General features: G+C 40.9%; 1 protein-coding gene across 1 annotated transcript; it reads right to left on the bottom strand.

Annotated features, from left to right (window-relative positions):
• Positions 1 to 62,721: 62,721 nt before the first annotated feature.
• Positions 62,722 to 267,402, bottom strand: LOC123733092 (regulator of G-protein signaling 7-like; the record flags this gene model as incomplete). Its single annotated transcript, XM_045712427.1, has 24 exons — positions 267,325 to 267,402; positions 222,953 to 223,049; positions 165,936 to 165,986; positions 93,896 to 94,002; positions 93,791 to 93,797; positions 93,590 to 93,652; positions 93,376 to 93,452; positions 93,096 to 93,165; positions 92,917 to 92,993; positions 92,681 to 92,695; positions 91,014 to 91,083; positions 90,721 to 90,762; positions 90,544 to 90,608; positions 90,291 to 90,330; positions 90,138 to 90,152; positions 85,749 to 85,813; positions 85,155 to 85,231; positions 83,450 to 83,531; positions 78,072 to 78,146; positions 66,375 to 66,461; positions 63,893 to 63,954; positions 63,003 to 63,169; positions 62,835 to 62,850; positions 62,722 to 62,737 (listed from the first exon to the last, which is right to left on the bottom strand). Coding segments are annotated over exons 1-24 (1,521 nt in total), but the record flags the coding sequence as incomplete, so codon positions are not given.
• Between the last annotated feature and the right edge of the window lie 20,956 nt (positions 267,403 to 288,358).

Raw genomic sequence — 288,358 nt, 5'->3', positions numbered from 1 at the left:
TGGTTAAATATATAGTCCATCTGAACCTGATCAATGGTTAAATATATAGTCCATCTGAACCATCCAATGGTTAAATATATAGTCCATCTGAACCATCCAATGGTTAAATATATAGTCCATCTGAACCATCCAATGGTTAAATATATAGTCCATCTGAACCTGATCAATGGTTAAATATATAGTCCATCTGAACCTGATCCAATGGTTAAATATATAGTCCATCTGAACCATCCAATGGTTAAATATATAGTCCATCTGAACCTGATCCAATGGTTAAATATATAGTCCATCTGAACCTGATCAATGGTTAAATATATAGTCCATCTGAACCATCCAATGGTTAAATATATAGTCCATCTGAACCATCCAATGGTTAAATATATAGTCCATCTGAACCATCCAATGGTTAAATATATAGTCCATCTGAACCTGATCAATGGTTAAATATATAGTCCATCTGAACCATCCAATGGTTAAATATATAGTCCATCTGAACCTGATCAAATGGTTAAATATATAGTCCATCTGAACCATCCAATGGTTAAATATATAGTCCATCTGAACCTGATCCAATGGTTAAATATATAGTCCATCTGAACCGATCCAATGGTTAAATATATAGTCCATCTGAACCTGATCAATGGTTAAATATATAGTCCATCTGAACCATCCAATGGTTAAATATATAGTCCATCTGAACCGATCCAATGGTTAAATATATAGTCCATCTGAACCATCCAATGGTTAAATATATAGTCCATCTGAACCGATCAATGGTTAAATATATAGTCCATCTGAACCTGATCAATGGTTAAATATATAGTCCATCTGAACCATTCAATGGTTAAATATATAGTCCATCTGAACCTGATCAAATGGTTAAATATATTGTCCATCTGAACCATCCAATGGTTAAATATATAGTCCATCTGAAACCGATCAATGGTTAAATATATAGTCCATCTGAACCATCCAATGGTTAAATATATAGTCCATCTGAACCTGATCCAATGGTTAAATATATAGTCCATCTGAACCTGATCCAATGGTTAAATATATAGTCCATCTGAACCGATCAATGGTTAAATATATAGTCCATCTGAACCATCCAATGGTTAAATATATAGTCCATCTGAACCTGATCCAATGGTTAAATATATAGTCCATCTGAACCTGATCAATGGTTAAATATATAGTCCATCTGAACCTGATCCAATGGTTAAATATATAGTCCATCTGAACCATCCAATGGTTAAATATATAGTCCATCTGAACCATCCAATGGTTAAATATATAGTCCATCTGAACCTAATCAATGGTTAAATATATAGTCCATCTGAACCTGATCAATGGTTAAATATATAGTCCATCTGAACCATCCAATGGTTAAATATATAGTCCATCTGAACCTGATAAATGTTTAAATATATAGTCCATCTGAACCATCCAATGGTTAAATATATAGTCCATCTGAACCTGATCCAATGGTTAAATATATAGTCCATCTGAACCATCCAATGGTTAAATATATAGTCCATCTGAACCTGATCAATGGTTAAATATATAGTCCATCTGAACCAATCAATGGTTAAATATATAGTCCATCTGAACCATCCAATGGTTAAATATATAGTCCATCTGAACCATCCAATGGTTAAATATATAGTCCATCTGAACCTGATCAATGGTTAAATATATAGTCCATCTGAACCTGATCAATGGTTAAATATATAGTCCATCTGAACCTGATCAATGGTTAAATATATAGTCCATCTGAACCATCCAATGGTTAAATATATAGTCCATCTGAACCATCCAATGGTTAAATATATAGTCCATCTGAACCATCCAATGGTTAAATATATAGTCCATCTGAACCATCCAATGGTTAAATATATAGTCCATCTGAACCATCCAATGGTTAAATATATAGTCCATCTGAACCTGATCAATGGTTAAATATATAGTCCATCTGAACCATCCAATGGTTAAATATATAGTCCATCTGAACCTGATCAATGGTTAAATATATAGTCCATCTGAACCTGATCAATGGTTAAATATATAGTCCATCTGAACCATCCAATGGTTAAATATATAGTCCATCTGAACCATTCAATGGTTAAATATATAGTCCATCTGAACCTGATCAAATGTTAAATATATTGTCCATCTGAACCATCCAATGGTTAAATATATAGTCCATCTGAACCATCCAATGGTTAAATATATAGTCCATCTGAACCATCCAATGGTTAAATATATAGTCCATCTGAACCATCCAATGGTTAAATATATAGTCCATCTGAACCTGATCAATGGTTAAATATTTAGTCCTTCTGAACCTGATCAATGGTTAAATATATAGTCCATCTGAACCATTCAATGTTTAAATATATAGTCCATCTGAACCTGATCAAATGTTAAATATATTGTCCATCTGAACCATCCAATGGTTAAATATATAGTCCATCTGAACCTGATCAATGGTTAAATATATAGTCCATCTGAACCATCCAATGGTTAAATATATAGTCCATCTGAACCATCCAATGCTTAAATATATAGTCCATCTGAAATTGATCAATGGTTAAATATATAGTCCATCTGAACCTGATCAATGGTTAAATATATAGTCCATCTGAACCATCCAATGGTTAAATATATAGTCCATCTGAACCTGATCAATGGTTAAATATGTAGTCCTTCTGAACCTGATCAATGGTTAAATATATAGTCCATCTGAACCATTCAATGGTTAAATATATAGTCCATCTGAACCTGATCAAATGTTAAATATATAGTCCATCTGAACCATTCAATGGTTAAATATATAGTCCATCTGAACCTGATCAAATGTTAAATATATTGTCCATCTGAACCATCCAATGGTTAAATATATAGTCCATCTGAACCTGATCAAATGGTTAAATATATTGTCCATCTGAACCATCCAATGGTTAAATATATAGTCCATCTGAACCATCCAATGGTTAAATATATAGTCCATCTGAACCATCCAATGGTTAAATATATAGTCCATCTGAACCATCCAATGGTTAAATATTTAGTCCATCTGAACCATCCAATGGTTAAATATATAGTCCATCTGAACCTGATCAATGGTTAAATATATAGTCCATCTGAACCTGATCAATGGTTAAATATATAGTCCATCTGAACCTGATCAATGGTTAAATATATAGTCCATCTGAACCATCCAATGGTTAAATATATAGTCCATCTGAACCATCCAATGGTTAAATATATAGTCCATCTGAACCTAATCAATGGTTAAATATATAGTCCATCTGAACCTGATCAATGGTTAAATATATAGTCCATCTGAACCTGATCAATGGTTAAATATATAGTCCATCTGAACCATCCAATGGTTAAATATATAGTCCATCTGAACCATCCAATGGTTAAATATATAGTCCATCTGAACCATCCAATGGTTAAATATATAGTCCATCTGAACCATGATCAATGGTTAAATATATAGTCCATCTGAACCTGATCAATGGTTAAATATATTGTCCATCTGAACCATCCAATGGTTAAATATATAGTCCATCTGAACCTGATCAATGGTTAAATATATAGTCCATCTGAACCATCCAATGGTTAAATATATAGTCCATCTGAACCATCCAATGGTTAAATATATAGTCCATCTGAACCATCCAATGGTTAAATATTTAGTCCATCTGAACCTGATCAATGGTTAAATATATAGTCCATCTGAACCGATCAATGGTTAAATATATAGTCCATCTGAACCATCCAATGGTTAAATATATAGTCCATCTGAACCTGATCAATGGTTAAATATATAGTCCATCTGAACCTGATCAATGGTTAAATATATAGTCCATCTGAACCATCCAATGGTTAAATATATAGTCCATCTGAACCATCCAATGGTTAAATATATAGTCCATCTGAACCATCCAATGGTTAAATATTTAGTCCATCTGAACCTGATCAATGGTTAAATATATAGTCCATCTGAACCATCCAATGGTTAAATATATAGTCCATCTGAACCTGATCAATGGTTAAATATATAGTCCATCTGAACCATCCAATGGTTAAATATATAGTCCATCTGAACCTGATCAATGGTTAAATATATAGTCCATCTGAACCTGATCAATGGTTAAATATATAGTCCATCTGAACCTGATCAATGGTTAAATATATAGTCCATCTGAACCATCCAATGGTTAAATATATAGTCCATCTGAACCATCTAATGGTTAAATATATAGTCCATCTGAACCATCCAATGGTTAAATATATAGTCCATCTGAACCTGATCAATGGTTAAATATATAGTCCTTCTGAACCATCCAATGGTTAAATATATAGTCCATCTGAACCATCCAATGGTTAAATATATAGTCCATCTGAACCGATCAAATGTTAAATATATTGTCCATCTGAACCATCCAATGGTTAAATATATAGTCCATCTGATACTGATCAATGGTTAAATATATAGTCCATCTGAACCATCCAATGGTTAAATATATAGTCCATCTGAACCATCCAATGGTTAAATATATAGTCCATCTGAACCATCCAATGGTTAAATATATAGTCCATCTGAACCTGATCAATGGTTAAATATATAGTCCATCTGAACCATCTAATGGTTAAATATATAGTCCATCTGAACCATCCAATGGTTAAATATATAGTCCATCTGAACCTGATCAATGGTTAAATATATAGTCCATCTGAACCTGATCAATGGTTAAATATATAGTCCATCTGAACCTGATCAATGGTTAAATATATAGTCCATCTGAACCTGATCAAATGTTAAATATATTGTCCATCTGAACCATCCAATGGTTAAATATATAGTCCATCTGAACCTGATCAATGGTTAAATATATAGTCCATCTGAACCATCCAATGGTTAAATATATAGTCCATCTGAACCATCCAATGGTTAAATATATAGTCCATCTGAACCTGATCAATGGTTAAATATATAGTCCATCTGAACCTGATCCAATGGTTAAATATATAGTCCATCTGAACCATCCAATGGTTAAATATATAGTCCATCTGAACCTGATCCAATGGTTAAATATATAGTCCATCTGAACCATCCAATGGTTAAATATATAGTCCATCTGAACCTGATCAATGGTTAAATATATAGTCCATCTGAACCATCCAATGGTTAAATATATAGTCCATCTGAACCTGATCAATTGTTAAATATATAGTCCATCTGAACCTGATCAATGGTTAAATATATAGTCCATCTGAACCATCCAATGGTTAAATATATAGTCCATCTGAACCATCCAATGGTGAAATATATATAGTCCATCTGAACCATCCAATGGTTAAATATATAGTCCATCTGAACCTATCCAATGGTTAAATATATAGTCCATCTGAACCGATCCAATGGTTAAATATATAGTCCATCTGAACCATCCAATGGTTAAATATATAGTCCATCTGAACCTGATCAATGGTTAAATATATAGTCCATCTGAACCTGATCAATGGTTAAATATATAGTCCATCTGAACCATCCAATGGTTAAATATATAGTCCATTTGAACCTGATCCAATGGTTAAATATATAGTCCATCTGAACCTGATCCAATGGTTAAATATATAGTCCATCTGAACCTGATCAATTGGTTAAATATATAGTCCATCTGAACCATCTAATGGTTAAATATATAGTCCATCTGAACCATCCAATGGTTAAATATATAGTCCATCTGAACCTGATCAATGGTTAAATATGTAGTCCTTCTGAACCTGATCAATGTTTAAATATATAGTCCATCTGAACCATTCAATGGTTAAATATATAGTCCATCTGAACCTGATCAAATGTTAAATATATTGTCCATCTGAACCATCCAATGGTTAAATATATAGTCCATCTGAACCTGATCAATGGTTAAATATATAGTCCATCTGAACCTGATCAATGGTTAAATATATAGTCCATCTGAACCTGATCCATTGGTTAAATATATAGTCCATCTGAACCATCTAATGGTTAAATATATAGTCCATCTGAACCATCTAATGGTTAAATATATAGTCCATCTGAACCATCCAATGGTTAAATATATAGTCCATCTGAACCTGATCAATGGTTAAATATGTAGTCCTTCTGAACCTGATCAATGGTTAAATATATAGTCCATCTGAACCATTCAATGGTTAAATATATAGTCCATCTGAACCTGATCAAATGTTAAATATATTGTCCATCTGAACCATCCAATGGTTAAATATATAGTCCATCTGATACTGATCAATGGTTAAATATATAGTCCATCTGAACCATCCAATGGTTAAATATATAGTCCATCTGAACCATCCAATGGTTAAATATATATAGTCCATCTGAACCATCCAATGGTTAAATATTTAGTCCATCTGAACCTGATCAATGGTTAAATATATAGTCCATCTGAACCATCTAATGGTTAAATATATAGTCCATCTGAACCATCCAATGGTTAAATATATAGTCCATCTGAACCTGATCAATGGTTAAATATGTAGTCCTTCTGAACCTGATCAATGGTTAAATATATAGTCCATCTGAACCATTCAATGGTTAAATATATAGTCCATCTGAACCTGATCAAATGTTTAATATATTGTCCATCTGAACCATCCAATGGTTAAATATATAGTCCATCTGAAACTGATCAATGGTTAAATATATAGTCCATCTGAACCATCCAATGGTTAAATATATAGTCCATCTGAACCATCCAATGGTTAAATATATAGTCCATCTGAACCTGATCAATGGTTAAATATATAGTCCATCTGAACCTGATCAATGGTTAAATATATAGTCCATCTGAACCATCCAATGGTTAAATATATAGTCCATCTGAACCTGATCCAATGGTTAAATATATAGTCCATCTGAACCATCCAATGGTTAAATATATAGTCCATCTGAACCTGATCAATGGTTAAATATATAGTCAATCTGAACCATCCAATGGTTAAATATATAGTCCATCTGTACCTGATCAATTGTTAAATATATAGTCCATCTGAACCTGATCAATGGTTAAATATATAGTCCATCTGAACCATCCAATGGTTAAATATATAGTCCATCTGAACCATCCAATGGTGAAATATATATAGTCCATCTGAACCATCCAATGGTTAAATATATAGTCCATCTGAACCTGATTAATGGTTAAATATATAGTCCATCTGAACCTGATCAATGGTTAAATATATAGTCCATCTTAACCATCCAATGGTTAAATATATAGTCCATCTGAACCTGATCAATGGTTAAATATATAGTCCATCTGAACCTGATCAATGGTTAAATATATAGTCCATCTGAACCATCCAATGGTTAAATATATAGTCCATCTGAACCATCCAATGGTTAAATATATAGTCCATCTGAACCTGATCAATGGTTAAATATATAGTCCATCTGAACCTGATGATTGGTTAAATATATAGTCCATCTGAACCATCTAATGGTTAAATATATAGTCCATCTGAACCATCTAATGGTTAAATATATAGTCCATCTGAACCATCCAATGGTTAAATATATAGTCCATCTGAACCTGATCAATGGTTAAATATATAGTCCTTCTGAACCTGATCAATGGTTAAATATATAGTCCATCTGAACCATCCAATGGTTAAATATATAGTCCATCTGAACCTGATCAAATGTTAAATATATTGTCCATCTGAACCATCCAATGGTTAAATATATAGTCCATCTGAACCTGATCAATGGTTAAATATATAGTCCATCTGAACCATCCAATGGTTAAATATATAGTCCATCTGAACCATCCAATGGTTAAATATATAGTCCATCTGAACCATCCAATGGTTAAATATATAGTCCATCTGAACCTGATCAATGGTTAAATATGTAGTCCATCTGAACCAGATCAATGGTTAAATATATAGTCCATCTGAACCATATCAATGGTTAAATATATAGTCCATCTGAACCGATCAAATGTTAAATATATTGTCCATCTGAACCATCCAATGGTTAAATATATAGTCCATCTGAAACTGATCAATGGTTAAATATATAGTCCATCTGAACCATCCAATGGTTAAATATATAGTCCATCTGAACCATCCAATGGTTAAATATATAGTCCATCTGAACCATCCAATGGTTAAATATTTAGTCCATCTGAACCTGATCAATGGTTAAATATATAGTCCATCTGAACCATCCAATGGTTAAATATATAGTCCATCTGAACCATCCAATGGTTAAATATATAGTCCATCTGAACCATCCAATGGTTAAATATATAGTCCATCTGAACCTGATCAATGGTTAAATATATAGTCCATCTGAACCATCCAATGGTTAAATATATAGTCCATCTGAACCTGATCAATGGTTAAATATATAGTCCATCTGAACCATCCAATGGTTAAATATATAGTCCATCTGAACCTGATCAATGGTTAAATATATAGTCCATCTGAACCTGATCAATGGTTAAATATATAGTCCATCTGAACCTGATCAATGGTTAAATATATAGTCCATCTGAACCTGATCAATGGTTAAATATATAGTCCATCTGAACCATCCAATGGTTAAATATATAGTCCATCTGAACCTGATCAATGGTTAAATATGTAGTCCATCTGAACCTGATCAATGGTTAAATATATAGTCCATCTGAACCATTCAATGATTAAATATATAGTCCATCTGAACCTGATCAAATGTTAAATATATTGTCCATCTGAACCATCCAATCGTTAAATATATAGTCCATCTGAACCATCGAATGGTTAAATATATAGTCCATCTGAACCATGCAATGGTTAAATATATAGTCCATCTGAACCATCCAATGGTTAAATATATAGTCCATCTGAACCATCCAATGGTTAAATATATATAGTCCATCTGAACCATCCAATGGTTAAATATTTAGTCCATCTGAACCTGATCAATGGTTAAATATATAGTCCATCTGAACCATCTAATGGTTAAATATATAGTCCATCTGAACCATCCAATGGTTAAATATATAGTCCATCTGAACCTGATCAATGGTTAAATATGTAGTCCTTCTGAACCTGATCAATGGTTAAATATATAGTCCATCTGAACCATTCAATGGTTAAATATATAGTCCATCTGAACCTGATCAAATGTTAAATATATTGTCCATCTGAACCATCCAATGGTTAAATATATAGTCCATCTGAACCTGATCAATGGTTAAATATATAGTCCATCTGAACCATCCAATGGTTAAATATATAGTCCATCTGAACCATCCAATGGTTAAATATATAGTCCATCTGAACCTGATCAATGGTTAAATATATAGTCCATCTGAACCTGATCAATGGTTAAATATATAGTCCATCTGAACCGATCCAATGGTTAAATATATAGTCCATCTGAACCTGATCAATGGTTAAATATGTAGTCCTTCTGAACCTGATCAATGGTTAAATATATAGTCCATCTGAACCATTCAATGGTTAAATATATAGTCCATCTGAACCTGATCAAATGTTAAATATATAGTCCATCTGAACCATTCAATGGTTAAATATATAGTCCATCTGAACCTGATCAAATGTTAAATATATTGTCCATCTGAACCATCCAATGGTTAAATATATAGTCCATCTGAACCTGATCAAATGTTAAATATATAGTCCATCTGAACCATCCAATGGTTAAATATATAGTCCATCTGAACCATCCAATGGTTAAATATATAGTCCATCTGAACCATTCAATGGTTAAATATATAGTCCATCTGAACCATCCAATGGTTAAATATTTATTCCATCTGAACCTGATCAATGGTTAAATATATAGTCCATCTGAACCTGATCAATGGTTAAATATATAGTCCATCTGAACCTGATCAATTGTTAAATATATAGTCCATCTGAACCATCCAATGGTTAAATATATAGTCCATCTGAACCTGATCAATGGTTAAATATATAGTCCATCTGAACCTGATCAATGGTTAAATATATAGTCCATCTGAACCTGATCAATGGTTAAATATATAGTCCATCTGAACCATCCAATGGTTAAATATATAGTCCATCTGAACCATCCAATGGTTAAATATATAGTCGATCTGAACCTAATCAATGGTTAAATATATAGTCCATCTGAACCTGATCAATGGTTAAATATATAGTCCATCTGAACCATTCAATGGTTAAATATATAGTCCATCTGAACCTGATCAAATGTTTAAATATATTGTCCATCTGAACCATCCAATGGTTAAATATATAGTCCATCTGAAACTGATCAATGGTTAAATATATAGTCCATCTGAACCATCCAATGGTTAAATATATAGTCCATCTGAACCATCCAATGGTTAAATATATAGTCCATCTGAACCTGATCAATGGTTAAATATATAGTCCATCTGAACCTGATCAATGGTTAAATATATAGTCCATCTGAACCATCCAATGGTTAAATATATAGTCCATCTGAACCATACAATGCTTAAATATATAGTCCATCTGAAATTGATCAATGGTTAAATATATAGTCCATCTGAACCTGATCAATGGTTAAATATATAGTCCATCTGAACCATCCAATGGTTAAATATATAGTCCATCTGAACCTGATCAATGGTTAAATATGTAGTCCTTCTGAACCTGATCAATGGTTAAATATATAGTCCATCTGAACCATTCAATGGTTAAATATATAGTCCATCTGAACCTGATCAAATGTTAAATATATAGTCCATCTGAACCATTCAATGGTTAAATATATAGTCCATCTGAACCTGATCAAATGTTAAATATATTGTCCATCTGAACCATCCAATGGTTAAATATATAGTCAATCTGAACCTGATCAAATGTTAAATATATTGTCCATCTGAACCATCCAATGGTTAAATATATAGTCCATCTGAACCATCCAATGGTTAAATATATAGTCCATCTGAACCATTCAATGGTTAAATATATAGTCCATCTGAACCATCCAATGGTTAAATATTTATTCCATCTGAACCTGATCAATGGTTAAATATATAGTCCATCTGAACCTGATCAATGGTTAAATATATAGTCCATCTGAACCTGATCAATTGTTAAATATATAGTCCATCTGAACCATCCAATGGTTAAATATATAGTCCATCTGAACCTGATCAATGGTTAAATATATAGTCCATCTGAACCTGATCAATGGTTAAATATATAGTCCATCTGAACCTGATCAATGGTTAAATATATAGTCCATCTGAACCATCCAATGGTTAAATATATAGTCGATCTGAACCATCCAATGGTTAAATATATAGTCGATCTGAACCTAATCAATGGTTAAATATATAGTCCATCTGAACCTGATCAATGGTTAAATATATAGTCCATCTGAACCATTCAATGGTTAAATATATAGTCCATCTGAACCTGATCAAATGTTTAATATATTGTCCATCTGAACCATCCAATGGTTAAATATATAGTCCATCTGAAACTGATCAATGGTTAAATATATAGTCCATCTGAACCATCCAATGGTTAAATATATAGTCCATCTGAACCATCCAATGGTTAAATATTTAGTCCATCTGAACCTGATCAATGGTTAAATATATAGTCCATCTGAACCTGATCAATGGTTAAATATATAGTCCATCTGAACCATCCAATGGTTAAATATATAGTCCATCTGAACCATCCAATGGTTAAATATATAGTCGATCTGAACCTAATCAATGGTTAAATATATAGTCCATCTGAACCTGATCAATGGTTAAATATATAGTCCATCTGAACCTGATCAATGGTTAAATATATAGTCCATCTGAACCATCCAATGGTTAAATATATAGTCCATCTGAACCATCCAATTGTTAAATATATAGTCCATCTGAACCATCCAATGGTTAAATATATAGTCCATCTAAACCATCCAATGGTTAAATATATAGTCCATCTGAACCTGATCAATGGTTAAATATATAGTCCATCTGAACCATCCAATGGTTAAATATATAGTCCATCTGAACCTGATCAATGGTTAAATATATAGTCCATCTGAACCTGATCAATGGTTAAATATATAGTCCATCTGAACCATCCAATGGTTAAATATATAGTCCATCTGAACCATTCAATGGTTAAATATATAGTCCATCTGAACCTGATCAAATGTTAAATATATTGTCCATCTGAACCATCCAATGGTTAAATATATAGTCCATCTGAACCTGATCAATGGTTAAATATATAGTCCATCTGAACCATCCAATGGTTAAATATATAGTCCATCTGAACCATCCAATGGTTAAATATATAGTCCATCTGAACCTGATCAATGGTTAAATATTTAGTCCTTCTGAACCTGATCAATGGTTAAATATATAGTCCATCTGAACCATTCAATGTTTAAATATATAGTCCATCTGAACCTGATCAAATGTTAAATATATTGTCCATCTGAACCATCCAATGGTTAAATATATAGTCCATCTGAACCTGATCAATGGTTAAATATATAGTCCATCTGAACCATCCAATGGTTAAATATATAGTCCATCTGAACCATCCAATGCTTAAATATATAGTCCATCTGAAATTGATCAATGGTTAAATATATAGTCCATCTGAACCTGATAAATGGTTAAATATATAGTCCATCTGAACCATCCAATGGTTAAATATATAGTCCATCTGAACCTGATCAATGGTTAAATATGTAGTCCTTCTGAACCTGATCAATGGTTAAATATATAGTCCATCTGAACCATTCAATGGTTAAATATATAGTCCATCTGAACCTGATCAAATGTTAAATATATAGTCCATCTGAACCATTCAATGGTTAAATATATAGTCCATCTGAACCTGATCAAATGTTAAATATATTGTCCATCTGAACCATCCAATGGTTAAATATATAGTCCATCTGAACCTGATCAAATGTTAAATATATTGTCCATCTGAACCATCCAATGGTTAAATATATAGTCCATCTGAACCATCCAATGGTTAAATATATAGTCCATCTGAACCATTCAATGGTTAAATATATAGTCCATCTGAACCATCCAATGGTTAAATATTTATTCCATCTGAACCATCCAATGGTTAAATATATAGTCCATCTGAACCTGATCAATGGTTAAATATATAGTCCATCTGAACCTGATCAATGGTTAAATATATAGTCCATCTGAACCTGGTCAATGGTTAAATATATAGTCCATCTGAACCATCCAATGGTTAAATATATAGTCCATCTGAACCATCCAATGGTTAAATATATAGTCGATCTGAACCTAATCAATGGTTAAATATATAGTCCATCTGAACCTGATCAATGGTTAAATATATAGTCCATCTGAACCTGATCAATGGTTAAATATATAGTCCATCTGAACCATCCAATGGTTAAATATATAGTCCATCTGAACCATCCAATGGTTAAATATATAGTCCATCTGAACCATCCAATTGTTAAATATATAGTCCATCTGAACCATTCAATGGTTAAATATATAGTCCATCTGAACCTGATCAAATGTTAAATATATTGTCCATCTGAACCATCCAATGGTTAAATATATAGTCCATCTGAACCTGATCAATGGTTAAATATATAGTCCATCTGAACCATCCAATGGTTAAATATATAGTCCATCTGAACCATCCAATGGTTAAATATATAGTCCATCTGAACCATCCAATGGTTAAATATTTAGTCCATCTGAACCTGATCAATGGTTAAATATATAGTCCATCTGAACCTGATCAATGGTTAAATATATAGTCCATCTGAACCATCCAATGGTTAAATATATAGTCCATCTGAACCTGATCAATGGTTAAATATATAGTCCATCTGAACCTGATCAATGGTTAAATATATAGTCCATCTGAACCATCCAATGGTTAAATATATACTCCATCTGAACCATCCAATGGTTAAATATATAGTCCATCTGAACCATCCAATGGTTAAATATTTAGTCCATCTGAACCTGATCAATGTTTAAATATATAGTCCCTCTGAACCATCCAATGGTTAAATATATAGTCCATCTGAACCTGATCAAATGTTAAATATATTGTCCATCTGAACAATCCAATGGTTAAATATATAGTCCATCTGAACCTGATCAATGGTTAAATATATAGTCCATCTGAACCTGATCAATGGTTAAATATATAGTCCATCTGAACCTGATGATTGGTTAAATATATAGTCCATCTGAACCATCTAATGGTTAAATATATAGTCCATCTGAACCATCTAATGGTTAAATATATAGTCAATCTGAACCATCCAATGGTTAAATATATAGTCCATCTGAACCTGATCAATGGTTAAATATGTAGTCCTTCTGAACCTGATCAATGGTTAAATATATAGTCCATCTGAACCATTCAATGGTTAAATATATAGTCCATCTGAACCTGATCAAATGTTAAATATATTGTCCATCTGAACCATCCAATGGTTAAATATATAGTCCATCTGAAACTGATCAATGGTTAAATATATAGTCCATCTGAACCATCCAATGGTTAAATATATAGTCCATCTGAACCATCCAATGGTTAAATATATAGTCCATCTGAACCATCCAATGGTTAAATATATAGTCCATCTGAACCTGATCAATGGTTAAATATATAGTCCATCTGAACCATCTAATGGTTAAATATATAGTCCATCTGAACCATCCAATGGTTAAATATATAGTCCATCTGAACCTGATCAATGGTTAAATATGTAGTCCTTCTGAACCTGATCAATGGTTAAATATATAGTCCATCTGAACCATTCAATGGTTAAATATATAGTCCATCTGAACCTGATCAAATGTTAAATATATTGTCCATCTGAACCATCCAATGGTTAAATATATAGTCCATCTGAACCTGATCAATGGTTAAATATATAGTCCATCTGAACCATCCAATGGTTAAATATATAGTCCATCTGAACCATCCAATGGTTAAATATATAGTCCATCTGAACCTGATCAATGGTTAAATATATAGTCCATCTGAACCTGATCAATGGTTAAATATATAGTCCATCTGAACCATCCAATGGTTAAATATATAGTCCATCTGAACCTGATCAATGGTTAAATATATAGTCCATCTGAACCATCCAATGGTTAAATATATAGTCCATCTGAACCTGATCAATGGTTAAATATATAGTCCATCTGAACCATCCAATGGTTAAATATATAGTCCATCTGTACCTGATCAATTGTTAAATATATAGTCCATCTGAACCTGATCAATGGTTAAATATATAGTCCATCTGAACCATCCAATGGTTAAATATATAGTCCATCTGAACCATCCAATGGTGAAATATATATAGTCCATCTGAACCATCCAATGGTTAAATATATAGTCCATCTGAACCTGATCAATGGTTAAATATATAGTCCATCTGAACCTGATCAATGGTTAAATATATAGTCCATCTTGAACCATCCAATGGTTAAATATATAGTCCATCTGAACCTGATCAATGGTTAAATATATAGTCCATCTGAACCTGATCAATGGTTAAATATATAGTCCATCTGAACCATCCAATGGTTAAATATATAGTCCATTTGAACCTGATCAATGGTTAAATATATAGTCCATCTGAACCTGATCAATGGTTAAATATATAGTCCATCTGAACCTGATGATTGGTTAAATATATAGTCCATCTGAACCATCTAATGGTTAAATATATAGTCCATCTGAACCATCCAATGGTTAAATATATAGTCCATCTGAACCTGATCAATGGTTAAATATGTAGTCCTTCTGAACCTGATCAATGTTTAAATATATAGTCCATCTGAACCATTCAATGGTTAAATATATAGTCCATCTGAACCTGATCAAATGTTAAATATATAGTCCATCTGAACCATCCAATGGTTAAATATATAGTCCATCTGAACCTGATCAATGGTTAAATATATAGTCCATCTGAACCTGATCAATGGTTAAATATATAGTCCATCTGAACCTGATGATTGGTTAAATATATAGTCCATCTGAACCATCTAATGGTTAAATATATAGTCCATCTGAACCATCTAATGGTTAAATATATAGTCCATCTGAACCATCCAATGGTTAAATATATAGTCCATCTGAACCTGATCAATGGTTAAATATGTAGTCCTTCTGAACCTGATCAATGGTTAAATATATAGTCCATCTGAACCATTCAATGGTTAAATATATAGTCCATCTGAACCTGATCAAATGTTAAATATATTGTCCATCTGAACCATCCAATGGTTAAATATATAGTCCATCTGATACTGATCAATGGTTAAATATATAGTCCATCTGAACCATCCAATGGTTAAATATATAGTCCATCTGAACCATCCAATGGTTAAATATATAGTCCATCTGAACCATCCAATGGTTAAATATTTAGTCCATCTGAACCTGATCAATGGTTAAATATATAGTCCATCTGAACCATCCAATGGTTAAATATATAGTCCATCTGAACCATCCAATGGTTAAATATATAGTCCATCTGAACCTGATCAATGGTTAAATATATAGTCCATCTGAACCTGATCAATGGTTAAATATATAGTCCATCTGAACCATTCAATGGTTAAATATATAGTCCATCTGAACCTGATCAAATGTTTAATATATTGTCCATCTGAACCATCCAATGGTTAAATATATAGTCCATCTGAAACTGATCAATGGTTAAATATATAGTCCATCTGAACCATCCAATGGTTAAATATATAGTCCATCTGAACCATCCAATGGTTAAATATTTAGTCCATCTGAACCTGATCAATGGTTAAATATATAGTCCATCTGAACCTATCCAATGGTTAAATATATAGTCCATCTGAACCATCCAATGGTTAAATATATAGTCCATCTGAACCTGATCAATGGTTAAATATATAGTCCATCTGAACCATCCAATGGTTAAATATATAGTCCATCTGAACCTGATCAATGGTTAAATATATAGTCCATCTGAACCATCCAATGGTTAAATATATAGTCCATCTGAACCTATCAATTGGTTAAATATATAGTCCATCTGAACCTGATCCAATGGTTAAATATATAGTCCATCTGAACCATCCAATGGTTAAATATATAGTCCATCTGAACCATCCAATGGTTAAATATATATAGTCCATCTGAACCATCCAATGGTTAAATATATAGTCCATCTGAACCATCCAATGGTTAAATATATAGTCCATCTGAACCTGATCCAATGGTTAAATATATAGTCCATCTGAACCATCCAATGGTTAAATATATAGTCCATCTGAACCTGATCCAATGGTTAAATATATAGTCCATCTGAACCTGATCAATGGTTAAATATATAGTCCATCTGAACCATCCAATGGTTAAATATATAGTCCATCTGAACCTGATCCAATGGTTAAATATATAGTCCATCTGAACCTGATCCAATGGTTAAATATATAGTCCATCTGAACCTGATCAATTGGTTAAATATATAGTCCATCTGAACCATCCAATGGTTAAATATATAGTCCATCTGAACCATCCAATGGTTAAATATATAGTCCATCTGAACCTGATCAATGGTTAAATATATAGTCCTTCTGAACCTGATCCAATGGTTAAATATATAGTCCATCTGAACCATATCAATGGTTAAATATATAGTCCATCTGAACCTGATCAAATGTTAAATATATTGTCCATCTGAACCATCCAATGGTTAAATATATAGTCCATCTGAAACTGATCAATGGTTAAATATATAGTCCATCTGAACCTGATCAATGGTTAAATATATAGTCCATCTGAACCTGATCAATTGGTTAAATATATAGTCCATCTGAACCGATCCAATGGTTAAATATATAGTCCATCTGAACCATCTAATGGTTAAATATATAGTCCATCTGAACCATCCAATGGTTAAATATATAGTCCATCTGAACCTGATCAATGGTTAAATATATAGTCCTTCTGAACCTGATCAATGGTTAAATATATAGTCCATCTGAACCATTCAATGGTTAAATATATAGTCCATCTGAACCTGATCAAATGTTAAATATATTGTCCATCTGAACCATCCAATGGTTAAATATATAGTCCATCTGAAACTGATCAATGGTTAAATATATAGTCCATCTGAACCATCCAATGGTTAAATATATAGTCCATCTGAACCATCCAATGGTTAAATATATAGTCCATCTGAACCATCCAATGGTTAAATATTTAGTCCATCTGAACCTGATCAATGGTTAAATATATAGTCCATCTGAACCATCCAATGGTTAAATATATAGTCCATCTGAACCATCCAATGGTTAAATATATAGTCCATCTGAACCTGATCAATGGTTAAATATGTAGTCCTTCTGAACCTGATCAATGGTTAAATATATAGTCCATCTGAACCATTCAATGGTTAAATATATAGTCCATCTGAACCTGATCAAATGTTAAATATATTGTCCATCTGAACCATCCAATGGTTAAATATATAGTCCATCTGAACCTGATCAATGGTTAAATATATAGTCCATCTGAACCATCCAATGGTTAAATATATAGTCCATCTGAACCATCCAATGGTTAAATATATAGTCCATCTGAACCTATCCAATGGTTAAATATATAGTCCATCTGAACCGATCAATGGTTAAATATATAGTCCATCTGAACCATCCAATGGTTAAATATTTAGTCCATCTGAACCTGATCAATGGTTAAATATATAGTCCATCTGAACCATCCAATGGTTAAATATATAGTCCATCTGAACCTGATCAATGGTTAAATATATAGTCCATCTGAACCATCCAATGGTTAAATATATAGTCCATCTGAACCTGATCCAATGGTTAAATATATAGTCCATCTGAACCTGATCCAATGGTTAAATATATAGTCCATCTGAACCATCCAATGGTTAAATATATAGTCCATCTGAACCATCCAATGGTTAAATATATAGTCCATCTGAACCATCCAATGGTTAAATATATAGTCCATCTGAACCGATCAATGGTTAAATATATAGTCCATCTGAACCGATCAATGGTTAAATATATAGTCCATCTGAACCTGATCCAATGGTTAAATATATAGTCCATCTGAACCATCCAATGGTTAAATATATAGTCCATCTGAACCTGATCAATGGTTAAATATATAGTCCATCTGAACCTGATCCAATGGTTAAATATATAGTCCATCTGAACCTGATCCAATGGTTAAATATATAGTCCATCTGAACCATCCAATGGTTAAATATATAGTCCATCTGAACCATCCAATGGTTAAATATATAGTCCATCTGAACCATCCAATGGTTAAATATATAGTCCATCTGAACCTGATCAATGGTTAAATATATAGTCCATCTGAACCTGATCAATGGTTAAATATATAGTCCATCTGAACCATTCAATGGTTAAATATATAGTCCATCTGAACCTGATCAAATGGTTAAATATATTGTCCATCTGAACCATCCAATGGTTAAATATATAGTCCATCTGAACCTGATCAATGGTTAAATATATAGTCCATCTGAACCATCCAATGGTTAAATATATAGTCCATCTGAACCATCCAATGGTTAAATATATAGTCCATCTGAACCATCCAATGGTTAAATATATAGTCCATCTGAACCTGATCAATGGTTAAATATATAGTCCATCTGAACCTGATCAATGGTTAAATATATAGTCCATCTGAACCATATCAATGGTTAAATATATAGTCCATCTGAACCTGATCAATGGTTAAATATATTGTCCATCTGAACCATCCAATGGTTAAATATATAGTCCATCTGAACCTGATCAATGGTTAAATATATAGTCCATCTGAACCATCCAATGGTTAAATATATAGTCCATCTGAACCATCCAATGGTTAAATATATAGTCCATCTGAACCATCCAATGGTTAAATATATAGTCCATCTGAAACTGATCCAATGGTTAAATATATAGTCCATCTGAACCATCCAATGGTTAAATATATAGTCCATCTGAACCATCCAATGGTTAAATATATAGTCCATCTGAACCATCCAATGGTTAAATATATAGTCCATCTGAACCTTCCAATGGTTAAATATATAGTCCATCTGAACCATCCAATGGTTAAATATATAGTCCATCTGAACCTGATCAATGGTTAAATATATAGTCCATCTGAACCTGATCAATGGTTAAATATATAGTCCATCTGAACCTGATCAATGGTTAAATATATAGTCCATCTGAACCTGATCAATGGTTAAATATATAGTCCATCTGAACCTGATCCAATGGTTAAATATATAGTCCATCTGAACCTGATCCAATGGTTAAATATATAGTCCATCTGAACCATCCAATGGTTAAATATATAGTCCATCTGAACCTGATCAATGGTTAAATATATAGTCCATCTGAACCTGATCAATGGTTAAATATATAGTCCATCTGAACCATTCAATGGTTAAATATATTGTCCATCTGAACCTGATCAAATGGTTAAATATATTGTCCATCTGAACCATCCAATGGTTAAATATATAGTCCATCTGAACCGATCCAATGGTTAAATATATAGTCCATCTGAACCATCCAATGGTTAAATATATAGTCCATCTGAACCAATCAATGGTTAAATATATAGTCCATCTGAACCATCCAATGGTTAAATATATAGTCCATCTGAACCATCCAATGGTTAAATATATAGTCCATCTGAACCTGATCAATGGTTAAATATATAGTCCATCTGAACCATCCAATGGTTAAATATATAGTCCATCTGAACCGATCCAATGGTTAAATATATAGTCCATCTGAACCTGATCAATGGTTAAATATATAGTCCATCTGAACCTGATCAATGGTTAAATATATAGTCCATCTGAACCATTCAATGGTTAAATATATAGTCCATCTGAACCTGATCAAATGGTTAAATATATTGTCCATCTGAACCATCCAATGGTTAAATATATAGTCCATCTGAACCTGATCAATGGTTAAATATATAGTCCATCTGAACCATCCAATGGTTAAATATATAGTCCATCTGAACCGATCCAATGGTTAAATATATAGTCCATCTGAACCATCCAATGGTTAAATATATAGTCCATCTGAACCTGATCAATGGTTAAATATATAGTCCATCTGAACCTGATCAATGGTTAAATATATAGTCCATCTGAACCTGATCAATGGTTAAATATATAGTCCATCTGAACCATCCAATGGTTAAATATATAGTCCATCTGAACCATCCAATGGTTAAATATATAGTCCATCTGAACCTGATCAATGGTTAAATATATAGTCCATCTGAACCTGATCAATGGTTAAATATATAGTCCATCTGAACCATATCAATGGTTAAATATATAGTCCATCTGAACCTGATCAAATGGTTAAATATATAGTCCATCTGAACCATCCAATGGTTAAATATATAGTCCATCTGAACCTGATCAATGGTTAAATATATAGTCCATCTGAACCATCCAATGGTTAAATATATAGTCCATCTGAACCATCCAATGGTTAAATATATAGTCCATCTGAACCTATCCAATGGTTAAATATATAGTCCATCTGAACCTGATCCAATGGTTAAATATATAGTCCATCTGAACCATCCAATGGTTAAATATATAGTCCATCTGAACCATCCAATGGTTAAATATATAGTCCATCTGAACCATCCAATGGTTAAATATATAGTCCATCTGAACCATCCAATGGTTAAATATATAGTCCATCTGAACCATCCAATGGTTAAATATATAGTCCATCTGAACCTGATCCAATGGTTAAATATATAGTCCATCTGAACCTGATCAATGGTTAAATATATAGTCCATCTGAACCGATCCAATGGTTAAATATATAGTCCATCTGAACCTGATCCAATGGTTAAATATATAGTCCATCTGAACCTGATCAATGGTTAAATATATAGTCCATCTGAACCATCCAATGGTTAAATATATAGTCCATCTGAACCATCCAATGGTTAAATATATAGTCCATCTGAACCTGATCAATGGTTAAATATATAGTCCATCTGAACCTGATCCAATGGTTAAATATATAGTCCATCTGAACCATCCAATGGTTAAATATATAGTCCATCTGAACCATCCAATGGTTAAATATATAGTCCATCTGAACCATCCAATGGTTAAATATATAGTCCATCTGAACCTGATCAATGGTTAAATATATAGTCCATCTGAACCTGATCAATGGTTAAATATATAGTCCATCTGAACCATTCAATGGTTAAATATATAGTCCATCTGAACCTGATCAAATGGTTAAATATATAGTCCATCTGAACCTGATCCAATGGTTAAATATATAGTCCATCTGAACCTGATCAATGGTTAAATATATAGTCCATCTGAACCTATCCAATGGTTAAATATATAGTCCATCTGAACCATCCAATGGTTAAATATATAGTCCATCTGAACCGATCCAATGGTTAAATATATAGTCCATCTGAACCTGATCAATGGTTAAATATATAGTCCATCTGAACCTGATCAATGGTTAAATATATAGTCCATCTGAACCATTCAATGGTTAAATATATAGTCCATCTGAACCTGATCAAATGGTTAAATATATTGTCCATCTGAACCAATCCAATGGTTAAATATATAGTCCATCTGAAACTGATCAATGGTTAAATATATAGTCCATCTGAACCATCCAATGGTTAAATATATAGTCCATCTGAACCATCCAATGGTTAAATATATAGTCCATCTGAACCATCCAATGGTTAAATATATAGTCCATCTGAAACTGATCAATGGTTAAATATATAGTCCATCTGAACCATCCAATTGTTAAATATATAGTCCATCTGAACCATCCAATGGTTAAATATATAGTCCATCTAAACCATCCAATGGTTAAATATATAGTCCATCTGAACCTGATCAATGGTTAAATATATAGTCCCTCTGAACCATCCAATGGTTAAATATATAGTCCATCTGAACCTGATCAATGGTTAAATATATAGTCCATCTGAACCTGATCAATGGTTAAATATATAGTCCATCTGAACCTGATCAATGGTTAAATATATAGTCCATCTGAACCTGATCAATGGTTAAATATATAGTCCATCTGAACCTGATCAATGGTTAAATATATAGTCCATCTGAACCTGATCAATGGTTAAATATATAGTCCATCTGAACCATCCAATGGTTAAATATATAGTCCATCTGAACCTGATCAATGGTTAAATATGTAGTCCTTCTGAACCTGATCAATGGTTAAATATATAGTCCATCTGAACCATTCAATGGTTAAATATATTGTCCATCTGAACCTGATCAAATGTTAAATATATTGTCCATCTGAACCATCCAATGGTTAAATATATAGTCCATCTGAACCATCCAATGGTTAAATATATAGTCCATCTGAACCATCTCAATGGTTAAATATATAGTCCATCTGAACCTGATCAATGGTTAAATATATAGTCCATCTGAACCTGATCCAATGGTTAAATATATAGTCCATCTGAACCATCCAATGGTTAAATATATAGTCCATCTGAACCATCCAATGGTTAAATATTTAGTCCATCTGAACCTGATCAATGGTTAAATATATAGTCCATCTGAACCTGATCAATGGTTAAATATATAGTCCATCTGAACCATCCAATGGTTAAATATATAGTCCATCTGAACCTGATCAATGGTTAAATATGTAGTCCTTCTGAACCTGATCAATGGTTAAATATATAGTCCATCTGAACCATTCAATGGTTAAATATATAGTCCATCTGAACCTATCAAATGGTTAAATATATTGTCCATCTGAACCATCCAATGGTTAAATATATAGTCCATCTGAACCTTCCAATGGTTAAATATATAGTCCATCTGAACCATCCAATGGTTAAATATATAGTCCATCTGAACCATCCAATGGTTAAATATATAGTCCATCTGAACCTGATCAATGGTTAAATATATAGTCCATCTGAACCTGATCAATGGTTAAATATATAGTCCATCTGAACCATCCAATGGTTAAATATATAGTCCATCTGAACCATCCAATGGTTAAATATATAGTCCATCTGAACCTGATCAATGGTTAAATATATAGTCCATCTGAACCATCCAATGGTTAAATATATAGTCCATCTGAACCTGATCAATGGTTAAATATATAGTCCATCTGAACCTGATCAATGGTTAAATATATAGTCCATCTGAACCATCCAATGGTTAAATATATAGTCCATCTGAACCTGATCCAATGGTTAAATATATAGTCCATCTGAACCTGATCCAATGGTTAAATATATAGTCCATCTGAACCATCCAATGGTTAAATATATAGTCCATCTGAACCTGATCAATGGTTAAATATATAGTCCATCTGAACCTGATCAATGGTTAAATATATAGTCCATCTGAACCTGATCAATGGTTAAATATATAGTCCATCTGAACCATCCAATGGTTAAATATATAGTCCATCTGAACCATCCAATGGTTAAATATATAGTCCATCTGAACCATCCAATGGTTAAATATATAGTCCATCTGAACCTGATCAATGGTTAAATATATAGTCCATCTGAACCTGATCCAATGGTTAAATATATAGTCCATCTGAACCTGATCCAATGGTTAAATATATAGTCCATCTGAACCATCCAATGGTTAAATATATAGTCCATCTGAACCTGATCAAATGGTTAAATATATTGTCCATCTGAACCATCCAATGGTTAAATATATAGTCCATCTGAAACTGATCAATGGTTAAATATATAGTCCATCTGAACCATCCAATGGTTAAATATATAGTCCATCTGAACCATCCAATGGTTAAATATATAGTCCATCTGAACCATCCAATGGTTAAATATATAGTCCATCTGAACCTGATCAATGGTTAAATATATAGTCCATCTGAACCGATCTAATGGTTAAATATATAGTCCATCTGAACCATCCAATGGTTAAATATATAGTCCATCTGAACCTGATCAATGGTTAAATATATAGTCCATCTGAACCTGATCAATGGTTAAATATATAGTCCATCTGAACCATCCAATGGTTAAATATATAGTCCATCTGAACCATCCAATGGTTAAATATATAGTCCATCTGAACCTGATCAATGGTTAAATATATAGTCCATCTGAACCTGATCAATGGTTAAATATATAGTCCATCTGAACCTGATCAATGGTTAAATATATAGTCCATCTGAACCATCCAATGGTTAAATATATAGTCCATCTGAACCATCCAATGGTTAAATATATAGTCCATCTGAACCTGATCAATGGTTAAATATGTAGTCCTTCTGAACCTGATCAATGGTTAAATATATAGTCCATCTGAACCATTCAATGGTTAAATATATAGTCCATCTGAACCTGATCAAATGTTAAATATATTGTCCATCTGAACCATCCAATGGTTAAATATATAGTCCATCTGAACCTGATCAATGGTTAAATATATAGTCCATCTGAACCTGATCAATGGTTAAATATATAGTCCATCTGAACCATCCAATGGTTAAATATATAGTCCATCTGAACCTGATCCAATGGTTAAATATATAGTCCATCTGAACCTGATCAATGGTTAAATATATAGTCCATCTGAACCATCCAATGGTTAAATATATAGTCCATCTGAACCTGATCAATGGTTAAATATATAGTCCATCTGAACCTGATCAATGGTTAAATATATAGTCCATCTGAACCATCCAATGGTTAAATATATAGTCCATCTGAACCTGATCCAATGGTTAAATATATAGTCCATCTGAACCATCCAATGGTTAAATATATAGTCCATCTGAACCGATCCAATGGTTAAATATATAGTCCATCTGAACCTGATCCAATGGTTAAATATATAGTCCATCTGAACCATCCAATGGTTAAATATATAGTCCATCTGAACCATCCAATGGTTAAATATATAGTCCATCTGAACCATCCAATGGTTAAATATATAGTCCATCTGAACCTGATCAATGGTTAAATATATAGTCCATCTGAACCTGATCCAATGGTTAAATATATAGTCCATCTGAAACATCCAATGGTTAAATATATAGTCCATCTGAACCTGATCAATGGTTAAATATATAGTCCATCTGAACCTTCCAATGGTTAAATATATAGTCCATCTGAACCATCCAATGGTTAAATATATAGTCCATCTGAACCTGATCCAATGGTTAAATATATAGTCCATCTGAACCTGATCAATGGTTAAATATATAGTCCATCTGAACCTGATCCAATGGTTAAATATATAGTCCATCTGAACCATCCAATGGTTAAATATATAGTCCATCTGAACCATCCAATGGTTAAATATATAGTCCATCTGAACCTGATCAATGGTTAAATATATAGTCCATCTGAACCTGATCAATGGTTAAATATATAGTCCATCTGAACCATTCAATGGTTAAATATATAGTCCATCTGAACCTGATCAATGGTTAAATATATAGTCCATCTGAACCATCCAATGGTTAAATATATAGTCCATCTGAACCTGATCAATGGTTAAATATATAGTCCATCTGAACCATCCAATGGTTAAATATATAGTCCATCTGAACCATCCAATGGTTAAATATATAGTCCATCTGAACCATCCAATGGTTAAATATATAGTCCATCTGAACCTGATCAATGGTTAAATATATAGTCCATCTGAACCTGATCAATGGTTAAATATATAGTCCATCTGAACCATTCAATGGTTAAATATATAGTCCATCTGAACCTGATCAAATGTTAAATATATTGTCCATCTGAACCATCCAATGGTTAAATATATAGTCCATCTGAACCTGATCAATGGTTAAATATATAGTCCATCTGAACCATCCAATGGTTAAATATATAGTCCATCTGAACCATCCAATGGTTAAATATATAGTCCATCTGAACCATCCAATGGTTAAATATATAGTCCATCTGAACCTGATCAATGGTTAAATATATAGTCCATCTGAACCATCCAATGGTTAAATATATAGTCCATCTGAACCATCCAATGGTTAAATATATAGTCCATCTGAACCATCCAATGGTTAAATATATAGTCCATCTAAACCATCCAATGGTTAAATATATAGTCCATCTGAACCTGATCCAATGGTTAAATATATAGTCCATCTGAACCATCCAATGGTTAAATATATAGTCCATCTGAACCTGATCAATGGTTAAATATATAGTCCATCTGAACCTGATCAATGGTTAAATATATAGTCCATCTGAACCATCCAATGGTTAAATATATAGTCCATCTGAACCATCCAATGGTTAAATATATAGTCCATCTGAACCATCCAATGGTTAAATATATAGTCCATCTGAACCTTCCAATGGTTAAATATATAGTCCATCTGAACCTGATCAATGGTTAAATATATAGTCCATCTGAACCATCCAATGGTTAAATATATAGTCCATCTGAACCTGATCAAATGTTAAATATATTGTCCATCTGAACCATCCAATGGTTAAATATATAGTCCATCTGAACCTGATCAATGGTTAAATATATAGTCCATCTGAACCATCCAATGGTTAAATATATAGTCCATCTGAACCATCCAATGGTGAAATATATATAGTCCATCTGAACCATCCAATGGTTAAATATATAGTCCATCTGAACCTGATCAATGGTTAAATATATAGTCCATCTGAACCATCCAATGGTTAAATATATAGTCCATCTGAACCATCCAATGGTTAAATATATAGTCCATCTGAACCTGATCAATGGTTAAATATATAGTCCTTCTGAACCTGATCAATGGTTAAATATATAGTCCATCTGAACCATATCAATGGTTAAATATATAGTCCATCTGAACCTATCAAATGGTTAAATATATTGTCCATCTGAACCATCCAATGGTTAAATATATAGTCCATCTGAACCTGATCAATGGTTAAATATATAGTCCATCTGAACCATCCAATGGTTAAATATATAGTCCATCTGAACCATCCAATGGTTAAATATATAGTCCATCTGAACCATCCAATGGTTAAATATTTAGTCCATCTGAACCTGATCAATGGTTAAATATATAGTCCATCTGAACCTGATCAATGGTTAAATATATAGTCCATCTGAACCTGATCAATGGTTAAATATATAGTCCATCTGAACCATCTAATGGTTAAATATATAGTCCATCTGAACCATCCAATGGTTAAATATATAGTCCATCTGAACCTGATCAATGGTTAAATATATAGTCCATCTGAACCTGATCAATGGTTAAATATATAGTCCATCTGAACCATTCAATGGTTAAATATATAGTCCATCTGAACCTGATCAAATGTTAAATATATTGTCCATCTGAACCATCCAATGGTTAAATATATAGTCCATCTGAACCTGATCAATGGTTAAATATATAGTCCATCTGAACCTGATCAATGGTTAAATATATAGTCCATCTGAACCATCCAATGGTTAAATATATAGTCCATCTGAACCTGATCCAATGGTTAAATATATAGTCCATCTGAACCTGATCCAATGGTTAAATATATAGTCCATCTGAACCATCCAATGGTTAAATATATAGTCCATCTGAACCATCCAATGGTTAAATATATAGTCCATCTGAACCTGATCAATGGTTAAATATATAGTCCATCTGAACCATCCAATGGTTAAATATATAGTCCATCTGAACCTGATCAATGGTTAAATATATAGTCCATCTGAACCATCCAATGGTTAAATATATAGTCCATCTGAACCTGATCAATGGTTAAATATATAGTCCATCTGAACCTGATCAATGGTTAAATATATAGTCCATCTGAACCATCCAATGGTTAAATATATAGTCCATCTGAACCATCCAATGGTTAAATATATAGTCCATCTGAACCATCCAATGGTTAAATATATAGTCCATCTGAACCTGATCAATGGTTAAATATATAGTCCATCTGAACCTGATCAATGGTTAAATATATAGTCCATCTGAACCATCCAATGGTTAAATATATAGTCCATCTGAACCTGATCAATGGTTAAATATATAGTCCATCTGAACCTGATCCAATGGTTAAATATATAGTCCATCTGAACCATCCAATGGTTAAATATATAGTCCATCTGAACCTGATCCAATGGTTAAATATATAGTCCATCTGAACCTGATCCAATGGTTAAATATATAGTCCATCTGAACCTGATCCAATGGTTAAATATATAGTCCATCTGAACCATCCAATGGTTAAATATATAGTCCATCTGAACCATCCAATGGTTAAATATATAGTCCATCTGAACCTGATCAATGGTTAAATATATAGTCCATCTGAACCTGATCAATGGTTAAATATATAGTCCATCTGAACCATTCAATGGTTAAATATATAGTCCATCTGAACCTGATCAATGGTTAAATATATAGTCCATCTGAACCTAATCAATGGTTAAATATATAGTCCATCTGAACCTGATCAATGGTTAAATATATAGTCCATCTGAACCATCCAATGGTTAAATATATAGTCCATCTGAACCATCCAATGGTTAAATATATAGTCCATCTGAACCATCCAATGGTTAAATATATAGTCCATCTGAACCTGATCAATGGTTAAATATATAGTCCTTCTGAACCTGATCAATGGTTAAATATATAGTCCATCTGAACCATTCAATGGTTAAATATATAGTCCATCTGAACCTGATCAAATGTTAAATATATTGTCCATCTGAACCATCCAATGGTTAAATATATAGTCCATCTGAACCTGATCAATGGTTAAATATATAGTCCATCTGAACCATCCAATGGTTAAATATATAGTCCATCTGAACCATCCAATGGTTAAATATATAGTCCATCTGAACCATCCAATGGTTAAATATATAGTCCATCTGAACCTGATCAATGGTTAAATATATAGTCCATCTGAACCATCCAATGGTTAAATATATAGTCCATCTGAACCATCCAATGGTTAAATATATAGTCCATCTGAACCATCCAATGGTTAAATATATAGTCCATCTGAACCATCCAATGGTTAAATATATAGTCCATCTGAACCTGATCAATGGTTAAATATATAGTCCATCTGAACCATCCAATGGTTAAATATATAGTCCATCTGAACCATCCAATGGTTAAATATATAGTCCATCTGAACCTGATCAATGGTTAAATATATAGTCCATCTGAACCTGATCCAATGGTTAAATATATAGTCCATCTGAACCGATCCAATGGTTAAATATATAGTCCATCTGAACCTGATCAATGGTTAAATATATAGTCCATCTGAACCTGATCCAATGGTTAAATATATAGTCCATCTGAACCATCCAATGGTTAAATATATAGTCCATCTGAACCGATCAATGGTTAAATATATAGTCCATCTGAACCTGATCCAATGGTTAAATATATAGTCCATCTGAACCATGATCAATGGTTAAATATATAGTCCATCTGAACCATCAAATGGTTAAATATATAGTCCATCTGAACCATCCAATGGTTAAATATATAGTCCATCTGAACCATCCAATGGTTAAATATATAGTCCATCTGAACCATCCAATGGTTAAATATATAGTCCATCTGAACCTGATCCAATGGTTAAATATATAGTCCATCTGAACCTGATCCAATGGTTAAATATATAGTCCATCTGAACCATCCAATGGTTAAATATATAGTCCATCTGAACCTGATCAATGGTTAAATATATAGTCCATCTGAACCTGATCAATGGTTAAATATATAGTCCATCTGAACCTGATCAATGGTTAAATATATAGTCCATCTGAACCATCCAATGGTTAAATATATAGTCCATCTGAACCTATCCAATGGTTAAATATATAGTCCATCTGAACCTGATCCAATGGTTAAATATATAGTCCATCTGAACCATTCAATGGTTAAATATATAGTCCATCTGAACCTGATCAAATGGTTAAATATATAGTCCATCTGAACCATCCAATGGTTAAATATATAGTCCATCTGAACCTGATCCAATGGTTAAATATATAGTCCATCTGAACCATCCAATGGTTAAATATATAGTCCATCTGAACCATCCAATGGTTAAATATATAGTCCATCTGAACCTGATCCAATGGTTAAATATATAGTCCATCTGAACCTGATCCAATGGTTAAATATATAGTCCATCTGAACCATCCAATGGTTAAATATATAGTCCATCTGAACCATCCAATGGTTAAATATATAGTCCATCTGAACCTGATCCAATGGTTAAATATATAGTCCATCTGAACCATCCAATGGTTAAATATATAGTCCATCTGAACCTGATCCAATGGTTAAATATATAGTCCATCTGAACCATCCAATGGTTAAATATATAGTCCATCTGAACCTGATCCAATGGTTAAATATATAGTCCATCTGAACCTGATCCAATGGTTAAATATATAGTCCATCTGAACCATCCAATGGTTAAATATATAGTCCATCTGAACCATCCAATGGTTAAATATATAGTCCATCTGAACCATCCAATGGTTAAATATATAGTCCATCTGAACCGATCCAATGGTTAAATATATAGTCCATCTGAACCTGATCCAATGGTTAAATATATAGTCCATCTGAACCATCCAATGGTTAAATATATAGTCCATCTGAACCTGATCCAATGGTTAAATATATAGTCCATCTGAACCTGATCAATGGTTAAATATATAGTCCATCTGAACCATCCAATGGTTAAATATATAGTCCATCTGAACCTATCCAATGGTTAAATATATAGTCCATCTGAACCTGATCCAATGGTTAAATATATAGTCCATCTGAACCTGATCAATTGGTTAAATATATAGTCCATCTGAACCATCCAATGGTTAAATATATAGTCCATCTGAACCATCCAATGGTTAAATATATAGTCCATCTGAACCATCCAATGGTTAAATATATAGTCCATCTGAACCTGATCAATGGTTAAATATGTAGTCCTTCTGAACCTGATCAATGGTTAAATATATAGTCCATCTGAACCATTCAATGGTTAAATATATAGTCCATCTGAACCTGATCAAATGTTAAATATATTGTCCATCTGAACCATCCAATGGTTAAATATATAGTCCATCTGAACCTGATCAATGGTTAAATATATAGTCCATCTGAACCATCCAATGGTTAAATATATAGTCCATCTGAACCATCCAATGGTTAAATATATAGTCCATCTGAACCATCCAATGGTTAAATATTTAGTCCATCTGAACCTGATCAATGGTTAAATATATAGTCCATCTGAACCATCCAATGGTTAAATATATAGTCCATCTGAACCATCCAATTGTTAAATATATAGTCCATCTGAACCATCCAATGGTTAAATATATAGTCCATCTAAACCATCCAATGGTTAAATATATAGTCCATCTGAACCTGATCAATGGTTAAATATATAGTCCCTCTGAACCATCCAATGGTTAAATATATAGTCCATCTGAACCTGATCAATGGTTAAATATATAGTCCATCTGAACCTGATCAATGGTTAAATATATAGTCCATCTGAACCTGATCAATGGTTAAATATATAGTCCATCTGAACCTGATCAATGGTTAAATATATAGTCCATCTGAACCTGATCAATGGTTAAATATATAGTCCATCTGAACCTGATCAATGGTTAAATATATAGTCCATCTGAACCATCCAATGGTTAAATATATAGTCCATCTGAACCTATCAATGGTTAAATATATAGTCCTTCTGAACCTGATCAATGGTTAAATATATAGTCCATCTGAACCATTCAATGGTTAAATATATTGTCCATCTGAACCTATCAAATGGTTAAATATATTGTCCATCTGAACCATCCAATGGTTAAATATATAGTCCATCTGAACCTGATCAATGGTTAAATATATAGTCCATCTGAACCATCCAATGGTTAAATATATAGTCCATCTGAACCATCCAATGGTGAAATATATATAGTCCATCTGAACCATCCAATGGTTAAATATATAGTCCATCTGAACCTGATCCAATGGTTAAATATATAGTCCATCTGAACCTGATCCAATGGTTAAATATATAGTCCATCTGAACCTGATCAATGGTTAAATATATAGTCCATCTGAACCGATCAATGGTTAAATATATAGTCCATCTGAACCATCCAATGGTTAAATATATAGTCCATCTGAACCTGATCAATGGTTAAATATATAGTCCATCTGAACCTGATCAATGGTTAAATATATAGTCCATCTGAACCATCCAATGGTTAAATATATAGTCCATCTGAACCTGATCAATGGTTAAATATATAGTCCATCTGAACCTTCCAATGGTTAAATATATAGTCCATCTGAACCATCCAATGGTTAAATATATAGTCCATCTGAACCATCCAATGGTTAAATATATAGTCCATCTGAACCTGATCCAATGGTTAAATATATAGTCCATCTGAACCATCCAATGGTTAAATATATAGTCCATCTGAACCATCCAATGGTTAAATATATAGTCCATCTGAACCATCCAATGGTTAAATATATAGTCCATCTGAACCATCCAATGGTTAAATATATAGTCCATCTGAACCTGATCAATGGTTAAATATATAGTCCATCTGAACCATCCAATGGTTAAATATATAGTCCATCTGAACCTGATCAATGGTTAAATATATAGTCCATCTGAACCATCCAATGGTTAAATATATAGTCCATCTGAACCATCCAATGGTTAAATATATAGTCCATCTGAACCATCCAATGGTTAAATATATAGTCCATCTGAACCATCCAATGGTTAAATATATAGTCCATCTGAACCTGATCAATGGTTAAATATATAGTCCATCTGAACCATCCAATGGTTAAATATATAGTCCATCTGAACCTGATCCAATGGTTAAATATATAGTCCATCTGAACCGATCAATGGTTAAATATATAGTCCATCTGAACCATCAATGGTTAAATATATAGTCCATCTGAACCTGATCAATGGTTAAATATATAGTCCATCTGAACCTGATCAATGGTTAAATATATAGTCCATCTGAACCATCCAATGGTTAAATATATAGTCCATCTGAACCATCCAATGGTTAAATATATAGTCCATCTGAACCTGATCAATGGTTAAATATATAGTCCTTCTGAACCTGATCCAATGGTTAAATATATAGTCCATCTGAACCTATCCAATGGTTAAATATATAGTCCATCTGAACCTGATCAAATGGTTAAATATATAGTCCATCTGAACCATCCAATGGTTAAATATATAGTCCATCTGAAACCGATCAATGGTTAAATATATAGTCCATCTGAACCATCCAATGGTTAAATATATAGTCCATCTGAACCATCCAATGGTTAAATATATATCGTCCATCTGAACCTGATCAATGGTTAAATATATAGTCCATCTGAACCTGATCCAATGGTTAAATATATAGTCCATCTGAACCTATCCAATGGTTAAATATATAGTCCATCTGAACCATCCAATGGTTAAATATATATGTCCATCTGAACCTATCCAATGGTTAAATATATAGTCCATCTGGAACCTGATCAATGGTTAAATATATAGTCCATCTGAACCATCCAATGGTTAAATATATAGTCCATCTGAACCTGATCAATGGTTAAATATATAGTCCATCTGAACCTGATCCAATGGTTAAATATATAGTCCATCTGAACCATCCAATGGTTAAATATATAGTCCATCTGAACCTATCCAATGGTTAAATATATAGTCCATCTGAACCTTCAATGGTTAAATATATAGTCCATCTGAACCATCCAATGGTTAAATATATAGTCCATCTGAACCATCCAATGGTTAAATATATAGTCCATCTGAACCATCCAATGGTTAAATATATAGTCCATCTGAACCGATCCAATGGTTAAATATATAGTCCATCTGAACCTGATCCAATGGTTAAATATATAGTCCATCTGAACCATCCAATGGTTAAATATATAGTCCATCTGAACCTGATCCAATGGTTAAATATATAGTCCATCTGAACCTGATCCAATGGTTAAATATATAGTCCATCTGAACCTGATCCAATGGTTAAATATATAGTCCATCTGAACCATCCAATGGTTAAATATATAGTCCATCTGAACCATCCAATGGTTAAATATATAGTCCATCTGAACCGATCCAATGGTTAAATATATAGTCCATCTGAACCATCCAATGGTTAAATATATAGTCCATCTGAACCTGATCCAATGGTTAAATATATAGTCCATTATTATTCCATCTGAACCATCCAATGGTTAAATATATAGTCCATCTGAACCTGATCCAATGGTTAAATATATAGTCCATCTGAACCTGATCCAATGGTTAAATATATAGTCCATCTGAACCTGATCCAATGGTTAAATATATAGTCCATCTGAACCATCCAATGGTTAAATATATAGTCCATCTGAACCATCCAATGGTTAAATATATAGTCCATCTGAACCTGATCCAATGGTTAAATATATAGTCCATCTGAACCTATCCAATGGTTAAATATATAGTCCATCTGAACCATCCAATGGTTAAATATATAGTCCATCTGAACCTATCCAATGGTTAAATATATAGTCCATCTGAACCTGATCAATGGTTAAATATATAGTCCATCTGAACCTGATCCAATGGTTAAATATATAGTCCATCTGAACCATCCAATGGTTAAATATATAGTCCATCTGAACCTTCCAATGGTTAAATATATAGTCCATCTGAACCATCCAATGGTTAAATATATAGTCCATCTGAACCATCCAATGGTTAAATATATAGTCCATCTGAACCTGATCAATGGTTAAATATATAGTCCATCTGAACCATCCAATGGTTAAATATATAGTCCATCTGAACCATCCAATGGTTAAATATATAGTCCATCTGAACCATCCAATGGTTAAATATATAGTCCATCTGAACCTGATCAATGGTTAAATATATAGTCCATCTGAACCTGATCAATGGTTAAATATATAGTCCATCTGAACCTGATCAATGGTTAAATATATAGTCCATCTGAACCATCCAATGGTTAAATATATAGTCCATCTGAACCTGATCAATGGTTAAATATATAGTCCATCTGAACCTGATCAATGGTTAAATATATAGTCCATCTGAACCTTCCAATGGTTAAATATATAGTCCATCTGAATCATCCAATGGTTAAATATATAGTCCATCTGAACCATCCAATGGTTAAATATATAGTCCATCTGAACCTAATCCAATGGTTAAATATATAGTCCATCTGAACCTGATCAATGGTTAAATATATAGTCCATCTGAACCAATCAATGGTTAAATATATAGTCCATCTGAACCATCCAATGGTTAAATATATAGTCCATCTGAACCATCCAATGGTTAAATATATAGTCCATCTGAACCATCCAATGGTTAAATATATAGTCCATCTGAACCTTCCAATGGTTAAATATATAGTCCATCTGAACCATCCAATGGTTAAATATATAGTCCATCTGAACCATCCAATGGTTAAATATATAGTCCATCTGAACCATCCAATGGTTAAATATATAGTCCATCTGAACCATCCAATGGTTAAATATATAGTCCATCTGAACCTGATCCAATGGTTAAATATATAGTCCATCTGAACCTGATCAATGGTTAAATATATAGTCCATCTGAACCATCCAATGGTTAAATATATAGTCCATCTGAACCTGATCAATGGTTAAATATATAGTCCATCTGAACCTGATCAATGGTTAAATATATAGTCCATCTGAACCATCCAATGGTTAAATATATAGTCCATCTGAACCTGATCAATGGTTAAATATATTGTCCATCTGAACCATCCAATGGTTAAATATATAGTCCATCTGAACCTGATCAATGGTTAAATATATAGTCCATCTGAACCATCCAATGGTTAAATATATAGTCCATCTGAACCTGATCCAATGGTTAAATATATAGTCCATCTGAACCATCCAATGGTTAAATATATAGTCCATCTGAACCTTCCAATGGTTAAATATATAGTCCATCTGAACCATCCAATGGTTAAATATATAGTCCATCTGAACCTGATCAATGGTTAAATATATAGTCCATCTGAACCATCCAATGGTTAAATATATAGTCCATCTGAACCATCCAATGGTTAAATATATAGTCCATCTGAACCGATCCAATGGTTAAATATATAGTCCATCTGAACCATCCAATGGTTAAATATATAGTCCATCTGAACCTGATCAATGGTTAAATATATAGTCCATCTGAACCTGATCCAATGGTTAAATATATAGTCCATCTGAACCATCCAATGGTTAAATATATAGTCCATCTGAACCGATCCAATGGTTAAATATATAGTCCATCTGAACCTGATCAATGGTTAAATATATAGTCCATCTGAACCATCCAATGGTTAAATATATAGTCCATCTGAACCATCCAATGGTTAAATATATAGTCCATCTGAACCTATCCAATGGTTAAATATATAGTCCATCTGAACCTGATCCAATGGTTAAATATATAGTCCATCTGAACCGATCCAATGGTTAAATATATAGTCCATCTGAACCATCCAATGGTTAAATATATAGTCCATCTGAACCTGATCCAATGGTTAAATATATAGTCCATCTGAACCTGATCAATGGTTAAATATATAGTCCATCTGAACCATCCAATGGTTAAATATATAGTCCATCTGAACCTGATCCAATGGTTAAATATATAGTCCATCTGAACCATCCAATGGTTAAATATATAGTCCATCTGAACCTGATCAATGGTTAAATATATAGTCCATCTGAACCATCCAATGGTTAAATATATAGTCCATCTGAACCATCCAATGGTTAAATATATAGTCCATCTGAACCATCCAATGGTTAAATATATAGTCCATCTGAACCTGATCAATGGTTAAATATATAGTCCATCTGAACCTGATCAATGGTTAAATATATAGTCCATCTGAACCATCCAATGGTTAAATATATAGTCCATCTGAACCTATTCAATGGTTAAATATATAGTCCATCTGAACCTATCCAATGGTTAAATATATAGTCCATCTGAACCTGATCAATGGTTAAATATATAGTCCATCTGAACCATCCAATGGTTAAATATATAGTCCATCTGAACCTGATCAATGGTTAAATATATAGTCCATCTGAACCATCCAATGGTTAAATATATAGTCCATCTGAACCTGATCAATGGTTAAATATATAGTCCATCTGAACCTGATCAATGGTTAAATATATAGTCCATCTGAACCTGATCAATGGTTAAATATATAGTCCATCTGAACCATCCAATGGTTAAATATATAGTCCATCTGAACCATCCAATGGTTAAATATATAGTCCATCTGAACCGATCCAATGGTTAAATATATAGTCCATCTGAACCATCCAATGGTTAAATATATAGTCCATCTGAACCATCCAATGGTTAAATATATAGTCCATCTGAACCTGATCAATGGTTAAATATATAGTCCATCTGAACCATCCAATGGTTAAATATATAGTCCATCTGAACCATCCAATGGTTAAATATATAGTCCATCTGAACCTGATCCAATGGTTAAATATATAGTCCATCTGAACCATCCAATGGTTAAATATATAGTCCATCTGAACCTGATCAATGGTTAAATATATAGTCCATCTGAACCTGATCCAATGGTTAAATATATAGTCCATCTGAACCTGATCCAATGGTTAAATATATAGTCCATCTGAACCTGATCAATGGTTAAATATATAGTCCATCTGAACCGATCCAATGGTTAAATATATAGTCCATCTGAACCATTCAATGGTTAAATATATAGTCCATCTGAACCTGATCAAATGGTTAAATATATAGTCCATCTGAACCATCCAATGGTTAAATATATAGTCCATCTGAACCATCAATGGTTAAATATATAGTCCATCTGAACCATCCAATGGTTAAATATATAGTCCATCTGAACCTGATCCAATGGTTAAATATATAGTCCATCTGAACCATCCAATGGTTAAATATATAGTCCATCTGAACCGATCAATGGTTAAATATATAGTCCATCTGAACCTGATCAATGGTTAAATATATAGTCCATCTGAACCTGATCCAATGGTTAAATATATAGTCCATCTGAACCATCCAATGGTTAAATATATAGTCCATCTGAACCTGATCAATGGTTAAATATATAGTCCATCTGAACCTGATCCAATGGTTAAATATATAGTCCATCTGAACCTGATCCAATGGTTAAATATATAGTCCATCTGAACCTGATCAATGGTTAAATATATAGTCCATCTGAACCTGATCCAATGGTTAAATATATAGTCCATCTGAACCATCCAATGGTTAAATATATAGTCCATCTGAACCTGATCAATGGTTAAATATATAGTCCATCTGAACCATCCAATGGTTAAATATATAGTCCATCTGAACCTGATCCAATGGTTAAATATATAGTCCATCTGAACCGATCCAATGGTTAAATATATAGTCCATCTGAACCTGATCCAATGGTTAAATATATAGTCCATCTGAACCATCCAATGGTTAAATATATAGTCCATCTGAACCTGATCCAATGGTTAAATATATAGTCCATCTGAACCTGATCAATGGTTAAATATATAGTCCATCTGAACCTGATCAATGGTTAAATATATAGTCCATCTGAACCGATCCAATGGTTAAATATATAGTCCATCTGAACCATCCAATGGTTAAATATATAGTCCATCTGAACCTGATCCAATGGTTAAATATATAGTCCATCTGAACCATCCAATGGTTAAATATATAGTCCATCTGAACCGATCAATGGTTAAATATATAGTCCATCTGAACCATCCAATGGTTAAATATATAGTCCATCTGAACCATCCAATGGTTAAATATATAGTCCATCTGAACCTGATCAATGGTTAAATATATAGTCCATCTGAACCATCCAATGGTTAAATATATAGTCCATCTGAACCATCCAATGGTTAAATATATAGTCCATCTGAACCTGATCAATGGTTAAATATATAGTCCATCTGAACCTGATCAATGGTTAAATATATAGTCCATCTGAACCATCCAATGGTTAAATATATAGTCCATCTGAACCAACAAATGGTTAAATATATAGTCAATCTGAACCATCCAATGGTTAAATATATAGTCCATCTGAACCTGATCAATGGTTAAATATATAGTCCATCTGAACCATCCAATGGTTAAATATATAGTCCATCTGAACCATCCAATGGTTAAATATATAGTCCATCTGAACCTGATCAATGGTTAAATATATAGTCCATCTGAACCTGATCCAATGGTTAAATATATAGTCCATCTGAACCATCCAATGGTTAAATATATAGTCCATCTGAACCATCCAATGGTTAAATATATAGTCCATCTGAACCTGATCAATGGTTAAATATATAGTCCATCTGAACCTGATCAATGGTTAAATATATAGTCCATCTGAACCTGATCAATGGTTAAATATATAGTCCATCTGAACCATCCAATGGTTAAATATATAGTCCATCTGAACCTGATCAATGGTTAAATATATAGTCCATCTGAACCTGATCAATGGTTAAATATATAGTCCATCTGAAACATCCAATGGTTAAATATATAGTCCATCTGAACCTGATCAATGGTTAAATATATAGTCCATCTGAACCTTCCAATGGTTAAATATATAGTCCATCTGAACCATCCAATGGTTAAATATATAGTCCATCTGAACCTGATCCAATGGTTAAATATATAGTCCATCTGAACCTGATCAATGGTTAAATATATAGTCCATCTGAACCATCCAATGGTTAAATATATAGTCCATCTGAACCTGATCAATGGTTAAATATATAGTCCATCTGAACCTGATCAATGGTTAAATATATAGTCCATCTGAACCATTCAATGGTTAAATATATAGTCCATCTGAACCTGATCAAATGGTTAAATATATAGTCCATCTGAACCATCCAATGGTTAAATATATAGTCCATCTGAACCTGATCCAATGGTTAAATATATAGTCCATCTGAACCATCCAATGGTTAAATATATAGTCCATCTGAACCATCCAATGGTTAAATATATAGTCCATCTGAACCATCCAATGGTTAAATATATAGTCCATCTGAACCTGATCAATGGTTAAATATATAGTCCATCTGAACCATCCAATGGTTAAATATATAGTCCATCTGAACCATCCAATGGTTAAATATATAGTCCATCTGAACCATCCAATGGTTAAATATATAGTCCATCTGAACCTGATCAATGGTTAAATATATAGTCCATCTGAACCTGATCAATGGTTAAATATATAGTCCATCTGAACCATCCAATGGTTAAATATATAGTCCATCTGAACCTGATCAATGGTTAAATATATAGTCCATCTGAACCTATCAATGGTTAAATATATAGTCCATCTGAACCTGATCCAATGGTTAAATATATAGTCCATCTGAACCGATCCAATGGTTAAATATATAGTCCATCTGAACCATCCAATGGTTAAATATATAGTCCATCTGAACCTATTCAATGGTTAAATATATAGTCCATCTGAACCTGATCAATGGTTAAATATATAGTCCATCTGAACCTGATCAATGGTTAAATATATAGTCCATCTGAACCATCCAATGGTTAAATATATAGTCCATCTGAACCATCCAATGGTTAAATATATAGTCCATCTGAACCATCCAATGGTTAAATATATAGTCCATCTGAACCATCCAATGGTTAAATATATAGTCCATCTGAACCATCCAATGGTTAAATATATAGTCCATCTGAACCTGATCAATGGTTAAATATATAGTCCATCTGAACCATCCAATGGTTAAATATATAGTCCATCTGAACCTGATCAATGGTTAAATATATAGTCCATCTGAACCATCCAATGGTTAAATATATAGTCCATCTGAACCATCCAATGGTTAAATATATAGTCCATCTGAACCTTCCAATGGTTAAATATATAGTCCATCTGAACCATCCAATGGTTAAATATATAGTCCATCTGAACCTGATCAATGGTTAAATATATAGTCCATCTGAACCATCCAATGGTTAAATATATAGTCCATCTGAACCATCCAATGGTTAAATATATAGTCCATCTGAACCTGATCAATGGTTAAATATATAGTCCATCTGAACCTGATCAATGGTTAAATATATAGTCCATCTGAACCTGATCAATGGTTAAATATATAGTCCATCTGAACCATCCAATGGTTAAATATATAGTCCATCTGAACCTATCCAATGGTTAAATATATAGTCCATCTGAACCATCCAATGGTTAAATATATAGTCCATCTGAACCTGATCAATGGTTAAATATATAGTCCATCTGAACCTGATCCAATGGTTAAATATATAGTCCATCTGAACCATCCAATGGTTAAATATATAGTCCATCTGAACCTGATCCAATGGTTAAATATATAGTCCATCTGAACCTGATCCAATGGTTAAATATATAGTCCATCTGAACCATGATCAATGGTTAAATATATAGTCCATCTGAACCTGATCAAATGGTTAAATATATAGTCCATCTGAACCATCCAATGGTTAAATATATAGTCCATCTGAACCTGATCAATGGTTAAATATATAGTCCATCTGAACCATCCAATGGTTAAATATATAGTCCAACTGAACCTATCCAATGGTTAAATATATAGTCCATCTGAACCATCCAATGGTTAAATATATAGTCCATCTGAACCTGATCAATGGTTAAATATATAGTCCATCTGAACCATCCAATGGTTAAATATATAGTCCATCTGAACCTGATCAATGGTTAAATATATAGTCCATCTGAACCATCCAATGGTTAAATATATAGTCCATCTGAACCATCCAATGGTTAAATATATAGTCCATCTGAACCATCCAATGGTTAAATATATAGTCCATCTGAACCATCCAATGGTTAAATATATAGTCCATCTGAACCTGATCAATGGTTAAATATATAGTCCATCTGAACCTGATCAATGGTTAAATATATAGTCCATCTGAACCATTCAATGGTTAAATATATAGTCCATCTGAACCGATCAAATGGTTAAATATATTGTCCATCTGAACCATCCAATGGTTAAATATATAGTCCATCTGAACCTGATCAATGGTTAAATATATAGTCCATCTGAACCATCCAATGGTTAAATATATAGTCCATCTGAACCTGATCAATGGTTAAATATATAGTCCATCTGAACCATCCAATGGTTAAATATATAGTCCATCTGAACCTGATCCAATGGTTAAATATATAGTCCATCTGAACCATCCAATGGTTAAATATATAGTCCATCTGAACCATCCAATGGTTAAATATATAGTCCATCTGAACCATCCAATGGTTAAATATATAGTCCATCTGAACCTGATCAATGGTTAAATATATAGTCCATCTGAACCTGATCAATGGTTAAATATATAGTCCATCTGAACCTGATCAATGGTTAAATATATAGTCCATCTGAACCTGATCAATGGTTAAATATATAGTCCATCTGAACCTGATCAATGGTTAAATATATAGTCCATCTGAACCATGTCAATGGTTAAATATATAGTCCATCTGAACCTGATCAAATGGTTAAATATATAGTCCATCTGAACCATCCAATGGTTAAATATATAGTCCATCTGAACCTGATCAATGGTTAAATATATAGTCCATCTGAACCATCCAATGGTTAAATATATAGTCCATCTGAACCATCCAATGGTTAAATATATAGTCCATCTGAACCTGATCAATGGTTAAATATATAGTCCATCTGAACCTGATCAATGGTTAAATATATAGTCCATCTGAACCTGATCAATGGTTAAATATATAGTCCATCTGAACCATCCAATGGTTAAATATATAGTCCATCTGAACCTGATCAATGGTTAAATATATAGTCCATCTGAACCTGATCAATGGTTAAATATATAGTCCATCTGAACCTTCCAATGGTTAAATATATAGTCCATCTGAATCATCCTATGGTTAAATATATAGTCCATCTGAACCATCCAATGGTTAAATATATAGTCCATCTGAACCTAATCCAATGGTTAAATATATAGTCCATCTGAACCTGATCCAATGGTTAAATATATAGTCCATCTGAACCTGATCAATGGTTAAATATATAGTCCATCTGAACCATCCAATGGTTAAATATATAGTCCATCTGAACCATCCAATGGTTAAATATATAGTCCATCTGAACCATCCAATGGTTAAATATATAGTCCATCTGAACCATCCAATGGTTAAATATATAGTCCATCTGAACCATCCAATGGTTAAATATATAGTCCATCTGAACCTGATCCAATGGTTAAATATATAGTCCATCTGAACCATCCAATGGTTAAATATATAGTCCATCTGAACCTGATCAATGGTTAAATATATAGTCCATCTGAACCTGATCAATGGTTAAATATATAGTCCATCTGAACCTGTCCAATGGTTAAATATATAGTCCATCTGAACCTGATCCAATGGTTAAATATATAGTCCATCTGAACCTGATCAATGGTTAAATATATAGTCCATCTGAACCATGTCAATGGTTAAATATATAGTCCATCTGAACCTGATCAAATGGTTAAATATATAGTCCATCTGAACCATCCAATGGTTAAATATATAGTCCATCTGAACCTGATCAATGGTTAAATATATAGTCCATCTGAACCATCCAATGGTTAAATATATAGTCCATCTGAACCTGATCAAATGGTTAAATATATAGTCCATCTGAACCATCCAATGGTTAAATATATAGTCCATCTGAACCTGATCAATGGTTAAATATATAGTCCATCTGAACCTGATCAATGGTTAAATATATAGTCCATCTGAACCTATCAATGGTTAAATATATAGTCCATCTGAACCATCCAATGGTTAAATATATAGTCCATCTGAACCATCCAATGGTTAAATATATAGTCCATCTGAACCATCCAATGGTTAAATATATAGTCCATCTGAACCATCCAATGGTTAAATATATAGTCCATCTGAACCTGATCAATGGTTAAATATATAGTCCATCTGAACCATCCAATGGTTAAATATATAGTCCATCTGAACCATCCAATGGTTAAATATATAGTCCATCTGAACCTGATCAATGGTTAAATATATAGTCCATCTGAACCTGATAAATGGTTAAATATATAGTCCATCTGAACCATCCAATGGTTAAATATATAGTCCATCTGAACCTGATCAATGGTTAAATATATAGTCCATCTGAACCTGATCCAATGGTTAAATATATAGTCCATCTGAACCATGATCAATGGTTAAATATATAGTCCATCTGAACCTGATCAAATGGTTAAATATATTGTCCATCTGAACCATCCAATGGTTAAATATATAGTCCATCTGAACCTGATCCAATGGTTAAATATATAGTCCATCTGAACCATCCAATGGTTAAATATATAGTCCATCTGAACCATCCAATGGTTAAATATATAGTCCATCTGAACCGATCCAATGGTTAAATATATAGTCCATCTGAACCTGATCAATGGTTAAATATATAGTCCATCTGAACCGATCCAATGGTTAAATATATAGTCCATCTGAACCATCCAATGGTTAAATATATAGTCCATCTGAACCTATCAATGGTTAAATATATAGTCCATCTGAACCTGATCCAATGGTTAAATATATAGTCCATCTGAACCTGATCCAATGGTTAAATATATAGTCCATCTGAACCGATCCAATGGTTAAATATATAGTCCATCTGAACCATCCAATGGTTAAATATATAGTCCATCTGAACCTGATCAATGGTTAAATATATAGTCCATCTGAACCATCCAATGGTTAAATATATAGTCCATCTGAACCATCCAATGGTTAAATATATAGTCCATCTGAACCATCCAATGGTTAAATATATAGTCCATCTGAACCTGATCAATGGTTAAATATATAGTCCATCTGAACCTGATCAATGGTTAAATATATAGTCCATCTGAACCATCCAATGGTTAAATATATAGTCCATCTGAACCATCCAATGGTTAAATATATAGTCCATCTGAACCTGATCAATGGTTAAATATATAGTCCATCTGAACCTGATCAATGGTTAAATATATAGTCCATCTGAACCTGATCAATGGTTAAATATATAGTCCATCTGAACCATCCAATGGTTAAATATATAGTCCATCTGAACCATCCAATGGTTAAATATATAGTCCATCTGAACCTGATCAATGGTTAAATATATAGTCCATCTGAACCTGATCAATGGTTAAATATATAGTCCATCTGAACCTGATCAATGGTTAAATATATAGTCCATCTGAACCATCCAATGGTTAAATATATAGTCCATCTGAACCATCCAATGGTTAAATATATAGTCCATCTGAACCATCCAATGGTTAAATATATAGTCCATCTGAACCATCCAATGGTTAAATATATAGTCCATCTGAACCATCCAATGGTTAAATATATAGTCCATCTGAACCAGATCAATGGTTAAATATATAGTCCATCTGAACCATCCAATGGTTAAATATATAGTCCATCTGAACCGATCCAATGGTTAAATATATAGTCCATCTGAACCATCCAATGGTTAAATATATAGTCCATCTGAACCTGATCAATGGTTAAATATATAGTCCATCTGAACCATCCAATGGTTAAATATATAGTCCATCTGAACCTGATCAATGGTTAAATATATAGTCCATCTGAACCATCCAATGGTTAAATATATAGTCCATCTGAACCATCCAATGGTTAAATATATAGTCCATCTGAACCTATCAATGGTTAAATATATAGTCCATCTGAACCTGATCAATGGTTAAATATATAGTCCATCTGAACCATCCAATGGTTAAATATATAGTCCATCTGAACCTGATCAATGGTTAAATATATAGTCCATCTGAACCTGATCAATGGTTAAATATATAGTCCATCTGAACCTGATCAATGGTTAAATATATAGTCCATCTGAACCATCCAATGGTTAAATATATAGTCCATCTGAACCTGATCCAATGGTTAAATATATAGTCCATCTGAACCGATCCAATGGTTAAATATATAGTCCATCTGAACCGATCAATGGTTAAATATATAGTCCATCTGAACCGATCCAATGGTTAAATATATAGTCCATCTGAACCATCCAATGGTTAAATATATAGTCCATCTGAACCTGATCAATGGTTAAATATATAGTCCATCTGAACCATCCAATGGTTAAATATATAGTCCATCTGAACCTGATCAATGGTTAAATATATAGTCCATCTGAACCATCCAATGGTTAAATATATAGTCCATCTGAACCATCCAATGGTTAAATATATAGTCCATCTGAACCTGATCAATGGTTAAATATATAGTCCATCTGAACCTGATCAATGGTTAAATATATAGTCCATCTGAACCATCCAATGGTTAAATATATAGTCCATCTGAACCATCAATGGTTAAATATATAGTCCATCTGAACCTGATCAATGGTTAAATATATAGTCCATCTGAACCATACCAATGGTTAAATATATAGTCCATCTGAACCTGATCAAATGGTTAAATATATAGTCCATCTGAACCATCCAATGGTTAAATATATAGTCCATCTGAACCATCCAATGGTTAAATATATAGTCCATCTGAACCATCCAATGGTTAAATATATAGTCCATCTGAACCTGATCAATGGTTAAATATATAGTCCATCTGAACCATCCAATGGTTAAATATATAGTCCATCTGAACCTGATCAATGGTTAAATATATAGTCCATCTGAACCAATCAATGGTTAAATATATAGTCCATCTGAACCATCCAATGGTTAAATATATAGTCCATCTGAACCGATCCAATGGTTAAATATATAGTCCATCTGAACCATCCAATGGTTAAATATATAGTCCATCTGAACCATCCAATGGTTAAATATATAGTCCATCTGAACCATCCAATGGTTAAATATATAGTCCATCTGAACCTTCCAATGGTTAAATATATAGTCCATCTGAACCTGATCAATGGTTAAATATATAGTCCATCTGAACCTGATCAATGGTTAAATATATAGTCCATCTGAACCATCCAATGGTTAAATATATAGTCCATCTGAACCTGATCAATGGTTAAATATATAGTCCATCTGAACCATCCAATGGTTAAATATATAGTCCATCTGAACCATCCAATGGTTAAATATATAGTCCATCTGAACCTGATCAATGGTTAAATATATAGTCCATCTGAACCTGATCAATGGTTAAATATATAGTCCATCTGAACCATCCAATGGTTAAATATATAGTCCATCTGAACCGATCCAATGGTTAAATATATAGTCCATCTGAACCTGATCCAATGGTTAAATATATAGTCCATCTGAACCATCCAATGGTTAAATATATAGTCCATCTGAACCGATCCAATGGTTAAATATATAGTCCATCTGAACCATCCAATGGTTAAATATATAGTCCATCTGAACCGATCCAATGGTTAAATATATAGTCCATCTGAACCGATCCAATGGTTAAATATATAGTCCATCTGAACCTGATCAATGGTTAAATATATAGTCCATCTGAACCATCCAATGGTTAAATATATAGTCCATCTGAACCATCCAATGGTTAAATATATAGTCCATCTGAACCATCCAATGGTTAAATATATAGTCCATCTGAACCTGATCAATGGTTAAATATATAGTCCATCTGAACCATCCAATGGTTAAATATATAGTCCATCTGAACCTGATCAATGGTTAAATATATAGTCCATCTGAACCTTCCAATGGTTAAATATATAGTCCATCTGAACCATCCAATGGTTAAATATATAGTCCATCTGAACCATCCAATGGTTAAATATATAGTCCATCTGAACCATCCAATGGTTAAATATATAGTCCATCTGAACCATCCAATGGTTAAATATATAGTCCATCTGAACCTGATCAATGGTTAAATATATAGTCCATCTGAACCTGATCAATGGTTAAATATATAGTCCATCTGAACCTGATCAATGGTTAAATATATAGTCCATCTGAACCATCCAATGGTTAAATATATAGTCCATCTGAACCTGATCAATGGTTAAATATATAGTCCATCTGAACCTTCCAATGGTTAAATATATAGTCCATCTGAACCATTCAATGGTTAAATATATAGTCCATCTGAACCTGATCAAATGGTTAAATATATTGTCCATCTGAACCATCCAATGGTTAAATATATAGTCCATCTGAACCATCCAATGGTTAAATATATAGTCCATCTGAACCATCCAATGGTTAAATATATAGTCCATCTGAACCTGATCAATGGTTAAATATATAGTCCATCTGAACCATCAATGGTTAAATATATAGTCCATCTGAACCATCCAATGGTTAAATATATAGTCCATCTGAACCTCATCAATGGTTAAATATATAGTCCATCTGAACCTGATCAATTGTTAACCTGTTGGGTCTAGGGGGCAGCATTTGCACGTCTGGATAAAAAAAATGTACCCGATTTAATCTGGTTACTAATCCTACCCAGTAACTAGAATATGCATATACTTATTATATATGGATAGAAAACACTCTAAAGTTTCCAAAACTGTTTGAATGGTGTCTGTGAGTATAACAGAACTCATTTGGCAGGCAAAACCCTGAGACATTTTCTGACAGGAAGTGGATACCTGATGTGTTGTATTGACTTTAAACCTATCCCATTGAAAAACACAGGGGTTTAGGAATATTTTGGCACTTCCTATTGCTTCCACTAGATGTCACCAGCCTTTACAAAGTGTTTTGAGTCTTCTGGAGGGAGATCTGACCGAACAAGAGCCATGGAACGGTGATGTCCCATTAGACACCTGGCGCTACTTCATGTTGGGTACCCTCGTTCCAATACGTTATAAAAGAGTATGCATTCGTCCACCTTGAATATTATTCATGTTCTGGTTAAAAAGGCCCTAATGATTTATGCTATACAACGTTTGACATGTTTGAACGAACGGAAATATATTTTTTCCCCCTCGTTCATGACGAGAAGTCCGGCTGGCTTACATCATGTGCTAACGAGACGGAGATTTTTGGACATAAATGATGAGCTTTTTTGAACAAAACTACATTCGTTATGGACCTGTGATACCTGGAAGTGACATCTGATGAAGAGAATCAAAGGTAATGGATTATTTACATAGTATTTTCGATTTTAGATCTCCCCAACATGACGTCTAGTCTGTATCGCAACGCGTATTTTTCTGGGCGCAGTGCTCAGATTATTGCAAAGTGTGATTTCCCAGTAAGGTTATTTTTAAATCTGGCAAGTTGATTGCGTTCAAGAGATGTAAATCTATAATTCTTTAAATGACAATATAATATTTTACCAATGTTTTCTAATTTTAATTATTTAATTTGTGACGCTGACTTGACTGCCGGTTATTGGAGGGAAACGATTTCCTCAACATCAATGCCATAGTAAAACGCTGTTTTTGTATATAAATATGAACTTGATAGAACTAAAAATGCATGCATTGTCTAACATAATGTCCTAGGAGTGTCATCTGATGGAGATTGTAAAAGGTTAGTGCATCATTTTAGCTGGTTTTATGGTTTTGGTGACCCTGTCTTTGACTTGACAAAACATTACACACAACTCTTGTAAATGTACTGTCCTAACATACTCTAAATTTATGCTTTCGCCGTAAAACCTTTTTGAAATCGTAAAACGTGGTTAGATTAAGGAGATGTTTATCTTTCAAATGGTGTAACATAGTTGTATTTTTGAAAAATTTGAATTTTGACATTTATTTGGATTCAAATTTGCCGCTCTTGAAATGCACCTGCTGTTGATGGAGTGCACCACGGGTGGCACGCTAGCGTCCCACCTAGCCCCAAGAGGTTAAATATATAGTCCATCTGAACCATCCAATGTTTAAATATATAGTCGATCTGAACCTGATCAATGGTTAAATATATAGTCCATCTGAACCTGATCAATGGTTAAATATATAGTCCATCTGAACCTGATCAATGGTTAAATATATAGTCCATCTGAACCATCCAATGGTTAAATATATAGTCCATCTGAACCATCCAATGGTTAAATATATAGTCCATCTGAACCATCCAATGGTTAAATATATAGTCCATCTGATACTGATCAATGGTTAAATATATAGTCCATCTGAACCATCCAATGGTTAAATATATAGTCCATCTGAACCATCCAATGGTTAAATATATATAGTCCATCTGAACCATCCAATGGTTAAATATATAGTCCATCTGAACCTGATCAATGGTTAAATATATAGTCCATCTGAACCTGATCAATGGTTAAATATATAGTCCATCTGAACCTGATCAATTGTTAAATATATAGTCCATCTGAACCATCCAATGGTTAAATATATAGTCGATCTGATCCTGATCAATGGTTAAATATATAGTCCATCTGAACCTGATCAATGGTTAAATATATAGTCCATCTGAACCATCCAATGGTTAAATATATAGTCGATCTGATCCTGATCAATGGTTAAATATATAGTCCATCTGAACCTGATCAATGGTTAAATATATAGTCCATCTGAACCATCCAATGGTTAAATATATAGTCGATCTGAACCTGATCAATGGTTAAATATATAGTCCATCTGAACCTGATCAATGGTTAAATATATAGTCCATCTGAACCATTCAATGGTTAAATATATTGTCCATCTGAACATGATCAAATGTTAAATATATTGTCCATCTGAACCATCCAATGGTTAAATATATAGTCCATCTGAACCTGATCAATGGTTAAATATATAGTCCATCTGAACCATCCAATGGTTAAATATATATAGTCCATCTGAACCATCCAATGGTTAAATATTTAGTCCATCTGAACCTGATCAATGGTTAAATATACAGTCCATCTGAACCTGATCAATGGTTAAATATATAGTCCATCTGAACCGATCCAATTGTTAAATATATAGTCCATCTGAACCATCCAATGGTTAAATATATAGTCGATCTGATCCTGATCAATGGTTAAATATATAGTCCATCTGAACCTGATCAATGGTTAAATATATAGTCCATCTGAACCATCCAATGGTTAAATATATAGTCCATCTGATCCTGATCCAATGGTTAAATATATAGTCCATCTGAACCGATCCAATGGTTAAATATATAGTCCATCTGAACCATCCAATGGTTAAATATATAGTCCATCTGAACCATCCAATGGTTAAATTTATAGTCCATCTGAACCTAATCAATGGTTAAATATATAGTCCATCTGAACCATCAATGGTTAAATATATAGTCCATCTGAACCATCAATGGTTAAATATATAGTCCATCTGAACCATCCAATGGTTAAATATATAGTCCATCTGAACCTGATCCAATGGTTAAATATATAGTCCATCTGAACCTATCCAATGGTTAAATATATAGTCCATCTGAACCTGATCAATGGTTAAATATATAGTCCATCTGAACCTGATCAATGGTTAAATATATAGTCCATCTGAACCATCCAATGGTTAAATATATAGTCCATCTGAACCATCCAATGGTTAAATATATAGTCCATCTGAACCTGATCAATGGTTAAATATATATAGTCCATCTGAACCATCCAATGGTTAAATATATAGTCCATCTGAACCATCAATGGTTAAATATATAGTCCATCTGAACCTGATCAATGGTTAAATATATAGTCCATCTGAACCATCCAATGGTTAAATATATAGTCCATCTGAACCTGATCAATGGTTAAATATATAGTCCATCTGAACCTGATCAATGGTTAAATATATAGTCCATCTGAACCATCCAATGGTTAAATATATAGTCCATCTGAACCAGATCAATGGTTAAATATATAGTCCATCTGAACCTGATCAATGGTTAAATATATAGTCCATCAGAACCATCCAATGGTTAAATATATAGTCCATCTGAACCGATCAAATGGTTAAATATATTGTCCATCTGAACCATCCAATGGTTAAATATATAGTCCATCTGAACCTGATCAATGGTTAAATATATAGTCCATCTGAACCATCCAATGGTTAAATATATAGTCGATCTGATCCAGATCAATGGTTAAATATATAGTCCATCTGAACCTGATCAATGGTTAAATATATAGTCCATCTGAACCATTCAATGGTTAAATATATTGTCCATCTGAACCGATCAAATGGTTAAATATATAGTCCATCTGAACCATCCAATGGTTAAATATATAGTCCATCTGAAACTGATCAATGGTTAAATATATAGTCCATCTGAACCATCCAATGGTTAAATATATATAGTCCATCTGAACCATCCAATGGTTAAATTTATAGTCGATCTGAACCTAATCAATGGTTAAATATATAGTCCATCTGAACCTGATCAATGGTTAAATATATAGTCCATCTGAACCGATCAATGGTTAAATATATAGTCCATCTGAACCATCCAATGGTTAAATATATAGTCCATCTGAACCGATCAATGGTTAAATATATAGTCCATCTGAACCTGATCAATGGTTAAATATATAGTCCATCTGAACCGATCAATGGTTAAATATATAGTCCATCTGAACCATCCAATGGTTAAATATATAGTCCATCTGAACCTGATCAATGGTTAAATATATATAGTCCATCTGAACCATCCAATGGTTAAATATATAGTCGATCTGATCAATGGTTAAATATATAGTCCATCTGAACCTGATCAATGGTTAAATATATAGTCCATCTGAACCTGATCAATGGTTAAATATATAGTCCATCTGAACCTGATCAATGGTTAAATATATAGTCCATCTGAACCTGATCAATGGTTAAATATATAGTCCATCTGAACCATCCAATGGTTAAATATATAGTCCATCTGATCCAGATCAATGGTTAAATATATAGTCCATCTGAACCTGATCAATGGTTAAATATATAGTCCATCTGAACCATCCAATGGTTAAATATATAGTCCATCTGAACCATCCAATGGTTAAATATATAGTCCATCTGAACCTGATCAATGGTTAAATATATAGTCCATCTGAACCTGATCAATGGTTAAATATATAGTCCATCTGAACCTGATCAATTGTTAAATATATAGTCCATCTGAACCATCCAATGGTTAAATATATAGTCCATCTGAACCTGATCAATGGTTAAATATATAGTCCATCTGAACCTGATCAATGGTTAAATATATAGTCCATCTGAACCATCCAATGGTTAAATATATAGTCGATCTGAACCATCCAATGGTTAAATATATAGTCCATCTGAACCGGTCAATGGTTAAATATATAGTCCATCTGAACCATCCAATGGTTAAATATATAGTCCATCTGAACCATCCAATTGTTAAATATATAGTCCATCTGAACCATCCAATGGTTAAATATATAGTCCATCTGAACCGATCAATGGTTAAATATATAGTCCATCTGAACCTGATCAATGGTTAAATATATAGTCCATCTGAACCATCCAATGGTTAAATATATAGTCCATCTGAACCTGATCAATGGTTAAATATATAGTCCATCTGAACCTGATCAATGGTTAAATATATAGTCCATCTGAACCTGATCAATGGTTAAATATATAGTCCATCTGAACCATCCAATGGTTAAATATATAGTCCATCTGAACCTGATCAATGGTTAAATATATAGTCCATCTGAACCTGATCAATGGTTAAATATATAGTCCATCTGAACCATCCAATGGTTAAATATATAGTCCATCTGAACCATCCAATGGTTAAATATATAGTCCATCTGAACCATCCAATGGTTAAATATATAGTCCATCTGAACCTGATAAATGGTTAAATATATAGTCCATCTGAACCATCCAATGGTTAAATATATAGTCCATCTGAACCATCCAATGGTTAAATATATAGTCGATCTGAACCTAATCAATGGTTAAATATATAGTCCATCTGAACCTAATCAATGGTTAAATATATAGTCCATCTGAACCTGATCAATGGTTAAATATATAGTCCATCTGAACCTGATCAATGGTTAAATATATAGTCCATCTGAACCATCCAATGGTTAAATATATAGTCCATCTGAACCTGATCAATGGTTAAATATATAGTCCATCTGAACCATCCAATGGTTAAATATATATAGTCCATCTGAACCATCCAATGGTTAAATATTTAGTCCATCTGAACCTGATCAATGGTTAAATATATAGTCCATCTGAACCTGATCAATGGTTAAATATATAGTCCATCTGAACCTGATCCAATTGTTAAATATATAGTCCATCTGAACCATCCAATGGTTAAATATATAGTCCATCTGAACCTGATCAATGGTTAAATATATAGTCCATCTGAACCTGATCAATGGTTAAATATATAGTCCATCTGAACCATCCAATGGTTAAATATATAGTCCATCTGATCCATCAATGGTTAAATATATAGTCCATCTGAACCGATCCAATGGTTAAATATATAGTCCATCTGAACCATTCAATGGTTAAATATATTGTCCATCTGAACCTGATCAAATGGTTAAATATATAGTCCATCTGAACCATCCAATGGTTAAATATATAGTCCATCTGAACCTGATCAATGGTTAAATATATAGTCCATCTGAACCATCCAATGGTTAAATATATAGTCGATCTGATCCAGATCAATGGTTAAATATATAGTCCATCTGAACCTGATCAATCGTTAAATATATAGTCCATCAGAACCATTCAATGGTTAAATATATTGTCCATCTGAACATGATCAAATGTTAAATATATTGTCCATCTGAACCATCCAATGGTTAAATATATAGTCCATCTGAAACTGATCAATGGTTAAATATATAGTCCATCTGAACCATCCAATGGTTAAATATATATAGTCCATCTGAACCATCCAATGGTTAAATTTATAGTCGATCTGAACCTAATCAATGGTTAAATATATAGTCCATCTGAACCTGATCAATGGTTAAATATATAGTCCATCTGAACCTGATCAATGGTTAAATATATAGTCCATCTGAACCATCCAATGGTTAAATATATAGTCCATCTGAACCTGATCAATGGTTAAATATATAGTCCATCTGAACCTGATCAATGGTTAAATATATAGTCCATCTGAACCTGATCAATGGTTAAATATATAGTCCATCTGAACCATCCAATGTTTAAATATATAGTCCATCTGAACCTGATCAATGGTTAAATATATATGTCCATCTGAACCATCCAATGGTTAAATATATAGTCCATCTGAACCATCCAATGGTTAAATATATAGTCCATCTGAACCTGATCAATGGTTAAATATATAGTCCATCTGAACCTGATCAATGGTTAAATATATAGTCGATCTGATCCTGATCAATGGTTAAATATATAGTCCATCTGAACCTGATCAATGGTTAAATATATAGTCCATCTGAACCATCCAATGGTTAAATATATAGTCGATCTGATCCAGATCAATGGTTAAATATATAGTCCATCTGAACCTGATCAATCGTTAAATATATAGTCCATCTGAACCATCCAATGGTTAAATAGATATAGTCCATCTGAACCATCCAATGGTTAAATATTTAGTCCATCTGAACCTGATCAATGGTTAAATATATAGTCCATCTGAACCTGATCAATGGTTAAATATATAGTCCATCTGAACCTGATCAATTGTTAAATATATAGTCCATCTGAACCATCCAATGGTTAAATATATAGTCGATCTGATCCTGATCAATGGTTAAATATATAGTCCATCTGAACCTGATCAATGGTTAAATATATAGTCCATCTGAACCATCCAATGGTTAAATATATAGTCGATCTGATCCTGATCAATGGTTAAATATATAGTCCATCTGAACCTGGTCAATGGTTAAATATATAGTCCATCTGAACCATCCAATGGTTAAATATATAGTCCATCTGAACCATCCAATGGTTAAATATATAGTCGATCTGAAACTAATCAATGGTTAAATATATAGTCCATCTGAACCTGATCAATGGTTAAATATATAGTCCATCTGAACCTGATCAATGGTTAAATATATAGTCCCTCTGAACCATCCAATGGTTAAATATATAGTCCATCTGAACCTGATCAATGGTTAAATATATAGTCCATCTGAACCTGATCAATGGTTAAATATATAGTCCATCTGAACCTGATCAATGGTTAAATATATAGTCCATCTGAACCATCCAATGGTTAAATATATAGTCCATCTGAACCTGATCAATGGTTAAATATATAGTCCATCTGAACCTGATCAATGGTTAAATATATAGTCCATCTGAACCATCCAATGGTTAAATATATAGTCCATCTGAACCATCCAATGCTTAAATATATAGTCCATCTGAAATTGATCAATGGTTAAATATATAGTCCATCTGAACCTGATAAATGGTTAAATATATAGTCCATCTGAACCATCCAATGGTTAAATATATAGTCCATCTGAACCATCCAATGGTTAAATATATAGTCCATCTGAACCTGATCAATGGTTAAATATATAGTCCATCTGAACCTAATCAATGGTTAAATATATAGTCCATCTGAACCTGATCAATGGTTAAATATATAGTCCATCTGAACCTGATCAATGGTTAAATATATAGTCCCTCTGAACCATCCAATGGTTAAATATATAGTCCATCTGAACCTGATCAATGGTTAAATATATAGTCCATCTGAACCATCCAATGGTTAAATATATATAGTCCATCTGAACCATCCAATGGTTAAATATTTAGTCCATCTGAACCTGATCAATGGTTAAATATATAGTCCATCTGAACCTGATCAATGGTTAAATATATAGTCCATCTGAACCTGATCAATTGTTAAATATATAGTCCATCTGAACCATCCAATGGTTAAATATATAGTCGATCTGATCCTGATCAATGGTTAAATATATAGTCCATCTGAACCTGATCAATGGTTAAATATATAGTCCATCTGAACCATCCAATGGTTAAATATATAGTCGATCTGATCCTGATCAATGGTTAAATATATAGTCCATCTGAACCTGGTCAATGGTTAAATATATAGTCCATCTGAACCTGATCAATGGTTAAATATATAGTCCCTCTGAACCATCCAATGGTTAAATATATAGTCCATCTGAACCTGATCAATGGTTAAATATATAGTCCATCTGAACCTGATAAATGGTTAACCTGTTGGGTCTAGGGGGCAGCATTTGCACGTCTGGATAAAAAAAATGTACCCGATTTAATCTGGTTACTAATCCTACCCAGTAACTAGAATATGCATATACTTATTATATATGGATAGAAAACACTCTAAAGTTTCCAAAACTGTTTGAATGGTGTCTGTGAGTATAACAGAACTCATTTGGCAGGCAAAACCCTGAGACATTTTCTGACAGGAAGTGGATACCTGATGTGTTGTATTGACTTTAAACCTATCCCATTGAAAAATACAGGGGTTTAGGAATATTTTGGCACTTCCTATTGCTTCCACTAGATGTCACCAGCCTTTACAAAGTGTTTTGAGTCTTCTGGAGGGAGATCTGACCGAACAAGAGCCATGGAACGTTGATGTCCCATTAGACACCTGGCGCTAGTTCATGTTGGGTACCCTCGTTCCAATACATTATAAAAGAGTATGCATTCGTCCACCTTGAATATTATTCATGTTCTGGTTAAAAAGGCCCTAATGATTTATGCTATACAACGTTTGACATGTTTGAACGAACGGAAATATATTTTTTCCCCTCGTTCATGACGAGAAGTCCGGCTGGCTTACATCATGTGCTAACGAGACGGAGATTTTTGGACATAAATGATGAGCTTTTTTGAACAAAACTACATTCGTTATGGACCTGTGATACCTGGAAGTGACATCTGATGAAGAGAATCAAAGGTAATGGATTATTTACATAGTATTTTCGATTTTAGATCTCCCCAACATGACGTCTAGTCTGTATCGCAACGCGTATTTTTCTGGGCGCAGTGCTCAGATTATTGCAAAGTGTGATTTCCCAGTAAGGTTATTTTGAAATCTGGCAAGTTGATTGAGTTCAAGAGATGTAAATCTATAATTCTTTAAATGACAATATAATATTTTACCAATGTTTTCTAATTTTAATTATTTAATTTGTGACGCTGACTTGACTGCCGGTTATTGGAGGGAAACGATTTCCTCAACATCAATGCCATAGTAAAACGCTGTTTTTGGATGTAAATATGAACTTGATAGAACTAAAAATGCATGCATTGTCTAACATAATGTCCTAGGAGTGTCATCTGATGGAGATTGTAAAAGGTTAGTGCATCGTTTTAGCTGGTTTTATGGTTTTGGTGACCCTGTCTTTGACTTGACAAAACATTACACACAACTCTTGTAAATGTACTGTCCTAACATACTCTAAATTTATGCTTTCGCCGTAAAACCTTTTTGAAATCGTAAAACGTGGTTAGATTAAGGAGATGTTTATCTTTCAAATGGTGTAACATAGTTGTATTTTTGAAAAATTTGAATTTTGACATTTATTTGGATTCAAATTTGCCGCTCTTGAAATGCACCTGCTGTTGATGGAGTGCACCACGGGTGGCACGCTAGCGTCCCACCTAGCCCCAAGAGGTTAAATATATAGTCCATCTGAACCATCCAATGGTTAAATATATAGCCCATCTGAACCTGATCAATGGTTAAATATGTAGTCCTTCTGAACCTGATCAATGGTTAAATATATAGTCCATCTGAACCATTCAATGGTTAAATATATAGTCCATCTGAACCTGATCAATGGTTAAATATATAGTCCATCTGAACCTGATCAATGGTTAAATATATAGTCCATCTGAACCATCCAATGGTTAAATATATAGTCCATCTGAACCTGATCAATGGTTAAATATATAGTCCATCTGAACCTGATCAATGGTTAAATATATAGTCCATCTGAACCTGGTCAATGGTTAAATATATAGTCCATCTGAACCATCCAATGGTTAAATATATAGTCGATCTGAACCTAATCAATGGTTAAATATATAGTCCATCTGAACCTGATCAATGGTTAAATATATAGTCCATCTGAACCTGATCATGGTTAAATATATAGTCCCTCTGAACCATCCAATGGTTAAATATATAGTCCATCTGAACCTGATCAATGGTTAAATATATAGTCCATCTGAACCTGATCAATGGTTAAATATATAGTCCATCTGAACCTGATCAATGGTTAAATATATAGTCCGTCTGAACCATCCAATGGTTAAATATATAGTCCGTCTGAACCATCCAATGCTTAAATATATAGTCCATCTGAAATTGATCAATGTTTAAATATATAGTCTATCTGAACCTGATAAATGGTTAAATATATAGTCCATCTGAACCATCCAATGGTTAAATATATAGTCGATCTGAACCTGATCAATGGTTAAATATATAGTCCATCTGTACCTGATCAATGGTTAAATATATAGTCCATCTGAACCTGATCAATGGTTAAATATATAGTCCATCTGAACCATCCAATGGTTAAATATATAGTCCATCTGAACCATCCAATGCTTAAATATATAGTCCATCTGAAACTGATCAATGGTTAAATATATAGTCCATCTGAACCTGATCAATGGTTAAATATATAGTCCATCTGAACCCTCCAATGGTTAAATATATAGTCCATCTGAACCTGATCAATGGTTAAATATATAGTCCATCTGAACCATCCAATGGTTAAATATATAGTCCATCTGAACCATCCAATGGTTAAATATATAGTCCATCTGAACCTGATCAATGGTTAAATATATAGTCCATCTGAACCTGATCAATGGTTAAATATATAGTCCATCTGAACCTGATCAATGGTTAAATATATAGTCCATTTGAACCTGATCAATGGTTAAATATATAGTCCATCTGAACCTGATCAATGGTTAAATATATAGTCCATCTGAACCATCCAATGGTTAAATATATAGTCCATCTGAACCTGATCAATGGTTAAATATATAGTCCATCTGAACCTGATCAATGGTTAAATATATAGTCCATCTGAACCTGATCAATGGTTAAATATATAGTCCATCTGAACCAACCAATGGTTAAATATATAGTCCATCTGAAATTGATCAATGGTTAAATATATAGTCCATCTGAACCTGATAAATGGTTAAATATATAGTCCATCTGAACCTGATAAATGGTTAAATATATAGTCCATCTGAACCTGATCAATGGTTAAATATATAGTCCATCTGAACCATCCAATGGTTAAATATATAGTCCATCTGAACCATCCAATGCTTAAATATATAGTCCATCTGAACTTGATCAATGGTTAAATATATAGTCCATCTGAACCTGATCAATGGTTAAATATATAGTCCATCTGAACCATCCAATGGTTAAATATATAGTCCATCTGAACCTGATCAATGGTTAAATATATAGTCCATCTGAACCTGATCAATGGTTAAATATATAGTCCATCTGAACCTGATCAATGGTTAAATATATAGTCCATTTGAACCTGATCAATGGTTAAATATATAGTCCATCTGAACCTGATCAATGGTTAAATATATAGTCCATCTGAACCATCCAATGGTTAAATATATAGTCCATCTGAACCATCCAATGCTTAAATATATAGTCCCTCTGAACTTGATCAATGGTTAAATATATAGTCCATCTGAACCTGATCAATGGTTAAATATATAGTCCATCTGAACCATTGGTGTCTGTGAGTATAACAGAACTTATATGGTAGGCCAAAACCTGAGAAGATTCTATACAGGAAGTGCCCGGTCTGACAATTTGTTCTCCTACTAGGGCATCTCTATCAAAAATACAGCATCTCTGCTGTAACGTGACATTTTCTAAGGCTTCCATTGGCTCTGAGAAGGCGCCAGAAAGTGGAATGAGAGCTCTCCAGTCTATGGGTAAACCCACCTGGTCTACAGTAACTTTTGACAGAGAGAAAGAAGGATAGACTGAGGGTAAACCCACCTGGTCTCCAGTAACTCTTGACAGAGAGAAAGAAGGATAGACTGAGGGTAAACCCACCTGGTCTCCAGTAACTCTGACATAGAGAAAGAAGGATAGACTGAAGGTAAACCCACCTGGTCTCCAGTAACTCTTGACAGAGAGAAAGAAGTATAGACTGAGGGTAAACACACCTGGTCTACAGTAACTCTGACAGAGAGAAAGAAGGATAGACTGAGGGTAAACCCACCTGGTCTCCAGTAACTCTTGACAGAGAGAAAGAAGGATAGACTGAGGGTAAACCCACCTGGTCTACAGTAACTCTGACAGAGAGAAAGAAGGATAGACTGAGGGTAAACCCACCTGGTCTCCAGTAACTCTGACAGAGAGAAAGAAGGATAGACTGAGGGTAAACCCACCTGGTCTACAGTAACTCTTGACAGAGAGAAAGAAGGATAGACTGAGGGTAAACCCACCTGGTCTCCAGTAACTCTGACAGAGAGAAAGAAGGATAGACTGAGGGTAAACCCACCTGGTCTCCAATAACTCTGACAGAGAGAAAGAAGGATAGACTGAGTGTAAACCCACCTGTTCTCCAGTAACTCTGACAGAGAGAAAGAAGGATAGACTGAGTGTAAACCCACCTGTTCTCCAGTAACTCTGACAGAGATAAAGAAGGATAGACTGAGGGTAAACCCACCTGTTCTCCAGTTCCCAGACGATGGTGTCGTCAGAGATCCAGGGGTTGGAGGGCTCTGGTGAGGTGAAGAAGGGTTCATACTCCACATACTGCTCTGTGTAGCTCAGCAAGCTGCATAGGGAGAACAACAATCACACTGCTCACTTACAATACGTACAATAGAACTATACTGGAAAGGTTAGTGTGAAACAATGATGCCATAATTAACAGCCTTGACTACTCCAATAACAGCCTTGACTACTCCAATAACAGCCTTGACTACCAGTCTGTTTTCAGACAGTACTCCAATAACAGCCTTGACTACCAGTCTGTTTTCAGACAGTACGCCAATAACAGCCTTGACTACCAGTCTGTTTTCAGACAGTACTTCAATAACAGCCTTGACAACCAGTCTGTTTTCAGACAGTACTCCAATAACAGCCTTGACTACTCCAATAAATGCCTTGACTACTCCAATAACAGCCTTGACTTCCAGTCTGTTTTCAGACAGTACTCCAACAACAGCCTTGACTACTCCAATAACAGCCTTGACTACCAGTCTGTTTTCAGACAGTACTCCAATAACAGGATAGGAACTGCATGAAGTCCTGTCAGAGGCCAACAAGGGAAGGTCAGTTTCACTACGGAAGCATTTGCCGTTTCCAATTTACTTCGGAAAAAGGTTGCATGAATAATCTGAAAATATGCATAAAGGTGTGTGTGTGTGTGTGTGTGTGTGTGTGTGTGTGTGTGTGTGTGTGTGTGTGTGTGTGTGTGTGTGTGTGTGTGTGTGTGTGTGTGTGTGTGTGTGTGTGTGTGTGTGTGTGTGTGTTGCATTACAAGAAAACAACCTACCTTTCTGCCACTTTGGACATTTTTAACCGATGCCTGTCCAGTTGGGCTTGCCAATGTTGAATCTGAAAGGAGAAGGTGCCAATGTGATGGCATGCTGCTCTGTCAGATAACCAATCAAGTTAACGACCATTCTGTCAGATAACCAGTCAAGCTAACGACCATTCTGTCAGATAACCAGTCAAGTTATTACCCATTCTGTCAGATAACCAGTCAAGCTAACTCCCATTCTGTCAGATAGCATGATATAGTCAAGCTAATACCCATTCTGTCAGATAACCAGTCAAGCAAATTCCCATTCTGTCAGATAACCAGTAAAGCTAATTCCCATCTGTCAGATAATCAGTCAAGCTAACACCCATTCTGTCAGATAACCAGTCAGGCTAACGACCATTCTGTCAGATAACCAGTCATGCTAATGATCATTCTGTCAGATAACCAGTCAAGCTAACTCCAATTCTGTCAGATAGCATGATATAGTCATGCTAATGACCATTCTGTCAAATAACCAGTCAAGCTAACGACCATTCTGTCCGTTAACCAGTCATGATAATCCCCATTCTGTCAGATAACCAGTCAAGCTACCTCCCATTCTGTCAGATAACCAGTCATGCCAATTACCATTCTGTCAAATAACCAGTCAAGCTAACCCCCATTCTGTCAGATAGCATGATATAGTCAAGCTAACGCCCATTCTGTCAGATACCCAGTCAAGCTAATCCCCATTCTGTCAGATAACCAGTCAAGCTACCTCCCATTCTGTCAGATAACCAGTCAAGCTAACGACCATTCTGTCAGATAACCAGTCAAGCTAACGACCATTCTGTCAGATAACCAGTCAAGCTAAATACCATTCTGTCAGATAACCAGTCAAGATAAATACCATTCTGTCAGATAACCAGTCAAGATAATGACCATTCTGTCAGATAACCAGTCAAGATAACTACCATTCTGTCAGATAACCATAAAGCTAACGACCATTCTGTCAGATAACCAGTCAAGCTAATTTCCATTCTGTCAGATAGCCAGTCAAGCTAACGACCATTCTGTCACATAACCAGTCAAGCTAATGTCCATTCTGTCAGATAACCAGTCAAGCTAACTCCCATTCTGTCAGATAACCAATCAAGCTAACGACCATTCTGTCACATAACCAATCAAGCTAACGACCATTCTGTCAGATAACCAGTCAAGCTAACATCCATTCTGTCAGATAACCAGTCAAGCTAACGACCATTCTGTCACATAACCAGTCAAGCTAACGTCCATTCTGTCAGATAACCAGTCAAGCTAACTCCCATTCTGTCAGATAGCATGATATAGTCAAGCTAATACCCATTCTGTCAGATAACCAGTCAAGTTAATGACCATTCTGTCAGATAACCAGTCAAGCTAAAACCCATTCTGTCAGATAAGCAGTCATGCTAATGACCATTCTGTCAGATAACCAGTCAAGCTAACGATTATTCTGTCAGATAGCATGATATAGTCAAGCTAATACCCATTCTGTCAGATAACCAGTCAAGTTAATGACCATTCTGTCAGATAACCAGTCAAGCTAAAACCCATTCTGTCAGATAACCAGTCAAGCTAATGGCCATTCTGTCAGATAACCAGTCAAGCTAATGGCCATTCTGTCAGATAACCAGTCAAGCTAATGTCCATTCTGTCAGATAACCAGTCAAGCTAACACTCATTCTGTCAGATAACCAGTCAAGCTAATGTCCATTCTGTCAGATAACCAGTCAAGCTAACACTCATTCTGTCAGATAACCAGTCAAGCTGACGACCATTCTGTCAGATAACCAGTCAAGCTAATCCCCATTCTGTCAGATAGCCAGTCAAGCTAATCCCTATTCTGTCAGATAGCCAGTCAAGCTAATTCCTATTCTGTCAGATAACCAGTCAAGATAAAGACCATTCTGTCAGATAACCAGTCAAGCTAACGACCATTCTGTCACATAACCAGTCAAGCTAATTCCCATTCTGTCACATAACCAGTCAAGCTAACGACCATTCTGTCAGATAACCAATCAAGCTAACGACCATTCTGTCAGATAACCAGTCAAGCTAACATCCATTCTGTCAGATAACCAGTCAAGCTAACACCCATTCTGTCAGATAGCCAGTCAAGTTAACCACCATTCTGTCAGATAATCAGTCAAGCTAACACCCATTCTGTCAGATAACCAGTCAAGCTAACGACCATTCTGTCAGATAACCAGTCAAGCTAACGACCATTCTGTCAGATAACCAGTCAAGCTAACGACCATTCTGTCAGATAACCAGTCATGTTAACCACCATTCTGTCAGATAGCATGATATAGTCAAGCTAACAACCATTCTGTTATATAAAATGATTGTTAAATGGTGAAATCTACCAGTAAACACTGAGTGACATGTCATTGCATTTTGAAGGATATATGTTTACATCCGCCCTAGAAGAAACCTCCTTTGTAACTTGCCCTTGAATTGAAGACGTTACCTGGTCACGTATCTCCTCCTCCGTGGGACCTTTGACCTCTGGAACGGGGGTGTGGCTCCGGATGTCGTTCTGGAGGCCGTACACAGACTGGAGGAGAACATCACTCAGACGCACACACAGAGAGAGAAGAGCCGATTCACACTGATATACAGAGGAGCAGGACAAGGACAGCCCATTCACACTGATATACAGAGGAGCAAGACAAGGACAGCCCATTCACACTGATATACAGAGAAGCAAGACAAGGACAGCCCATTCACACTGACATACAGAGGAACAAGACAAGGACAGCCCATTCAAACTGATATACAGAGGAGCAGGACAAGGACAGCCCATTCACACTGATATACAGAGGAACAAGACAAGGACAGCCCATTCAAACTGATATACAGAGGAGCAGGACAAGGACAGCCCATTCAAACTGATATACAGAGGAGCAGGACAAGGACAGCCCATTCACACTGATATACAGAGGAGCAGGACAAGGACAGCCCATTCACACTGATATACAGAGGAGCAGGACAAGAACAGCCCATTCACACTGATATACAGAGGAGCAAGACAAGGACAGCCCATTCACACTGATATACAGAGGAACAAGACAAGGACAGCCCATTCACACTGATATACAGAGGAGCAGGACAAGGACAGCCCATTCAAACTGACATACAGAGGAACAAGACAAGGACAGCCCATTCAAACTGATATACAGAGGAGCAGGACAAGGACAGCCCATTCAAACTGATATACAGAGGAGCAGGACAAGGACAGCCCATTCACACTGATATACAGAGGAGCAGAACATGGACAGCCCATTCAAACTGATATACAGAGCAGGACAAGGACAGCCCATTCACACTGACATACAGAGGAGCAAGACAAGGACAGCCCATTCACACTGATATACAGAGGAGCAGGACAAGGACAGCCCATTCAAACTGACATACAGAGGAACAAGACAAGGACAGCCCATTCAAACTGATATACAAAGGAGCAGGACAAGGACAGCCCATTCAAAATTAGATACAGAAGAGCAGGACAAGGACAGCCCATTCACACTGATATACAGATGAGCAGGACAAGGACAGTCCATTCAAACTGATTCAGAGGAGCAAGACAAGGACAGCCCATTCAAACTGATATACAGAGGAGCAAGACAAGGACAGCCCTAACACACTGATATACAGAGCAACAAGACAAGGACAGACCATTCAAACTGACATACAGAGGAACAAGACAAGGACAGCCCATTCACACTGATATACAGAGGAGCAGGAAAAAGGACAGCCAATTCACACTGATATACAGAGGAGCAGGTTAAGGACATCCCATTCAAACTGATATACGGAGGAACAAGACAAGGACAGCCCATTCAAACTGATATACAGAGGAGCAATACAAGGACAGCCCATTCACACTGATATACAGAGGAACAAGACAAGGACAGCCCATTCACACTGATATACAGAGGAACAAGACAAGGACAGCCCATTCACACTGATATACAGACGAGCAGGACAAGGACAGCCCATTCAAACTGACATACAGAGGAACAAGACAAGGACAGCCCATTCAAACTGATATTCAGAGGAGCAGGACAAGGACAGCCCATTCACACTGATATACAGAGGAGCAGGACAAGGACAGCCCATTCACACTGATATACCGAGGATCAGGACAAGGACAGCCCATTCAAACTGATATACAGAGGAGCAGGACAAGGACAGCCCATTCAAACTGATATACAGAGGAACAAGACAAGGACAGCCCATTCACACTGATATACAGATGAGCAGGACAAGGACAGTCCATTCAAACTGATTCAGAGGAGCAAGACAAGGACAGCCCATTCACACTGATATACAGAGGAGCAAGACAAGGACAGCCCATTCAGACTGATATACAGAGGAGCAGGACAAGGACAGCCCATTCAAACTGATATACAGAGGAGCAATACAAGGACAGCCCATTCACACTGATATACAGAGGAAAAAGACAAGGACAGCCCATTCACACTGATATACAGAGGAACAAGACAAGGACAGCCCATTCACACTGATATACAGAGGAACAAGACAAGGACAGCCCATTCACACTGATATACAGAGGAGCAGGACAAGGACAGCACATTCAAACTGATACAGAGGAACAAGACAAGGACAGCTCATTCACACTGATATACAGAGGAGCAGGACAAGGACAGCCCATTCAAACTGACATACAGAGGAGCAGGACATCCTCTCTCTCTCTGTCACTGCTGTCGCCACATCCTCTCTCTCTGTCACTGCTGTCGCCACATCCTCTCTCTATCTCTCTCTGTCACTGCTGTCGCCACATCCTCTCTCTCTGTCACTGCTGTCGCCACATCCTCTCTCTCTGTCACTGCTGTCGCCACATCCTCTCTATTTCTCTCTGTCACTGCTGTCTCCACATCCTCTCTCTCTCTCTATCACTGCTGTCGCCACATCCTCTCTATCTCTCTCCGTCACTGCTGTCACCACATCCTCTCTCTATCTCTCTCTGTCACTGCTGTCGCCACATTCTCTCTCTCTGTCACTGCTGTCGCCACATCCTCTCTCTCTGTCACTGCTGTCGCCACATCCTCTCTCTCTGTCACTGCTGTCGCCACATCCTCTCTCTCTGTCACTGCTGTCGCCACATCCTCTCTATCTCTCTCTGTCACTGCTGTCTCCACATCCTCTCTCTCTCTCTATCACTGCTGTCGCCACATCCTCTCTATCTCTCTCTGTCACTGCTGTCGCCACATCCTCTCTATCTCTCTCTGTCACTGCTGTCCCCACATCCTCTCTCACTCTCTCTCTCTCTCTGTCACTGCTGTCACCACATCCTCTCTCTCTGTCACTGCTGTCGCCACATCCTCTCTATCTCTCTCTGTCACTGCTGTCTCCACATCCTCTCTCTCTCTCTATCACTGCTGTCGCCACATCCTCTCTATCTCTCTCTGTCACTGCTGTCGCCACATTCTCTCTCTCTGTCACTGCTGTCGCCACATCCTCTCTCTCTGTCACTGCTGTCGCCACATCCCCTCTCTCTGTCACTGCTGTCGCCACATCCTCTCTCTCTCTCTATCACTGCTGTCGCCACATCCTCTCTATCTCTCTCTGTCACTGCTGTCTCCACATCCTCTCTCTCTCTCTATCGCTGCTGTCGCCACATCCTCTCTATCTCTCTCTGTCACTGCTGTCCCCACATCCTCTCTCACTCTCTCTCTCTCTCTGTCACTGCTGTCACCACATCCTCTCTCTCTGTCACTGCTGTCGCCACATCCTCTCTATCTCTCTCTGTCACTGCTGTCTCCACATCCTCTCTCTCTCTCTATCACTGCTGTCGCCACATCCTCTCTATCTCTCTCTGTCACTGCTGTCGCCACATTCTCTCTCTCTGTCACTGCTGTCGCCACATCCTCTCTCTCTGTCACTGCTGTCGCCACATCCCCTCTCTCTGTCACTGCTGTCGCCACATCCTCTCTCTCTCTCTATCACTGCTGTCGCCACATCCTCTCTATCTCTCTCTGTCACTGCTGTCTCCACATCCTCTCTCTCTCTCTATCGCTGCTGTCGCCACATCCTCTCTATCTCTCTCTGTCACTGCTGTCGCCACATCCTCTCTATCTCTCTCTGTCACTGCTGTCCCCACATCCTCTCTCTCTCTCTCTCTCTCTCTCTCTCTCTCTGTCACTGCTGTCACCACATCCTCTCTCTCTTCTCATTCTCTCTTCAACTGAACCATTCAATAATAGTCTTCTAGTCATGTGTCTACACGGCCAGCTCAAAGACTCCCGTAAAGTAAAACCTATACATTAGCTACATCAATTACAGTATTACAGTAGATATAACAGTAGATATTACAGTACATATTACAGTCCATATTACCGTAGATATTACAGTCCATATTACAGTAGATATTACCGTAGATATTACAGTACATATGACAATCCATACCTTTCTTGTTTTATGAGGCTGCTTCATCCTTGAGGACTTCTTGATGTCGGCTTCTGTTGTGTTCACACATCCAGGCTGTATAGAAAAACAAGGAACAAGGAACAAAGGACACATTTCCATCAGTCTTCTCCAGGCTATGGAGAGAAACAAGGACACATTTCCATCAGTCTTCTCCAGGCTATGGAGAGAAACAAGGACACATTTCCATCAGTCTTCTCCAGGCTGTATAGAGGAACAAGGACACATGTCCATCAGTCTTCTCCAGGCTGTATAGAGGAACAAGGACACATTTCCATCAGTCTTCTCCAGGCTGTGGAGAGAAACAAGGACACATTTCCATCAGTCTTCTCCAGGCTGCATAGAGAAACAAGGACACATTTCCATCAGTCTTCTCCAGGCTGCATAGAGAAACAAGGACACATTTCCATCAGTCTTCTCCAGGCTATGGAGAGAAACAAGGACACATTTCCATCAGTCTTCTCCAGGCTGTATAGAGGAACAAGGACACATGTCCATCAGTCTTCTCCAGGCTGTATAGAGAAACAAGGACACATTTCCATCAGTCTTCTCCAGGCTGTATAGAGAAACAAGGACACATTTCCATCAGTCTTCTCCAGGCTGTGGAACAAGGACAAAAAACAATTATACATTTGGTTCAATTCATGAAAAGTGCCCTTTTGATATTTTAAGTAGAAATTGTGCAACAATATTGAATTTTAAAAGCCTGTTATATTAAATTGCCCTTTTAGTATAGACAACATGGAAAATTCAACAAGGACAGCCCATTCACACTGATATACAGAGGAGCATGACAAGGACAGCCCATTCAAACTGATATACAGAGAATCAGGACAAGGACAGTCCATTCAAACTGATATACAGAGGAGCAGGACAAGGACAGCCCATTCAAACTGACATACAGAGGAACAAGACAAGGACAGCCCATTCAAACTGATATACAAAGGAGCAGGACAAGGACAGCCCATTCAAAATTAGATACAGAAGAGCAGGACAAGGACAGCCCATTCACACTGATATACAGATGAGCAGGACAAGGACAGTCCATTCAAACTGATTCAGAGGAGCAAGACAAGGACAGCCCATTCAAACTGATATACAGAGGAGCAAGACAAGGACAGCCCTAACACACTGATATACAGAGCAACAAGACAAGGACAGACCATTCAAACTGACATACAGAGGAACAAGACAAGGACAGCCCATTCACACTGATATACAGAGGAGCAGGAAAAAGGACAGCCAATTCACACTGATATACAGAGGAGCAGGTTAAGGACATCCCATTCAAACTGATATACAGAGGAACAAGACAAGGACAGCCCATTCAAACTGATATACAGAGGAGCAATACAAGGACAGCCCATTCACACTGATATACAGAGGAACAAGACAAGGACAGCCCATTCACACTGATATACAGAGGAACAAGACAAGGACAGCCCATTCACACTGATATACAGACGAGCAGGACAAGGACAGCCCATTCAAACTGACATACAGAGGAACAAGACAAGGACAGCCCATTCAAACTGATATTCAGAGGAGCAGGACAAGGACAGCCCATTCACACTGATATACAGAGGAGCAGGACAAGGACAGCCCATTCACACTGATATACCGAGGATCAGGACAAGGACAGCCCATTCAAACTGATATACAGAGGAGCAGGACAAGGACAGCCCATTCAAACTGATATACAGAGGAACAAGACAAGGACAGCCCATTCACACTGATATACAGATGAGCAGGACAAGGACAGTCCATTCAAACTGATTCAGAGGAGCAAGACAAGGACAGCCCATTCACACTGATATACAGAGGAGCAAGACAAGGACAGCCCATTCAGACTGATATACAGAGGAGCAGGACAAGGACAGCCCATTCAAACTGATATACAGAGGAGCAATACAAGGACAGCCCATTCACACTGATATACAGAGGAACAAGACAAGGACAGCCCATTCACACTGATATACAGAGGAACAAGACAAGGACAGCCCATTCACACTGATATACAGAGGAGCAGGACAAGGACAGCACATTCAAACTGATACAGAGGAACAAGACAAGGACAGCTCATTCACACTGATATACAGAGGAGCAGGACAAGGACAGCCCATTCAAACTGACATACAGAGGAGCAGGACATCCTCTCTCTCTCTGTCACTGCTGTCGCCACATCCTCTCTCTCTGTCACTGCTGTCGCCACATCCTCTCTCTATCTCTCTCTGTCACTGCTGTCGCCACATCCTCTCTCTCTGTCACTGCTGTCGCCACATCCTCTCTATTTCTCTCTGTCACTGCTGTCTCCACATCCTCTCTCTCTCTCTATCACTGCTGTCGCCACATCCTCTCTATCTCTCTCCGTCACTGCTGTCACCACATCCTCTCTCTATCTCTCTCTGTCACTGCTGTCGCCACATTCTCTCTCTCTGTCACTGCTGTCGCCACATCCTCTCTCTCTGTCACTGCTGTCGCCACATCCTCTCTCTCTGTCACTGCTGTCGCCACATCCTCTCTCTCTGTCACTGCTGTCGCCACATCCTCTCTATCTCTCTCTGTCACTGCTGTCTCCACATCCTCTCTCTCTCTCTATCACTGCTGTCGCCACATCCTCTCTATCTCTCTCTGTCACTGCTGTCGCCACATCCTCTCTATCTCTCTCTGTCACTGCTGTCCCCACATCCTCTCTCACTCTCTCTCTCTCTCTGTCACTGCTGTCACCACATCCTCTCTCTCTGTCACTGCTGTCGCCACATCCTCTCTATCTCTCTCTGTCACTGTTGTCTCCACATCCTCTCTCTCTCTCTCTATCACTGCTGTCGCCACATCCTCTCTATCTCTCTCTGTCACTGCTGTCGCCACATTCTCTCTCTCTGTCACTGCTGTCGCCACATCCTCTCTCTCTGTCACTGCTGTCGCCACATCCCCTCTCTCTGTCACTGCTGTCGCCACATCCTCTCTCTCTCTCTATCACTGCTGTCGCCACATCCTCTCTATCTCTCTCTGTCACTGCTGTCTCCACATCCTCTCTCTCTCTCTATCGCTGCTGTCGCCACATCCTCTCTATCTCTCTCTGTCACTGCTGTCCCCACATCCTCTCTCACTCTCTCTCTCTCTCTGTCACTGCTGTCACCACATCCTCTCTCTCTGTCACTGCTGTCGCCACATCCTCTCTATCTCTCTCTGTCACTGCTGTCTCCACATCCTCTCTCTCTCTCTATCACTGCTGTCGCCACATCCTCTCTATCTCTCTCTGTCACTGCTGTCGCCACATTCTCTCTCTCTGTCACTGCTGTCGCCACATCCTCTCTCTCTGTCACTGCTGTCGCCACATCCCCTCTCTCTGTCACTGCTGTCGCCACATCCTCTCTCTCTCTCTATCACTGCTGTCGCCACATCCTCTCTATCTCTCTCTGTCACTGCTGTCTCCACATCCTCTCTCTCTCTCTATCGCTGCTGTCGCCACATCCTCTCTATCTCTCTCTGTCACTGCTGTCGCCACATCCTCTCTATCTCTCTCTGTCACTGCTGTCCCCACATCCTCTCTCTCTCTCTCTCTCTCTCTCTCTCTCTCTCTGTCACTGCTGTCACCACATCCTCTCTCTCTTCTCATTCTCTCTTCAACTGAACCATTCAATAATAGTCTTCTAGTCATGTGTCTACACGGCCAGCTCAAAGACTCCCCGTAAAGTAAAACCTATACATTAGCTACATCAATTACAGTATTACAGTAGATATAACAGTAGATATTACAGTACATATTACAGTCCATATTACCGTAGATATTACAGTCCATATTACAGTAGATATTACCGTAGATATTACAGTACATATGACAATCCATACCTTTCTTGTTTTATGAGGCTGCTTCATCCTTGAGGACTTCTTGATGTCGGCTTCTGTTGTGTTCACACATCCAGGCTGTATAGAAAAACAAGGAACAAGGAACAAAGGACACATTTCCATCAGTCTTCTCCAGGCTATGGAGAGAAACAAGGACACATTTCCATCAGTCTTCTCCAGGCTATGGAGAGAAACAAGGACACATTTCCATCAGTCTTCTCCAGGCTGTATAGAGGAACAAGGACACATGTCCATCAGTCTTCTCCAGGCTGTATAGAGGAACAAGGACACATTTCCATCAGTCTTCTCCAGGCTGTGGAGAGAAACAAGGACACATTTCCATCAGTCTTCTCCAGGCTGCATAGAGAAACAAGGACACATTTCCATCAGTCTTCTCCAGGCTGCATAGAGAAACAAGGACACATTTCCATCAGTCTTCTCCAGGCTATGGAGAGAAACAAGGACACATTTCCATCAGTCTTCTCCAGGCTGTATAGAGGAACAAGGACACATGTCCATCAGTCTTCTCCAGGCTGTATAGAGAAACAAGGACACATTTCCATCAGTCTTCTCCAGGCTGTATAGAGAAACAAGGACACATTTCCATCAGTCTTCTCCAGGCTGTGGAACAAGGACAAAAAACAATTATACATTTGGTTCAATTCATGAAAAGTGCCCTTTTGATATTTTAAGTAGAAATTGTGCAACAATATTGAATTTTAAAAGCCTGTTATATTAAATTGCCCTTTTAGTATAGACAACATGGAAAATTCAACAAGGACAGCCCATTCACACTGATATACAGAGGAGCATGACAAGGACAGCCCATTCAAACTGATATACAGAGAATCAGGACAAGGACAGTCCATTCAAACTGATATACAGAGGAGCAGGACAAGGACAGCCCATTCAAACTGACATACAGAGGAACAAGACAAGGACAGCCCATTCAAACTGATATACAAAGGAGCAGGACAAGGACAGCCCATTCAAAATTAGATACAGAAGAGCAGGACAAGGACAGCCCATTCACACTGATATACAGATGAGCAGGACAAGGACAGTCCATTCAAACTGATTCAGAGGAGCAAGACAAGGACAGCCCATTCAAACTGATATACAGAGGAGCAAGACAAGGACAGCCCTAACACACTGATATACAGAGCAACAAGACAAGGACAGACCATTCAAACTGACATACAGAGGAACAAGACAAGGACAGCCCATTCACACTGATATACAGAGGAGCAGGAAAAAGGACAGCCAATTCACACTGATATACAGAGGAGCAGGTTAAGGACATCCCATTCAAACTGATATACGGAGGAACAAGACAAGGACAGCCCATTCAAACTGATATACAGAGGAGCAATACAAGGACAGCCCATTCACACTGATATACAGAGGAACAAGACAAGGACAGCCCATTCACACTGATATACAGAGGAACAAGACAAGGACAGCCCATTCACACTGATATACAGACGAGCAGGACAAGGACAGCCCATTCAAACTGACATACAGAGGAACAAGACAAGGACAGCCCATTCAAACTGATATTCAGAGGAGCAGGACAAGGACAGCCCATTCACACTGATATACAGAGGAGCAGGACAAGGACAGCCCATTCACACTGATATACCGAGGATCAGGACAAGGACAGCCCATTCAAACTGATATACAGAGGAGCAGGACAAGGACAGCCCATTCAAACTGATATACAGAGGAACAAGACAAGGACAGCCCATTCACACTGATATACAGATGAGCAGGACAAGGACAGTCCATTCAAACTGATTCAGAGGAGCAAGACAAGGACAGCCCATTCACACTGATATACAGAGGAGCAAGACAAGGACAGCCCATTCAGACTGATATACAGAGGAGCAGGACAAGGACAGCCCATTCAAACTGATATACAGAGGAGCAATACAAGGACAGCCCATTCACACTGATATACAGAGGAACAAGACAAGGACAGCCCATTCACACTGATATACAGAGGAACAAGACAAGGACAGCCCATTCACACTGATATACAGAGGAGCAGGACAAGGACAGCACATTCAAACTGATACAGAGGAACAAGACAAGGACAGCTCATTCACACTGATATACAGAGGAGCAGGACAAGGACAGCCCATTCAAACTGACATACAGAGGAGCAGGACATCCTCTCTCTCTCTGTCACTGCTGTCGCCACATCCTCTCTCTCTGTCACTGCTGTCGCCACATCCTCTCTCTATCTCTCTCTGTCACTGCTGTCGCCACATCCTCTCTCTCTGTCACTGCTGTCGCCACATCCTCTCTATTTCTCTCTGTCACTGCTGTCTCCACATCCTCTCTCTCTCTCTATCACTGCTGTCGCCACATCCTCTCTATCTCTCTCCGTCACTGCTGTCACCACATCCTCTCTCTATCTCTCTCTGTCACTGCTGTCGCCACATTCTCTCTCTCTGTCACTGCTGTCGCCACATCCTCTCTCTCTGTCACTGCTGTCGCCACATCCTCTCTCTCTGTCACTGCTGTCGCCACATCCTCTCTCTCTGTCACTGCTGTCGCCACATCCTCTCTATCTCTCTCTGTCACTGCTGTCTCCACATCCTCTCTCTCTCTCTATCACTGCTGTCGCCACATCCTCTCTATCTCTCTCTGTCACTGCTGTCGCCACATCCTCTCTATCTCTCTCTGTCACTGCTGTCCCCACATCCTCTCTCACTCTCTCTCTCTCTCTGTCACTGCTGTCACCACATCCTCTCTCTCTGTCACTGCTGTCGCCACATCCTCTCTATCTCTCTCTGTCACTGCTGTCTCCACATCCTCTCTCTCTCTCTATCACTGCTGTCGCCACATCCTCTCTATCTCTCTCTGTCACTGCTGTCGCCACATTCTCTCTCTCTGTCACTGCTGTCGCCACATCCTCTCTCTCTGTCACTGCTGTCGCCACATCCCCTCTCTCTGTCACTGCTGTCGCCACATCCTCTCTCTCTCTCTATCACTGCTGTCGCCACATCCTCTCTATCTCTCTCTGTCACTGCTGTCTCCACATCCTCTCTCTCTCTCTATCGCTGCTGTCGCCACATCCTCTCTATCTCTCTCTGTCACTGCTGTCCCCACATCCTCTCTCACTCTCTCTCTCTCTCTGTCACTGCTGTCACCACATCCTCTCTCTCTGTCACTGCTGTCGCCACATCCTCTCTATCTCTCTCTGTCACTGCTGTCTCCACATCCTCTCTCTCTCTCTATCACTGCTGTCGCCACATCCTCTCTATCTCTCTCTGTCACTGCTGTCGCCACATTCTCTCTCTCTGTCACTGCTGTCGCCACATCCTCTCTCTCTGTCACTGCTGTCGCCACATCCCCTCTCTCTGTCACTGCTGTCGCCACATCCTCTCTCTCTCTCTATCACTGCTGTCGCCACATCCTCTCTATCTCTCTCTGTCACTGCTGTCTCCACATCCTCTCTCTCTCTCTATCGCTGCTGTCGCCACATCCTCTCTATCTCTCTCTGTCACTGCTGTCGCCACATCCTCTCTATCTCTCTCTGTCACTGCTGTCCCCACATCCTCTCTCTCTCTCTCTCTCTCTCTCTCTCTCTCTGTCACTGCTGTCACCACATCCTCTCTCTCTTCTCATTCTCTCTTCAACTGAACCATTCAATAATAGTCTTCTAGTCATGTGTCTACACGGCCAGCTCAAAGACTCCCGTAAAGTAAAACCTATACATTAGCTACATCAATTACAGTATTACAGTAGATATAACAGTAGATATTACAGTACATATTACAGTCCATATTACCGTAGATATTACAGTCCATATTACAGTAGATATTACCGTAGATATTACAGTACATATGACAATCCATACCTTTCTTGTTTTATGAGGCTGCTTCATCCTTGAGGACTTCTTGATGTCGGCTTCTGTTGTGTTCACACATCCAGGCTGTATAGAAAAACAAGGAACAAGGAACAAAGGACACATTTCCATCAGTCTTCTCCAGGCTATGGAGAGAAACAAGGACACATTTCCATCAGTCTTCTCCAGGCTATGGAGAGAAACAAGGACACATTTCCATCAGTCTTCTCCAGGCTGTATAGAGGAACAAGGACACATGTCCATCAGTCTTCTCCAGGCTGTATAGAGGAACAAGGACACATTTCCATCAGTCTTCTCCAGGCTATGGAGAGAAACAAGGACACATTTCCATCAGTCTTCTCCAGGCTGTATAGAGGAACAAGGACACATGTCCATCAGTCTTCTCCAGGCTGTATAGAGAAACAAGGACACATTTCCATCAGTCTTCTCCAGGCTGTATAGAGAAACAAGGACACATTTCCATCAGTCTTCTCCAGGCTGTGGAACAAGGACAAAAAACAATTATACATTTGGTTCAATTCATGAAAAGTGCCCTTTTGATATTTTAAGTAGAAATTGTGCAACAATATTGAATTTTAAAAGCCTGTTATATTAAATTGCCCTTTTAGTATAGACAACATGGAAAATTCAACAAGGACAGCCCATTCACACTGATATACAGAGGAGCATGACAAGGACAGCCCATTCAAACTGATATACAGAGAATGAGGACAAGGACAGTCCATTCAAACTGATATACAGAGGAGCAGGACAAGGACAGCCCATTCAAACTGACATACAGAGGAACAAGACAAGGACAGCCCATTCAAACTGATATACAAAGGAGCAGGACAAGGACAGCCCATTCAAAATTAGATACAGAAGAGCAGGACAAGGACAGCCCATTCACACTGATATACAGATGAGCAGGACAAGGACAGTCCATTCAAACTGATTCAGAGGAGCAAGACAAGGACAGCCCATTCAAACTGATATACAGAGGAGCAAGACAAGGACAGCCCTAACACACTGATATACAGAGCAACAAGACAAGGACAGACCATTCAAACTGACATACAGAGGAACAAGACAAGGACAGCCCATTCACACTGATATACAGAGGAGCAGGAAAAAGGACAGCCAATTCACACTGATATACAGAGGAGCAGGTTAAGGACATCCCATTCAAACTGATATACGGAGGAACAAGACAAGGACAGCCCATTCAAACTGATATACAGAGGAGCAATACAAGGACAGCCCATTCACACTGATATACAGAGGAACAAGACAAGGACAGCCCATTCACACTGATATACAGAGGAACAAGACAAGGACAGCCCATTCACACTGATATACAGACGAGCAGGACAAGGACAGCCCATTCAAACTGACATACAGAGGAACAAGACAAGGACAGCCCATTCAAACTGATATTCAGAGGAGCAGGACAAGGACAGCCCATTCACACTGATATACAGAGGAGCAGGACAAGGACAGCCCATTCACACTGATATACCGAGGATCAGGACAAGGACAGCCCATTCAAACTGATATACAGAGGAGCAGGACAAGGACAGCCCATTCAAACTGATATACAGAGGAACAAGACAAGGACAGCCCATTCACACTGATATACAGATGAGCAGGACAAGGACAGTCCATTCAAACTGATTCAGAGGAGCAAGACAAGGACAGCCCATTCACACTGATATACAGAGGAGCAAGACAAGGACAGCCCATTCAGACTGATATACAGAGGAGCAGGACAAGGACAGCCCATTCAAACTGATATACAGAGGAGCAATACAAGGACAGCCCATTCACACTGATATACAGAGGAACAAGACAAGGACAGCCCATTCACACTGATATACAGAGGAACAAGACAAGGACAGCCCATTCACACTGATATACAGAGGAGCAGGACAAGGACAGCACATTCAAACTGATACAGAGGAACAAGACAAGGACAGCTCATTCACACTGATATACAGAGGAGCAGGACAAGGACAGCCCATTCAAACTGACATACAGAGGAGCAGGACATCCTCTCTCTCTCTGTCACTGCTGTCGCCACATCCTCTCTCTCTGTCACTGCTGTCGCCACATCCTCTCTCTATCTCTCTCTGTCACTGCTGTCGCCACATCCTCTCTCTCTGTCACTGCTGTCGCCACATCCTCTCTATTTCTCTCTGTCACTGCTGTCTCCACATCCTCTCTCTCTCTCTATCACTGCTGTCGCCACATCCTCTCTATCTCTCTCCGTCACTGCTGTCACCACATCCTCTCTCTATCTCTCTCTGTCACTGCTGTCGCCACATTCTCTTTCTCTGTCACTGCTGTCGCCACATCCTCTCTCTCTGTCACTGCTGTCGCCACATCCTCTCTCTCTGTCACTGCTGTCGCCACATCCTCTCTCTCTGTCACTGCTGTCGCCACATCCTCTCTATCTCTCTCTGTCACTGCTGTCTCCACATCCTCTCTCTCTCTCTATCACTGCTGTCGCCACATCCTCTCTATCTCTCTGTCACTGCTGTCGCCACATCCTCTCTATCTCTCTCTGTCACTGCTGTCCCCACATCCTCTCTCACTCTCTCTCTCTCTCTGTCACTGCTGTCACCACATCCTCTCTCTCTGTCACTGCTGTCGCCACATCCTCTCTATCTCTCTCTGTCACTGCTGTCTCCACATCCTCTCTCTCTCTCTATCACTGCTGTCGCCACATCCTCTCTATCTCTCTCTGTCACTGCTGTCGCCACATTCTCTCTCTCTGTCACTGCTGTCGCCACATCCTCTCTCTCTGTCACTGCTGTCGCCACATCCCCTCTCTCTGTCACTGCTGTCGCCACATCCTCTCTCTCTCTCTATCACTGCTGTCGCCACATCCTCTCTATCTCTCTCTGTCACTGCTGTCTCCACATCCTCTCTCTCTCTCTATCGCTGCTGTCGCCACATCCTCTCTATCTCTCTCTGTCACTGCTGTCGCCACATCCTCTCTATCTCTCTCTGTCACTGCTGTCCCCACATCCTCTCTCTCTCTCTCTCTCTCTCTCTCTCTCTGTCACTGCTGTCACCACATCCTCTCTCTCTTCTCATTCTCTCTTCAACTGAACCATTCAATAATAGTCTTCTAGTCATGTGTCTACACGGCCAGCTCAAAGACTCCCGTAAAGTAAAACCTATACATTAGCTACATCAATTACAGTATTACAGTAGATATTACAGTAGATATTACAGTACATATTACAGTCCATATTACCGTAGATATTACAGTCCATATTACAGTAGATATTACCGTAGATATTACAGTACATATGACAATCCATACCTTTCTTGTTTTATGAGGCTGCTTCATCCTTGAGGACTTCTTGATGTCGGCTTCTGTTGTGTTCACACATCAAGGCTGTATAGAAAAACAAGGAACAAGGAACAAAGGACACATTTCCATCAGTCTTCTCCAGGCTATGGAGAGAAACAAGGACACATTTCCATCAGTCTTCTCCAGGCTATGGAGAGAAACAAGGACACATTTCCATCAGTCTTCTCCAGGCTGTATAGAGGAACAAGGACACATGTCCATCAGTCTTCTCCAGGCTGTATAGAGGAACAAGGACACATTTCCATCAGTCTTCTCCAGGCTGTGGAGAGAAACAAGGACACATTTCCATCAGTCTTCTCCAGGCTGCATAGAGAAACAAGGACACATTTCCATCAGTCTTCTCCAGGCTGCATAGAGAAACAAGGACACATTTCCATCAGTCTTCTCCAGGCTATGGAGAGAAACAAGGACACATTTCCATCAGTCTTCTCCAGGCTGTATAGAGGAACAAGGACACATGTCCATCAGTCTTCTCCAGGCTGTATAGAGAAACAAGGACACATTTCCATCAGTCTTCTCCAGGCTGTATAGAGAAACAAGGACACATTTCCATCAGTCTTCTCCAGGCTGTGGAACAAGGACAAAAAACAATTATACATTTGGTTCAATTCATGAAAAGTGCCCTTTTGATATTTTAAGTAGAAATTGTGCAACAATATTGAATTTTAAAAGCCTGTTATATTAAATTGCCCTTTTAGTATAGACAACATGGAAAATTCAATAAATCTGACTTGCTAAAGTGCCAATATTCATCATTTTGACATGTTCCTCTGTGACCTCTGGGAAGGTTCTCCACCAATAGAGCGACGCACAATTGCCCCAGCGTCGTCCGGGTTCGGGTTTAGCCAGGGTAGGCCGTCATTTTAAATTACAATTTGTTCTTAACTGACTTGCCTAGTTAAAATAAAGGTTAAAAAGAAATTGCTTTGACAAAGTAATTTCTGAAAATGATTGATTTCATGTGACTAGTGATTCATTTACTTCTGTCCCTCATGTTACATGAACTGAACTCTCGTTTTAACATGGTTAAACTATCCTTTTTTTGTGTCCAATATATATCTTTTTAATAGATTTTCTCTAAAACTCAACTTCAAAACATTCTCCCGCAACCCGCCTCACCCAATGTGGTGCGGATCACTTTTTTTCTGAAGTGTTATTCACCTCGAATTCAGAATCCCCCAACAGAAGCTAGCTAGCTCACTAGCTACCAGCTATCAGTCAGCTAACCACTGCTAGCGGTCATCAGCTAACCTTTAGCTCGGAAAGCTCTCGCCAGTTTTGTACAACGCGACTCAAACCAGAGCACGCCGGACATATTTTCTCTCCATATCCCCGGGATTCCTATCGCAAAACTCTGAACCTTTTCAACTGGATCTTCGCAGCTAGCTAGCTGCTATCCGAGTACTGGCTAACGTCGGTCCCGAAGAAAGCACCAATTAGCCTGGAGCTAGCCAGGCTAATCTAGGCCCATTCTCCCGGCTAGCTAAAAGAGGCCCATCAGCCACTCCTGGGCTACAATACCCGGACCCCTTCTACTGCCGGTGCCTGTACATAGCCCATCTGTAAATAGCCCATCCAATCTACCTCATCCCCATACTGTATTTATTTATTTATCTTGCTCCTTCGCACCCCAGTATCTCTACTTGCACATTCATCTTCTGTACATCTACCATTTCAGTGTTTAATTGCTATATTGTAATTACTTCGCCACCATGGTCTATTTATTGCTTCACAGTGTATCTCTCTGAACACAACACAGTGTATCTATATTTTTACCACTGGTCTGTGGTGACAGGGAAACAGAGAGAGGTTGTATTTTTACCACTGGTCTGTGGTGACAGGGAAACAGAGAGAGGTTGTATTCTTACCACTGGTCTGTGGTGACAGGGAAACAGAGAGAGGTTGTATTTTTTACCACTGGTCTGTGGTGACAGGGAAACAGAGAGAGATTGTATTTTTTACCACTGGTCTGTGGTGACAGGGAAACAGAGAGAGGTTGTTTTCTTACCACTGGTCTGTGCACATCCCAGAATGCTCTCTCTTGACTGTCCAGAATCTTCCTCTCAATTGTGTCTCTCTTCTTGTCAACTCTGTGTTAAAGGATAGAGGATAGAGGTGGACACCTTGTAACACAGACATCCCATCATTCATTTAGTTACAGATGTAGGTTCTTCTTTTGATCACCCTGTTGTAGATGAACTTTCTTGAAATGTAGGAAAAGTAAAACGTGTAGTGTATTTAAGGTTTAAAAAGGCTTCTGAAGTTTGTAATTTTCACTTAGAAATTTCAGACTGGATTTTCTCTAACAATAAATGTATCAACCCTTGGAAACATGTTCATTATTTATAATCTACATAATAATAATTTTGATTTTCTGTTGCTGCAGGATAGTTTCCTGCTGTAGCAAACAGGCTCAAATTAAGATCCTACATCTGTACACTCCTCCTCTCCTCTCCTCTCCTCTCCTCTCCTCTCCTCTCCTCTCCTCTCCTCTCCTCTCCTCTCCTCTCCTCTCCTCTCCTCTCCTCTCCTCTCCTATCTCCTCTCCTCTCCTGCCCTCCCCTTCTCTCCTGCCTCCTGCCTCCTCTCCTCTCTTCTCCTCTGCCACCTCCCCTTCTCTCCTGCCTCCTCTCGCCTCCTCTCCTCTCCTCTCCTCTCCTCTCCTCTCCTCTCCTCTCCTCTCCTCTCCTCTCCTCTCCTCTCCTCTCCTCTCCTCTCCTCTCCTCTCCTCTCCTCTCGTCTCGTCTCGTCTCCTCTCCTATCTCCTCTCCTGCCCTCCCCTTCTCTCCTGCCTCCTGCCTCCTCTCCTCTCTTCTCCTCTGCCACCTCCCCTTCTCTCCTGCCTCCTCTCCTCTCCTCTCCTCTCCTCTCCTCTCCTCTCCTCTCCTCTCCTCTCCTCTCCTCTCCTCTCCTCTCCTCTCCTCTCCTGCCTCCCCTTCTCTCCTCTCCTGCCTCCCCTTCTCTCCTGCCTCCTCTCCTCTCCTCTCTACTCTCCTGCCTTCTCTCCTCTCCTGCCTCCTCTCCTCTCCCGCCTCCCCTTCTCTCCTCTCCTCTCCTGCCTCCCCTTCTCTCCTCTCCTCTCCTCTCCCCTTCTCTCCTCCTCTCCTCCTCTCCTCTCCTGCCTCCCCGCCTCCTCTCCTCTCCCCTTCTCTCCTCTCCTCTCCTCTCCTCTCCTCTCCTCTCCTCTCCTCTCCTCTCCCCTTCTCTCCTCCTCTCCTCCTCTCCTCCTCTACTCTCCTCTCCTCTCCCCTTCTCTCGTCCTCTCCTCTCCCCTTCTCGCCTCCTCTCCTCTCCTCTCCTCCTCTCCTCTCCTGCCTCCCCGCCTCCTCTCCTCTGCTCTCCTCTCCTCTCCTCCATCTCTCTTCTCCTCTCCTCTCCCGCCTTTCCTTCTCTCCTCTCCCGCCTCCCCTTCTCTCCTCTCCCGCCTCCCCTTCTCTCCTCCTCTCCTCTTCTCTCCTCTCCCCCCCTTCTCTCCTCTCCTCTCTTTCCACATCTGTGAGTAAATTGAGGCAGAGCCCTTGATGCTGTGTTGTTGGGGGGAAAGGGCTGTTTTACCAGTCAAGTCTGCATGCATAAATTCAGCCCAACATGGGCTTGCAGCCCAAAATGGTCCTCTATTCCCTACATAGTGCACTACTTATAACCAAGGGCCAACTAGCACCCATAGTAGTGCACTGTGTAGGGGATAGGGTGCCATTGGAGGAGACACTTACTTTGCTTGTGGTTCAGCTTGCATAAATATAAACTCCCATTTCCTGGCGAAAGCCCTCTGCAGTCTGGCTAGGCTCTCCTGAAACACACAGAAACATACAAACACTTAGTGTCTTACAGTTTGAGTACCTCTTACATAAAGCTCTGAGGGGACTAATAAAGTATGTTTTTTTAAATGTCATTTAATACAGTAGTTAACTGCTTTTCAAACTAAGCAGCCTTGTCTCCATCAAGTGGAGGACTGGCTGATTGTTCTTTACGCTAGGATGGAGACGACTGATACAGTAGAATAGAGGAGGGGGAGGGAGGGAGGAGGAGGGAGGGAGGGGGAGAGGGCAGGAGGAGATGGAGGAGGAGGGAAAAGGTGGAGGGAGGGAAGGAGGGTGAAGGTGGAGGGAGGGAGGGAGGGAGGGAGGGAGGGAGGGAGGGAGGGGAGGTGGAGAGAGGGAGGGAGGAGGTGGAAGAGGGAGGAAGAGGGAGGGAGGATGGAAAAGGAGGAGGTGGAGGAGGTTGAGAAGGAGATGAGGGAAGGAGAGAGAGGGAGGAGAGGAGGGAGGGAGGAGGCAGAGTAGGAGGAAGGAGAGGAGGAAGCTTACAGCCTCGTAGTCAGCCAGCTCCAGACGGGCTTTGTTTTGCATTGTTCTTTTGCAGAGGTAAACAGCTGAAAGAGACAGATGTGGAAAACAGTCCGTCAGAGTACAGTCAGCAGAAACAGTCAGTAAGCAGAAACAGTCAGTCAGCAGAAACAGTCAGTCAGAGAACAGTCAATCAGAGAACAGTCAGTCAGCAGAAACAGTCAGTCAGAGAACAGTCAGCAGAAACAGTCAGTCAGCAGAAACAGTCAGTCAGAGAACAGTCAGCAGAAACAGTCAGTCAGCAGAAACAGTCAGTCAGAGAACAGTCAGCAGAAACAGTCAGTCAGCAGAAACAGTTAGTCAGAGAACAGAAACGGTCAATTAGTCAGAAAAAATTTGTCAGCAGAAACAGTCAGTCAGGAGAAATATTGTGCTAAAGATGTGCTACCTTGTCCCGGACCTGCTGTTTCTCCCTCCCTCCCTCCCATTTCGACTCTCTCTCTCTCTCTCTCTCACTCTCACTCTCACTCTCACTCTCACTCTAACTCTAACTCTAACTCTGAATCTGAATGATCGGCAATGAAAAGCCAACTGACATTTACTCCTGAGGTGCTGACCTGTTTCACCCTCGACAACCACTGTGATATTATTTGACCATGCTGGTCATGGCTTCATAAATAAATGTGATTGATTGACTGAAATAGTCAGTAGAAACAGATACATGCAGTTAGTTATGCAGTGGTTTTCCCTGCTTGGCTAAGCAAGGCTTCCGTGGCAAACAGACAAAGCTATCCCCAAGCTATCCTACAGTCCACTTCATCTATCCCCAAGCTATCCTACAGTCCACTTCATCTATCCCCAAGCTATCCTACAGTCCACTCCATCTATCCCCAAGCTATCCTACAGTCCACTTCATCTATCCCCAAGCTATCCTACAGTCCACTTCATCTATCCCCAAGCTATCCCACAGTCCACTCCATCTATCCCCAAGCTATCCTACAGTCCACTTCATCTATCCCCAAGCTATCCTACAGTCCACTTCATCTATCCCCAAGCTATCCTACAGTCCACTTCATCTATCCCCAAGCTATCCTACAGTCCACTCCATCTATCCCCAAGCTATCCTACAGTCCACTTAATCTATCCCCAAGCTATCCTACAGTCCACTTCATCTATCCCCAAGCAATCCTACAGTCCACTTCATCTATCCCCAAGCTATCCTACAGTCCACTTCATCTATCCCCAAGCTATCCTACAGTCCACTTCATCTATCACCAAGCTATCCTACAGTCCACTCCATCTATCCCCAAGCTATCCTACAGTCCACTTCATCTATCCCCAAGCTATCCTACAGTCCACTTCATCTATCCCCAAGCTATCATACAGTCCACTTCATCTATCCCCAAGCTATCCTACAGTCCACTTCATCTATCCCACAGTCCACTCCATCTATCCCCAAGCTATCCTACAGTCCACTTCATCTATCCCCAAGCTATCCTACAGTCCACTTCATCTATCCCCAAGCTATCCTACAGTCCACTCCATCTATCCCCAAGCTATCCTACAGTCCACTTCATCTATCCCCAAGCTATCCTACAGTCCACTTCATCTATCCCCAAGCTATCCTACAGTCCACTTCATCTATCCCCAAGCTATCCTACAGTCCACTTCATCTATCCCCAAGCTATCCTACAGTCCACTTCATCTATCCCCAAGCTATCCTACAGTCCACTTCATCTATCCCCAAGCTATCCTACAGTCCACTCCATCTATCCCCAAGCTATCCTACAGTCCACTTCATCTATCCCCAAGCTATCCTACAGTCCACTTCATCTATCCCCAAGCTATCCTACAGTCCACTCCATCTATCCCCAAGCTATCCTACAGTCCACATACGTAATATCTTATGTTTCACCGAGTCGCGGCTGAACGACGACACGGATAATATAGAGCTGGCTGGCTTCTCAGTGCATCGGCAGGACAGAGCAGCTACGTCTGGTAAGACAAGGGGTGGGGGTGTGTGTCGATGTGTCAATAGCTGCTGGTGCACGATGTCTAATATTAAAGAAGTCTCGAGGTATTGCTCGCCTGAGGTAGAGTACCTCATGTTAAGCTGTAGACCACACTATCTACCAAGAGATTTCTCATCTATATTATTCGTAGCAGTCTATTTACCACCACAACCCGATGCTGGCACTAAGACCGCACTCAATGAGCTGTATAAGGCCATAAGCAAACAAGAAAATGCAAAACAATAGAAGCGGCGCTCCTAGTGTCCGGGAACTTTAATGCAGGCAAACTTAAATCCGTTTTACCTAATTTCTACCAGCATGTCACATGTGCAACCAAAGGAAAAAACTCAAGACCACATTTACTCCACAAACAGAGACGCATACACAGTTATCCCTCGCCCTCCATTTGGCAAATCTGACCATAACTCTATCTTCCTGCTTACAAGCAAAAACTAAAGCAGGAAGTACCAGTGACTCGCTCAATACGGAAGTGGTCAGATGACGCGGATGCTAAGCTACAGGACTGTTTTGCTGCACAGACTGGAATATGTTCTGGGATTCATCCAATGGCATTGAGGAGTATACCACCTCAGTCATCGGCTTCATCAATAAGTGCATCGATGACGTCGTCCCCACAGTGACTGTACGTACATATCCCAACCAGAAGCCATGGATTACAGGCAACATCCGCATCGAGCTAAAGGCTGGAGCTGCCGCTTTCAAGGAGCGGAAGACTAATCCAGACGCTTATAATAAATCCCGCTATTCAGACAAAACATCAAACAGGCAAAGCATCAATACAGGACTAAGATTGAATCCTACGGCTCCTACGGCTCTGACGCTCGTCGAATGTGGCAGGGCTTTCAAACTATTACGCACAACAAAGGGAAACCCAGCTGCGAGCTGCCCAGTGACGCGAGCCTACCAGATGAGCTGAATGCCTTTTATGCTCGCTTCGAGGCAAGCAACACTGAAGCATGCATGAGAGCACCAGCTGTTCCGGATGACTGTATGATCACGCTCTCCGTAGCCGATGTGAGGAAAACATTTAAACAGGTCAACATTCACAAGGTCGTGGGGCCAGACGGATTACCAGGACGTGTACTCAGAGCATGCGCTGACCAACTGGAAAGTGTCTTCACTGCCAGTAAAAAAAATTAAGAAAAACCAGAAGAGGAAGCTGAAGAGTTGGAGAGAGTGACAGTACAAGCTGACTGAGAGTCTGTGTTAGAATCGTTTGGGTCCATAGAGAAAGAAAAAACCGAAGAGGAAGCTGAAGAGTTGGAGAGAGTGACAGTACTAACTGACTGACACCTTACAGATGATATTATACTGTAACTATGGGGCTCATTGACAGCTGCCGTTTGTTTGGCTGTCTACTGAAGCTGTCTGAAGGGTCCATGACGAGCTCGTCAATCAGACTAGAACAGAACAGTGTTTAACACACACAGAGAGAGAGAGAGAGAGAGAGAGAGAGAGAGAGAGAGAGAGAGAGAGAGAGAGAGAGAGAGAGAGAGAGAGAGAGAGAGAGAGAGAGAGAGAGAGAGAGAGAGAGAGAGAGAGAGAGAGAGAGAGAGAGAGAGAGAGAGAGAGAGAGAGAGAGAGAGAGAGAGAGAGAGAGAGAGAGAGAGAGAGAGAGAGAGAGAGAGAGAGAGAGAGAGAGAACCGCTTGGCTGGAATACTAGCTTTTAATATTGATCTGTAAACATTAGCTATAGTTTATAACTGATCTGTAAACATTACCTATGGTTTATACCTGATCTGTAAACATTACCTATAGTTTATACCTGATCTGTAATCATTACCTATAGTTTATACCTGATCTGTAAACATTACCTATAGTTTATACCTGATCTCTAAACATTAGCTATAGTTTATACCTGATCTGTAAACATTACCTATAGTTTATACCTGATCTGTAAACATTACCTATAGTTTATACCTAATCTGTAAACATTACCTATAGTTTATACCTGATCTGTAATCATTACCTATAGTTTATACCTGATCTGTAAACATTACCTATAGTTTATACCTGATCTGTAAACATTTGCTATAGTTTATAACTGATCTGTAAACATTACCTATAGTTTATACCTGATCTGTAAACATTACCTATAGTTTATACCTGATCTGTAAACATTACCTATAGTTTATACCTGATCTGTAAACATTACCTATAGTTTATACCGGCTGCATCACTCTATCAAAGTATTACTAGGCAATATTAATAGAATACTGCTGTTTCAGGTATTTAGATAATATTAGATCAACTGAAGGGATATGTGCTTTGTACAGTACTGAATGTTTCTTCTCTCTCTACGTCCTACTGGGATAGTGTTGTCTTTGTAGATGAGGGTTTGACTGGTTCAATTACTACAGTAGAAGGTGATCTTACCTTGGTACCTGAAACCTGTAGAAAGGGGGTCTTATCTTAGTACCTGAAACCTGTAGAAGGGGGATCTTATCTTACCTTAGTACCTGAAACCTGTAGAAGGAGGATCTTATCTTAGTACCTGAAACCTGTAGAAGGGGGGTCTTATCTTGGTACCTGAAGCCTGTAGAAGGGGGATCTTATCGTATCTTAGTACCTGAAACATGTAAAGGGATACTTATCGTAGCTTAGTACCTGAAACCTGTAGAAGGGGGATCTTATCTTAGTACCTGAAACCTGTAGAAGGGGGATCTTATCTTAGTACCTGAAACCTGTAGAAGGGGGATCTTATCTTAGTACCTGAAACCTGTAGAAGGGGGATCTTATCTTAGTACCTGAAACCTGTAGGAGGGGGATCTTATCTTAGTACCTGAAACATGTAGAAGGGGGATCTTATCTTAGTACCTGAAACCTGTAGAAGGGGGATCTTAGGACCTGAAACATGTAGAAGGGGATCTTATCTTATCTTAGTACCTGAAACCTGTAGAAGGGGATCATATCTTATCTTAGTACCTGAAACCTGTAGAAGGGGATCGAATCTTAGTACCTGAAACCTGTAGAAGGGGGATCTTATCTTGGTACCTGAAACCTGTAGAAGGGGGGTCTTATCTTATCTTAGTACCTGAAACCTGTAGAAGGGGGATCTTATCTTATCTTAGTACCTGAAACCTGTAGAAGGGGGATCTTATCTTGGTACCTGCAACCTGTAGAAGGGGGATCTTATCTTGGTACCTGCAACCTGTAGAAGGGGATCTTATCTTAGTACCTGAAACCTGTAGAAGGGGGATCTTATCTTAGTACCTGAAACCTGTAGAAGGGGGTCTTATCTTATCTTAGTACCTGAAACCTGTAGAAGGGGGATCTTATCTTGAAACCTGTAGAAGGGGGATCTTACCTTAGTACCTGAAACCTGTAGAAGGGGGATCTTATCTTATCTTAGTACCTGAAACCTGTAGAAGGGGGATCTTATCTTAGTACCTGAAACCTGTAGAAGGGGGTCTTATCTTATCCTCTTGGGGCTAGGTGGGACGCTAGCGTGCCACCTGTGGTGCACTCCATCAACAGCAGGTGCATTTCAAGAGCGGCAAATTTGAATCCAAATAAATGTCAAAATTCAAATTTTTCAAAAATACAACTATGTTACACCATTTGAAAGATAAACATCTCCTTAATCTAACCACGTTTTACGATTTCAAAAAGGTTTTACGGCGAAAGCATAAATTTAGAGTATGTTAGGACAGTACATTTACAAGAGTTGTGTGTAATGTTTTGTCAAGTCAAAGACAGGGTCACCAAAACCATAAAACCAGCTAAAATGATACACTAACCTTTTACAATCTCCATCAGATGACACTCCTAGGACATTATGTTAGACAATGCATGCATTTTTAGTTCTATCAAGTTCATATTTATATACAAAAACAGCGTTTTACTATGGCATTGATGTTGAGGAAATCGTTTCCCTCCAATAACCGGCAGTCAAGTCAGCGTCACAAATTAAATAATTAAAATTAGAAAACATTGGTAAAATATTATATTGTCATTTAAAGAATTATAGATTTACATCTTTTGAACGCAATCAACTTGCCAGATTTAAAAATAACCTTACTGGGAAATCACACTTTGCAATAATCTGAGCACTGTGCCCAGAAAAATACGCGTTGCGATACAGACTAGACGTCATGTTGGGGAGATCTAAAATCGAAAATACTATGTAAATAATCCATTACCTTTGATTCTCTTCATCAGATGTCACTTCCAGGTATCACAGGTCCATAACGAATGTAGTTTTGTTCAAAAAAGCTCATCATTTATGTCCAAAAATCTCCGTCTCGTTAGCACATGATGTAAGCCAGCCGGACTTCTCGTCATGAACGAGGGGAAAAAATATATTTCCGTTCGTTCAAACATGTCAAACGTTGTATAGCATAAATCATTAGGGCCTTTTTAACCAGAACATGAATAATATTCAAGGTGGACGAATGCATAGCCTTTTATAACGTATTGGAACGAGGGTACCCAACATGAAGTAGCGCCAGGTGTCTAATGGGACATCACCGTTCCATGGCTCTTGTTCGGTCAGATCTCCCTCCAGAAGACTCAAAACACTTTGTAAAGGCTGGTGACATCTAGTGGAAGCAATAGGAAGTGCCAAAATATTCCTAAACCCCTGTGTTTTTCAATGGGAGAGGTTTAAAGTCAATACAACACATCAGGTATCCACTTCCTGTCAGAAAATGTCTCAGGGTTTTGCCTGCCAAATGAGTTCTGTTATACTCACAGACACCATTCAAACAGTTTTGGAAACTTTAGAGTGTTTTCTATCCATATATAATAAGTATATGCATATTCTAGTTACTGGGTAGGATTAGTAACCAGATTAAATCGGGTACATTTTTTTTATCCAGACGTGCAAATGCTGCCCCCTAGACCCAACAGGTTAACTTAGTATCTGAAACCTGTAGAAGGGGGATCTTATCTTGAAACCTGTAGAAGGGGGATCTTACCTTAGTACCTGAAACCTGTAGAAGGGGGATCTTATCTTATCTTAGTACCTGAAACCTGTAGAAGGGGATCATATCTTATCTTAGTACCTGAAACCTGTAGAAGGGGATCGAATCTTAGTACCTGAAACCTGTAGAAGGGGGATCTTATCTTGGTACCTGAAACCTGTAGAAGGGGGGTCTTATCTTATCTTAGTACCTGAAACCTGTAGAAGGGGGATCTTATCTTATCTTAGTACCTGAAACCTGTAGAAGGGGGATCTTATCTTGGTACCTGCAACCTGTAGAAGGGGGATCTTATCTTGGTACCTGCAACCTGTAGAAGGGGGATCTTATCTTAGTACCTGAAACCTGTAGAAGGGGGATCTTATCTTAGTACCTGAAACCTGTAGAAGGGGGTCTTATCTTATCTTAGTACCTGAAACCTGTAGAAGGGGGATCTTATCTTGAAACCTGTAGAAGGGGGATCTTACCTTAGTACCTGAAACCTGTAGAAAGGGGATCTTATCTTATCTTAGTACCTGAAACCTGTAGAAGGGGGATCTTATCTTAGTACCTGAAACCTGTAGAAGGGGGTCTTATCTTATCTTAGTACCTGAAACCTGTAGAAGGGGGATCTTATCTTGAAACCTGTAGAAGGGGGATCTTACCTTAGTACCTGAAACCTGTAGAAGGGGGATCTTATCTTATCTTAGTACCTGAAACCTGTAGAAGGGGGATCTTATCTTGGTACCTGCAACCTGTAGAAGGGGGATCTTATCTTTGTACCTGAAACCTGTAGAAGGGGGATCTTATCTTAGTACCTGAAACCTGTAGAAGGGGGATCTTATCTTAGTACCTGAAACCTGTAGAAGGGGGATCTTATCTTAGTACCTGAAACCTGTAGAAGGGGGTCTTATCTTATCTTAGTACCTGAAACCTGTAGAAGGGGGATCTTATCTTGAAACCTGTAGAAGGGGGATCTTATCTTGAAACCTGTAGAAGGGGGATCTTACCTTAGTACCTGAAACCTGTAGAAGGGGGATCTTATCTTATCTTAGTACCTGAAACCTGTAGAAGGGGGATCTTATCTTGGTACCTGCAACCTGTAGAAGTGGGATCTTATCTTGGTACCTGAAACCTGTGGAAGGGGGATCTTAGTACCTGAAACCTGTAGAAGGGGGATCTTATCTTATCTTAGTACCTGAAACCTGTAGAAGGGGGATCTTATCTTAGTACCTGAAACCTGTAGAAGGTTCCATCGTCCTTCAGTGTGAGCACATGGTCTGAGATGGGGAAGAAGTAGCCGTGGGCCGCCATGAGAGTGCCAAGGTGGAGTGCCTCTACTGTAACACAACAACAAAAACATCATCAACAATAACAACAACATCATCAACAATAACAACATCAACAATAACAACAAAATCATCAACAATAACATATTCAACAACAACATCAACAAAAACATCAACAATAACAACATCATCATCAACAATCTCCACTGCTAAACATCAACAATAACAACATCATCAACAATAACAACAACATCATCATCAATCTCCACTGCTAAACAACATCAATCCCACCATGTTTCAACATTGGTAGAGACTGTTTTAATTAAGCTCTCCCCCTCACCCCACAGAGCTCTAACTAAGGCGTTGAGGCCGATACGTAAAGCTTAATAAAGAGCAGTGAGGCTAGCCAGAGTAGTGATACTATCCAGAGCAGTGACACTATCCAGAGCAGTGAGACTATCCAGAGCAGAGATACTATCCAGAGCAGTGATACTATCCAGAGCAGAGATACTATCCAGTGCAGAGATACTATCCAGAGTAGTGATACTATCCAGAGTAGTGATTCTATCCAGAGCAGTGATACTATCCAGAGCAGTGATACTATCCAGAGCAGTGATACTATCCAGAGCAGTGATACTATCCAGAGCAGTGATAAAATCCAGAGCAGTGATACTATCCAGAGCAGTGACCATGAGCAGTGACCATGAGCAGTGATACTATCCAGAGCAGTGATACTATCCAGAGTAGTGAAGCTATCCAGAGCAGTGATGCTATCCAGAGCAGTGATGCTATCCAGAGCAGTGAAGCTATCCAGAGCAGTGATACTATCCAGAGCAGTGATACTATCCAGAGCAGTGATTCTATCCAGAGCAGTGAGATTAGCCAGAGCAGTTATACTATCCAGAGTAGTGACACTATCCAGAGCAGTGATACTATCCAGAGCAGTGATACTATCCAGAGCAGCGACACTATCCAGATCAGTGATACTATCCAGAGCAGTGACCAGAGCAGTGATACTATCCAGAGCAGTGATACTATCCAGAGCAGTGATACTATCCAGAGCAGTGATACTATCCAGAGCAGTGATACAATCCAGAGCAGAGATACTATCCAGAGCAGTGATACTATCCAGAGCAGTGAAGCTATCCAGAGCAGTGAGACTAGCCAGAGCAGTGATTCTATCCAGAGCAGTGAGACTAGCCAGAGCAGTTATACTATCCAGAGTAGTGATACTATCCAGAGCAGTGACCAGAGCAGTGATACTATCCAGAGCAGTGACCAGAGCAGTGATACTATCCAGAGCAGTGATACTATCCAGAGCAGTGATACTATCCAGAGCATGATGCTATCCAAAGCAGTGATGCTATCCGGAGCAGTGAAGCTATCCAGAGCAGTGATACTATCCAGAGCAATGATACTATCCAGAGCAGTGATTCTATCCAGAGCAGTGAGACTAGCCAGAGCAGTTATACTATCCAGAGTAGTGATACTATCCAGAGCAGTGATACTATCCAGAGCAGTGATACTATCCAGAGCAGTGATACTATCCAGAGCAGTGACCAGAGCAGTGATACTATCCAGAGCAGTGATACTATCCAGAGTAGTGAAGCTATCCAGAGCAGTGATACTATCCAGAGCAGTGATACTATCCAGAGCAGTGACCAGAGCAGTGATACTATCCAGAGCAGTGATACTATCCAGAGCAGTGATACTATCCAGAGCAGTGATACTATCCAGAGCAGTGATACAATCCAGAGCAGTGAGACTAGCCAGAGCAGTGATTCTATCCAGAGCAGTGAGACTAGCCAGAGCAGTGATTCTATCCAGAGCAGTGAGACTAGCCAGAGCAGTTATACTATCCAGAGTAGTGATACTATCCAGAGCAGTGACCAGAGCAGTGATACTATCCAGAGCAGTGACCAGAGCAGTGATACTATCCAGAGCATGATGCTATCCAAAGCAGTGATGCTATCCGGAGCAGTGAAGCTATCCAGAGCAGTGATACTATCCAGAGCAATGATACTATCCAGAGCAGTGATTCTATCCAGAGCAGTGAGACTAGCCAGAGCAGTTATACTATCCAGAGTAGTGATACTATCCAGAGCAGTGATACTATCCAGAGCAGTGATACTATCCAGAGCAGTGATACTATCCAGAGCAGTGACCAGAGCAGTGATACTATCCAGAGCAGTGATACTATCCAGAGCAGTGAAGCTATCCAGAGCAGTGATACTATCCAGAGCAGTGATACTATCCAGAGCAGTGACCAGAGCAGTGATACTATCCAGAGCAGTGATACTATCCAGAGTAGTGAAGCTATCCAGAGCAGTGATACTATCCAGAGCAGTGATGCTATCCAGAGCAGTGAAGCTATCCAGAGCAGTGATACTATCCAGAGCAGTGACCAGAGCAGTGATACTATCCAGAGCAGTGATACTATCCAGAGTAGTGAAGCTATCCAGAGCAGTGATACTATCCAGAGCAGTGATGCTATCCAGAGCAGTGAAGCTATCCAGAGCAGTGATACTATCCAGAGCAGTGATACTATCCAGAGCAGTGATTCTATCCAGAGCAGTGAGACTAGCCAGAGCAGTTATACTATCCAGAGTAGTGACACTATCCAGAGCAGTGATACTATCCAGAGCAGTGATACTATCCAGAGCAGTGATACTATCCAGAGCAGCGACACTATCCAGAGCAGTGATACTATCCAGAGCAGTGACCAGAGCAGTGATACTATCCAGAGCAGTGATACTATCCAGAGCAGTGATACAATCCAGAGCAGTGGTACTATCCAGAGTTGTGATACTATCCAGAGCAGTGATACTATTCAGAGCAGTGATACTTTCCAGAGCAGAGATACTATCCAGAGCAGTGATACTATCCAGAGCAGTGAAGCTATCCAGAGCAGTGAAGCTATCCAGAGCAGTGATACTATCCAGAGCAGTGATAGTATCCAGAGCAGTGACCAGAGCAGTGATACTATCCAGAGCAGTGATACTATCCAGAGCAGTGATACTATCCAGAGCAGTGATACTAGCCAGAGCAGTGATACTAGACAGAGCAGTGATACTAGCCAGAGCAGTGATACTATCCAGAGCAGAGATACTATCCAGAGTAGCGATACTATCCAGAGCAGCAATACTATCCAGAGCAGCAATACTATCCAGAGCAGTGATACTATCGAGAGCAGTGATACTATCCAGAGCAGTGATACTATCCAGAGCAGTGATACAATCCAGAGCAGTGGTACTATCCAGAGCAGTGATACTATCCAGAGCAGTGATACTATCCAGAGCAGTGATACTAGCCAGAGCAGTGATACTAGCCAGAGCAGCGATACTATCCAGAGCAGTGATACTATCCAGAGCAGTGATACTATCCAGAACAGTGATACTATCCAGAGCAGTGATACTATCCAGAGCAGTGATACTATCCAGAGCAGTGATACTATCCAGAGCAGTGATACTAGCCAGAGCAGTGATACTAGCCAGAGCAGTGATACTATCCAGAGCAGTGAGACTATCCAGAGCAGTGAATCTATCCAGAGCAGTGATACTATCCAGAGCAGTGATACTATCCAGAGCAGCGACACTATCCAGAGCAATGACCAGAGCAGTGATACTATCCAGAGCAGTGATACTATCCAGAGCAGTGATACTATCCAGAGCAGTGATACTATCCAGAGCAGAGATACTATCCAGAGCAGTGATACTATCCAGAGTAGTGAAGCTATCCAGAGCAGTGATACTATCCAGAGCAGTGATGCTATCCAGAGCAGTGAAGCTATCCAGAGCAGTGATACTATCCAGAGCAGTGATACTATCCAGAACAGTGATACTATCCAGAGCAGTGATACTATCCAGAGCAGTGATACTATCCAGAGCAGTGATACTAGCCAGAGCAGTGATACTAGCCAGAGCAGTGATACTATCCAGAGCAGTGAGACTATCCAGAGCAGTGAATCTATCCAGAGCAGTGATACTATCCAGAGCAGTGATACTATCCAGAGCAGCGACACTATCCAGAGCAATGACCAGAGCAGTGATACTATCCAGAGCAGTGATACTATCCAGAGCAGTGATACTATCCAGAGCAGTGATACTATCCAGAGCAGAGATACTATCCAGAGCAGTGATACTATCCAGAGTAGTGATACTATCCAGAGCAGTGACCAGAGCAGTGATACTATCCAGAGCAATGATACTATCCAGAGCAGTGATACTATCCAGAGCAGTGATACTATCCAGAACAGTGATACTATGCAGAGCAGTGATACTATCCAGAGCAGTGAAGCTATCCAGAGCAGTGATACTAGCCAGAGCAGTGATGCTATCCAGAGCAGTGAGACTAGCCAGAGCAGTTATACTATCCAGAGTAGTGATACTATCCAGAGCAGTGATACTATCCAGAGCAGTGATACTATCCAGAGTAGTGACACTATCCAGAGCAGTGATACTATCCAGAGCAGTGATACTATCAAGAGCAGCGACACTATCCAGAGCAGTGATACTATCCAGAGCAGTGACCAGAGCAGTGATACTATCCAGAGCAGTGATACTATCCAGAGCAGTGATACTATCCAGAGCAGTGATACTATCCAGAGCAGTGATACTATCCAGAGCAGTGATACAATCCAGAGCAGTGGTACTATCCAGAGCAGAGATACTATCCAGAGCAGTGATACTAACCAGAGCAGTGATTCTATCCAGAGCAGTGATACAATCCAGAGCAGTGGTACTAGCCAGAGTAGTGATACTATACAGAGCAGTGATACTATACAGAGCAGTGATACTATCTAGAGCAGAGATACTATCCAGAGCAGTGATACTATCCAAAGCAGTGAAGCTATCCAGAGCAGTGATACTATCCAGAGCAGTGATACTAGCCAGAGCAGTGATTCTATCCAGAGCAGTGAGTAGCCAGAGCAGATATACTATCCAGAGCAGTGATACTATCCAGAGCAGTGACCAGAGAAGTGATACTATCCAGAGCAGTGATACTATCCAGAGCAGTGATACTATCCAGAGCAGTGACCATGAGCAGTGACCAGAGCAGTGATACTATCCAGAGCAGTGATACTAGCCAGAGCAGTGATACTATCCAGAGCAGTGATACTATCCAGAGCAGTGATACGATCCAGAGCAGTGATACTAGCCAGAGCAGTGATACTAGCCAGAGCAGTGATACTAGCCAGAGCAGTGATACTATCCAGAGCAGAGATACTATCCAGATTAGCGATACTATCCAGAGCAGCGATACTATCCAGAGCAGCGATACTATCCAGAGCAGTGATACTATCCAGAGCAGTGATACTACCCAGAACAGTGATACTATCCAGAGCAGTGATACTATCCAGAGCAGTGATACTAGCCAGAGCAGTGATGCTATCCAGAGCAGTGATACTATCCAGAGCAGTGAAGCTATCCAGAGCAGTGATGCTATCCAGAGCAGTGATTCTATCCAGAGCAGTGAGACTAGCCAGAGCAGTGATACTATCCAGAGCAGTGACCAGAGCAGTGATACTATCCAGAGCAATGATACTATCCAGAGCAGTGATACTATCCAGAGCAGTGATACTATCCAGAGCAGTGATACTATCCAGAGCAGTGATACTATCCAGAACAGTGATACTATGCAGAGCAGTGATACTATCCAGAGCAGTGAAGCTATCCAGAGCAGTGATACTAGCCAGAGCAGTGATGCTATCCAGAGCAGTGAGACTAGCCAGAGCAGTTATACTATCCAGAGTAGTGATACTATCCAGAGCAGTGATACTATCCAGAGCAGTGATACTATCCAGAGTAGTGACACTATCCAGAGCAGTGATACTATCCAGAGCAGTGATACTATCAAGAGCAGCGACACTATCCAGAGCAGTGATACTATCCAGAGCAGTGACCAGAGCAGTGATACTATCCAGAGCAGTGATACTATCCAGAGCAGTGATACTATCCAGAGCAGTGATACAATCCAGAGCAGTGGTACTATCCAGAGCAGAGATACTATCCAGAGCAGTGATACTAGCCAGAGCAGTGATTCTATCCAGAGCAGTGATACAATCCAGAGCAGTGGTACTATCCAGAGTAGTGATACTATCCAGAGCAGTGATACTATACAGTGCAGTGATACTATCTAGAGCAGAGATACTATCCAGAGCAGTGATACTATCCAGAGCAGTGAAGCTATCCAGAGCAGTGATACTATCCAGAGCAGTGATACTAGCCAGAGCAGTGATTCTATCCAGAGCAGTGAGACTAGCCAGAGCAGATATACTATCCAGAGCAGTGATACTATCCAGAGCAGTGACCAGAGAAGTGATACTATCCAGAGCAGTGATACTATCCAGAGCAGTGACCATGAGCAGTGACCAGAGCAGTGATACTATCCAGAGCAGTGATACTAGCCAGAGCAGTGATACTATCCAGAGCAGTGATACTATCCAGAGCAGTGATACTATCCAGAGCAGTGATACGATCCAGAGCAGTGATACTATCCAGAGCAGTGATACTATCCAGAGCAGTGATACTAGCCAGAGCAGTGATACTATCCAGAGCAGAGATACTATCCAGATTAGCGATACAATCCAGAGCAGCGATACTATCCAGAGCAGCGATACTATCCAGAGCAGTGATACTATCCAGAGCAGTGATACTACCCAGAGCAGTGATGCTATCCAGAGCAGTGAAGCTATCCAGAGCAGAGATACTATCCAGATTAGCGATACTATCCAGAGCAGCGATACTATCCAGAGCAGCGATACTATCCAGAGCAGTGATACTAGCCAGAGCAGTGATGCTATCCAGAGCAGTGATGCTATCCAGAGCAGTGAAGCTATCCAGAGCAGTGATGCTATCCAGAGCAGTGATTCTATCCAGAGCAGTGAGACTAGCCAGAGCAGTTATACTATCCAGAGCAGAGATACTATCCAGAGTAGTGATACTATCCAGAGTAGTGATTCTATCCAAAGCAGTGATGCTATCCAGAGCAGTGATGCTATCCACAGCAGTGATGCTATCCAGAGCAGTGAAGGTATCCAGAGCAGTGAAGGTATCCAGAGCAGTGATACTATCCAGAGCAGTGATACTATCCAGAGCAGTGATTCTATCCAGAGCAGTGATACTATCCAGAGCAGTGATACTATCCAGAGCAGTGAAGCTATCCAGAGCAGTGAAGCTATCCAGAGCAGTGATACTATCCAGAGCAGTGATACTATCCAGAGCAGTGACCAGAGCAGTGATACTATCCAGAGCAGTGATACTATCCAGAGCAGTGATACTATCCAGAGCAGTGATACTAGCCAGAGCAGTGATACTAGACAGAGCAGTGATACTAGCCAGAGCAGTGATACTATCCAGAGCAGAGATACTATCCAGAGTAGCGATACTATCCAGAGCAGCAATACTATCCAGAGCAGCAATACTATCCAGAGCAGTGATACTATCGAGAGCAGTGATACTATCCAGAGCAGTGATACTATCCAGAGCAGTGATACAATCCAGAGCAGTGGTACTATCCAGAGCAGTGATACTATCCAGAGCAGTGATACTATCCAGAGCAGTGATACTATCCAGAGCAGTGATACTATCCAGAGCAGCGATACTATCCAGAGCAGTGATACTATCCAGAGCAGTGATACTATCCAGAGCAGTGATACTATCCAGAGCAGTGATACTATCCAGAGCAGTGATACTATCCAGAGCAGTGATACTATCCAGAGCAGTGATACTAGCCAGAGCAGTGATACTATCCAGAGCAGTGAGACTATCCAGAGCAGTGAATCTATCCAGAGCAGTGATACTATCCAGAGCAGTGATACTATCCAGAGCAGCGACACTATCCAGAGCAATGACCAGAGCAGTGATACTATCCAGAGCAGTGATACTATCCAGAGCAGTGATACTATCCAGAGCAGTGATACTATCCAGAGCAGAGATACTATCCAGAGCAGAGATACTATCCAGAGCAGTGATGCTATCCAGAGTAGTGAAGCTATCCAGAGCAGTGATGCTATCCAGAGCAGTGATGCTATCCAGAGCAGTGATGCTATCCAGAGCAGTGAAGCTATCCAGAGCAGTGATGCTATCCAGAGCAGTGATGCTATCCAGAGCAGTGAAGCTATCCAGAGCAGTGATACTATCCAGAGCAGTGATACTATCCAGAGCAGTGGTACTATCCAGAGCAGTGACACTATCCAGAGCAGTGACCCCAGAGCAGTGATACTATCCAGAGCAGTGATACTATCCAGAGCAGTGATACTATCCAGAGCAGTGAAACTATCCAGAGCAGTGATACTATCCAGAGCAGTGATACTATCCAGAGCAGTGATTCTATCCAGAGCAGTGAGACTAGCCAGAGCAGTGATACTATCCAGAGCAGTGACACTATCCAGAGCAGTGATACTATCCAGAGCAGCGACACTATCCAGAGCAGTGATACTATCCAGAGCAGTGATCCAGAGCAGTGATACTATCCAGAGCAGTGATACTATCCAGAGCAGTGATACTATCCAGAGCAGTGATACTATCCAGAGCAGTGATACTATCCAGAGCAGTGATACTATACAGAGCAGTGATACTATCCAGAGCAGAGATACTATCCAGAGCAGTGATACTATCCAGAGCAGTGAAGCTATCCAGAGCAGTGATACTAGCCAGAGCAGTGATTCTATCCAGAGCAGTGAGACTAGCCAGAGCAGTTATACTATCCAGAGCAGTGATACTATCCAGAGCAGTGATACTATCCAGAGCAGTGATACTATCCAGAGCAGTGATACTATCCAGAGCAGTGATACTATCCAGAGCAGTGATACTAGCCAGAGCAGTGATACTATCCAGAGCAGTGATACTATCCAGAGCAGTGATTCTATCCAGAGCAGTGATTCTATCCAGAGCAGTGATACTATCCAGAGCAGTGATACTATCCAGAGCAGTGATGCTAGCCAGAGCAGTGATACTATCCTTAGCAGTGATACTATCCAGAGCAGTGATACTATCCAGAGCAGTGATTCTATCCAGAGCAGTGACACTATCCAGAGCAGTGATACTATCCAGAGCAGTGATACTATCCAGAGCAGTGACCAGAGCAGTGATACTATCCAGAGCAGTGATACTATCCAGAGCAGTGATACTATCCAGAGCAGTGATACTATCCAGAGCAGTGATACTATCCAGAGCAGTGATACTATCCAGAGCAGTGATACTATCCAGAGCAGTGATACTAGCCAGAGCAGTGATACTATCCAGAGCAGTGATACTATCCAGAGCAGTGATACTATCCAGAGCAGTGATACTATCCAGAGCAGTGATACTATCCAGAGCAGTGATACTATCCAGAGCAGTGATACTATCCAGAGCAGTGATACTATCCAGAGCAGTGATACTATCCAGAGCAGTTATACTATCCAGAGCAGTGATACTATCCAGAGCAGTGATACTATCCAGAGCAGTGATACTATCCAGAGCAGTGATACTATCCAGAGCAGTGATACTATCCAGAGCAGTGATACTATCCAGAGCAGTGATACTATCCAGAGCAGTGGTACTATCCAGAGCAGTGATACTATCCAGAGCAGTGATACTATACAGAGCAGTGATACTATCCAGAGCAGAGATACTATCCAGAGCAGTGATACTATCCAGAGCAGTGATGCTATCCAGAGCAGTGATACTAGCCAGAGCAGTGATTCTATCCAGAGCAGTGAGACTATCCAGAGCAGTTATACTATCCAGAGTAGTGATACTATCCAGAGCAGTGATACTATCCAGAGCAGTGATACTATCCAGAGCAGTGACCAGAGCAGTGATACTATCCAGAGCAGTGATACTATCCAGAGCAGTGATACTATCCAGAGCAGTGATACTATCCAGAGCAGTGATACTATCCAGAGCAGTGATACTATCCAGAGCAGTGATACTATCCAGAGCAGTGATACTATCCAGAGCAGTGATACTATCCAGAGCAGCGATACTATCCAGAGCAGCGATACTATCCAGAGCAGTGATACTATCCAGAGCAGTGATACTATCCAGAGCAGTGAGACTATCCAGAGCAGTGATACTATCCAGAGCAGTGATACTATCCAGAGCAGTGATACTATCCAGAGCAGTGATACTATCCAGAGCAGTGATACTATCCAGAGCAGTGATACTATCCAGAGCAGTGATACTATCCAGAGCAGTGATACTATCCAGAGCAGTGAGACTATCCAGAGCAGTGATACTATCCAGAGCAGTGATACTATCCAGAGCAGTGATACTATCCAGAGCAGTGATACTATCCAGAGCAGTGATACTATCCAGAGCAGTGATCTTCCAGAGCAGTGATACTATCCAGAGCAGTGATACTATCCAGAGCAGTGATACTATCCAGAGCAGTGATACTATCCAGAGCAGTGATACTATCCAGAGCAGTGATACTATCCAGAGCAGTGATACTATCCAGAGCAGTGATACTATCCAGAGCAGTGATACTATCCAGAGCAGTGATACTATCCAGAGCAGTGATACTATCCAGAGCAGTGATACTATCCAGAGCAGTGATTCTATCCAGAGCAGTGAGACTAGCCAGAGCAGTTATACTATCCAGAGCAGTGATACTATCCAGAGCAGTGATACTATCCAGAGCAGTGATACTATCCAGAGCAGTGATACTATCCAGAGCAGTGATACTATCCAGAGCAGTGATACTATCCAGAGCAGTGATACTATCCAGAGCAGTGATACTATCCAGAGCAGTGATACTATCCAGAGCAGTGATACTATCCAGAGCAGTGATACTATCCAGAGCAGTGATACTATCCAGAGCAGTGATACTATCCAGAGCAGTGATACTATCCAGAGCAGTGATACTATCCAGAGCAGTGATACTATCCAGAGCAGTGATACTATCCAGAGCAGTGATACTATCCAGAGCAGTGATACTATCCAGAGCAGTGATACTATCCAGAGCAGTGATACTATCCAGAGCAGTGATACTATCCAGAGCAGTGATACTATCCAGAGCAGTGATACTATCCAGAGCAGTGATACTATCCAGAGCAGTGATACTATCCAGAGCAGTGACACTATCCAGAGCAGTGATACTATCCAGAGCAGTGATACTATCCAGAGCAGTGATACTATCCAGAGCAGTGATACTATCCAGAGCAGTGATGCTAGCCAGAGCAGTGATACTATCCTTAGCAGTGATACTATCCAGAGCAGTGATACTATCCAGAGCAGTGATACTATCCAGAGCAGTGATACTATCCAGAGCAGTGATACTATCCAGAGCAGTGATACTATCCAGAGCAGTGATACTATCCAGAGCAGTGATACTATCCAGAGCAGTGATACTATCCAGAGCAGTGATACTATCCAGAGCAGTGATACTATCCAGAGCAGTGATTCTATCCAGAGCAGTGATACTATCCAGAGCAGTGATACTATCCAGAGCAGTGATACTATCCAGAGCAGTGATACTATCCAGAGCAGTGATGCTATCCAGAGCAGTGATACTATCCAGAGCAGTGATACTATCCAGAGCAGTGATACTATCCAGAGCAGTGATTCTATCCAGAGCAGTGATACTATCCAGAGCAGTGATACTATCCAGAGCAGTGATACTATCCAGAGCAGTGATACTATCCAGAGCAGTGATACTATCCAGAGCAGTGATACTATCCAGAGCAGTGATACTATCCAGAGCAGCGACACTATCTAGAGCAGTGATACTATCCAGAGCAGTGACCAGAGCAGTGATACTATCCAGAGCAGTGATACTATCCAGAGCAGTGATACTATCCAGAGCAGTGATACTATCCAGAGCAGAGATACTATCCAGAGCAGTGATACTATCCAGAGCAGTGATACTAGCCAGAGCAGTGATTCTATCCAGAGCAGTGAGACTAGCCAGAGCAGTTGTACTATCCAGAGTAGTGATACTATCAAGAGTGGTGATACTATCCAGAGCAGTTACCAGAGCAGTGATACTATCCAGAGCAGTGATACTATCCAGAGCAGTGATACTATCTAGAGCAGTGATACTATCCAGAGCAGTGATACTATCCAGAGCAGCGACACTATCCAGAGCAGTGATACTATCCAGAGCAGTGACCAGAGCAGTGATACTATCCAGAGCAGTGATACTATCCAGAGCAGTGATACTATCCAGAGCAGTGATACTATCCAGAGCAGTGGTACTATCAGAGTAGTGATACTATCCAGAGCAGTGATACTATAGAGAGCAGTGATACTATCCAGAGCAGAGATACTATCCAGAGCAGTGATACTATCCAGAGCAGTGAAGCTATCCAGAGCAGTGATACTAGCCAGAGCAGTGATTCTATCCAGAGCAGTTAGACTAGCCAGAGCAGTTATACTATCCAGAGTAGTGATACTATCCAGAGCAGTGATACTATCAAGAGCAGTGATACTATCCAGAGCAGTGACCAGAGCAGTGATACTATCCAGAGCAGTGATACTATCCAGAGCAGTGATACTATCCAGAGCAGTGATACTATCCAGAGCAGTGATACTATCCAGAACAGTGATACTATCCAGAGCAGTGATACTAGCCAGAGCAGTGATACTATCCAGAGCAGTGATACTATCCAGAGCAGAGATACTATCCAGAGTAGCGATACTATCCAGAGCAGCAATACTATCCAGAGCAGTGAGACTATCCAGAGCAGTGAGACTATCCAGAGCAGTGAGACTATCCAGAGCAGTGATACTATCCAGAGCAGTGATACTATCCAGAGCAGTGATACAATCCAGAGCAGTGGTACTATCCAGAGCAGTGGTACTATCCAGAGCAGTGATACTATCCAGAGCAGCGATACTATCCAGAGCAGCAATACTATCCAGAGCAGTGAGACTATCCAGAGCAGTGAGACTATCCAGAGCAGTGAGACTATCCAGAGCAGTGATACTATCCAGAGCAGTGATACTATCCAGAGCAGTGATACAATCCAGAGCAGTGGTACTATCCAGAGCAGTGACACTATCCAGAGCAGTGACCAGAGCAGTGATACTATCCAGAGCAGTGATACTATCCAGAGCAGTGATGCTATCCAGAGCAGTGAAGCTATCCAGAGCAGTGATACTATCCAGAGCAGTGATACTATCCAGAGCAGTGATTCTATCCAGAGCAGTGAGACTAGCCAGAGCAGTTATACTATCCAGAGTAGTGACACTATCCAGAGCAGTGATACTATCCAGAGCAGCGACACTATCCAGAGCAGTGATACTATCCAGAGCAGTGACCAGAGCAGTGATACTATCCAGAGCAGTGATACTATCCAGAGCAGTGATACTATCCAGAGCAGTGGTACTATCCAGAGCAGTGGTACTATCCAGAGCAGTGATACTATACAGAGCAGTGATACTATCCAGAGCAGAGATACTATCCAGAGCAGTGATACTATCCAGAGCAGTGAAGCTATCCAGAGCAGTGATACTAGCCAGAGCAGTGATTCTATCCAGAGCAGTGAGACTAGCCAGAGCAGTTATACTATCCAGAGCAGTGATACTATCCAGAGCAGTGATACTATCCAGAGCAGTGATACTATCCAGAGCAGTGATACTATCCAGAACAGTGATACTATCCAGAGCAGTGATACTAGCCAGAGCAGTGATACTAGCCAGAGCAGTGATACTATCCAGAGCAGTGATTCTATCCAGAGCAGTGATTCTATCCAGAGCAGTGATACTATCCAGAGCAGTGATACTATCCAGAGCAGTGATGCTAGCCAGAGCAGTGATACTATCCTTAGCAGTGATACTATCCAGAGCAGTGATACTATCCAGAGCAGTGATTCTATCCAGAGCAGTGACACTATCCAGAGCAGTGATACTATCCAGAGCAGTGATACTATCCAGAGCAGTGACCAGAGCAGTGATACTATCCAGAGCAGTGATACTATCCAGAGCAGTGATACTATCCAGAGCAGTGATACTATCCAGAGCAGTGATACTATCCAGAGCAGCGACACTATCTAGAGCAGTGATACTATCCAGAGCAGTGATACTATCCAGAGCAGTGATACTATCCAGAGCAGTGATACTATCCAGAGCAGAGATACTATCCAGAGCAGTGATACTATCCAGAGCAGTGATACTAGCCAGAGCAGTGATTCTATCCAGAGCAGTGAGACTAGCCAGAGCAGTTGTACTATCCAGAGTAGTGATACTATCAAGAGTGGTGATACTATCCAGAGCAGTGATACTATCCAGAGCAGTGATACTATCCAGAGCAGTGATACTATCCAGAGCAGTGATACTATCCAGAGCAGTGATACAATCCAGAGCAGTGGTACTATCCAGAGTAGTGATACTATCCAGAGCAGTGATACTATACAGAGCAGTGATACTATCCAGAGCAGAGATACTATCCAGAGCAGTGATACTATCCAGAGCAGTGAAGCTATCCAGAGCAGTGATACTAGCCAGAGCAGTGATACTAGCCAGAGCAGTGATTCTATCCAGAGCAGTTATACTATCCAGAGTAGTGATACTATCCAGAGCAGTGATACTATCCAGAGCAGTGATACTATCCAGAGCAGTGACCAGAGCAGTGATACTATCCAGAGCAGTGATACTATCCAGAGCAGTGATACTATCCAGAGCAGTGATACTATCCAGAACAGTGATACTATCCAGAGCAGTGATACTAGCCAGAGCAGTGATACTATCCAGAGCAGTGATACTATCCAGAGCAGAGATACTATCCAGAGTAGCGATACTATCCAGAGCAGTGAGACTATCCAGAGCAGTGAGACTATCCAGAGCAGTGAGACTATCCAGAGAAGTGAGACTATCCAGAGCAGTGATACTATCCAGAGCAGTGATACATTCCAGAGCAGTGGTACTATCCAGAGCAGTGATACTATCCAGAGCAGTGACCAGAGCAGTGATACTATCCAGAGCAGTGATACTATCCAGAGCAGTGATGCTATCCAGAGCAGTGATACTATCCAGAGCAGTGATTCTATCCAGAGCAGTGAGACTAGCCAGAGCAGTTATACTATCCAGAGTAGTGACACTATCCAGAGCAGTGATACTATCCAGAGCAGTGATACTATACAGAGCAGTGATACTATCCAGAGCAGTGATACTATCCAGAGCAGTGGTACTATCCAGAGCAGTGATACTAGCCAGAGCAGTGGTACTATCCAGAGCAGTGATACTATACAGAGCAGTGATACTATCCAGAGCAGTGATACTATCCAGAGCAGAGATACTATCCAGAGCAGTGATACTATCCAGAGCAGTGAAGCTATCCAGAGCAGTGATACTAGCCAGAGCAGTGATTCTATCCAGAGCAATGAGACTAGCCAGAGCAGTTATACTATCCAGAGCAGTGATACTATCCAGAGCAGTGATACTATCCAGAGCAGTGATACTATCCAGAACAGTGATACTATCCAGAGCAGTGATACTATCCAGAGCAGTGATACTAGCCAGAGCAGTGATACTATCCAGAGCAGTGATACTATCCAGAGCAGAGATACTATCCAGAGTAGCGATACTATCCAGAGCAGCAATACTATCCAGAGCAGTGAGACTATCGAGAGCAGTGAGACTATCCAGAGCAGTGATACTATCCAGAGCAGTGATACTATCCAGAGCAGTGATACTATCCAGAGCAGTGAATCCAGAGCAGTGATACTATCCAGAGCAGTGATACTATCCAGAGCAGTGATACTAGCCAGAGCAGTGATACTATCCAGAGCAGTGATACTATCCAGAGCAGTGATGCTATCCAGAGCAGTGATGCTATCCAGAGCACTGAAGCTATCCAGAGCAGTGATACTATCCAGAGCAGTGATACTATCCAGAGCAGTGATACTATCCAGAGCAGTGATACTATCCAGAGCAGTGATACTAGCCAGAGCAGTGATACTATCCAGAGCAGTGATGCTATCCAGAGCACTGAAGCTATCCAGAGCAGTGATACTATCCAAAGCAGTGATACTATCCAGAGCAGTGATTCTATCCAGAGCAGTGAGACTAGCCAGAGCAGTTATACTATCCAGAGTAGTGATACTATCCAGAGCAGTGATACTATCCAGAGCAGTGATACTATACACAGCAGTGATACTATCCAGAGCAGTGATACTATCCAGAGCAGTGATACTATCCAGAGTAGTGAAGCTGTCCAGAGCAGTGATACTATCCAGAGCAGTGATGCTATCCAGAGCAGTGAAGCTATCCAGAGCAGTGATACTATCCAGAGTAGTGAAACTATCCAGAGTAGTGAAGCTATCCAGAGCAGTGATACTATCCAGAGCAGTGATGCTATCCAGAGCAGTGGTTCTATCCAGAGCAGTGAGACTAGCCAGAGCAGTTATACTATCCAGAGTAGTGATACTATCCAGAGCAGTGATACTATCCAGAGCAGTGATACTATCCAGAGCAGTGATACTATCCAGTGCAGTGACCAGAGCAGTGATACTATCCAGAGCAGTGAAACTATCCAGAGTAGTGATACTATCCAGAGCAGTGATAGCTATCCAGAGCAGTGATACTATCCAGAGCAGTGATGCTATCCAGAGCAGTGATACTATCCAGAGCAGTGATACTATCCAGAGCATTGATACTAGCCAGAGCAGTGAGACTAGCCAGAGCAGTTATACTATCCAGAGTAGTGACACTATCCAGAGCAGTGATACTATCCAGAGCAGTGATACTATCCAGAGCAGTGATACTATCCAGAGCAGTGACCAGAGCAGTGATACTATCCAGAGCAGTGATACTATCCAGAGCAGTGATACTATCCAGAGCAGTGGTACTATCCAGAGTAGTGATACTATCCAGAGCAGTGATACTATCCAGAGCAGTGATACTATCCAGAGCAGAGATACTATCCAGAGCAGTGATACTATCCAGAGCAGTGATGCTATCCAGAGCAGTGATACTAGCCAGAGCAGTGATTCTATCCAGAGCAGTGAGACTAGCCAGAGCAGTTATACTATCCAGAGTAGTGATACTATCCAGAGCAGCGATACTATCCAGAGCAGCAATACTATCCAGAGCAGTGAGACTATCCAGAGCAGTGATACTATCCAGAGCAGTGATACTATCCAGAGCAGTGATACTATCCAGAGCAGTGATACTATCCAGAGCAGTGATACTATCCAGAGCAGTGATACTATCCAGAGCAGTGATACTATCCAGAGCAGTGATACTATCCAGAGCAGTGATACTATCCAGAGCAGTGATACTATCCAGAGCAGTGATACTATCCAGAGCAGTGATACTATCCAGAGCAGTGATGCTATCCAGAGCACTGAAGCTATCCAGAGCAGTGATACTATCCAAAGCAGTGATACTATCCAGAGCAGTGATACTATCCAGAGCAGTGATACTATCCAGAGTAGTGATACTACCCAGAGCAGTGATACTATCCAGAGCAGTGATACTATCCAGAGCAGTGATACTATCCAGAGCAGTGACCAGAGCAGTGAAACTATCCAGAGCAGTGAAACTATCCAGAGCAGTGAAACTATCCAGAGCAGTGAAGCTATCCAGAGCAGTGATACTATCCAGAGCAGTGATACTATCCAGAGCAGTGATACTATCCAGAGCAGTGGTACTATCCAGAGCAGTGATACTATCCAGAGCAGTGATACTATACAGAGCAGTGATACTATCCAGAGCAGAGATACTATCCAGAGCAGTGATACTATCCAGAGCAGTGATACTATCCAGAGCAGTGATACTAGCCAGAGCAGTGATACTATCCAGAGCAGTGAGACTAGCCAGAGCAGTTATACTATCCAGAGCAGTGATACTATCCAGAGCAGTGATACTATCCAGAGCAGTGATACTATCCAGAGCAGTGAGACTATCCAGAGCAGTGATACTATCCAGAGCAGTGATACTATCCAGACGCAGTGATACTATCCAGAGCAGTGATACTATCCAGAGCAGTGATACTATCCAGAGCAGTGATACTATCCAGAGCAGTGATACTATCCAGAGCAGTGATACTATCCAGAGCAGTGATACTATCCAGAGCAGTGATACTATCCAGAGCAGTGATACTATCCAGAGCAGTGATACTAGCCAGAGCAGTGATACTATCCAGAGCAGTGATACTATCCAGAGCAGTGATACTATCCAGAGCAGTGATACTATCCAGAGCAGTGATACTATCCAGAGCAGTGATACTATCCAGAGCAGTGATACTATCCAGAGCAGTGATACTATCCAGAGCAGTGATACTATCCAGAGCAGTGATACTAGCCAGAGCAGTGATACTATCCAGAGCAGTGATACTATCCAGAGCACTGAAGCTATCCAGAGCAGTGATACTATCCAGAGCAGTGATACTATCCAGAGCAGTGATTCTATCCAGAGCAGTGATACTATCCAGAGCAGTGATACTATCCAGAGCAGTGAAGCTATCCAGAGCAGTGATACTATCCAGAGCAGTGATGCTATCCAGAGCAGTGATTCTATCCAGAGCAGTGAGACTAGCCAGAGCAGTTATACTATCCAGAGTAGTGATTCTATCCAGAGCAGTGATACTATCCAGAGCAGTGATACTATCCAGAGCAGTGATACTATCCAGAGCAGTGATACTATCCAGAGCAGTGAAACTATCCAGAGCAGTGATACTATCCAGAGCAGTGATGCTATCCAGAGCAGTGATACTATCCAGAGCAGTGATACTATCCAGAGCAGTGATACTATCCAGAGCAGTGAGACTATCCAGAGCAGTTATACTATCCAGAGCAGTGACACTATCCAGAGCAGTGATACTATCCAGAGCAGTGATACTATCCAGAGCAGTGATACTATCCAGAGCAGTGATACTATCCAGAGCAGTGACCCAGAGCAGTGATACTATCCAGAGCAGTGATACTATCCAGAGCAGTGATACTATCCAGAGCAGTGATACTATCCAGAGCAGTGGTACTATCCAGAGCAGTGATACTATCCAGAGCAGTGATACTATCCAGAGCAGTGATACTATCCAGAGCAGAGATACTATCCAGAGCAGTGATACTATCCAGAGCAGTGATGCTATCCAGAGCAGTGATACTAGCCAGAGCAGTGATTCTATCCAGAGCAGTGAGACTAGCCAGAGCAGTTATACTATCCAGAGTAGTGATACTATCCAGAGCAGCGATACTATCCAGAGCAGCGATACTATCCAGAGCAGTGATACTATCCAGAGCAGTGATACTATCCAGAGCAGTGATACTATCCAGAGCAGTGATACTATCCAGAGCAGTGATACTATCCAGAGCAGTGATACTATCCAGAGCAGTGATACTATCCAGAGCAGTGATACTATCCAGAGCAGCGATACTATCCAGAGCAGTGATACTATCCAGAGCAGTGACTGTCCAGAGCAGTGATACTATCCAGAGCAGTGATACTATCCAGAGCAGTGATACTATCCAGAGCAGTGATACTATCCAGAGCAGTGATACTATCCAGAGCAGTGATACTACCCAGAGCAGTGATACTATCCAGAGCAGTGATACTATCCAGAGCAGTGATACTATCCAGTGCAGTGACCAGAGCAGTGATACTATCCAGATCAGTGAAACTATCCAGAGTAGTGAAACTATCCAGAGTAGTGAAGCTATCCAGAGCAGTGATACTATCCAGAGCAGTGATACTATCCAGAGCAGTGATACTATCCAGAGCAGTGGTACTATCCAGAGTAGTGATACTATCCAGAGCAGTGATACTATCCAGAGCAGTGATACTATCCAGAGCAGTGATACTATCCAGAGCAGTGATACTATCCAGAGCAGTGATGATATCCAGAGCAGTGATACTAGCCAGAGCAGTGATTCTATCCAGAGCAGTGAGACTAGCCAGAGCAGTTATACTATCCAGAGTAGTGATACTATCCAGAGCAGTGATACTATCCAGAGCAGCAATACTATCCAGAGCAGTGAGACTATCGAGAGCAGTGAGACTATCCAGAGCAGTGATACTATCCAGAGCAGTGACCAGAGCAGTGATACTATCCAGAGCAGTGATACTATCCAGAGCAGTGATACTAGCCAGAGCAGTGATACTATCCAGAGCAGTGATGCTATCCAGAGCACTGATAGCTATCCAGAGCAGTGAAGCTATCCAGAGCAGTGATACTATCCAGAGCAGTGATACTATCCAGAGCAGTGATACTATCCAGAGCAGTGATACTATCCAGAGCAGTGATACTAGCCAGAGCAGTGATGCTATCCAGAGCACTGAAGCTATCCAGAGCAGTGATACTATCCAGAGCAGTGATACTATCCAGAGCAGTGATACTATCCAGAGCAGTGATACTATCCAGAGCAGTGATACTATCCAGAGCAGTGATACTATCCAGAGCAGTGATACTATCCAGAGCAGTGATACTATCCAGAGCAGTGATGCTATCCAGAGCAGTGAAGCTATCCAGAGCAGTGATACTATCCAGAGCAGTGATACTATCCAGAGCAGTGATTCTATCCAGAGCAGTGATACTATCCAGAGCAGTGATGCTATCCAGAGCAGTGATGCTATCCAGAGCAGTGATACTATCCAGAGCAGTGATACTATCCAGAGCAGTGATTCTATCCAGAGCAGTGATACTATCCAGAGCAGTTATACTATCCAGAGTAGTGATTCTATCCAGAGCAGTGATACTATCCAGAGCAGTGATACTATCCAGTGCAGTGATACTATCCAGATCAGTGATACTATCCAGAGTAGTGAAGCTATCCAGAGCAGTGATACTATCCAGAGCAGTGATGCTATCCAGAGCAGTGATGCTATCCAGAGCAGTAATACTATCCAGAGCATTGATTCTATCCAGAGCAGTGAGACTAGCCAGAGCAGTTATACTATCCAGAGTAGTGACACTATCCAGAGCAGTGATACTATCCAGAGCAGTGATACTATCCAGAGCAGCGAAACTATCCAGAGCAGTGATACTATCCAGTGCAGTGACCAGAGCAGTGATACTATCCAGAGCAGTGATACTATCCAGAGCAGTGATACTATCCAGAGCAGTGATACAATCCAGAGCAGTGGTACTATCCAGAGCAGTGATACTTTCCAGAGCAGTGATACTATACAGAGCAGTGATACTTTCCAGAGCAGAGATACTATCCAGAGCAGTGATACTATCCAGAGCAGTGATGATATCCAGAGCAGTGATACTAGCCAGAGCAGTGATTCTATCCAGAGCAGTGAGACTAGCCAGAGCAGTTATACTATCCAGAGTAGTGATACTATCAAGAGCGGTGATACTATCCAGAGCAGAATTCTATCCAGAGCAGTGAGACTATCGAGAGCAGTGAGACTATCCAGAGCAGTTATACTATCCAGAGTAGTGACACTATCCAGAGCAGTGATACTATCCAGAGCAGTGATACTATCCAGAGCAGCGACACTATCCAGAGCAGTGATACTATCCAGAGCAGTGACCAGAGCAGTGATACTATCCAGAGCAGTGATACTATCCAGAGCAGTGATACTATCCAGAGCAGTGATACAATCCAGAGCAGTGGTACTATCCAGAGTAGTGATACTATCCAGAGCAGTGATACTATACAGAGCAGTGATACTATCCAGAGCAGAGATACTATCCAGAGCAGTGATACTATCCAGAGCAGTGATGCTATCCAGAGCAGTGATACTAGCCAGAGCAGTGATTCTATCCAGAGCAGTGAGACTAGCCAGAGCAGTTATACTATCCAGAGTAGTGATACTATCCAGAGCAGTGATACTATCCAGAGCAGCGATACTATCCAGAGCAGTGATCCAGAGCAGTGATACTATCCAGAGCAGTGATACTATCCAGAGCAGTGATACTATCCAGAGCAGTGATACTATCCAGAGCAGTGATACTATCCAGAGCAGTGATACTATCCAGAGCAGTGGTACTATCCAGAGCAGTGATACTATCCAGAGCAGTGATAATCCAGAGCAGTGATACTATCCAGAGCAGTGATACTATCCAGAGCAGTGATACTATCCAGAGCAGTGATACTATCCAGAGCAGTGAGACTATCCAGAGCAGTGAGACTATCCAGAGCAGTGATACTATCCAGAGCAGTGAACTATCCAGAGCAGTGATACTATCCAGAGCAGTGATACTATCCAGAGCAGTGATACTATCCAGAGCAGTGATACTATCCAGAGCAGTGATACTAGCCAGAGCAGTGATACTATCCAGAGCAGTGATACTATCCAGAGCAGTGAGGCTATCCAGAGCAGTGATACTATCCAGAGCAGTGATACTATCCAGAGCAGTGATACTATCCAGAGCAGTGATACTATCCAGAGCAGTGATACTATCCAGAGCAGTGATACTATCCAGAGCAGTGATACTATCCAGAGCAGTGATACTATCCAGAGCAGTGATGCTATCCAGAGCACTGAAGCTATCCAGAGCAGTGATACTATCCAGAGCAGTGATACTATCCAGAGCAGTGATTCTATCCAGAGCAGTGATACTATCCAGAGCAGTGATGCTATCCAGAGCAGTGAAGCTATCCAGAGCAGTGATACTATCCAGAGCAGTGATACTATCCAGAGCAGTGATTCTATCCAGAGCAGTGAGACTAGCCAGAGCAGTTATACTATCCAGAGTAGTGACACTATCCAGAGCAGTGATACTATCCAGAGCAGTGATACTATCCAGAGCAGTGATACTATCCAGAGCAGTGATACTATCCAGAGCAGTGATACTATCCAGAGCAGTGATACTATCCAGAGCAGTGATACTATCCAGAGCAGTGATACTATCCAGAGCAGTGATGCTATCCAGAGCAGTGATACTATCCAGAGCAGTGATTCTATCCAGAGCAGTGAGACTAGCCAGAGCAGTTATACTATCCAGAGCAGTGATACTATCCAGAGCAGTGATACTATCCAGAGCAGTGATACTATCCAGAGCAGTGATACTATCCAGAGCAGTGATACTATCCAGAGCAGTGATACTATCCAGAGTAGTGATACTATCCAGAGCAGTGATACTATCCAGAGCAGTGATACTATCCAGAGCAGTGATACTATCCAGAGCAGTGATACTATCCAGAGCAGTGATACTATCCAGAGCAGTGATACTATCCAGAGCAGTGATACTATCCAGAGCAGTGATACTATCCAGAGCAGTGATACTATCCAGAGCAGTGATACTATCCAGAGCAGTGATACTATCCAGAGCAGTGATACTATCCAGAGCAGTGATACTATCCAGAGCAGTGATACTATCCAGAGCAGTGATACTATCCAGAGCAGTGATACTATCCAGATCAGTGATACTATCCAGAGCAGTGATACTATCCAGAGCAGTGATACTATCCAGAGCAGTGATACTATCCAGAGCAGTGATACTATCCAGAGCAGTGATTCTATCCAGAGCAGTGAGACTAGCCAGAGCAGTTATACTATCCAGAGTAGTGATACTATCCAGAGCGGTGATACTATCCAGAGCAGTGATACTATCCAGAGCAGTGATACTATCCAGAGCAGTGATACTATCCAGCAGCAGTGATACTATCCAGAGCAGTGATACTATCCAGAGCAGTGATACAATCCAGAGCAGTGGTACTATCCAGAGTAGTGATACTATCCAGAGCAGTGATACTATACAGAGCAGTGATACTATCCAGAGCAGAGATACTATCCAGAGCAGTGATACTATCCAGAGCAGTGAAGCTATCCAGAGCAGTGATACTAGCCAGAGCAGTGATACTATCCAGAGCAGTGATACTATCCAGAGCAGTTATACTATCCAGAGTAGTGATACTATCCAGAGCAGTGATACTATCCAGAGCAGTGATACTATCCAGAGCAGTGACCAGAGCAGTGATACTATCCAGAGCAGTGATACTATCCAGAGCAGTGATACTAGCCAGAGCAGTGATACTATCCAGAGCAGTGATACTATCCAGAGCAGTGATACTATCCAGAGCAGTGATACTATCCAGAGCAGTGATACTATCCAGAGCAGTGATACTATCCAGAGCAGTGATACTATCCAGAGCAGTGATACTATCCAGAGCAGTGATACTATCCAGAGCAGTGATACTATCCAGAGCAGTGATACTATCCAGAGCAGTGATACTATCCAGAGCAGTGATACATTAGCCAGAGCAGTGATACTATCCAGAGCAGTGATACTATCCAGAGCAGTGATACTATCCAGAGCAGCGATACTATCCAGAGCAGTGAGACTATCCAGAGCAGTGAGACTATCCAGAGCAGTGAGACTATCCAGAGCAGTGAGACTATCCAGAGAAGTGATACTATCCAGAGCAGTGATACATTCCAGAGCAGTGGTACTTTCCAGAGCAGTGGTACTATCCAGAGCAGTGATACTATCCAGAGCAGTGACCAGAGCAGTGATACTATCCAGAGCAGTGATACTATCCAGAGCAGTGATGCTATCCAGAGCAGTGATACTATCCAGAGCAGTGATTCTATCCAGAGCAGTGAGACTAGCCAGAGCAGTTATACTATCCAGAGTAGTGACACTATCCAGAGCAGTGATACTATCCAGAGCAGTGATACTATACGAGCAGTGATACTATCCAGAGCAGTGATACTATCCAGAGCAGTGGTACTATCCAGAGCAGTGATACTATCCAGAGCAGTGAACTATCCAGAGCAGTGGTACTATCCAGAGCAGTGATACTATACAGAGCAGTGATACTATCAGAGCAGTGATACTATCCAGAGCAGTGATACTATCCAGAGCAGAGATACTATCCAGAGCAGTGATACTATCCAGAGCAGTGAAGCTATCCAGAGCAGTGATACTAGCCAGAGCAGTGATTCTATCCAGAGCAATGAGACTAGCCAGAGCAGTTATACTATCCAGAGCAGTGATACTATCCAGAGCAGTGATACTATCCAGAGCAGTGATACTATCCAGAACAGTGATACTATCCAGAGCAGTGATACTAGCCAGAGCAGTGATACTAGCCAGAGCAGTGATACTATCCAGAGCAGTGATACTATCCAGAGCAGAGATACTATCCAGAGTAGCGATACTATCCAGAGCAGCAATACTATCCAGAGCAGTGAGACTATCGAGAGCAGTGAGACTATCCAGAGCAGTGATACTATCCAGAGCAGTGATACGATCCAGAGCAGTGATACTATCCAGAGCAGTGACCAGAGCAGTGATACTATCCAGAGCAGTGATACTATCCAGAGCAGTGATACTAGCCAGAGCAGTGATACTATCCAGAGCAGTGATACTATCCAGAGCAGTGATGCTATCCAGAGCAGTGATGCTATCCAGAGCACTGAAGCTATCCAGAGCAGTGATACTATCCAGAGCAGTGATACTATCCAGAGCAGTGATACTATCCAGAGCAGTGATACTATCCAGAGCAGTGATACTAGCCAGAGCAGTGATACTATCCAGAGCAGTGATGCTATCCAGAGCACTGAAGCTATCCAGAGCAGTGATACTATCCAAAGCAGTGATACTATCCAGAGCAGTGATTCTATCCAGAGCAGTGAGACTAGCCAGAGCAGTTATACTATCCAGAGTAGTGATACTATCCAGAGCAGTGATACTATCCAGAGCAGTGATACTATACACAGCAGTGATACTATCCAGAGCAGTGATACTATCCAGAGCAGTGATACTATCCAGAGTAGTGAAGCTGTCCAGAGCAGTGATACTATCCAGAGCAGTGATGCTATCCAGAGCAGTGAAGCTATCCAGAGCAGTGATACTATCCAGAGTAGTGAAACTATCCAGAGTAGTGAAGCTATCCAGAGCAGTGATACTATCCAGAGCAGTGATGCTATCCAGAGCAGTGGTTCTATCCAGAGCAGTGAGACTAGCCAGAGCAGTTATACTATCCAGAGTAGTGATACTATCCAGAGCAGTGATACTATCCAGAGCAGTGATACTATCCAGAGCAGTGATACTATCCAGTGCAGTGACCAGAGCAGTGAAACTATCCAGATCAGTGAAACTATCCAGAGTAGTGAAACTATCCAGAGTAGTGAAGCTATCCAGAGCAGTGATACTATCCAGAGCAGTGATGCTATCCAGAGCAGTGATACTATCCAGAGCAGTGATACTATCCAGAGCATTGATTCTAGCCAGAGCAGTGAGACTAGCCAGAGCAGTTATACTATCCAGAGTAGTGACACTATCCAGAGCAGTGATACTATCCAGAGCAGTGATACTATCCAGAGCAGTGATACTATCCAGAGCAGTGACCAGAGCAGTGATACTATCCAGAGCAGTGATACTATCCAGAGCAGTGATACTATCCAGAGCAGTGGTACTATCCAGAGTAGTGATACTATCCAGAGCAGTGATACTATCCAGAGCAGTGATACTATCCAGAGCAGAGATACTATCCAGAGCAGTGATACTATCCAGAGCAGTGATGCTATCCAGAGCAGTGATACTAGCCAGAGCAGTGATTCTATCCAGAGCAGTGAGACTAGCCAGAGCAGTTATACTATCCAGAGTAGTGATACTATCCAGAGCAGCGATACTATCCAGAGCAGCAATACTATCCAGAGCAGTGAGACTATCGAGAGCAGTGAGACTATCCAGAGCAGTGATACTATCCAGAGCAGTGATACTATCCAGAGCAGTGATACTATCCAGAGCAGTGGTACTATCCAGAGCAGTGATACTATCCAGAGCAGTGATACTATCCAGAGCAGTGATACTATCCAGAGCAGTGATACTATCCAGAGCAGTGATACTAGCCAGAGCAGTGATACTATCCAGAGCAGTGATACTATCCAGAGCAGTGATGCTATCCAGAGCACTGAAGCTATCCAGAGCAGTGATACTATCCAAAGCAGTGATACTATCCAGAGCAGTGATACTATCCAGAGCAGTGATACTATCCAGAGTAGTGATACTACCCAGAGCAGTGATACTATCCAGAGCAGTGATACTATCCAGAGCAGTGATACTATCCAGTGCAGTGACCAGAGCAGTGAAACTATCCAGATCAGTGAAACTATCCAGAGTAGTGAAACTATCCAGAGTAGTGAAGCTATCCAGAGCAGTGATACTATCCAGAGCAGTGATACTATCCAGAGCAGTGATACAATCCAGAGCAGTGGTACTATCCAGAGTAGTGATACTATCCAGAGCAGTGATACTATCCAGAGCAGTGATACTATCCAGAGCAGAGATACTATCCAGAGTAGCGATACTATCCAGAGCAGCAATACTATCCAGAGCAGTGAGACTATCGAGAGCAGTGAGACTATCCAGAGCAGTGATACTATCCAGAGCAGTGATACGATCCAGAGCAGTGATACTATCCAGAGCAGTGACCAGAGCAGTGATACTATCCAGAGCAGTGATACTATCCAGAGCAGTGATACTATCCAGAGCAGTGATACTATCCAGAGCAGTGATACTATCCAGAGCAGTGATACTATCCAGAGCAGTGATGCTATCCAGAGCACTGAAGCTATCCAGAGCACTGATACTATCCAGAGCAGTGATACTATCCAGAGCAGTGATACTATCCAGAGCAGTGATACTATCCAGAGCAGTGATACTAGCCAGAGCAGTGATACTATCCAGAGCAGTGATGCTATCCAGAGCACTGAAGCTATCCAGAGCAGTGATACTATCCAAAGCAGTGATACTATCCAGAGCAGTGATTCTATCCAGAGCAGTGAGACTAGCCAGAGCAGTTATACTATCCAGAGCAGTGATACTATCCAGAGCAGTGATACTATCCAGAGCAGTGATACTATCCACAGCAGTGATACTATCCAGAGCAGTGATACTATCCAGAGCAGTGATACTATCCAGAGTAGTGAAGCTGTCCAGAGCAGTGATACTATCCAAAGCAGTGATGCTATCCAGAGCAGTGAAGCTATCCAGAGCAGTGATACTATCCAGAGTAGTGATACTATCCAGAGCAGTGAAGCTATCCAGAGCAGTGATACTATCCAGAGCAGTGATGCTATCCAGAGCAGTGATTCTATCCAGAGCAGTGAGACTAGCCAGAGCAGTTATACTATCCAGAGTAGTGATACTATCCAGAGCAGTGATACTATCCAGAGCAGTGATACTATCCAGAGCAGTGATACTATCCAGTGCAGTGACCAGAGCATACTATCCAGATCAGTGAAACTATCCAGAGAGTGAACTATCCAAGTAGTGAAGCTATCCAGAGCAGTGATACTATCCAGAGCAGTGATGCTATCCAGAGCAGTGATGCTATCCAGAGCAGTAATACTATCCAGAGCATTGATTCTAGCCAGAGCAGTGAGACTAGCCAGAGCAGTTATACTATCCAGAGTAGTGACACTATCCAGAGCAGTGATACTATCCAGAGCAGTGATACTATCCAGAGCAGTGATACTATCCAGAGCAGTGACCAGAGCAGTGATACTATCCAGAGCAGTGATACTATCCAGAGCAGTGATACTATCCAGAGCAGTGGTACTATCCAGAGTAGTGATACTATCCAGAGCAGTGATACTATCCAGAGCAGTGATACTATCCAGAGCAGAGATACTATCCAGAGCAGTGATACTATCCAGAGCAGTGATGCTATCCAGAGCAGTGATACTAGCCAGAGCAGTGATTCTATCCAGAGCAGTGAGACTAGCCAGAGCAGTTATACTATCCAGAGTAGTGATACTATCCAGAGCAGCGATACTATCCAGAGCAGCAATACTATCCAGAGCAGTGAGACTATCGAGAGCAGTGAGACTATCCAGAGCAGTGATACTATCCAGAGCAGTGATACTATCCAGAGCAGTGATACTATCCAGAGCAGTGGTACTATCCAGAGCAGTGATACTATCCAGAGCAGTGATACTATCCAGAGCAGTGATACTATCCAGAGCAGTGATACTATCCAGAGCAGTGATACTATCCAGAGCAGCGATACTATCCAGAGCAGTGATACTATCCAGAGCAGTGACCAGAGCAGTGATACTATCCAGAGCAGTGATACTATCCAAAGCAGTGATACTATCCAGAGCAGTGATACTATCCAGAGCAGTGATACTATCCAGAGTAGTGATACTACCCAGAGCAGTGATACTATCCAGAGCAGTGATACTATCCAGAGCAGTGATACTATCCAGTGCAGTGACCAGAGCAGTGAAACTATCCAGATCAGTGAAACTATCCAGAGTAGTGAAACTATCCAGAGTAGTGAAGCTATCCAGAGCAGTGATACTATCCAGAGCAGTGATACTATCCAGAGCAGTGATACAATCCAGAGCAGTGGTACTATCCAGAGTAGTGATACTATCCAGAGCAGTGATACTATACAGAGCAGTGATACTATCCAGAGCAGAGATACTATCCAGAGCAGTGATACTATCCAGAGCAGTGATGCTATCCAGAGCAGTGATACTAGCCAGAGCAGTGATTCTATCCAGAGCAGTGAGACTAGCCAGAGCAGTTATACTATCCAGAGTAGTGATACTATCCAGAGCAGTGATACTATCCAGAGCAGCAATACTATCCAGAGCAGTGAGACTATCGAGAGCAGTGAGACTATCCAGAGCAGTGATACTATCCAGAGCAGTGACCAGAGCAGTGATACTATCCAGAGCAGTGATACTATCCAGAGCAGTGATACTAGCCAGAGCAGTGATACTAGCCAGAGCAGTGATGCTATCCAGAGCACTGAAGCTATCCAGAGCACTGAAGCTATCCAGAGCAGTGATACTATCCAGAGCAGTGATACTATCCAGAGCAGTGATACTATCCAGAGCAGTGATACTAGCCAGAGCAGTGATACTAGCCAGAGCAGTGATGCTATCCAGAGCACTGAAGCTATCCAGAGCAGTGATACTATCCAGAGCAGTGATACTATCCAGAGCAGTGATACTATCCAGAGCAGTGATACTATCCAGAGCAGTGATACTATCCAGAGCAGTGATACTAGCCAGAGCAGTGATACTATCCAGAGCAGTGATGCTATCCAGAGCACTGAAGCTATCCAGAGCAGTGATACTATCCAAAGCAGTGATACTATCCAGAGCAGTGATTCTATCCAGAGCAGTGATACTATCCAGAGCAGTGATGCTATCCAGAGCAGTGAAGCTATCCAGAGCAGTGATACTATCCAGAGCAGTGATACTATCCAGAGCAGTGATTCTATCCAGAGCAGTGAGACTAGCCAGAGCAGTTATACTATCCAGAGTAGTGATTCTATCCAGAGCAGTGATACTATCCAGAGCAGTGATACTATCCAGTGCAGTGATACTATCCAGATCAGTGAAACTATCCAGAGTAGTGAAGCTATCCAGAGCAGTGATACTATCCAGAGCAGTGATGCTATCCAGAGCAGTGATGCTATCCAGAGCAGTAATACTATCCAGAGCATTGATTCTATCCAGAGCAGTGAGACTAGCCAGAGCAGTTATACTATCCAGAGTAGTGACACTATCCAGAGCAGTGATACTATCCAGAGCAGTGATACTATCCAGAGCAGCGAAACTATCCAGAGCAGTGATACTATCCAGTGCAGTGACCAGAGCAGTGATACTATCCAGAGCAGTGATACTATCCAGAGCAGTGATACTATCCAGAGCAGTGATACAATCCAGAGCAGTGGTACTATCCAGAGTAGTGATACTTTCCAGAGCAGTGATACTATACAGAGCAGTGATACTTTCCAGAGCAGAGATACTATCCAGAGCAGTGATACTATCCAGAGCAGTGATGATATCCAGAGCAGTGATACTAGCCAGAGCAGTGATTCTATCCAGAGCAGTGAGACTAGCCAGAGCAGTTATACTATCCAGAGTAGTGATACTATCCAGAGCAGTGATACTATCCAGAGCAGCAATTCTATCCAGAGCAGTGAGACTATCGAGAGCAGTGAGACTATCCAGAGCAGTTATACTATCCAGAGTAGTGACACTATCCAGAGCAGTGATACTATCCAGAGCAGTGATACTATCCAGAGCAGCGAAACTATCCAGAGCAGTGATACTATCCAGAGCAGTGACCAGAGCAGTGATACTATCCAGAGCAGTGATACTATCCAGAGCAGTGATACTATCCAGAGCAGTGATACAATCCAGAGCAGTGGTACTATCCAGAGTAGTGATACTATCCAGAGCAGTGATACTATACAGAGCAGTGATACTATCCAGAGCAGAGATACTATCCAGAGCAGTGATACTATCCAGAGCAGTGATGCTATCCAGAGCAGTGATACTAGCCAGAGCAGTGATTCTATCCAGAGCAGTGAGACTAGCCAGAGCAGTTATACTATCCAGAGTAGTGATACTATCCAGAGCAGTGATACTATCCAGAGCAGCAATACTATCCAGAGCAGTGAGACTATCCAGAGCAGTGAGACTATCCAGAGCAGTGATACTATCCAGAGCAGTGATACTATCCAGAGCAGTGATACTATCCAGAGCAGTGATACGATCCAGAGCAGTGATACTATCCAGAGCAGTGGTACTATTCAGAGCAGTGATACTATCCAGAGCAGTGACCAGAGCAGTGATACTATCCAGAGCAGTGATACTATCCAGAGCAGTGATACTATCCAGAGCAGTGATACTAGCCAGAGCAGTGATACTATCCAGAGCAGTGATACTATCCAGAGCAGTGATGCTATCCAGAGCACTGAAGCTATCCAGAGCAGTGATACTATCCAAAGCAGTGATACTATCCAGAGCAGTGATACTATCCAGAGCAGTGATACTATCCAGAGCAGTGATACTAGCCAGAGCAGTGATACTATCCAGAGCAGTGATGCTATCCAGAGCACTGAAGCTATCCAGAGCAGTGATACTATCCAGAGCAGTGATACTATCCAGAGCAGTGATACTATACAGAGCAGTGATACTATCCAGAGCAGTGATACTATCCAGAGCAGTGATACTATCCAGAGCAGTGATACTAGCCAGAGCAGTGATACTATCCAGAGCAGTGATGCTATCCAGAGCACTGAAGCTATCCAGAGCAGTGATACTATCCAAAGCAGTGATACTATCCAGAGCAGTGATTCTATCCAGAGCAGTGATACTATCCAGAGCAGTGATGCTATCCAGAGCAGTGAAGCTATCCAGAGCAGTGATACTATCCAGAGCAGTGATACTATCCAGAGCAGTGATTCTATCCAGAGCAGTGAGACTAGCCAGAGCAGTTATACTATCCAGAGTAGTGATTCTATCCAGAGCAGTGATACTATCCAGAGCAGTGATACTATCCAGTGCAGTGATACTATCCAGATCAGTGAAACTATCCAGAGTAGTGAAACTATCCAGAGTAGTGAAGCTATCCAGAGCAGTGATACTATCCAGAGCAGTGATGCTATCCAGAGCAGTGATGCTATCCAGAGCAGTAATACTATCCAGAGCATTGATTCTATCCAGAGCAGTGAGACTAGCCAGAGCAGTTATACTATCCAGAGTAGTGACACTATCCAGAGCAGTGATACTATCCAGAGCAGTGATACTATCCAGAGCAGTGATACAATCCAGAGCAGTGATACAATCCAGAGCAGTGGTACTATCCAGAGTAGTGAAGCTATCCAGAGCAGTGATACTATACAGAGCAGTGATACTATCCAGAGCAGAGATACTATCCAGAGCAGAGATACTATCCAGAGTAGTGAAGCTATCCAGAGCAGTGATACTATCCAGAGCAGTGATGCTATCCAGAGCAGTGAAGCTATCCAGAGCAGTGAAGCTATCCAGAGCAGTGATACTATCCAGAGCAGTGATTCTATCCAGAGCAGTGATTCTAGCCAGAGCAGTGATACTATCCAGAGCAGTGATACTATCCAGTGCAGTGATACTATCCAGTGCAGTGATACTATCCAGATCAGTGAAACTATCCAGAGTAGTGAAGCTATCCAGAGCAGTGATGCTATCCAGAGCAGTGATGCTATCCAGAGCAGTGATACTATCCAGAGCATTGATTCTAGCCAGAGCAGTGAGACTAGCCAGAGCAGTTATACTATCCAGAGTAGTGACACTATCCAGAGCAGTGATACTATCCAGAGCAGTGATACTATCCAGAGCAGCGAAACTATCCAGAGCAGTGATACTATCCAGTGCAGTTAGCAGAGCAGTGATACTATCCAGAGCAGTGATACTATCCAGAGCAGTGATACAATCCAGAGCAGTGGTACTATCCAGAGTAGTGATACTTTCCAGAGCAGTGATACTATACAGAGCAGTGATACTTTCCAGAGCAGAGATACTATCCAGAGCAGTGATACTATCCAGAGCAGTGATGATATCCAGAGCAGTGATACTAGCCAGAGCAGTGATTCTATCCAGAGCAGTGAGACTAGCCAGAGCAGTTATACTATCCAGAGTAGTGATACTATCCAGAGCAGTGATACTATCCAGAACGGTGATACTATCCAGAGCAGTGACCAGAGCAGTGATACTATCCAGAGCAGTGATACAATCCAGAGCAGTGATACTATCCAGAGCAGTGATACTATCCAGTGCAGTGATTCTATCCAGAGCAGTGATTCTATCCAGAGCAGTGATACTATCCAGAGCAGTGATACTATCCAGTGCAGTGATACTATCCAGTGCAGTGATACTATCCAGATCAGTGAAACTATCCAGAGTAGTGAAGCTATCCAGAGCAGTGATGCTATCCAGAGCAGTGATGCTATCCAGAGCAGTGATACTATCCAGAGCATTGATTCTAGCCAGAGCAGTGAGACTAGCCAGAGCAGTTATACTATCCAGAGTAGTGACACTATCCAGAGCAGTGATACTATCCAGAGCAGTGATACTATCCAGAGCAGCGAAACTATCCAGAGCAGTGATACTATCCAGTGCAGTTAGCAGAGCAGTGATACTATCCAGAGCAGTGATACTATCCAGAGCAGTGATACAATCCAGAGCAGTGGTACTATCCAGAGTAGTGATACTTTCCAGAGCAGTGATACTATACAGAGCAGTGATACTTTCCAGAGCAGAGATACTATCCAGAGCAGTGATACTATCCAGAGCAGTGATGATATCCAGAGCAGTGATACTAGCCAGAGCAGTGATTCTATCCAGAGCAGTGAGACTAGCCAGAGCAGTTATACTATCCAGAGTAGTGATACTATCCAGAGCAGTGATACTATCCAGAACAGTGATACTATCCAGAGCAGTGACCAGAGCAGTGATACTATCCAGAGCAGTGATACAATCCAGAGCAGTGATACTATCCAGAGCAGTGATACTATCCAGAGCAGTGATACTATCCAGAGCAGTGATACTATCCAGAGCAGTGATACTAGCCAGAGCAGTGATACTATCCAGAGCAGTGATACTATCCAGAGCAGTGATACTATCCAGAGCAGAGATACTATCCAGAGTAGCGATACTATCCAGAGCAGCGAGACTATCCAGAGCAGTGATACTATCCAGAGCAGTGATACTATCCAGAGCAGTGATACTAGCCAGAGCAGTGATACTATCCAGAGTAGCGATACTATCCAGAGCAGCAATACTATCCAGAGCAGCGAGACTATCCAGAGCAGCGAGACTATCCAGAGCAGTGAGACTATCCAGAGCAGTGATACTATCCAGAGCAGTGATACTATCCAGAGCAGTGAGACTATCCAGAGCAGTGATACTATCCAGAGCAGTGATACTATCCAGAGCAGTGATGCTATCCAGAGCAGTGAAGCTATCCAGAGCAGTGATACTATCCAGAGTAGCGATACTATCCAGAGCAGCAATACTATCCAGAGCAGCGAGACTATCCAGAGCAGTGAGACTATCCAGAGCAGTGATACTATCCAGAGCAGTGATACTATCCAGAGCAGCGACACTATCCAGAGCAGTGATACTATCCAGAGCAGTGACCAGAGCAGTGATACTATCCAGAGCAGTGATACTATCCAGAGCAGTGATACTATCCAGAGCAGTGATACAATCCAGAGCAGTGGTACTATCCAGAGTAGTAATACTATCCAGAGCAGTGATACTATACAGAGCAGTGATACTATCCAGAGCAGAGATACTATCCAGAGCAGTGAAGCTATCCAGAGCAGTGAAGCTATCCAGAGCAGTGATACTAGCCAGAGCAGTGATTCTATCCAGAGCAGTGAGACTAGCCAGAGCAGTGATACTATCCAGAGCAGTGATACTATCCAGAGCAGTGATACTAGCCAGAGCAGTGATACTATCCAGAGCAGTGATACTATCCAGAGCAGAGATACTATCCAGAGCAGAGATACTATCCAGAGTAGCGATACTATCCAGAGCAGCAATACTATCCAGAGCAGTGAGACTATCGAGAGCAGTGAGACTATCCAGAGCAGTGATACTATCCAGAGCAGTGATACGATCCAGAGCAGTGATACTATCCAGAGTAGTGATACAATCCAGAGCAGTGGTACTATCCAGAGCAGTGATACTATCCAGAGCAGTGACCAGAGCAGTGATACTATCCAGAGCAGTGATACTATCCAGAGCAGTGATACTATCCAGAGCAGTGATACTAGCCAGAGCAGTGATACTATCCAGAGCAGTGATGCTATCCAGAGCATTGATGCTATCCAGAGCACTGAAGCTATCCAGAGCAGTGATACTATCCAAAGCAGTGATACTATCCAGAGCAGTGATACTAGCCAGAGCAGTGATACTAGCCAGAGCAGTGATACTAGCCAGAGCAGTGATACTATCCAGAGCAGTGATGCTATCCAGAGCACTGAAGCTATCCAGAGCAGTGATTCTATCCAGAGCAGTGAGACTAGCCAGAGCAGTTATACTATCCAGAGTAGTGATACTATCCAGAGCAGTGATACTATACAGAGCAGTGATACTATCCAGAGCAGAGATACTATCCAGAGCAGAGATACTATCCAGAGTAGTGAAGCTATCCAGAGCAGTGATACTATCCAGAGCAGTGATGCTATCCAGAGCAGTGAAGCTATCCAGAGCAGTGATACTATCCAGAGCAGTGATACTATCCAGAGCAGTGATTCTATCCAGAACAGTGAGACTAGCCAGAGCAGTTATACTATCCAGAGTAGTGATACTATCCAGAGCAGTGATACTATCCAGAGCAGTGACCAGAGCAGTGATACTATCCAGAGCAGTGATACTATCCAGAGCAGTGATACTATCCAGAGCAGTGATACTAGCCAGAGCAGTGATACTATCCAGAGCAGTGATGCTATCCAGAGCAGTGATGCTATCCAGAGCACTGAAGTTATCCAGAGCAGTAATACTATCCAAAGCAGTGATACTATCCAGAGCAGTGATACTATCCAGAGCAGTGATACTATCCAGAGCAGTGATACTATCCAGAAAAGTGATACTATCCAGAGCAGTGATACTATCCAGAGCAGTGATACTATCCAGAGCAGTGATACTAGCCAGAGCAGTGATACTATCCAGAGCAGTGATACTATCCAGAGCAGTGATGCTATCCAGAGCACTGAAGCTATCCAGAGCAGTGATACTATCCAAAGCAGTGATACTATACAGAGCAGAGATACTATCCAGAGTAGTGAAGCTATCCAGAGCAGTGATACTATCCACAGCAGTGATGCTATCCAGAGCAGTGAAGCTATCCAGAGCAGTGATACTATCCAGAGCAGAGATACTATCCAGAGCAGTGATACTATCCAGAGCACTGAAGCTATCCAGAGCAGTGATACTATCCAAAGCAGTGATACTATACAGAGCAGTGATTCTATCCAGAGCAGTGAGACTAGCCAGAGCAGAGATACTATCCAGAGCAGTGATACTATCCAGAGCACTGAAGCTATCCAGAGCAGTGATACTATCCAAAGCAGTGATACTATACAGAGCAGTGATTCTATCCAGAGCAGTGAGACTAGCCAGAGCAGTTATACTATCCAGAGCAGTTATACTATCCAGAGTAGTGATACTATCCAGAGCAGTGATACTATACAGAGCAGTGATACTATCCAGAGCAGAGATACTATCCAGAGCAGAGATACTATCCAGAGTAGTGAAGCTATCCAGAGCAGTGATACTATCCACAGCAGTGATGCTATCCAGAGCAGTGAAGCTATCCAGAGCAGTGATACTATCCAGAGCAGAGATACTATCCAGAGCAGTGATACTATCCAGAGCAGTGAAGCTATCCAGAGCAGTGATACTAGCCAGAGCAGTGATTCTATCCAGAGCAGTGAGACTAGCCAGAGCAGTTATACTATCCAGAGCAGTGATACTATCCAGAGCAGTGATACTATCCAGAGCAGTGATACTATCCAGAGCAGTGATACTATCCAGAACAGTGATACTATCCAGAGCAGTGATACTAGCCAGAGCAGTGATACTAGCCAGAGCAGTGATACTATCCAGAGCAGTGATACTATCCAGAGCAGAGATACTATCCAGAGTAGCGATACTATCCAGAGCAGCAATACTATCCAGAACAGTGAGACTATCGAGAGCAGTGAGACTATCCAGAGCAGTGATACTATCCAGAGCAGTGATACGATCCAGAGCAGTGATACTATCCAGAGTAGTGATACAATCCAGAGCAGTGGTACTATCCAGAGCAGTGATACTATCCAGAGCAGTGATACTATCCAGAGCAGTGATACTATCCAGAGCAGTGATACTATCCAGAGCAGTGATACTATCCAGAGCAGTGATACTATCCAGAGCAGTGATACTAGCCAGAGCAGTGATACTATCCAGAGCAGTGATACTATCCAGAGCAGTGATGCTATCCAGAGCACTGAAGCTATCCAGAGCAGTGATACTATCCAAAGCAGTGATACTATCCAGAGCAGTGAAGCTATCCAGAGCAGTGATACTATCCAGAGCAGTGATACTATCCAGAGCAGTGATTCTATCCAGAGCAGTGAGACTAGCCAGAGCAGTTATACTATCCAGAGTAGTGATACTATCCAGAGCAGTGATACTATCCAGAGCAGTGACCAGAGCAGTGATACTATCCAGAGCAGTGATACTATCCAGAGCAGTGATACTATCCAGAGCAGTGATACTAGCCAGAGCAGTGATACTATCCAGAGCAGTGATGCTATCCAGAGCAGTGATGCTATCCAGAGCACTGAAGTTATCCAGAGCAGTAATACTATCCAAAGCAGTGATACTATCCAGAGCAGTGATACTATCCAGAGCAGTGATACTATCCAGAGCAGTGATACTATCCAGAGCAGTGATACTATCCAGAGCAGTGATACTATCCAGAGCAGTGATACTATCCAGAGCAGTGATACTAGCCAGAGCAGTGATACTATCCAGAGCAGTGATACTATCCAGAGCAGTGATGCTATCCAGAGCACTGAAGCTATCCAGAGCAGTGATACTATCCAAAGCAGTGATACTATACAGAGCAGAGATACTATCCAGAGTAGTGAAGCTATCCAGAGCAGTGATACTATCCACAGCAGTGATGCTATCCAGAGCAGTGAAGCTATCCAGAGCAGTGATACTATCCAGAGCAGAGATACTATCCAGAGCAGTGATACTATCCAGAGCACTGAAGCTATCCAGAGCAGTGATACTATCCAAAGCAGTGATACTATACAGAGCAGTGATTCTATCCAGAGCAGTGAGACTAGCCAGAGCAGAGATACTATCCAGAGCAGTGATACTATCCAGAGCACTGAAGCTATCCAGAGCAGTGATACTATCCAAAGCAGTGATACTATACAGAGCAGTGATTCTATCCAGAGCAGTGAGACTAGCCAGAGCAGTTATACTATCCAGAGCAGTTATACTATCCAGAGTAGTGATACTATCCAGAGCAGTGATACTATACAGAGCAGTGATACTATCCAGAGCAGAGATACTATCCAGAGCAGAGATACTATCCAGAGTAGTGAAGCTATCCAGAGCAGTGATACTATCCACAGCAGTGATGCTATCCAGAGCAGTGAAGCTATCCAGAGCAGTGATACTATCCAGAGCAGTGATACTATCCAGAGCAGTGATACTATCCAGAGCAGTGAAGCTATCCAGAGCAGTGATACTAGCAAGCAGTTATCCAAGCAGTGAGACTAGCCAGAGGTTATACTATCCAGAGCAGTGATACTATCCAGAGCAGTGATACTATCCAGAGCAGTGATACTATCCAGAGCAGTGATACTATCCAGAACAGTGATACTATCCAGAGCAGTGATACTAGCCAGAGCAGTGATACTAGCCAGAGCAGTGATACTATCCAGAGCAGTGATACTATCCAGAGCAGAGATACTATCCAGAGTAGCGATACTATCCAGAGCAGCAATACTATCCAGAACAGTGAGACTATCGAGAGCAGTGAGACTATCCAGAGCAGTGATACTATCCAGAGCAGTGATACGATCCAGAGCAGTGATACTATCCAGAGTAGTGATACAATCCAGAGCAGTGGTACTATCCAGAGCAGTGATACTATCCAGAGCAGTGACCAGAGCAGTGATACTATCCAGAGCAGTGATACTATCCAGAGCAGTGATACTATCCAGAGCAGTGATACTATCCAGAGCAGTGATACTAGCCAGAGCAGTGATACTATCCAGAGCAGTGATACTATCCAGAGCAGTGATGCTATCCAGAGCACTGAAGCTATCCAGAGCACGGATACTATCCAAAGCAGTGATACTATCCAGAGCAGTGATACTATCCAGAGCAGTGATACTATCCAGAGCAGTGATACTATCCAGAAAAGTGATACTATCCAGAGCAGTGATACTATCCAGAGCAGTGATACTATCCTAGCAGTGATACTAGCCAGAGCAGTGATACTATCCAGAGCAGTGATACTATCCAGAGCAGTGATACTATCCAGAGCAGTGTTGCTATCCAGAGCACTGAAGCTATCCAGAGCAGTGATACTATCCAAAGCAGTGATACTATCCAGAGCAGTGATTCTATCCAGAGCAGTGAGACTAGCCAGAGCAGTTATACTATCCAGAGTAGTGATACTATCCAGAGCAGTGATACTATACAGAGCAGTGATACTATCCAGAGCAGTGATACTATACAGAGCAGTGATACTATCCAAAGCAGTGATACTATCCAGAGCAGTGATACTATCCAGAGTAGTGAAGCTATCCAGAGCAGTGATACTATCCAGAGCAGTGATGCTATCCAGAGCAGTGAAGCAATCCGGAGCAGTGATACTATCCAGAGCAGTGATACTATCCAGAGCAGTGATTCTATCCAGAGCAGTGATACTATCCAGAGCAGTGATACTATCCAGAGCAGTGATACTATCCAGTGCAGTGACCAGAGCAGTGAAACTATCCAGATCAGTGAAACTATCCAGAGTAGTGAAACTATCCAGAGTAGTGAAGCTATCCAGAGCAGTGATACTATCCAGAGCAGTGATGCTATCCAGAGCAGTGATACTATCCAGAGCAGTGATACTATCCAGAGCATTGATTCTATCCAGAGCAGTGAGACTAGCATGAGCAGTTATACTAGCCAGAGCAGTGACACTATCCAGAGCAGTGATACTATCCAGAGCAGTGATACTATCCAGAGCAGCGAAACTATCCAGAGCAGTGATACTATCCAGAGCAGTGACCAGAGCAGTGATACTATCCAGAGCAGTGATACTATCCAGAGCAGTGATACTATCCAGAGCAGTGATACTATCCAGAGTAGTGAAGCTATCCAGAGCAGTGATACTATCCAGAGCAGTGATGCTATCCAGAGCAGTGAAGCAATCCGGAGCAGTGATACTATCCAGAGCAGTGATACTATCCAGAGCAGTGATTCTATCCAGAGCAGTGAGACTAGCCAGAGCAGTTATACTATCCAGAGTAGTGATACTATCCAGAGCAGTGATACTATCCAGAGCAGTGATACTATCCAGAGCAGTGATACTATCCAGTGCAGTGACCAGAGCAGTGAAACTATCCAGATCAGTGAAACTATCCAGAGTAGTGAAACTATCCAGAGTAGTGAAGCTATCCAGAGCAGTGATACTATCCAGAGCAGTGATGCTATCCAGAGCAGTGATGCTATCCAGAGCAGTGATACTATCCAGAGCATTGATTCTATCCAGAGCAGTGAGACTAGCCAGAGCAGTTATACTATCCAGAGTAGTGACACTATCCAGAGCAGTGATACTATCCAGAGCAGTGATACTATCCAGAGCAGCGAAACTATCCAGAGCAGTGATACTATCCAGAGCAGTGACCAGAGCAGTGATACTATCCAGAGCAGTGATACTATCCAGAGCAGTGATACAATCCAGAGCAGTGGTACTATCCAGAGTAGTGATACTATCCAGAGCAGTGATACTATACAGAGCAGTGATACTATCCAGAGCAGAGATACTATCCAGAGCAGTGATACTATCCAGAGCAGTGATGCTATCCAGAGCAGTGATTCTATCCAGAGCAGTGAGACTAGCCAGAGCAGTTATACTATCCAGAGTAGTGATACTATCCAGAGCAGTGATACTATCCAGAGCAGCAATACTATCCAGAGCAGTGAGACTATCGAGAGCAGTGAGACTATCCAGAGCAGTGATACTATCCAGAGCAGTGATACTATCCAGAGCAGTGATACTATCCAGAGCAGTGATACGATCCAGAGCAGTGATACTATCCAGAGCAGTGGTACTATCCAGAGCAGTGATACTATCCAGAGCAGTGACCAGAGCAGTGATACTATCCAGAGCAGTGATACTATCCAGAGCAGTGATACTATCAAGAGCAGTGATACTATCCAGAGCAGTGATACTATCCAGAGCAGTGATACTAGCCAGAGCAGTGATACTATCCAGAGCAGTGATACTATCCAGAGCAGTGATGCTATCCAGAGCACTGAAGCTATCCAGAGCAGTGATACTATCCAAAGCAGTGATACTATCCAAAGCAGTGATACTATCCAGAGCAGTGACACTATCCAGAGCAGTGATACTATCCAGAGCAGTGATACTATCCAGAAAAGTGATACTATCCAGAGCAGTGATACTATCCAGAGCAGTGATACTATCCGAGCAGTGATACTAGCCAGAGCAGTGATACTATCCAGAGCAGTGATACTATCCAGAGCAGTGTTGCTATCCAGAGCACTGAAGCTATCCAGAGCAGTGATACTATCCAAAGCAGTGATACTATCCAGAGCAGTGATTCTATCCAGAGCAGTGAGACTAGCCAGAGCAGTTATACTATCCAGAGTAGTGATACTATCCAGAGCAGTGATACTATACAGAGCAGTGATACTATCCAGAGCAGTGATACTATACAGAGCAGTGATACTATCCAAAGCAGTGATACTATCCAGAGCAGTGATACTATCCAGAGTAGTGAAGCTATCCAGAGCAGTGATACTATCCAGAGCAGTGATGCTATCCAGAGCAGTGAAGCAATCCGGAGCAGTGATACTATCCAGAGCAGTGATACTATCCAGAGCAGTGATTCTATCCAGAGCAGTGAGACTAGCCAGAGCAGTTATACTATCCAGAGTAGTGATACTATCCAGAGCAGTGATACTATCCAGAGCAGTGATACTATCCAGAGCAGTGATACTATCCAGAGTAGTGATTCTATCCAGAGCAGTGAAACTATCCAGATCAGTGAAACTATCCAGAGTAGTGAAACTATCCAGAGTAGTGAAGCTATCCAGAGCAGTGATACTATCCAGAGCAGTGATGCTATCCGAGCAGTGATACTATCCAGAGCAGTGATACTCCAAGCATTATTCTATCCAGACATAAATACTATCCAGATAGTGACACTATCCAGAGCAGTGATACTATCCAGAGCAGTGATACTATCCAGAGCAGCGAAACTATCCAGAGCAGTGATACTATCCAGAGCAGTGACCAGAGCAGTGATACTATCCAGAGCAGTGATACTATCCAGAGCAGTGATACAATCCAGAGCAGTGGTACTATCCAGAGTAGTGATACTATCCAGAGCAGTGATACTATACAGAGCAGTGATACTATCCAGAGCAGAGATACTATCCAGAGCAGTGATACTATCCAGAGCAGTGATGCTATCCAGAGCAGTGATACTAGCCAGAGCAGTGATTCTATCCAGAGCAGTGAGACTAGCCAGAGCAGTTATACTATCCAGAGTAGTGATACTATCCAGAGCAGTGATACTATCCAGAGCAGCAATACTATCCAGAGCAGTGAGACTATCGAGAGCAGTGAGACTATCGAGAGCAGTGATACTATCCAGAGCAGTGATACTATCCAGAGCAGAGATACTATCCAGAGCAGTGATACTATCCAGAGCAGTGAAGCTATCCAGAGCAGTGATACTAGCCAGAGCAGTGATTCTATCCAGAGCAGTGAGACTAGCCAGAGCAGTTATACTATCCAGAGCAGTGATACTATCCAGAGCAGTGATACTATCCAGAGCAGTGATACTATCCAGAGCAGTGATACTATCCAGAACAGTGATACTATCCAGAGCAGTGATACTAGCCAGAGCAGTGATACTAGCCAGAGCAGTGATACTATCCAGAGCAGTGATACTATCCAGAGCAGTGGTACTATCCAGAGTAGTGATACTATCCAGAGCAGTGATACTATACAGAGCAGTGATACTATCCAGAGCAGAGATACTATCCAGAGCAGTGATACTATCCAGAGCAGTGATGCTATCCAGAGCAGTGATTCTATCCAGAGCAGTGAGACTAGCCAGAGCAGTTATACTATCCAGAGTAGTGATACTATCCAGAGCAGTGATACTATCCAGAGCAGCAATACTATCCAGAGCAGTGAGACTATCGAGAGCAGTGAGACTATCCAGAGCAGTGATACTATCCAGAGCAGTGATACTATCCAGAGCAGTGATACGATCCAGAGCAGTGATACTATCCAGAGCAGTGGTACTATCCAGAGCAGTGATACTATCCAGAGCAGTGACCAGAGCAGTGATACTATCCAGAGCAGTGATACTATCCAGAGCAGTGATACTATCAAGAGCAGTGATACTATCCAGAGCAGTGATACTATCCAGAGCAGTGATACTAGCCAGAGCAGTGATACTATCCAGAGCAGTGATACTATCCAGAGCAGTGATGCTATCCAGAGCACTGAAGCTATCCAGAGCAGTGATACTATCCAAAGCAGTGATACTATCCAAAGCAGTGATACTATCCAGAGCAGTGATACTATCCAGAGGAGTGATACTATCCAGAGCAGTGATACTATCCAGAAAAGTGATACTATCCAGAGCAGTGATACTATCCAGAGCAGTGATACTATCCGAGCAGTGATACTAGCCAGATCAGTGATACTATCCAGAGCAGTGATACTATCCAGAGCAGTGTTGCTATCCAGAGCACTGAAGCTATCCAGAGCAGTGATACTATCCAAAGCAGTGATACTATCCAGAGCAGTGATTCTATCCAGAGCAGTGAGACTAGCCAGAGCAGTTATACTATCCAGAGTAGTGATACTATCCAGAGCAGTGATACTATACAGAGCAGTGATACTATCCAGAGCAGTGATACTATACAGAGCAGTGATACTATCCAAAGCAGTGATACTATCCAGAGCAGTGATACTATCCAGAGTAGTGAAGCTATCCAGAGCAGTGATACTATCCAGAGCAGTGATGCTATCCAGAGCAGTGAAGCAATCCGGAGCAGTGATACTATCCAGAGCAGTGATACTATCCAGAGCAGTGATTCTATCCAGAGCAGTGAGACTAGCCAGAGCAGTTATACTATCCAGAGTAGTGATACTATCCAGAGCAGTGATACTATCCAGAGCAGTGATACTATCCAGAGCAGTGATACTATCCAGTGCAGTGACCAGAGCAGTGAAACTATCCAGATCAGTGAAACTATCCAGAGTAGTGAAACTATCCAGAGTAGTGAAGCTATCCAGAGCAGTGATACTATCCAGAGCAGTGATGCTATCCAGAGCAGTGATACTATCCAGAGCAGTGATACTATCCAGAGCATTGATTCTATCCAGAGCAGTGAGACTAGCCAGAGCAGTTATACTATCCAGAGTAGTGACACTATCCAGAGCAGTGATACTATCCAGAGCAGTGATACTATCCAGAGCAGCGAAACTATCCAGAGCAGTGATACTATCCAGAGCAGTGACCAGAGCAGTGATACTATCCAGAGCAGTGATACTATCCAGAGCAGTGATACAATCCAGAGCAGTGGTACTATCCAGAGTAGTGATACTATCCAGAGCAGTGATACTATACAGAGCAGTGATACTATCCAGAGCAGAGATACTATCCAGAGCAGTGATACTATCCAGAGCAGTGATGCTATCCAGAGCAGTGATACTAGCCAGAGCAGTGATTCTATCCAGAGCAGTGAGACTAGCCAGAGCAGTTATACTATCCAGAGTAGTGATACTATCCAGAGCAGTGATACTATCCAGAGCAGCAATACTATCCAGAGCAGTGAGACTATCGAGAGCAGTGAGACTATCGAGAGCAGTGATACTATCCAGAGCAGTGATACTATCCAGAGCAGTGATACGATCCAGAGCAGTGATACTATCCAGAGCAGTGGTACTATCCAGAGCAGTGGTACTATCCAGAGCAGTGACCAGAGCAGTGATACTATCCAGAGCAGTGATACTATCCAGAGCAGTGATACTATCAAGAGCAATGATACTATCCAGAGCAGTGATACTATCCAGAGCAGTGATACTATCCAGAAAAGTGATACTATCCAGAGCAGTGATACTATCCAGAGATGTGATACTATCCAGAGCAGTGATACTATCCAGAGCAGTGATACTAGCCAGAGCAGTGATACTATCCAGAGCAGTGATGCTATCCAGAGCACTGAAGCTATCGAGAGCAGTGATACTATCCAAAGCAGTGATACTATCCAGAGCAGTGATTCTATCCAGAGCAGTGAGACTAGCCAGAGCAGTTATACTATCCAGAGTAGTGATACTATCCAGAGCAGTGATACTATACAGAGCAGTGATACTATCCAGAGCAGAGATACTATCCAGAGTAGTGAAGCTATCCAGAGCAGTGATACTATCCAGAGCAGTGATGCTATCCAGAGCAGTGAAGCTATCCAGAGCAGTGATACTATCCAAGGCAGTGATACTATCCAAATCAGTGATTCTATCCAGAGCAGTGAGACTAGCCAGAGCAGTTATACTATCCAGAGTAGTGATTCTATCCAGAGTAGTGATACTATCCAGAGCAGTGATACTATCCAGAGCAGTGATACTATCCAGAGCAGTGATACTTTCCAGTGCAGTGATACTATCCAGATCAGTGAAACTATCCAGAGTAGTGAAGCTATCCAGAGCAGTGATACTATCCAGAGCAGTGATGCTATCCAGAGCAGTGATACTATCCAGAGCATTGATTCTATCCAGAGCAGTGAGACTAGCCAGAGCAGTTATACTATCCAGAGCAGTGACCAGAGCAGTGATACTATCCAGAGCAGTGATACTATCCAGAGCAGCGATACTATCCAGAGCAGTGGTACTATCCAGAGTAGTGATACTATCCAGAGCAGTGATACTATACAGAGCAGTGATACTTTCCAGAGCAGAGATACTATCCAGAGCAGTGATACTATCCAGAGCAGTGATGCTATCCAGAGCAGTGATACTAGCCAGAGCAGTGATTCTATCCAGAGCAGTGGGACTAGCCAGAGCAGTTATACTATCCAGAGTAGTGATACTATCCAGAGCAGTGATACTATCCAGAACAGTGATACTATCCAGAGCAGTGACCAGAGCAGTGATACTATCCAGAGCAGTGATACAATCCAGAGCAGTGATACTATCCAGAGCAGTGATACTATCCAGAGCAGTGATACGATCCAGAGAAGTGATACTATCCAGAGCAGTGGTACTATCCAGAGCAGTGGTACTATCCAGAGCAGTGACCAGAGCAGTGATACTATCCAGAGCAGTGATACTATCCAGAGCAGTGATACTATCAAGAGCAGTGATACTATCCAGAGCAGTGATACTATCCAGAGCAGTGATACTATCCAGAAAAGTGATACTATCCAGAGCAGTGATACTATCCAGAGATGTGATACTATCCAGAGCAGTGATACTATCCAGAGCAGTGATACTAGCCAGAGCAGTGATACTATCCAGAGCAGTGATGCTATCCAGAGCACTGAAGCTATCGAGAGCAGTGATACTATCCAAAGCAGTGATACTATCCAGAGCAGTGATTCTATCCAGAGCAGTGAGACTAGCCAGAGCAGTTATACTATCCAGAGTAGTGATACTATCCAGAGCAGTGATACTATACAGAGCAGTGATACTATCCAGAGCAGAGATACTATCCAGAGTAGTGAAGCTATCCAGAGCAGTGATACTATCCAGAGCAGTGATGCTATCCAGAGCAGTGAAGCTATCCAGAGCAGTGATACTATCCAAGGCAGTGATACTATCCAAATCAGTGATTCTATCCAGAGCAGTGAGACTAGCCAGAGCAGTTATACTATCCAGAGTAGTGATTCTATCCAGAGTAGTTATACTATCGAGAGCAGTGATACTATCCAGAGCAGTGATACTATCCAGAGCAGTGATACTTTCCAGTGCAGTGATACTATCCAGATCAGTGAAACTATCCAGAGTAGTGAAGCTATCCAGAGCAGTGATACTATCCAGAGCAGTGATGCTATCCAGAGCAGTGATACTATCCAGAGCATTGATTCTATCCAGAGCAGTGAGACTAGCCAGAGCAGTTATACTATCCAGAGCAGTGACCAGAGCAGTGATACTATCCAGAGCAGTGATACTATCCAGAGCAGCGATACTATCCAGAGCAGTGGTACTATCCAGAGTAGTGATACTATCCAGAGCAGTGATACTATACAGAGCAGTGATACTTTCCAGAGCAGAGATACTATCCAGAGCAGTGATACTATCCAGAGCAGTGATGCTATCCAGAGCAGTGATACTAGCCAGAGCAGTGATTCTATCCAGAGCAGTGGGACTAGCCAGAGCAGTTATACTATCCAGAGTAGTGATACTATCCAGAGCAGTGATACTATCCAGAACAGTGATACTATCCAGAGCAGTGACCAGAGCAGTGATACTATCCAGAGCAGTGATACAATCCAGAGCAGTGATACTATCCAGAGCAGTGATACTATCCAGAGCAGTGATACTATCCAGAGCAGTGATACTAGCCAGAGCAGTGATACTAGCCAGAGCAGTGATACTATCCAGAGCAGTGATACTATCCAGAGCAGTGATACTATCCAGAGCAGCAATACTATCCAGAGCAGCGAGACTATCCAGAGCAGTGAGACTATCCAGAGCAGTGATACTATCCAGAGCAGTGATACTAGCCAGAGCAGTGATACTATCCAGAGTAGCGATACTATCCAGAGCAGCAATACTATCCAGAGCAGCGAGACTATCCAGAGCAGTGAGACTATCCAGAGCAGTGATACTATCCAGAGCAGTGAGACTATCCAGAGCAGTGAGACTATCCAGAGCAGTGAGACTATCCAGAGCAGTGATACTATCCAGAGCAGTGATACTATCCAGAGCAGTGATACAATCCAGAGCAGTGGTACTATCCAGAGCAGTGATACTATCCAGAGCAGTGACCAGAGCAGTGACCAGAGCAGTGATACTATCCAGAGCAGTGATGCTATCCAGAGCAGTGAAGCTATCCAGAGCAGTGATACTATCCAGAGCAGTGATACTATCCAGAGCAGTGATACTATCCAGAGCAGTGAGACTAGCCAGAGCAGTTATACTATCCAGAGTAGTGACACTATCCAGAGCAGTGATACTATCCAGAGCAGTGATACTATCCAGAGCAGCGACACTATCCAGAGCAGTGATACTATCCAGAGCAGTGACCAGAGCAGTGATACTATCCAGAGCAGTGATACTATCCAGAGCAGTGATACTATCCAGAGCAGTGATACAATCCAGAGCAGTGGTACTATCCAGAGTAGTAATACTATCCAGAGCAGTGATACTATACAGAGCAGTGATACTATCCAGAGCAGAGATACTATCCAGAGCAGTGATACTATCCAGAGCAGTGAAGCTATGCAGAGCAGTGATACTAGCCAGAGCAGTGATTCTATCCAGAGCAGTGAGACTAGCCAGAGCAGTTATACTATCCAGAGCAGTGATACTATCCAGAGCAGTGATACTATCCAGAGCAGTGATACTATCCAGAGCAGTGATACTATCCAGAACAGTGATACTATCCAGAGCAGTGATACTATCCAGATCAGTGATACTATCCAGAGCAGTGATACTATCCAGAGCAGAGATACTATCCAGAGCAGAGATACTATCCAGAGTAGCGATACTATCCAGAGCAGTGAGACTATCGAGAGCAGTGAGACTATCCAGAGCAGTGAGACTATCCAGAGCAGTGATACTATCCAGCGCAGTGAAACTATCCAGAGTAGTGATACAATCCAGAGCAGTGGTACTATCCAGAGCAGTGATACTATCCAGAGCAGTGACCAGAGCAGTGATACTATCCAGAGCAGTGATACTATCCAGAGCAGTGATACTATCCAGAGCAGTGATACTAGCCAGAGCAGTGATACTATCCAGAGCAGTGATGCTATCCAGAGCAGTGATGCTATCCAGAGCACTGAAGCTATCCAGAGCAGTGATACTATCCAAAGCAGTGATACTATCCAGAGCAGTGATACTATCCAGAGCAGTAATACTATCCAGAAAAGTGATACTATCCAGAGCAGTGATACTAGCCAGAGCAGTGATACTATCCAGAGCAGTGATACTATCCAGAGCAGTGATGCTATCCAGAGCACTGAAGCTATCCAGAGCAGTGATACTATCCAAAGCAGTGATACTATCCAGAGCAGTGATTCTATCCAGAGCAGTGAGACTAGCCAGAGCAGTTATACTATCCAGAGTAGTGATACTATCCAGAGCAGTGATACTATACAGAGCAGTGATACTAACCAGAGCAGAGATACTATCCAGAGCAGAGATACTATCCAGAGTAGTGAAGCTATCCAGAGCAGTGATACTATCCAGAGCAGTGATGCTATCCAGAGCAGTGAAGCTATCCAGAGCAGTGATACTATCCAGAGCAGTGATACTATCCAGAGCAGTGATTCTATCCAGAGCAGTGAGACTAGCCAGAGCAGTTATACTATCCAGAGTAGTGATACTATCCAGAGCAGTGATACTATCCAGAGCAGTGACCAGAGCAGTGATACTATCCAGAGCAGTGATACTATCCAGAGCAGTGATACTAGCCAGAGCAGTGATACTAGCCAGAGCAGTGATACTATCCAGAGCAGTGATGCTATCCAGAGCAGTGATGCTATCCAGAGCACTGAAGCTATCCAGAGCAGTGATACTATCCAGAGCAGTGATACTATCCAGAGCAGTGATACTATCCAGAGCAGTGATACTACCCAGAAAAGTGATACTATCCAGAGCAGTGATACTATCCAGAGCAGTGATACTATCCAGAGCAGTGATACTAGCCAGAGCAGTGATACTATCCAGAGCAGTGATACTATCCAGAGCAGTGATGCTATCCAGAGCACTGAAGCTATCCAGAGCAGTGATACTATCCAAAGCAGTGATACTATCCAGAGCAGTGATTCTATCCAGAGCAGTGAGACTAGCCAGAGCAGTTATACTATCCAGAGTAGTGATACTATCCAGAGCAGTGATACTAAACAGAGCAGTGATACTATCCAGAGCAGAGATACTATCCAGAGCAGAGATACTATCCAGAGTAGTGAAGCTATCCAGAGCAGTGATACTATCCAGAGCAGTGATGCTATCCAGAGCAGTGAAGCTATCCAGAGCAGTGATACTATCCAGAGCAGTGATACTATCCAGAGCAGTGATACTATCCAGAGCAGTGATACTATCCAGAGCATTGATTCTATCCAGAGCAGTGAGACTAGCCAGAGCAGTTATACTATCCAGAGTAGTGACACTATCCAGAGCAGTGATACTATCCAGAGCAGTGATACTATCCAGAGCAGCGAAACTATCCAGAGCAGTGATACTATCCAGAGCAGTGACCAGAGCAGTGATACTATCCAGAGCAGTGATACTATCCAGAGCAGTGATACAATCCAGAGCAGTGGTACTATCCAGAGTAGTGGTACTATCCAGAGTAGTGGTACTATCCAGAGCAGTGATGCTTTCCAGAGCAGAGATACTATCCAGAGCAGTGATACTATCCAGAGCAGTGATGCTATCCAGAGCAGTGATACTAGCCAGAGCAGTGATTCTATCCAGAGCAGTGAGACTAGCCAGAGCAGTGAGACTAGCCAGAGCAGTTATACTATCCAGAGTAGTGATACTATCCAGAGCAGTGATACTATCCAGAGCAGTGATACTATCCAGAGCAGTGATACTATCCAGTGCAGTGACCAGAGCAGTGAAACTATCCAGATCAGTGAAACTATCCAGAGTAGTGAAACTATCCAGAGTAGTGAAGCTATCCAGAGCAGTGATACTATCCAGAGCAGTGATGCTATCCAGAGCAGTGATGCTATCCAGAGCAGTGATACTATCCAGAGCATTGATTCTATCCAGAGCAGTGAGACTAGCCAGAGCAGTTATACTATCCAGAGTAGTGACACTATCCAGAGCAGTGATACTATCCAGAGCAGTGATACTATCCAGAGCAGCGAAACTATCCAGAGCAGTGATACTATCCAGAGCAGTGACCAGAGCAGTGATACTATCCAGAGCAGTGATACTATCCAGAGCAGTGATACAATCCAGAGCAGTGGTACTATCCAGAGTAGTGATACTATCCAGAGCAGTGATACTATACAGAGCAGTGATACTATCCAGAGCAGAGATACTATCCAGAGCAGTGATACTATCCAGAGCAGTGATGCTATCCAGAGCAGTGATTCTATCCAGAGCAGTGAGACTAGCCAGAGCAGTTATACTATCCAGAGTAGTGATACTATCCAGAGCAGTGATACTATCCAGAGCAGCAATACTATCCAGAGCAGTGAGACTATCGAGAGCAGTGAGACTATCCAGAGCAGTGATACTATCCAGAGCAGTGATACTATCCAGAGCAGTGATACTATCCAGAGCAGTGATACGATCCAGAGCAGTGATACTATCCAGAGCAGTGGTACTATCCAGAGCAGTGATACTATCCAGAGCAGTGACCAGAGCAGTGATACTATCCAGAGCAGTGATACTATCCAGAGCAGTGACCAGAGCAGTGATACTATCCAGAGCAGTGATACTATCCAGAGCAGTGATACTATCAAGAGCAGTGATACTATCCAGAGCAGTGATACTATCCAGAGCAGTGATACTATCCAGAGCAGTGATACTATCCAGAGCAGTGATACTATCCAGAGCAGTGATGCTATCCAGAGCACTGAAGCTATCCAGAGCAGTGATACTATCCAAAGCAGTGATACTATCCAAAGCAGTGATACTATCCAGAGCAGTGATACTATCCAGAGCAGTGATACTATCCAGAGCAGTGATACTATCCAGAAAAGTGATACTATCCAGAGCAGTGATACTATCCAGAGCAGTGATACTATCCGAGCAGTGATACTAGCCAGAGCAGTGATACTATCCAGAGCAGTGATACTATCCAGAGCAGTGTTGCTATCCAGAGCACTGAAGCTATCCAGAGCAGTGATACTATCCAAAGCAGTGATACTATCCAGAGCAGTGATTCTATCCAGAGCAGTGAGACTAGCCAGAGCAGTTATACTATCCAGAGTAGTGATACTATCCAGAGCAGTGATACTATACAGAGCAGTGATACTATCCAGAGCAGTGATACTATACAGAGCAGTGATACTATCCAAAGCAGTGATACTATCCAGAGCAGTGATACTATCCAGAGTAGTGAAGCTATCCAGAGCAGTGATACTATCCAGAGCAGTGATGCTATCCAGAGCAGTGAAGCAATCCGGAGCAGTGATACTATCCAGAGCAGTGATACTATCCAGAGCAGTGATTCTATCCAGAGCAGTGAGACTAGCCAGAGCAGTTATACTATCCAGAGTAGTGATACTATCCAGAGCAGTGATACTATCCAGAGCAGTGATACTATCCAGAGCAGTGATACTATCCAGAGTAGTGATTCTATCCAGAGCAGTGAAACTATCCAGATCAGTGAAACTATCCAGAGTAGTGAAACTATCCAGAGTAGTGAAGCTATCCAGAGCAGTGATACTATCCAGAGCAGTGATGCTATCCAGAGCAGTGACCAGAGCAGTGATACTATCCAGAGCATTGATTCTATCCAGAGCAGTGAGACAATCCAGAGCAGTTGTACTATCCAGAGTAGTGACACTATCCAGAGCAGTGATACTATACAGAGCAGTGATACTATCCAGAGCAGAGATACTATCCAGAGCAGTGATACTATCCAGAGCAGTGATGCTATCCAGAGCAGTGATACTAGCCAGAGCAGTGATTCTATCCAGAGCAGTGAGACTAGCCAGAGCAGTTATACTATCCAGAGTAGTGATACTATCCAGAGCAGTGATACTATCCAGAGCAGCAATACTATCCAGAGCAGTGAGACTATCGAGAGCAGTGAGACTATCGAGAGCAGTGATACTATCCAGAGCAGTGATACTATCCAGAGCAGAGATACTATCCAGAGCAGTGATACTATCCAGAGCAGTGAAGCTATCCAGAGCAGTGATACTAGCCAGAGCAGTGATTCTATCCAGAGCAGTGAGACTAGCCAGAGCAGTTATACTATCCAGAGCAGTGATACTATCCAGAGCAGTGATACTATCCAGAGCAGTGATACTATCCAGAGCAGTGATACTATCCAGAACAGTGATACTATCCAGAGCAGTGATACTAGCCAGAGCAGTGATACTAGCCAGAGCAGTGATACTATCCAGAGCAGTGATACTATCCAGAGCAGTGGTACTATCCAGAGTAGTGATACTATCCAGAGCAGTGATACTATACAGAGCAGTGATACTATCCAGAGCAGAGATACTATCCAGAGCAGTGATACTATCCAGAGCAGTGATGCTATCCAGAGCAGTGATTCTATCCAGAGCAGTGAGACTAGCCAGAGCAGTTATACTATCCAGAGTAGTGATACTATCCAGAGCAGTGATACTATCCAGAGCAGCAATACTATCCAGAGCAGTGAGACTATCGAGAGCAGTGAGACTATCCAGAGCAGTGATACTATCCAGAGCAGTGATACTATCCAGAGCAGTGATACGATCCAGAGCAGTGATACTATCCAGAGCAGTGGTACTATCCAGAGCAGTGATACTATCCAGAGCAGTGACCAGAGCAGTGATACTATCCAGAGCAGTGATACTATCCAGAGCAGTGATACTATCAAGAGCAGTGATACTATCCAGAGCAGTGATACTATCCAGAGCAGTGATACTATCCAGAGCAGTGATACTATCCAGAGCAGTGATGCTATCCAGAGCACTGAAGCTATCCAGAGCAGTGATACTATCCAAAGCAGTGATACTATCCAAAGCAGTGATACTATCCAGAGCAGTGATACTATCCAGAGGAGTGATACTATCCAGAGCAGTGATACTATCCAGAAAAGTGATACTATCCAGAGCAGTGATACTATCCAGAGCAGTGATACTATCCGAGCAGTGATACTAGCCAGATCAGTGATACTATCCAGAGCAGTGATACTATCCAGAGCAGTGTTGCTATCCAGAGCACTGAAGCTATCCAGAGCAGTGATACTATCCAAAGCAGTGATACTATCCAGAGCAGTGATTCTATCCAGAGCAGTGAGACTAGCCAGAGCAGTTATACTATCCAGAGTAGTGATACTATCCAGAGCAGTGATACTATACAGAGCATTGATACTATCCAGAGCAGTGATACTATACAGAGCAGTGATACTATCCAAAGCAGTGATACTATCCAGAGCAGTGATACTATCCAGAGTAGTGAAGCTATCCAGAGCAGTGATACTATCCAGAGCAGTGATGCTATCCAGAGCAGTGAAGCAATCCGGAGCAGTGATACTATCCAGAGCAGTGATACTATCCAGAGCAGTGATTCTATCCAGAGCAGTGAGACTAGCCAGAGCAGTTATACTATCCAGAGTAGTGATACTATCCAGAGCAGTGATACTATCCAGAGCAGTGATACTATCCAGAGCAGTGATACTATCCAGTGCAGTGACCAGAGCAGTGAAACTATCCAGATCAGTGAAACTATCCAGAGTAGTGAAACTATCCAGAGTAGTGAAGCTATCCAGAGCAGTGATACTATCCAGAGCAGTGATGCTATCCAGAGCAGTGATACTATCCAGAGCAGTGATACTATCCAGAGCATTGATTCTATCCAGAGCAGTGAGACTAGCCAGAGCAGTTATACTATCCAGAGTAGTGACACTATCCAGAGCAGTGATACTATCCAGAGCAGTGATACTATCCAGAGCAGCGAAACTATCCAGAGCAGTGATACTATCCAGAGCAGTGACCAGAGCAGTGATACTATCCAGAGCAGTGATACTATCCAGAGCAGTGATACAATCCAGAGCAGTGGTACTATCCAGAGTAGTGATACTATCCAGAGCAGTGATACTATACAGAGCAGTGATACTATCCAGAGCAGAGATACTATCCAGAGCAGTGATACTATCCAGAGCAGTGATGCTATCCAGAGCAGTGATACTAGCCAGAGCAGTGATTCTATCCAGAGCAGTGAGACTAGCCAGAGCAGTTATACTATCCAGAGTAGTGATACTATCCAGAGCAGTGATACTATCCAGAGCAGCAATACTATCCAGAGCAGTGAGACTATCGAGAGCAGTGAGACTATCGAGAGCAGTGATACTATCCAGAGCAGTGATACTATCCAGAGCAGTGATACGATCCAGAGCAGTGATACTATCCAGAGCAGTGGTACTATCCAGAGCAGTGGTACTATCCAGAGCAGTGACCAGAGCAGTGATACTATCCAGAGCAGTGATACTATCCAGAGCAGTGATACTATCAAGAGCAGTGATACTATCCAGAGCAGTGATACTATCCAGAGCAGTGATACTATCCAGAAAAGTGATAATATCCAGAGCAGTGATACTATCCAGAGATGTGATACTATCCAGAGCAGTGATACTATCCAGAGCAGTGATACTAGCCAGAGCAGTGATACTATCCAGAGCAGTGATGCTATCCAGAGCACTGAAGCTATCGAGAGCAGTGATACTATCCAAAGCAGTGATACTATCCAGAGCAGTGATTCTATCCAGAGCAGTGAGACTAGCCAGAGCAGTTATACTATCCAGAGTAGTGATACTATCCAGAGCAGTGATACTATACAGAGCAGTGATACTATCCAGAGCAGAGATACTATCCAGAGTAGTGAAGCTATCCAGAGCAGTGATACTATCCAGAGCAGTGATGCTATCCAGAGCAGTGAAGCTATCCAGAGCAGTGATACTATCCAAGGCAGTGATACTATCCAAATCAGTGATTCTATCCAGAGCAGTGAGACTAGCCAGAGCAGTTATACTATCCAGAGTAGTGATTCTATCCAGAGTAGTGATACTATCCAGAGCAGTGATACTATCCAGAGCAGTGATACTATCCAGAGCAGTGATACTTTCCAGTGCAGTGATACTATCCAGATCAGTGAAACTATCCAGAGTAGTGAAGCTATCCAGAGCAGTGATACTATCCAGAGCAGTGATGCTATCCAGAGCAGTGATACTATCCAGAGCATTGATTCTATCCAGAGCAGTGAGACTAGCCAGAGCAGTTATACTATCCAGAGCAGTGACCAGAGCAGTGATACTATCCAGAGCAGTGATACTATCCAGAGCAGCGATACTATCCAGAGCAGTGGTACTATCCAGAGTAGTGATACTATCCAGAGCAGTGATACTATACAGAGCAGTGATACTTTCCAGAGCAGAGATACTATCCAGAGCAGTGATACTATCCAGAGCAGTGATTCTATCCAGAGCAGTGAGACTAGCCAGAGCAGTTATACTATCCAGAGTAGTGATACTATCCAGAGCAGTGATACTATCCAGAGCAGTGATACTATCCAGAGCAGTGACCAGAGCAGTGATACTATCCAGAGCAGTGATACAATCCAGAGCAGTGATACTATCCAGAGCAGTGATACTATCCAGAGCAGTGATACTAGCCAGAGCAGTGATACTAGCCAGAGCAGTGATACTATCCAGAGCAGTGATACTATCCAGAGCAGTGATACTATCCAGAGCAGCAATACTATCCAGAGCAGCGAGACTATCCAGAGCAGTGAGACTATCCAGAGCAGTGATACTATCCAGAGCAGTGATACTAGCCAGAGCAGTGATACTATCCAGAGTAGCGATACTATCCAGAGCAGCAATACTATCCAGAGCAGCGAGACTATCCAGAGCAGTGAGACTATCCAGAGCAGTGATACTATCCAGAGCAGTGAGACTATCCAGAGCAGTGAGACTATCCAGAGCAGTGAGACTATCCAGAGCAGTGATACTATCCAGAGCAGTGATACTATCCAGAGCAGTGATACAATCCAGAGCAGTGGTACTATCCAGAGCAGTGATACTATCCAGAGCAGTGACCAGAGCAGTGATACTATCCAGAGCAGTGATACTATCCAGAGCAGTGATGCTATCCAGAGCAGTGAAGCTATCCAGAGCAGTGATACTATCCAGAGCAGTGATACTATCCAGAGCAGTGATACTATCCAGAGCAGTGAGACTAGCCAGAGCAGTTATACTATCCAGAGTAGTGACACTATCCAGAGCAGTGATACTATCCAGAGCAGTGATACTATCCAGAGCAGCGACACTATCCAGAGCAGTGATACTATCCAGAGCAGTGACCAGAGCAGTGATACTATCCAGAGCAGTGATACTATCCAGAGCAGTGATACTATCCAGAGCAGTGATACAATCCAGAGCAGTGGTACTATCCAGAGTAGTAATACTATCCAGAGCAGTGATACTATACAGAGCAGTGATACTATCCAGAGCAGAGATACTATCCAGAGCAGTGATACTATCCAGAGCAGTGAAGCTATGCAGAGCAGTGATACTAGCCAGAGCAGTGATTCTATCCAGAGCAGTGAGACTAGCCAGAGCAGTTATACTATCCAGAGCAGTGATACTATCCAGAGCAGTGATACTATCCAGAGCAGTGATACTATCCAGAGCAGTGATACTATCCAGAACAGTGATACTATCCAGAGCAGTGATACTATCCAGATCAGTGATACTATCCAGAGCAGTGATACTATCCAGAGCAGAGATACTATCCAGAGCAGAGATACTATCCAGAGCAGAGATACTATCCAGAGCAGAGATACTATCCAGAGTAGCGATACTATCCAGAGCAGTGAGACTATCGAGAGCAGTGAGACTATCCAGAGCAGTGAGACTATCCAGAGCAGTGATACTATCCAGCGCAGTGAAACTACCCAGAGTAGTGATACAATCCAGAGCAGTGGTACTATCCAGAGCAGTGATACTATCCAGAGCAGTGACCAGAGCAGTGATACTATCCAGAGCAGTGATACTATCCAGAGCAGTGATACTATCCAGAGCAGTGATACTAGCCAGAGCAGTGATACTATCCAGAGCAGTGATGCTATCCAGAGCAGTGATGCTATCCAGAGCACTGAAGCTATCCAGAGCAGTGATACTATCCAAAGCAGTGATACTATCCAGAGCAGTGATACTATCCAGAGCAGTAATACTATCCAGAAAAGTGATACTATCCAGAGCAGTGATACTAGCCAGAGCAGTGATACTATCCAGAGCAGTGATACTATCCAGAGCAGTGATGCTATCCAGAGCACTGAAGCTATCCAGAGCAGTGATACTATCCAAAGCAGTGATACTATCCAGAGCAGTGATTCTATCCAGAGCAGTGAGACTAGCCAGAGCAGTTATACTATCCAGAGTAGTGATACTATCCAGAGCAGTGATACTATACAGAGCAGTGATACTAACCAGAGCAGAGATACTATCCAGAGCAGAGATACTATCCAGAGTAGTGAAGCTATCCAGAGCAGTGATACTATCCAGAGCAGTGATGCTATCCAGAGCAGTGAAGCTATCCAGAGCAGTGATACTATCCAGAGCAGTGATACTATCCAGAGCAGTGATTCTATCCAGAGCAGTGAGACTAGCCAGAGCAGTTATACTATCCAGAGTAGTGATACTATCCAGAGCAGTGATACTATCCAGAGCAGTGACCAGAGCAGTGATACTATCCAGAGCAGTGATACTATCCAGAGCAGTGATACTAGCCAGAGCAGTGATACTAGCCAGAGCAGTGATACTATCCAGAGCAGTGATGCTATCCAGAGCAGTGATGCTATCCAGAGCACTGAAGCTATCCAGAGCAGTGATACTATCCAGAGCAGTGATACTATCCAGAGCAGTGATACTATCCAGAGCAGTGATACTACCCAGAAAAGTGATACTATCCAGAGCAGTGATACTATCCAGAGCAGTGATACTATCCAGAGCAGTGATACTAGCCAGAGCAGTGATACTATCCAGAGCAGTGATACTATCCAGAGCAGTGATGCTATCCAGAGCACTGAAGCTATCCAGAGCAGTGATACTATCCAAAGCAGTGATACTATCCAGAGCAGTGATTCTATCCAGAGCAGTGAGACTAGCCAGAGCAGTTATACTATCCAGAGTAGTGATACTATCCAGAGCAGTGATACTAAACAGAGCAGTGATACTATCCAGAGCAGAGATACTATCCAGAGCAGAGATACTATCCAGAGTAGTGAAGCTATCCAGAGCAGTGATACTATCCAGAGCAGTGATGCTATCCAGAGCAGTGAAGCTATCCAGAGCAGTGATACTATCCAGAGCAGTGATACTATCCAGAGCAGTGATACTATCCAGAGCAGTGATACTATCCAGAGCATTGATTCTATCCAGAGCAGTGAGACTAGCCAGAGCAGTTATACTATCCAGAGTAGTGACACTATCCAGAGCAGTGATACTATCCAGAGCAGTGATACTATCCAGAGCAGCGAAACTATCCAGAGCAGTGATACTATCCAGAGCAGTGACCAGAGCAGTGATACTATCCAGAGCAGTGATACTATCCAGAGCAGTGATACAATCCAGAGCAGTGGTACTATCCAGAGTAGTGGTACTATCCAGAGTAGTGGTACTATCCAGAGCAGTGATGCTTTCCAGAGCAGAGATACTATCCAGAGCAGTGATACTATCCAGAGCAGTGATGCTATCCAGAGCAGTGATACTAGCCAGAGCAGTGATTCTATCCAGAGCAGTGAGACTAGCCAGAGCAGTTATACTATCCAGAGTAGTGATACTATCCAGAGCAGTGATACTATCCAGAACAGTGATACTATCCAGAGCAGTGATACTATCCAGAGCAGTGATACTATCCAGAGCAGTGATACTAGCCAGAGCAGTGATACTAGCCAGAGCAGTGATACTATCCAGAGCAGTGATACTATCCAGAGCAGAGATACTATCCAGAGTAGCGATACTATCCAGAGCAGCAATACTATCCAGAGCAGCGAGACTATCCAGAGCAGTGAGACTATCCAGAGCAGTGATACTATCCAGAGCAGTGATACTATCCAGAGCAGTGATACAATCCAGAGCAGTGGTACTATCCAGAGTAGTGATACTATCCAGAGCAGAGATACTATCCAAAGCAGTGATGCTATCCAGAGCAGTGAAGCTATCCAGAGCAGTGATACTATCCAGAGCAGTGAGACTAGCCAGAGCAGTTATACTATCCAGAGTAGTGATACTATCCAGAGCAGTGATACAATCCAGAGCAGTGATACTATCCAGAGCAGTGACCAGAGCAGTGATACTATCCAGAGCAGTGATACTATCCAGAGCAGTGATACTATCCAGAGCAGTGATACTATCCAGAGCAGTGATACTATCCAGAGCAGCGATACTATCCAGAGCAGTGATACTAGCCAGAGCAGTGATACTAGCCAGAGCAGTGATACTAGCCAGAGCAGTGATACTATCCAGAGCAGCGATACTATCCAGAGCAGTGAGACTATCCAGAGCAGTGAGACTATCCAGAGCAGTGAGACTATCCAGAGCAGTGATACTATCCAGAGCAGTGATAAAATCCAGAGCAGTGGTACTATCCAGAGTAGTGATACTATCCAGAGCAGTGATACTATACAGAGTAGTGATACTATCCAGAGCAGAGATACTATCCAGAGCAGTGATACTATCCAGAGCAGTGAAGCTATCCAGAGCAGTGATACTATCCAGAGCAGTGATACTAGCCAGAGCAGTGATTCTATCCAGAGCAGTGAGACTAGCCAGAGCAGTTATACTATCCAGAGTAGTGATACTATCCAGAGCAGTGATACTATCCAGAGCAGTGATACTATCCAGAGCAGTGACCAGAGCAGTGATACTATCCAGAGCAGTGATACTATCCAGAGCAGTGATACTATCCAGAACAGTGATACTATCCAGAGCAGTGATACTATCCAGAGCAGTGATACTAGCCAGAGCAGTGATACTAGCCAGAGCAGTGATACTATCCAGAGCAGTGATACTATCCAGAGCAGAGATACTATCCAGAGTAGCGATACTATCCAGAGCAGCGATACTATCCAGAGCAGCGAGACTATCCAGAGCAGTGAGACTATCCAGAGCAGTGAGACTATCCAGAGCAGTGAGACTATCCAGAGCAGTGAGACTATCCAGAGCAGTGATACTAGCCAGAGCAGTGATGCTATCCAGAGCAGTGATACTATCCAGAGCAGTGATACTATCCAGAGCAGCGATACTATCCAGAGCAGCGATACTATCCAGAGCAGCAGTACTATCCAGAGCAGTGATACTATCCAGAGCAGTTTGCAGGTTTCTTCATTAGTGCATGAAGAACACAAGATGCCATGTACTGTATATTTTAGCACATTGACTCATTAATGTGAGATAAACCCTTTGAAGCTGGGGACTCAGCATCGCGACTAATGCATTTCATTTTACCACCTGGGTACCCCCCCTCCCTTAACAAATCTAGTAAACAGCTCCAGAAAGCCCAGAACAAGCTGATTAGGGTGGTGTTGAATCTGAGCCAACATACTCATATTGGTAGGAGACAGTTTCAGGAGCTGAACTGGCTGCCGGTTGGGTCAAAGGTCATACGGACCAGGCTTAGTCTGGATCATCCGTTGGGCAGCTCCTTGGTATTAGTCTGGTTCATAGGATCATCCGTTGGGCAGCTCCTGGGTATTAGTCTGGTTCATAGGATCATCCGTTTGGCAACTCCTGGGTATTAGTCTGGTTCATAGGATCATCCGTTGGGCAGTTCCTAGGTATTAGTCTGGTTCATAGGATCATCTGTTGGGCAGCTCATTAGTCTGGTTCATAGGGCAACTCCTAGGTATTAGTCTGGTTCATAGGATCATCCGTTGGGCAGCTCCTGGGTATTAGTCTGGTTCATAGGATCATCCGTTGGGCAGCTCATTAGTCTGGTTCACAGGATCATCCACTGGGCAGCTCCTGGATAGGATAGCTACTACTCCCTGTTAGAGACTCACAACAACACTAGAGATAGGATAGCTACTACTCCATGTTAGAGACGAACAACACTAGAGATAGGATAGCTACTACTCCATGTTAGAGACTAACAACAACACTAGAGATAGGATAGCTACTACTCCATGTTAACAACAACACTAGAGATAGGATAACTACTACTCCATGTTAACAACAACACTAGAGATATGATAGCTATCTACCCATACCTCCACCTTCCTCCATGCTCAGTCTCAATACAGGGATTCTGTTACAGAGTCTACCCATACCTCCACCTTCCTCCATGCTCCGTCTCAATACAGGGATTCTGTTCCAGAGTCTACCCATACCTCCACCTTCCTCCATGCTCCGTCTCAATACAGGGATTCTGTTACAGAGTCTACCCATACCTCCACCTTCCTCCATGCTCAGTCTCAATACAGGGATTCTGTTACAGAGTCTACCCATACCTCCACCTTCCTCCATGCTCAGTCTCAATACAGGGATTCTGTTACAGAGTCTACTCATACCTCCACCTTCCTCCATGCTCAGTCTCAATACAGGGATTCTGTTACAGAGTCTACTCATACCTCCACCTTCCTCCATGCTCAGTCTCAGTACCCCTTGTACTGTTTCAGAAATATCCTTCTGAAACTAATTCTGAAGTCACTACCTCAATCCGACTCTAGCTACACAAATCAATGACAACAAGGAGGAGGAGGAGGAGGAGGAGAACGGAGGGCTGTACAGGCTCTGGTATCAGTCTCTCAGCAGGAGAGGAGGAGGAGGAGGAGGAGGAGGAAGGAGGGCTGTACAGGCTCTGATATCAGTCTCTCAGCAAGAGAGGAGGAGGAGGAGGAGGAGGAGGAGAACGGAGGGCTGTACAGGCTCTGATATCAGTCTCTCAGCAGGAGAGGAGGAGGAGGAGGAGGGGGAGGAAGAGGAGGAGGAGGAGGAGGGGAGGGGGAGGAAGAGGAGGAGGAGAACGGAGGGCTGTACAGGCTCTGATATCAGTCTCTCAGCAGGAGAGGAGGAGGAGGAGGAGGAGTAGGCGGAAGGAGGGCTGTACAGGCTCTGATATCAGTCTCTCAGCAGGAGAGGAGGAGGAGGAGGAGGAGGAGGAGGAAGGAGGGCTGTACAGGCTCTGATATCAGTCTCTCAGCAGGAGAGGAGGAGGAGGAGGAGGAGGGCTGTACAGGCTCTGATATCAGTCTCTCAGCAGGAGAGGAGGAGGAGGAGGAGGAGGAGGAGGAGGAGGAGGAGGAGGAGGAGAACGGAGGGCTGTACAGGCTCTGGTACCAGACAGTCTCTCAGCAGGAGGAGGAGGAGGAGGGGGAGGAAAAGGAGGAGAACGGAGGGCTGTACAGGCTCTGATATCAGTCTCTCAGCAGGAGAGGAGGAGGAGGAGGAGGAGGAAGAACATTGTCTGTACTAAACTGCTAAAGCAGTGCAGGAACGATACAGGCCAGAATAGTAATTTGGCACCTGAAGCCCTACAAAATGTTTTACTTCGCTCTCGCTCTCTCGCTCTTCTCTCTGTTTCACACTACTTAAACTACTTGCCAAGTCCTCTTCACAAAACCTGAGGGCAGTACCCTAGCATGTGAGGAGGACTGCTTGAAAGGGTAAGAGAGTGGCAGATTTTCAGAGCTAAACTACCAGAGAGGTCTTCACTTCAAGTCACAGCATGGTAGTATGGCCAGGGACTGGGGCAGTACATCACAACATGGCAGTATGGCCAGGGGCAGTACATCACAGCATGGCAGTATGGCAAGGGGCTGGGGCAGTACATCACAGCATGGTAGTATGGCCAGGGACTGGGGCAGCACATCACAGCATGGCAGTATGGCCAGGGACTGGGGCAGCACATCACAGCATGGCAGTATGGCATGGGACTGGGGCAGCACATCACAGCATGGCAGTATGGCCAGGGACTGGGGCAGCACATCACAGCATGGCAGTATGGCCAGGGACTGGGGCAGCACATCACAGCATGGCAGTATGGCCAGGGACTGGGACAGCACATCACAGCATGGCAGTATGGCCAGGGGCAGTACATCACAGCATGGCAGTATGGCAAGGGGCTGGGGCAGTACATCACAGCATGGTAGTATGGCCAGGGACTGGGGCAGCACATCACAGTATGGCCATGGACTGGGGCAGCACATCACAGCATGGCAGTATGGCCAGGGACTGGGGCAGCACATCACAGCATGGCAGTATGGCCAGGGACTGGGACAGCACATCACAGCATGGCAGTATGGCCAGGGACTGGGACAGCACATCACAGCATGGCAGTATGGCCAGGGACTGGGGCAGCACATCACAGCATGGCAGTATGGCCAGGGACTGGGGCAGCACATCACAGCATGGCAGTATGGCCAGGGGCAGCACATCACAGCATGGCAGTATGGCCAGGGGAAGTACAGTACAGCATGGCAGTATGGCCAGGGGCAGTACATCACAGCATGGCAGTATGGCCAGGGGCTGGGGCAGCACATCACAGCATAGCAGTATGGCCAGGGACTGGGGCAGCACATCACAGCATGGCAGTATGGCCAGGGGAAGTACATCACAGCATGGTAGTATGGCCAGGGGCAGTACAGTACAGCATGGCAGTATGGCCAGGGGCAGTACATCACAGCATGGTAGTATGGCCAGGGGCAGCACATCACAGCATGGCAGTATGGCCAGGGGCAGCACATCACAGCATGGCAGTATGGCCAGGGGCAGCACATCACAGCATGGCAGTATGGCCAGGGGCAACACATCACAGCATGGCAGTATGGCCAGGGAAAGTACATCACAGCATGGCAGCCCCAACCCCAGCCACAGGCAACGGCCATAGAGGAGATTGATGAGTCCCTCTCTGGAACTTTAATGACCGTTAGGCAGCAGGCGAATGCAACCCGTTTATTACTGTTGCCACCAGGTGTAATGATGTGACTGATCTGACTAGGTGACCTTGACTGGCTGCGACAGACCTCCTCTCCTCTCCTCTCCTCCCCTCTCCTCTTCTCCTCCTCTTCTCCTCCTCTCCTCCTCCTCTCCTCTCCTATCCTCTCCTATCCTCTCCTATCCTCTCCTCTCCTATCCTCTCCTCTCCTCTCATCTCCCCCGTGCCTAGACCTGCTGCTTAAAGGCAGACAATCCAACAACTCGTTCTATCAGTTGTCTGTAATGCGACCTGGGTTCCATGCATTTCCCCAGAAGCTGAACATTCTGAAGCCGATGCCATGTTGGAAAAGACTCACGTTTGTCATCACCCGTTCTAAGAAAACTGTGAAATGTTTTAACGAGAGGACGTTATACCATATTTTACCATTTAAACCCCTCGAGGTCAATCCAGGGTCTCACATCACAAACCTTTACCATATTTTATCATGTAAACCCCTCAAGGTCAATCCAAGGTCTCACATCACAAACCTTTACCATATTTTATCATCTAAACCCCTCGAGGTCAATCCAAGGTCTCACATCACAAACCTTTACCATATTTTATCATGTAAACCCCTCAAGGTCAATCAAAGGTCTCACATCACAAACCTTTACCATATTTTCTCATCTAAACCCCTCGAGGTCAATCCAGGCTCTCACATCACAAACCTTTACCATATTTTACCATTTAAACCCCTCGAGGTCAATCCAAGGTCTCACATCACACAGCCTGTAAAGGAGCGAGGACGTAATCAAGCTGACTGACCGGATGCCAGATAGGAAGGTGACCTTGACTCTTACATCACCGCAGTCATGAAAGACTATGTGTCAAGTCAGTAGGACGAGTGACATCAGCACAGTCTCTTGTGTTCTGAAGGCACTTTGCAATGAATCATACAGCCTTGATCCAGGTGTTGAATCACACAGCCTTGATCCAGGTGTTGAATCATACAGCCTTGCTCCAGGTGTTGAATCATACAGCCTTGGCCCAGGTGTTTAATCATACAGCCTTGATCCAGGTGTTGAATCAATCAGCCTTGACCCATGTGTTGAATCAGACAGCCTTGACCCAGGTGTTGAATCAGACAGCCTTGACCCAGGTGTTAAATCATACAGCCTTAACCCAGGTGTCCATTCATGAAGCCTTAGTCTAGAGGCTAAACCATACAGCCTTGACCCAGGTGTTGAATCATATAGCCTTGACCCAGGTGTTGAATCATACAGCCTTGACCCAGGTGTTGAATCACACAGCCTTGATCCAAGTGTTGAATCATACAGCCTTGACCCAGGTGTTGAATCACACAGCCTTGACCCAGGCGTTGAATCATACAGCCTTGACCCAGGTGTTGAATCACACAGCCTTGACCCAAGTGTTGAATCACACAGCCTTGATCCAGGTGTTATCATGTAAACCCCTCAAGGTCAATCAAAGGTCTCACATCACAAACCTTTACCATATTTTCTCATCTAAACCCCTCGAGGTCAATCCAGGCTCTCACATCACAAACCTTTACCATATTTGACCATTTAAACCCCTCGAGGTCAATCCAAGGTCTCACACCGAGTTTCAAAACTCGGTCTTCCAGAAAGTGGAGTGACACTTATGCAGTTTTATTACGCGATACATTTTTTTTTTAAAGCCGCGTTGGAACGGATTACCTAGACATACTGACCTGCTCAAATAGACATGTCTCTGCATTTCCAGCACACTCATTATCTCAGCCAATCATGGCAAGTGGGAAGGTTTGCTCACTTTTTCTGTGGCTAAACCAACTAGGCTCATAATTTAACAATTTAGCAATTTAATTCATATTTACAGATGACATACACGTTTGTTATTAAGGCAACATGAAAGTTCACATGTTCGAGAAGGCATTTCTGCCCCCCCCAAAAAAAAGTTTTCGTTCAAACGGCTCTCCTGTGAAGTAGTGACCTGCGACATTTCCTGAAACAAGACACATATTTCCCTCAGATTACAGACTCACAAAGAATTCGAAAAAACAAATCCAATTTTGATCAACTCCCCATGTCTATTGGGTGAAATACCACTGTGTGCCATTACAGCAGCAAGATTTGTGACCTGTTGCCACAAGAAAAGGGCACCCAGTGAAGAACAAACACCATCTCTCCACAGCAGAATGAGAGGGAGAGAGAGAGAATCTGCAGCCCATCTGTGTGTGTGTGTGCCATTATTTGTGAGAGCAGCCTTACGGTGACGTACCGGTCCAATGAATACCCGAAGGCAGACATCAAACACTTGACATTTAAAACCCTCAGACTTTAAATCTTCCCAGGTGAGATCTGTTTTTTTTTCTTCTACGGTTTAATTGAAAGGCTTTTTTACCCCCCATGCAGATGATCTTTAAATCACATTAAAACTAGACTTTGTGATTCAAGATTGTAATGATTCAACATCATACATTTTGTCTGTTGGATAACGTGTTTTCCCCTCCGAGCCGTGGAACAACTGAACCAAATGGTACTCTATTGCCTTTATAGTGCAAGATAAAAAAATATATATTTTTTTACTTTTGCACCTTTTTCTCCCCAATTAGTAGTTAAAGTCTTGTCCCATATCTGCAATTCCCCTACGGACCCGGGAGAGATGAAGGTCGAGAGCCATGCGTCCTCCGAAAAAATGACCCTGCCAAGCCACACTACATCTCAATGTATCGGAGGAAACCCTGTACAACTGGCGACCGAAGTCAGCGCACATGCGCCCGGCCCACCACAAGGAGTCGCTAGAGCGCGATCGGACAAGGACATCCCGGCTGGCCAAACCCTCCCCTAACCTGGGCCAATTGTGCGCCGGCTCATGGGTCTCCAGGTCACGGCCAGCTGTGACACAGCCTGGGATCGAACCCGTATCTTTAGTGACGCCTCAAGCGATGCAGTGCCTTAGACCGCTGCACCACTCAGGAGGCCCCTATAGTGCACTACTTTTGACCAGGGCCCATAGGGCTAGTGTACTCTATAGGGAGTAGGGTGCCATTTGGGAAGCAACCTCTGGCTTTGAACAGGTTCTCCAGTCTAAGCTGCTTCCTCTACTACCTCCTTATTGTCTTCAATGACACCTGGACCAAGGCTGTATGATTCAACACCTGAATCAAGGCTGTGTGATTCAACACCTGGGTCAAAGCTGTATGATTCAACACCTGGACCAAGGCTGTATGATTCAACACCTGGGTCAAGGCTGTATGATTCAACACCTGGGTCAAGTCTGTATGATTCAACACCTGGGTCAAGGCTGTATGATTCAACACCTGGGTCAAGGCTGTGTGATTCAACACCTGGGTCAAGGCTGTGTGATTCAACACCTGGGTCAAGGCTGTATGATTCAACACCTGGATCAAGGCTGTATGATTCAACACCTGGGTCAAGGCTGTATGATTTGATTCAACACCTGGGTCAAGGCTGTATGATTTGATTCAACACCTGGGTCAAGGCTGTGTGATTCAACACCTGGGTCAAGGCTGTGTGATTCGACACCTGGATCAAGGCTGTGTGATTCAACACCTGGGTCAAGGCTGTGTAATTCAACACCTGGTTCAAGGCTGTGTGATTCGACACCTGTATCAAGGCTGTGTGATTCAACACCTGGGTCAAGGCTGTATGATTCAACACCTGGGTCAAGGCTGTGTGATTCAACACCTGGATCAAGGCTGTGTGATTCGACACCTGGATCAAGGCTGTGTGATTCAACACCTGGGTCAAGGCTGTATGATTCAACACCTGGGTCAAGGTTGTATGATTTAACACCTGGATCAAGGCTGTATCAAGGCTGTATGATTCAACACCTGGACCAAGGCTGTATGATTCAACACCTAAATCAAGGCCGTTTGATTCGACAAGGCTGTATGATTTTAGAGTTAGAGTTAGAGCTTTGGGCCGGTAACCGAAAGGTTGCTAGATTGAATCCCCGAGCTGACAAGGTAAAAATCTGTCGTTCTGCCCCTGAACAAGGCAGTTAACCCCACTGTTCCCCGGTAGGCCGTCATTGAAAATAAAAAGTTGTTGTTAACTGACTTGCCTAGTTAAATAAAAAAATATCATGATAAGCTGTAGACCACACTATCTACCTAGAGAGTTTTCATCTGTATTTTCCGTAGCTGTCTACATACCACCACAGACTGAGGCTGGCAATAAGACCGCACTGAATGAGCTGTATTCCGCCATAAGCAAATGCTTATCCAGAGACGACGCTCCTAGTGGCCGGGGACTTTAATGCAGGGAAACTTAAATAGTTACCAATTTGGTAAATAGTTTTTTATGTGCTCTAGGGCAACGGTGTCTAGATGGAATTTGTACTTGTGGTCCTGGCAACTGGACCTTTTTTGGAATGCCATTAATTTTGTCTGACTGAGATTTAATATCAAGGCCCAGGTCTGTCAGGGCCCAGGTCTGACAGAATCTGTGCAAAAGATCTAGGTGCTGCTGTAGGCCCTCCTTGGTTGGGGACAGAAGCACCGGATCATCAGCAAAAAGTAGACATTTGACTTCGGATTCTAGTAGGGTGAGGCCGGGTGCTGCAGACTGTTGCTATATATGTTGAAGAGCGTGGGGCTTAAGCTGCATCCCTGTCTCACCCCACGGCCCTGTGGAAAGAAAAGTGTGTGTTTTTAGCCAATTTTAGCCACACACTTGTTGTTTGTGTACATGGATTTTATAATGTCGTATGTTTTTACCCTCAACACCACTTTCCATCAATTTGTATAGCAGACCCTCATGTCAAATTGAGTCAATAGCTTTTTTTGAAATAAACAAAGCATGAGAAGACTTTGCCTTTGTTTTGGTTTGTTTGCTTGTCAATTAGGGTGCGCAGGGTGAATACGTGGTCTGTTGTACGGTAAATTGGTAAAAAGCCAATTAACCATTTGATGCTGACCCTTCGTTAGAGTCCTAATTGTATTTTCATATGTTTACTAGCATCATGATGCAGTTTACGCTGGCCTAGTGAAAGGAAAAAGAAGAGTGCTACATCAGAAATGAGTGCCGTTTTTCCCACACAGTGTTTTTTATCCTCCTGCAACACTTCAAAGCCGTGCATCCCCCTCCCTCCAGTGAGAAAGCTTTCCGAGCTGTCCTCCCCTCCCCCCTCTCTCCCTCCAGGGTCTGCTCTAAAGCTCATCAAACGAAGGGTCATGGTTTGAGGGGGTTCAGCCTCTACTCTGTCCACAGCTGGGAGCTGCTGTGTGCTGATGGCTGATGGCTCAGGGCTGGGATGCTGGGATGCTGTGCTGGGCAGACCAGGTGCCAGGGGAGTGCGGTAGGGCTCAACGCTCAGGGGCTCAGAGCTCAGCTGGAGAGGAGTCACTCAAGGAGAGCTAGGGGAGAGGGAGTTTGAGGAGAGGAGGATTGGATGAAAAGGGAGTTTGAGGAGAGGAGGATTAGAGGAAAGGGAGTTTGAGGGGAGGTAATTGAAGGAAACGGTTATTGGGCTAAAATTTTCATGTAATAGACTCTCTCCGAATAAAAATCAAATGTTTAATGTGATTCCATCGCATTTCCAACTCTACCGATAGTTATGTCACAAACTGTTGGATTAAATAGTACCTTCTCTGTTCTTGGCATGTAAAGCATTAAATAGACAATGTACCTTCTCTGTTCTTGGCATGTAAAGCATTAAATAGACAATGTACCTTCTCTGTTCTGGGCATGTAAAGCATTAAATAGACAACGTACCTTCTCTGTTCTTGGCATTTAAAGCATTAAATAGACGACGTACCTTCTCTGTTCTGGGCATGTGCTCTCTAGCCAACAGCGCACAGATACAGTGCTGGTTGGCTCTGCAGCTAGGCTAGTCTACATGATGAGATTATTATGGATGAGAGCAAGAATATTTTTATTTGTCAAATGGCAGTTAAGCATCGATCGTCATTGTCATCAGAATAAGACCCTCGATATGTATTGGAAAGGAACGTCAAGTTCATCTCCGTACACTTTCACCACCCTGTGAAGTTCATCATAACTTATTTCATCTGCAGCCTAAAAAAAATGGTTTCCTGAGTCGGAGTGGGAGGATCACACATCATGTCATCGCGTTATAAAAAGATCCTGCCATGTGAAACGAACAAATTAAATGTGGTTATATAAGGCCATGTTTAGCTCTAGAATGCAGGAAATGGCCATTACAGGTGTTCAGAAACACACTGATCCACTACTATTGATACCACAGGTCAAGACTATTGATACAACAAGTCAAGACTATTGATACCACAGGTCAAGACTATTGATACCACAGGTCAAGACTATTGATACCACAAGTCAAGACTATTGATACCACAGGTCAAGACTATTGATACAACAAGTCAAGACTATTGATACAACAAGTCAAAACTATTGATACAACAAGTCAAGACTATTGATACAACAAGTCAAAACTATTGAGCTAATGGCATTGATACAACAAGTCAATAATATTGATACAACAAGTCAATACTATTGAGCTAATGACATTGATTCAACAAGTCAAGACTATTGATACCACAAGACAGGACTATTGAGCTGATGGCACTGAAATCAAATCACATTGAATGTAAAAAAATAAATCTGAAGCATTTCAGAGGAAACTAAATGATGTATTTTAGTGGCTGTTGGATCCTTCTGTATTTCTAGGAATTTAGAGTTTGAATCGTTAAGATCCTTCATTAGGAAAACCAAAACATCAGTTAATTAAAAAACAGTTGAGTTGATGACATTTCCAATGATACATCAACAAAGTCAACAACAAAAACAGACACATTTGAATGTAAATAACATCGTAAATAAATCTGACCTTGGTCATCAATGTTTAGGTTTTTGATAATCCACTGCACAATGTCAGAACCTGCAAGACAAAACATACAACACTCAACATTCTGCTTCTGCAAGACAAAACAAACAACACTCAACATTCTGCAAGACAAAACATAAAACACTCAACATTCTGCAAGACAAAACATACAACATTCAACATTCTGCAAGACAAAACATACAACATTCAACATTCTGCAAGACAAAACATACAACATTCTGCAAGACAAAACATACAACATTCAACATTCTGCTTCTGTAAGACAAAACACTCAACATTCAACATTCTGCAAGACAAAACATTCAACATTCAACATTCTGCAAGACAAAACATACAACACTCAACATTCTGCTTCTGCAAGACAAAACATAAAACACTCAACATTCTGCTTCTGCAAGACAAAACATACAACATTCAACATTCTGCAAGACAAAACATAAAACACTCAACATTCAACATTCTGCAAGACAAAACATACAACACTCAACATTCTGCAAGACAAAACATACAACACTCAACATTCTGCAAGACAAAACATACAACATTCTGCAAGACAAAACATACAACATTCAACATTCTGCTTCTGTAAGACAAAACACTCAACATTCAACATTCTGCAAGACAAAACATTCAACATTCAACATTCTGCAAGACAAAACATACAACACTCAACATTCTGCTTCTGCAAGACAAAACATAAAACACTCAACATTCAACATTCTGCAAGACAAAACATACAACATTCAACATTCTGCAAGACAAAACATACAACACTCAACATTCAACAAGACAAAACATACAACACTAAACATTCTGCTTCTGCAAGACAAAACATAAAACACTCAACATTCAACATTCTGCAAGACAAAACATAAAACACTCAACATTCAACATTCTGCTTCCGCAAGACAAAACACTCAACATTCTGCTTCTGCAAGACAAAACATAAAACACTCAACATTCTGCAAGACAAAACATAAAACACTCAACATTCTGCAAGACAAAACATACAACACTCAACATTCTGCAAGACAAAACAAACAACATTCAACACTCAACATTCTGCAAGACAAAACATACAACACTCAACATTCTGCAAGACAAAACATACAACACTCAACATTCAGCAAGACAAAACATAAAACACTCAACATTCAACATTCTCCTTCTGCAAGACAAAACATTCAACATTCTGCTTCTGCAAGACAAAACATTCAACACTCAACATTCAACAAGACAAAACAAACAACACTCAACATTCAGCTTCTGCGAGACAAAACATACAACATTCAACATTCTGCAAGACAAAACATAAAATACTCAACATTCTGCAAGACAAAACATAAAACACTCAACATTCAACACTCTGCAAGACAAAACATAAAACACTCAACAGTCAACATTCTGCAAGACAAAACATAAAACACTCAACATTCTGCAAGACAAAACAAACAACACTCAACATTCTGCAAGACAAAACATACAACACTCAACATTCTGCAAGACAAAACATACAACATTCAACATTCTGCAAGACAAAACATTCAACATTCTGCAAGACAAAACATACAACACTCAACATTCAACAAGACAAAACAAACAACACTCAACATTCAGCTTCTGCAAGACAAAACATACAACATTTAACATTCTGCAAGACAAAACATACAACACTCAACATTCTGCTTCTGCAAGACAAAACATACAACATTCAACATTCTGCAAGACAAAACATAAAACACTCAACATTCAACATTCTGCAAGACAAAACATACAACACTCAACATTCTGCAAGACAAAACATACAACACTCAACATTCTGCTTCTGCAAGACAAAATATACAACATTCAACATTCTGCTTCTGCAAGACAAAACATAAAACACTCAACATTCAACATTCTGCAAGACAAAACATACAACACTCAACATTCTGCAAGACAAAACAAACAACACTCAACATTCAACAAGACAAAACATACAACACTAAACATTCTGCTTCTGCAAGACAAAACATAAAACACTCAACATTCAACATTCTGCAAGACAAAACATAAAACACTCAACATTCAACATTCTGCTTCCGCAAGACAAAACACTCAACATTCTGCTTCTGCAAGACAAAACATAAAACACTCAACATTCTGCAAGACAAAACAGAAAACACTCAACATTCTGCAAGACAAAACATACAACACTCAACATTCTGCTTCTGCAAGACAAAACAAACAACATTCAACACTCAACATTCTGCAAGACAAAACATACAACACTCAACATTCTGCAAGACAAAACATACAACACTCAACATTCAGCAAGACAAAACATAAAACACTCAACATTCAACATTCTCCTTCTGCAAGACAAAACATTCAACATTCTGCTTCTGCAAGACAAAACATACAACACTCAACATTCAACAAGACAAAACAAACAACACTCAATATTCAGCTTCTGCGAGACAAAACATACAACATTCAACATTCTGCAAGACAAAACATTCAACATTCTGCAAGACAAAACATAACACTCAACATTCAACATTCTGCAAGACAAAACAGTCAACATTCTGCAAGACAAAACATAAAACACTCAACATTCTGCAAGACAAAACAAACAACACTCAACATTCTGCAAGACAAAACATACAACACTCAACATTCTGCAAGACAAAACATACAACATTCAACATTCTGCAAGACAAAACATTCAACATTCTGCAAGACAAAACATACAACACTCAACATTCAAAAAGACAAAACAAACAACACTCAACATTCAGCTTCTGCAAGACAAAACATACAACATTCAACATTCTGCAAGACAAAACATAAAACACTCAACATTCTGCAAGACAAAACATAAAACACTCAACATTCAACATTCTGCATGACAAAACATAAAACACTCAACATTCTGCAAGACAAAACATACAACACTCAACATTCTGCTTCTGCAAGACAAAACAAACAACATTCAACATTCAACAAGACAAAACAAACAACACTCAACATTATGCAAGACAAAACATACAACACTCAACTTTCTGCAAGACAAAACATACAACATTCAACATTCTCATTCTGCAAGACAAAACATTCAACATTCTGCTTCTGCAAGACAAAACATACAACATTCAACATTCTGCAAGACAAAACATAAAACACTCAACATTCTGCAAGACAAAACATAAAACACTCAACATTCAACATTCTGCAAGACAAAACATAAAACACTCAACAGTCAACATTCTGCAAGACAAAACATAAAACACTCAACATTCTGCAAGACAAAACATTCAACATTCAACAAGACAAAACAAACAACACTCAACATTCAGCTTCTGCAAGACAAAACATACAACATTTAACATTCTGCTTCTGCAAGACAAAACATACAACATTCAACATTCTGCAAGACAAAACATACAACACTCAACATTCTGCTTCTGCAAGACAAAACATAAAACACTCAACATTCTGCTTCTGCAAGACAAAACATACAACATTCAACATTCTGCAAGACAAAACATAAAACACTCAACATTCAACATTCTGCAAGACAAAACATACAACACTCAAGATTCTGCAAGACAAAACATACAACATTCAACATTCTGCAAGACAAAACATACAACACTCAACATTCTGCAAGACAAAACATACAACACTCAACATTCTGCAAGACAAAACATACAACATTCAACATTGTGCTTCTGCAAGACAAAACATAAAACACTCAACATTCAGCTTCTGCAAGACAAAACATACAACACTCAACATTCTGCAAGACAAAACATAAAACACTCAACATTCAACATTCTGCAAGACAAAACATAAAACACTCAACATTCTGCAAGACAAAACATACAACACTCAACATTCTGCAAGACAAAACAAACAACATTCAACATTCTGCAAGACAAAACAAACAACACTCAACATTCTGCAAGACAAAACATACAACATTCAACATTCTGCATGACAAAACATTCAACATTCTGCAAGACAAAACAAACAACACTCAACATTCAGCTTCTGCAAGACAAAACATACAACATTCAACATTCTGCAAGACAAAACATACAACACTCAACATTCAACAAGACAAAACAAACAACACTCAACATTCTGCTTCTGCAAGACAAAACATACAACATTCAACATTCTGCAAGACAAAACATACAACACTCAACATTCTGCAAGACAAAACATACAACACTCAACATTCAACATTCTGCAAGACAATTCAACATTCTGCAAGACAAAACATAACCTCAACATTCTGCAAGACAAAACATACAACACTCAACATTCTGCAAGACAAAACATACAACACTCAACATTCAGCAAGACAAAACATACAACATTCAACATTCTGCTTCTGCAAGACAACATTCAACATTCTGCAAGACAAAACATACAACACTCAACATTCAGCAAGACAAAACAAACAACACTCAACATTCAGCTTCTGCAAGACAAAACATACAACATTCAACATTCTGCAAGACAAAACATAAAACACTCAACATTCTGCAAGACAAAACATAAAACACTCAACTTTCAACATTCTGCAAGACAAAACATAAAACACTCAACATTCAACATTCTGCATGACAAAACATAAAACACTCAACATTCTGCAAGACAAAACATACAACACTCAACATTCTGCTTCTGCAAGACAAAACAAAAAACATTCAACATTCAACAAGACAAAACAAACAACACTCAACATTCTGCAAGACAAAACATACAACACTCAACTTTCTGCAAGACAAAACATACAACATTCAACATTCTGCAAGACAAAACATTCAACATTCTGCAAGACAAAATATACAACACTCAACATTCAACAAGACAAAACAAACAACACTCAACATTCAGCTTCTGCAAGACAAAACAAACAACATTCAACATTCTGCAAGACAAAACATACAACACTCAACATTCTGCAAGACAAAACATAAAACACTCAACATTCAACATTCTGCAAGACAAAACATACAACATTCAACATTCTGAAAGACAAAACATACAACACTCAACATTCTGCAAGACAAAACATACAACACTCAACATTCTGCAAGACAAAACATACAACATTCAACATTCTGCAAGACAAAACATACAACACTCAACATTCTGCAAGACAAAACATACAACATTCAACATTCTGCATGACAAAACATTCAACATTCTGCAAGACAAAACAAACAACACTCAACATTCAGCTTCTGCAAGACAAAACATACAACATTCAACATTCTGCAAGACAAAACATACAACACTCAACATTCAACAAGACAAAACAAACAACACTCAACATTCTGCTTCTGCAAGACAAAACATACAACATTCAACATTCTGCAAGACAAAACATACAACACTCAACATTCTGCAAGACAAAACATACAACACTCAACATTCAACATTCTGCAAGACAAAACATACAACATTCAACATTCTGCAAGACAAAACATACAACACTCAACATTCTGCAAGACAAAACATACAACACTCAACATTCTGCAAGACAAAACATACAACACTCAACATTCAGCAAGACAAAACATACAACATTCAACATTCTGCTTCTGCAAGACAAAACATTCAACATTCTGCAAGACAAAACATACAACACTCAACATTCAACAAGACAAAACAAACAACACTCAACATTCAGCTTCTGCAAGACAAAACATAAAACACTCAACATTCTGCAAGACAAAACATAAAACACTCAACTTTCAACATTCTGCAAGACAAAACATAAAACACTCAACATTCAACATTCTGCATGACAAAACATAAAACACTCAACATTCTGCAAGACAAAACATACAACACTCAACATTCTGCTTCTGCAAGACAAAACAAACAACATTCAACATTCAACAAGACAAAACAAACAACACTCAACATTCTGCAAGACAAAACATACAACACTCAACTTTCTGCAAGACAAAACATACAACATTCAACATTCTGCAAGACAAAACATTCAACATTCTGCAAGACAAAATATACAACACTCAACATTCAACAAGACAAAACAAACAACACTCAACATTCAGCTTCTGCAAGACAAAACAAACAACATTCAACATTCTGCAAGACAAAACATACAACACTCAACATTCTGCTTCTGCAAGACAAAACATAAAACACTCAACATTCAACATTCTGCAAGACAAAACATTCAACATTCTGCAAGACAAAATATACAACACTCAACATTCAACAAGACAAAACAAACAACACTCAACATTCAGCTTCTGCAAGACAAAACAAACAACATTCAACATTCTGCAAGACAAAACATACAACACTCAACATTCTGCTTCTGCAAGACAAAACATAAAACACTCAACATTCAACATTCTGCAAGACAAAACATACAACATTCAACATTCTGAAAGACAAAACATACAACACTCAACATTCTGCAAGACAAAACATACAACACTCAACATTCTGCAAGACAAAACATACAACATTCAACATTCTGCAAGACAAAACATAAAACACTCAACATTCAACATTCTGCAAGACAAAACATACAACACTCAACATTCTGCAAGACAAAACATACAACATTCAACATTCTGCAAGACAAAACATACAACACTCAACATTCTGCAAGACAAAACATACAACACTCAACATTCTGCAAGACAAAACATACAACACTCAACATTCAGCAAGACAAAACATACAACATTCAACATTCTGCTTCTGCAAGACAAAACATACAACATTCAACATTCTGCAAGACAAAAAATACAACACTCAACATTCTGCTTCTGCAAGACAAAACATAAAACACTCAACATTCAGCTTCTGCAAGACAAAACATACAACACTCAACATTCTACAAGACAAAACATAAAACACTCAACACTCAACATTCTGCAAGACAAAACATAAAACACTCAACATTCTGCAAGACAAAACATACAACATTCAACATTCTGCAAGACAAAACATACAACATTCAACATTCTGCAAGACAAAACATACAACATTCTGCAAGACAAAACATACAACATTCAACATTCTGCTTCTGTAAGACAAAACACTCAACATTCAACATTCTGCAAGACAAAACATTCAACATTCTGCAAGACAAAACATACAACACTCAACATTCTGCTTCTGCAAGACAAAACATAAAACACTCAACATTCTGCTTCTGCAAGACAAAACATACAACATTCAACATTCTGCAAGACAAAACATAAAACACTCAACATTCAACATTCTGCAAGACAAAACATAAAACACTCAACATTCTGCAAGACAAAACATACAACACTCAACATTCTGCAAGACAAAACATACAACATTCTGCAAGACAAAACATACAACATTCAACATTCTGCTTCTGTAAGACAAAACACTCAACACTCAACATTCTGCTTCTGCAAGACAAAACAAACAACATTCAACACTCAACATTCTGCAAGACAAAACATACAACACTCAACATTCTGCTTCTGCAAGACAAAACAAACAACATTCAACACTCAACATTCTGCAAGACAAAACATACAACACTCAACATTCAGCAAGACAAAACATAAAATACTCAACATTCTGCAAGACAAAACATAAAACACTCAACATTCAACATTCTCCTTCTGCAAGACAAAACATTCAACATTCTGCTTCTGCAAGACAAAACATACAACACTCAACATTCAACAAGACAAAACAAACAACACTCAACATTCAGCTTCTGCGAGACAAAACATACAACATTCAACATTCTGCAAGACAAAACATAAAATACTCAACATTCTGCAAGACAAAACATAAAACACTCAACATTCAACACTCTGCAAGACAAAACATAAAACACTCAACAGTCAACATTCTGCAAGACAAAACATAAAACACTCAACATTCTGCAAGACAAAACAAACAACACTCAACATTCTGCAAGACAAAACATACAACACTCAACATTCTGCAAGACAAAACATACAACATTCAACATTCTGCAAGACAAAACACTCAACATTCAACAAGACAAAACAAACAACACTCAACATTCAGCTTCTGCAAGACAAAACATACAACATTTAACATTCTGCAAGACAAAACATACAACACTCAACATTCTGCTTCTGCAAGACAAAACATAAAACACTCAACATTCTGCTTCTGCAAGACAAAACATACAACACTCAACATTCTGCAAGACAAAACATAAAACACTCAACATTCAACATTCTGCAAGACAAAACATACAACACTCAACATTCTGCAAGACAAAACATACAACACTCAACATTCTGCTTCTGCAAGACAAAATATACAACATTCAACATTCTGCTTCTGCAAGACAAAACATAAAACACTCAACATTCAACATTCTGCAAGACAAAACATACAACACTCAACATTCTGCAAGACAAAACATACAACACTCAACATTCAACAAGACAAAACATACAACACTAAACATTCTGCTTCTGCAAGACAAAACATAAAACACTCAACATTCAACATTCTGCAAGACAAAACATAAAACACTCAACATTCAACATTCTGCTTCCGCAAGACAAAACACTCAACATTCTGCTTCTGCAAGACAAAACATAAATCACTCAACATTCTGCAAGACAAAACATAAAACACTCAACATTCTGCAAGACAAAACATACAACACTCAACATTCTGCTTCTGCAAGACAAAACAAACAACATTCAACACTCAACATTCTGCAAGACAAAACATACAACACTCAACATTCTGCAAGACAAAACATACAACACTCAACATTCAGCAAGACAAAACATAAAACACTCAACATTCAACATTCTCCTTCTGCAAGACAAAACATTCAACATTCTGCTTCTGCAAGACAAAACATACAACACTCAACATTCAACAAGACAAAACAAACAACACTCAACATTCAGCTTCTGCGAGACAAAACATACAACATTCAACATTCTGCAAGACAAAACATAAAACACTCAACATTCTGCAAGACAAAACATAAAACACTCAACATTCAACATTCTGCAAGACAAAACATAAAACACTCAACAGTCAACATTCTGCAAGACAAAACATACAACACTCAACATTCTGCAAGACAAAACATACAACATTCAACATTCTGCAAGACAAAACATTCAACATTCAACAAGACAAAACAAACAACACTCAACATTCAGCTTCTGCAAGACAAAACATACAACATTTAACATTCTGCAAGACAAAACATACAACACTCAACATTCTGCTTCTGCAAGACAAAACATAAAACACTCAACATTCTGCTTCTGCAAGACAAAACATACAACATTCAACATTCTGCAAGACAAAACATAAAACACTCAACATTCAACATTCTGCAAGACAAAACATACAACACTCAACATTCTGCAAGACAATACATACAACACTCAATATTCTGCTTCTGCAAGACAAAACATACAACATTCAACATTCTGCTTCTGCAAGACAAAACATAAAACACTCAACATTCAACATTCTGCAAGACAAAACATACAACATTCAACATTCTGCAAGACAAAACATACAACATTCTGCAAGACAAAACATACAACATTCAACATTCTGCTTCTGTAAGACAAAACACTCAACACTCAACATTCTGCTTCTGCAAGACAAAACAAACAACATTCAACACTCAACATTCTGCAAGACAAAACATACAACACTCAACATTCTGCTTCTGCAAGACAAAACAAACAACATTCAACACTCAACATTCTGCAAGACAAAACATACAACACTCAACATTCAGCAAGACAAAACATAAAATACTCAACATTCTGCAAGACAAAACATAAAACACTCAACATTCAACATTCTCCTTCTGCAAGACAAAACATTCAACATTCTGCTTCTGCAAGACAAAACATACAACACTCAACATTCAACAAGACAAAACAAACAACACTCAACATTCAGCTTCTGCGAGACAAAACATACAACATTCAACATTCTGCAAGACAAAACATAAAATACTCAACATTCTGCAAGACAAAACATAAAACACTCAACATTCAACACTCTGCAAGACAAAACATAAAACACTCAACAGTCAACATTCTGCAAGACAAAACATAAAACACTCAACATTCTGCAAGACAAAACAAACAACACTCAACATTCTGCAAGACAAAACATACAACACTCAACATTCTGCAAGACAAAACATACAACATTCAACATTCTGCAAGACAAAACACTCAACATTCAACAAGACAAAACAAACAACACTCAACATTCAGCTTCTGCAAGACAAAACATACAACATTTAACATTCTGCAAGACAAAACATACAACACTCAACATTCTGCTTCTGCAAGACAAAACATAAAACACTCAACATTCTGCTTCTGCAAGACAAAACATACAACACTCAACATTCTGCAAGACAAAACATAAAACACTCAACATTCAACATTCTGCAAGACAAAACATACAACACTCAACATTCTGCAAGACAAAACATACAACACTCAACATTCTGCTTCTGCAAGACAAAATATACAACATTCAACATTCTGCTTCTGCAAGACAAAACATAAAACACTCAACATTCAACATTCTGCAAGACAAAACATACAACACTCAACATTCTGCAAGACAAAACATACAACACTCAACATTCAACAAGACAAAACATACAACACTAAACATTCTGCTTCTGCAAGACAAAACATAAAACACTCAACATTCAACATTCTGCAAGACAAAACATAAAACACTCAACATTCAACATTCTGCTTCCGCAAGACAAAACACTCAACATTCTGCTTCTGCAAGACAAAACATAAATCACTCAACATTCTGCAAGACAAAACATAAAACACTCAACATTCTGCAAGACAAAACATACAACACTCAACATTCTGCTTCTGCAAGACAAAACAAACAACATTCAACACTCAACATTCTGCAAGACAAAACATACAACACTCAACATTCTGCAAGACAAAACATACAACACTCAACATTCAGCAAGACAAAACATAAAACACTCAACATTCAACATTCTCCTTCTGCAAGACAAAACATTCAACATTCTGCTTCTGCAAGACAAAACATACAACACTCAACATTCAACAAGACAAAACAAACAACACTCAACATTCAGCTTCTGCGAGACAAAACATACAACATTCAACATTCTGCAAGACAAAACATAAAACACTCAACATTCTGCAAGACAAAACATAAAACACTCAACATTCAACATTCTGCAAGACAAAACATAAAACACTCAACAGTCAACATTCTGCAAGACAAAACATACAACACTCAACATTCTGCAAGACAAAACATACAACATTCAACATTCTGCAAGACAAAACATTCAACATTCAACAAGACAAAACAAACAACACTCAACATTCAGCTTCTGCAAGACAAAACATACAACATTTAACATTCTGCAAGACAAAACATACAACACTCAACATTCTGCTTCTGCAAGACAAAACATAAAACACTCAACATTCTGCTTCTGCAAGACAAAACATACAACATTCAACATTCTGCAAGACAAAACATAAAACACTCAACATTCAACATTCTGCAAGACAAAACATACAACACTCAACATTCTGCAAGACAATACATACAACACTCAATATTCTGCTTCTGCAAGACAAAACATACAACATTCAACATTCTGCTTCTGCAAGACAAAACATAAAACACTCAACATTCAACATTCTGCAAGACAAAACATACAACACTCAACATTCTGCAAGACAAAACATACAACATTCAACATTCTGCAAGACAAAACATACAACACTCAACATTCTGCAAGACAAAACATACAACACTCAACATTCAACAAGACAAAACAAACAACACTCAACATTCAGCTTCTGCAAGACAAAACATACAACATTCAACATTCTGCAAGACAAAAAATACAACACTCAACATTCTGCTTCTGCAAGACAAAACATAAAACACTCAACATTCAGCTTCTGCAAGACAAAACATACAACACTCAACATTCTGCAAGACAAAACATAAAACACTCAACATTCAACATTCTGCAAGACAAAACATAAAACACTCAACATTCTGCAAGACAAAACATACAACACTCAACATTCTGCAAGACAAAACAAACAACATTCAACATTCAACATTCTGCAAGACAAAACAAACAACACTCAACATTCTGCAAGACAAAACATACAACATTCAACATTCTGCATGACAAAACATTCAACATTCTGCAAGACAAAACAAACAACACTCAACATTCAGCTTCTGCAAGACAAAACATACAACATTCAACATTCTGCAAGACAAAACATACAACACTCAACATTCAACAAGACAAAACAAACAACACTCAACATTCTGCTTCTGCAAGACAAAACATACAACATTCAACATTCTGCAAGACAAAACATACAACACTCAACATTCTGCAAGACAAAACATACAACACTCAACATTCTGCAAGACAAAACATACAACATTCAACATTCTGCAAGACAAAACATACAACACTCAACATTCTGCAAGACAAAACATACAACACTCAACATTCTGCAAGACAAAACATACAACACTCAACATTCAGCAAGACAAAACATACAACATTCAACATTCTGCTTCTGCAAGACAAAACATTCAACATTCTGCAAGACAAAACATACAACACTCAACATTCAACAAGACAAAACAAACAACACTCAACATTCAGCTTCTGCAAGACAAAACATACAAAATTCAACATTCTGCAAGACAAAACATAAAACACTCAACATTCTGCAAGACAAAACATAAAACACTCAACTTACAACATTCTGCAAGACAAAACATAAAACACTCAACATTCAACATTCTGCATGACAAAACATAAAACACTCAACATTCTGCAAGACAAAACATACAACACTCAACATTCTGCTTCTGCAAGACAAAACAAACAACATTCAACATTCAACAAGACAAAACAAACAACACTCAACATTCTGCAAGACAAAACATACAACACTCAACTTTCTGCAAGACAAAACATACAACATTCAACATTCTGCAAGACAAACATTCAACATTCTGCAAGACAAAATATACAACACTCAACATTCAACAAGACAAAACAAACAACACTCAACATTCAGCTTCTGCAAGACAAAACAAACAACATTCAACATTCTGCAAGACAAAACATACAACACTCAACATTCTGCTTCTGCAAGACAAAACATAAAACACTCAACATTCAACATTCAGCAAGACAAAACATACAACATTCAACATTCTGAAAGACAAAACATACAACACTCAACATTCTGCAAGACAAAACATACAACACTCAACATTCTGCTTCTGCAAGACAAAACATACAACATTCAACATTCTGCAAGACAAAACATAAAACACTCAACATTCAACATTCTGCAAGACAAAACATACAACACTCAACATTCTGCAAGACAAAACATACAACATTCAACATTCTGCAAGACAAAACATACAACACTCAACATTCTGCAAGACAAAACATACAACACTCAACATTCTGCAAGACAAAACATACAACACTCAACATTCAGCAAGACAAAACATACAACATTCAACATTCTGCTTCTGCAAGACAAAACATTCAACATTCTGCAAGACAAAACATACAACACTCAACATTCAACAAGACAAAACAAACAACACTCAACATTCAGCTTCTGCAAGACAAAACATACAACATTCAACATTCTGCAAGACAAAAAATACAACACTCAACATTCTGCTTCTGCAAGACAAAACATAAAACACTCAACATTCAGCTTCTGCAAGACAAAACATACAACACTCAACATTCTGCAAGACAAAACATAAAACACTCAACATTCAACATTCTGCAAGACAAAACATAAAACACTCAACATTCTGCAAGACAAAACATACAACACTCAACATTCTGCAAGACAAAACAAACAACATTCAACATTCAACATTCTGCAAGACAAAACATACAACTCTCAACATTCTGCAAGACAAAACATACAACATTCAACATTCTGCAAGACAAAACATTCAACATTCTGCAAGACAAAACATACAACACTCAACATTCAACAAGACAAAACAAACAACACTCAACATTCAGCTTCTGCAAGACAAAACATACAACATTCAACATTCTGCAAGACAAAAAATATAACACTCAACATTCTGCTTCTGCAAGACAAAACATAAAACACTCAACATTCTGCTTCTGCAAGACAAAACATACAACACTCAACATTCAACATTCTGCAAGACAAAACATACAACATTCAACATTCTGAAAGACAAAACATACAACACTCAACATTCTGCAAGACAAAACATACAACACTCAACATTCTGCTTCTGCAAGACAAAACATACAACATTCAACATTCTGCAAGACAAAACATAAAACACTCAACATTCAACATTCTGCAAGACAAAACATACAACACTCAACATTCTGCAAGACAAAACATACAACATTCAACATTCTGCAAGACAAAACATACAACACTCAACATTCTGCAAGACAAAACATACAACACTCAACATTCTGCAAGACAAAACAAACAACACTCAACATTCTGCAAGACAAAACATACAACACTCAACTTTCTGCAAGACAAAACATTCAACATTCTGCAAGACAAAACATTCAACATTCTGCAAGACAAAACATACAACATTCAACATTCTGCAAGACAAAACATACAACACTCAACATTCAACAAGACAAAACAAACAACACTCAACATTCTGCTTCTGCAAGACAAAACATAAAACACTCAACATTCTGCTTCTGCAAGACAAAACATACAACATTCAACATTCTGCAAGACAAAACATACAACACTCAACATTCTGCAAGACAAAACATACAACACTCAACATTCAACATTCTGCAAGACAAAACATACAACATTCAACATTCTGCAAGTCAAAACATACAACACTCAACATTCTGCAAGACAAAACATACAACACTCAACATTCTGCTTCTGCAAGACAAAACATACAACATTCAACATTCTGCAAGACAAAACATAAAACACTCAACATTCTGCAAGACAAAACATACAACACTCAACATTCTGCAAGACAAAACATACAACACTCAACATTCTGCAAGACAAAACATACAACACTCAACATTCAACAAGACAAAACAAACAACACTCAACATTCAGCTTCTGCAAGACAAAACATACAACATTCAACATTCTGCAAGACAAAACATAAAACACTCAACATTCAACATTCTGCAAGACAAAACATACAACATTCAACATTCTGCAAGACAAAACATACAACACTCAACATTCTGCAAGACAAAACATACAACACTCAACATTCTGCTTCTGCAAGACAAAACATACAACATTCAACATTCTGCAAGACAAAACATAAAACACTCAACATTCAACATTCTGCAAGACAAAACATACAACACTCAACATTCTGCAAGACAAAACATACAACATTCAACATTCTGCAAGACAAAACATACAACACTCAACATTCTGCAAGACAAAACATACAACACTCAACATTCTGCAAGACAAAACATACAACACTCAACATTCAGCAAGACAAAACATACAACATTCAACATTCTGCTTCTGCAAGACAAAACATTCAACATTCTTCTTCTGCAAGACAAAACATACAACACTCAACATTCAACAAGACAAAACAAACAACACTCAACATTCAGCTTCTGCAAGACAAAACATACAACATTCAACATTCTGCAAGACAAAACATACAACACTCAACATTCTGCAAGAAAAAACATAAAACACTCAACATTCAACATTCTGCAAGACAAAACATAAAACACTCAACATTCTGCAAGACAAAACATACAACACTCAACATTCTTCTTCTGCAAGACAAAACAAACAACATTCAACATTCAACATTCTGCAAGACAAAACAAACAACACTCAACATTCTGCAAGACAAAACATACAACACTCAACTTTCTGCAAGACAAAACATACAACATTCAACATTCTGCAAGACAAAACATTCAACATTCTGCAAGACAAAACATACAACACTCAACATTCAACAAGACAATACAAACAACACTCAACATTCAGCTTCTGCAAGACAAAACATAAAACACTCAACATTCTGCTTCTGCAAGACAAAACATACAACATTCAACATTCTGCAAGACAACACATAAAACACTCAACATTCAACATTCTGCAAGACAAAACATACAACACTCAACATTCTGCTTCTGCAAGACAAAACATACAACATTCAACATTCTGCTTCTGCAAGACAAAACATAAAACACTCAACATTCAACATTCTGCAAGACAAAACATACAACGCTCAACATTCTGCAAGACAAAACATACAACATTCAACATTCTGCAAGACAAAACATACAACACTCATCATTCTGCAAGACAAAACATACAACACTCAACATTCTGCAAGACAAAACATACAACATTCAACATTCTGCAAGACAAAACATACAACACTCAACATTCTGCTTCTGCAAGACAAAACATAAAACACTCAACATTCAGCTTCTGCAAGACAAAACATACAACACTCAACATTCTGCAAGACAAAACATAAAACACTCAACATTCAACATTCTGCAAGACAAAACATAAAACACTCAACATTCAACATTCTGCAAGACAAAACATAAAACACTCAACATTCTGCAAGACAAAACATACAACACTCAACATTCTGCAAGACAAAACAAACAACATTCAACATTCTGCAAGACAAAACAAACAACACTCAACCTTCTGCAAGACAAAACATACAACACTCAACATTCTGCAAGACAAAACATACAACATTCAACATTCTGCAAGACAAAACATTCAACATTCTGCAAGACAAAAAATATAACACTCAACATTCTGCTTCTGCAAGACAAAACATAAAACACTCAACATTCTGCTTCTGCAAGACAAAACATACAACATTCAACATTCTGCAAGACAAAACATAAAACACTCAACATTCTGCAAGACGAAACATACAACACTCAACATTCTGCAAGACAAAACATACAACACTCAACATTCTGCAAGACAAAACATACAACACTCAACATTCAACAAGACAAAACAAACATCACTCAACATTCAACAAGACAAAACATACAACATTCAACATTCTGCAAGACAAAACATAAAACACTCAACATTCTGCAAGACAAAACATACAACACTCAACATTCTGCAAGACAAAACATACAACATTCAACATTCTGCAAGACAAAACATAAAACACTCAACATTCAACATTCTGCAAGACAAAACATACAACACTCAACATTCTGCAAGACAAAACATACAACATTCAACATTCTACAAGACAAAACATACAACACTCAACATTCTGCAAGACAAAACATACAACACTCAACATTCTGCAAGACAAAACATACAACACTCAACATTCAGCAAGACAAAACATACAACATTCAACATTCTGCTTCTGCAAGACAAAACATTCAACATTCTGCAAGACAAAACATACAACACTCAACATTCAACAAGACAAAACAAACAACACTCAACATTCAGCTTCTGCAAGACAACTCATACAACATTCAACATTCTGCAAGACAAAACATTCAACATTCTGCAAGACTAAACATACAACACTCAACATTCAACAAGACAAAACAAACAACACTCAACATTCTGCAAGACAAAAAATATAACACTCAACATTCTGCAAGACAAAACATAAAACACTCAACATTCTGCTTCTGCAAGACAAAACATACAACATTCAACATTCTGCAAGACAAAACATAAAACACTCAACATTCTGCAAGACAAAACATACAACACTCAACATTCTGCAAGACAAAACATACAACACTCAACATTCTGCAAGACAAAACATACAACACTCAACATTCAACAAGACAAAACAAACAACACTCAACATTCAACATTCTGCAAGACAAAACATACAACATTCAACATTCTGCAAGACAAAACATAAAACACTCAACATTCTGCAAGACAAAACATACAACACTCAACATTCTGCTTCTGCAAGACAAAACATACAACATTCAACAAGACAAAACATAAAACACTCAACATTCAACATTCTGCAAGACAAAACATACAACACTCAACATTCTGCAAGACAAAACATACAACATTCAACATTCTACAAGACAAAACATACAACACTCAACATTCTGCAAGACAAAACATACAACACTCAACATTCTGCAAGACAAAACATACAACACTCAACATTCAGCAAGACAAAACATACAACATTCAACATTCTGCTTCTGCAAGACAAAACATTCAACATTCTGCAAGACAAAACATACAACACTCAACATTCAACAAGACAAAACAAACAACACTCAACATTCAGCTTCTGCAAGACAAAACATACAACATTCAACATTCTGCAAGACAAAACATACAACACTCAACATTCTGCAAGACAAAACATAAAACACTCAACATTCAACATTCTGCAAGACAAAACATACAACACTCAACATTCTGCTTCTGCAAGACAAAACAAACAACATTCAACATTCAACATTCTGCAAGACAAAACAAACAACACTCAACATTCTGCAAGACAAAACATACAACACTCAACTTTCTGCAAGACAAAACATACAACATTCAACATTCTGCAAGACAAAACATTCATCATTCTGCAAGACAAAACATACAACACTCAACATTCAACAAGACAAAACAAACAACACTCAACATTCAGCTTCTGCAAGACAAAACATACAACATTCAAGATTCTGCAAGACAAAACATACAACACTCAACATTCTGCTTCTGCAAGACAAAACATAAAACACTCAACATTCTGCTTCTGCAAGACAAAACATACAACATTCAACATTCTGCAAGACAAAACATAAAACACTCAACATTCAACATTCTGCAAGACAAAACATACAACATTCAACATTCTGCAAGACAAAACATACAACATTCAGCAAGACAAAACATACAACACTCAACATTCTGCAAGACAAAACATACAACACTCAACATTCTGCTTCTGCAAGACAAAACATAAAACATTCAACATTCTGCTTCTGCAAGACAAAACATAAAACACTCAACATTCAACATTCTGCAAGACAAAACATACAACACTCAACATTCTGCAAGACAAAACATACAACATTCAACATTCTGCAAGACAAAACATACAACACTCAACATTCTGCAAGACAAAACATACAACACAACATTCTGCAAGACAAAACATACAACACTCAACATTCAGCAAGACAAAATATACAACATTCAACATTCTGCTTCTGCAAGACAAAACATTCAACATTCTGCAAGACAAACCATACAACACTCAACATTCTGCAAGACAAAACATACAACATTCAACATTCTGCAAGACAAAACATAAAACACTCAACATTCAACATTCTGCAAGACAAAACATACAACACTCAACATTCTGCAAGACAAAACAAACAACACTCAACATTCAGCTTCTGCAAGACAAAACATACAACATTCAACATTCTGCAAGACAAAACATACAACACTCAACATTCTGCAAGACAAAACATAAAACACTCAACATTCAACATTCTGCAAGACAAAACATAAAACACTCAACATTCTGCAAGACAAAACATACAACACTCAACATTCTGCTTCCGCAAGACAAAACAAACAACATTCAACATTCAACATTCTGCAAGACAAAACAAACAACACTCAACATTCTGCAAGACAAAACATACAACACTCAACTTTCTGCAAGACAAAACATACAACATTCAACATTCTGCAAGACAAAACATTCAACATTCTGCAAGACAAAACATACAACACTCAACATTCAACAAGACAAAACAAACAACACTCAACATTCTGCTTCTGCAAGACAAAACATACAACATTCAACATTCTGCAAGACAAAACATACAACACTCAACATTCTGCTTCTGCAAGACAAAACATAAAACACTCAACATTCTGCTTCTGCAAGACAAAACATACAACATTCAACATTCTGCAAGACAAAACATAAAACACTCAACATTCAACATTCTGCAAGACAAAACATACAACATTCAACATTCTGCAAGACAAAACATACAACACTCAACATTCTGCAAGACAAAACATACAACACTCAACATTCTGCTTCTGCAAGACAAAACATACAACATTCAACATTCTGCAAGACAAAACATAAAACACTCAACATTCAACATTCTGCAAGACAAAACATACAACACTCAACATTCTGCAAGACAAAACATACAACATTCAACATTCTACAAGACAAAACATACAACACTCAACATTCTGCAAGACAAAACATACAACACTCAACATTCTGCAAGACAAAACATACAACACTCAACATTCAGCAAGACAAAACATACAACATTCAACATTCTGCTTCTGCAAGACAAAACATTCAACATTCTGCAAGACAAAACATACAACACTCAACATTCAACAAGACAAAACAAACAACACTCAACATTCAGCTTCTGCAAGACAAAACATACAACATTCAACATTCTGCAAGACAAAACATACAACACTCAACATTCTGCAAGACAAAACATACAACACTCAACATTCTGCTTCTGCAAGACAAAACATACAACATTCAACAAGACAAAACATAAAACACTCAACATTCAACATTCTGCAAGACAAAACATACAACACTCAACATTCTGCAAGACAAAACATACAACATTCAACATTCTACAAGACAAAACATACAACACTCAACATTCTGCAAGACAAAACATACAACACTCAACATTCTGCAAGACAAAACAAACAACACTCAACATTCAGCTTCTGCAAGACAAAACATACAACATTCAACATTCTGCAAGACAAAACATACAACACTCAACATTCTGCAAGACAAAACATAAAACACTCAACATTCAACATTCTGCAAGACAAAACATAAAACACTCAACATTCTGCAAGACAAAACATACAACACTCAACATTCTGCTTCCGCAAGACAAAACAAACAACATTCAACATTCAACATTCTGCAAGACAAAACAAACAACACTCAACATTCTGCAAGACAAAACATACAACACTCAACTTTCTGCAAGACAAAACATACAACATTCAACATTCTGCAAGACAAAACATTCAACATTCTGCAAGACAAAACATACAACACTCAACATTCAACAAGACAAAACAAACAACACTCAACATTCTGCTTCTGCAAGACAAAACATACAACATTCAACATTCTGCAAGACAAAACATACAACACTCAACATTCTGCTTCTGCAAGACAAAACATAAAACACTCAACATTCTGCTTCTGCAAGACAAAACATACAACATTCAACATTCTGCAAGACAAAACATAAAACACTCAACATTCAACATTCTGCAAGACAAAACATACAACATTCAACATTCTGCAAACAAACATACAACACTCAACATTCTGCAAGACAAAACATACAACACTCAACATTCTGCTTCTGCAAGACAAAACATACAACATTCAACATTCTGCAAGACAAAACATAAAACACTCAACATTCAACATTCTGCAAGACAAAACATACAACACTCAACATTCTGCAAGACAAAACATACAACACTCAAAATTCTGCAAGACAAAACATACAACACTCAACATTCTGCAAGACAAAACATACAACACTCAACATTCAGCAAGACAAAACATACAACATTCAACATTCTGCTTCTGCAAGACAAAACATTCAACATTCTGCAAGACAAAACATACAACACTCAACATTCAACAAGACAAAACAAACAACACTCAACATTCAGCTTCTGCAAGACAAAACATACAACATTCAACATTCTGCAAGACAAAACATACAACACTCAACATTCTGCAAGACAAAACATACAACACTCAACATTCTGCTTCTGCAAGACAAAACATACAACATTCAACAAGACAAAACATAAAACACTCAACATTCAACATTCTGCAAGACAAAACATACAACACTCAACATTCTGCAAGACAAAACATACAACATTCAACATTCTGCAAGACAAAACATACAACACTCAACATTCTGCAAGACAAAACATACAACACTCAACATTCTGCTTCTGCAAGACAAAACATACAACATTCAACATTCTGCAAGACAAAACATAAAACACTCAACATTCAACATTCTGCAAGACAAAACATACAACACTCAACATTCTGCAAGACAAAACATACAACACTCAAAATTCTGCAAGACAAAACATACAACACTCAACATTCTGCAAGACAAAACATACAACACTCAACATTCAGCAAGACAAAACATACAACATTCAACATTCTGCTTCTGCAAGACAAAACATTCAACATTCTGCAAGACAAAACATACAACACTCAACATTCAACAAGACAAAACAAACAACACTCAACATTCAGCTTCTGCAAGACAAAACATACAACATTCAACATTCTGCAAGACAAAACATACAACACTCAACATTCTGCAAGACAAAACATACAACACTCAACATTCTGCTTCTGCAAGACAAAACATACAACATTCAACAAGACAAAACATAAAACACTCAACATTCAACATTCTGCAAGACAAAACATACAACACTCAACATTCTGCAAGACAAAACATACAACATTCAACATTCTACAAGACAAAACATACAACACTCAACATTCTGCAAGACAAAACATACAACACTCAACATTCTGCAAGACAAAACATACAACACTCAACATTCAGCAAGACAAAACATACAACATTCAACATTCTGCTTCTGCAAGACAAAACATTCAACATTCTGCAAGACAAAACATACAACACTCAACATTCAACAAGACAAAACAAACAACACTCAACATTCAGCTTCTGCAAGACAAAACATACAACATTCAACATTCTGCAAGACAAAACATACAACACTCAACATTCTGCAAGACAAAACATAAAACACTCAACATTCAACATTCTGCAAGACAAAACATAAAACACTCAACATTCTGCAAGACAAAACATACAACACTCAACATTCTGCAAGACAAAACAAACAACATTCAACATTCAACATTCTGCAAGACAAAACATACAACATTCAACATTCTGCAAGACAAAACATACAACACTCAACATTCTGCAAGACAAAACATACAACACTCAACATTCTGCAAGACAAAACATACAACACTCAACATTCAGCAAGACAAAACATACAACATTCAACATTCTGCTTCTGCAAGACAAAACATTCAACATTCTGCAAGACAAAACATACAACACTCAACATTCAACAAGACAAAACAAACAACACTCAACATTCAGCTTCTGCAAGACAAAACATACAACATTCAACATTCTGCAAGACAAAACATTCAACATTCTGCAAGACAAAACATACAACAGTCAACATTCAACAAGACAAAACAAACAACACTCAACATTCTGCAAGACAAAAAATATAACACTCAACATTCTGCAAGACAAAACATAAAACACTCAACATTCTGCTTCTGCAAGACAAAACATACAACATTCAACATTCTGCAAGACAAAACATAAAACACTCAACATTCTGCAAGACAAAACATACAACACTCAACATTCTGCAAGACAAAACATACAACACTCAACATTCTGCAAGACAAAACATACAACACTCAACATTCAACAAGACAAAACAAACAACACTCAACATTCAACATTCTGCAAGACAAAACATACAACATTCAACATTCTGCAAGACAAAACATAAAACACTCAACATTCTGCAAGACAAAACATACAACACTCAACATTCTGCAAGACAAAACATACAACACTCAACATTCAGCAAGACAAAACATACAACATTCAACATTCTGCTTCTGCAAGACAAAACATTCAACATTCTGCAAGACAAAACATACAACACTCAACATTCAACAAGACAAAACAAACAACACTCAACATTCAGCTTCTGCAAGACAAAACATACAACATTCAACATTCTGCTTCTGCAAGACAAAACATTCAACATTCTGCAAGACAAAACATACAACACTCAACATTCAACAAGACAAAACAAACAACACTCAACATTCTGCAAGACAAAAAATATAACACTCAACATTCTGCAAGACAAAACATAAAACACTCAACATTCTGCTTCTGCAAGACAAAACATACAACACTCAACATTCTGCAAGACAAAACATACAACACTCAACATTCTGCAAGACAAAACATACAACACTCAACATTCAACAAGACAAAACAAACAACACTCAACATTCAACATTCTGCAAGACAAAACATACAACATTCAACATTCTGCAAGACAAAACATAAAACACTCAACATTCTGCAAGACAAAACATACAACACTCAACATTCTGCAAGACAAAACATACAACATTCAACATTCTGCAAGACAAAACATAAAACACTCAACATTCAACATTCTGCAAGACAAAACATACAACACTCAACATTCTGCAAGACAAAACATACAACACTCAACATTCTGCAAGACAAAACATACAACACTCAACATTCTGCAAGACAAAACATACAACACTCAACATTCAGCAAGACAAAACATACAACATTCAACTTCTGCTTCTGCAAAAACATTCAACATTCTGCAAGACAAAACATACAACACTCAACATTCAGCAAGACAAAACAAACAACACTCAACATTCTGCTTCTGCAAGACAAAACATACAACATTCAACATTCTGCAAGACAACACCTCAACATTCTGCAAGACAAAACATAAAACACTCAACATTCAACATTCTGCAAGACAAAACATACAACACTCAACATTCTGCTTCTGCAAGACAAAACAAACAACATTCAACATTCAACATTCTGCAAGACAAAACAAACAACACTCAACATTCTGCAAGACAAAACATACAACACTCAACTTTCTGCAAGACAAAACATACAACATTCAACATTCTGCAAGACAAAACATTCATCATTCTGCAAGACAAAACATACAACACTCAACATTCAACAAGACAAAACAAACAACACTCAACATTCAGCTTCTGCAAGACAAAACATACAACATTCAACATTCTGCAAGACAAAACATACAACACTCAACATTCTGCTTCTGCAAGACAAAACATAAAACACTCAACATTCTGCTTCTGCAAGACAAAACATACAACATTCAACATTCTGCAAGACAAAACATAAAACACTCAACATTCAACATTCTGCAAGACAAAACATTCAACATTCTGCAAGACAAAACATACAACATTCAACATTCTGCAAGACAAAACATACAACATTCAACATTCTGCAAGACAAAACATTCAACATTCTGCAAGACAAAACATACAACACTCAACATTCAACAAGACAAAACAAACAACACTCAACATTCTGCTTCTGCAAGACAAAACATACAACATTCAACATTCTGCAAGACAAAACATACAACACTCAACATTCTGCTTCTGCAAGACAAAACATAAAACATTCAACATTCTGCTTCTGCAAGACAAAACATAAAACACTCAACATTCAACATTCTGCAAGACAAAACATACAACACAACATTCTGCAAGACAAAACATACAACACTCAACATTCAGCAAGACAAAATATACAACATTCAACATTCTGCTTCTGCAAGACAAAACATTCAACATTCTGCAAGACAAACCATACAACACTCAACATTCAACAAGACAAAACAAACAACACTCAACATTCAGCTTCTGCAAGACAAAACATACAACATTCAACATTCTGCAAGACAAAACATACAACACTCAACATTCTGCAAGACAAAACATACAACACTCAACATTCTGCTTCTGCAAGACAAAACATACAACATTCAACAAGACAAAACATAAAACACTCAACATTCAACATTCTGCAAGACAAAACATACAACACTCAACATTCTGCAAGACAAAACATACAACATTCAACATTCTACAAGACAAAACATACAACACTCAACATTCTGCAAGACAAAACATACAACACTCAACATTCTGCAAGACAAAACATACAACACTCAACATTCAGCAAGACAAAACATACAACATTCAACATTCTGCTTCTGCAAGACAAAACATTCAACATTCTGCAAGACAAAACATACAACACTCAACATTCAACAAGACAAAACAAACAACACTCAACATTCAGCTTCTGCAAGACAAAACATACAACATTCAACATTCTGCAAGACAAAACATACAACACTCAACATTCTGCAAGACAAAACATAAAACACTCAACATTCAACATTCTGCAAGACAAAACATAAAACACTCAACATTCTGCAAGACAAAACATACAACACTCAACATTCTGCAAGACAAAACAAACAACATTCAACATTCAACATTCTGCAAGACAAAACATACAACATTCAACATTCTGCAAGACAAAACATACAACACTCAACATTCTGCAAGACAAAACATACAACACTCAACATTCTGCAAGACAAAACATACAACACTCAACATTCAGCAAGACAAAACATACAACATTCAACATTCTGCTTCTGCAAGACAAAACATTCAACATTCTGCAAGACAAAACATACAACACTCAACATTCAACAAGACAAAACAAACAACACTCAACATTCAGCTTCTGCAAGACAAAACATACAACATTCAACATTCTGCAAGACAAAACATTCAACATTCTGCAAGACAAAACATACAACAGTCAACATTCAACAAGACAAAACAAACAACACTCAACATTCTGCGAGACAAAAAATATAACACTCAACATTCTGCAAGACAAAACATAAAACACTCAACATTCTGCTTCTGCAAGACAAAACATACAACATTCAACATTCTGCAAGACAAAACATAAAACACTCAACATTCTGCAAGACAAAACATACAACACTCAACATTCTGCAAGACAAAACATACAACACTCAACATTCTGCAAGACAAAACATACAACACTCAACATTCAACAAGACAAAACAAACAACACTCAACATTCAACATTCTGCAAGACAAAACATACAACATTCAACATTCTGCAAGACAAAACATAAAACACTCAACATTCTGCAAGACAAAACATACAACACTCAACATTCTGCAAGACAAAACATACAACACTCAACATTCAGCAAGACAAAACATACAACATTCAACATTCTGCTTCTGCAAGACAAAACATTCAACATTCTGCAAGACAAAACATACAACACTCAACATTCAACAAGACAAAACAAACAACACTCAACATTCAGCTTCTGCAAGACAAAACATACAACATTCAACATTCTGCTTCTGCAAGACAAAACATTCAACATTCTGCAAGACAAAACATACAACACTCAACATTCAACAAGACAAAACAAACAACACTCAACATTCTGCAAGACAAAAAATATAACACTCAACATTCTGCAAGACAAAACATAAAACACTCAACATTCTGCTTCTGCAAGACAAAACATACAACACTCAACATTCTGCAAGACAAAACATACAACACTCAACATTCTGCAAGACAAAACATACAACACTCAACATTCAACAAGACAAAACAAACAACACTCAACATTCAACATTCTGCAAGACAAAACATACAACACTCAACATTCTGCAAGACAAAACATACAACACTCAACATTCTGCAAGACAAAACATACAACACTCAACATTCAGCAAGACAAAACATACAACATTCAACATTCTGCTTCTGCAAGACAAAACATTCAACATTCTGCAAGACAAAACATACAACACTCAACATTCAACAAGACAAAACAAACAACACTCAACATTCAGCTTCTGCAAGACAAAACATACAACATTCAACATTCTGCAAGACAAAACATTCAACATTCTGCAAGACAAAACATACAACAGTCAACATTCAACAAGACAAAACAAACAACACTCAACATTCTGCGAGACAAAAAATATAACACTCAACATTCTGCAAGACAAAACATAAAACACTCAACATTCTGCTTCTGCAAGACAAAACATACAACATTCAACATTCTGCAAGACAAAACATAAAACACTCAACATTCTGCAAGACAAAACATACAACACTCAACATTCTGCAAGACAAAACATACAACACTCAACATTCTGCAAGACAAAACATACAACACTCAACATTCAACAAGACAAAACAAACAACACTCAACATTCAACATTCTGCAAGACAAAACATACAACATTCAACATTCTGCAAGACAAAACATAAAACACTCAACATTCTGCAAGACAAAACATACAACACTCAACATTCTGCAAGACAAAACATACAACACTCAACATTCAGCAAGACAAAACATACAACATTCAACATTCTGCTTCTGCAAGACAAAACATTCAACATTCTGCAAGACAAAACATACAACACTCAACATTCAACAAGACAAAACAAACAACACTCAACATTCAGCTTCTGCAAGACAAAACATACAACATTCAACATTCTGCTTCTGCAAGACAAAACATTCAACATTCTGCAAGACAAAACATACAACACTCAACATTCAACAAGACAAAACAAACAACACTCAACATTCTGCAAGACAAAAAATATAACACTCAACATTCTGCAAGACAAAACATAAAACACTCAACATTCTGCTTCTGCAAGACAAAACATACAACACTCAACATTCTGCAAGACAAAACATACAACACTCAACATTCTGCAAGACAAAACATACAACACTCAACATTCAACAAGACAAAACAAACAACACTCAACATTCAACATTCTGCAAGACAAAACATACAACATTCAACATTCTGCAAGACAAAACATAAAACACTCAACATTCTGCAAGACAAAACATACAACACTCAACATTCTGCAAGACAAAACATACAACATTCAACATTCTGCAAGACAAAACATAAAACACTCAACATTCAACATTCTGCAAGACAAAACATACAACACTCAACATTCTGCAAGACAAAACATACAACACTCAACATTCTGCAAGACAAAACATACAACACTCAACATTCTGCAAGACAAAACATACAACACTCAACATTCAGCAAGACAAAACATACAACATTCAACATTCTGCTTCTGCAAGACAAAACATTCAACATTCTGCAAGACAAAACATACAACACTCAACATTCAACAAGACAAAACAAACAACACTCAACATTCAGCTTCTGCAAGACAAAACATACAACATTCAACATTCTGCAAGACAAAACTTACAACACTCAACATTCTGCAAGACAAAACATAAAACACTCAACATTCAACATTCTGCAAGACAAAACATACAACACTCAACATTCTGCTTCTGCAAGACAAAACAAACAACATTCAACATTCAACATTCTGCAAGACAAAACAAACAACACTCAACATTCTGCAAGACAAAACATACAACACTCAACTTTCTGCAAGACAAAACATACAACATTCAACATTCTGCAAGACAAAACATTCATCATTCTGCAAGACAAAACATACAACACTCAACATTCAACAAGACAAAACAAACAACACTCAACATTCAGCTTCTGCAAGACAAAACATACAACATTCAACATTCTGCAAGACAAAACATACAACACTCAACATTCTGCTTCTGCAAGACAAAACATAAAACACTCAACATTCTGCTTCTGCAAGACAAAACATACAACATTCAACATTCTGCAAGACAAAACATAAAACACTCAACATTCAACATTCTGCAAGACAAAACATTCAACATTCTGCAAGACAAAACATACAACATTCAACATTCTGCAAGACAAAACATACAACATTCAACATTCTGCAAGACAAAACATTCAACATTCTGCAAGACAAAACATACAACACTCAACATTCAACAAGACAAAACAAACAACACTCAACATTCTGCTTCTGCAAGACAAAACATACAACATTCAACATTCTGCAAGACAAAACATACAACACTCAACATTCTGCTTCTGCAAGACAAAACATAAAACATTCAACATTCTGCTTCTGCAAGACAAAACATAAAACACTCAACATTCAACATTCTGCAAGACAAAACATACAACACAACATTCTGCAAGACAAAACATACAACACTCAACATTCAGCAAGACAAAATATACAACATTCAACATTCTGCTTCTGCAAGACAAAACATTCAACATTCTGCAAGACAAACCATACAACACTCAACATTCAACAAGACAAAACAAACAACACTCAACATTCAGCTTCTGCAAGACAAAACATACAACATTCAACATTCTGCAAGACAAAACATACAACACTCAACATTCTGCAAGACAAAACATAAAACACTCAACATTCAACATTCTGCAAGACAAAACATAAAACACTCAACATTCTGCAAGACAAAATATACAACACTCAACATTCTGCTTCCGCAAGACAAAACAAACAACATTCAACATTCAACATTCTGCAAGACAAAACAAACAACACTCAACATTCTGCAAGACAAAACATACAACACTCAACTTTCTGCAAGACAAAACATACAACATTCAACATTCTGCAAGACAAAACATTCAACATTCTGCAAGACAAAACATACAACACTCAACATTCAACAAGACAAAACAAACAACACTCAACATTCTGCTTCTGCAAGACAAAACATACAACATTCAACATTCTGCTTCTGCAAGACAAAACATAAAACACTCAACATTCTGCTTCTGCAAGACAAAACATTCAACATTCTGCAAGACAAAACATACAACACTCAACATTCAACAAGACAAAACAAACAACACTCAACATTCTGCTTCTGCAAGACAAAACATACAACACTCAACATTCTGCTTCTGCAAGACAAAACATAAAACACTCAACATTCTGCTTCTGCAAGACAAAACATACAACATTCAACATTCTGCAAGACAAAACATAAAACACTCAACATTCAACATTCTGCAAGACAAAACATACAACATTCAACATTCTGCAAGACAAAACATACAACACTCAACATTCTGCAAGACAAAACATACAACACTCAACATTCTGCTTCTGCAAGACAAAACATACAACATTCAACATTCTGCAAGACAAAACATACAACACTCAACATTCTGCAAGACAAAACATACAACATTCAACATTCTGCAAGACAAAACATACAACACTCAACATTCAACAAGACAAAACATACAACACTCAACATTCCTTTGCAAGACAAAACATCTTCAACATTCTGCAAGACAAAACATACAACACTCAACATTCTGCTTCTGCAAGACAAAACATAAAACACTCAACATTCTGCTTCTGCAAGACAAAACATACAACATTCAACATTCTGCAAGACAAAACATAAAACACTCAACATTCAACATTCTGCAAGACAAAACATACAACACTCAACATTCTGCTTCGAAGACAAAACATACAACACTCAACATTCTACAAACTCAACATTCTGCAAGACAAAACATACAACACTAACATTCTGCAAGACAAAACATACAACACTCAACATTCAGCAAGACAAAACATACAACATTCAACATTCTGCTTCTGCAAGACAAAACATTCAACATTCTGCAAGACAAACCATACAACACTCAACATTCAACAAGACAAAACAAACAACACTCAACATTCAGCTTCTGCAAGACAAAACATACAACATTCAACATTCTGCAAGACAAAACATACAACACTCAACATTCTGCAAGACAAAACATAAAACACTCAACATTCAACATTCTGCAAGACAAAACATAAAACACTCAACATTCTGCAAGACAAAACATACAACACTCAACATTCTGCTTCCGCAAGACAAAACAAACAACATTCAACATTCAACATTCTGCAAGACAAAACAAACAACACTCAACATTCTGCAAGACAAAACATACAACACTCAACTTTCTGCAAGACAAAACATACAACATTCAACATTCTGCAAGACAAAACATTCAACATTCTGCAAGACAAAACATACAACACTCAACATTCAACAAGACAAAACAAACAACACTCAACATTCTGCTTCTGCAAGACAAAACATACAACATTCAACATTCTGCAAGACAAAACATACAACACTCAACATTCTGCTTCTGCAAGACAAAACATAAAACACTCAACATTCTGCTTCTGCAAGACAAAACATACAACATTCAACATTCTGCAAGACAAAACATAAAACACTCAACATTCAACATTCTGCAAGACAAAACATACAACATTCAACATTCTGCAAGACAAAACATACAACACTCAACTTTCTGCAAGACAAAACATACAACACTCAACATTCTGCAAGACAAAACATACAACATTCAACATTCTGCAAGACAAAACATACAACACTCAACATTCTGCAAGACAAAACATACAACATTCAACATTCTGCAAGACAAAACATACAACATTCAACATTCTGCAAGACAAAACATACAACACTCAACATTCTGCAAGACAAAACATACAACACTCAACATTCTGCTTCTGCAAGACAAAACATACAACATTCAACATTCTGCAAGACAAAACATAAAACACTCAACATTCAACATTCTGCAAGACAAAACATACAACATTCAACATTCTGCAAGACAAAACATACAACACTCAACTTTCTGCAAGACAAAACATACAACACTCAACATTCTGCTTCTGCAAGACAAAACATACAACATTCAACATTCTGCAAGACAAAACATACAACACTCAACATTCTGCAAGACAAAACATACAACATTCAACATTCTGCAAGACAAAACATACAACATTCAACATTCTGCAAGACAAAACATACAACACTCAACATTCTGCAAGACAAAACATACAACACTCAACATTCTGCTTCTGCAAGACAAAACATACAACATTCAACATTCTGCAAGACAAAACAAACAACACTCAACATTCTGCTTCTGCAAGACAAAACATACAACATTCAACATTCTGCAAGACAAAACATACAACACTCAACATTCTGCTTCTGCAAGACAAAACATAAAACACTCAACATTCTGCTTCTGCAAGACAAAACATACAACATTCAACATTCTGCAAGACAAAACATAAAACACTCAACATTCAACATTCTGCAAGACAAAACATACAACATTCAACATTCTGCAAGACAAAACATACAACACTCAACTTTCTGCAAGACAAAACATACAACACTCAACATTCTGCTTCTGCAAGACAAAACATACAACATTCAACATTCTGCAAGACAAAACATACAACACTCAACATTCTGCAAGACAAAACATACAACACTCAACATTCTGCAAGACAAAACATACAACATTCAACATTCTGCAAGACAAAACATACAACACTCAACATTCTGCAAGACAAAACATACAACACTCAACATTCTGCTTCTGCAAGACAAAACATACAACATTCAACATTCTGCAAGACAAAACATACAACACTCAACATTCAACATTCTGCAAGACAAAACATACAACACTCAACATTCTGCAAGACAAAACATACAACACTCAAAATTCTGCAAGACAAAACATACAACACTCAACATTCTGCAAGACAAAACATACAACACTCAACATTCAGCAAGACAAAACATACAACATTCAACATTCTGCTTCTGCAAGACAAAACATTCAACATTCTGCAAGACAAAACATACAACACTCAACATTCAACAAGACAAAACAAACAACACTCAACATTCAGCTTCTGCAAGACAAAACATACAACATTCAACATTCTGCAAGACAAAACATACAACACTCAACATTCTGCAAGACAAAACATACAACACTCAACATTCTGCTTCTGCAAGACAAAACATACAACATTCAACATTAGACAAAACATAAAACACTCAACATTCAACATTCTGCAAGACAAAACATACAACACTCAACATTCTGCAAGACAAAACATACAACATTCAACATTCTACAAGACAAAACATACAACACTCAACATTCTGCAAGACAAAACATACAACACTCAACATTCTGCAAGACAAAACATACAACACTCAACATTCAGCAAGACAAAACATACAACATTCAACATTCTGCTTCTGCAAGACAAAACATTCAACATTCTGCAAGACAAAACATACAACACTCAACATTCAACAAGACAAAACAAACAACACTCAACATTCAGCTTCTGCAAGACAAAACATACAACATTCAACATTCTACAAGACAAAACATACAACACTCAACATTCTGCAAGACAAAACATAAAACACTCAACATTCAACATTCTGCAAGACAAAACATAAAACACTCAACATTCTGCAAGACAAAACATACAACACTCAACATTCTGCAAGACAAAACAAACAACATTCAACATTCAACATTCTGCAAGACAAAACATACAACATTCAACATTCTGCAAGACAAAACATACAACACTCAACATTCTGCTTCTGCAAGACAAAACATAAAACACTCAACATTCTGCTTCTGCAAGACAAAACATACAACATTCAACATTCTGCAAGACAAAACATAAAACACTCAACATTCAACATTCTGCAAGACAAAACATACAACATTCAACATTCTGCAAGACAAAACATACAACACTCAACTTTCTGCAAGACAAAACATACAACACTCAACATTCTGCTTCTGCAAGACAAAACATACAACATTCAACATTCTGCAAGACAAAACATACAACACTCAACATTCTGCAAGACAAAACATACAACATTCAACATTCTGCAAGACAAAACATACAACATTCAACATTCTGCAAGACAAAACATACAACACTCAACATTCTGCAAGACAAAACATACAACACTCAACATTCTGCTTCTGCAAGACAAAACATACAACATTCAACATTCTGCAAGACAAAACATAAAACACTCAACATTCAACATTCTGCAAGACAAAACATACAACACTCAACATTCTGCAAGACAAAACATACAACACTCAAAATTCTGCAAGACAAAACATACAACACTCAACATTCTGCAAGACAAAACATACAACACTCAACATTCAGCAAGACAAAACATACAACATTCAACATTCTGCTTCTGCAAGACAAAACATTCAACATTCTGCAAGACAAAACATACAACACTCAACATTCAACAAGACAAAACAAACAACACTCAACATTCAGCTTCTGCAAGACAAAACATACAACATTCAACATTCTGCAAGACAAAACATACAACACTCAACATTCTGCAAGACAAAACATACAACACTCAACATTCTGCTTCTGCAAGACAAAACATACAACATTCAACAAGACAAAACATAAAACACTCAACATTCAACATTCTGCAAGACAAAACATACAACACTCAACATTCTGCAAGACAAAACATACAACATTCAACATTCTACAAGACAAAACATACAACACTCAACATTCTGCAAGACAAAACATACAACACTCAACATTCTGCAAGACAAAACATACAACACTCAACATTCAGCAAGACAAAACATACAACATTCAACATTCTGCTTCTGCAAGACAAAACATTCAACATTCTGCAAGACAAAACATACAACACTCAACATTCAACAAGACAAAACAAACAACACTCAACATTCAGCTTCTGCAAGACAAAACATACAACATTCAACATTCTACAAGACAAAACATACAACACTCAACATTCTGCAAGACAAAACATAAAACACTCAACATTCAACATTCTGCAAGACAAAACATAAAACACTCAACATTCTGCAAGACAAAACATACAACACTCAACATTCTGCAAGACAAAACAAACAACATTCAACATTCAACATTCTGCAAGACAAAACATACAACATTCAACATTCTGCAAGACAAAACATACAACACTCAACATTCTGCAAGACAAAACATACAACACTCAACATTCTGCAAGACAAAACATACAACACTCAACATTCAGCAAGACAAAACATACAACATTCAACATTCTGCTTCTGCAAGACAAAACATTCAACATTCTGCAAGACAAAACATACAACACTCAACATTCAACAAGACAAAACAAACAACACTCAACATTCAGCTTCTGCAAGACAAAACATACAACATTCAACATTCTGCAAGACAAAACATTCAACATTCTGCAAGACAAAACATACAACAGTCAACATTCAACAAGACAAAACAAACAACACTCAACATTCTGCAAGACAAAAATATAACACTCAACATTCTGCAAGACAAAACATAAAACACTCAACATTCTGCTTCTGCAAGACAAAACATACAACATTCAACATTCTGCAAGACAAAACATAAAACACTCAACATTCTGCAAGACAAAACATACAACACTCAACATTCTGCAAGACAAAACATACAACACTCAACATTCTGCAAGACAAAACATACAACACTCAACATTCAACAAGACAAAACAAACAACACTCAACATTCAACATTCTGCAAGACAAAACATACAACATTCAACATTCTGCAAGACAAAACATAAAACACTCAACATTCTGCAAGACAAAACATACAACACTCAACATTCTGCAAGACAAAACATACAACACTCAACATTCAGCAAGACAAAACATACAACATTCAACATTCTGCTTCTGCAAGACAAAACATTCAACATTCTGCAAGACAAAACATACAACACTCAACATTCAACAAGACAAAACAAACAACACTCAACATTCAGCTTCTGCAAGACAAAACATACAACATTCAACATTCTGCTTCTGCAAGACAAAACATCCTCAACATTCTGCAAGACAAAACATACAACACTCAACATTCAACAAGACAAAACAAACAACACTCAACATTCTGCAAGACAAAAAATATAACACTCAACATTCTGCAAGACAAAACATAAAACACTCAACATTCTGCTTCTGCAAGACAAAACATACAACACTCAACATTCTGCAAGACAAAACATACAACACTCAACATTCTGCAAGACAAAACATACAACACTCAACATTCAACAAGACAAAACAAACAACACTCAACATTCAACATTCTGCAAGACAAAACATACAACATTCAACATTCTGCAAGACAAAACATAAAACACTCAACATTCTGCAAGACAAAACATACAACACTCAACATTCTGCAAGACAAAACATACAACATTCAACATTCTGCAAGACAAAACATAAAACACTCAACATTCAACATTCTGCAAGACAAAACATACAACACTCAACATTCTGCAAGACAAAACATACAACACTCAACATTCTGCAAGACAAAACATACAACACTCAACATTCTGCAAGACAAAACATACAACACTCAACATTCAGCAAGACAAAACATACAACATTCAACATTCTGCTTCTGCAAGACAAAACATTCAACATTCTGCAAGACAAAACATACAACACTCAACATTCAACAAGACAAAACAAACAACACTCAACATTCAGCTTCTGCAAGACAAAACATACAACATTCAACATTCTGCAAGACAAAACTTACAACACTCAACATTCTGCAAGACAAAACATAAAACACTCAACATTCAACATTCTGCAAGACAAAACATACAACACTCAACATTCTGCTTCTGCAAGACAAAACAAACAACATTCAACATTCAACATTCTGCAAGACAAAACAAACAACACTCAACATTCTGCAAGACAAAACATACAACACTCAACTTTCTGCAAGACAAAACATACAACATTCAACATTCTGCAAGACAAAACATTCATCATTCTGCAAGACAAAACATACAACACTCAACATTCAACAAGACAAAACAAACAACACTCAACATTCAGCTTCTGCAAGACAAAACATACAACATTCAACATTCTGCAAGACAAAACATACAACACTCAACATTCTGCTTCTGCAAGACAAAACATAAAACACTCAACATTCTGCTTCTGCAAGACAAAACATACAACATTCAACATTCTGCAAGACAAAACATAAAACACTCAACATTCAACATTCTGCAAGACAAAACATTCAACATTCTGCAAGACAAAACATACAACATTCAACATTCTGCAAGACAAAACATACAACATTCAACATTCTGCAAGACAAAACATTCAACATTCTGCAAGACAAAACATACAACACTCAACATTCAACAAGACAAAACAAACAACACTCAACATTCTGCTTCTGCAAGACAAAACATACAACATTCAACATTCTGCAAGACAAAACATACAACACTCAACATTCTGCTTCTGCAAGACAAAACATAAAACATTCAACATTCTGCTTCTGCAAGACAAAACATAAAACACTCAACATTCAACATTCTGCAAGACAAAACATACAACACAACATTCTGCAAGACAAAACATACAACACTCAACATTCAGCAAGACAAAATATACAACATTCAACATTCTGCTTCTGCAAGACAAAACATTCAACATTCTGCAAGACAAACCATACAACACTCAACATTCAACAAGACAAAACAAACAACACTCAACATTCAGCTTCTGCAAGACAAAACATACAACATTCAACATTCTGCAAGACAAAACATACAACACTCAACATTCTGCAAGACAAAACATACAACACTCAACATTCTGCTTCTGCAAGACAAAACATACAACATTCAACAAGACAAAACATAAAACACTCAACATTCAACATTCTGCAAGACAAAACATACAACACTCAACATTCTGCAAGACAAAACATACAACATTCAACATTCTACAAGACAAAACATACAACACTCAACATTCTGCAAGACAAAACATACAACACTCAACATTCTGCAAGACAAAACATACAACACTCAACATTCAGCAAGACAAAACATACAACATTCAACATTCTGCTTCTGCAAGACAAAACATTCAACATTCTGCAAGACAAAACATACAACACTCAACATTCAACAAGACAAAACAAACAACACTCAACATTCAGCTTCTGCAAGACAAAACATACAACATTCAACATTCTGCAAGACAAAACATACAACACTCAACATTCTGCAAGACAAAACATAAAACACTCAACATTCAACATTCTGCAAGACAAAACATAAAACACTCAACATTCTGCAAGACAAAACATACAACACTCAACATTCTGCAAGACAAAACAAACAACATTCAACATTCAACATTCTGCAAGACAAAACATACAACATTCAACATTCTGCAAGACAAAACATACAACACTCAACATTCTGCAAGACAAAACATACAACACTCAACATTCTGCAAGACAAAACATACAACACTCAACATTCAGCAAGACAAAACATACAACATTCAACATTCTGCTTCTGCAAGACAAAACATTCAACATTCTGCAAGACAAAACATACAACACTCAACATTCAACAAGACAAAACAAACAACACTCAACATTCAGCTTCTGCAAGACAAAACATACAACATTCAACATTCTGCAAGACAAAACATTCAACATTCTGCAAGACAAAACATACAACAGTCAACATTCAACAAGACAAAACAAACAACACTCAACATTCTGCGAGACAAAAAATATAACACTCAACATTCTGCAAGACAAAACATAAAACACTCAACATTCTGCTTCTGCAAGACAAAACATACAACATTCAACATTCTGCAAGACAAAACATAAAACACTCAACATTCTGCAAGACAAAACATACAACACTCAACATTCTGCAAGACAAAACATACAACACTCAACATTCTGCAAGACAAAACATACAACACTCAACATTCAACAAGACAAAACAAACAACACTCAACATTCAACATTCTGCAAGACAAAACATACAACATTCAACATTCTGCAAGACAAAACATAAAACACTCAACATTCTGCAAGACAAAACATACAACACTCAACATTCTGCAAGACAAAACATACAACACTCAACATTCAGCAAGACAAAACATACAACATTCAACATTCTGCTTCTGCAAGACAAAACATTCAACATTCTGCAAGACAAAACATACAACACTCAACATTCAACAAGACAAAACAAACAACACTCAACATTCAGCTTCTGCAAGACAAAACATACAACATTCAACATTCTGCTTCTGCAAGACAAAACATTCAACATTCTGCAAGACAAAACATACAACACTCAACATTCAACAAGACAAAACAAACAACACTCAACATTCTGCAAGACAAAAAATATAACACTCAACATTCTGCAAGACAAAACATAAAACACTCAACATTCTGCTTCTGCAAGACAAAACATACAACACTCAACATTCTGCAAGACAAAACATACAACACTCAACATTCTGCAAGACAAAACATACAACACTCAACATTCAACAAGACAAAACAAACAACACTCAACATTCAACATTCTGCAAGACAAAACATACAACATTCAACATTCTGCAAGACAAAACATAAAACACTCAACATTCTGCAAGACAAAACATACAACACTCAACATTCTGCAAGACAAAACATACAACATTCAACATTCTGCAAGACAAAACATAAAACACTCAACATTCAACATTCTGCAAGACAAAACATACAACACTCAACATTCTGCAAGACAAAACATACAACACTCAACATTCTGCAAGACAAAACATACAACACTCAACATTCTGCAAGACAAAACATACAACACTCAACATTCAGCAAGACAAAACATACAACATTCAACATTCTGCTTCTGCAAGACAAAACATTCAACATTCTGCAAGACAAAACATACAACACTCAACATTCAACAAGACAAAACAAACAACACTCAACATTCAGCTTCTGCAAGACAAAACATACAACATTCAACATTCTGCAAGACAAAACTTACAACACTCAACATTCTGCAAGACAAAACATAAAACACTCAACATTCAACATTCTGCAAGACAAAACATACAACACTCAACATTCTGCTTCTGCAAGACAAAACAAACAACATTCAACATTCAACATTCTGCAAGACAAAACAAACAACACTCAACATTCTGCAAGACAAAACATACAACACTCAACTTTCTGCAAGACAAAACATACAACATTCAACATTCTGCAAGACAAAACATTCATCATTCTGCAAGACAAAACATACAACACTCAACATTCAACAAGACAAAACAAACAACACTCAACATTCAGCTTCTGCAAGACAAAACATACAACATTCAACATTCTGCAAGACAAAACATACAACACTCAACATTCTGCTTCTGCAAGACAAAACATAAAACACTCAACATTCTGCTTCTGCAAGACAAAACATACAACATTCAACATTCTGCAAGACAAAACATAAAACACTCAACATTCAACATTCTGCAAGACAAAACATTCAACATTCTGCAAGACAAAACATACAACATTCAACATTCTGCAAGACAAAACATACAACATTCAACATTCTGCAAGACAAAACATTCAACATTCTGCAAGACAAAACATACAACACTCAACATTCAACAAGACAAAACAAACAACACTCAACATTCTGCTTCTGCAAGACAAAACATACAACATTCAACATTCTGCAAGACAAAACATACAACACTCAACATTCTGCTTCTGCAAGACAAAACATAAAACATTCAACATTCTGCTTCTGCAAGACAAAACATAAAACACTCAACATTCAACATTCTGCAAGACAAAACATTCAACATTCTGCAAGACAAAACATACAACACTCAACATTCAACAAGACAAAACAAACAACACTCAACATTCTGCTTCTGCAAGACAAAACATACAACATTCAACATTCTGCTTCTGCAAGACAAAACATAAAACACTCAACATTCTGCTTCTGCAAGACAAAACATTCAACATTCTGCAAGACAAAACATACAACACTCAACATTCAACAAGACAAAACAAACAACACTCAACATTCTGCTTCTGCAAGACAAAACATACAACACTCAACATTCTGCTTCTGCAAGACAAAACATAAAACACTCAACATTCTGCTTCTGCAAGACAAAACATACAACATTCAACATTCTGCAAGACAAAACATAAAACACTCAACATTCAACATTCTGCAAGACAAAACATACAACATTCAACATTCTGCAAGACAAAACATACAACACTCAACATTCTGCAAGACAAAACATACAACACTCAACATTCTGCTTCTGCAAGACAAAACATACAACATTCAACATTCTGCAAGACAAAACATACAACACTCAACATTCTGCAAGACAAAACATACAACATTCAACATTCTGCAAGACAAAACATACAACACTCAATATTCAACAAGACAAAACAAACAACACTCAACATTCAGCTTCTGCAAGACAAAACATACAACATTCAACATTCTGCAAGACAAAACATACAACACTCAACATTCTGCTTCTGCAAGACAAAACATAAAACACTCAACATTCTGCTTCTGCAAGACAAAACATACAACATTCAACATTCTGCAAGACAAAACATAAAACACTCAACATTCAACATTCTGCAAGACAAAACATACAACACTCAACATTCTGCAAGACAAAACATACAACATTCAACATTCTACAAGACAAAACATACAACACTCAACATTCTGCAAGACAAAACATACAACACTCAACATTCTGCAAGACAAAACATACAACACTCAACATTCAGCAAGACAAAACATACAACATTCAACATTCTGCTTCTGCAAGACAAAACATTCAACATTCTGCAAGACAAACCATACAACACTCAACATTCAACAAGACAAAACAAACAACACTCAACATTCAGCTTCTGCAAGACAAAACATACAACATTCAACATTCTGCAAGACAAAACATACAACACTCAACATTCTGCAAGACAAAACATAAAACACTCAACATTCAACATTCTGCAAGACAAAACATAAAACACTCAACATTCTGCAAGACAAAACATACAACACTCAACATTCTGCTTCCGCAAGACAAAACAAACAACATTCAACATTCAACATTCTGCAAGACAAAACAAACAACACTCAACATTCTGCAAGACAAAACATACAACACTCAACTTTCTGCAAGACAAAACATACAACATTCAACATTCTGCAAGACAAAACATTCAACATTCTGCAAGACAAAACATACAACACTCAACATTCAACAAGACAAAACAAACAACACTCAACATTCTGCTTCTGCAAGACAAAACATACAACATTCAACATTCTGCAAGACAAAACATACAACACTCAACATTCTGCTTCTGCAAGACAAAACATAAAACACTCAACATTCTGCTTCTGCAAGACAAAACATACAACATTCAACATTCTGCAAGACAAAACATAAAACACTCAACATTCAACATTCTGCAAGACAAAACATACAACATTCAACATTCTGCAAGACAAAACATACAACACTCAACTTTCTGCAAGACAAAACATACAACACTCAACATTCTGCTTCTGCAAGACAAAACATACAACATTCAACATTCTGCAAGACAAAACATACAACACTCAACATTCTGCAAGACAAAACATACAACATTCAACATTCTGCAAGACAAAACATACAACACTCAACATTCAACAAGACAAAACAAACAACACTCAACATTCAGCTTCTGCAAGACAAAACATACAACATTCAACATTCTGCAAGACAAAACATACAACACTCAATATTCTGCTTCTGCAAGACAAAACATAAAACACTCAACATTCAGCTTCTGCAAGACAAAACATACAACATTCAACATTCTGCAAGACAAAACATACAACACTCAACATTCTGCAAGACAAAACATAAAACACTCAACATTCAACATTCTGCAAGACAAAACATAAAACACTCAACATTCTGCAAGACAAAACATACAACACTCAACATTCTGCTTCCGCAAGACAAAACAAACAACATTCAACATTCAACATTCTGCAAGACAAAACAAACAACACTCAACATTCTGCAAGACAAAACATACAACACTCAACTTTCTGCAAGACAAAACATACAACATTCAACATTCTGCAAGACAAAACATTCAACATTCTGCAAGACAAAACATACAACACTCAACATTCAACAAGACAAAACAAACAACACTCAACATTCTGCTTCTGCAAGACAAAACATACAACATTCAACATTCTGCTTCTGCAAGACAAAACATAAAACACTCAACATTCTGCTTCTGCAAGACAAAACATTCAACATTCTGCAAGACAAAACATACAACACTCAACATTCAACAAGACAAAACAAACAACACTCAACATTCTGCTTCTGCAAGACAAAACATACAACACTCAACATTCTGCTTCTGCAAGACAAAACATAAAACACTCAACATTCTGCTTCTGCAAGACAAAACATACAACATTCAACATTCTGCAAGACAAAACATAAAACACTCAACATTCAACATTCTGCAAGACAAAACATACAACATTCAACATTCTGCAAGACAAAACATACAACACTCAACATTCTGCAAGACAAAACATACAACACTCAACATTCTGCTTCTGCAAGACAAAACATACAACATTCAACATTCTGCAAGACAAAACATACAACACTCAACATTCTGCAAGACAAAACATACAACATTCAACATTCTGCAAGACAAAACATACAACACTCAATATTCAACAAGACAAAACAAACAACACTCAACATTCAGCTTCTGCAAGACAAAACATACAACATTCAACATTCTGCAAGACAAAACATACAACACTCAACATTCTGCTTCTGCAAGACAAAACATAAAACACTCAACATTCTGCTTCTGCAAGACAAAACATACAACATTCAACATTCTGCAAGACAAAACATAAAACACTCAACATTCAACATTCTGCAAGACAAAACATACAACACTCAACATTCTGCAAGACAAAACATACAACATTCAACATTCTACAAGACAAAACATACAACACTCAACATTCTGCAAGACAAACCATACAACACTCAACATTCTGCAAGACAAAACATACAACACTCAACATTCAGCAAGACAAAACATACAACATTCAACATTCTGCTTCTGCAAGACAAAACATTCAACATTCTGCAAGACAAACCATACAACACTCAACATTCAACAAGACAAAACAAACAACACTCAACATTCAGCTTCTGCAAGACAAAACATACAACATTCAACATTCTGCAAGACAAAACATACAACACTCAACATTCTGCAAGACAAAACATAAAACACTCAACATTCAACATTCTGCAAGACAAAACATAAAACACTCAACATTCTGCAAGACAAAACATACAACACTCAACATTCTGCTTCCGCAAGACAAAACAAACAACATTCAACATTCAACATTCTGCAAGACAAAACAAACAACACTCAACATTCTGCAAGACAAAACATACAACACTCAACTTTCTGCAAGACAAAACATACAACATTCAACATTCTGCAAGACAAAACATTCAACATTCTGCAAGACAAAACATACAACACTCAACATTCAACAAGACAAAACAAACAACACTCAACATTCTGCTTCTGCAAGACAAAACATACAACATTCAACATTCTGCAAGACAAAACATACAACACTCAACATTCTGCTTCTGCAAGACAAAACATAAAACACTCAACATTCTGCTTCTGCAAGACAAAACATACAACATTCAACATTCTGCAAGACAAAACATAAAACACTCAACATTCAACATTCTGCAAGACAAAACATACAACATTCAACATTCTGCAAGACAAAACATACAACACTCAACTTTCTGCAAGACAAAACATACAACACTCAACATTCTGCTTCTGCAAGACAAAACATACAACATTCAACATTCTGCAAGACAAAACATACAACACTCAACATTCTGCAAGACAAAACATACAACATTCAACATTCTGCAAGACAAAACATACAACACTCAATATTCAACAAGACAAAACAAACAACACTCAACATTCAGCTTCTGCAAGACAAAACATACAACATTCAACATTCTGCAAGACAAAACATACAACACTCAATATTCTGCTTCTGCAAGACAAAACATAAAACACTCAACATTCTGCTTCTGCAAGACAAAACATACAACATTCAACATTCTGCAAGACAAAACATAAAACACTCAACATTCAACATTCTGCAAGACAAAACATACAACACTCAACATTCTGCAAGACAAAACATACAACATTCAACATTCTACAAGACAAAACATACAACACTCAACATTCTGCAAGACAAAACATACAACACTCAACATTCTGCAAGACAAAACATACAACACTCAACATTCAGCAAGACAAAACATACAACATTCAACATTCTGCTTCTGCAAGACAAAACATTCAACATTCTGCAAGACAAAACATACAACACTCAACATTCAACAAGACAAAACAAACAACACTCAACATTCAGCTTCTGCAAGACAAAACATACAACATTCAACATTCTGCAAGACAAAACATACAACACTCAACATTCTGCAAGACAAAACATAAAACACTCAACATTCAACATTCTGCAAGACAAAACATAAAACACTCAACATTCTGCAAGACAAAACATACAACACTCAACATTCTGCTTCCGCAAGACAAAACAATCAACATTCAACATTCAACATTCTGCAAGACAAAACAAACAACACTCAACATTCTGCAAGACAAAACATACAACACTCAACTTTCTGCAAGACAAAACATACAACATTCAACATTCTGCAAGACAAAACATTCAACATTCTGCAAGACAAAACATACAACACTCAACATTCAACAAGACAAAACAAACAACACTCAACATTCTGCTTCTGCAAGACAAAACATACAACATTCAACATTCTGCAAGACAAAACATACAACACTCAACATTCTGCTTCTGCAAGACAAAACATAAAACACTCAACATTCTGCTTCTGCAAGACAAAACATACAACATTCAACATTCTGCAAGACAAAACATAAAACACTCAACATTCAACATTCTGCAAGACAAAACATACAACATTCAACATTCTGCAAGACAAAACATACAACACTCAACATTCTGCAAGACAAAACATACAACACTCAACATTCTGCTTCTGCAAGACAAAACATACAACATTCAACATTCTGCAAGACAAAACATACAACACTCAACATTCTGCAAGACAAAACATACAACATTCAACATTCTGCAAGACAAAAAATACAACACTCAATATTCAACAAGACAAAACAAACAACACTCAACATTCAGCTTCTGCAAGACAAAACATACAACATTCAACATTCTGCAAGACAAAACATACAACACTCAACATTCTGCTTCTGCAAGACAAAACATAAAACACTCAACATTCTGCTTCTGCAAGATAAAACATACAACATTCAACATTCTGCTTCTGCAAGACAAAACATAAAACACTCAACATTCAACATTCTGCAAGACAAAACATACAACATTCAACATTCTGCAAGACAAAACATACAACACTCAACATTCTGCAAGACAAAACATACAACATTCAACATTCTGCAAGACAAAACATACAACATTCAACATTCTGCAAGACAAAACATAAAACACTCAAAATTCTGCAAGACAAAACATAAAACACTCAACATTCTGCAAGACAAAACATAAAACACTCAACATTCTGCTTCTGCAAGACAAAACATACAACATTCAACATTCTGCTTTTGCTGGTATCAAAAACATGTGATCGCAAAAAAAACTCAACATATTTTAATAACTTTACATAAATGTCTCTTCTCATGTACAGTATATTGTTACATGCATATCAAAAGGAGAGGTGAGTCTGAAACATCACCACTGCTCTCCTTTCCTTACTGCAGCAAATCTCCTAGCAGTTCATATTCACACACAAAGCCAACTGCTGGGTTTGGATAAACAAGTCAAGTGCCTGTATTTCCCTGAATGCCGTTAATCATGGTTAGCTAATCAAATAAAATCACATACAATCAGTGTAAATTCTATGGAGCATTTTTTTTACAACGTAATTTCACAGTGGAAAAAAAGGCAAGGCCTTGCCGAAATAGACCCTCTATGGACCCATATGATTCTAATGGACCCATATGATTCTAATAAATCCTCTATATACCCATACAATTCTAATAGACCCTCTATTCCAAAAGACTCTCTATGGACCCATATGATTCTAATAGACTCTCTATGGACCCATATGATTCTAATAGACCCATATGATTCTAATAGACTCTCTATAGACCCATACAATTCTAATAGACCCTCTATTCCAAAAGACTCTCTATGTACCCATATGATTCTAATAGACTCTCTATGGACCCATATGAGTCTAATAGACCCTCTATAGACCCATACAATTCTAATAGACCCTCTATTCCAAAAGACTCTCTATGGACCCATACGATTCTAATAGACCTTCTATTCCAAAAGACTCTCTATAGACCCATATGATTCTAATAGACTCTCTATGGACCCATACGATTCTAATAGACTCTCTATGGACCCATACGATTCTAATAGACTCTCTATGGACCCATATGATTCTAACAGACTCTCTATGGACCCATATGATTCTAACAGACTCTCTATGGACCCATACGATTCTAATACACCTTCTATTCCAATAGACTCTCTGTGGACCCATATGATTCTAACAGACCTTCTATTCCAAAAGACTCTCTATAGACCCATATGATTCTAATAGACTCTCTATAGACCCATACAATTCTAATAGACCCTCCATTCCAAAAGACTCTCTATGGACCCATATGATTCTAATAGACCCTCCATGGACCCATACGATTATTTTTTTACCCCTTTGCCTCGCCAATTTCATGATATCCAATTGGTAGTTACAGTCTTGTCCCATCGACTGCAACTCCACTACGGCCTCGGGAGAGGTGAAGGTTCGAGAGCCGTGCGTCCTCCGAAATAAGACCCTGCCTAGCCGCGTCGCTTCCTGAAACGCCGCTCGCTTAACACAGAAGCAGAGGAAACAAAGTGGAGCTGGAGACCGAAGTCAGCTTGCAGGCCCCGGTCCGCGACTAGAGTGCGATGGGGTATCCCAGTCAAAGGTTTCCTGGTTACGGCCGGCTGTAAAAACACAGCCTGGGATCGAACCTGTGGCTGTAGTGACGCCTCAAGCACTGCGATGCAGTGCCTTAGACAGCTGCGCCACTCGGGAGGCCTGGACCCATATGATTGTAATAGACTCTCTATAGACAGATATGATTGTAATAGACTCTCTACGGACCCATATGATTCTAATAGACTCTCTATGGACCCATATGATTCTAATAGACCCATATGATTCTAACAGACTCTCTACGGACCCATATGATTCTAATAGACCCTCTATGGACCCATATGATTCTAACAGACTCTCTACGGACCCATATGATTCTAATAGACTCTCTATGGACCCATATAATTCTAATAGACTCTCTATGGACCCATATGATTCTAATAGACCCATATGATTCTAACAGACCCTCTACGGACCCATATGATTCTAATAGACTCTCTATGGACCCATATGATTCTAATAGACCCTCTATGGACCCATATGATTTGAATATAAAAGGATCAATTCAGCACCATGGACAGCACTACTAACAGCTCCTCCTATCAGAGTAAAGGATCAATTCAGCACCATGGACAGCACTACTAACAGCTCCTCCTATCAGAATATAAAGGCTCCATTCAGCACCATGGACAGCACTACTAACAGCTCCTCCTATCAGAGTAAAGGATCAATTCAGCACCATGGACAGCACTACTAACAGCTCCTCCTATCAGAGTAAATGATCCATTCAGCACCATGGACAGCACTACTAACAGCTCCTCCTATCAGAGTAAAGGATCCATTCAGCACTACTAACAGCTCCTCCTATTAGAATATAAAGGCTCCATTCAGCACCATGGACAGCACTACTAACAGCTCCTCCTATCAGAGTAAAGGATCCATTCAGCACCATGGATAGCACTACTAACAGCTCCTCCTATCAGAATAAAGGCTCAATTCAGCACCATGGACAGCACTACTAACAGCTCCTCCTATCAGAGTAAAGGATCCATTCAGCACCATGGATAGCACTACTAACAGCTCCTCCTATCAGAATAAAGGCTCCATTCAGCGCCATGGACAGCACTACTAACACCTCCTCCTATCAGAATATAAAGGCTCCATTCAGCACCATGGACAGCACTACTAACAGCGCCTCCTATCAGAGTAAATGATCCATTCAGCACCATGGACAGCACTACTAACAGCTCCTCCTATCAGAGTAAAGGATCCATTCAGCACCATGGACAGCACTACTAACAGCTCCTCCTATCAGAGTGAAGGATCCATTCAGCACTACTAACAGCTCCTCCTATCAGAGTAAAGGATCCATTCAGCACTACTAACAGCTCCTCCTATCAGAGTAAAGGATCCATTCAGCACCATGGACAGCACTACTAACAGCTCCTCCTATCACAGTAGTGTTCTATATAGGGAATAGGGCTCTGGTCAACACTAGTGTTCTATATAGGGAATAGGGCTCTGGTCAACAGTAGTGTTCTTTATAGGGAATAGGGCTCTGGTCAACAGTAGTGTTCTATATAGGGAATAGGGCTCTGGTCAACACTAGTGTTCTACATAGGGAAGGTTGCAAGATCGAATCCCCGAGCTGACAAGGTAAAAATCTGTTGTTCTGCCCCTGAACAAGGCAGTTAACCCACTGTTCCCCGGTAGGCCGTCATTGAAAATAAGAATTTGTTCTTAGCTGACTTACTGGCCCTATTTCCTATGTAGTGCACTACTTTGGACCAGGACCCTATTTCCTATGTAGTGCACTACTTTTGACCAGGGCCCTATTTCCTATGTAGTGCACTACTTTGGACCAGGGACCATCGGGCCTTTGTTTCACTCCAGACCTGACTGCCCTTGACCAGCACAAAAACATCCTGTGGCGTTCTGCATTAGCATCGAATAGCCCCCGCGATACGCAACTTTTCAGGGAAGTTAGGAACCAATATTCACAGGCAGTTAGAAAAGCTAAGGCTAGCTTTTTCAAACAGAAATTTGCATCCTGTAGTACTAACTCCAAAAAAGTTCTGGGACACTGTAAAATCCATGGAGAATAAGAGCACCTCCTCCCAGCTGCCCACTGCACTGAGGCTAGGAAACACTGTCACCACCGATAAATCCACAATAATTGAGAATTTCAATAAGCATGTTTCTACGGCTGGCCATGCCTTCCACCTGGCTACCCCTACCCCGGTCAACAGCCCTGCACCCCCCACAGCAACTTGCCCAAGCCTCCCCCACTTCTCCTTCACCCAAATCCAGATAGCTGATGTTCTGAAAGAGCTGCAAAATCTGGACCCATACAAATCAGCCGGGCTAGACAATCTGGACCCTCTCTTCCTAAAATGATCAGCCGAAATTGTTGCAACCCCTATTACTAGCTTGTTCAACCTCTCTTTTGTTCGTCTGACTCTTTCGTCTGTATACATCAATGATGTCGCTCTTGCTGCTGGTGATTCTCTGATCCACGTCTACGCAGACGACACCATTCTATATACATCTGGCCCTTCTTTGGACACTGTGTTAACTAACCTCCAGACGAGCTTCAATGCCATCCTTCCGTGGCCTCTAACTGCTCCTAAATGCAAGCAAAACTAAATGCATGCTCTTCAACCGATCGCTGCCAACACCTACCTACTCGTCCAGCATCACTACTCTGGACGGTTCTGACTTAGAATATGTGAACAACTACAAATACCTAGGTGTCTGGTTAGACTGTGAACTCTCCTTCCAGACTCACATTAAGCATCTCCAATCCAAAATTAAATCTAGAATCGGCTTCCTATTTCACAACAAAGCATCTTTCACTCATGCTGCCAAACATACCCTTGTAAAACTGACTATCCTACCGATCCTTAACTTCGGCGATGTCATTTACAAAATAGCCTCCAACACTCTACTCAGCAAATTGGATGCAGTCTATCACAGTGCCATCCATTTTGTCACCAAAGCCCCATATAATACCCACCACTGCGACCTGTATGCTCTCATTGGCTGGTCCTCGCTTCATATCCGTCGCCAAACCCACTGGCTACAGGTCATCTACAAGTCGTTGCTAGGTAAAGCCCTGCCTTATCTCAGCTCACTGGTCACCATAGCAGCACCCACCCGCAGCAAGCGCTCCAGCAGGTATATTTCATTGGTCACCCCCAAAAGCCAATTCCTCCTTCGGCCGCCTCTCCTTCCAGTTCTCTGCTTCCAATGACTGGAACGAACTGCAAAGATCTCTGAAGCTGGAGACTCATATCTCCCTCATTAGCTTTAAGCACCAGCTGTCAGAGCAGCTCACATATCCCTGCATCTGTAAATAGCCCATCCAATTACCTCATCCCCATACTGTATTTATTTATTTATTTATTTTGCTCCTTTGCACCCCAGTATCTCTACTTGCACATTCATCTTCTGCACATCTACCATTCCAGTGTTTAATTTGCCATACTGTAATAATTTCGCCACTATGACTTATTTATTGCCTCACCCCCCTTATCCTACCTCATTTGCACACACTATATATAGACTTTCTCTACTGTATTATTGACTGTACATTTGTTTATTCCATGTGTAACTCTGTGTTGTTGTATGTGTCACACTGCTTTGCTTTATCTTGGCCAGGTCACAGTTGTAAATGAGAACTTGTTCTCAACTAGCCTACCTGGTTGAATAAAGGTGAAAATAAACAAATAAATACAAAATAAACAAATAAATATTCTACCCCTGGATGACTCAATAGGTAAGTAGATGTTGTCAATAATCTGTATGTATATTAGTATTCTACCTCTGGGGTAAAACACTGCATAACAGATACTGAAGACCTACTGAGCCATCCAGGGGTAGAACACTAAAACACTACATAACAGATACTGAAGACCTATTGAGTCCTCCAGGGGTAAATCACGACAACACTACATAACAGATACTGAAGACCTATTGAGTCCTCCAGGGGTAGAACACAACATAACAGATACTGAAAGAGAAAGTTTCCCCCTCTAGAGATTTACAGCAGGGTGTGAAGGGTGACCATCCAGCAACTACCCCTCTCTTCTCTGTGGGAGAGAGAGCGCCTGGTTACTGTCACCCCCTCTCTCCATCCATCAGTCTGATCTTCCCATTCTGTCCAGACAGTCATGACACCTGTAGAAGTCGATCTCTCTCTCGCTGCCTCCATCTATCTTTCCTCTCTCTATATACAGTCGTGGCCAAGAGTTTTGAGAATGACAGAAATTGTCACGCCCTGGCCATAGAGAGTGTTTTGGTTCTCTATTTTTGGTTAGGCCAGGGTGTGACTAGGGTGGGCATTCTATGTTCCTTTTTCTATGTTGGTGTATTACTTTGTTTCGGCCGTGTATGGCTCTCAATCAGGAACAGCTGTAGATCATTGTTGCTGATTGAGAGTCATACATAGGCAGCCTGTTTTTCCTTTGGGGTTTGTGGGTGAATATTTTTCCTGTTTAGTTTTGTTAACCGGACAGAACTGTTGCTGGTCGTTTTTTGGTTTATTTTTGTATAGTGTTCATTCAGTCCATTAAAATCATTCACAATGAACACATCCTCCGCTGCACCTTGGTCTCATTTTGACGACGGCCGTTACACAAACATACATTTTCACAAAGTCTGCTGCCTCAGTTTGTATGATGGCAATTTGTATATACTCCAGAATGTTATGAAGAGTGATCAGATGAATTGCAAATAATTGCAAAGTCCCTCTTTGCCATGCAAATGATCTGAATCCCCAAAAAACATTTCCACTGCATTTCAGCCCTGCCACGAAAAGGACCAGCTGACATCATGTCAGTGATTCTCTCGTTAACACAGGTGTGAGTGTTGACGAGGACAAGGCTGGAGATCACTCTGTCATGCTGATTGAGTTCGAATAACAGACTGGAAGCTTCAAAAGGAGGGTGGTGCTTGGAATCATTGTTCTTCCTCTGTCAACCATGGTTACCTGCATGGAAACACGTGGCGTCATCATTGCTTTGCATAAAAAGGGCTTCACAGGCAAGGATATTGCTGCCAGTAAGATTGCACCTAAATCAACCATTTATCGGATCATCAAGAACTTCAAAGAGAGCGGTTCAATTGTTGTGAAGAAGGCTTCAGGGTGCCCAAGAAAGTCCAGCAAGTGCAAGGACCATCTCCTAAAGTTGATTCAGCTGCGGGATCGGGGCACCACCAGTACAGAGCTTGCTCAGGAATGGCAGCAGGCAGGTGTGAGTGCATCTGCACGCACAGTGAGGCGAAGACTTTTTGAGGATGGCCTGGTGTCAAGAAGGGCAGCAAAGAAGCCACTTCTCTCCATGAAAAACATCAGGGACAGACTGATATTCTGCAAAAGGTACAGGGATTGGACTGCTGAGGACTGGGGTAAAGTCATTTTCTCTGATGAATCCCCTTTCCAATTGTTTGGGGCATCTGGAAAAAAGCTTGTCTGGAGAAGACAAGGTGAGCGCTACCATCAGTCCTGTATCATGTCAACAGTAAAGCATCCTGAGACCATTCATGTGTGAGGTTGCTTCTCAGCCAAGGGAGTGGGCTCACTCACAATTTTGCCTAAGAACACAGCCATGAATAAAGAATGGTACCAACACATCCTCCGAGAGCAACTTCTCCCAACCATCTAGGAACAGTTTGGTGATGAACAATGCCTTTCCCAGCATGATGGGGCACCTTGCCATAAGGCAAAAGTGATAACTAAGTGGCTCGGGGAACAAAACATCGATATTTTGGGTCCATGGCCAGGAAACTCCCTAAACCTTAATCACATTGAGAACTTGTGGTCAATCCTCAAGAGGCGGGTGGACAAACAAAAACCCACAAATTCTGACAAACTCCAAGCATTGATTATGCAAGAATGGGCTGCCATCAGTCAGGATGTGGCCCAGAAGTTAACCTCTTGACGGTCGCCTAGGATAGGGGGCGCTACAGCGATTTCTGAAAAAAAAATGGGTGCCCATTTTAAACGGCCTCCTACTCAAACTCAGAAGCTAGGATATCCATATAATTAATACTTGTGGATAGACAACACCCTAAAGTTTCTAAAACTGTTTGAATGGTGTCTGTGAGTATAACAGAACTCATATGGCAGTCAAAACCCCGAGACCGATCGTAACAAGATGTGGAATTCTGAATTGCGGACTCAACTTCATCACTTTGCCTATAAATCACATCGTGAGCAATGGTTCATTGAGCACTTCCTATTGCTTCCACTAGATGCCCCCAGTCTTTACAAAGTGGTTTGAGCCTTCTACTGTGAAAACTGACACAATGAGAGTCTGTGGAACGTGGTCACATGAGGAGGGCCATCACCATTATGACGCCGGCGCCCCTGGCTACCCTCCCCTTTCGAAACGTTTAGAAAGACAATGCAATCGTCCCCCTTGAATCTTATTGGAGCTCTGGTTGAAAAAGGCCCTAAAGATTTATGTTATACAACGTTTGACATGTTTGAACGAACCTAAATAAATAAAAAAATGCATTTTATTGAAAGAGGAGTCCCTCGGCCGACGGTGCTTTTGGAGCAGCCTTCAGAACGCACTAACAAGAACAAGCTATTGGGACGTAAAGGATTAACTTTTTCGAACGAAAATACATTTGTTGTGGACCTGGGATCCCTGGAAGTGCTTTCTGATGAAGATAATCAAAGGTAAGGGATTATTGACAATAGTATACAAGAGTAGATTTGATATGCGATTGTTCCAAGATGGCGCTGACCTGTAACGGTAGCTTATTTTTCGGAGTATCGCATCCCGTTTTATCGCAAAGTGTGATTACCCAGTAAAGTTATTTTTAAATCTGGCATTGCAGGTGCTTTCAAGAGATGCTAATCTATAAATCTTAGAATGACAATATTACATTTTAAAAATGTTTTCGAATAGTAATTTAGTAAATTGTGGCGCTGTTTCACCGGACGCATTTGAGGGAAAATAGTTAGTCAACAATACGCGCCGATGTAAAATGCTGTTTTTATATATAAATATGAACTTTATCGAACAAAAGAATGCATGTATTGTGTAACATGATGTCCTAGGAGTGTCATCTGATGAAGATTGTCAAAGGTTAGTGCTGCATTTAGCTGTTTTTTGGTTATTTGTGATGCATGTGGTTGGTCGGAAAATGGCTATGTGGCTACTTTTACGATATACTCCTCTAACATAATCTAATGTTTTGCTTTTGCTGTAAAGCCTTTTTGAAATCGGACAACGTGGTTCGTATACGGGATGGACATCCAGCGACAAATCCTATCGCCATTAGCATAACAAAATGTATATATATTTTTTTTCAAATATAGGACTATGTTATATCGTTTAAAGCCCGACCAGGGGTTAATTGACAACATGCCAGGGCGGATTGCAGAGGTCTTGTAAAAGAAGGGTCAACACTGCAAATATTGACTCTTTGCATCAACCTCATGTATTTGTCAATAAAAGCCTTTGACACTTATGAAATGCTTGTAATTATACTTCAGTATTCATAGTAACATCTGACAAAAATATCTAAAGACACTGAAGCAGCAAACTTTGTGGAAATTAATATTTGTCTCATTCTCAAAACTTTTGGCTGATTTCTTTAGATTTTCCCATGATGTCAAGCAAAGAGGCACTGAGTTTGAAGGTAGGCCCTGAAATACATCCACAAGTACACCTCCAATTAATGATGCCAATTAGCCTATCAGAGGCTTCTAAAGCCATGACATCATTTTCTGGAATGTTCAAAGCTGTTTAAAGGCACAGTCAACTTAGTGTATGTAAACTTCTGACCCACTGGAATTGTGATACAGTGAATTATAAGTTAAATAATCTGTCTGTAAACAATTGTTTGTGTCATGCACAAAGTAGATGTCCTAACCAACTTGCCAAAACTATAGTTTGTTAACAAGAAATTTGTGGAGTGGTTGAAAAACTAGTTTTAATGACTCCAACCTAAGTGTACGTAAACTTCCGACTTCAACTGTATATATATATATTTCTTTCGCTCTCACTCTTTCACACATATTTTTACTGTAACTATAAAATGTTATGTCTTACCTGAAAAAACACTTGGGATCTTAGATAAAAAACTCTTGACTGTGCGGACAGGAATTCCATTTTTCTCATCTTGCATATGAGCGATGACATCTTCCATCTGGAAAAGAAAGGAGAGAATATGGTTGAATGAACATCAGCAGCATCAATACTCAGGGGAGAGTGGGGGGAAGTTGAATCAAAGGGGGAAGTTTAGCCACCATTGTTCCTAGGAAACACTCAAAATGAATCATGTGACCAAATATGTAGGAAGAGGTGATCATTTCATGGAGACTTTGAAGGAAGAAACCACATGGAAAAAGTGACCAGCAAGTTAGGTCCAAAAAAACAGATTGAATTAATTTATTGTGTTAGAGGTTTCATTATGCTTGTATCTAAACCAAAGTAGATCATTTTAACATTGTTATAAACATCAGTTAGTGTCTCTATTAGCTTCAATATGAGGTCCTAAACCTAGCATGAAAGTGTATATTTGTAGCTGTGTAGGCTAATATAGTAAAAATGTTTGCCTTGGGGTAAGTTGAGCCAAAGGACATTGGGTAAGTTGAGCCAATGTCAAGTTGAGTCAATTTTTATGTGACCACCCCATACCCGGAGACCACCCCGTACCCGGAGACCACCCCGTACCCGGGGACCACCACCCCGTACCCGGGGACCACCCCATACCCGGGGACCACCCCCTACCCAGGGACCACCCCATACCCGGAGACCACCCCACACCCAGAGACCACCCCACACCCAGAGACCACCCCACACCCAGGGAAAACCCCACTCCCAGGGACCACCCCACTCCCAGGGACCACCCCACTCCCAGGGACCACCCCGTTCCCAGGCACCACCCCGTACCCAGGGACCACCCCGTACCCGCAGACCACCCCGTACCCGCAGACCACCCCGTACCAGGAGACCACCCCGTACCAGGAGACCACCCCGTTCCCAGGGGACCACCCCGTTCCCGGGGACCACCCCGTACCCGGAAACCACCCCGTACCCGGGGACCACCCCGTACCCGGAGACCACCCCGTACCCGGGGACCACCCCGTACCCGGGGACCACCCCGTACCCGGAGACCACCCCGTACCCGGAGACCACCCCATACTCAGGGACGACCCCATACCCGGAGACCACCCCATACCCGGAGACCACCCCACACCCAGGGACCACCCCACACCCAGGGACCACCCCATTCCCAGGGACCACCCCACTCCCAGGGACCACCCCACACCCGGAGAATACCCCACACCCGGGGACCACCCCACACCCGGAGACCACCCCATACCCGGGGACCACCCCATACCCGGGGACCACCCCATACCCGGAGACCACCCCACACCCAGGGACCACCCCACACCCAGGGACCACCCCATACCCAGGGACCACCCCATACCCGGGACCACCCCACACCCAGGGACCACCCCACACCCAGGGACCACCCCAACCCGGAGACCACCCCATTCCCGGGGACCACCCCATACCCGGGGACCACCCCATACCCGGAGACCACCCCACACCCAGGGACCACCCCACACCCAGGGACCACCCCATACCCAGGGACCACCCCATTCCCAGGGACCACCCCATACCCGGAGAATACCCCACACCCAGGGACCACCCCATACCCGGAGACCACCCCACTCCCAGAGACCACCCCACTCCCGGAGACCACCCCACACCCGGAGACCACCCCATTCACGGAGACCACCCCATTCACGGGGACCACCCCATTCCCGGGGACCACCCCATTCCCGGGGACCACCCCATACCCGGGACCACCCCCGATACCAGGGACCACCCCATACCCAGGGACCACCCCATACCCAGGGACCACCCCACTCCCAGGGACCACCCCATACCCACAGACCACCCCGTACCCACGGACCACCCCGTACCCAGGGACCACCCCGTACCCAGGGACCACCCCGTACCCGGAGAATACCCCACACCCAGGGACCACCCCATACCCGGAGACCACCCCATTCCCAGAGACCACCCCATACCCGGAGACCACCCCATACCCGGAGACCACCCCATTCACAGGGACCACCCCATTCCCGGGGACCACCCCATTCCCGGGGACCACCACATTCCCGGGGACCACCCCGTTCCCAGGGACCACCCCGTTCCCAGGGACCACCCCGTACCCAGGGACCACCCCGTACAAGGAGACCACCCCGTACCCAGGGACCACCCCGTTCCCAGGGATACCCCGTTCCGAGGGACCACCCCATACCCAGGGACCACCCCACTCCCAGGGACCACCCCACTCCCAGGGACCACCCCATACCCAGGGACCACCCCACTCCCAGGGACCACCCCATACCCACAGACCACCCCGTACCCACGGACCACCCCGTACCCAGGGACCACCCCGTACCCAGGGACCACCCCGTACCCGGAGAATACCCCACACCCAGGGACCACCCCATACCCGGAGACCACCCCATTCCCAGAGACCACCCCATACCCGGAGACCACCCCATACCCGGAGACCACCCCATACCCGGAGACCACCCCATTCACAGGGACCACCCCATTCACAGGGACCACCCCATTCCCGGGGACCACCCCATACCCGGGGACCACCCCATACCCAGGGAACACCCCACTCCCAGGGACCACCCCGTTCCCAGGGACCACCCCGTACCCGCGGACCACCCCGTACCCGCAGACCACCCCGTACCAGGAGACCACCCCGTACCCAGGGACCACCCCGTTCCCAGGGACCACCCCGTTCCCAGGGACCACCCCACTCCCAGGGACCACCCCGTTCCCAGGGACCACCCCGTTCCCAGGGACCACCCCGTACCCGCGGACCACCCCGTACCCGCAGACCACCCCGTACCCGCAGACCACCCCGTACCAGGAGACCACCCCATACCCAGGGACCACCCCGTTCCCAGGGGACTACCCCGTTCCCAGGGGACTACCCCGTTCCCAGGGGACCACCCCGTTCCCAGGGACCACCCCCTACCCGGGGACCACCCCACACCCGGAGACCACCCCACACCCAGGGACCACCCCACACCCAGGACCCACCCCATACCCAGGGACCACCCCACTCCCGGGGACCACCCCACTCCCGGGGACCACCCCGTTCCCGGGCACCACCCCGTACCCGGAGACCACCCCGTACCCGGGGACCACCCCGTACCCGGAGACCACCCCGTACCCGGAGACCACCCCGTACTCGGAGACCACCCCGCACTCGGAGACCACCCCACACCCAGGGACCACCCCACACCCAGGGACCACCCCACACCCAGGGACCACCCCACACCCAGGGACCACCCCACTCCCAGGGACCACCCCACACCCGGAGAATACCCCACACCCGGAGACCACCCCACACCCGGAGACCACCCCACACCCGGGGACCACCCCATACCCGGGGACCACCCCATACCCGGGGACCACCCCATACCCGGGGACCACCCCACACCCAGGGACCACCCCACACCCAGGGACCACCCCACACCCAGGGACCACCCCATACCCAGGGACCACCCCATACCCAGGGACCACCCCATTCCCAGGGACCACCCCATTCCCAGGGACCACCCCATTCCCAGGGACCACCCCATACCCGGAGAATACCCCACACCCAGGGACCACCCCATACCCGGAGACCACCCCATTCCCGGAGACCACCCCATACCCAGAGACCACCCCATACCCGGGGACCACCCCATACCCGGGGACCACCCCATACCCGGGGACCACCCCATACCCGGGGACCACCCCACACCCAGGGACCACCCCATACCCAGGGACCACCCCATACCCAGGGACCACCCCATTCCTAGGGACCACCCCATACCCGGAGAATACCCCACACCCAGAGACCACCCCACTCCCGGAGACCACCCCATTCCCGGAGACCACCCCATTCCAGGAGACCACCCCATACCCAGAGACCACCCCATACCCAGGGACCACCCCATACCCAGGGACCACCCCATACCCAGGGACCACCCCATACCCACAGACCACCCCGTACCCACAGACCACCCCGTACCCAGGGACCACCCCGTACCCAGGGACCACCCCGTACCCAGGGACCACCCCGTACCCAGAGAATACCCCACACCCAGGGACCACCCCATACCCGGAGACCACCCCATTCCCAGAGACCACCCCATACCCGGAGACCACCCCATACCCGGAGACCACCCCATTCACAGGGACCACCCCATTCCCGGGGACCACCCCATACCCGGGGACCACCCCATACCCGGAGACCACCCCACACCCAGGGACCACCCCATACCCAGGGACCACCCCATACCCAGGGACCACCCCATACCCAGGGACCACCCCATTCCCAGGGACCACCCCATACCCGGAGAATACCCCACACCCAGGGACCACCCCATACCCGGAGAATACCCCACACCCAGGGACCACCCCATACCCGGAGACCACCCCATTCCCAGAGACCACCCCATACCCGGAGACCACCCCATACCCGGAGACCACCCCATACCCGGGGACCACCCCATTCCCGGGGACCACCCCATACCCGGGGACCACCCCATACCCGGGGACCACCCCATACCCACAGACCACCCCATACCCACAGACCACCCCATACCCAGGGACCACCCCATACCCACAGACCACCCCATACTCAGGGACCACCCCGTACCCAGGGACCACCCGGTACCCAGGGACCACCCCATACCCAGGGACCACCTTATTCCCAGGGACCACCCGTACCCAGAGGAAGCTACAGTATATGGCTCATAACTTTTTATTTCAGATTTTCCCAACTACCCATCAACCAGAAGTGTTTTAGAATTCCCTGGCAGAAGATAGTAAACAGGGGGGGTTGAGAAAGATAACACAGAGAGAGAGGGAGGGAGAGATGATCAGTGACAGGAAATGCAGGATAATCCCAAAACAGGGATGACATTTGGATCAGGAAGATCCCTCCCCCTGGCTCTCTCCTGGAGGGGCTTGGCAGCCAGATGGGTACAGGCTCCGTTGTCTATCCATCTCCTCATTCTCTCTTCTCCTCTCCTCCTCACCTCTCCTCTCCTTCTCCTCTCCATCAATTCCCTTCCTAATTTCCCTCCCTCTCACTCCTCTCTCTCCCTCCTGCTCACTTATCACTCTCTCCTGGAGGGGCTTGGCAGCCAGATGGGTACAGGCTCCGTTCTCTATCCATCTCCTCATTCTCTCTTCTCCTCTCCTCCTCACCTCTCCTCTCCTTCTCCTCTCCATCAATTCCCTTTCTAATTTCCCTCCCTCACCTCTAACTCTCCTCTCCCTCCCTGATCGCCCACTCCCTCTTAATCTCCCTTCTCTCCCTCCTCTCTTCCCCTCCTCTCTCTCTCCATCCTCTCTCTCCCTCCGGCTCACTCCTCTCTCTCCTCTCTCTCCCTCCTCTCATTCCTCTCTTTCTCCCTCCTCTCACTCCTCTCTCCTCTCTCCTCCCTCTCCCTCCTGCTCACTCCTCTCTCTCCTGCTCACTCCTCTCTCTCTCCTCTTTCTCCCTCCTCTCTTCCCCTCCGATCTCTCTCCATCCTCTCTCTCCCCCCTCTCGTTCACTCCACTCGTTCACTCCTCCCTTCCCACCCCAAAAGCCATATTAGAGCCAACTTGTTTGTCGCAGCAGTAATCTTCTCTGATTGACTGAGTCAAGGAGCTATCATCGTTAACCTCTACAGGATCAGATTCCCGAAATCGGGACAGTTGCTTCTCAATATGCGACTAGAATGGTGTTGTAAACAACAGCCAACTTTCCGGGACATTGACATGTCCTACATCGTCAGAAAGCTTAAATGATTGTTAATCTAACTGCAGTGTCCAATTTACGGTAGTTATTTACATTTACATTTTAGTCATTTAGCAGACGCTCTTATCCAGAGCAACTTACAGTAGTGAATGCATACATTTCATACATTTTTTTTGTCCGTAGTTATTACAGTGAAACAATACTATGCTATTGTTTGAGGATACTGTACAACAACAAAACACTTTTATCCAAGGCAACTGGTTTGTTACAGCTGCCATCAAGGCAATTGGTGGCTACCTTGAAGAATCTCAAATATAAAATATATTTTGATTTGTTTAACCTGTTAGGGCTAGGGGGCAGCATTGACACGGTTGGATAAAAAACATACCCGATTTAATCTGGTTACCACTCCTACTCAGTAACTAGAATATGCATATACTTATTACATATGGATAGAAAACACCCTAAATTTTCTAAAACTGTTTGAATGGTGTCTGTGAGTATAACAGAACTCAAATGGCAGGTCAAAACCTGAGAGATTCCTTTACAGGAAGTGGCCTGTCTGACCATTTCTGGAACTTCTTTGCCATCTCTATCATTTACTAAGGATCTCTGCTCTAACGTGACACTTCCCACGTCTTCCATAGGCTCTCATAGCCCGGGAAAAAAGAGAATGTCGTCATTCCAGCCCCAGGCTGAAACACATTATCGCCTTTCTCAAGTGGCCCATCAAGAGACACTAGCTTATGCGCGTGACCCCGACCGCCCCCGCCTTTGGGATTTTTTCCTCTGTTTGCCGAAAAGGAGATTCCCTGTCGGAATATTATCGCTTTTCTACGAGAAAAATGACGTAAAAATTGATTTTAAACAGCGGTTGACATGCTTCGACGTACGGCAATGGAATACTTTGAATTTTATTGTCAGGAATTGCGCCAAGCGCGCGACACTTCTTTACTATTTCGGATAGTGTCTGGAACGCATTCGAACAAAACGCCGCTATTCGGATATAACGATGGATTATTTTGGACCAAACCAACATTTGTTATTGAAGTAGACGTCCTGGGTGTGCATTCTGACGAAGACAACAAAAGGTAATGACATTTTTATAATAGTAAATATGATTATGGTGAGTGCTAAACTTGCCGGGTGTCTAAATAGCGAGCCCGTGATGCCTGGGCTATGTACTTAGAATATTGCAAAATGTGCTTTCACCAAAAAGCTATTTTAAAATCGGACATATCGAGTGCATAGAGGAGGTCTGTATCTATAATTCTTAAAATAATTGTTATGCTTTTTGTGAACGTTTATCGTGAGTAATTTAGTAAAATGTTAGCGAATTCCCCGTAAGTTTGCGGGGGTATGCTAGTTCTGAACGTCACATGCTAATGTAAAAAGCTGGTTTTTGATATAAATATGAACTTGATTGAACAAAACATGCATGTATTGTATAACATAATGTCCTAGGGTTGTCATCTGATGAAGATCATCAAAGGTGAGTGCTGCATTTAGCTGTCTTCTGGGTTTTGGTGACATTATATGCTGGCTTGAAAAATGGGTGTCTGATTATTTCTGGCTTGGTACTCTGCTGACATAATCTAATGTTTTGCTTTCGTTGTAAAGCCTTTTTGAAATCGGACAGTGTGGTTAGATTAACGAGAGTCTTATCTTTAAATGGCTGTAAAATAGTCATATGTTTGAGAAATTGAAGTAATAGGATTTTGAAGATTTTGAAAATCGCGCCACAGGATGGCAGTGGCTGTTACGTAGGTGGGACGAATTCGTCCCGCCGGTCCCATAGAGGTTAACACGTTTTTGGTTACTACATGATTCCATATATGTTATTTCATTCTTTTGATGTCTTCACTATTATTCTACAATGTAGAAAATAGTAAAAATAAAGAAAAACCTTGGAGTGAGTAGGTGTATCCAAACGTTTGATTGGTACTATATATATATATATATATACAGTTGAAGTCGGAAGTTTACATAGACCTTAGCCAATTTAAACTCAGTTTTCAAAATTCCTGACATTTAATCCTAGTAAAAATTCCCTGTTTTAGGTCAGTTAGGATCACCATTTTATTTTAAGAATGTGAAATGTGAGAATAATAGTAGAGAGAATGATTTATTTCAGCATTTATTTCTTTCATCACATTCACAGTGGGTCAGAAGTTTACATACACTCAATTAGTATTTGATAGCGTTGCCTTTAAATTGTTTAACTTGGGTCAAACGTTTCAGGTAGCCTTCCACAAGCTTCCCACAATCAGTTGGGTGAATTTTTGCCCATTCCTCCTGACAGAGCTGGTGTAACTGAATCAGGTTTGTAGGCCCCCTTGCTCGCACATGCCTTTTCAGTTCTGCCCACACATTTTCTATAGGATTGAGGTCAGGGCTGTGTGATGGCCACTCCAATACCTAGACCTTGTTGTCCTTAAGCCATTTTGCCACAACTTTGGAAGTATGCTTGGGGTCATTGTCCATTTGGAAGACCCATTTGCGACCACACGTTAACTTCCTGGCTGATGTCTTGAGATGTTGCTTCAATATATCCACATCATTTTCCTGCCTCATGATGCCATCTATTTTGTTAGGTGCACCAGTCCCTCCTGCAGCAAAGCACCCCCACAACATGATGCTGCCACCCCCGTGCTTCACGGTTGGGATGGTGTTCTTCGGCTTGCAAGCCTCCCCCTTTGTCCTCCGAACATAATGATGGTCATTACGGCCAAACAGTTCTATTTTGTTTTATCAGACCAGAGGACATTTCTCCAAAATGTACAATCTTTTCCCCCATGTGCAGTTGCAAACCGTAGTCTGGCTTTTTTATGGCGGTTTTGGAGCAGTGGCCTCTTCCTTGCTTAGCGGCCTTTCAGGTTATGTCGATATAGGACTAGTTTTACTGTGTATATAGATACTTTTGTACCTGTTTCCTCCAGGATCTTCACAAGGTCCTTTGCTGATGTTCTGGTATTGATTTGCACTTTTCGCACCAAAGTACGTTCATCTCTAGGAGACAGAACTTGTCTCCTTCCTGAGCGGTATGCTGGCTGTGTGTTTATACTTGCGTACTATTGTTGTACAGATGAACATGGTACCTTCAGGCGTTTGGAAATTGCTCTCAATAATGAACCAGACTTGTGGTGGTCTACAATTTTTTTCTGAGGTCTTGGCTGATTTCTTTTGATTTTCCCATGATGTCAAGCAAAGAGGCACTGAGTTTGAAGGTAGGCCTTGAAATACATCCACAGGTACACCTCCAATTGACTTAAATGATGTCAATTAGCCTATCAGAAGCTTCTAAAGCCATGACATCATTTTCTGGAATTTTCCATGCTGTTTAAAGGCACAGTCAACTTAGTGTGTGTAAACTTCTGACCCACTGGAATTGTGATACAGTGAATTATAAGTGAAATAATCTGTCTGTAAACAATCGTTTGTGTCACGCACAAAGTAGATGTCCTAAACGACTTGCCAAAACTATAGTTTGTTAACAAGAAATGTCTGGAGTGGTTGAAAAACTAGTTTTAATGACTCCAACCTAAGTGTATGTAAACTTCCGACTTCAACTGTATATATTTACAAATATATATGGGGGATTGGAAATGATGCAGAGAATTACATTGATGGAAGAGCTGCCATATTAACATTACACCCTAAAAAAACATTATTACAAAAATAACCCTGATTCATTATCATCAGCCATGATGCTATCATTTAAAATAACCCAGATTCATTATCATCAGCCATGATGCTTTCTTTTAAAATAACCATGATTCATTATCATCAGCCACGATGCTCTCATTTAAAATAACCCTGATTCATTATCATCAGCCATGATGCTTTCATTTAAAATAACCCTGACTCATTATCATCAGCCATGATGCTCTCATTTAAAATAACCCTGATTCATTATCATCAGCCATGATGCTCTCATTGAAAATAACCCTGATTCATTATCATCAGCCATGATGCTCTCATTTAAAATAACCCTGATTCATTATCAGCAGCCATGATGCTCTCATTTAAAATAACCCTTTTTCATTATCATCAGCCATGATGCTCTCATTTAAAATAACCCTTATTCATTATCATCAGCCATGATGCATTCATTTAAAATAACCCTGATTTATTATCATCAGCCATGATGCTTTCATTTAAAATAACCCTGATTCATTATCAGACCGTTTGAAGAGAGAGCAAGACTGATTCAGAAGATGCTAAATGTTTCAGTGCAACGACTTTCAGAGCATCAGAGGTCACCGCCCGTTGTTGTATTCACAGCTTCCTCCAGGACTATAATTGATTCAGCAGCTAAACTGTGTTGGATAGAGAACAGAGGAGAGCAGAGAGAGAAAAGAGGACAAGAGAGGAGAGGACAAGAGAGGAGAGAGGGGAGAGGACAAGAGAGGAGAGGACAAGAGAGGAGAGGAAAACAAGGAGAGAGAGGAGAACAAGCGAGGAGAAGACAAGAGGAGAGGAAAGTGAGGAGAGGACAAGAGAGAATAGGAAAGCGAGGAGAGAGAGGAGAGGACAAGAGAGGAGAGGAAAGCGAGGAGAGAGGGGAGGAAAGCGAGGAGAGAGAGGAGAGGACAAGAGAGAAGAGAGAGAGGAAAGAGGAGAGAGAGAGGAGAGGACAAGCGAGGAGAGGACAAGCGAGGAGAGGAAAGCGAGGAGAGGACAAGAGAGGAGAGGAAAACAAGGAGAGAGAGGAGAGAACAAGCAAGGAGAAGACAAGAGAGAAGAGGAAAGCGAGGAGAGGACAAGAGAGGAGAGGACAAGAGAGGAGAGGAAAACAAGGAGAGAGAGGAGAGAACAAGCGAGGAGAAGACAAGTGAGAAGAGGAAAGCGAGGAGAGGACAAGAGAGGAGAGGAAAGTGAAGAGAGAGAGGAGAGGACAAGAGAGGAGAGGAAAGCGAGGAGAGAGAAGAGAGGACACGAGAGGAGAAAGATGAGAGGAGAGGAAAGTGAGGAGAGAGAGGAGAGGACAAGAGAGGAGAGGACAATAGAGGAGAAAGACGAGAGGAGAGAGAAGAGACGAGAGGAGAGGAAAGTGAGGAGAGTGAGGAGAGGACAGCGAGTAGAGAGAAGAGAGGGATGACCTTCCTCCGTCTAACATTAATCTGGATAATCACTAAAGAATAAGATCTAATAACAGCATCGCTACATCACCTCTTACTGTTGATTAGGAAGTGATTCCCTGGAGCGAAAAGATGATGAACTAACAGAATGACACGGCAGGCAGCAGGGCTGTGATTTAACTTGTCATTGCGCCATCCTCTGCCAGACAGGGCTGAGGGAGTTAGGAGATGATACGGCAGGCAGCAGGGCTGTGGTTTAACCTGTTATGGCTAGGGGGCAGTATTTTCACGGCTGGATAAAAAAGGCATCTAAAGACTCTGACCATGACAAACAACATTCTCTGGTCTGATGAAACCAAGATTGAACTCTTTGGCTTGAATGCCAAGCATTAATGTCTGGAGGAAACCAGGCACCATCCCTACGGTGAAACATGGTGGTGGCAGCATCATGCTGTGGGGATGTTTTTCAGCGGCAGGGACTGGGAGACTAGTCAGGATCAAGGGAAAGATGAACGGAGCAAAGTACAGAGAGATCTTTGATGAAAAGCAGACTATATTGCCACTCCTATCTCTTCAATCTAAGCCTACAGGAAAGTGTGTGCCCTCAGGCCTGGAGGGAAGCAATAGTCATTCCGCTACCCAAGAATAGTAAAGCACCCTTTATTTTCTCAAACAGCCAACCAATCAGCCTGTTACAAACCCTTAAAAAACTTAAACTGTGGGGAAAAAAATGTTGTCTAACCAGATACAACGCTATTTTACAGTAAACAAATTATCAACTGACTTTCAAAACACTTATAAGGAAGGGCACTCAACATGTACATCACTTACACAAATGGCTGATGATTTGCTGAAAGAAATTGATAAGAAGATTGTGGGAGCTGTTTTGTTTTGACTTCAGTGCAGCTGTTAACATTATTGATCATAACAGGCTGGAAAAACTAATGTGTTTTGGCTTTACATCCCCTGCTATATCGTGGCTGGAGAGTTACCTGTCTAACAGAACACAGAGGGTGTTCTTTAATGGAAGCCTCGTCAACATAATCCTGGTAGAATCAGGAATTCCCCAGGGCAGATGTCTAGGCCCCTTACTTTTTTCAATCTTTACTACATTAATTACATTTTAGTCATTTATGTGACGCTCTTTATCAAACTGGGAATCGAACCCACAACCCAAGCGCAAGGCAAGCGCCCTGCTCTACCGACTAACTAAATACAGTGTGTCTATGTATGCTGATGACTTCATATTGTACACGTCAGCTACCACAGCAAGTGAAATCACTGCAACACTTAACAAAGAGCTGCAGTCAGTTTAAGAATGGGTGGCAAGGAATAAGTTAGTCCTAAATATAAAAAAAAATTGAAAGCAATGTATTTGGGACAAATAATTCACTAAACCCTAAACCTGGTTTGAAGTCTGTCCATAATAAAGCGCTGCTCTGTATTCTTAAACAACACTATCAACAAGGCAGGTCCTACAGGCCCTAGTTTCTACCTTCTTAACAACACTATCAACAAGGCAGGTCCTACAGGCCCTAGTTTCTACCTTCTTAACAACACTATCAACAAGGCAGGTCTTACAGGTCCGAGATTTGTCGCACCTGGACTACTGCCCAGTAATTTGGTCAAGTGCCACAATGAGGGACATAGGCAAATTACAGCTGTCTCAGAACAGGGCAGCACGGCTGGCCCTTGAATGTACACAGAGAGCTAACATTAATAATATCCATGTCAATCTCTCCTGGCTCAAAGTGGAGGAGAGATTGACTTCTTCACTACTTGTTTTTGAAAAAAGTGTTGACATGCTGAATGCACCAAGTGGTCTGCTTAAACTACTAGCACACAGCTCTGACAACCATGCATACCCCACAAGACATGCCACCAGAGTTCTGTTTAAACGACTGGCACACAGCTCAGACACCCATGCATACCCCACAAGACATGCCACCAGAGTTCTGTTTAAACTACTGGCACACAGCTCAGACAACCATGCATACCCCACAAGACATGCCACCAGAGTTCTGTTTAAACGACTGGCACACAGCTCAGACAACCATGCATACCCCACAAGACATGCCACCAGAGTTCTGTTTAAACTACTGGCACACAGCTCAGACACCCATGCATACCCCACAAGACATGCCACCAGAGGTCTGTTTAAACGACTGGCACACTGCTCAGACAACCATGCATACCCCACAAGACATGCCATCAGAGGTCTCTTCACAGTCCGAAGTCCAGAACAGACTATGGGAGGGGCACAGTACTACATAGAGCCATGACTACATGGAACTCTATTCCAGATCAGGTAACTGATGCAGCTGTAGAATGAGATTTAAAAAGCAGGTAAAAATACACCTTATGGAACAGCGGGGACTGTGAAGAGACACACACACATTCTGTGTTGCCTTAATTTGTTTGGACCCCAGGAAGAGTAGCTGCTGCTCTGGCAGGAACTAACGGCGATCCATAATAAACCCCAGGAAGAGTAGCTGCTGCCTTGGCAGGAACTAATGGGGATCCATAATAAACCCCAGGAAGAGTAGCTGCTGCCTTGGCAGGAACTAATGGGGATCCATAATAATCCCCAGGAAGAGTAGCTGCTGCCTCGGCAGGAACTAACGGGGATCCTTAATAAACCCCAGGAAGAGTAGCTGCTGCCTGGGAGACTGGTAAGGATGGAGGGAACAATGAATAGAGACAAATACAGCCAAAGCCTTGATGAGAACCTGCCCCAGAGTGAAACGACCTTAGAAATGGGGGCAAAGATGTACATTCCAACAGGACAATGACCCCAAGCGTACAGCCAAAGCAACGCCGAAATGGCTTCACAACAAGAATGTGAAAGTCCTTGAGAGGCCAAGCCAAAGCCCAGACTTGAATCCCATTGAAAATCTGTGGAAAGACTTGAAGATTGCTGGTCACCACCTCTCCCCATCTAACTTAACAGAGCTTGAGAGAAAATCGCCGCCAAAGGTACTTCTACATAAGTGAATACTTATGTACATTTGCTAAAATTTCTAATTGGGTATTGTGTGTGTAGATGGGTGAGAAAATGTATTTAATCCATTTTGAATTCAGGATGTAACACAACAAAATGTGGAATAAGTCAAGGAATACTATGCTACACTACATTCCCACCACTAAAGACATAGCATGTCAGACTACATGTTAAAACACACAGACATAGCATGTTAGACTACATGTTAAAACACACAGGCATAGCATGTTAAGACTACATGTTAAAAACACACAGACATAGCATGTTAGACTACATGTTAAAAACACACAGACATAGCATGTTAGACTACATGTTAAAACACACAGACATAGCATGTTAGACTACATGTTAAAACACACAGGCATAGCATGTTAAGACTACATGTTAAAAACACACAGGCATAGCATGTTAAGACTACATGTTAAAAACACACAGACAGCAACAGAGGCAGACAGAGAGAGTCAGGGGAGCTCTTGACTTCCGCTGCGTTCTGTTCTGTTCTATCACTCCTCTCTCCTATTCAGGTAATTAAGGCCAGAGAGTAGAGGACTCCCTGTCAATTACACAGCTCTCTCTGAATCACACACACTCTGTGGGAAATCTGTCCGAGAGAGAGACAGAGAGAGAGAGAGAGAGACAGAAAGACAGAGAGAGAGAGACAGAGAGAGAGACAGAGAGAGAGACAGAGAGAGAGAGAGAGACAGAGAGAGAGACAGAGAGAGAGACAAAGAGACAGAGAGAGAGAGAGACAGAGAGAGAGACAGAGAGTGAGAGAGAGACAGAGAGAGCGAGAGAGAGAGAGAGCAAGAGAGAGACAGAGAAAGACAGAGAGAGAGACAGAGAGAGACAGAGAGAGAGACAGAGAGAGAGAGACAGAGAGAGAGACAGAGAGAGAGACAGAGAGAGACAGAGAGAGACAGAGAGAGTGAGAGAGAGCGAGAGAGAGACAGAGAGAGCGAGAGAGACAGAGATAGTGAGAGAAAGACAGAGAGAGAGAGGCACAGAGAGAGAGAGAGACAGAGAGAGAGAGAGAGAGAGAGAGAGAGAGAGAGAGAGCACAGAGAGAGAGGGAGTGAGAGGAGAGAGAGACGACAGACAGACAGACAGACAGACAGACAGACAGACAGACAGACAGACAGACAGACAGACAGACAGACAGACAGACAGACAGACAGACAGACAGACAGACAGACAGACAGACAGACAGACAGACAGAGAGACAGAGAGACAGAGAGCCAGAGAGCAGAGAGAGAGACACAGAGAGAGAGACACAGAGAGAGACACAGAGAGAGAGAGAGAGGCACAGAGAGAGAGGGAGTGAGAGGAGAGAGAGACCCAGACAGACAGACAGACAGACAGACAGACAGACAGACAGACAGACAGACAGACAGACAGACAGACAGACAGACAGACAGACAGACAGACAGACAGACAGACAGACAGACCCAGTCCAGTACTACAAACCCAGTAACACCCAGTACTATAAACCCAGTAACACCCAGTACCGTAATATAAACCCAGCAACACCCAGACCAGTACTATAAAACCAGTAACACCCAGACCCAGTACTATAAACCCAGTAACACCCAGACCCAGTCCAGTACTATAAACTCAGTAACACCCAGACCCAGTACTATAAACCCAGTAACACTCAGACCCAGTCCAGTACTATAAACCCAGCAACACCCAGACCTAGTCCAGTACTATTAACCCAGTAACACTCAGACCTAGTCCAGTACTATTAACCCAGTAACACCCAGTACTAAAAACCCAGTAACACTCAGTACTATAAACCCAGTAACACCCAGACCCAGTACTATAAACCCAGTGACACTTAGTCCTAGTCCAGTACTATTAACCCATTAACACCCAGACCCAGTACTATAAACCCAGTAACACTCAGACCCAGTCCAGTACTATTAACCCAGTAACACCCAGTACTATAAACCCAGTAACACCCAGTACTATAAACCCAGTAACACCCAGATCCAGTACTATAAACCCAGTGACACTCAGACCTGGTCCAGTACTATTAACCCAGTAACACCCAGACCCAGTACTATAAACCCAGTAACACTCAGACCTAGTCCAGTACTATTAACCCAGTAACACCCAGACCTAGTCCAGTACTATAAACCCAGTAACACCCAGACCCAGTCCAGTACTATAAACCCAGTAACACCCAGTACTATAAACCCAGTAACACCCAGACCCAGTCCAGTACTATAAACCCAGTAACACCCAGACCCAGTACTATAAACCCAGTAACACCCAGACCCAGTCCAGTACTATAAACCCAGTAACACCCAGACCCAGTACTATAAACCCAGTGACACTTAGTCCTAGTCCAGTACTATTAACCCATTAACACCCAGACCCAGTACTATAAACCCAGTAACATTCAGACCCAGTCCAGTACTATTAACCCAGTAACACCCAGTACTATAAACCCAGTAACACCCAGTACTATAAACCCAGTAACACCCAGATCCAGTACTATAAACCCAGTGACACTCAGACCTGGTCCAGTACTATTAACCCAGTAACACCCAGACCCAGTACTATAAACCCAGTAACACTCAGACCTAGTCCAGTACTATTAACCCAGTAACACCCAGACCTAGTCCAGTACTATAAACCCAGTAACACCCAGACCCAGTCCAGTACTATAAACCCAGTAACACCCAGTACTATAAACCCAGTAACACCCAGACCCAGTCCAGTACTATAAACCCAGTAACACCCAGACCCAGTACTATAAACCCAGTAACACCCAGACCCAGTCCAGTACTATAAACCCAGTAACACCCAGACCCAGTCCAGTACTATAAACCCAGTAACACCCAGACCCAGTCCAGTACTATAAACCCAGTAACACCCAGTACTATAAACCCAGTAACACCCAGACCCAGTCCAGTACTATAAACCCAGTAACACCCAGACCCAGTCCAGTACTCAGCATCCATCTCTGGGATGACCATTTATTGTTTAGCTTCCATCTGGCTGCTTTGTTGGGCAAACAAACCCTCCCAGACAGCCATGTGATGGGAAGGAGGGGTCCCTTCTAATAGCAGGACAACATAAGACTACAATCTCAGACTGGCATTTCACAAGGATGTTACGATGTCAATTAGGTCAATCAGTTATACATTGATTTATGAATTAAAAATGATAATAAACAATTATTGATAAATGATGCATCCCTGTGGCAGGGGTGCATTACCCAGAATTCCTCTTCCACGACTACATCCTAACTCTTCATGTACAGCCTGTTACTACAAGAGCGTCAACGAATTCATCGTTCTGAAATATCAGGAGAGAAGCCTCTCCAAATCTCCTAATTTCCTTCTAATCTGTGTAATCCCTTTAAATTGACACATAGCATGACAATGGAGTCTGGCCTCCCGTGCCCCTGCTGTCTACTCTGTTACATAATCCTGCTTCAATATGGACAGGATTAATGTTTGGCGCTATCGGTCTGCTATAGAATGTACCCAGCCTGTTACTATGCTAATGCCATGTTCCCATACCTAAAAAAAAAAAAGCATGTAGAAATCCCTTCAGAAAGTATTCATACCACTTTAACCTGTTATGGCTAGGGGGCAGTATTTTCACGGCTGGATAAAAAACGTACCCGATTTAATCTGGTTACTACTCCTGCCCAGTAACTAGAATATGCATATAATTATTGGCTTTGGATAGAAAACACTCCAAAGTTTCTAAAACTGTTTGAATGGTGTCTGTGAGTATAACAGAACTCAAATGGCAGGTCAAAACCTGAGAGATTCCTTTACAGGAAGTGGCCTGTCTGACCATTTCTTGAACTTCTTTGCCATCTCTATCTTTTACAAAGGATCTCTGCTCTAACGTGACACTTCCTACGTCTTCCATGGGCGCTCAGAGCCCGGGAAAAACCTGAATGTCGTCATTGCAGCCCCAGGCTGAAACACATTATCGCCTTTCTCAAGTGGCCGATCAAAGGACTGTGGGCTTAGGCGCGTGCCTTGGCCGCCCCCGTCTTTGTGATTTTTCCTCTGTTTGCCGAAAAGGAGATTCCCGGTCGGAATATTATCGCTTTTTTACGAGATAAATTGCATAAAAATTTATTTTAAACAGCGGTTGACATGCTTCGAAGTACGGTAATGGAATATTTAGAAATTTTTTGTCACGAATTGTACCATGCGCGCGACCCTGATTTACCATTTCGGATAGTGTCTGGGACGCACGAACAAAACGCCGCTATTCGGATATAACGATGGATTATTTGGGACCAAACCAACATTTGTTATTGAAGTAGCAGTCCTGGGAGTGCATTCTGATGAAGACAACAAAAGGTAATCAAACTTTTATAATAGTAAATCTGATTTTGGTGAAGGCTAAACTTGCCGGGTGTCTAAATAGCTAGCCCGTGATGGCTGGGCTATGTACTTAGAATATTGCAAAATGTGCTTTCACCAAAAAGCTATTTTAAAATCGGACATATCGAGTGCATAGAGGAGTTCTGTATCTATAATTCTTAAAATAATTGTTATCCTTTTTGTGAACGTTTATCGTGAGTAATTTAGTAAATTGTTAGTAAATTCCCCGGAAGTTTGCGGGGGGTATGCTAGTTCTGAACGTCACATGCTAATGTAAAAAGCTGTTTTTTGATATAAATATGAACTTGATTGAACAAAACATGCATGTATTGTATAACATAATGTCCTAGGTGTGTCATCTGATGAAGATCATCAAAGGTTAGTGCTGCATTTAGCTGTCTTCTGGGTTTTTGTGACATTATTTGCTAGCTTGAAAAATGGGTGTCTGATTATTTCTGGCTGGGTACTCTGCTGACATAATCTAATGTTTTGCTTTCGCTGTAAAGCCTTTTTGAAATCGGACAGTGTGGTTAGATAAAGGAGAGTCTTGTCTTTAAAATGCTGTGAAATAGTCATATGTTTGAAAAATTGTTGTTTTTGTATTTTTGAGGAATTTGTAATTCGCGCCACGCCTATCATTGGATATTGGAGCAGGTGTTCCGCTAGCGGAACGTCTTTAACTTGTCATTGAGCCATCCTCTGCCAGACAGGGTTGAGGGAGTTAGGAGATGATACGGCAGGCAGCAGGGCTGTGGTTTAATTTGTCATTGAGCCATCCTCTGCCAGACAGGGTTGAGGGAGTTAGGAGATGATACGGCAGGCAGCAGGGCTGTGGTTTAACTTGTCATTGAACCATCCTCTGCCAGACAGAGATGAGGGAGAATAATGATTAATAATGATTTGCATCCCAAGAGATGCATTGGACTTTTCCGGACATTTTAGTTCTGGTCCTGAAGGTGTTCATCAAACTGACTCCTCAGATATTAAATTGACTCCTCAGACATCAAACTGACTCCTCAGACATCAAACTGACTCCTCAGACATCAAACTGACTCCTCAGACATTAAACTGACTCCTCAGATATTAAAGAACATCAAACTGACTCCTCAGAAATCAAACTGACTCCTCAGACATTAAAGAACATCAAACTGACTCCTCAGACATCGAACTGACTCCCCAGAAATCAAACTGACTCCTCAGACATCAAACTGACTGCTCAGACATCAAACTGACTCCTCAGACATCAAACTGACTCCTCAGACATCAAACTGACTCCTCAGACATTAAATTACATCAAACTGACTCCTCAGACATCAAACTGACTCCTCAGACATTAAATTACATTCACCAAAGAATTTGAATGGTTATTTGCTTCTCAAAAGCATACACTTTCCTAAGATTTGTTTTACTTGATCCGGTGCGCTCTGAAACACCAAGCATGAGACAATCCCAGACAGACACTATGAATACCTACAGGAAATGTCTTCTAAAAATACATAGAACATTACGTTCATGAGTAAAGTGCAAATGGGACGATGCGCCTGGAATCACCTGAGAGGACTAGAGGGACTGATTCCCAAATGGTGCACTATTACCATAGGGCTCTAGTCAAAAGTAGAGAGAGAGAGAGAGAGAGAGAGAGAGAGAGAGACACACACAGAGAGAGGGAGAGAGAGAGAGATACAGAGAGAGAAAGAGAGAGAGAGAGAAAGGGAGAGAGAGAGAGAGAGAGAGAGACAGAGAAAGAGAGAGAGACACAGAGAGAAAGAGAGAGAGACACAGAGAGAGAGAGAGAGAGAGAGAGAGAGACAGAGAGAAAGAGAGAGAGAGCGAGAGAGAGAGAGATACAGAGAGAGAAAGAGAGAGAGAGACACAGAGAGAGAAAGAGAGAGAGAGACACAGAGAGAGAGAGAGAGAGAGAGAGAGAGAGGGAGAGACACAGAGAAAGAAAGGGAGAGAGAGAGAGGGAGAGAGAGAGGGAGAGAGAGGGGGAGAGAGAGACACAGAGAGAGAAAGAGAGAGAGAGAAAGAGAGAGAGAGAGCAAGAGAGAGAGAGACACAGAGAGAGAAAGAGAGAGAGAGAGACAGAGAGAGAAAGAGAGAGAGAGACACAGAGAGAGAAAGAGAGAGAGAGAGAGAGGGAGAGAGAGAGAGACACAGAGAGAGAAAGGGAGAGAGAGAGAGAGAGACACACAGAGAGAGAAAGGGAGAGAGAGAGGGAGAGAGAGAGGGAGAGAGAGGGGGAGAGAGAGAGACACACAGAGAGAGAAAGAGAGAGAGAAAGGGAGAGAGAGAGAGAGAGAGAGAGACAGAGGGAGAGAGAGAGACATACAGAGAGAGAAAGGGAGAGGGAGGGAGAGAAAGGGAGAGGGAGGGAGAGAAAGGGAGAGGGACGGAGAGAGACACAGAGAGAGAAAGCGAGAGAGCGAGAGAGAGAGAGAGAGAGAGAAAGAGAGAGAGCGAGAGAGAGAGAGAGCGAGCTGTAGAGCAAAAGAGAGAGAGAGCAGAAACCTGGACTAAACCAAAGAAATACCCAGACAGAAATAATCAGACACCCATTTTTCAAGCTAGCATATAATGTCACATAAACCCAAACCACAGCTAAATGCAGCACTAACCTTTGATGATCTTCATCAGATGACAACCCTAGGACATTATGTTATACAATACATGCATGTTTTGTTCAATCAAGTTCATATTTATATCAAAAACCAGCTTTTTACATTAGCATGTGACTAGCATGTGATTAGCATTCTCACCGAACACTGCCGGTGAATTTACTAAATTACTCACGATAAACGTTCACAAAAAACACAACAATTATTTTAAGAATTATAGATACAGAACTCCTCTATGCACTCGGTATGTCTGATTTTAAAATAGCTTTTCAGTGAAAGCACATTTTGCAATATTCTCAGTAGATAGCCCGGCATCACAGGGCTAGCTATTTAGACACCCAGCAAGTTTAGCACTCACCAAAGTCAGATTTACTATAAGAAAAATTGTATTACCTTTGCTGTCTTCGTCAGAATGCACTCCCAGGACTTCTACTTCAATAACAAATGTTGGTTTGGTTCAAAATAATCCACAGTTATATCCAAACAGCGGCGTTTTGTTCGTGCGTTCAAGACACTATCCGAAAGGGTAAATAAGTGTGATGAGCATGGCGCAATTCGTGACGAAAAATGTCTAAATATTCTATTACCGTACTTCGAAGCATGTCAACCGCTGTTTAAAATCAATTTTTATGCCATTTTTCTCATAAAAAAGCGATAATATTCCGACCGGGAATCTGCGTTTAGGTAAACAGACGAAAGAAAATAAAGCATGGGGTCGACTGGGGCACGTGCCTAAGCCCATAGTACTCTGATCGGCCACTTGCCAAAAGCGATAATGTGTTTCAGCCAGAGGCTGCCTCGATATCGTTCAGCTTTTTCCCGGGCTCTGAGAGCCTATGGGAGCCGTAGGAAGTGTCACGTTAGAGCAAAGATCCTCAGTCTTCAATAAAAAGAGCCAAGATGAAACACAACTTGTCAGACAGGCCACTTCCTGCATGGAATCTTCTCAGGTTTTGGACTGCCATTTGAGTTCTGTTATACTCACAGACACCATTCAAACAGTTTTAGAAACTTTAGGGTGTTTTCTATCCAAAGCCAATAATTATATGCATATTCTAGTTACTGGGCAGGAGTAGTAACCAGATTAAATCGGATACGTTTTTTTATCCGGCCGTGTCAATACTGCCCCCTAGCACTAACAGGTTAAACTCTTTAACATCATCCTCAGGTCTGGCATCTTCCCCAATATTTGGAACCAAGGACTGATCACCCCAATCCACAAAAGCGTAGACAAATTTGACCCCAATAACTAACGTGGGATATGCTTCAACAGATAACCTGCATTATCATTAACTGCATTATCATTTGCTAGGGACTCTTTTGGAAGAAGCTAGCTAGCTAACGAAGAACAACAAAGAATATCTAGTTAACAGAAGAAAAGAAAGAGAAAATCAGGACAGAAGAAAAAGGATATCAGGACAGAAGAAAAAGGATATCAAAGTGAAACAGTTCTCTAAAGACACAAGAGACAATAATACAAGAAACAACACTTCTGTAGCTTGTCAACTATGTGTCTGTCTATCCCTGTTCTCTCCCCTCTGCACAGGCCATACAAACGCTTCACACCGCGTGGCCGCTGCCACTCTAACCTGGTGGTCCCAGCGCGCACGACCCACGTGGAGTTCCAGGTCTCCGGCAGCCTCTGGAACTGCAGGTCTGCAGCCAACAAGGCTGAGTTCATCATCGCCTGTGCTACCCTCCAGTCCCTAGACTTCCTGGCGCTGACGGAAACATGGATTACCACAGATAACACTGCTACTCCTACTGCTCTCTCTTCGTCTGCCCACGTGTTCTCGCATACCCCTAGAGCATCGAGCCAGCGGGGTGGTGGCACTGGAATCCTCATCTCTCCCAAGTGGACATTCTCTCTTTCTCCCCTGACCCATCTGTCTATCTCCTCATTTGAATTCCATGCTGTCACAGTTACCAGCCCTTTCAAGCTTAACATCCTTATCATTTATCGCCCTCCAGGTTCCCTTGGAGAGTTCATCAATGAGCTTGACGCCTTGATAAGTTCCTTTCCTGAGGATGGCTCACCTCTCACAGTTCTGGGTGACTTTAACCTCCCCACGTCTACCTTTGACTCATTCCTCTCTGCCTCCTTCTTTCCACTCCTCTCCTCTTTTGACCTCACCCTCTCACCTTCCCCCCCTACTCACAAGGCAGGCAATACGCTTGACCTCATCTTTACTAGATGCTGTTCTTCCACTAATCTCATTGCAACTCCCCTCCAAATCTCCGACCACTACCTTGTATCCTTTTCCCTCTTGCTCTCATCCAACACTTCTCACTCTGCCCCTACTCGGATGGTATTGCACCGTCCCAACCTTTGCTCTCTCTCTCCCGCTACTCTCTCCTCTTCCATCCTATCATCTCTTCCCTCTGCTCAAACCTTCTCCAACCTATCTCCTGATTCTGCCTCCTCAACCCTCCTCTCCTCCCTTTCTGCATCCTTTGATTTTCTCTGTCCCCTATCCTCCAGGCCGGCTCGGTCCTCCCCTCCTGCTCCGTGGCTCGACGACTCACTACGAGCTCACAGAACAGGGCTCTGGGCAGCCGAGTGGAAATGGAGGAAAACTCGCCTCCCTGCGGACCTGGCATCCTTTCACTCCCTCCTCTCTACATTCTCCTCTTCTGTCTCTGCTGCTAAAGCCACTTTCTACCACTCTAAATTCCAAGCATCTGCCTCTAACCCTAGGAAGCTCTTTGCTACCTTCTCCTCCCTCCTGAATCCTCCTGCCCCTCCCCCCCCTCCTTCCTCTCTGCGGGTGACTTCGTCAACCATTTTGAAAAGAAGGTTGACGATATCCGATCCACGTTTGCTAAGTCAAACGACACCGCTGGTCCTGCTCACACTGCCCTACCCTGTGCTTTGACCTCTTTCTCCCCTCTCTCTCCAGATGAAATCTCGCGTCTTGTGACGGCCGGCCGCCCAACAACCTGCCCACTTGACCCTATCCCCTCCTCTCTTCTCCAGACCATTTCTGGAGACCTTCTCCCTACCTCACCTCGCTCGTCAACTCATCCTTGACCGCTGGCTACGTCCCTTCCGTCTTCAAGAGAGCGAGTGTTGCACCCCTTCTGAAAAAACCTACACTCGATCCCTCTGATGTCAACAACTACAGACCAGTATCCCTTCTTTCTTTTCTCTCCAAAACTCTTGAACGTGCCATCCTTGGCCAGCTCTCCTGCTATCTCTCTCAGAATGACCTTCTTGATCCTAATCAGTCAGGTTTCAAGACTGGGCATTCAACTGAGACTGCTCTTCTCTGTGTCACGGAGGCTCTCCGCACTGCTAAAGCTAACTCTCTCTCCTCTGCTCTCATCCTTCTAGACCTATCTGCTGCCTTTGATACTGTGAACCATCAGATCCTCCTCTCCACCCTCTCCGAGTTGGGCATCTCCGGCGCGGCCCACGCTTGGATTGCGTCCTACCTGACAGGTCGCTCCTACCAGGTGGCGTGGCGAGAATCTGTCTCCGCACCATGCACTCTCACCACTGGTGTCCCCCAGGGCTCTGTTCTAGGCCCTCTCCTATTCTCGCTATACACCAAGTCACTTGGCTCTGTCATATCCTCACATGGTCTCTCCTATCATTGCTATGCAGACGACACACAATTAATCTTCTCCTTTCCCCCTTCTGATAACCAGGCGGCGAATCGCATCTCTGCATGTCTGTCAGACATATCAGTGTGGATGACGGATCACCACCTCAAGCTGAACCTCGGCAAGACGGAGCTGCTCTTCCTCCCGGGGAAGGACTGCCCGTTCCATGATCTCGCCATCACGGTTGACAACTCCCTTGTGTCCTCCTCCCAGAGTGCTAAGAACCTTGGCGTGATCCTGGACAACACCCTGTCATTCTCCACTAACATCAAGGCGGTGACCCGATCCTGTAGGTTCATGCTCTACAACATTCGCAGAGTACGACCCTGCCTCACACAGGAAGCGGTGCAGGTCCTAATCCAGGCACTTGTCATCTCCCGTCTGGATTACTGCAACTCGCTGTTGGCTGGGCTCCCTGCCTGTGCCATTAAACTCCTACAACTCATCCAGAACGCCGCAGCCCGTCTGGTGTTCAACCTTCCCAAGTTCTCTCACGTCACCCTGCTCCTCCGCTCTCTCCACTGGCTTCCAGTTGAAGCTCGCATCCGCTACAAGACCATGGTGATTGCCTACGGAGCTGTGAAGGGAACGGCACCTCCATACCTTCAGGCTCTGATCAGGCCCTACACCCAAACAAGGGCACTGCGTTCATCCACCTCTGGCCTGCTGGCCCCCCTACCTCTGAGGAAGCACAGTTCCCGCTCAGCCCAGTCAAAACTGTTCGCTGCTCTGGCACCCCAATGGTGGAACAAGCTCCCTCACGACGCCAGGACAGCGGAGTCAATCACCACCTCCCGGAGACACCTGAAACCCCACCTCTTTAAGGAATACCTAGGATAGGATAAAGTAATCCTTCTAACGCCCCCCCCCTTAAAAGATTTAGATGCACTATTGTAAAGTGGTTGTTCCACTGGATATCATAAGGTGAATGCACCAATTTGTAAGTCGCTCTGGATAAGAGCGTCTGCTAAATGACTTAAATGTAAATGTAAATGTAAATCATTAACAGCAGACTCGTACATTTCCTCAGTGAAAACAATGTACTGAGCAAATGTCAAATTGGCTTTTTCCAAATTACCTTATGACAGACCACGTATTCACCCTGCACACCCTAATTGACAAAGAAACAAACCAAAACAAAGGCAAAGTCTCCTCATGCTTTGTTGATTTAAAACAAGCTTTTGAATCAATTTGGCATGAGGGTCTGCTAAACAAATTGATGGAAAGTGGTGTTGTGGGGGAAAACATACAACATTAGAAAATCCATGTACAGAAACAAGCGTGCGGTTAAAATCATCCCAGAAAAAAAACAATTCTTCCCACTGGGCCGTGGGGTGAGACAGGGATGCAGCTTAAGCCCCAACCTCTTCAATATATATATTGGCGAGGGCACTAGAACAGTCTGCAGCATCCGGCCTCACCTTACTAGAATCTGAAGTCAAATGTCTACTGTTTGCTGATGATCTGGTGCTTCTGTCCCCAACCAAGGAGGGCCTACAGCAGCAGCTAGATCTTCTGCCCAGATTATGTCAGACCTGGGCCCTGACAGTAAAACTCTGTAAGACAAAAATAATGGTGCTCCAAAAAAGGTCCAGTTGCCAGGACCACAAATACAAATTCCATCTAGACACCATTGCCCTAGAGGACACAAAAAACTATACATACCTCGGCCTAAACATCAGAGCCACAGGTAACTTCCACAAAGCTGTGAGTGATCTGATAGACAAGGCAAGAAGGGCCTTCTATGCAATCAAAGGAGCAAAAAAATTGGCATACCAATTAGGATCTGGCTAAAAATACTTGAATCAGTTACAGAACCCATTGCCCTTTATGGTTGTGAGGTCTGGGGTCCGCTCACCAACCAAGAAATCACAAATTGAGACTCTGTATGCAGAATTCTGCCAAAATATCCTCTGTGTTCAATGTAGAATACCAAATAATGCATGCAGAGCAGCATTAGTCTGATACCCGCTAATTATGAAAATCCAGAAAAGAGCCGTTAAATTCTACATCCACCTAAAAGGAAGCGATTCCCAAACCTTCCATAACAAAGCCATCATCTACAGAGAAGAGTCCCCTAAGCAAGCTGGTCCTGGGGCTCTGTTCACAAACACAAACAGACCCCACAGAGCCCCAGGACAGCAACACAATTAGACTCAACCAAATCATGAGAAAACAAAAAGATAATTACTTGACACATTGGAACGAATTAACCAAAAAACAGGGCAAACTAGAATGCTATTTGTCCCTAAACAGAGAGTACACAGTGGCAGAATACCTGACCACTGTGGCAGAATACCTGACCACTGTGACTGACCCAAACTTAAGGAAAGCTTTGACTATGTACAGACTCAGTGAGCATAGCCATGCTATTGAGAAAGGCCGCCGTAGGCAGACCTGGCTCTCAAGAGAAGACAGGCTATGTGCACACTGCCCACAAAATGAGGTGGAAACTGAGCTGCACTCCCTAACCTCCTGCCAAATGTATGACCATATTAGAGACACATATTTCCCTCAGATTACACAAACCCAGGAACAATTAGAAAACAAATCCAATTTGTAAACATAGTTTCCCATGCCAATAAAGCCCCTTAAATTGAAATTGAATTGAAATTGAATTGAAATTGAATTGAAATTGAAATGAAATGAATTGAAATTAAATTAATTGAATTGAAATTAATTGAATTGAAATGTATCCGCATTTCTTACAACCGCCAATAACTTTTTAATATCAGATAAGCATTTATTGACCTAAATTCCAGACTCATTTCACCCGGGACTCTTTCTGTAATTCCGACCAAATTTTCGTGCTACCCAAGATGAAACGCTGACATTACAGAGTCAAGAGAGAGGGGGGGGATCCTAGTAAGATTAAGGTGAAGGGAGAACCAGCCACCTCTTCCCTTCATTCATTGGCCAGTGTCATATGATAATAAAATGGATGTCCTCTGATCGTGGATCTTCTACAACGAAACTGTGAAATTCACGTGACGCAGCACAGTTCCCCGATGTCTCCGTACTGTTTGTTGCTACTTGACAACCTGACAAACCTTTTCACTTTTTACTCTTAATAACTAAACTCAACAAAAAAAAGAAATGTCCTCTCACTGTTAACTGCGTTTATTTTCAGCAAACTTTAACATGTGTAAATATTTGTATGAACATAATAAGATTCAACAACTGAGACATAAACTGAACAAGTTCCACAGACATGTGACTAACAGAAATGGAATAATGTGTCCCTGAACAAAGGGGGAGTCAAAATCAAAAGTAACAGTCAGTATCTGGTGTGGCCACCAGCTGCATTAAGTACTGCAGTGCATCTCCTCCTCATGGACTGCACCAGATTTGCCAGTTCTTGCTGTGAGATGTTACCCCACTCTTCCACTAAGGCACGTGCAAGTTCCCGGACATTTCTGGGGGGAATGGCCCTAGCCCTCACCCTCCGATCCAACAGGTCGCAGACATGCTCAATGGGATTGAGATCCGGGCTCTTCACTGGCCATGGCAGAACACTGACATTCCTGTCTTGCAGGAAATCACGCACAGAACGAGCAGTATGGCTGGTGGCATTGTCATGCTGGAGGGTCATGTCAGGATGAGCCTGCAGGAAGGGTACCACATGAGGGAGGAGGATGTCTTCCCTGTAACGCACAGCGTTGTGATTGCCTGCAATGACAACAAGCTCAGTCCGATGATGCTATGACACACCGCCCCAGACCATGATGGACCTTCCACCTCCAAATCGATCCCGCTCCAGAGTATAGGCCTCGGTGTAATGCTCATTCCTTCAACAATACACGCGAATCTGAGCATCATCCCTGGTGAGACTAAACCGCGACTCGTCAGTGAAGAGCACTTTTTGCCAGTCCTGTCTGGTCCAGCAATGGTGGGTTTATGCCCATAGGTGACGACATTGCCGGTGATGTCTGGTGAGGACCTGCCTTACAACAGGCCTACAAGCCCTCAGTCCAGCCTCTCTCAACCCATTGTGGACAGTCTGAGCACTGATGGAGGGATTGTGCATTCCTGGTGTAACTCAGGCAGTTGCCATCCTGTACCTGTCCGGCAGGTGTGATGTTCGGATGAACCGATCCTGTGCAGGTGTTGTTATACGTGGTCTGCCACTGTGAGGACGATCAGCCGTCCGTCCTGTCTCCCTGTAGCGCTGTCTTAGGCGTCCCACAGTATAGACATTGCAATTTATTGCCCTGGCCACATCTGCAGTCCTCATGCCTCCTTGCAGCATGCCTAAGGCACGTTCACACAGATGAGCAGGGACCCTGGGCATCTTTCTTTTGGTGATTTTCAGAGTCAGTAGAAAGCTCTCTTTAGTGTCCTAAGTTTTCATAACTGTGACCTTAATTGCCTACCGTCTGTAAGCTGTTAGCATCTTAACGACCGTTCCACAGGTGCATGTTCATTAATTGTTTATGGTTCATTGAACAAGCATGGGAAACAGTGTTTAAGCCCTTTACAATGAAGATCTGTGAAGTTATTTGGATTTTTACAAATTATCTTTGAACGACAGGGTCTTGAAAAATGGATGTTTCTTTTTTTTGTTGCTGAGTTTATTTAATCAAACTCTGTATTTAACAAGTTTACCAAGGTCTTAGTTTTGTCCTCACACTACATTTTTAATTCAACTTTTTTCACCCCAGAAGCTTTATCTTAACATAGATCTGCAGAAGCTCCTCCGGCCGAAAAAAAGGAAGCTAAGCTAAACATGATGCCTTCTCATTGCAGTCACTGTCCTCTGAATATACAGGAGAACTTTTGCCTTATGGTGAGTATAGCCGAGTTGCTGTAACGGTCGTCGTATGGAGTAGACCAAGGCGCAGCGGGTTGAGTGCTCATATTTAACTTTATTGAACACTTACAAAACAAGAAAACGAACGACAAATAGTCTTGCAGGCTACACACAGCAATGCAAAAACAACTTCCCACAAAAGACAGGTGAAAACAGGACTACCTAAGTATGACTCCCAATCAGCAACAACGATGTACAGCTGTTCCTGATTGAGAGTCATACCAGGCCAACAAAGAAATACACAACATAGAAAAACCATAGAAATACAAAACATAGAACAATACCCCAAAAACCCGGAACACATAAAACAAACACCCCTCTTACATAAATACATATCCCAACAAACCCCGAACCACATAAAACAAAAACAAATACCCCCCTGCCACGTCCAGACCAAACTACAAATAACCCCTTTACTGGTCAGGACGTGACAGTTGCAAGCTCAGCTTCACACGTAATTGTTAGTAAAGGGCAATTTAAATGTAGGAAAGGATGAAACAGAGTCTGTGACACCAGTAAATATAGGTAGTAGTGTTAATCCCCAAAAACAGTCAGACAATCGCACGGTCCCCGCAGCCGGACAACTTTGTCATGGATTCTGGAAAGAAATGCTTGCTCGACCGATGTTGCTCATTCAGCCAATAGAAACTTTTTCAAACAGTTTTTCACTAAACAACGAGTTGGAATCAGAGTCCGAGCCTTCTCATTTCTCTCCCCCACCCGTTACGGGGTCTGAGCCTTCTCATTTCTCTCCCCCACCCGTTACGGGGTCTGAGCTGCCAAAGCCTCCCACCATTAGCTCTGACAAATTGAAAACCCTAGTCATTGGCGACTCCATTACCCTCAATATTAGACTAAAAATAATAATCCAGAGATCATATTTTGTTTACCAGGGGGCAGGGCTACCGACGTTAAGGCTAATCTGAAGATGGTGCTGGCTAAAGCTAAAACTGGCGAGTGTAGAGAGTATAGAGATATCGTTATCCACGTCGGCACCAACGATGATAGGATGAAACAGTCAGAGGTCACCAAGCGCAACATAGCTTCAGCGTGTAACTAGAAAGATGTGCCGGCATCGAGTAATTGTCTCTGGCCCCCTCCCAGTTAGGGGGAGTGATGAGCTCTACAGCAGACTCGCATAACTCAATCACTGGTTGAAAACTGTGTTCTGCCCCTCCCAAAATGTTTTAATTTGTAGATAACTGGCCCTCTTTCTGGGACTCCCCAACAAACAGGACCAAACCTGGTCTACTGAGGAGTGATGGACTCCATCCAAGCTGGACTGCTGCTCTCACCTTATCTACGAACATAGACAGGGCTCTAACTCCTCTAGCTCCACAATGAAATAGGCTGCAGGCCAGGCAGCAGGCTGTTAGCCAGCCTGCCAGCTTAGTGGAGTCTGCCATTAGCACAGTCAGTGTAGTCAAATCAGCCATCCCCATTGAGACTGTGTCTGTGCCTCGATCTACATTGGGCAAAACTAAACATGGCGGTGTTTGTTTTAGCAATCTCACTGGAACAAAGACCTCCTCCATTTCCTGTCATTACTGAAAGAGACTGTGATAATATCTCACATCTCAAAATAGGACTATTTAATGTTAGATAACCTCACTCCCAAGGCAGTTATAGTCAATGACTTAATCACTAATCATAACCTTGATGTGATTGGCCTGACTGAAACATGGCTCAAGCCTGATGAATTTACTATGTTAAATGAGGCCTCTCATCCTGGTTAAGCTAGTGACCATATCCCCCTGTGCATCCCACAAAGGTTTTGCTAAAATTTACCACAGCAACAAAAATAAATACAGTTTTCGTCTTTTGAGCTTCGACATTGAGAAGACTGATACCTAATTTCATTGATCCCCAATCCTTAGGTAAAGCTCTACAGTGCAATATGAATTTCAAATATATACAGCCTACTCACTCACTTTTTATAGCTACTTGTCACGTCCTGACCAGTAAAAGGGGTTATTTGTAATTGTAGTTTGGTCAGGGCGTGGCAGGGGGTGTTTGTTTTGTGCGTTTCGTGTTTTTTTGGTTTATGTTCTAGTTTTTCTATTTCTATGTTGGGGTTTTGGTTGGACCTCCAATTAGAGACAGCTGGTTGTCGTTACCTCTAATTGGAGGCCATATTTAAGTGGATTAGTTTTCTCTTGTGTTTGTGGGTGGTTATTTCCTGTTTAGTCTGTGTACCTGATGGGACTGCTTCGTCGTCGTCGTCTGTTTGTCTGTTTGTCTGTTTGTCTGTTTGTCTGTTTGTTTGTTTATTTGTTTGATTTGTTTATAGTGTTTTTCTTTAAATAAGAATATGAGCGTTTTACCCGCTGCGTTTTGGTCCCCCTTCAACGACGCTTGTAACACTACTGTTTACAGGCCTCCTGGGCCGTATACATTGTTCTTCAATGAGTTCCCTGAATTTCTAATGGACCTTGTAGTCATGGCAGATAATATTCACATTTTTGGTGACTTCAATATTCACATGGAAAAGTCCACAGACTCACTCCAAAAGGCATTTCAGAGCCATCATCGACTCAGTGGGTTTTGTCCAACATGTCTCTGGACCTACTCACTGCCACAGTCATACTCTGGACCTAGTTTTGTCCCGTTGTCACAGGCGTCGATGAAAGGTGACCAAAACGCAGCGGGTAAAGTGCTCATCTTCTTTTATTATTAATAAAGTGAACACTTAAACGAAAACAATAAAGCGACAAATCAGCAGTTCTGTAACGTACTCAGACTATACAGGAAACAACCACCCACAAACCCAAAGGAAAAAACAGGCTGCCTAAGTATGGCTTCCAATCAGAGACAACGAAAAACACCTGCCTCTGATTGGAAACCATACTCAGCCAAACATGGAAAAAGAAACATAGAAATTGAAAACAAGAACCAAAAAGCCCCAAAACACACAAAACAAACACCCCCTGCCACGCCCTGACCATACTACAATTACAAATGACCCCTTTACTGGCCAGGACGTGACACCCGTGGAATAAATATTGTGGATCTTAATGTTTTTCCTCATTATCCTGGACTATCAGACCACCATTTTATTATGTTTGCAATGGCAAAAAAATTATCTGCTCAGACCCCAACCAAGGATCATCAAAAGACACGCTATAAATGATCGGAGAACACAAAGATTCCCTTCTCAGACTCTCTTTCCACCTACCCTCCAAGGACGTTGGAGTACAAAAATCGGTTAACCACCTAACTGAGGATCTAAATTTAACCCGGGGTAATACCCAAGATGCAGTTGCACCCCTAAAAACATGTGTCACAAGAAACTAGCTCCCTTGTATACAGAAAATCCCCGAGTCCCGAAGCAAACTTCCAGAACATAGCCCAGCTCTGAAGCAAGCTTCCAGAAAATCCCAGAGCCCAAAGCAAACTACCAGAAAATACCCCAGCTCTGAAGCAAGCTTCCAGAAAATCCCAGAGCCCCGAAGCAAGCTTCCAGAAAATACCCCAGCTCTGAAGCAAGCTTTCAGAAAATCCCCGAGCCCTGAAGCAAGCTTCCAGAAAATACCCCGAGCCCCGAAGCAAGCTTCCAGAAAATACACAAGCAATGAAGCAAGCTTCCAGAAAATACCCCGAGCCCTGAAGCAAGCTTCCAGAAAATACCCCGACCCCCGAAGCAAACTTCCAGAGAACTGGAACGGAAATGGCGCTCGACTTCCGACTAGCTTGGAAAGAGAGTACTGTGCAACATGGAAGAAACCTCACTGTTGCTCGATCAGCCTACTTTTCCAACCTAATTGAGGAGAATAAAAAAACAATCCAACATTTATTTTTGATACTCTCAAAGCTAACTAAAAGAAAAAAGCAGCATTCCCCAAAACGTCTTCGACGAAAACATCATGACCATTAGAAAGCAAATTAAGGATTCCTCTTTGATTCTGCGTATTTCTCCAAAACTCATTTATCCTGAGTCTGCACAGAACTGCCAGGACCTTGGATCAATGGAAACACTCAAGTTTTTCAATCCTGTAACTCTCGACTCATTCCCCGAAAATAGTCATGGCCTCTAAACCTTCCAGCTGTCTACTGGACACTATTCCAACTAAAGTACTGAAAGAGCTGCTTCCTGTACTTGACCCTCCTATGATGAACATAGTAAATGGCCCCCTATACCCTGGATGTGAACCAAACTCACTAAAAGTGGCAATAATAAAGCCCCCTATACTCTGGATGGAACAGCCCTGTGTGTGACTCTCTCTCTCTCTCTCTCTCTCTCTCTCTCTCTCTCTCTCTCTCTCTCTCTCTCTCTCTCTCTCTCTCTCTCTCTCTCTCTCTCTCTCTCTCTCTCTCTCTCTCTCTCTCTCTCTCTCTCTCTCTCTCTCTCTCTCTCTCTCTCTCTCTGAGTTCCTGTGATGCTGTCTCCTCATGGCTCTCTCTCTGTCATCATACAGACAACCGCTGAAACATCTACTCTATTAGAACATTCCTGAATGTTACTCTGAAGTATCCATTCTAACAACCACGAAATACTTTGATCATTGACGAAACGCAACCAGAGAGAGACTCTGATGAACTCTCCAGCAGACGGGCCGTAATTCCAACAGAGAAGACAACAACGACACACGGGCGTAAATATATACATGCAATTATTCTCCAATGAACGGGCCGTTCATGTGCGAAGGATTAGCATTTCAATGAATATAAATATAGATTGTGTGTAGTGAATGCATTTTGTCTTTCCCGCTCTTTCTCAGTCCCCACCCCTTTCCTTTGTCTACCAAGCCGTCATATCAGCTTAGCCCACTAGGGACTTTCCTATCATTAGTTAGTAACCAATATCTACTATTTGTTTATGCATTTCTGTGATTTGATTAGTTAGTAAATAAATAATTAAGCCAATTTTGTATATCGCTGATTGATAATTTATGCTAGGGTTCGTGCAGATAACGTCGTGAAATGATTGGTTCAGATGAGACTGACAGAAGGTAAAGAATAATTAATGATGGCCTGCTATTGATATAGAAGATCTTCAGATCTTAGAGAGTGGATTCAGGAGATAGCCTCTCTATATAAACTAATGCTTCCGTGGTGCCCCCCGACTTCCTAGTTAATTAAGTTGACATGATTCGAGCCTTCTGATTCCATGAGTGATGGAGCTGAGTTTGACTTTTTTGCCCAACACTTCATTTAAGGAGCTCCAAAGCTTTTTTACTGTCATTGTTTATGTCATTTATTTCGTTTCATAGTGTAGTTTCTTCTTTCTATTCAGTTTAGTCACATGATTTCTAAATTTGCACTTTGTTTGCCGATCGGTTGTGCAGCCAGACCTATTTGCCTCATCCCTCTCAACCATACAACTTTTCAATTCCATATCAATCCACTGGGGATTTAACAGTTTTTACAGTCATTTTCTTGATGGGTTCTTATTAGTAACTGGGAAAAGCAATTTCATGCAGCGTCTGGTTGTTTCTCATTACACACACAGACCAACAAATATTATTTACATGAAAAACATAGGAATCACTACAAAAACGTATTGTTTGACCTCTTATACAGCCTTTGTAACATTCCTTACATTTTAGTAATTTAGCAGACGCTCTTATCCAGAGCAACTTACACTAGTGAATGCATACATTTCATACATGCATTCTTTTTTTTTGTACTGGTCCCCCGTGGGAATCGAACCCACAACCCTGGCGTTGCACACACCATGCTCTACCAACTGAGCCACAGGGAACACACACACAAAGTTACAGCCTTTGTAACTTTGGTTTTCCTTTGATATGGCTACTATATTGTGATCACTACATCCGATGGATTTGGATGCTGCTTTAAAGCATATTTCTGCAGCGTTAGTAAAGATGTGATCAATACATGTGGGTGATTTAATTCCTATGCGGTTTGTAAAAACCCTGGTAGGTTGACTGATAACCTGAACCAGGTAGCAGGCTCTGGTTGCAGGTTGAAGCTTTATTATTTTTTGGCCAGGTCGCAATTGTAAATGAGAACTTGTTCTCAACTTGCCTACCTGGTTAAATAAAGGTGAAATAAAATAAAAATTTAAGTGGGCAGCTTGTGGTGCAGCTAAATGTGTGAAAATGTTGGACCCACATCTCGGTGGTGTGGAGACTGTTTTGCCAATTTCCTGCAATTCTACACATTTCTCCAAGGATCTAATGCTGTGTTCTATTGATCAAACTTAAAACCTGTTAGGGCTAGGGGGCAGTATTGACACGGCTGGATAAAAAACATACCCGATTTAATCTGGTTACCACTCCTACCCAGTAACTAGAATATGCATATACTTATTACATATGGATAGAAAACACCCTAAAGTTTCTAAAACTGTTTGAATGGTGTCTGTGAGTTTAACAGAACTCAAATGGCAGGTCAAAACCTGAGAGATTCCTTTACAGGAAGTGGCCTGTCTGACCATTTCTTGAACTTCTTTTCCATCTCTATCTTTTACTAAGGATCTCTGCTCTAACGTGACACTTCCCACGTCGTCCATAGGCGCTCAGAGCCCGGAAAAAACAGAATGTCGTCATTCCAGCCCCAGGCTGAAACACATTATCGCCTTTCTCAAGTGGCCGATCAAGGGACTCTGGGCTTATGCGCGTGACCCGACCGCCCCCGCCTTTGTGATTTTTTCCTCTGTTTGCCGAAAAGGAGATTCCCTGTCGAAATATTATCGCTTTTCTACGAGAAAAATGGCGTAAAAATTGATTTTAAACAGCGGTTGACATGCTTCGAAGTACGGTAATGGAATATTTAGAATTTTATTGTCACGAATTGCGCCATGCGCGCGACACTTCTTTACCATTTCAGATAGTGTCTGGAACGCACGAACAAAACGCCGCTATTCGGATATAACGATGGATTATTTTGGACCAAACCAACATTTGTTATTGAAGTAGCAGTCCTGGGTGTGCATTCTGACGAAGACAACAAAAGGTAATAAAATTTTTATAATAGTAAATATGATTATGGTGAGTGCTAAACTTGCCGGGTGTCTAAATAGCGAGCCTGTGATGCCTGGGCTATGTACTTAGAATATTGCAAAATGTGCTTTCACCAAAAAGCTATTTTAAAATCGGACATATCGAGTGCATAGAGGAGGTCTGTATCTATAATTCTTAAAATAATTGTTATGCTTTTTGTGAACGTTTATCGTGAGTAATTTAGTAAAATGTTAGCGAATTCCCCGGAAGTTTGCGGGGGGTATGCTAGTTCTGAACGTCACATGCTAATGTAAAAAGCTGGTTTTTGATATAAATATGAACTTGATTGAACAAAACATGCATGTATTGTATAACATAATGTCCTAGGGTTGTCATCTGATGAAGATCATCAAAGGTGAGTGCTGCATTTAGCTGTCTTCTGGGTTTTGGTGACATTATATGCTGGCTTGAAAAATGGGTGTCTGATTATTTCTGGCTTGGTACTCTGCTGACATAATCTAATGTTTTGCTTTCGTTGTAAAGCCTTTTTGAAATCGGACAGTGTGGTTAGATTAACGAGAGTCTTGTCTTTAAATAGCTGTAAAATAGTCATATGTTTGAGAAATTGAAGTAATAGGATTTTTAAGGTTTTGAAAATCGCGCCACAGTCTGCAAGTGGCTGTTACGTAGGTGGGACGCAAGCGTCCCACCTAGCCCATAGAGGTTAATAAAAAAAAATCAATACTGCTAAATTCATTATTTGGGGAATTTTCAATTCTCCCCAACTGTTTAGCTTTCATTTTGGTGATTGTCCCCCCAAAAAATATATTATAATATAATAATATAATATAAAATATATACTTCATATCTGCTTTTAGTCATTTAAGTTTACACTGAAAGTGTTCAGCCATCACAAAAATGTATTTAAAAAAAAAAAAATATTGGTGGCTTAGGTCGACCTGAATAAAAAAAACGCTTTGGCGTCCTGCCCAAGGATTACAACGGCAGAAAAATCCCTGCACACACACACTTCTCTCTGAAAAACCCATCCCCCTCCTTATAGGTTCACACAAACCCAGATTCAAACCCAGAACAACGACGCAGTCTTTTATAATAACTATTGAAAGCATAAGAGGACCTGCAGGAATGAAGCATCTATCAAAACAATATAGTTCCATCAAAATAGACAAAGCATGCTTATAAGATTAGGGTAAAGTCCTGTAGGGAGAACCAGGTCAGTATTAGGGTAAAGTCCTGATGGGAGAACCAGGTCAATATTAGGGTAAAGTCCTGTTGGGAGAACCAGGTCAGTATCAGGGTAAAGTCCTGTTGGGAGAACCAGGTCAGTATCAGGGTAAAGTCCTGTTGGGAGAACCAGGTCAGTATTAGGGTAAAGTCCTGTTGGCAGAACCAGGTCAGTATTAGGGTAAAGTCCTGTTGGCAGAACCAGGTCAGTATTAGGGTAAAGTCCTGTTGGCAGAACCAGGTCAGTATTAGGGTAAAGTCCTGTTGGCAGAACCAGGTCAGTATTAGGGTAAAGTCCTGTTGGGAGAACCAGGTCAGTATTAGGGTAAAGTCCTGTTGGGAGAACCAGGTCAGTATTAGGGTAACGTCCTGTTGGGAGAACCAGGTCAGTATGAGGGTAAAGTCCTGTGGGCTGTTGGGAGAACCAGGTCAGTATGAGGGTAAAGTCCTGTGGGCTGTTGGGATATTTGATATAGTTACATGTTTTTAATTTGACAACAAACACATTCTCACAGAGGCATTAGAGGTTTACATTAATCCAAAACTACGGTCCCTTTCTGCCACATAAGACATCTCATTCTGTTACCAACACAAAAGACGGGTTGGAGTCACTATCATGGCCTCAAGTAGACATCAAAGAGAAGATTAGGGGAGAGAGCCAGCGAGAGAGCGTGAACGAGAGAGATTCTGTTGGCAGAGAACCAGAGAGAGAGATGAGAAACTCTGCAGTGAATGATTGAGAAACAGGCTTGGAGGAGAAGAGAGAGAGAGAGAGAGAGAGGGATGAGAGAACTGTTGCCTACCATACCTCCACATCTCTCTGCTCCAGAACCAGTCTTTTTTATGAAAGCTTCAAAAGTACCTCACATTTGATTCACTTCAATATGAGTCTCAGATTGGTACCTGACCATGATATTCTACGACTCAGCAGACACTGGGGTTTAAGCAAGAAGAGCTGCATGGGGACCGGGGAGAAGAGGGATTCCTGCTTCAGATGATGAGGAGGAGAGAAGAGGAATTCCTGCTTCAGATGATGAGGAGAGGAGAGAACTCCTGCTTCAGAGGAGGAGAGAAGAGAACTACTGCTTCAGATGAGGAGAGAAGAGAACTCCTGCTTCAGATGAGGAGAGAAGAGAGATTCCTGCTTCAGAGGAGGAGAGGAGAGAACTCCTGCTTCAGATGAGGAGAGGAGAGAACTCCTGCTTCAGAGGAGGAGAGGACTCCTGCTTCAGAGGAGGAGAGGAGAGGACTCCTGCTTCAGAGGAGGAGAGGAGAGGACTCCTGCTTCAGAGGAGGAGGGGAGAGGATTCCTGCTTCAGAGGAGGAGAGGAGAGGACTCCTGCTTCAGAGGAGAGGACTCCTGCTTCAGAGGAGGAGAGGACTCCTGCTTCAGAGGAGGAGAGGAGAGGTCTCCTGCTTCAGAGGAGGAGAGGAGAGGACTCCTGCTTCAGAGGAGGAGAGGACTCCTGCTTCAGAGGAGGAGAGGACTCCTGCTTCAGAGGAGGAGAGGACTCCTGCTTCAGAGGAGGAGAGGACTCCTGCTTCAGAGGAGGAGAGGACTCCTGCTTCAGAGGAGGAGAGGACTCCTGCTTCAGAGGAGGAGAGGTCTCCTGCTTCAGAGGAGGAGAAAAAACCAGGTCAGTATGAGGGTAAAGGTGGAAAAAATTGTTGCTCAAAAAGAAGGAGGAATCAATAAAGAGTCAATAACAACCAAAATTAAACAGGTGGGGTTTAAGGGGAGGGGGTATTGAAAGACATTGATGGGGGGGGGGGGTGTCCACTGAAAGTTGCCTAGCAACAACAACAATAGAAAACCCACACCAAACTTAAAGACAGGGAGCAACCAAAAAAAAGGGGTGGGGTAAAACCCAAAACAGGGAAGATCAGATAAAGGATTGTCTAGAAATCAAACAGGGAGCGCTAACTAGAAGGAGTTAACCCGCCACATCTATCAAGATAAGCATCAGTTGTCAGAGCAGCTTACCGATCACTGTACCTGTACACAGCCAATCTGTAAATAGCCCATCCAACTATCTCATCCCCATATTGTTATTTTTTTGTTTTGCTCTTTTGCACCCCAGTATCTCTACATGGCACATCATCATCTGCACATCTATCACTCCAGTGTTTAATTGCTATATTGTAATTATTTCGCTTCTATGGCCTATTTTATTGCGTTACCTCCCTAATCTTACTACATTTGCACACACTGTACATAGACTTTTTCTATTGTGTTACTGACTGTGTGTTTGTTTATTCCATGTGTAACTTTGTGTTGTTGTTTTTGTCACACTGCTTTGCTTTATCTTGGCCAGGTCGCAGTTGTAAATGAGAACTTGTTCTCAACTGGCCTACCTGGTTAAATAAAGGACTTGTTCTCAACTAGCCTACCTGGTTAAATAAAGGTGAAATAAATCATAAATAACTGGAGCACTGGGCCAGCACAGGTGAAACACCTTCCCAATAACGAGATGGCAAACCAGCACAGGTGTAACATCTTCCCACTAACGAGATGACAAACCAGCACAGGTGAAACACCTCCCCACTAACGAGATGACAAACCAGCACAGGTGAAACACCTCCCCACCAACGAGATGGAAACCAGCACAGGTGTAACACCTTCCCACTAACTAGATGACAAACCAGCACAGGTGAAACACCTTCCCACTAACGAGATGGCAAACCAGCACAGGTGAAACACCTTCCCACTAACGAGATGGCAAACCAGCACAGGTGAAACACCTTCCCACTAACGAGATGACAAACCAGCACAGGTGTAACACCTTCCCACGAACGAGATGACAAACCCGCACAGGTGAAACACCTTCCCACTAACGAGATGGCAAACCAGCACAGGTGAAACACCTTCCCACTAATGAGATGGCAAACCAGCACAGGTGAAACACCTTCCCACTAACGAGATGGCAAACCAGCACAGGTGAAACACCTTCCCACTAACGAGATGGCAAACCAGCACAGGTGAAACACCTTCCCACTAGCGAGATGGCAAACCAGCAGAGGTGAAACACCTTCCCACTAACGAGATGGCAAACCAGCACAGGTGAAACACCTTCCCACTAACGAGATGGCAAACCAGCACAGGTGAAACACCTTCCCACTAACGAGATGGCAAACCAGCACAGGTGTAACACCTTCCCACTAGCGAGATGGCAAACCAGCACAGGTGAAACACCTTCCCAATAACGAGATGGCAAACAGGCACAGGTGTAACACCTTCTCACTAACGAGATGGCAAACCAGCACAGGTGAAACACCTTCCCACTAACGAGATGGCAAACCAGCACAGGTGAAACACCTTCCCACTAACGAGATGACAAACCAGCACAGGTGTAACACCTTCCCACTAGCGAGATGGCAAACCAGCACAGGTGAAACACCTTCCCACTAACGAGATGGCAAACCAGCACAGGTGAAACACCTTCCCACTAACGAGATGGCAAACCAGCACAGGTGAAACACCTTCCCACTAGCGAGATGGCAAACCAGCAGAGGTGAAACACCTTCCCACTAACGAGATGGCAAACCAGCACAGGTGAAACACCTTCCCACTAACGAGATGGCAAACCAGCACAGGTGAAACACCTTCCCACTAACGAGATGGCAAACCAGCACAGGTGTAACACCTTCCCACTAGCGAGATGGCAAACCAGCACAGGTGAAACACCTTCCCAATAACGAGATGGCAAACAGGCACAGGTGTAACACCTTCTCACTAACGAGATGGCAAACCAGCACAGGTGAAACACCTTCCCACTAACGAGATGGCAAACCAGCACAGGTGAAACACCTTCCCACTAACGAGATGACAAACCAGCACAGGTGTAACACCTTCCCACTAGCGAGATGGCAAACCAGCACAGGTGAAACACCTTCCCACTAACGAGATGGCAAACCAGCACAGGTGTAACACCTTCCCACTAGCGAGATGGCAAACCAGCACAGGTGAAACACCTTCCCACTAGCGAGATGGCAAACAAGCACAGGTGTAACACCTTCCCACTAACAAGGTGACAAACCAGCACAGGTGTAACACCTCTCCACTAATGAGATGACAAACCAGCACAGGTGTAACACATACTGACTAACGAGGTGACGCCGATCGGTGCGCGCCCCTACGTGCTAACGTCCAACTTCGAAATTTAAATTGAAAAAACCGAAGCCTTGTAACACCTTCCCCCTTAATAAGACAACAAATATATTAGTTCGCTCACCACCAACAGAAAAATATTTCCACGTCACAACATGATACGTTGCTACTTGAACTTCCCCTAATCGCCAGATATTTAACTACGGCTTCCAAGTCTGTTAGAGAGGATTAGCTTTAGAAAAATGAATTGTAGAATCACTGATCTATAAATAATATTTCCTGCCAAACAACAGGCTTAGTGTGATTAAGATTGATAGAGCACTAGCTTTAAGCACCAGCTGTCAAAGCAGCTCACAGATCACTGCACCTGTACATAGCCCATCTATAATTTAGCCCAAACAACTACCCCTTCCCCTACTGTATTTATTTATTTTATTTTGCTCCTTTGCACCCCATTATCTCTATTTCTACTTTGCACTTTCTTCTACTACAAATCTACCATTCCAGTGTTTTACTTGCTATATTGTATTTACTTTGCCACCATGGACTTTTTTGCCTTTACCTCCCTTATCTCACCTCATTTGCTCACATTGTACATAGACTTATTTTCCTACTGTATTATTTACTGTATGTTTGTTTTATTCCATGTGTAACTCTGTGTTGTTGTTTGTGTCGCACTGCTTTGCTTTATCTTGGCCAGGTCACAATTGTAAATGAGAACTTGTTCTCAACTTGCCTACCTGGTTAAATAAAGGTGAAATAAATACATTTAAAAAAGCTGCACCTCCCCTGGCTGCCTCAGGAGTCTACTTCAACACCAAACCAAGGGGTGTTCAGAATCTACAACACCAAACCAAGGGGCATTCAGAGTCTACTTCAACACCAAACCAAGGGGCATTCAGAGTCTACTTTAACATCAAACCAAGGGGCATTCAGAGTCTACTTCAACACCAAACCAAGGGGTATTGAGAGTCTACTTTAACACCAAACCAAGGGGCATTCAGAGTCTACTTCAACACCAAACCAAGGGGCATTCAGAGTCTACTTCAACACTAAACCAAGGGGCATTCAGAATCTACTTCAACACCAAACCAAGGAGCATTCAGAGTCTACTTTAACACCAAACCAAGGGGCATTCGGAGCCTACTTCAACACCAAACCAAGGGGTATTCAGAATCTACTTCAACACCAAACCAAGGGGCTTTCAGAGTCTACTTCAACACCAAACCAAGGGACATTCAGAGTCTACTTCAACACCAAACCAAGGGGCATTCAGAGTCTACTTCAACACCAAACCAAGGGGCATTCGGAGACTACTTCAACACCAAACCAAGGGGCATTCAGAGTCTACGTCAACATCAAACCAAGGGGCATTCATAGTCTACGTCAACACCAAACCAAGGGGCATTCAGAGTCTACTTCAACACCAAACCAAAGGGCATTCAGAATATACTTCAACACCAAACCAAAGGGCATTCAGAATATACTTCAACACCAAACCAAGGGGCATTCGGAGCCTACTTTAACACCAAACCAAGGAGCATTCAAAGACTACATCAACACCAAACCAAGGGGCATTCGGAGCCTACTTCAACACCAAACCAACGGGCATTTGGAGTCTACTTCAACACCAAACTAAGGAGCATTCAGAGTCTACTTCAACACCAAAACAAGGGGCATTCAGAGTCTACTTCAACACCAAACCAAGGGGCATTCAGAGTCTACTTCAACACCAAACCAAGGGGCATTCAGAGTCTACTTCAACACCAAACCAAGGGGCATTCAGAGACTACTTCAACACCAAACCAAGGGGCATTGATAGACTACTTCAACACCAAACCAAGGGGCATTCAGAGTCAGACGACGATTTAGATTCACGTTGTCAATAAGCATTCAGGGGTTTCTTTAAAAAAAAAAAATGTTGAATGTGAACACAGAGCAGCAATAACATGCTATGTATTTATGGTACAATAAACAAAGATGAAATGAAAAGGCTTTTAGATAACCTTGGAGCTTATCTTTTAGACCACCCAGCAGGTAAGCAATAAGCCTGGTCCCAGATCTGTTTGCTGCTCTTGCCAACTCCACTGCTGTCATTATGGCATAACAATAAGCCTGGTCCCAGATCTGTTTATGCTCTTGCCAACTCCACTGCTGTCATTATGGCATAACAATAAGTGACAAGTGGTTTGCATGACAGCACAAACAGAATGACACTCAGGCTAGCCAAACAATACCGCAAATCCAAAACTTTCTTCAGGTTAGGAGATATCCAAAACCCTAATCCTTTTCCAGTCTCGTTTGACACCCTGCGGGACTTTAGACGAAACTACTGAGTCGTTCACGCCAACTCCTGTTACTATGGTATCCAAAACACAAGACATGACCATCCATTAGAAGGCAGGTGTCACGGTTGTCGAAAGGATGAGGACTAAAGTGCAGCGTGTGTGTAGTTCCACATTTTATTTCAATCTGTGAAACTTTTCAATACATAAATAAACTGAATTGACAAAAGAACAAACCGTGACGCAGAGGAGAAACAAACACTAATCAAAAAAATAATCACCCACAAAACCCAGGAAGAAAAACCCCTACATAAGTATGATCTCCAATTAGAGACAACGAGGACCTTAGCTTCCTCTAATTGGAGATCATCCCAAACAAACCAACATAGAAATACAAAACTAAAACATAGAAATAGAACACATAGAATAAACACAAAAAAACACCCCCCCCGTCACGCCCTGACCGACTCTACCATAGAAAATAACATCTTACTATGGTCAGGACGTTTACCATTCCGTTATGGAGAGAGCACCAACACCCACCACCTGAACAATATAGGTAGGGGACTGAGGAGAGGTATCAGAACCCATTATGTTATTTACATTAGATGCCTTTCTTACCTTTCTGTAGACCAGCATGTTGGGGGATTCATCAGCCACTCCATTGCTACTCTGGCTATAACTGTTTGTCTGAGCCATGGTTTAACGGGATCTCCTGGCAGTGTGAAGTGCTCCTGAAAGAGAGACGGGAAAGAGCAGATTTTTATTTTAGATTTTATTTCACCTTTATTTATTAACCAGGTAGGCTAGTTGAGAACATGTTCTCATTTACAACTGCGACCTGGCCAAGATAAAGCAAAGCAGTGCGACACAAACAACAACACAGAGTTACACATAAACAAATGTACAGTCAATAACACAATAGAAAAATCTATATACTGTGTGTGCAATTGAGATAAGATTAGGGAGGTAAGGCAATAAATGGGCCATAGTGGCAAAATAACTACAATTTAGCAATTAAACACTGGAGTGATAGATGTTCAGAAGATGAATGTGCAAGTAGAGATACTGGGGTGCAAAGGAGTAAAAAAATAAATAACAATATGGGGATGAGGTAGTTGGATGGGCTGTTTACAGATGGGCTATGTACAGGTGCAGTGATCTGTGAGCTGCTCTGACAGCTGGTGCTTAAAGCTAGTGAGGGAGATATGAGTCTCCAGCTTCAGTGATTTTTGCAATTCGTTCCAGTCATTGGCAGCAGAGAACTGGAAGGAAAGGTGGCCAAAGGAGGAGTTGGCTTTGGGGATGAGCAGTGAAATATACCTGCTGGAGCGCGTGCTACGGGTGGGTGCTGCTATGGTGACCAGTGAGCTGAGATAAGGCGGGGCTTTACCTAGCAGAGACTTATAGATGACCTGGAGCCAGTGAGTTTGGCGACAAGTATGAAGCGAGGGCCAACCAACGAGTGTCACACCCTGACCATAGAGAGCCTTTTTTATTCTCTATTTTGTTTAGGTCGGGGTGTGCCTAGGGGGTGGTGTTCCTATCTAGGTTGTCTAGTTCTATGTTGGCCTGGTATCGTTCCCAATCAGAGGCAGCTGTTTATCGTTGTCTCTGATTGGGGATCATATTTAGGCAGCCATTTCCCCACTGTGTTTTGGTAGGATATTGTTTTGAGTTAGTGCATGTAGCACCTCTGAAGTCATGGTTCGTTGTTTCTTTCTTTATTTGTTTTGTTCAAAGTTTCACTTAATAAAATATGTGGAACTCAGAGCACGCTGCGCCTTGGTCCGTCTATCCACACAATTGTGACAACGAGAGCATACAGGTCGCAGTGGTGGGTAGTATATGGGGCTTTGGTGACAAAACGGGTGGCGCTGTGATAGACTGCATCTAATTTGCTGAGTAGTGTTGGAGGCTATTTTGTAAATGTCATCGCCAAAGTCAAGGATCAGGCAGGATAGTCAGTTTTACGAGGTTATGTTTGGCAGCATGAGTGAAGGATGCTTTGTTGCGAAATAGGAAGCCAATTCTAGATTTAACTTTGGATTGAAGATGTTTAATGTGAGTCTGGAAGGAGAGTTTACAGTCTAACCAGACACCTAGGTATTTGTTGTTGTCCACATATTCTCAGTCAGAACCGTCCAGAGTAGTGATGCTGGACGAGCGGGCAGGTGTAGGCAGCGATCGGTTGAGGAGCATGCATTTAGTTTTACTTGCGTTTTAAGAGCAGTTGGAGGCCACGGAAGGAGAGTTGTATGGCATGAAGCGCGTCTGGAGGGTTGTTAACACAGTGTCCAAAAAGGGGCCAGAAGTATACAGAATGGTGTCGTCTGCATAGAGGTGGATCAGAGAATCACCAGAGATAAATATCAGTTTACTGGTCTTCAGTGTGTTTAGATCGGCTGGACTCGGCTACAGAACCTCTGTTATCACCTTGTTAGTGTGTTGTCCAGCTAACAAGGATTCTTGACTAACTTAATAGGATACTACTCTTCATGGACTGGAATTCTGTTAACTATTGCGGATAGCCTACACCCAGTCACTCTTCTGTTTCATTTTATGATTACGATTAAGGTATTTTTGTCTTAGAAATATCTAGTTTTAGAATTAAAAACATACAAAATCCTGAACCTTTCAGATGAAAAACTTTAGCTTTAGTGTAGATAACCCTCATAATACTTATTCTTTCTCAAAATGAGCAATCAACTGATTTTTACATCGATGTTATCGACCGTCAAGGAATCATTTTGTTCAAATATGATGTTAAATGGCCGTATCCTAGTCGGTTTTTTAAAAAACGGACACTTTTAGTGTATCAACATGCACAGTGTAGCAAGCCACCAACATTAACGTATTCAGTCAAATGTTATCGCTTTACAAAATAAATAAAAGGGTGAAAATCCAGTAATGTATTGGAGCTACAATCGGTTACAGGACCTGGGACAGCTCCTAATAGCTAAAGTAAAGCGCGCAATGCAACTAGTACAGCTATGCCGCTGTGTTATCCCGGTACGTTCCCCCGAGGAGGAAACAAAGACGTGTTCCTAGCTAAACCTACGAGAGATATTTGAGGTGTAATCCTACCCGACCAGAGGAAGACCCTGTGTTCCCGATAGAGACCCACAGATCAGGTTGTCAGGTTGTCAGTCGAAGGGTTGTGATGACAATTCAGTAGAAATTATGTCAACATGGCGATGCTTGCCAAGTCAGATTGTAGCACTCTCTCTCTACCAGTCCTCTCTTCTTTACTCTCTTTCTCTTCTCTCTACACCACGAACGGAGCTTAATAATGGCAGGCACAGATGATCTGTTATATTGGTCAGATAATCAAGTGACCGCTCCTAACAATGGAAAAAATTAAGTGTCTTTAAAAATGGATGGCAGTCCGGACGCGGCAAGATCAGGTGGGACCATTCTAGCCAATGACAGGTGGGACCATTCTAGCCAATGACAGGTGGGACCATTCTAGCCAATGACAGGTGGGACCATTCTAGCCAATGGCAGGTGGGACCATTCTAGCCAATGACAGGTGTGACCATTCTAGCCATTGACAGGGCAGATACGCATGTGAAACAACACGCACAAGGGTTTCCAATAGTTACCAAAGTCAAAATGTCTATCACAAATTAATTTAACTTTTAGGTTAGCAGTGTGGTTAGAGTTAGGTTGAAAATCACATTTTATTAAGAAGATAAATTGTATACATGGGAGATGTTTATGACTTTGTGGCTGTGATAACTAGTGACGACCAGGCACAACTCCGATATAAAAAGTGTTTTTTTTTTCTCTCAAAGTTGCCCGGATGTCTTGTGTCCTACTTATATCAGTACACCCGTAATAACCTAATCATTACGAAACGTCTATTTGATCAAATAAGAGACAAATGTTTTTTAAACCAAATTTTACAACCTTCTCATAAACCTCCATATAATTATTTTTTTTTAAATCCTCACTGTTAAGCGAAAAGAAAAAACGACACCTGCTGGGAAAAGACAGTTTTTTTCGGCCCATCTAACCATCTCGCTTCACCATCCTCTCTGTTGCAGACGGCCAGCGGGAGCGCGCTCACAACTACCACGTGGACGCGCATCGAGCTCCTTGGCCAATCACGTGTCAGGAATCTTGAGCTCTTTGGCAACCGCAGGGTTAAAAGGACGACAAATCAATGTAACAGTTTAATAATACTGCCTCTACAATAAACAATAGATAAAGTTTAATGGCGTATTATGTTTTTTTTTAGGCCAAGGTGTTATACTGAAAATGTATCAAGACAATACCCAATAACCCACTTTTTTTATTTTTTTAAACGTTGAAAAGCTTGACTATTTTCCCTTTTTTACTATCTCTGACTTTGCTGATAGCTACTTTACTGAGGAACATTTTTTGACTTACTACGAGTGTGATATGTGGTCGTCTCACCTACAGTGAGGGGGAAAAAGTATTTGATCCCCTGCTGATTTTGTACGTTTGCCCACTGACAAAGAAATGATCAGTCTATAATTTTAAAAGTAGGTTTATGCAAATCATTTTACAACATTTTTGACATGTTTTTCTGGATTTTTGTTGTTATTCTGTCTCTCACTGTTCAAATAAACCTACCATTAAAATTATAGACTGATCATTTCTTTGTCAGTGGGCAAACGTACAAAATCAGCAGGGGATCAAATACTTTTCTCCCCCTCACTGTAGCTATCTGAAGAGGAATGCGCTAACTGTAAGTCTCTCTGGGTAAAGAGCATCGGCTAAATGACTAATGTGATCGATTGTAAAAAAGGGTAAAGGCCTTCACTGTTTCACACGTCATGAATCACTGAAAACATTTAAAACATCAATTATATAAAGGTATCATCAAAGAGTTTACTGTCTGTACATCTTAGTTAGTATGTCCCCTGTGTCTAGCTGGAGTCATCATCTGTACTAACACAATGGAAGTGAAAACAAACAGTTAATTGACTCCTGGGGGTTGAAGACAAACAGTTCATTGACTCCTGGGGGTTGAAGACAAACAGTTCATTGACTCCTGGGGGTTGAAGACAAACAGTTCATTGACTCCTGGGGCTTGAAGGCAAACAGTTCATTGACTCCTGGGGGTTGAAGACAAACAGTTCATTGACTCCTGGGGGTTGAAGACAAACAATTCATTGACTCCTGGGGGTTGAAGACAAACAGTTCATTGACTCCTGGGGGTTAAAGGCAAACAGTACATTGACTCCTGGGGGTTGAACACAAACAATTCATTGACTCCTGGGGGTTGAAGACAAACAGTTAATTGACTACTGGGGATTGAACACAAACAATTCATTGACTCCTGGGGGTTGAACACAAACAGTTAATTGACTCCTGGGGGTTGAAGACAAACAGTTCATTGACTCCTGCTGGACTGACTGCTACAGGTGTTGGACGCCTAATCCACCTAGATGTTCCTATCAGACTGTGTACATTCTACTACCTAATCCACCAGATATTCCTATCAGACTGTGTACATTCTACTACCTAATCCACCTAGATGTTCCTATCAGACTGTGTACATTCTACTACCTAATCCACCAGATGTTCCTATCAGACTGTGTACATTCTACTACCTAATCCACCTAGATGTTCCTATCAGACTGTGTACATTCTACTACCTAATCCACCTAGATGTTCCTATCAGACTGTGTACATTCTACTACCTAATCAGCCTAGATGTTCCTATCAGACTGTGCACATTCTACTACCTAATCCACCTAGATGTTCCTATTAGACTGTGTACATTCTACTACCTAATCCACCAGATATTCCTATCAGACTGTGTACATTCTACTACCTAATCCACCTAGATGTTCCTATCAGACTGTGTACATTCTACTACCTAATCCCCTAGATATTCCTATCAGACTGTGTACATTCTACTACCTAATCCACCAGATATTCCTATCAGACTGTGTACATTCTACTACCTAATCCACCAGATATTCCTATCAGACTGTGTACATTCTACTACCTAATCAACCTAGATGTTCCTATCAGACTGTGTACATTCTACTACCTAATCCACCTAGATGTTCCTATCAGACTGTGTACATTCTACTACCTAATCCACCAGATATTCCTATTAGACTGTGTACATTCTACTACCTAATCCACCAGATATTCCTATCAGACTGTGTACATTCTACTACCTAATCAACCTAGATGTTCCTATCAGACTGTGTACATTCTACTACCTAATCCACCTAGATGTTCCTATCAGACTGTGTACATTCTACTACCTAATCCACCAGATGTTCCTATCAGACTGTGTACATTCTACTACCTAATCCACCAGATGTTCCTATCAGACTGTGTACATTCTACTACCTAATCCACCAGATATTGCTATCAGACTGTATACATTCTACTACCTAATCCACCTAGATATTGCTATCAGACTGTGTACATTCTACTACCTAATCCACCTAGATGTTCCTATCAGACTGTGTACATTCTACTACCTAATCCACCTAGATGTTCCTATCAGACTGTGTACATTCTACTACCTAATCAGCCTAGATGTTCCTATCAGACTGTGCACATTCTACTACCTAATCCACTTAGATGTTCCTATTAGACTGTGTACATTCTACTACCTAATCCCCTAGATATTCCTATCAGACTGTGTACATTCTACTACCTAATCCACCAGATATTCCTATCAGACTGTGTACATTCTACTACCTAATCCACCTAGATGTTCCTATCAGACTGTGTACATTCTACTACCTAATCCACCTAGATGTTCCTATCAGACTGTGTACATTCTACTACCTAATCCACCAGATATTCCTATTAGACTGTGTACATTCTACTACCTAGTCTACCTAGATTTTCCTATCAGACTGTGTACATTCTACTACCTAATCCACCAGATGTTCCTATCAGACTGTGTACATTCTACTACCTAATCCACCAGATATTCCTATCAGACTGTGTACATTCTACTACCTAATCCACCTAGATGTTCCTATCAGACTGTGTACATTTTTTTATTTTATTTTTTTATTTCACCTTTATTTAACCAGGTAGGCCAGTTGAGAACAAGTTCTCATTTACAACTGCGACCTGGCCAAGATAAAGCAAAGCAGTTCGACACAAACAACACAGAGTTACACATGGAATAAACAAACATTCAGTCAATAATACAGTAGAAAAACAAGTCTATATACAATGTGAGCAAATGAGGTGAGATAAGGGAGGTAAAGGCAATAAATAGGCCATGGTGGCAAAGTAAATACAATATAGCAAGTAAAACACTGGAATGGTAGATTTGTAGTAGAAGAAAGTGCAAAGTAGAAATAGAAATATTGTTGGTGCAAAGGAGCAAAATAACTAAATAGCTGAAATATTTCAAATGGGGAAAAACCCCATCAGATTGTGTATAACCTGAACACAGCGATTTTCAGAGCTTTGTGTTAATGAATAAAGCACTGATGATGAAATATGCATGTGGTTGTGGCTAAGGGCGGGCAATGAGAATTATTGAACAGGTCTTCTAGTCAGCTATCTAATACTAATGAACAAGCTTCTGCCAGGAAAGGGCATGACTTGCTAATGCCTCCTCTCCTAATCAGCTATCCCACAATCAATAAAGCTCACCAGAGGGTCCAGCTAACAGAGCCAGGGCCTGCATCACAAATGGCACCCTAATTCCCTACACAGTGGAATACTTTTGTCCAGAGTCCCTACGGCTTGTGGTCAAAAGAAGTGTACTATATATAAGGAATAGGGTGGTATTTATGTTGCAGTTAAGGTCAGGAAGGTGTCTGCCGTTTGCCGGGCTGCCACGGCTCTGGAGGTCTACGATAAGTCCTTCCCTAGGGGGAAAATACCTGCTGATCTCCTACATGTCACTCTAACACTCCTCATCGCCCCTCTCTGGAAATGTGTCCCAAATGGAACACTATTCCCTATAGAGTGCACTATTTTAGAACAGAACCCTATGGGTCTTGAATAGGGTGCCATTTTGGGACGCATGCCTCCCTGTCTCAACAAGCTGACAGACAGGTCTATATGTCCCCATTAGTTAGTCCAGACCAGACCAGAGAGGTAGTAGGATAATGGTGCTGATAGACAGGTCTATATCCCCATTAGTTAGTCCAGACCAGAGAGGTAGCAGGATAATGGTGCTGACAGACAGGTCTATATCCCCATTAGTTAGTCCAGAACAGAGAGGTAGCAGGATAATGGTGCTGATAGACAGGTCTATATCCACATTAGTTAGTCCAGACCAGACCAGAGAGGTAGTAGGATAATGGTGCTGACAGACAGGTCTATATCCCCATTAGTTAGTCCAGACCAGAGAGGTAGCAGGATAATGATGCTGATAGACAGGTCTATATCCCCATTAGTTAGTCCAGACCAGAGAGGTAGCAGGATAATGGTGCTGACAGACAGGTCTATAACCCCATTAGTTAGTCCAGACCAGAGAAGTAGCAGGATAATGGTGCTGATAGACAGGTCTATATCCCCATTAGTTAGTCCAGACCAGACCAGAGAGGTAGTAGGATAATGGTGCTAACAGACAGGTCTACATCCCCATTAGTTAGTCCAGTCCAGACCAGAGAGGTAGTAGGATAATGGTGCTGACAGACAGGTCTATATCCCCATTAGTTAGTCCAGTCCAGACCAGAGAGGTAGTAGGATAATGTTGCTGATAGACAGGTCTATATCCCCATTAGTTAGTCCAGTCCAGAGAGATAGTAGGATAATGGTGCTAACAGACATGTCTATATTCTCATTAGTTAGACCAGACCAGAGAGGTAGTAGGATAATGGTGCTAACAGACAGGTCTATAATCCCATTAGTTAGTCCAGACCAGAGAGGTAGTAGGATAATGGTGCTGACAGACTGGTCTATATCCCCATTAGTTAGTCCAGACCAGACCAGAGAGGTAGTAGGATAATGGTGCTAACAGACAGGTCTATATCCCCATTATTTAGTCCAGACCAGAGAGGTAGTAGGATAATGGTGCTAACAGACAGGTCTATATCCCCATTAGTTAGTCCAGACCAGAGAGGTAGTAGGATAATGGTGCTGATAGACAGGTCTTTATCCCCATTAGTTAGTCCAGTCCAGACCAGAGAGGTAGTAAAATAATGGTGCTAACAGACAGGTCTATATCCCCATTAGTTAGTCCAGTCCAGACCAGAGAGGTAGTAGGATAATGGTGCTGACAGACAGGTCTATATCCCCATTAGTTAGTCCAGTCCAGACCAGAGAGGTAGTAGGATAATGTTGCTGATAGACAGGTCTATATCCCCATTAGTTAGTCCAGTCCAGAGAGATAGTAGGATAATGGTGCTAACAGACATGTCTATATTCTCATTAGTTAGACCAGACCAGAGAGGTAGTAGGATAATGGTGCTAACAGACAGGTCTATAATCCCATTAGTTAGTCCAGACCAGAGAGGTAGTAGGATAATGGTGCTGACAGACTGGTCTATATCCCCATTAGTTAGTCCAGACCAGACCAGAGAGGTAGTAGGATAATGGTGCTAACAGACAGGTCTATATCCCCATTATTTAGTCCAGACCAGAGAGGTAGTAGGATAATGGTGCTAACAGACAGGTCTATATCCCCATTAGTTAGTCCAGACCAGAGAGGTAGTAGGATAATGGTGCTGATAGACAGGTCTTTATCCCCATTAGTTAGTCCAGTCCAGACCAGAGAGGTAGTAAAATAATGGTGCTAACAGACAGGTCTATATCCCCATTAGTTAGTCCAGTCCAGACCAGAGAGGTAGTAGGATAATGGTGCTGACAGACAGGTCTATATCCCCATTAGTTAGTCCAGACCAGAGAGGTAGTAGAAAAATGGTGCAGATAGAATGGTATATATCCCCTTTAGTTAGTCCAGACCAGACCAGAGAGGTAGTATGATAATGGTGCTGACAGACAGGTCTATATCCCCATTAGTTAGTCCAGTTCAGACCAGAGAGATAGTAGGATAATGGTGCTAACAGACAGGTCTATATCCCCATTAGTTAGTCCAGTCCAGAGAGGTAGTAGGATAATGGTGCTGACAGACAGGTCTATATCCCCATTAGTTAGTCCAGACCAGAGAGGTAGTAGGATAATGGTGCTGACAGACAGGTCTATATTCTCATTAGTTAGTCCAGACCAGAGAGGTAGCAGGATAATGGTGCTGACAGACAGGTCTATATTCCCATTAGTTAGTCCAGTCCAGACCAGAGAGGTAGTAGGATAATGGAGCTGACAGACAGGTCTATATCCCCATTAGTTAGTCCAGACCAGAGAGGTAGTAGGATAATGGTGCTGATAGACAGGTCTATATCCCCATTAGTTAGTCCAGTCCAGACCAGAGAGGTAGAAGGATAATGGTGCTGGCAGACAGGTCTATATCCCCATTAGTTAGTCCAGTCCAGACCAGAGAGGTAGTAGGATAATGGTAATGATAGACAGGTCTATATCCCCATTAGTTAGTCCAGACCAGAAAGGTAGTAGGATAATGGTGCTGATAGACAGGTCTATATCCCCATTAGTTAGTCCAGACCAGATAGGTAGAAGGATAATGGTGCTGACAGACAGGTCTATATCCCCATTAGTTAGTCCAGAACAGAGAGGTAGCAGGATAATGGTGCTGATAGACAGGTCTATATCCCCATTAGTTAGTCCAGACCAGACCAGAGAGGTAGTAGGATAATGGTGCTGACAGACAGGTCTATATCCCCATTAGTTAGTCCAGACCAGAGAGGTAGCAGGATAATGGTGCTGATAGACAGGTCTATATCCCCATTAGTTAGTCCAGACCAGAGAGGTAGTAGGATAATGGTGCTAACAGACAGGTCTACATCCCCATTAGTTAGTCCAGTCCAGACCAGAGAGGTAGGAGGATAATGGTGCTGACAGACAGGTCTATATTCTCATTAGTCAGTCCAGACCAGAGAGGTAGTAGGATAATGGTGCTGACAGACAGGTCTATATTCCCATTAGTTAGTCCAGTCCAGACCAGAGAGGTAGTAGGATAATGGAGCTGACAGACAGGTCTATATCCCCATTAGTTAGTCCAGACCAGAGAGGTAGTAGGATAATGGTGCTGATAGACAGGCCTATATCCCCATTAGTTAGTCCAGACCAGAGAGGTAGCAGGATAATGGTGCTGATAGACAGGTCTATATCCCCATTAGTTAGTCCAGACCAGAGAGGTAGTAGAAAAATGGTGCAGATAGAATGGTATATATCCCCTTTAGTTAGTCCAGACCAGACCAGAGAGGTAGTATGATAATGGTGCTGACAGACAGGTCTATATCCCCATTAGTTAGTCCAGTTCAGACCAGAGAGATAGTAGGATAATGGTGCTAACAGACAGGTCTATATCCCCATTAGTTAGTCCAGTCCAGAGAGGTAGTAGGATAATGGTGCTGACAGACAGGTCTATATCCCCATTAGTTAGTCCAGACCAGAGAGGTAGTAGGATAATGGTGCTGACAGACAGGTCTATATTCTCATTAGTTAGTCCAGACCAGAGAGGTAGCAGGATAATGGTGCTGACAGACAGGTCTATATTCCCATTAGTTAGTCCAGTCCAGACCAGAGAGGTAGTAGGATAATGGAGCTGACAGACAGGTCTATATCCCCATTAGTTAGTCCAGACCAGAGAGGTAGTAGGATAATGGTGCTGATAGACAGGTCTATATCCCCATTAGTTAGTCCAGTCCAGACCAGAGAGGTAGAAGGATAATGGTGCTGGCAGACAGGTCTATATCCCCATTAGTTAGTCCAGTCCAGACCAGAGAGGTAGTAGGATAATGGTAATGATAGACAGGTCTATATCCCCATTAGTTAGTCCAGACCAGAAAGGTAGTAGGATAATGGTGCTGATAGACAGGTCTATATCCCCATTAGTTAGTCCAGACCAGATAGGTAGAAGGATAATGGTGCTGACAGACAGGTCTATATCCCCATTAGTTAGTCCAGAACAGAGAGGTAGCAGGATAATGGTGCTGATAGACAGGTCTATATCCCCATTAGTTAGTCCAGACCAGACCAGAGAGGTAGTAGGATAATGGTGCTGACAGACAGGTCTATATCCCCATTAGTTAGTCCAGACCAGAGAGGTAGCAGGATAATGGTGCTGATAGACAGGTCTATATCCCCATTAGTTAGTCCAGACCAGACCAGAGAGGTAGTAGGATAATGGTGCTAACAGACAGGTCTACATCCCCATTAGTTAGTCCAGTCCAGACCAGAGAGGTAGGAGGATAATGGTGCTGACAGACAGGTCTATATTCTCATTAGTCAGTCCAGACCAGAGAGGTAGTAGGATAATGGTGCTGACAGACAGGTCTATATTCCCATTAGTTAGTCCAGTCCAGACCAGAGAGGTAGTAGGATAATGGAGCTGACAGACAGGTCTATATCCCCATTAGTTAGTCCAGACCAGAGAGGTAGTAGGATAATGGTGCTGATAGACAGGCCTATATCCCCATTAGTTAGTCCAGACCAGAGAGGTAGCAGGATAATGGTGCTGATAGACAGGTCTATATCCCCATTAGTTAGTCCAGACCAGACCAGAGAGGTAGTAGGATAATGGTGCTAACAGACAGGTCTACATCCCCATTAGTTAGTCCAGTCCAGACCAGAGAAGTAGTAGGATAATGGTGCTGATAGACAGGTCTATATCCCCATTAGTTAGTCCAGACCAGAGAGGTAGCAGGATAATGGTGCTGAAAAACAGGTCTATATCCCCATTAGTTAGTCCAGACAAGAGAGGTAGCAGGATAATGGTGCTGATAGACATGTCTATATCCCCATTAGTTAGTCCAGACCAGACCAGAGAGGTAGTAGGATAATGGTGCTAACAGACAGGTCTATATCCCCATTAGTAGGTCCAGACCAGAGAGATCGTAGGATAATGCTGCTGACAGACAGGTATATATCCCCATTAGTTAGACCAGACCAGAGAGGTAGTAGGATAATGGTGCTGACAGACAGGTCTATATCCCCATTAGTTAGTCCAGTCCAGAGAGGTAGTAGGATAATGGTGCTGATAGACAGGTCTATATCCCCATTAGTTAGTCCAGACCAGAGAGGTAGTAGGATAATGGTGCTGATAGACAGGTCTATATCCCCATTAGTTAGTCCAGTCCAGACCATAGAGGTAGTAGGATAATGATGCTGACAGACAGGTCTATATCCCCATTAGTTAGTCCAGACCAGTTAGGTAGTAGGATAATGGTGCTGATAGACAGGTCTATATCCCCATTAGTTAGTCCAGACCAGACCAGAGAGGTAGTAGGATAATGGTGCTAACAGACAGGTCTATATCCCCATTTGTTAGTCCAGTCCAGACCAGAGAGGTAGTAGGATAATGGTGCTGAAAAACAGGTCTATATCCCCATTAGTTAGTCCTGACCTGAGAGGTAGTAGGATAATGGTGCTAACAGACAGGTCTATATCCACATTAGTTAGTCCAGACCAGACCAGAGAGGTAGTAGGATAATGGTGCTGACAGACAGGTCTATATCCCCATTAGTTAGTCCAGACCAGAGAGATCGTAGGATAATGCTGCTGACAGACAGGTATATATCCCCATTAGTTAGACCAGACCAGAGAGGTAGTAGGATAATGGTGCTGACAGACAGGTCTATATCCCCATTAGTTAGTCCAGTCCAGAGAGGTAGTAGGATAATGGTGCTGACAGACAGGTCTATATCCCCATTAGTTAGTCCAGACCAGAGAGGTAGTAGGATAATGGTGCTGATAGACAGGTCTATATCCCCATTAGTTAGTCCAGTCCAGACCATAGAGGTAGTAGGATAATGATGCTGACAGACAGGTCTATATCCCCATTAGTTAGTCCAGACCATTGTAGTAGGATAATGGTGCTGATAGACAGGTCTATATCCCCATTAGTTAGTCCAGACCAGACCAGAGAGGTAGTAGGATAATGGTGCTAACAGACAGGTCTACAACCCCATTAGTTAGTCCAGTCCAGACCAGAGAGGTAGTAGGATAATGGTGCTGACAGACAGGTCTATATCCCCATTAGTTAGTCCAGTCCAGACCAGAGAGGTTGTAAGGATAATGGTGCTAACAGACAGGTCTATATCCCCATTAGTTAGTCCAGTCCAGACCAGAGAGGTAGTAGGATAATGGTGCTGACAGACAGGTCTATATCCCCATTAGTTAGTCCAGACCAGAGAGGTAGTAGAAAAATGGTGCAGATAGAATGGTATATATCCCCTTTAGTTAGTCCAGACCAGACCAGAGAGGTAGTAGAATAATGGTGCTGACAGACAGGTCTATATCCCCATTAGTTAGTCCAGTTTAGACCAGAGAGATAGTAGGATAATGGTGCTAACAGACAGGTCTATATCCCCATTAGTTAGTCCAGTCCAGAGAGGTAGTAGGATAATGGTGCTAACAGACAGGTCTATATTCTCATTAGTTAGTCCAGACCAGAGAGGTAGTAGGATATTGGTGCTGACAGACAGGTCTATATTCTCATTAGTTAGTCCAGACCAGAGAGGTAGCAGGATAATGGTGCTGACAGACAGGTCTATATTCCCATTAGTTAGTCCAGTCCAGACCAGAGAGGTAGTAGGATAATGGAGCTGACAGACAGGTCTATATCCCCATTAGTTAGTCCAGACCAGAGAAGTAGTAGGATAATGGTGCTGATAGACAGGTCTATATCCCCATTAGTTAGTCCAGTCAAGACCAGAGAGGTAGAAGGATAATGGTGCTGGCAGACAGGTCTATATCCCCATTAGTTAGTCCAGTCCAGACCAGAGAGGTAGCAGGATAATGGTGCTGATAGACAGGTCTATATCCCCATTAGTTAGTCCAGACCAGAAAGGTAGTAGGATAATGGTGCTGGCAGACAGGTCTATATCCCCATTAGTTAGTCCAGACCAGACCAGAGAGGTAGAAGGATAATGGTGCTGGCAGACAGGTCTATATCCCCATTAGTTAGTCCAGAGAGCTAGTAGGATAATGGTGCTGACAGACAGGTCTATATCCCCATTAGTTAGTCCAGACCAGACCAGAGAGGTAGAAGGATAATGGTGCTGGCAGACAGGTCTATATCCCCATTAGTTAGTCCAGTCCAGACCAGAGAGGTAGTAGGATAATGGTGCTGATAGACAGGTCTATATCCCCATTAGTTAGTCCAGACCAGAAAGGTAGTAGGATAATGGTGCTGATAGACAGGTTTATATCCCCATTAGTTAGTCCAGACCAGAGAGGTAGAAGGATAATGGTGCTGACAGACAGGTCTATATCCCCATTAGTTAGTCCAGTCCAGACCAGAGAGGTAGTAGGATAATGGTGCTGATAGACAGGTCTATATCCCCATTAGTTAGTCCAGACCAGAAAGGTAGTAGGATAATGGTGCTGATAGACAGGTTTATATCCCCATTAGTTAGTCCAGACCAGAGAGGTAGCAGGATAATGGTGCTGACAGACAGGTCTATAACCCCATTAGTTAGTCCAGACCAGAGAGGTAGCAGGATAATGGTGCTGATAGACAGGTCTATATCCCCATTAGTTAGTCCAGACCAGACCAGAGAGGTAGTAGGATAATGGTGCTAACAGACAGGTCTACATCCCCATTAGTTAGTCCAGACCAGAGAGGTAGTAGGATAATGGTGCTGACAGAAAGGTCTATATCCCCATTAGTTAGTCCAGACCAGAGAGGTAGTAGGATAATGGTGCTGACAGACAGGTCTATATTCTCATTAGTTAGTCCAGACCAGAGAGGTAGTAGGATAATGGTGCTGACAGACAGGTCTATATTCCCATTAGTTAGTCCAGTCCAGACCAGAGAGGTAGTAGGATAATGGAGCTGACAGACAGGTCTATATCCCCATTAGTTAGTCCAGACCAGAGAGGTAGTAGGATAATGGTGCTGATAGACAGGTCTATATCCCAATTAGTTAGACAAGTCCAGACCAGAGAGGTAGAAGGATAATGGTGCTGGCAGACAGGTCTATATCCCCATTAGTTAGTCCAGTCCAGACCAGAGAGGTAGTAGGATAATGGTGCTGATAGACAGGTCTATATCCCCATTAGTTAGTCCAGACCAGAAAGGTAGTAGGATAATGGTGCTGATAGACAGGTTTATATCTCCATTAGTTAGTCCAGACCAGAGAGGTAGAAGGAAATTGGTGCTGACAGACAGGTCTATATCCCCATTAGTTATTCCAGTCCAGACCAGAGAGGTAGTAGGATAATGGTGCTGATAGACAGGTCTATATCCCAATTAGTTAGACAAGTCCAGACCAGAGAGGTAGCAGGATAATGGTGCTGACAGACAGGTCTATAACCCTATTAGTTAGTCCAGACCAGAGAGGTAGCAGGATAATGGTGCTGATAGACAGGTCTATATCCCCATTAGTTAGTCCAGACCAGACCAGAGAGGTAGTAGGATAATGGTGCTAACAGACAGGTCTACATCCCCATTAGTTAGTCCAGTCCAGACCAGAGAGGTAGTAGGATAATGGTGCTGATAGACAGGTCTATATCCCCATTAGTTAGTCCAGACCAGAGAGGTAGCAGGATAATTGTGCTGAAAAACAGGTCTATATTCCCATTAGTTAGTCCAGACAAGAGAGGTAGCAGGATAATGGTGGTAACAGACAGGTCTATTTCCCCATTAGTTAGTCCAGTCCAGACCAGAGAGGTAGTAAGATAATGGTGCTCACAGACAGGTCTATATCCCCATTAGTTAGTCCAGACCAGTTAGGTAGTAGGATAATGGTGCTGATAGACAGGTCTATATCCCCATTAGTTAGTCCAGACCAGAGAGGTAGCAGGATAATGATGCTGATAGACAGGTCTATATCCCCATTAGTTAGTCCAGACCAGAGAGGTAGCAGGATAATGGTGCTGACAGACAGGTCTATAACCCCATTAGTTAGTCCAGACCAGAGAAGTAGCAGGATAATGGTGCTGATAGACAGGTCTATATCCCCATTAGTTAGTCCAGACCAGACCAGAGAGGTAGTAGGATAATGGTGCTAACAGACAGGTCTACATCCCCATTAGTTAGTCCAGTCCAGACCAGAGAGGTAGTAGGATAATGGTGCTGACAGACAGGTCTATATCCCCATTAGTTAGTCCAGTCCAGACCAGAGAGGTAGTAGGATAATGTTGCTGATAGACAGGTCTATATCCCCATTAGTTAGTCCAGTCCAGAGAGATAGTAGGATAATGGTGCTAACAGACATGTCTATATTCTCATTAGTTAGACCAGACCAGAGAGGTAGTAGGATAATGGTGCTAACAGACAGGTCTATAATCCCATTAGTTAGTCCAGACCAGAGAGGTAGTAGGATAATGGTGCTGACAGACTGGTCTATATCCCCATTAGTTAGTCCAGACCAGACCAGAGAGGTAGTAGGATAATGGTGCTAACAGACAGGTCTATATCCCCATTATTTAGTCCAGACCAGAGAGGTAGTAGGATAATGGTGCTAACAGACAGGTCTATATCCCCATTAGTTAGTCCAGACCAGAGAGGTAGTAGGATAATGGTGCTGATAGACAGGTCTTTATCCCCATTAGTTAGTCCAGTCCAGACCAGAGAGGTAGTAAAATAATGGTGCTAACAGACAGGTCTATATCCCCATTAGTTAGTCCAGTCCAGACCAGAGAGGTAGTAGGATAATGGTGCTGACAGACAGGTCTATATCCCCATTAGTTAGTCCAGACCAGAGAGGTAGTAGAAAAATGGTGCAGATAGAATGGTATATATCCCCTTTAGTTAGTCCAGACCAGACCAGAGAGGTAGTATGATAATGGTGCTGACAGACAGGTCTATATCCCCATTAGTTAGTCCAGTTCAGACCAGAGAGATAGTAGGATAATGGTGCTAACAGACAGGTCTATATCCCCATTAGTTAGTCCAGTCCAGAGAGGTAGTAGGATAATGGTGCTGACAGACAGGTCTATATCCCCATTAGTTAGTCCAGACCAGAGAGGTAGTAGGATAATGGTGCTGACAGACAGGTCTATATTCTCATTAGTTAGTCCAGACCAGAGAGGTAGCAGGATAATGGTGCTGACAGACAGGTCTATATTCCCATTAGTTAGTCCAGTCCAGACCAGAGAGGTAGTAGGATAATGGAGCTGACAGACAGGTCTATATCCCCATTAGTTAGTCCAGACCAGAGAGGTAGTAGGATAATGGTGCTGATAGACAGGTCTATATCCCCATTAGTTAGTCCAGTCCAGACCAGAGAGGTAGAAGGATAATGGTGCTGGCAGACAGGTCTATATCCCCATTAGTTAGTCCAGTCCAGACCAGAGAGGTAGTAGGATAATGGTAATGATAGACAGGTCTATATCCCCATTAGTTAGTCCAGACCAGAAAGGTAGTAGGATAATGGTGCTGATAGACAGGTCTATATCCCCATTAGTTAGTCCAGACCAGATAGGTAGAAGGATAATGGTGCTGACAGACAGGTCTATATCCCCATTAGTTAGTCCAGAACAGAGAGGTAGCAGGATAATGGTGCTGATAGACAGGTCTATATCCCCATTAGTTAGTCCAGACCAGACCAGAGAGGTAGTAGGATAATGGTGCTGACAGACAGGTCTATATCCCCATTAGTTAGTCCAGACCAGAGAGGTAGCAGGATAATGGTGCTGATAGACAGGTCTATATCCCCATTAGTTAGTCCAGACCAGAGAGGTAGTAGGATAATGGTGCTAACAGACAGGTCTACATCCCCATTAGTTAGTCCAGTCCAGACCAGAGAGGTAGGAGGATAATGGTGCTGACAGACAGGTCTATATTCTCATTAGTCAGTCCAGACCAGAGAGGTAGTAGGATAATGGTGCTGACAGACAGGTCTATATTCCCATTAGTTAGTCCAGTCCAGACCAGAGAGGTAGTAGGATAATGGAGCTGACAGACAGGTCTATATCCCCATTAGTTAGTCCAGACCAGAGAGGTAGTAGGATAATGGTGCTGATAGACAGGCCTATATCCCCATTAGTTAGTCCAGACCAGAGAGGTAGCAGGATAATGGTGCTGATAGACAGGTCTATATCCCCATTAGTTAGTCCAGACCAGAGAGGTAGTAGAAAAATGGTGCAGATAGAATGGTATATATCCCCTTTAGTTAGTCCAGACCAGACCAGAGAGGTAGTATGATAATGGTGCTGACAGACAGGTCTATATCCCCATTAGTTAGTCCAGTTCAGACCAGAGAGATAGTAGGATAATGGTGCTAACAGACAGGTCTATATCCCCATTAGTTAGTCCAGTCCAGAGAGGTAGTAGGATAATGGTGCTGACAGACAGGTCTATATCCCCATTAGTTAGTCCAGTCCAGACCAGAGAGGTAGTAGGATAATGGTGCTGATAGACAGGTCTATATCCCCATTAGTTAGTCCAGTCCAGACCAGAGAGGTAGAAGGATAATGGTGCTGGCAGACAGGTCTATATCCCCATTAGTTAGTCCAGTCCAGACCAGAGAGGTAGTAGGATAATGGTAATGATAGACAGGTCTATATCCCCATTAGTTAGTCCAGACCAGAAAGGTAGTAGGATAATGGTGCTGATAGACAGGTCTATATCCCCATTAGTTAGTCCAGACCAGATAGGTAGAAGGATAATGGTGCTGACAGACAGGTCTATATCCCCATTAGTTAGTCCAGAACAGAGAGGTAGCAGGATAATGGTGCTGATAGACAGGTCTATATCCCCATTAGTTAGTCCAGACCAGACCAGAGAGGTAGTAGGATAATGGTGCTGACAGACAGGTCTATATCCCCATTAGTTAGTCCAGACCAGAGAGGTAGCAGGATAATGGTGCTGATAGACAGGTCTATATCCCCATTAGTTAGTCCAGACCAGACCAGAGAGGTAGTAGGATAATGGTGCTAACAGACAGGTCTACATCCCCATTAGTTAGTCCAGTCCAGACCAGAGAGGTAGGAGGATAATGGTGCTGACAGACAGGTCTATATTCTCATTAGTCAGTCCAGACCAGAGAGGTAGTAGGATAATGGTGCTGACAGACAGGTCTATATTCCCATTAGTTAGTCCAGTCCAGACCAGAGAGGTAGTAGGATAATGGAGCTGACAGACAGGTCTATATCCCCATTAGTTAGTCCAGACCAGAGAGGTAGTAGGATAATGGTGCTGATAGACAGGCCTATATCCCCATTAGTTAGTCCAGACCAGAGAGGTAGCAGGATAATGGTGCTGATAGACAGGTCTATATCCCCATTAGTTAGTCCAGACCAGACCAGAGAGGTAGTAGGATAATGGTGCTAACAGACAGGTCTACATCCCCATTAGTTAGTCCAGTCCAGACCAGAGAAGTAGTAGGATAATGGTGCTGATAGACAGGTCTATATCCCCATTAGTTAGTCCAGACCAGAGAGGTAGCAGGATAATGGTGCTGAAAAACAGGTCTATATCCCCATTAGTTAGTCCAGACAAGAGAGGTAGCAGGATAATGGTGCTGATAGACATGTCTATATCCCCATTAGTTAGTCCAGACCAGACCAGAGAGGTAGTAGGATAATGGTGCTAACAGACAGGTCTATATCCCCATTAGTAGGTCCAGACCAGAGAGATCGTAGGATAATGCTGCTGACAGACAGGTATATATCCCCATTAGTTAGACCAGACCAGAGAGGTAGTAGGATAATGGTGCTGACAGACAGGTCTATATCCCCATTAGTTAGTCCAGTCCAGAGAGGTAGTAGGATAATGGTGCTGATAGACAGGTCTATATCCCCATTAGTTAGTCCAGACCAGAGAGGTAGTAGGATAATGGTGCTGATAGACAGGTCTATATCCCCATTAGTTAGTCCAGTCCAGACCATAGAGGTAGTAGGATAATGATGCTGACAGACAGGTCTATATCCCCATTAGTTAGTCCAGACCAGTTAGGTAGTAGGATAATGGTGCTGATAGACAGGTCTATATCCCCATTAGTTAGTCCAGACCAGACCAGAGAGGTAGTAGGATAATGGTGCTAACAGACAGGTCTATATCCCCATTTGTTAGTCCAGTCCAGACCAGAGAGGTAGTAGGATAATGGTGCTGAAAAACAGGTCTATATCCCCATTAGTTAGTCCTGACCTGAGAGGTAGTAGGATAATGGTGCTAACAGACAGGTCTATATCCACATTAGTTAGTCCAGACCAGACCAGAGAGGTAGTAGGATAATGGTGCTGACAGACAGGTCTATATCCCCATTAGTTAGTCCAGACCAGAGAGATCGTAGGATAATGCTGCTGACAGACAGGTATATATCCCCATTAGTTAGACCAGACCAGAGAGGTAGTAGGATAATGGTGCTGACAGACAGGTCTATATCCCCATTAGTTAGTCCAGTCCAGAGAGGTAGTAGGATAATGGTGCTGATAGACAGGTCTATATCCCCATTAGTTAGTCCAGACCAGAGAGGTAGTAGGATAATGGTGCTGATAGACAGGTCTATATCCCCATTAGTTAGTCCAGTCCAGACCATAGAGGTAGTAGGATAATGATGCTGACAGACAGGTCTATATCCCCATTAGTTAGTCCAGACCAGTTAGGTAGTAGGATAATGGTGCTGATAGACAGGTCTATATCCCCATTAGTTAGTCCAGACCAGACCAGAGAGGTAGTAGGATAATGGTGCTAACAGACAGGTCTACAACCCCA

This window comes from Salmo salar, unplaced genomic scaffold (assembly GCF_905237065.1).
Source record: "Salmo salar unplaced genomic scaffold, Ssal_v3.1, whole genome shotgun sequence".
Taxonomy (NCBI): Eukaryota; Metazoa; Chordata; class Actinopteri; order Salmoniformes; family Salmonidae; genus Salmo; species Salmo salar.
The sequence above is the reverse complement of the archived record's forward strand: the minus strand, read 5'-3'. Positions and strand labels throughout refer to the sequence as shown.